We start from the raw sequence: 288358 nt of genomic DNA on the forward strand, positions 1-288358 counted from the left end.
AAAAAAATAAAAAAAAAAGCAAGAGAAGGAATGTCTGCATTTCTTGGTAAAAGAAGAATCCGACTCATTTCGCATCAGGGGAAAATCATTTTGCCTTTTTCTGTTGATCAGCGAGCTCGTGAAGTCACGAGGTTGCAAAACTGAATCATCTAAAGAGATTCTTTGGTGACCTAACATGAACGGAGTGTCTAGATATGAGAGAGGAGAGTATTTCAAAATAGAATTAGGATTTGAACAGAGGCCTAGAGATTGGAAAAATGATTGCTTAAAAGGATTTGGATATGCCTACAAGGGTAGGATTGTGGTGGATAAGATGTGTGTGTGTGACCAGGCAGCTCTGGAACTACATGGTGTGAGACAATGCCATTTTGCGGAGGTCTCCAGACTTGGCCTTCCTTATATGGGTTCTCCTGAAGACCTGGGAAAGTGTGCCCTCTTCTAGCCGAGCACTTGTTTACCTTGAACTTTTCAGGGTGTTTTTCAGTTAGTTTGAGTCAACCTGCTCCTCTGAGGACAGGAGCTCAGGAAAGAGACTATACATGACTGCTTACTTCTAGAAGTATTTAAGGAGCTTTCTCTTGGGCTGACCTGATAAGCCATGACCATCTTCAACTGCCGATTTGGGGAAAGTTGGCCAGACTCCCTCCCTCTTTCATCTAAATTCTCCTTGACCTTGCCCATTTGTGTCACTGTCTGGGCTTTCTTTTCAAAATGATATTTTGTTTTTGTTATGCTAAATTTGTTCCAGGGACTTCTTTTTTCTGACACTGAGTTCCATGATCAACTGGGAATTTAAAACAAGGGGGAAGAAAACAATTTCTTTTCTTTTCTTTTTTAAAGATTTTTATTTATTTATTTGACAGAGTTCATAAGTAGGCAGAGAGGCAGGCAGAGAGAGAGGAAGGGAAGCAGGCTGCCTGCTAAGCAGAGAGCCCGATGCGGGGCTCGACCCCGGGATCATGACCGAGCCGAAGGCAGAGGCCTAACCCACTGAGCCACGCAGGCGCCCCAGAAAGCTTAATTTCTTATAAAGTCTTTGAATCTGTCAGTTTAACTCAGCAGGAATAAAGGGATAAGCTAATTTGAAATGCAAAAACCAGTTAAATACACACACGTGTATGTATCTATATTTGTACTGAAAAAGTTTTGAGATACCAATATATGTTTCCTGCTTTTCTCAAACCAAGGAGAGAGTTTGGTAATAGTTTATGCTGCTTGGATTCATTCTGGCTCCCAACCCTAATTGCCAGCTGTAATTCTTCTTTTTTTTTGAGAGTTATTTATTTCAGAGTAAGAGAGAGAGGGGGGCAGGGGAGGGACAGAGGAAGAGGGAGAGAGAAACTCAAGCAGACTCTGCAGTGAGTGAGGAGTCAGATGTGGGGTTTGATCTCATGACCCTGAGATCAGACTTGAGCTGAAACCAAGAGTTGGCTGCTGAACTGACTGAGCCACCAGGTGTCCCACCAGCTAGGACTCTTTAGACAAGTCACTGAACCACTCTGATTTAGTTTTCTTTCTTTATTTTTTAAAAAGATTTTATTTGTCTGAGAGAGAAAGAGCACAAGAAGGGGGAGCAGCAGGCAGAAGGAGAGGGAGAAGCAGGCTCCCCGCTGAGTGGAGAGCCCAATATGGAACTCAACCAGAGTATCATGACCAGAGCCAAAGGCAGATGCTTAACCAACTGAGCCACTGAGGTGCCCCTAGTTTTTTTAATTATATTATTGTGTGCGTGTGTGTGTGTGTGCGCGCGCGCGCGTGTGCACATGTGGGCATACATAGCATCTCAGATTGACTATGGAGACTAAATTGATGAATAACGTTTGATTATGATTATGATCTTGAATATTATTATAATGATTATGATTGAGATGAAAAAGGTATGACCCTAGAGGTAGGACTAAACTGAGTTAGCCTTGGCCTAAGGTCCTCAGATGCTTGAACTGTTCTTAAAGGCCTAAGGGCAACTATCCTTCAGATTTTGGAGAACATTGGGGATGTCAGCCATGGCAAAGTTTCTACTTGCCATAGTCTATGAAAGCCTAGAGGCTAAAGACGCCCTAAGAGGTTGAGTGAGAACTTAGAGTAGGGCGATGTTTATGGTAGTCTCAGCCTATGAATTCCAAGTTCTACCAATTCTGCTGGTGATGATTCAAAGGGAACTCACATTCAAAATTCCCTTCATCTGCTTATATATTCTTTCCAGCTAAACACTATATATTTCAGGAAATAATACTTCTTTGATGAATAATTATTCATATGTAAAGTAGAAAATCTTTTTTCCTCTTCTTGATTATAAATGGTACCCAAGTAGCTCTTGAATTGCTAGATAATATTTTATAGCCTGTGAAGTTAGAGAATTTAACAAGTGGCTGCACATTTCCATTGACTTAAAGGATATTTCCAAACATGTGTGAGAAAATTAGTAAGTTGAGTGTCCTGTACCTGCATTTCCATTGAAATTTATGGCAGTTTCCAGGCACAATCACATCAACCACACATATCCATAGATAGTTTACCATGTTAGGTAACTGATTTTGGATTTAACTGCCAACTTTTACTCTACTAGTAATTCCAGACAGGGGAATAACAGAGTGAAGGAGCCTGCCCAGGTCATTACTGTTGCCTATAAAAACAAATAAGATCCTTAGGGTTTAATTAGAGGACTTGTAATTATACCTAACACATGCTAGTGTTAGAATGTGAACATTGGTCACTTGCCTTTCAGAATCTAAGTGGTGACCATCCAAAGGAAGAGTGATGTGCACACCTGGCACTTGTGCCCAGGCAGAAACGACAATGGTGGATGTGAGCTGATCTGCAAACAGAAGAATTCAGAAATGATAAATGGAAGAGGTATTTAACATCACAAGGAATCCAAGATGATGACTGGCTTCTTTGGCTCTGCCATGAACAGAAGCCATTTAAAAGAAGAGTAGGTGCATTAAAAATGTGTTCTTCCTTCATAACCCCCTTTAAAAAAAACACCCTCTCTATTTTAGAGATAGAGAAAGAGCATGATGGAGAGGCTGAGGGAGAGAGAGAGAGAGAAAGAATCCTCAAGCAGAGCCCACTATGTGTGGAACCCAACACAGGGCTCAATCTCATGATCCTGAGATCATGATCTGAGCTGAAACCAAGAGTCAGCTGCTCAACTAAGCCACCCAGGCACCCCTCCATAAGATCTTTTTAACATGTGGCCCCTGGAACTCACAGCCACAGAGGATGCTTGCTGGTGCGAGTCTTTCAGGAAGAGCATGACTGAAGGACAACCTCTGGTTATGTAGGCTAAGTGGAAAGGGAATGGGGAGGAGAACAGACCGCGGAAGGCATAGAACAGCCTTAACAGAAAGCAACAGCCCTCTTCTCTCCCTCCTGTGCCAAACAGTATTATAGACATATATGTGTGTGTCATATAGACATATATGTGTATGTACATATACATACATATGTGTATGCATATTCCATATATGTACCCCATCTTCATAAGTGTGTTAGAAATGCTAATAAGAGAAAGATAGGACACTTGTTTCCATTTTTTTCTTCCAAAGTTATGAAAAGTTTTTTTTTTTTTTTGGTTCCTTATAAGGTTTTAGGAATAACGTTGAGAAAATTGCTTCTATACTTTATAATAGATTCCACCCATACAAAAACTAGGGGGTTTTTTTGTGTGTAGTTTAGGAATAAAATTTCAGGCTTCTTGGCATAGTTTCTATTCCCTCTCTTCCTCCATAAAAAGATCATTTCAATGTTTCCAAGTTACAAGGAGTCCACTCTACATGGTACAGCAAAATTTAAATTATACGATTTAGATTACTCTAGAGTAAAATTCCTTAAAAACAGAGAGCACAGTTTAAGTGTAGGGTCTAGAGGCAAGAGTAAATGGAGTGGAAAGTAGTAAAAGGTTGGCTTAGAAGGTTTAATACTTATGATCAGGGAGCCCGCTGCAGTTTCGTACTTGTTGGGAGACACAGATGGGACGCACAAGTAGACATGTGTGGAGTAAAGCAATTCATGAATACGCAGCCATGAAATGGAAAATCAGAATGAAATAAGTACAACTGTAACTAGCTTGGTTTATTAATATTTAAATATTGATGCCTACTTTTCTCTGAGAAACGTTACTAAGTATTTACTGATGAGAAGCAACGATTGGGAAGAAGAACATATTTGCAAGCCGCATTTAAACAGGGTTTGAATGATATGTGGTTTTTCAACTCAAAGCAACAGTCAACCAATTAAAATAAGTTCTCCATCTAAATGTGTCTTCAAACTTAAGGTCTGCTGGAAAAAAATTTCCAAAATTCATTACAATTTTGATAGGGGCGACACCTGGTCCTATTTTCCAAAAACTTGGATTGAATATTTGAATGCAATGGTGTCTTGCATTAGTATAGAATATTTAAACCTAAAAAGAAAATACCTTAATTTGTTTATGCATAAGCCTATTAAAAATGTTTCTAGGGCTCTAATTTTGTTTATTCTCTAGAATATAACCTATCTTTGAAGTGGTATACGAGTTTTTAAAAAGTCATTCCCAAGCTAAGTAATTAGACTGGAAACAAAAGCTATTCTTAGAGCACATTCCACTAAGAAAGCTACACACATGATGCTTTGATTCAAATAATATTCTTATAAAACTTTGTTATTGTTTGAGGCCTACATTCAGAGGGGCAACTTTGTTTTTGATGATTATTCCATCCTGAAACAATTTCCCTTCTGCCCAATTAAACCAGAATTAGGAGCACATTTATATCTGATGAGGCTTAAACTTCTCAACCGCCTGCTTCAGAAGCGAAGACCTTTAGTGGTTATGCTCATTCTGTCTCTGCACAGAGGGCTCAAAAGAAAACAGAATCAATTCCCTTAAGTTTTTCTGGAAGGGGAAGGTTGTTTTTGCTGCTTTGATCGTAGCATGCTGTGCATCTTTTGTTGGCTGTTGAATATAAAAAGCCATAGCCTCATCTGGTTTTTCCGCTATATCCTCATATTGTAAATCACATACGCCTTCCAATCTAAAGTGAAATGCCTAGGTCCAAAATATTATTTCAAAATTGATTTTTCATCACAGTTGATAGGAAGATTTCCGGGGTGTAAGAAAACTCTCCAGTGTGCAGGTAGTATGTCACAGACCGCTAAAAATACATCCATGCACTTTAGACATCAAATTCTAGGATGTAGAATATACTCATGCTATTTTAGATCCCTTTTCCTATCATTGCAAGAGGCTGTTGAAGCTAATGCAGCAGCTGGCTAGGTTATTGCTTCTATAATATAATCCATAATGCAAAAGCAGCTATTTCCCAAACATTTGAGAGCAACTCAAGTTGTTTACACGTCTCTGTAAGTTAATTTTCCTATAACTTTGTGCCAATTGGTGTCAGACTATCTGGGAAAAATCTTCATTAAATTGAGACAATGGCACTTAGTTAATTCCTTCTTACAGAGAATGGTAGGAAAAATTACAGTTAGCTGATTGGAGGCCATCATCATGGGGTAAATACAGGGTTTTAGAAAATGAATGCAAACTACAAAAATGGAGTCGTATAATTAAACATCAAATAGTCCAGGTAATAAAAGTCATAGATTAATTGTCTCTCAGTTCTAGTCAGATCCTTTAAATATTGTCTCACGACCTGAGCATTGGTTCTTTCATCAGAAGAGTGCCTATCCTTAAAGTTTGGAAATTTCAGCTCTTTTGGAGCACCCACGAGCTGTAAAAAGTAATTGGCATCTTCTTCCAAAGTTTCGAATTTCCCTACAAAATCATAGTTGATCAAACATGGATAGCAGAGTTTGCTGACCTTCTCCCAGTGAATGTCCATTCCTACGGGACGGCGGGAATCCAGCAAATAGTGCACGAACTCTTTGAATTTGACTCCAGATCCATTATTTAATGCTTCTTCACAGGCATTTGGCCGATATTTCTTTATAATCGCTTTCCCAAATACCGGATGGTAATAGCTATTGGGGTGTTCAAATTTGTCCCTGAATGCTGACACTAACCTTTCCATGGGATCACGAACAAAAACAGCTTTGGTGTAGGTGTTCAGACGAGTGTATATCCCTTTTAAGTCGAAGCTATCTAGTTTTTTCAAATGCTTCCCGTAGTGAACAGCATCATGGGAGATGTTGTATGCAGACGAAGCCAACCCACTCAGTACCATCAGAATTCTCTTCCAGTTGGAGCAGCCAGCCTTGGGTACCTCACAATATAAGATTTTGTGTTTATCTTCCACATAGATCCTGGATACCATATGAAAAAGATGTGACTGAGGACGACTCACCCCACCATATTTCTTGCAAAACTCCTGAAGGAAAGATCTGCGTGTCTCCTGGGCCACATCTGTTTCCTTCCATTTGTTGTCTTTGACTAAACTTTTGTTTAAAGGGCGGATGTCCAACGGCCACTTCATCTCGTTGAACTTCTTAAAAACAGTCCTACTTCCTTCATGTTTTTCACTCAGCTTAATTGTTGGTGGCCCCGTGGTCTTACCTAAAGCCCCATCCTCTCCTTGTGGGTGGCTGGTCTTCCTTAAGAGCCTAGTTGGCCTCTCAGAGTTGAGCAGATTTTCCTTTTTTCCCTTGGGACCCTCAGTTATATGGAACTTGGAGTTCTGTTAAATGGAGAAGGAGAAAAATTGAAAGCATATTCACAAACCTGGTTATACAAAAATCATAACATATTTGTTTTAGAATACTATTGAGGAGAGCACATTTCATGTTAGCTGCCAAAACAATTGAGTAAAGCATGCTGACTATACATTTTGTAGTTAAGTTTCTTCAGAGAAAATATAACAATGAAGAAAGGTATCTATGCTTCCTTCTAAACCAAAGTTTCACATTTTATATTATATATATTTGGGTTACTTACATGTTATCATTCATTTAATGTTAATGTGCAGCATTACATTAATAGACTTTTTCATGCTATATGATGAGTATTATCAGGATAAAACTACTAGTATTGTTTTGAATCTATGACATAGTGAATCAGTTATTGTTTTTGTACTATCTTTGTTATCTATGGTTATCAATTATGTAACCTTCCAAAACACACACACACACACACACACACACACACACACACACACGGTAACCACAAGATGGAAAGGAGAGTATCTTGAATTTTCATCTTAGCTTTGCCTGTAAACACAATAGAACGTACTCCTGTAGGTCAATGATTCTTGAGCTATTCAGAAACATATCATCTTTGTCACTGATTCAGCACTAGTGCACTGAATGTAAGTACAAAATGCAGCTGTATTTGCATTGAACTTTTTTTTGTTGTTGCTTTTGGGATATGCTATAAAGCACAGAAGAGTTCAAAGTCATAAATTACAACTTAAAATTGTAGCAAAGCTAACTATAAAATCCTCAAGACCATTTCAGTATTTCAAGCACTTGCAAAAAGAGATATCTTTTTCCCTTGGAAATGTTTTATTTTATAAAATTTTTATTTATCATAATAACTTAGTAACTATAATCATGCAATTTCATTCATGTATGAAATCTTTCCTCCTTCCCAAGTGAAGAATGATTAGGGAATCCAGAAAAGTTTACTTGATATCCTGCTATATAAAATTGTATGAAAAATAGAACAAGAATTTAGTTCTCTTGTCAGTGGGATGAATCAGCCTACCTACCATCTACTGTTCATCTGACTACGTCCTTCCTACAGTTCTGGCAATGAATGACTACATAAGGGAAGACATGGAAGATGAGATTTTAGGGATAAAAATTTTAAGGATTTTCGTTTTTACTCTGGGCAAACTAGAAAGATTTTGAAGGGCTCTGAGCAGAGAAGTAACATGATCTCACTTATATTGAAAAGGATGGTTGAGGAGAAGACTGGAATGGATATATACATATAGAATTGTCAAAATGTTGTTGGAAAACTAATGAATAAATAATGTGCTGTAGGAGTAATGTATAGGGCCACCAGCCCAGTGGTGAAGGGAGTGGTGGGGAAAGTTTCTTAGAGGTTATCTATCTCTCTAGCTATTTATCATCCATCCATCCATCCATCCAAACATCCAACCATCCAACCTTCCATCCATTCATACAGTTAACCACTGTATCCCCAGCGTCTAGAATGGTCGATAGCCTTTAATTGCTCTCACATATTTGTTGAATGAATAAATGGAATTAGGTCTTCCAGGTTGATGAGAAATATTCTAGCAAATCGAACAAAAGAGCAGAGAAATAAAGTCCTGTGGATGGGAACCACCTCCAGGTATCATTGTCCTACTAGTTGAGCTTTAAGTAGGGTGGGGTGTGGGTGGGGACTGCTTCTTTCTGGCGCAAGAAGATTGTGTGAATAACCCCTCATCATCATACACCAACTTGGTAGCCTCATAAAACAGCTGCCCAACTCTTCCTTACAATTGAGTCAAATGTTTGGAGTCCCAACTCTAAAACCATTTGTATTCTGTCTTCTCAGAGACAGCCAAAATGACATCAAAATCCTGAATCCATTTTTACTCTTCTTATCAATGACCTGAAGTCCATAAAATTTTCACAGATGATGTGAAATTTGACTTGAGCTTTGGAAGATCATGGAGTTATTGGTTGACTGCATGGAAAGTACTTAACATAAGCCTGATGTAAAACTGTCAATGTATTTCTGCTGCTACTTCTTCTACTACTACAACTATAAAATAATAATAACAATTATTATAATTAAAACATTATTACTAATACTATAAAATAATAATAATATAGTAGTAGTAATAATGTTTTATCCCAGTGACCTAGTAAATTTCAAGATTTCCCAGCTGTCCATTATTATCCAGACTGTAATTTGTGTGTCTTTACATGTACCCTAATTAGTTCTCTCCCTGCCCCACTGACAAGAACAAAAATGAAATCAGCCTTCCACTGTGCCCTCTGGACTTTCTGCTTGTGGTCATCAAATTCCCCTTTAATCTCCAGAGACTTCTGGAATGTTCGTTTCCCATGACTTTCTCTACATGAAACCTGGCTGGCCCCCAAGACTCTGCTTCCTTTGTACTTTCTCAAGTAGACACAACTTTATTTCCTTGAATCACTTGTCCCTCAGACCAGAAGGGAAGGAAATGATTTCCTTGGACTTTACTGCTGCTTCCAGAACATGTCCACCAGCAAAAGCTTCTACTTCTGTGAAGTGTGTGTGTCCTGCTGAACTTCCCTTCCTCCTCCTTACACTGTCAGCTGCCTTTGCCCCGATCTTTCTGTTTCATGCACTGAAGGGAGGTCCTAGCTTAGACTTTACTTCTCATCCCCATTCTTGTCAGATGACTCTGACACCCAATGAACTCTCAGCCCCTTGACCACCTGGTTTCTTTTTCTTTTTCTTTTCTTTTTTTTTTTTTTTAAGATGTTATTTATTTGTGAGAGAGAGTGCAAGAGCAATAGAGTGAGCTTGGGAAGGGGGAGGGGCGAGGGAGAAGCAGACTTTCCCCTGAACAGGGAGCCCAATGTCGGGCTCGATCCCAGGACCCTGGGACCATGACCTGAGCTGAAGGCAAATGTTTAACCGACTGAGCCACCCAGGCATCCAAACCACTTCACTTTTAACTGAAGTGTTCTTCATGGCACGTGGACCTTGCCACTACCAGAGCCTGCGCCACTTCGATCATCTCTCTGACCACCATCCCCTAACCTTCTGGCTCATCACTACTTCCAGTTTTGCAATTCTCTACTTCTCACTATGTTACTCAAGCTCTTAGCAGCCAGCACACCTGGTTCTTCTCTTCACTCTCAGAAAATCACCTCTGTGGGGAGACATTCCCTGTCCACCTTCTCTATATTATGTTCTTCTCTGAGTTTCTCTCCCATATAAGGTTCCCCAATAAGAACCCTGGTTATTTTCCTCATTGCATTTATTGCAACGTGAAATGATTTCATTTACTTACTTCTATGTTGTCTCCTCCTTTTTCTACCTTTGTTGCACTAGAATGTGACTGTAGAGGTCTTATCTTTTTTGTTCTCTTTTGGATCTCTGGTACCTAGCATGTTGCCCGACACATCGAAAATGATCAATAAATAATTGGTCAATGAGGAAATGTGATCCTCTAAAATCAGAGGTGGATTCTTTATTTCACAAGTTTCGAGGTGAAAATGTGATTTTTTAAAACCAGAGATAGATTCCTTATTTCACAAGATACAGTAAAAAAAAAATGTATCTGTACATCTATTAACAGGATTTATTTACACAATTATATTACACTTCCACCGGCCTTTATACCATATTTAGTTAAATAAAAAATAAATTTACAAAAAAGTCTACCAAGGTATTCTTGCCAATGCCAGCTTCTGGTCTTTGTAAACTTCTCCTAAACATCAATAGTGGTTGTATCTTGATTGTATCATGATTATGATTTCTTCTACTTTTTAAATCAATTAATTAATTGATTAATTTTTCCCTTCTTTTTAAATCAAAGAGACTAGTGTCAGTTTTTTTGTTATTCTAAATAGGAAAACAGTGCAGTACAATGGCTCCCTGCACATAATCAGGACGTCCTTCTTGTGTACACAAAGTGAGAGTTGTGCTTGCACAGTCACTTGAAATACAAATCATTTTTACTAGGGATATTTTAGATTGTCTTGAAATACCAAAAAGGAGAAATTCACCTTCTTTTTGATGACTACTACACACTTAAAAACCAGGCAGTGCCTCAGACAATATGGCATTCAGAAACTACATTTTCATCTATGTTGGAGAGCAATGGCGGAGGACAAAGATTTTCATGAAAATAGAAGTTTCCGTTGCTTTATTTCTTGTGGTAAATGTGAGTTTGATTTAGTGATGGGCTTCCACACAATTGTTTTAGAACCTTGTCGAAGAAACAGTATTAATCAAAAGGTCAAGGTTAATTTGGATAAATACTTTGCCAATTCTTGTCAAGGTGCTGAAAATCTGTATTCAAACAAGACTTTGGCAGAAGAGAGCACAAATAAAATAGGTACACACAGCCCTGCTCACGAAGTAGGCATGGAGGGCTTGGAGTCCCACCTGCCTGGCAAATCAGATCAGTTCAAAGTCACTCCCTACTGCCTGGGAACGTCTGGAGGCTCGCCAGCATCCTCCAGCCTCACTGGGGACACACAGAAGCCGAGTCTCTGGGGGGTGGGGCTCCCGACTAACTTAAACAAGCTCTCTGGGCACTCTGCAGGCAGTAATGGCATTTGAGGGACTGACCACTCAACAGAGTATTGCAAATGAAAGTGAAAAAGTAATAGTTCATCTCATACCATCCAGGAGAGAAACATCCAATATGGTGGGTGGAATATTTTAGTTAAGTAGAGACAAACGGTCCTCTATGGGTAGGGATGTCACATCAGCCTTCACACAGACCAGATGGAAGTTCCTGTTCCCTAAGCTGCTTGCTGATGACACGTTTGGCTAGGGAGATAACTGCAGGGGGGAGTTTCATTGTTCATAAATGAGACTTCAATTTCCTGTTAGTTTATTGAGTACTAATTAGTTTCCTCACCTCTGAGTAAATCAAGGGATGGGCTAAGATTAATAAGTATTGACACCTCAGGAGGCTTCTTGTTGGAAGGCCATTAGACCGCCTAGTGTCCCTTATCTCACCATCAACTCACCTTATAAAAACCATTACTAGGGAGTGGTGGCCTCCCTCTCCATCCCCAACCCCACTCCATTTCCTTCAGTCACAGCAAAGGCTTTCCATGACTGAGGGGTCTGGATCACTAAAACTGCGATTAATGGTATTTTATTTTATTATTATTTTTTATTAAGTTTTTAAATTGTAATTCCAGTACAGTTAACATACAGTGTCAAATTAATTGCTGGTGTGCAATTTAGTAATCGAACAATTCTATACGTTACTCAGTGTTCATATGATAAGTACATACTTAATCTCCGTCATGTGTTTCATCCATTCCCCACCCATCTCCTTTCTGGGAACCTTCAGTGTATTTTCTATAGTTAAGAGTCCATTTTTTTGGTTTGTCTCCACCACCTCTGTCCATTTGTTTTGTTTGAGTGAAATTCACAAATGAAGGAAATCATAGGGTATTTGTCTTTCTCTGACCGACTTATCTCACTTAGCATTATGCCTCCTAGATCTATCAGTGTTGTTGCAGATGGCAAGATTTCATTCTTTTTTTGTGGTTGAGTAATATTCCATTGTGTGTGTGTGTGTGTGCACACGCACGTGCGTGCATGTGTGTGTGTACACACCACATCTTCTTTTTCTATTCATCAGTCAATGGGCACTTGGGCCATTTCCATAATTTGCCTATGAGATGATGTCATTTTAAATCCAAAGCTTGTACTAGTGAATTTTCACCACCATCATCACCATGCTGTTAACAATGACAACAGTAATAAAAAGAGTACACTCTTCCATGCCCATTTTCCTTCAGGACACCTTGTTCTGCTTGTCCCCAAGGCAAATGTCTATAAAGCCAAATGTATGTTGTTCCTTCTCAAAGTGGCTCCTCCTGCGCTTTTTTTCTATTTCTGAAATGGTTCTACTACATTCTTGCCACCCACTCACAAAATCTGAGAGATGCTTTAACAATCAGAAAGTAAATTGGTTAATCTACATCTCATAATGCCTCTTAAAATTCTTTTTCATTTATCATCACTTAATTGGATATTCTTTAGTATCCTAATTGGTCTCCCTGAAAATTATTGCTGAATAAGTCTTCCTAAAACATCTTACTTTTCATCCCTTAAAATCTGGAACGGGCTCAACTATATATAAACCCGAGTCCCGACTCCTTAGCTGGCATTGGCAGTCTGTCGCCACTGGGCTGGTCACTTTGTGCTCTGCTCCTTTCTTGACGTATACACTCTTCTACTTGCTTCCTCTGGGCTCTCACCACCCTCCACTCATGTTCTCCCTCTTGCGTGGGACTTTCCAAATCTCCTAGGCTGATAGAAAATCCTGCTCTCCCCCTGAAAACCACCCACGACTCCAGCAAGGGATTCTGCTCTCTTTAAAACTTAGCATTTTGTCTGCACCACCTGTGAAAAAGTGATTTTATTCCAGGTCACATAGTTATTTGATTTTCTCATTGGGCAAACTCTTTTAGCCACAGCTCAATTGTACACCAAGGCAGAAAGCTATAGTTTTCCATAAATACCTTTGAAGAATGGATCTGCTTGACAAGTCAGGTGAAAGATAGATCATTATAGGTGAGAAAAATGAGTATTCAAAGAAATCTAATGGAGAAAAAATTGTGGACTATTCATGAACTCTCCAGTAAATCTGAAAGCTTTGTTCTTAGTCCTTAAGACCTCTGTTTCCATATGCCTCGTCTGTACATTGACATTAATTGCCCTTTCTCCCTCTAAACTCATTGAGGGTCTACCGCACACAAGGCATAGGGCCAGATGCCCAGGATGGTGGACTGTGTAAGACAAATGTGATCCTTGCCCACACGGAGCTTATATTCTTATAAGGGAAAAGACCCTAGGTAAATAATCACACAATTAATTACTCTATTATTACAGTGGCAAAGGCTCAGCAGCATTCTAATGGAGGCTGGGGCAGCTGGGTATAAAGGCAAGTCTGACCTGGTTGAGTGTTAAGTCTTTTGTTGACACCTTCTATTTTATCCTGGTTAGTTGTTACAGTTGGATGTTTAGGTGACTGTCGCTCCTGTTTAGTTTAAACTTATTAAAGGTCAGTGTATACATCTGTGGAACCCCCACTAGCATCTAGAATAGTCTTGAATAAACCAATGTTTTGCATTTAATTGAAGTAAAGAGCATTATCATTCCCATACGTCCCTTTATTTGGGTAATTAACTCATATTGGCTTTATGCAGTTGACAAGTACTGTACTTCTGTAAAACTTGATCTACTAATGTGCTATTATGTAACTGAAGGAATTTGATCATTCATCTGTCACACGTATATTGAACTACTACTATATGCTGCGTTTGGCACTGTAGAAACAAAGATAAAATAGATAAATTTTACAGCCCCCTGAGGAGGTCAAAGTTTAAATGGATTGATAAAAAAGGAGTTTATGAAAAAAAATGACAATTGCTATAATAAAAGGATACATAGGGTATTGGGGAACAGAGACAAGAGTACTTACTTTATCTGAAGAAATTTTGTGGGGGAAACTTTCACAGAGAAGTGAAGCCTGGATGAATCTGGGAGGATCCTGGGGAGTTGGTAGGTCAACAAGCCAGGGATGGGAAAGATTATCCAAGCTGATAATGAGAAGACACTTGGGAGGATGAGATGCGGATAAGAGGGAGAGGCAGTTGAGGTTGGGTTTGACTCCTCACACCCATATAAAGAGTCTAGACTTTGCCGTGTAGAGGACAGGGATTTTCCATAAGGCAGGGACTTAGAATGAACATTCTAGCCACAGTGGGGAGGTGCAGCTGGGGGTAAGCAGGTCTAGATGTAGAAGACAAGTGTGACAGCCCATCAGGAATTCTTAGGACAGGAACCAAGGCAATGAGGTAAGAGTGCAGAAGAAGGGAATTAGTTGAAGTAAATTTAAGAAATTGATTAGACTGTAAAAGTGGGGGCAAAAGAAGTGTAAGGAATGCCTCCCCATATCCCAGGAGAGGGAGTAGAAGGTACCACGGGAGGCGATGGGGTGGGTGTAAGTGTTCATTGTCTTCAGTTTCAGACCTTTTGAGTTTGAGGTGCCCTTGAGAGATAGGGGTGTTGGTATTAGGACTCCAAAGCTGGGTATACGGTATATGGGTGTGAGGAGTCAAACCCAACCTCAACTGCCTCTCCCTCTTATCTGCATCTCATCCTCCCAAGTGTCTTCTCATTATCAGCTTGGCTGGGGGAGGCATTAGCTGAATTTATGGGCCTCGAAGGCGTTCCTTAGAGCTGCCATAATGATCATGGTGTCTGCCAGTTTTGAGTGCCTGCCACGTGCCAGACCCGTAACCCACCAGCATTTCCATTGTACAGATGAAGAAATGGAGCCTCAAAAACATTAAGGAACTCAATTAAGGCACATAGCTTGAGAAAAGGGACATTGCATGAGCCCAGGATTTTTTCTGAGTTCAGAGTGTCCACAGTGCCTGTGTCTTTTGTGGGGGGACCTTTGTGGTCTATTAACAGCTGCTCTTGGTGATGATAATATTGGTGATTAAATATGCCCCTTCCTATCACTGAATTTTGACATTTTTCTAGTTTAATGACATAACATTACTTTTAGCAATGTATCTTTTGTGATTGAGCTTCTTTCTAGATATGAGCGAGTTAAAATTCTTCAGACCCTCCTGGAGCCCCAGTTATTTCTAGTGGTTAATAAGGGTGATGATGCCAGTGGGTGGCTTGCTAGAAAGTGGGTCCTTCCTAAGGAAGCAAACCAGTGTGTCTCTGTCTGGTCCCTCCTTGCTGTAGCTGTTCCTCTCAACTCTCAAGCCAAGGGCTTCCGAAGCTGATTGTTTAGTTATGAGAGGGATGAAGACAGACTGCATTTCCACCAGGACACTGGGACAACGGGAGATGCATGTGAGCATCCAGTCCCAATACCCAGCGCCCTCAGCCCCGTCTCCTCCATTCTTATCCTCCGCTCTTCCATCTTTAGTTACACATCGTACAAATGTTTCCTGAGCACCTACCGGGTGCCAGGCACAGGGCTACATTTTGAAGGTAGAGCTAGCAAGTCATAGTTGGTCCCTGCTCTTATGGGGAAGCCTCAGGGGCAGGAGGTGGGGAGGGAGATACAGAAGAGAAAACCAAGAATTATCACACTTACAGCAGGAGGCAAGACAAGAAGGAGCATAAAAGGGGGGGGGGCATTTAATCCCTTCTTGGAGGGTGGGGAGGGTTTCGTGGAGAAAGTGTGTGCCGTGCAAAATCATTTCTGTTTCCTGTTTCGGTGACTTATGTCCTCTCTCTAGAATATTCTTCTTCATTGTGTTTGCCTAGTTAAAAGGGCAGGGGAATGGAGCAAGTTAATTTAACCACTGCATCAATCCCAAAACGAGATACGGATATGTTCATCGTACAGAGGAAGGGCTCGAAGCTCAGGGAGTTTACATAACCGGCCCCAGTTAACACAGCTGCTGCTGAAGTCATGCTTCCCACCTCGGTCTTACTCATCCGTGCTTTTTTTCAGCTGCGTCATACATCAAGCAATTTACTCCTTGTTTAATGCCCATTTAATGAATTGATGTAAGTAAAGCATAAAGCATATGTCTGCCACAAGGGAGGATGGCAGTTGAGAACTGGGATTTCTCAGTCACATGGACCTGGTTTGGTGGCTCCTGTTTCTATCATTTTTCTCTCAGAGCAAACCTGGCTACCCTGTTTTAGTTCTAAGCTTCAGCCTCCTTGTCACTAAAATGGGGATAATAACAGCATCTACCTTGCAGCGTAGCTGAATGATAGGAAGTATGTATGGAGTGCTTAATGCAAAGTTTGCTTTCTATAAATATTAGGTGTTTTTATTGATTTGTTCCTTAAATATTTATGAGCATCTCTATGGGACAAGCATTTTCTAGGCGAATAGGAATGCTTTTCCTCTGCTTTTCCAGTCTTTTTCTCCTCTTCTCACTTAAAACATGACAGACTTAAGAGTCTATGATAAGGGGCGCCTGGGTGGCTCAGTGGGTTAAGCCTCTGCCTTCAGCTCAGGTCATGATCTCAGGGTCCTGGGATCGAGCCCTGTGTCGGGCTCTCTGCTCAGCCCGCTATGGGGGAGCCTGCTTCCCCCTCTCTCTGCCTGCCTCTCTGCCTACTTGTGATTTTACTCTCTGTCAAATAAATAAAATCTTAAAAAAAAAAAGGGAAAAGAGTCCATGATAAATGCTCAATGGGGATAAAGCTGAGTGGAAGAAAGAAGCAGAAGACAATTGAGAGACAGAAATGGGAAAGCAAAAAAAAAATCAGTGTAGTGGCGATAAAGATGATGAAAGAAAACAGAAGAAAAGAAAGCACACTTAGAGTCCCAGGAAGAAATAATGAGTACGTGAAGCTGGGGGCGGCAGGGGTGGGTGGTGCAGAGAGAAACTAGTGACCTTTGGTTCTCTCTCAGCTGCCACCTTCCAATCATTGAAGCTGCCTGAACACAAAACAACACTTTCAATACTGAGATTATTCCAACTGGTCCAACGAGCTCATTTCTATAGTCAACTTGGATGCAGGGACTGAAATTCTAATTTCATTTGCCAGTCCTCTAATTTTGGATTTAATTTCTCTCTCTATTTTTTCCCTTAAAGCCAAAGAAACATAAAAGACGAGGATGTAGGGCGAAGGACGAAGTTTCTACTGAGAATAGTGCCGTTCTCTGGTTTGGTGAGACCCGTGGAACCTGGAAACAGACATAACCTCGATGTATGTAAGTAGGTAAGGCTTCTGTCCAAGGAGTCCATTGTGCTTTTATAGATTTATCATTTTATCTTTCTTCTAAGGTTTCTTGAGAAAAATGAGGCTATTGCTTTCAAATTCATGGATAAATAAAACTACTTGCATTGTAATTTGCCCAAGGTCATTCTGCGGAGTCAGTGGTGGAGTCAGGAACCCAGTCCAGTTCTCTACTTCCATCTTAGGAAGAATGAGCACAACACTTTGCTTTTTAAAGAAACTCAAAACTTTAATGAGGAGCTGCAGGGGGTTAACGTGAAATCCATTCCGATGTTTGATCCTCACCATGTTGTCTCCAGGGTGTGCCCTGCACGGGTCCAGTGGGGAGGAGAGTGACAAATACAGCCAATGATATTTGCAATAGAAGAAGGAGGAGATAAACGGATGTTGCACTGCAAGGATTTTGATAGCTCACTGGAATTGTAGATATCTAATCGATTTAGAATAGGACTCTCTAATATCTCCAAGTTGGTGTTGAGTTTTCTAAAAATTACTAATTGTCAACCCGCTGCTTATCCCCTTGCACTGAAGATGAGCAAAAACAAGAGTGTGTATACCTGAGAGGGTTCTGGAAGAGACATGGAGGAGGCAACCTTGACTCTGACACCTTCTTCTAGACAATGCAGTTGCTAGACTATTCTTGCTCTTGCTCTTGTTCACAGGGATATAATGAGGAAGAGGGAGCCTGCTGCCCTGGGTTGGAAGCCTATGTGTGAAGTTTTCTTCCTTCCTTCCTATTTCCTCCCCCCCCTTTCCTTTCTTTCTCTCTCTTTTGATGTTAAAGGTATGGATTACCAAGCAAGGGGAATGAATAAATGGGGAGATACCGAAACAGGGGACTAACTTGGGGTGGACCAGGGGGCCAGGGAAGGCCAGAGCCCTGGGTCAGCCATGGAGGAGGGGGCTTGGCTGCTTCCATAGGATGGAGATGTAAGTGCAAGAGAGAAGAAAGCCGTTGTGAGGCCAACAACATGGTGGCTGGATAGATCCACAAAATATAAAGAACATTTAATTTTAAGTCAGAGCCATCAGGCTTTCCACATATTCATTGGGTGATTTTAGGGCAGTGTCTTCATTTGTGTTTCCCTAGAAGCAGACCTTGAGTCAAAGATTTGAGGCAAGTGGCTAATTTGGAGTAGATTCTATCAAGTATGTGTAGGACAATAGGAAAATAAGATAGGGAAGAGAAGGCAGAGAGGATAGGGTGAATTTTAAAGAAAGTTAGCACAGTAGGAACTGGATCTCAGGTCCACTGGGGAACTTTGAGAGCTCCAGAGTTATCCCACCAAATCCCATCAGCCATGGTTGGAGGCTCCTACAGGGAAGAGGTCTGGCAATTCTAGGCTGCTCTACAGGAAGCCAGGGTAAGCTCCTTCAGGCAGTGTGTCACAGGTGTCGGTAGTCAGCTGGAAGTCTGGCCAAAATGCAAGGAAATATTAAGAGATGAGAGGATATTACAAAGACACAGCCAGTGTTGTTACAGGAAGTCAATTAACATTCTAATTCTGTTTTTCTATTTTTAAAGTGAGAATCCTAATATTTGTTCTTGGACATGTTGAAATGGAAGTGATGGCATTGGCTGGCATCCAGAATCCCAAGCACCTCGCCCTTTGGAAGTGTCACTTGCCCTTTGGAGATGTTCATGGTGTGCGTTTGTGTACATATGTATAAAATAAGGCTGAGAAAAGGAACCCCTTATGGAATCTCATCTTATTGCACTGAACTAGACTATATAGATTGGTAAGAATTTTCTTGCCCAGAGTAGGCAGTTCTATGACCTAGAACCAACTTTGAGCCAAAAAAGCCTCTTTGGACCCATTTACCCAAGGCCATCCTAAAATCTCAGCCCTCTGATTCTGACACACTGGTGGCAGGAAAAAAAAAAAAAAGGAGTCTCTTTGAGAATGTATTAGATAAAGGCAGTTTCAAAGGGCCCAGTACAGTGTCTGACATATAGTAAGTTTCTCCAAAATGTTAACACATCCCGTCTCTGTGCCTTTCTTCTCTGGTTGTCCCTTAACACTGGGCAGCTCATGCAGAAGGCCCATCTTCCCAGCTGCAGGCTGAAGTGACTAAAGCAACAGGTCCTATTCCTGTTCGACGTGATGGAGGTGGACACCAGTTAGGAATGAGCACCTGCTGTAAAGGCTGCCCATCCCTAGGCCAGTAAGAAAGTTTGGAGTGATCACCTCAGCTCAGGGGTGTGGCCAGTGACTAGCTAAGCCCATTAATCCATCTCCCCTCTGGCTGTGGGCTGGAAAACCAGTTATCAGTGAAGAGAAAAAAAGTAACAGCCTTAAAGAGACACAGAGTCCAAGAGAAGAGCTACGTCAAGGCCGTGATGGTGGTGAGACCGTTGGTGTGGGCGAGAACTCAGTCCCAGGAAGCAGCATGTACTCCAGGGCTTGTTTCGTTCCCATTCATTGCCTATCAGTCCAAAGCCACTTGAGTTCTGGGAAGGGCCACGCTGTGAGAACCACAGTGACCCTGGCAGGAACACATTCCATTCGTCTGATTTGGTTAAGTGTCTGCCAGCCCAGGATCAGATTTGCCGGTGTCAGCACCTTTGAGCGCCACACAGGCCTCTCTGGCTTACTCACCTGCAGATTTGACAACTCAGCTTTACCCAAGGCTGCCTGCCCAAAGCCTGGCCCAGCCCTCTCAGTCCAGAGCAGGCCCCTCAGCCTTCGGTGCCCCCGTGGCTTACCTGGATCCTGCACTAGGAAGAGAGGGTTGCCTTAGGCACCAGATCAGGCCTTGGCGATCGATCGTGAGATCATGCCGAGTGGGATCTCTCTTGGGGATTTCAGTGTGAAAAAAAATGCCCAGGGAGAAAGTAAGACACACTCACAGCAAAGGAGAGGGACAGAGAGGCAGGGGGCAACAGAGTGAGTTACGAGATGAGGTCATCAGAAGGAACAGATCCCTACCGAAACGAAGTGATGATCAAAATGCATATTTGTAGGTCTTACCCCTTCATGCCTTCAATTTTACCCATTTTATCTTACTGATATTATTTGAATCCAAATTTTGAAGCTTTTTGGGGTTTCCAAAATGAGTTGTTTCTCCTGAAGGTGAGTCTACTTGATTCAAGAAGTTATGGAAACTAAGAAGCATTAAGGGCCCTGGCCCTGGATATTCCTTTGGGTCCCCCTTTCTTCGCAAGGCCAGGTATGAGCAGCGCTGGTCCCCATCCCTTAGCCTGAGGCGGGGAGTCTTCAGGGTCTGTACAACTTCATTCCCCAGAGCTGGTATAGAATGAGCTGCGAGTGTTTATAGCAGCAATGTCCACAATAGCCAAACTATGGAAAGGACCTAGATGTCCATCAACAGATGAATGGATAAAGAAAATGTGGTATTTGTACACAATGGAATACTATGCAGCCATCAAAAGAAATGAAATCTTGCCATTTGCGACAACGTGGATGGAACTAGAGCGTATCATGCTTAGCGAAATAAGTCAAGTGGAGAAAGACAACTATCATATGATCTCCCTGATATGAGGAAGTGGTGATGCAACATGGGGGCTTAAGTGGGTAGGAGAAGAATAAATGAAAAAAGATGGGATTGGGAGGGAGACAAACCGTAAGTGACTCTTAATCTCACAAAACAAACTGAGGGTTGCTGGGGGGAGGGGGGTTGGGAGAAGGGGGGTGGGGTTATGGACATTGGGGAGGGTATGTGCTTTGGTGAGTGCTGTGAAGTGTGTAAACCGGGCGATTCACAGATCTGTACCCCTGGGGATAAAAATATATTATATGTCAATAAAAAATAAAAAATTTAAAATAAAATAAAATAAAATACTCAGGAAAAAAAAAAAATGAATGAGCTGCGAGTGGACATGGATGACAGAGAGGCGCCTGCCCTCTGCAGCCCGGACTCCGTAAATGCGAGTGGGACCCCAGCCAAGGTGGGCGGTGGTGCTGGGGGTCGTCCAACCCTTTCTGTTGCTTTCTTTAGGCAGAGCCCAAGTCCGGGGAAGTAGCATATACCTGGGGAAACTCTTCTTCCACAACCCAGTACCTATTAGTCCAAAGCTACTTGAGCCCTGGGAACAGCAATGCCAGGTGAGAGGGCAGGGCTTGTGTTGATATCCAACTACAATTTTCTTATATCCAGTCACTGATGGACTGTCTAACCTATTTACAGAGACACTGATATCATCCAGCCAGCAAGCAGAATTCTCTGAAGGTCTTTCCGACAGTGCATCGTCGCCTCCCTTGCCTCCTTACAATGCTGTCATCTGCTCCTTGGTGAACACATCTCGGCACCCCCCACTCAGATATAACACCACAGCTTCTTGATTCCATCTACTTTCCTACACAAGGGAAAGCTGTGCACAACCGGGGGAATGAAGTCCCAGACTCCACACAGGGGATTTCCGTAGGGTCTTCTATAACTGAAGGCCACTGGTAACTAGCCTGTAGCCAGTATGGTGACTGAAAGTAGATGGAGGTGCACTTCTAGATCGGTTCTTAGACCCATGGGTTAAAGCCTCCTGCCTCGCCTGTGACTCAGGGTCCGTCCAGTGAGGTTCCCAGGTTCAGAACACGCTCCCTCCTGAGCGAGGAGGGGTGCTGACACTAGATGGCAGGAAAGGGTCAGTTTGCCTGTCTCGACCCCCACCAGGGCTCCTGTCTCCTTTAGTTAAAGGCAAGCTCCTGGACTGAGGCCACAGGGAGAGGATGAGTGGTGAGTTGGTGTTGGATCGGTATACACACGTTGCTTAACATGCAACTGTCAATCACTATTCTACCAAATCAACCTCCCTCACTGGAATAGCATCTCTAACTGAACACCTTGGTGGGAGCTGACTCAGCCTCCCATCCATAAGACGGAGAATGGTGCCTCCCTAATGGAGCTGTGAAAAATAATGAAATATATATATATAATGTCCAATGTGCAGTATATACTCATAAAATGTGGCTTTTAACTACGACTTTTATATTTCTGCTGAGAGTATCACCTTTCTGCGGTAACCCCAGGGACCTCGTGTTAATCTTTGTCTTAGACTGTTAGGTCCCTTCATATTCAGGCACCAAATTCTATTCAGTTTTTCTCTAAAGTGTTCATTTCCACTATCAATATTAGGACACGCACACATTTTTTTTTCATGCCCAGACCACTGTTACTGCCTGCCCACGGGATGAATTAAGCGAAGCATTCGTTCGAGAAACATTTATTGAGCATCTAATATATGTACTGCTTAATGCCTTGGGACAAACAACTCCTGCTCTCCTGGTACTTATGTTCTTGTGGGTGGAGGTAGCTAATGTGCAAATCAACAAAGGGATAATCAAGAAAAAAAAAAGTCACTGGTGGTAAGTGAGAAACAAACACCAAAGCGGACAGTGATGGGAGTGTGAGTAGCGGGGGCGGAGAGGAAATGGAGACAACACAGACGATAGATGGTTAGGGAAGATCTATTTCGGGAGAAGCTACTGGAGCAGAGGTCTGAATGACAAGCATGTCTGTCAGGGGCAGCGAGTGAATGGGTCTTCGTGTAAGGGTGAGACAGGCCCGGGGGAAGGATGGAGGGCAGGGCCCGTGTGGTTGTCACATGAGCGGGAAGGGCACAGTGACAAGAGATGAAATCGAAGAGGAGAGTGGGACCCTATCTTGTAGGACAATCAGATGGTGGAGAGCATAGGAAGCGCGCTGGGTCTCATCAGAAGCGTCTTATTAGCTGCTGGAGGTCAAGAACATGATGTGACTGATGTTTTATAAAGCTCACTCTCCTTGCCCAGTGGAGAATGGACCGGGGGCCTGGCAGGAGGGGAAGCAGAGTAGCCTGGAGAGAGGCTGGTGGCTGGTACCACTGGAGACAGAGCAAAAAGGAAAATACAGGATATGGTTTTAAGAAAATTCCACACTCATTTTCCCGAGGTCATTTCTCAACTCTCAAAACTTTGTTGCCAGCTCATTGTACTTCCCGCTGAATCAAATCTAAATAAATGTGGTTTCAAGTTCTCCATGATCCTTCCCTGGCCTCTTTTCGTTGATTGTTGACTTCTCCGAACTCCCACAGTGTCTATACTGGGTGGTTAAGAGCAAGTAAGCAGTAACACAGTCTGTCATTCTATGCAGCACTTAAGGCCTGTTAGTCTTCTCTTCCAAGAGAGACAATTCCCTTAGAAGAGGGTCGGTGCTGGCACTTTCCTCCACATCTCGTCGCACGAAGCTCAGCTCCAAGCATAGGGCATGTACTAAAATTGCTTATTGATTGATTAAAAACATACATGAGTAGCATTCATCTCCTCCGTATTTCTTTCATATGAGGAAGGGTGATTATCTGTCAATATTCATTGCACCATTGAACCAATATGCAATGCATTAATCATCTCTGAGATAACCAGATGAGGCTTTCTTGTAATCTTTCTATTTTGCTGAGATAATTTCACTTGCTTTGGAGTTTATGAGGCCATAAGTGGCTCCCATCTGTTGATGAACATATTTCTAAGAGTCATTTAGTATCAAGTATGGAATACTTGAGGGGAAGTTAAATTGTAACTTTTATATTAAGTGTCATCTTAGTAACAGAACCAAAATTGGAAGCATGTGTTCAATTTTGGTCTTTCATTTTCAAAGCTTTAGGTCAGGCAGAGAATTAATTTCATTTGTTTACAAAGTAGATTATGCCTAATAAAATCTATTTTGTTTATGGTCACATTTTAGTCAATCCATTGCCTTAGAAAATGAGAGAAATCTGATTGGCTAATCATTCAACAAAGTAAATTACATTATTCCACATCCACAGAACATTGGCCTAATTTAATTATTCAGTAATAGCATGATGAAAATACTCCCCTTTAATACATTTTGAGCAAGGCGCATACCCATGATGAAACAGTGAAGAATCGCGTTTATTCCTTCCTTGTTTGATGACTGACCATGGAATGTAACATAACATTTCTGTGAATAATAACTTTTTCCACAGGGAGGATAATAAACACAAGGTAGCTTTCACTAGGGATCCTTCCTGGTACTCTGAATTTTTACTACTCATCTGTATATTTTACAAGAACAGAAATCGGTTCTAAGTGCTACTTTACAAATAAAGTTGAAATGATATCGGTTTCAAGTTATGCATAATGAAAGAAATAAGTGGGATCACTTTTTCTCTCTATTGAGAGGTAGAAAAATTCTCTAGGACACTTTCTTGGACTCCTGAGATTTTGACAAAAGACCAAGGAACGCTTCCTCAACAAAATGCAGGTAAACACAAAAGTTCACACAAACTCAAAAGGAATTTCTTGATGGATGCCCAGGGGATCTGCACTAAGGGAGTCTAGACTGTATATACAATGTGGTTTCTGGAGAGTTGGTCTAGTATTAATGGCCACTTCTTGTCTTTTTTTCCTTTTGGGGGGTTTTAGAAATATTTAGGGTGGCCAAATATTGGAAATAGTGAAATTCACACTGATAAAGATCAAACAGTATTTAAAGTTTCAAAATGCAAAGGAAATACAGAGTACATCTGAATTAAGCAATGACAGGTATACACTACAAAAATACTTCTGATCCCTTGATCACTACTTCTTTTTTTTTCCCTAAAGATTTTATTTATTTATTTGACAGAGATGACAAGCAGGCAGAGAGGCAGGCAGAGAGAGAGGGGGGAAGCAGTCTCCCTGCTGAGCAGAGAGCCCGATAGAGGGCTCGATCTCAGGACCCTGGGATCATGACCTGAGCCGAAGGCAGAGGCTTTAACACACTGAGCCACCCAGGCCCCCCTTTGATCACTACTTCTTAAAACACAAATTTTTATGACAACCAGCCATTTTTACTCAAAATGATGACCCCTTAAGCATCTCTTTCCCACAATCCCCAAAATACCAAGTTTTCACTTGACGACTTACTCAATTCCTATTATGAGGAGAAAGCAATATGGGTAAAATAGTTTAAAGGTAGACAAAATCAAAACCAAACCAAACCAAACCCTGTCGTTTGAGTATATACCAAACTAGGATGACATGTTGGCTTCGTGGCCCATTTTGATCAAAGCTTTAATCCTAGAAATGAAAAAGAGACATTCCACTTGGAGGTGGTGTTCAAGCTGGGGAATGCTAATCATTGCACTCTTGGCACCTAGAGCTTGGCTGCTGAAGCTCATTGTTCCGTGTGGAGAGAATAATCCCAAATGAGGTGCTAACCATTTTGGCTCATAAAATCTGCTAAGCTGAAAAATTCCTATTACCCAAATTATTCCTCTTGAGCTCCAAGTGCTAGCGAGGAGGGAGGGATGTGATTACAAAAACTCAAAAGAGAGGAAGAAAAAGTAGGAAAACAGATTGACAAGAAAATCATTCGTGGGATCCATTTCACTGGGTTATCAAGCGGTAACGTCTTACAGTGGTGTGATTCCTTTACACGAGATGGCAAATTAGCTCTTTTTGTTCTTTTTATGAGATGCTACATTTTTGACACAGAGCTTCCATATCCCAGGTTTTCTCACATGAGGGTATATACAATGACACAGTTATAACCAAGAATGAAGAACTTATAAGAGAGTTTTTAGAAGTAAGGTACTTTTCTGGAAAATAAAGGAACACGAGCACATCTTTATAGTTGGTCTATTTCCATTCTGTTGTTTTATGTTCATGGTGTTTCTGCTGGGGCTCTGCTGAGGAAAATTGCCAGTGGGCAGCAGATTATCCCAATGTATGCTTTTTTTCCCCTCAGTTTTTAATTTCTATTCAGGTGACAAAATAGTTTTTCTCTTGGACCAGATTCACTTGATTTTTCACTTACTTAATTTAAAAGGTAATTTAAGGCTTAACAGGAACCTCGGAGTGAGCATAGGCACATCTTGTTGCTTTGGGGGAAAAAAACTTACCATCTTAAGTAGCTGTGTTCTAGGGTCTCACCATCACTGGCTTCAGGATTAGTGTCAAAATTGGGGTGCTGGATTAGGGTGGTCATGGTGGGATCATTTAGTTAATAGGAAAACTTTCAGAACTAGTAATGATATAGACCAATAGGGAAAAGAAAGGAATTCAGAATGATGTATGTCTGGATTCTGATTCCGACTCTGCCGCTCACCGCCAGGTACCTTTAAATAAAGGTATTTCAAACAGTATAGAATAGTGGTTGGTGCTTACACGGTCAAGTTCTATTATTTCAATCCTGGTGTTGTGATCTTAGGCAAGCCACTTGATGAACCGTGAATCCCTTGATTTGTACCTACCTCACAAGATCACTGCTTGTAAGGTTTACATGAGGTTTAAATGAGATAATTTTATGTAAAACTGAGCCTTGAGCCTGCACACAGAAAGCTCATCAAGGGCCTAGTAACAGCGTTGACGGGTATTATTAATAATTGAGTGCAAAGCACTGCAGAACCTGAAGAATTACGGAATCTTTCAAGCTTGAGTTTCCACCTGTAGAAAAAGGAGATTAAAATATGTATCCTCATAGTGTTGTTGTGACAGATAAATGAGATGGAGCATTGAGTGGCTGGCACAATCAGTGGTTGCAATTATTCAGAAGCATTTTGAGTGCTTGAGTGAGAACTATCTGCATATTTGATTGCTAATAGATCATGCAGTGTTGCTAATAAACAATTCTCTTAATCTCCGTCATTATTTGCTTCTAGTGCTCATGCTTTTAAAGTACCGGAGGGCCATTTTCTCATCCTCCCTCTGTCTTAAGGGTTTATTTCCACAGACCGCTCTCTGTTGTCTGTTTCCTCAGACACCCTTACACAATATTTTAATTTCCTTGGCTTCCGATTAAAGAGGTGAGCCCCAGCCTTTTGACATTTACACCTACGTATTTTCTAGATAGGAAGCCATCTGACCTTTAATAAAGATCATCTTTTATAAATCCTGCTTTGTTAAACACTATGCATGCTACTTTCACTTCAGGAGCCTTTCAGTCTTGCTTTCAAGCATTCTTAAAAAAAAGGCTCGTAAATTGGACAGCTTTTCTAAAGCATAACTTCCAGTTCTGGAAGGTAATCTTCAAAGAGAATGAGGGGGGTGGGATCTTTATGAGTTCCGTTAGTGCTAAACTTGAAGTGAGAAACTCTCTTTAGGTCAAAGTTGTCTCCTTGAGTGCATGGCCATTTTGATAAGAATAGTGCGAGGTAATATAATCCCACTTTAAATTTAGAAGTTATGAAGTTCATGCTACACTGAAATTTGAGAAATTCATTCAAGAAAAAAAAAAAAAAAAGTCCGGTGCTCATGTCTTGACCCAAGCAAACCATTTAACATTCTACAGGCTGTGGTGGGATGTGGACACAAAGATAAAATAGAGGTGTGGGTCTCCCTGCCCTTTGATTCTTTCATCCCTCTGACAGTGGGACCATTATTCATAGAGACCATGTGCATTCTTAGCTTATCCTTTCTGTTCCTAGCTGAGATTTCTTGCTGGGGAGGGCACAGGACAACGGTTGGTTCTCAAGTGTAGGTATCAATGACGCAACAGTTTGGAGCAGCACCGTGTATAGGGAGTGGGCTGCCCACATTTAGCATCCCTCTGGCTATCCAGACAGTAATTTGGTGACTTGAAAAATTCACATTTGACCAGCAATTGGTTGGTTATTTATGATGTGCAAGGTCTAATGGTAGACACTGAAATGAACCAAACATGACTTTGTCTCATTAGGATTAGATCATCCAGTTACAAAATCATATAGGGACAAATAATTGGAAACTAGAGTAGAACATGCAAGGAGCAGTAGCAAAAGGACTGAAAAATAGTATGGGAGCATAGAAGAGGGAGAAATTATTCTTAGCTACATGATGAAGAGTTTCATGGAAGAGGTGGTATTTAAGTTAGGTCTTGGAATATGAGTAAATTTTGCATGTGCAGGAAAAGGGGTTAGGATGATGGTGGAACAGGTTTCTATAGCACACAATTGTTTTACAGAAGGCAGCAGAATGAGAAATGAATCTAGGGAGGAGCCTGCTGTCCAAAGTATTATGGGGGCACAAGGCCCTGGGTTTCACACTCAAAGGCTAGGGTTTTATCCTATAGACAATATATGAGTGGGTTCAATCTGAGCTTTTTATGAGACTCACATATTGAGTTTCAAAGCTGCAGGTGTGTGAGCAGAATCATTCTCAACATTTTTGGGCCCAGAGCAAGAGCACGAATGGAGGCCCACATACTGTTGTGTCTAAATATTTCGAAGTGGGAGAAGGGGGTGGGATTATGGACATTGGGGAGGGTATGTGCTTTGGTGAGTGCTGTGAAGTGTGTAAACCTGGTGATTCACAGACCTGTACCCCTGGGGATAAAAATATATGTTTATAAAAAATAAAAAATTAAATTAAAAAAAATAAATATTTCGAAGTTTCAAAGTAACCAATACCCAATACGTGGCCCTCATTTCCATCCAGGGTCTGCAGCTTGACCAGAAGGGGACCATCCTGGGCCTGGAAGCCATAGGAGCCCTACTCTCCCCGGGAGCCACCCTGCCACTGACGACCTGAGTGGTCCGTGGACCTTTAGGAGGAAGTCAAGGCAGAAGCCATAGTCAGGCCAGAGACTAGATCTGCTGAAGGAGGTGGATGACTCAGTCTCTTTAGGTTCCTTGGCCGGGAGGGGTGGGGGCCAGGGATCATGCTTCACTTACAGCTCACTTTTCTGACCTCAGGATTGCTAAATATCACCCGAAATATCACCCGACGTTTCTAAATATCACCCGAAACTGTGTCCCCCACTCCACCTCTCTCCAAAGCAGAGAGAAGGGCAGAAGTACACCTTAAAGCTATCGAAGCCCCTCCTTCCTTGGTTTCCAAGCCCAACCCCACTCCACTGGACGAGGGGGCCTGACTCAGCTGCTCTGTCCTGCCACCCCTATTTTAGGTGCGCTCCGCTGAGTATCAAACTTCAACAAAACACCAAGCTCCAAAGAAAAAAAGTCTTTGCATTTCTGCGTTTGTGATGTCTGGGGTCTTGGAAAGTATATGACCCCTTTTGGCCTGGTCTAAGGGTTGTGCTAAGTCTGAACCCAACTCCTGACCCAGCATTTCTTAGGGTGGGGTAGGAGTGCAGTCTCAGGTTTGTGCAACAAAACCTCATATGAGAGTATAATGCCCAAGGAGGGCTCGTCATCACTGCTAAATGTGGGGGAGGTGTTTCGGTCTGATTTTTGTTTTGCAGCAGAAGATGGCTACAGAGGGTTGGTATTTTAGAAAGCAAAGAGGAGCAGCAGGGAAGGTGAATGGAAAGGCGGTGAACAGAAGCAGGAGAGTTACAGGGAGCAGAGGAGAGGAGGGTCTGGAAGAAGAGGTGCAGGGTGGGGGAGGGCTGGGCAGAGGAGGAGCTGGAGGGAGGGGTGTCAGGAGGTCACATCATAAATGGTCAGGGGTCAAAGGGAAAGTTGGGTTCAAGGATCACTCCGAGGTCCCCCGATTTTTATAGTTGAACTGTGTCCCCCAGATGGGTATATATAATTCCTTATTCCTGATGCTTGTCGGTGTGACCTTATTCGGAGAGAGGGTACTTGCAGATGTCATCGAGTCAAGATGAGGTCATTAGGATGGCACCATAACCCCATATGGCTGCTGTCCTCATAAGAAGAGAAGAGATGGGGCACGTGGATGGCTCAGTTGGTTCAACATCCTGACACTTAGTTTTGGTGCAGGTCATGATCTCAGGATCAGAAGTCCCACCTCCCAGTCTGCACTCTGCAGCGAATCTGCTTGAAGCTTCTCTCCCTCTGCCCCTCCCCCCACTCTCTCTGTCTTTTTCTCTCTCTCAGAGAAATAAAATAAATCTTAAAAAAAAGAGAGAGAAAAGAGAAGAGACACACAGGGAGATGCCACGTGCCGACAGTCAGAGACAGAAGCTGGAAGTCATCATGAAGGACTGCCGGCCACCACCCAGCAGCCAGGATGAGGCGAGGAGGGGGATCCTCTCCTACAGGTTTGGTGGGAGCAGGGAGTCCTATCAACACATGGAATTTTTGGACTTTTAGCCTCCAGAACAGAGACAACCCATTTCCATTGTTTGAAAGCACCCAGTTGGTGGGAGTTTGTTACCACAGCCCTAGGAACGAACGCACAGCTCTCATGGCACAGCAACAGGGCTGGCTCTCTCTCAACTGGCCATTCAGTGAGGGTGAGCCTTTGTCCCCGCCAGCGCCTCCCCAACGTGCATGTCCTCTCCACAAGAAATGAAGCCCCTCTCTGTCACCTTGCCAAGTTAAAAAAAAAGTCCTAATTCACAATGGGTTTCAATCATCTACTATTCAAAAAGGCATACACAGAAGGTATTAATTTACTACAGGTTTCCCTTGTCTACTCTGTAAGAAGGCAGTTTCCAAGTTGAAGTGAGAAGGTTTGATGCACTGTATTCCCATTCTGTAGGGGCGATATTCTAATCGAGGTTTCGAAGGTATTTTTGGTAGCATTTTAGGGTATTATCTTTCATCTCCCCTAGTAAAAATTATTCAGAAAACCTAAAGGAGATTTCATCTCTAGAAGGAACATTTTTCAGAGAGGAAATGGTTGCAGCACCGAACTGCCAAAGAGACAGCTGAAAAAATGGGTCATGCTTTCATCCCATTCTGGGACATAAGCTGCCAAGCGGTTCACTGCTCATTTTTGTCCTCTTCTCGTAAACAAGCTGCGTTAACAAGTTACTTTAAAAAAGCATACTAATTTCCCCAGTGAATTACACAGGAAAGAATCCAGCATTCCCTCCAGAGAACTCAAATAGTTGTTTGTTCTCAGAGCTCAGGTGTGGTAAAATTGCTGTCGGCTAAAAATGCAGGCTGGCTATTGGCCAAGGGGCTGGAGCTTTCCATCCGCCCCAGCCCTGATTTCTCACATTGGTGTGCAATTCGTCGCTTACTTAATGGAAAAAGAAGGAAAAAAAAAAAAAAAGGACTCGATTTTCAGTTTCAATTTAATTACACAATCTATAGTGCCCGGTGGGAAGGATTTAGGGGCAAAGATTAATGCTCAACAGTGCTCCGTTTTACATTCTTTTCTGATAAAGAACACTGTATTGATCATCCAAAGTGAGTTTTCAAATTCGTTTTTTAAAAGCCAAATATGGGGGCGGGGGTTGGCCCAGTGATTTAAAGAAGGGGTGTGACTTCATTTCTTGGTTCTCTGCCAAAATCAATAAATTAGAGGTGTAAGGTGCCTCTTTGTATTGTATTGTCTGTGTGTTCGTGAGAGTGGAGAGCTCTTCTCTACTTGGGAGATGAAAGAATAGAAATTCTATAGTAAAATTAGACATACCAGCTGCAGACAGTGAACAACACAACTGTCTGTTCTGAGAACAACTGAATAACAAAATATACTTAAGACCCTTCCTTGTATAACGAAGGTACTGAAGACCCTTCCTCATTATGTTAAAGTCCAAAGAATCTCACTCTCTTATTGGGACTGGAAACCATTATGATTTCATCTGGCAGCACATCAGTGTTTCAGATTACAAGTAAATACTTGGTGTTCTATTTTGGTGTCCACATATTCTGTTAGTTTAGCCAAATGTAAAAAGAAGGAAAGTATAGGAAATGAAAATCTGCCCATAAGAGGTGGCCTTAATATATGTGTTGGTCAACTGCTTTAACTTGTTAACTTAATAAAGAAAACAGGTCTCTTTATAAGAAAAAGTATTCCCTATGTGACTTAAATAAATAAAAATGGTAGCAATAAACTTTACCGGGTAACTGTTGCTCAGCCTTACCAAGCTACTTGAGCATATACAAATAACTGAAAATACAGTGATCAAGAAATGAAGCTCAAAAAGCAAATAAACCACTTGAAATGGCTCACTGATTTTTCCATTGCGCAATGACCGCCGTTTCAAATATCAAGATGGCTGCTGCTATCAGTCAACATATCCAATTACAGGCAAAAGCAAAATGGTACTTGATCAGCATTAAATTTTGCCTCCTGAACTTGCGGTATAGTACATTAGCTTAATGAGTTAACTATTTTTAGAGCTTGATGAGTTACGGGGCATCTGGCACAGATTAGGTGAAGCTAGAACTTAATGGGGGTGGAATGACAATGAGGGCTAGACTTGGAGTTTACCTGGGAGGGCATGAGAAGACTTTGGAAAATGTACTCTTGACTGGTTTAAAAGTAGACTTACCACTCTTCTCCTTGGCAAGGGTGAGTTATAATTAATGCCCGGGGAAAAACCATTAAAAAATAAAAGGACATGGGGATTTGTGTTTGTGAATGGAGCCCAAGCATGCCGCTCTTTGCTCTCCTGAGTGTGCTGGCATGGGCAGCCTTTGGGGAATGACAGTCCTATCACCTCTGGAAAGAAGAGGTGGGGTGGGGGAAGACAGGGTTTGGTGACGTTCTCCCTTGGTTTTATGGGTGGCTGTAGTCAACTCCCTTCAACAGTGACACAGAGTGACTCCATCTACCAGCAAATAAAAATAAGTCTGTGACAAGACTGGGTAGGAAAGCAATGAAGCAGACAGGAAGATGCTGGCTAACCATGCTGCATAGAAATCAAAGACCAGAAGGGAAAGTCAACTTGTATGGTTCCCCTGGGAGGGGTTCTGTTTGGAACTGTTTGGGAGGGAGTGACTTTCAGCTGGTCAATTTAAAACTTGGGAAGCTCACACAGGAGAGTCACTTAGTTAAGGGAAAATTAGATACAAGTGTCTATTTGTAGCCATGAGAATATCAATGCAGAGGTCATGATATGCCCAGGGGAACCCTTGCAAATCAGAACTGGCAGTGTTTTACTCCACTGTTTCCTTCGGTGGGGAGGGGGGGTGGGGGGGGAAGGAAGGAGAATGGGGAGACAGAGAAAGCAGGTGATCATCCATGTCTGACCAATGTATTTGTTCTCAGAACCAACAGCATGTATATTGCTCATACTTAATAATTAGCAAAACTTTTTTCTCCATATTTACAAATGCTTAACTATTAACATCTAAAGCAAACTCTACAATTTATGAGAAGGGAAGAAATACCTGGTTGGTGATATGTTCCTGGATTTTTTCTCTAGTCACTGAAAGAGAAAGCAAAAATAAATGTGACATTAAAGTGTGAAAAAATGAATAAAATGCAGTACCGATCCCACTCTGTTCTCACTCAAATTCCAAAGCAGTCAAGGGCTATCTGCGTAAACACTTATATTGCGATATGGACCTTTATGATCACTCCAATAATTGGGAGGAAAAAAAAAAAAGCCAAATCTTAAATAAACCACACGAGGCAAAAATGTTAAGAGAATGGAGGGGACATCCGGTGAGGGTGATACCCTAAGACTGCATGAAACATTGGCAGAGAAGTAGAGAGATAAAAAGGACTGAGTAAAAACTTGAACAACAGCCAATCAAAGGTTTCCAAACCATGACAACCTGTTCAAGTATAATATGAACACTGAGCTCCTGGAACTTTGAGGACCAGAGAAGGAGCTCTAACATGGCAGGTGGCACCAACACTACTTTTAAAATCTTTTCTTTTACTCCTGAAGATAATAAAGACATTATTATACATTGTTTTTAAGGTGCCGCAGTGATTAAAATGAAAACCAACAGTTTTATGAAAGGTATCTTGGTCAGGACAAAAAAAAAAAAAAATCATGGTAATGTATGAAAGGTTACAAGGATATAAAGAATAAAGATGCTAAAATGGTAAAGCTTCTTGGTGAAACAGCCTGAAAACGATCAGTGTTGTTTATGTCTTACGTAGAAGAAAAAAAATCCTTAGTAATAATAAATGAGCAACAAACCAACCAACTAAGAAAGAGAGGAAAGAAGAAATTTTGCACCACTAGAGTTATTAAGTGCTTGTGAACATCTTGGTATGATATGATACACCCTTGATTAAACATGTCCTTAAAAATTTTTATTTTATTATTTTATTTTATTTTCATTTTTACTACTTTTATTTTATTTTTATTTTAAATAAGATAACTGCGCACTCACTTGCATTTTTAGGAAACAATATAGACCGATCAAGGGTACCATTTACCTAGTTTCACCTGATGGTAACATCCCGTAGATCAAAAGCTAGGATGCTGACACTGATGCAGTCAGGACCCAGAGCATTTCCATCACTGCGAGGATCCTTCCTGGTGTGCTCTTAGAGCCCCATCTATTTCCTACCACCTCCTCCCTCCTTTTAGCCCTGGGCACCACTAATCTGTTCTCCATCCATTTCAGGAATATTAAATGAATGGAATCCTTCATTTTAACCTTTGAGGTTGGTTTTCCACACTCAGCAGAATTCCCCAGAGAGGCAGCCATGTTGGCCTGTGTATTCCTGTTCAATCTTTCCTTTTCATTGCTGCATAGTATTCCATGGAGTGGAGGGACAAGGTGTGTGTTGCCATTCACCTACTGAAGGTCATCTGGGTAGTTGCTAGCTATTATGAATAAAGCATCTATCAACATTTGCATGCAGGCTTTTTTGTGAGGGTGAGGCTTTATTCCTTTGGGATAAATGCCCAGGATAACGATCACTGGGTTGTATGATAGTTGCAAGATTAGTTGTTTAACAAACTGCCAAACTTTTTTTTTTAAGACATGTAATGAATAATTGATATTTACTAATCAATTAATGAACCAAAAAAAGCACATTTGAACATTTCACTAAGGATTGAAGCACTAGGCCAAGTATTTTATGAGATACAGCAGCAGCGTAAGGAGCACAGAAATTGGAATGACAGCGGTAAGAACGGACTATCACACCACTGTTACAAAATGCCAGGGGCCAATCTTGGAGTCTTCAGATAATAAGAACCCATTTCCTTCCTTTCTTAATGGCATTGCTCTATGAGATACTCTTGATATGTTTTAATAATTAGATATCTTGTGTTGGATTATACACAGAATGTTTGAAGAAGAGGCAACATGATTTGTGGAAAAAGCTTGGCCTTTTGAGTTAGAGCACCAGTCTTGCCTAGAAAAAGGAGTAGAACATCCAGCAGAAGGAAGAGCATGTGCAAAGTTAGGTTACAAGGGGGAGCAGGGTGGGTCCAAGGCATGGGAAGGAAGCCATCATGGCCAGAGTAGAGACATAGGGTGTGTGGTGTAATATGAGGCAGGGAAGCAAGTAACATAGACCACTTCTGGGAGATTTATGATCATTGCAAGAGCTGTGGGAAGTCAGTTATTAAGGAAATTTAGGGCAGGGTGTGGGGAGGAACATTGGAACTATGTGGTCAAATGTGCATTTTAAAAAGAGCACTCAATATACTGTTGGTGGGAATGCAGGCTGGTGCAACCACTCTGGAAAACAGCGTGGAGGTTCCTCAAAAAAGTTGAAAATAGAGCTACTCTATGACCCAGCAATTGCACTAATGGGTATTTACACTAAAGATACAAACGTAGTGATCCAAAGGGGCACCTGCACCTGAATGTTTATAGCAGCAATGTCCACAATAGCCAAACTATGGAAAGAACCTAGATGTCCATCAACAGATGAATGGATCAAGAAGATGTGGTATATATACACAATGGAATACTATGCAACCATCAACAGAAATGAAATCTTGCCATTTGCAATGACGTGGATGGAACTAGAGGGTATTATGTTTAGTGAAACAAGTCAATTGGAGAAAGACAATTATCATATGATCTCCCTGATATGAGGAAGTGGAGATGCAATGTGAGGAGTTTGGGGGTTAGGAAAAGAACAAATGAAACAAGATGGGATCGGGAAGGAGACAAACCATAAGAGACTCTTAATCTCACAAAACAAACAGGGTTGCTGGGGGTAGGGGGTTCCAGAGAGGGGTGGGTTTATGGACATTGGGGAGGATATGTGCTATGGTGAGTGCTGTGAAGTGTGTAAACCTGGCGATTCACAGACCTGTACCCCTGGGGCTAATAATACATTATATGTTTATAAAAAACTTTTAAAAATTATTTAAAAAAAGAGCACTCAATGCTTGTTGCTAACTGCGAAGAGGCAGGAGGGGAGCCTGGGGTGGCAGCAGCAGTATAAAGCCTTCCCTTTGTTTCCTTAGGAACCAAGGGAACTCTGAAGTAACTCAAGAGAAAAATGAGAGCCCAAGCAATCAGATCATCATCATCTAATAACGCAGCAGCCCACTGGACGCTGGTGAACGGAGCAGAGAACAATCTGGTATCTAATCTCAGCCCTGCCATTTACTAGGTGTCTGATTTGGGGCCAGTTAACGAAGGCCCAGCCTGTTTGGCCATCTATAACTAAGAGTTCACAATATCTCCTTGTCTCCAGAATTGGGAGGATTAGAAGGAAGGGAGCATGCATTTCGCAGGCAAAGGATAAGCGATGGGCATTCCAGGGAGTTGTGACAGGAAGAATAGTCTCAGAGGCGAACAGAGGGTGTATTTGGATGAATCTCGAGAGGTTCTAGTGGTTTAGAGAATGAGAGCGTATACCGGGGCAGGTGAGAAGTAGCGGGGGTGGGAAGAGGGTAAGAGAACAACCTTGGGGCGTCTCTGGCTTGAGGTGAGGTTGAGAAGCGTTTTTGAGGCTGTGGAAAGCCAGCAGAGGTTTTACAGCAGGGGTGAGGTGACCAAAGCCGTGCTTGAGAAAGATGACTTCGGTAATTGTGTGGAGGACGGGATGGCGGTGAGTGGGAGACAGGAGGCAGAGAGAGCAATGAGCATGTCCGGCGCTCAGGCAGGAGGGAGGAGGTTTTCAGGAGGGAAAACTGGGATGGAAGGTCGCCTGGTCTTTCTCAAGTAAGTTCTGGAGACGGTGTGGATGTGGCAAGTACAGGAAAGGGAGCGAGGGCAAGCCCTAGGTTTTCAGTGAAGGGAACGTGTAGAGACTGGTGTCCCCAAATAGACGGGGGAGGGGGGAAAGGAGCAGAATATAAAGAGAAGTTATTAAGGGAGCCCTATGGGCTTGTCCCCATAACTAAAATGAAGGTATCTAGGTTATGAAAACTGACATGGCAAGTATGGTAAATAGAATAATGCCCCCCCCCCCCCGCACCCACCATGTCCATATCCTAAACTCTGGACCCCGTGAATGTCGGACCTTACACGGCAAAGGGAATTTACAGATGTGATTAAATTAAAGGTCTTGAGATGGGAAGATTATCTGGGATTATCTGGGTATGAGCAATGGCATCACAAGGGTCCTTTTAAGAGAGAAGTAGGAGAACCAAAGTCAGAGGAAAGGGGATGTGACAATGGAAGTGGGGGTCAGAGGGATGCCGTGGCCAAAAGAGGCCACGAGCCTGGAAGGTGGTCAGCCTCTAGACTTGGAAAAGAGAAGGAAGTGGATTCTCCCCTCAAGCCTCCTGAAGGTATGCAGTCTTGCCATACCTTTCTTCTAGTATAGTAAAACCCATTTTGAACGTCTGACTTCCAGAACTGTAAGAGTAATACACTTGGGAGAGCCCTGGCTCCAGCTACGGGTAGGAATCCAAGACACAAACCTGGGCCATGTCTTGGGATGACAAGACAGGCTGGATACAGATTTCCTTGGCAAAGGATCCAAGTGAGTCCAGGATTTGGGTCATCTGTCCAAAAGAGGAAGAGGCAGGTGACAGTTCGTGTAGAAGTGGCAGGAAACACTTCCATGTTTCGGATGGACTTAATTAGCAGGTCAGGTGCAGCTCAGACAACAGGGTGGGTGCCATGCTGGGGGATCGAGGGGTAAGGCAAGGGCTGATTCAGAAGATAACAGGGCAGGCTTCTAATTCCTGAGGTCATTCAGTCGCTAGAGGATCCCAGGGACTCAGAAGCCAGACAGACCACTTCTGTGAGTTACAGTTATTTAAACATAAGAAAAATCATCTCCTCCCTTTAGCTATTAAAACTCTAATGACTTAAAATATAAAATTATATAATTATTTTGTGGCCCTAGTGGTTATGATTGCAGTTAATGATAATTTTTCTTTTCTCCTGCTTATGGGTAGTCTTAGGCTGGTGGAGATGTATACGTTCTCTGGCCTATGCAGGAAAAAAGGAGGGAATCCCACTCCAGGAAAACCTAAGTCATTCCCAAGTTTATTCAAATCATATCTGAAAAAGAGGAATGGAATTTTCGGCATAAATTGTAACTGCATAAGCCCTTGCTAATAAAAGATTAAGAAGTATGCGTTTTAGCATCTTTTAATTATTTTTTCTAGCATCTTGAATATACAATGTTTGAAATCTCTGGTTGGATCAACATTATTTTGCTCAGAGGTTTGTGGACTTTGCATACTGATTCTTTCCTGTTTCCAAGTACATTTGCTTTTAGGCTATTTTTATTCACTTTAAAGGAATTTTAATAACTTTCTGTTGACAGCATGGACAGCTGGTCTTGAGAATTAAAGAAAATTCACTTGCTGACTGAGGAAGGAAGTGACATCAATGAGCTTCTAAAGTCAGCCCAGAGGGGGAAATTGGTTTGTGAGAGAGTGGCCTTTCATTGCCCTGTATTTATCGAGCGATGCCTTGAGATGCAAATTGCTGTATCAATCAAACCCATGGTGCCTACCTCCAACCAACTTCGCACAAACTGAAGGAACAATGCCCTGAAACACTGAGAGAAAAAAGGATGAGGGGTGCAGGAACCTAGGGGCTAAGTGAATTATGGGAGCTCATGATCCCCTCTCTGGGCTGATACTTCCTTCTCTGTCAAGCCTCAGTTTCTTTGTCTAGAAAATGAGTTTGATGCAATCTGTTGGTTGAAGTCAGTCTGTTTCTGTGACAGATGGTACCAAGACCATGTCCCCATATATATAGTGTAGAAATGTTATCTCTCCACTTGGTCCTGAAGAGTGCTATCAATTGCTTTGTATCCCCCGCTGAGAGCTATCTGGAAAGAGCGGTCGTTAGGTAGTCATATGTAGCTACTAACTTGATCTCTTGACACTTTAAAGATCGGCATTCATTGTTTATAACTCTACTGCAGAAAAAGTCAGGCACCCAATTGGGACTTTAAATAACAATGACAATAGTAATAACAATTTAATTGTCACAATAATGAATGACTTAATTCTTCACCACCATCAGAGAATTTCCCTCTGGAGCTACAGCAATCCATTTTTCAAAGATAAGTGTGGTGCAAGTGGACTGCACGCACGTGCGTGTGTGCGTGTGTGTCATGTGACACACTTGTGTGTATACACACATGCCAATATGAGGCAGGCAGGAAAGTACCTAGATACATTTTATGGTACGAGCTGAAAAACTAGATTGCTATTATTTATTTCTTAGCTTATTTTAGTTAAGTTGGTTACAGTGGTTACACTGGTTACAGTGACTGGTTATTTAACTCAAATTCAAATTATTTGAATTTGAGTTAACGGTCTACTATCAAAGTGAATTTAATTCAGCCTAAAAGATAGATGCATTAATACTGGTTTCTTTTCTTTGTCTCAAAATATATTTGGGGTATTCAATTAAATGTTCATATTTTGTGAGTTCAATATGTAATCTGAACTCCTCAAAAAAATACTGGTTAAGTAAAGAATGGACGAGCTCTCAATAGCCACTGTCCTCAGGCCAAAGGATTTCAGATTATCCCCAAACCTAGAGATACTTTGAGTCTATTGAAATTCATTCATTTGATCCTACAGCAACATTTTAATGAGCATCTATTCTGGACAATACACTTGGTGTGCTGGAGGCACAGAATAAAGTGGAAGAAACAGGATGGGCACACAAAAAGGCAACCATGTGAAATCACAAAGCTGAAACGGATTATTGGTAAATTGTATACGTATGCAGATCAAAGGGTATTTAAATCTTGATATAGTAGAAATGGTGACAGATTTACTTTCAGACTTTTCTGCTCTTGGCTTTACCGCTATCAAGCTCTAAGGTACTTAGTAAACAACTTTACTCCTTCAGTCTTTGTCTTTGGTACATAACGATAGTGCTTCAAGGACAAAGGGTTTCTAAGATTGTTTCTAAGTACTTAGGCTCTTTGGCTCTAAAAAGAATGAGGGAGCTTGAAAATTTCCATAGAATTGTCATCGCCCCCCAAAAAGAGGTGATGTTTGGTGGGGGCACCTAGGGATGCCTCATGGAGAAGATAGCATTGGATCTGTAGGACATTAGCAGAAGATGATTGGAAGAGAGTCATTTTACCCAGGAGGAAAAGCATGAGCAAAAGCACAGAATCAGGAAGTGCGCAGGGAAGGTATGGGAGTTGTAAACAGTGGCCCTTGACTTCAGGGGAGTCTGTACCTTAGCAAGGAATAAGAGGCAAGGCAAAACCTGTGGGCTAAACCAGTGTCACAGAGGGGTCTAAATACTTAGGGGGAGATTCTGACATTTGTTTGGTAAGGGAGCTCCGGAAGGTTTTTGAGCCAGAAATTGATCAAAACTGTTTAAAGATAAATCTAACAATGTTATGACTTGAGGAGGGGGACCGCTGGTAAGAATGGAGGTGACTATGACACACTGAGTGAGCAAAGTCGATGTAACAATTCAGATGGGGGGCTAAGGTGGTGGGACAATGGAAAGAAAGGAATTAAAGATGGTCAAGATCTTTTGTGTTCTGGCTTGGTGTGTGTTTTTTTTGTTTTGTTTTCAATTTTTTATTCAAGTATAATTAACAAATCCTATTATATTAGTTTCAGATCTATAATTATAATGATTCAACAATTCTATACATGACTCAATGCTCAGAGGTGACCAAGAGCTTAAGCTTAAGTGACTTGGGAGAAGATGTGCTTCATGCAAATGTGGAAACAAGGAAATAGAGCCCGTTTAAAGCAGGTAATTTGGCAAGTAATGGTGGAAATGGGATCATCAGCTCCGTTCAGCAATGGTTAAGTTTAAAATAAAATAAAATAAAAATAAAAATATTTTATTTTTAAAATATAGAGTGAGCTCAAGGAAGAGGTGAGTATCAGGTAAACTTCTGCAGAGAGATGACTAAGACTTGTTTTACAAGTAGAGAGACGGAAATAAATGTCAAATTACAATTTGGGGCAAGAGTTGTATTTTACTTATGTTTGAGTGGTTTGATGCCTCCTCAGGTGATGGAATTCAAAAGTTTACATCGTTTGCAGTGAGTATGAAGAGATGCTGTCTCTCTGCTAAACTAAGACAAGCTAACATAAGGATTTACTGTCAGGCGCTAGCAAGTTAGAAGACTAGTTTCAGAGCATATCTTCTCACTGGTCCCGGATCCGAGTCAAAGGTTATGAATTCTAACTCAGGAACAGCCTGATGGAAGATGCACGGGGCAAGGTATGTGGGAAGGGGGCAGAGCTTCCATGCTCTCTGGGCAAGCCAATTTCCTTGGATCTGCACTGTTCTCCAACACAGAATGTCACTGAACTCTGTCCTTTAATTAATTACTTGATTCTTTTATGGAGGCTGCTCTGCATAGCCAGGATTGATTAAACACTGACCACTGGTGATCACACTTAAAGAAGAGTTTTGCTTTCAAATTCAAACAGGATTTTAAGTCAAACAAGTTTTGTTGTTGTTGTTGTTGTTGTTGTTTGTTTGTTTGTTTGTTTTTTTAAAGAGTGACACTAAATGGGAACACTGAAGTGAGCTGGTTAATTCCTAGCTAACTTGAAGACTGCTAGGAACTTCTGACAATATATATGGATCTTTTTTCAATTAACTCTTTTCCATACATCAACACTTACTCACTTAAGGCTAGAACCAGCTGAAAGGGTTGTTAATGGGCTGTAATTGTTAGTCAATCTAGCAGCTTTTTATACAGAAGGTAAACATACCTCCAGCATTTGTTTGGATAGCTTAGATCAGGGTTCCTATGGAGAGAAAAGGAGAAGGCTAGGGTTTTTTTCACCAGTCCCTCTGTAAGACCCAGGGTCATGCTGTGGCATACGGTGGGTCTGTGGTTCAGGCAACAAAGACCAGGTATAAATGGGCAACTTTTGGGTGGCTCCACAGGGCACCATTTTTCGGGTATCAACCTACAAGATCTACACTGGAGAGGACAGATGCTTGGTTTTTATACTTTTATTTCATTTCCTTTACTTTTAGTATATTTTTTAACAATTTGGGGAATGTTGCCACTGTTAGTTTGTTTTACATTTCAGAGTTCCTAAGTATCTTCTAATCATCTCTCCTAGCCCAGGGGTGGGGGTAAAGAGTGAGAGGTTGGGGATGGGGGAGATGGTAGAGCACAGGGAGGTGTCCTAAGTCAATTCTGGGTGGGAACTCTTTTTTCGATACCCAAGAAATGGTAGAAATCACAAGGCTCAACATGTTGAGCTATGTTCACTATGGTTGTACCCTAGTGACTTCTTTCATCAAAGACTTACTTATTTTACATCATTAAAATTAATTAGAGGGAAATTATTTAATATTCATTTAAATCCAAATTGATCCCTAGCTTCTCACTTTTTGTAAGAAAAGATTTGGGGGTTTTAGAGCTTACCATTTTTTTTTTTAACTTAACAAGAAAACATGTTGATTATTCTGTTTTTCAATGGTAACAGAATAATTTTCTTTTGTTATTTTCCTTCCTTTTGGAAAATTTATATCTCTGGTTAAGTTTGGTTGGTACTGTGACAGTAATAATTTGAACAAAGCACTTATACTCATAAATCCCTAAACCATTTCATAGATGAATTTTTATGTGATTTTTTAAATTTGAAAATCTCTCTCTTTTTTTTTTTGCCCTTGAAAGAACGAAGAACATAAACCTTTGAAGTTTGATGGTAAGGCAAATAATAGCAAATCTGCTAGCGTGCCATAGTGAGTGCTTACATCTGTATAATTCTTCTTACATTTAAAACACCAAATAGTATAAATAAGAACTTAAGATGAGAGGAGGTAAATTTCATCATTCTCTGTTAACCAAATTAAGGTCAATAATATCTTGGTAGTTTGAATCACCAATCACAATCTTATGTAATGAGAAGATCCCTTCTTCTTGACTTTGTTAAAATTCAGTAAAAAAGAAAAAAGATTTTCTTTTTTGTCTGTGAGGGAACACTTGCTATGTAAAAACTGGTTATAATAGCACGATGCTAGTTCTGAAATAACTGGATACATTCTGTTTCTTCTGTAACAATACTGACCCTGGGAGGGGTCTGTTTCAGAAAGCAGCCTGTGAATACTTGTTATATTAAATTGCTACCTAAGATTTCTTCCACACACGTCAGAGCATTTCTGAAATCTAGATCCGTTTTAAGGATTAGCTATACAGCAACGATCATAGAAAGTTAATTCAACACCCTTGATTGTAAACAAGACAGAAATTTGAAATTCATGAAAGTCTCATCATGGCCATTGTGTTGAGATGATTTTCAGAAGGTCTGGGTCAGAAACAGAAGACAAGCGAGGATGCCATTTCAATGCCCTTGGGGAAAGGCGCGAAGGCGAGGAGATCCTGAGGCAGGAAAATGGTATTGGGAAGTAGAGGAGGGACCCATGGCTGAAATGTGCAGCAGGTAAAGGCAACTGCTTGATGGGTTAGTGAAAGGGAGAAATCAAGACAATTGGCGGGTTCCAAGTTTGGTGTCTCCTTGGATGGTGATACCGTCCATGGAGGAGTTTTAGAGGGTAAGATAATGATTTCTAATGGGTACATGGTGAGACACCATGTGAGACATCTAGGGATGAGATGTCTAGAATGAGAAGAAGTTGGGCTAGGTGTGATCAGAGGAAGAAGTGCTCAGAAAGCTAAAGAGAGAGGCCGGAAAGGCATAAGAAATGAAATGAGGGAGCGAGGGTGTGGTGTCAAGGACATTAAGTCAGGAAGGATCCACTCTCACCTTACTGGCCCTGGAGGCACAATGACTACCCCTTAGGAGGGGAATTCATCAGCCTCTAACAAAACGTCATAACAATTTGCCCCTTGAGTCAACCTTTTGACTGCTACTTCTAGATCTGCCCTCGAAGATACACCCGTGCCATATGGTTTCTTGAACAACCATGTGGTTGTTCAAGAAAGCACTAAAAAGAATAACAGAAGACAACAAACAACCCATTAGAAACAACTAAAGTACACCCATACAAGAGAGAACTATTTGTTTATAAAAGCACACTATGGAAAATGTCTCTGAGATAAGAACATGAATATATCTATATGGTTCTATTTGCAGAAGAAACGTAGAGGAAACAAAGCAGAGACTATTGAAAATACTTCTTTATGTGGAAGGGTATGGGTGGGTAGGTTGGAAGAGAGTATACATGGGAATAAGAATTTTGTGAGAAGACATTTTATTAGAGTCGTGACCTTTGAACCATGTAAATACCTCACGTACCCAAAATACGCCACCCGTCTACTTCTCCACACAGTGTGCCTTCTGCTGCCTCAGGTTGTCTCCCTTCAAGAATTCGACAGACTCATTTTGTCAATATGATACTTAAAGCCCGACTCCTCTGCCCCTTCCAGGGACACCACAGACTCTGGATCTACTATTACGTCTTGTCGTCCTCCAGATGTACACTTTTACGTAAGGCTGGCAGTTATCTCCAAGCTTCTAGAAGTCTGCAGCCTGGAAAGTCATTACCGGGACTAGTCGTAAAAGCTAATGTGGGTGCTTATTACTGAGCCGTTGGGTCTATTTTGGAGAACTCGGAGAATAAAAAGATTAGCTGCCTTCAAGCTCCCCCATCTGTTCAAATGGAATAACTTCATGGAGCCCTAGGGTGCCGGGCGGCATGGATTCAAGCTTGTACTTTAAAAGAGCGTTAAAAAAAAATAAGTGAAACAACTCTTTATGTGTCTCTTCAAATGTATACACTTACTGCAACTTAAGGAATATTCTATAATGGTAGGATGTAGTGATTAAGAACACAGACCTGGGTGTTAGACATACATGGGTTTTAAGATACATGAGCACCAACTCTTCTGTTCACCAGCTGTGTGATCTTGGACAATTTACTTAGCATCTCTTAACCTTGTTTCTAAACTTCGTTTCTCTAAAGTAGGAATTATCAGAACAATACCTACCTCATGAGGTTTTCATAAGGGAGGAATGACATAATGCATGTACCATAATTAGCACAATGCTCAGTAAATGCAGCCAGTATCTCTTATCACGATTATAGGAAAGACAGAGGAAATGATTGTAGGATCCAAGCATTTATTGCCAGGACAACCAAATCGTGGACTTACCAGAAAAAAATTTTAGATACACTTAGAGAGAATTCATAAACTTCATTTTACACAAGAACATTGAAGCAAAACTGAGATCTTGATGTAGCTAACACAGGTCTGATAACATGTTCTAGAGCTCTAAAGTTCTATTAACATTGGAGGAGAAGACAAATACTGTGTGATCTTACTTCTGTGTGGAAGTTAAAAAAAAAAAAAAAGAAAGAAAGAAACAAAAATCATAGGGAAAAAGATCAGACACGTGGCTACCAGAGAAGCAGAAGATGCCGTGGTTGGGCGGGGAGGATTGGAGAAAGGTAGTCTGTCAAAAGGTACAAACTGCCAGTTACAGATAAACAAGTATTACGATGAAATGTACGATCTGATGATTACAGCGAACACTGCTGTTTGATACACAGGAAAGCTGTTGACAGAGTAAATCCTAGGAGTTCTCATCACAGGAGAAACCTTTTTTTCCTTCTTTCTTTTGTTTTTGTTTTATCTATTACGGGATGATGCATGCTCACTGAACCTATGGTGATAATCATCTCACAGTATCTGTAAATCAAACCATCATGCTGTACTTGAACTTCCACAGGATAGGCATCAATTATTTCTTACTACAAGCAGAACAAACTGGAGAGGAAATCTAAATCCATATCATATCCTTTATTCCCCTTGCTCACATTTAATTGGGCCACTAAGAAATCAGTGTAAAATGCTACAGGTTTACTTAGAGGCAACTCTTATTTTGTACGTTTCAGTTAACTGCCTTCCTGAGTTATTTGTTATAGGGAGTGTACATTCGTTCTCATCCATCCATCTGGTTCCTGGACTGGTGCCTAGAAAGGCCAAGCTGCCTCTGCTTTGGTCTGTTTGCATCTGTCCCCTACAGGGGGCTGGGAGGGTTTTTACCACCTCAACAGAGGACAGTCACGTATTCATGGGAGTGTAGGCAGGGAAAGAATGCTTCTTCTCCCCACCCAGAAACAAATATGATCATTTCAAACTTCAAATTTCTTTTTCCCATTTAGTGCACATCACTTACATGTTTTTTTTTTTTTTTTCCCTTGATGCATAAGCAAGAAAAATCGAAACTAGGTCCAGGTCATGGTAATGGACAATCTAGTGTTCCCTATAGCCAAGCTTCTGAGGCCTGCACAAGGAAGAGGAAACATCTGTGCCAAATTACTGATCTACCCCCCCACCCTCCAACCCGGAGCTCCCAGGTTTCCAGGCCCTTCGCCCTCCCACCTCCAGCAGGATTGTCTGCTTGCCACAAAAATGTACGTGCATTCCAGGTTAGCAACACCATTTTCTATGTGCGTGGTGATGTGAGAAAAGGTGGAAGCTCTGTGTGGGAGAAGGAGCAGCTTGGACTGCTGTCCTTTCAGAAAGGGACCAAAGGAAATGCACACGGCCCAGCCTGTGTTTCACAGTATTGCACGTGGATGGAGCACGAGGCGATCCCAAACACAAAGGTGCAGAGCAAGAAGTAATATGGGAGGTCTTTCTGTCTCGTGGTCAGTCAAGAAGGCAGGTGCTTTCATCTAGAACATAAGAGGCACACCTACTTCTTCATGTTCAGAAGCGTTATCTGCTGCTTCCCTTCATTCTTTGTTGTCCAAAGTCAAGACCTTCTTGAGAAGCTTCTTTAAAACAATGTAAAACTTGGGGGCACCTGGGTGGCTCAGTGGGTTAAAGCCTCTGCCTTCGGCTCGGGTCATGATCCCAGGGTCATGGGATCGAGCCCCACATCAGACTCACTGCTCAGCTGGGAGCCTGCTTCCTCCTCTCTCTCTGCCTGCCTCTCTGCCTACTTGTGATTTCTGTCTGTCAAATAAATAAATAAAATCTTTGGGAAAAAAAATGTAAAACTTAGTATGAGGAATCACTCCCAATGAACAGCATTGGGCCAGGCATGATTTGGGTTTAAAATTTCAGCTGTGACTGGCCTCTGAGCCTCAGGTGAGGAGGGTCACCTGGTCGGTGGGTCATGGCCCAGGCGGCCCAGTGCAACTCCCAGTGCATTTCACTGAACATACTCCTGTGAGGTAACCCATACTGGTGCCCAGAGAGTGTTATTTCCACTTGCAAGAGCAGTTCAGTTTGCTGGGAGGGCAACCAGTTGGTAACTAAGTGAAGACTGGTGTATGAAACCTGAGTGAACTGGCAACATAGTATTTATTTACTCCAGTAACAGTCCTGCCTTTTATAGATCGGAACCCCTGGGCAGCAGGCCATCTGGCTTGCCCTTTAATTTGACCCTGGCCTGTAGCACGAGCTTTGGCAGGCACAGACCTGAGTTCAAGTGTGAGTACTGCCAATCATTAGTTGTGTACCTTAGGCAAGTTCTCTAACATCTCCAAGCCTCGACTGCAAATCACAGAGCTCTGGGTAATGATGGGAGGACTTCAGGATGTTTCTTGGCAGACTCGATGAATAACCCGCTGCCAAGGGCCTAGAAGAGCTGACTCCATGTTCTCTCTTCTCTTTACCCCCTGCAACCACAGGACAAAGCACCTGGAAAGTCAATGGTAACTAGCTTTCTCAGAACCATCAGAGGCTGAACCCTTTCATAGGCATCAGAGAGGCTTTGTGGCTGGACTGGTAGACCTAGGGAGAGACTCAGGTAGGAATCATCTCCTAGTAGGACAAGAAAAGATAGTCAAGAAGTGAACACTGAAGGAAAAAAAAAACCCTCTGGAATTCTGACAATCACTCAGTGAGATGGGACTGGCAATTAAAATGAAACAATGGTATATGATCCATCTTGGTCGGGTAGCAAAAATATGTAATTTATTCATAATGCTGCTTTCATTCCTTTCAAATAATTGTTTTGTTCTTTTCAAAGTCTCTAGCATTCCCAATGGGTGGATCCAACAGATCGTTTAATGTGAGAAGTGTAAGTTAGGAAAATTCAATATTGTTCATAATTCCTAATAATTTTTTTGGTGGGGGGTTCCTGAGTGTCTGAGTGTCCACTGAGTGTCTGACTTTTGGTTTTGGGTCAGATCGTGATCTCATATGCTCTGGGATGGAGCCCTCCTCCTGGCTCCTAGCTCAGTGGGGAGTCTGAAATATTCTCTCCCTCTGCCCCTCCCCATGCTTGCACACCACATTCTCTCTCTCTCTGTCTCTCAAAAGAAATCTTTTTTTAAAAAATATTTTATTTATTTATTTGACAGACAGAGATCACAAGTAGGCAGACAGGCAGGCAGAGAGAGGGGAGGGGAAGAAGCAGGCTCCCTGCTGAGCAGAGAGCTTGATTCAGAGCTCAATCCCAGGACTCTGGGATCAGGACCTGAGCCGAAGGCAGAGGCTTTAACCCGCTGAGCCATCCAGGTGCCCCCTCTCAAAATAAATCTTAAAAAAAATTTTTTTTTGGTAAGTTTAAAAGGTGAAATGCTTCCTAAAAACTATACTCTCTATGACCACAACTGTAAAAAAAAAAAAAAAAAAAAAAAAAAAAATCAAAGATAAACTGTAATTGGTAGGATACATTCAATTTTTCTAAAGAAATTACTTTTAAACCATTGGAAAAAACTAGACACAACAAAAGTGAGTCAAAGCCTGGAAAAAATACATTCTAGTCTTACACTCTACAACAGAAATATACAATCGTTTTAAGTTGCAAGAATAATATCTAGTCCTCTGGGGCTTCAAAAACTTTCATTTCTCTGCCTTAAATTCTTTTGAAACAACATGGAAGGAATACAAATATTGCATTGAGTACTTCTTGATTTAAACTGAATCCTCGACAAAATGCTGATACTGGTTCAGAATCTGCTCTTCGTTGCACACATAGATCCATCTGCACACACGTGTGTGAGCACATACATGTACACATAGATAGTTCTTTGTAACTGCTTGGCCTTCCAAGTATTAATCACAAATCTTCTTATTATGGTGGATGTCTTTACAACTGTCCCATCAATTTCCTAGTTCCCTTGGCGATGTTGGAAAGGATCCTGAGTTGGTATCAATTGAAGAGATGAAGGGCAGTTGGCTGTTTTAAGGCACATGAATTATTTTAGCATTTTAGGTTCTCCCTGGTTAGTGTTTTGGTGATCACTGGTGATAAGAAACAAGACTTTAATTCTTCCTCTCTAGGAGGGATTTACGGAAGTTCCTGCAGAAGTTTAAAAGATTCTGGAATGCTACGTAACCTAATGCTCCCACTGGCAGATGTCTTGGGCGAGCCTGAGGATTCGCGTAATTTGAAACTCAGGAATAATCAAGCGAACACTACAGATGCACTGTTTGGGGGGGGATTGGTTAAAAGGATAGTGTGAACGAAGTGTTGAGGGCTTTATTCTTTCTTTTTATGAAATTCTAGAAGTAGTCATATTCCCTGTGGGAAAAAATGTCCAATATTAAGAGAGTTTAAAGTAGAAATTAAAAGTGTCACCTTGCTCCCCGGCCCTGCTCCCCACGGGAAGCACAGTTAATAGCTTCTTGGACAACATTCTGAAAGTTTTTGCGGCACATGCAAGGATTTTTACCTCTGTTTTCCTCTCTCTTTTTGCCCTTTTTAAAAAAAGCAGGTTCCGTGCCCATTGCGGAGCTCAATATGGGGTCCAAACTTATAACCCTGAGATCAAGATCTGAGCTGAGATCAAGAGTCGGATACTTAACTGACTGAGCCACCCAGGCGCCCCTGTCCTTTTGTTTTAACACCAGTGTGCCTTTGCTATCTGTGCTGGTTAGCTACTTCTGTTTTTTTCTTTCACTTAACCAGTATTTTAAACTTTTCTTTCTCAGTCCATATGGATACACCCTATCATTTATGTGTCATATTCTCCTGAATAGAAGCCCTGTCACTTTTTGAGCAGTTTGGGGGAAATTTCTGAATTACAACCACGTTGTCAATGAACTTCCTTTTACCTTTATGTGCTCATAAAAGTATATTCTGTAGGTTCAATTCTTAGAACTTAAACTGCTTGGCCAAAGGGTATGTCCATTTAAAATTTTGGTCATTGAAGGGCTATAAAAATAGTTATACAAATTTACATCTCACCCAACAGTGTATGACAGTATCTTTTCCCCATGCCCTGGGCTTTAGCATTCTCGAGCTTTGAAATCATTGCCATGGCTAACTAGTGGATTTATGTGGAATTCCAAAAATTACGAGTGAGAAAAATAGCCAAAAACTATCATGAATGAGGCTGATTCTTTTATGTTTATGAATCACTGGTAATTATCTTTCTGAGAGCTGTCCATTGTCCTCACATCTTTTTACTTGTAATAGTTTATTACCCATTACATTCATTAGATATTTGTTGGAATGGTCTGATGAATTTTTAACTCTGTCGTCTTTTGACTTGGATCATGGAAAATTCATTTTGTGTGGACGGTATTACGATTTGTGAAGTAAACTGATGAAATATTCTACTATGCTCCATGCATTTCATGTCGTTCTCAGAACGTGTTTCTTAATCCCCAGCTGTTTTAAAAAATCAGTTCTTTTTTTCCCAGTTTCTTTACAATTTGTTATTTTTGACTTCTGCTCTTAAACTTGGATGTGCCTGAGGTTGATTTTGGTGCAATGCTTGAGCAAGGGGGTCGGGCCTCCTCTCATCTCCACTGCCGACGATCTCTTCTTGTTTGGATTCGTGTACTTTTATGGTTTAATGCTTTACCATCTAGTCTTGCTTCTCTCCCCCCCACCCCACCCCATCCCCTCCATTAATCCCTAAATAGTGTAAGGTACGAAAGCCTCTATGCAGGCAGAAGGTGACCTCTGGCTGACAGTATGTGTTTGCCAATTTTGCTTGGAGATTGAAAACTTGTTTTACTCCACAAAATAGTTTTTGAAAGACCACGGGCCAGACGCTGTCCTCGCCTTTGAGGACAGAGCAACGGATAAAGACGAAAGTGTCCCTGTTCTTACTGAGCTTCCATTATAGACAGGGACGGGGATAGATAATAGGCAAATCAACAAATACAGAATATAATACTATGCCAGGAAGGGGCCTGAAGAAAGTAAATGATGGCGGTGACACTTAGCGAGAGGGAGGGGGAGGTATCCTAGATTAGCTGTTGGGGAAGGTCTCCGAGTGACATTTGAGCATCGCTCTCAGTTAGTCAAGCTTCATATCTGATTTCCTTTTCAACAGCTTGACCTTGACACTTCTGCGTCTAAAATAGAGTTTGTTATCTTTCTCTTAAAATCTCTTCCCCCGCCGGCCTCCATCCCTTTGGTCAGGGCTATCACTAAATCTCGAAGTCACCCAGACCCTGAAACCTTCGGGTCCCTTTGGCTTCTCTCTTTCCTTACCTAGCCTGCCTGTTGGAAGGTCTGCAACCCCTTCTAAGATGCCTTCGACATCCGTCTCCTCCACGTTGTGGCCAGTCCCGTGGAAAGTGCTCTCAGGTTCCCACAATGAGATGATCGAATCTGCCTCCAAACCCATCTCTCGGCCCTGACCTTTCAACCCCTGCTCACCCTACTATAATATTAACCATCCCAACGCTTTCTGATAAAAACTTCTGAAGTGCTGGTGGAAAATATTTTTGCCCACGGAATGAAACAGCAGATTTTTTCATCTCAGATTTAAGATCATGCAAAATCTGCGGCCTGTGCAATGTTCACCTCTTCTTTCCAAATCAACCCATACCCTCCACCGATACTCGTCTAAACACTACAGGCACTCACTCTCCTGGGTCTCAAGACAATGCTCTGAGGCAGGTTCTACTGTGATTCCCATTCTACAGACGGAGCTGTCAAGGCTCCGAGGCGATAACTGACTTGTCTGCAGCCACAGAGCCAGCCCACAGATAGCCAGGACTTTAACAGACCTAGTCGAGCTCTACAACCTGGCTTCCGCCCAGAGTGGTATATGTTCCTTCTACTATTTCAGAACATGCTCCCGTGGCGAGTGATGGATGCTACTCCTCAAAGCGGGGATACTCCCTCCCTAGCTCTATTTCTCCTTGCCCAAGTCCTCAGGGCCCAGCTGAGGGGGCCTGGCATCCCCACCTCCGAATTCTCAGAACAATCCTGCGAGGTGTTGCCTACTACCGCAGAGTGGCACACGGGATTTTGTCTACGGGTTCTGTCTCTGCAACTAGTGTGCCCACCACATTAAGGCAGAAGCAGTGCCTTATTCCTCTGGGAGCCCTAAGAAAGACTGAGCTCATGCAGTAGTTACTCCACGTTAATTGTTTTCAGGGTCGGTCATAGAACAGTGTGGAATCCTGTCTCCAGATATTACTGTCTTTAGTGGGTTTACATTTAAGACATGCCATATAAAAACTGATGAATTAAAACAGAGGAATTCACTCAGCAAACACTGAGCCTCTGCTGTACACCAGGCTTTGTTCTAAGTCCTGGGGATGTATCAGTGAACAAATGAGACTCAGTCAGATGAGGCCAGGTGATACGTGATAACAAACCATCACCAGGTTACCGTGGCTTCAGATGAAAGGTTTATTTCTCGATGATGCTATAGGGTTTTTTTTTTTTTTTTTTTTAATGGCTCTCAGGGGGATTTTGCTCAGCTTATTCACTCCGGGACCCAGCCCAAAGGTGCAGCCTTCATTTTGAAAGGTGTGGGACATTGTGTCAGAAGGAAGAGGGAATATGGTAGAGAGTGTGCTGGCCGTGAAAGGCTCTGCCCAGACGTGGCACACATCCTCTCTGCTCATCTTCTGTTGGCTAAAATAAGTCACACAGCCTTTTCTCCATCCAAGTAATCAGAAAAATAGACTCCTATAGTAAACTTGGAAGGAAGAGCCAGATGTCAGTGGATGGCCCTCATGGCTACACACAAGGATTTCTGCCTTTTGGAATTTACTGTAGACTCTAGAGGAGGATGCAGACAATGAATTATAGACACAATAGGTAAGGAAACCATAGCCTATGTTAGAAGATGGTAAGTGATAAAGAGAAAGAACAGGTTGAGTGGGGCAGGAGGCTGGAGCAGAGATGGAGGCACGGGTATCCATTGAGGCAATGGCATTGAACAAGGCCTTGATGGAGAGGAAAGAGTTAGTTGGGGCTATCCAGGAGAGAGGGTTCTGGATGGAGAGGACAACAGGGAGCCCACAGCGAGAATGTCTCTGTGTGACTAAGGAACAGCAAGGAAGCTAGTGTGGCTGGGGCAGAGGGGGATGCGCAGGGACCTAGAAACTGGGGCCAGACTGTGTGAGGCCTTGGAAGCCACTGTAAAGATTCTAGCTTTTACTCCAAATAAGCAGGGAGCCATGGCAGGGTTCTGAGCTGAAAAATAATAACATATTGCACTGAACTTCAAGAAGCATCTGTGTTAAGGATGAACACTGGAGGGTGCGTGGTTGGTGCAGCAAGCCAGGTGAGAGCTGATGGCCGTTCACACGGGCTGATGGCACTTCTCCTAACCATGGGCTCTGATTGCAGATTTCCTTTCAGGCGTGTTTGAAGACGCGGTTTTCATTTCAAACGCTGCACGGACCTGAGCGTGAAATCCGGTTTCTTCCCACGGTCCCCACGATGGCCTCTGCCTCCCCCCAGACTCAACCTCTGACACCAGGTTCCCTAACTTCAAGCACACCGGCCTCCGTTCTGTCACTTGATCACCCCGAGTTCTGTCCAGCCTCACCGACATGCCCTTCACCCAGGGCACCCTTCTCATGTTCCGCTCAAATGTCTCAGGTGAGGGAGGCCTTCCCTGGATGGTAACTCCAGGGGGCCTCCCTTCCTTGTTCTTGGTCCCATCTCTCTTTCATGGCTCCCTTTACTGTCCGCGGTTCTAATACTTCACTCTATCACAGTTCAATCCCTTGTTAATCGTCCCAGTCGGACCGCTCGAATGCAAGCTTCAACAACCACACGGCGGGGATTGGGTCTGTCCGGTTCGAAGGGGTGTTCCCGGGCTCTCCAAGAGCACCAGGCAGCACAGGCGCCAGGTCAGGGTGAGCTGGAAGAAATGAATGAAAAGTCCCGAAGGAGAAGCTGGAATCAATGAGGCAAGGACGCGGGTCAGTGGATAAAAGATCCTAGGGGAATTTCAAGAGATTTTCATGTATCTCTGAAGGCTTGAGGAGGGGATGCTTTAGATGACGAAGTGGTTTTCGAAACCCAGACCGGACGCCATCGCTCAGACCGCGCCGGCAGCTGACCACATCCTGCCTTAATGGTATGTTTCTGTATCTGTGTCTTCCACCAGGAGCTATGGAGTTTTCTTCCTTCTATCCTGGTGCCTAAGTGCTTGACAAATACTTTTGGGAACAAACTGTACTGACCACTCATGTCTTCTAACTCTGTCCTGCTGAGCCCTCTAATGAGACGCTTATCAAAAATAAAATCTTATCATGAATCTCAGAGGGCCTCCGTGGAAAGAAACTTTGCATGCATGCCATGATCCTTCAGACACACCGTGGTGTTTCTAATCGAGCCACCATCTGGGCCACAAGTGTTATTGGCTCTATTATGTTGTGTCCCATCAATTGGTGTCGATATTACAAAATGTGAATTATAGGAGTTGAGCTATGATCTATGACATAGATCTCACTGAAAGTGTCTATTTGCCCCTTGAAGTTTTAAAGCCCAATACATTTTGGGATGAGAAAAATGCAGCACTACTTACCTGAAAATCAGGGCTTAGGGACAGAGAGCGGACAGTGGTAAGCCCTACAGCAAGTGCAGCAAATATCTCTAACCAGGTGGAGGATGGTTAGTAATTGAGACACAGAGGGCAATGCTGCATTCCCTGCTTCCTCTAGCATCTATGTGGGACACTGATGGGCTCCTTGAAAGAGAGCAAACGTTCAGATGAGGGAGGTCTGAGGAATGGGGGTGGGAAAGAAAGGTGCGAGCAACCAAGATGTGAAGTACGTTTTCTGAATCTTAAAAATTGCTTTGAGTTGGTTTCCTCTATAAACCTACTTGTGATTTCAGTATGAGGTTAAAACACGAGTCTCCTTATGATTGCGTGATGCTTGGCAGTTTTTAAATGCTGGCACAGTCCGCAGTCCCATCGGATCCTCCCAAGGACCCATCAGTAGGCAGAGCGGGGATCATTATTTTTCATTTTACGAATGAGGACAGAGAAGCGCTGAGCTTCGGGCAACTCGCTCCTGGCCCCACGGCTGGTACGTAGCAGGGATGCCAGCATGAGTCTTTTGATAACACACCAACTGGGTCCTGTCAACTCTGCCATTTAAACCCACTGTTTTACAGATGCAAGGGACATAGTAAGGACGGGCTCCCAGGAGAAGCTAGCAGGGCACGGGGGAGCGGGGTGCGGAAGGGGAAGGAGCCAAACAAGGGCGATTTCAGAAACGCCAGACTCGGCTGGCTTGTCGCGAGGGATGCTTTGAGCCTAAATTACATCTCAGCATTCATTCCACCTCCAGGCAAAGGAGTTGGACTTTTATATTCCCACATGCATCTATGTTGGCCAGTCAACACAGGCTGACCCCCACCACCTTGGAAGGGCATCCAGTGCTCTGAGGCAATCCTCTGAAAAGCGCCAAGCACACTTGATGGGACTCCAACAGTAAGCCCCAAACCTACGCTACTCAGGAGGATTACACGAGCTACTGTACGTGGGATAAGTGAAAGCAACTTAGAATTTTCCAAATTCTAGTTGAATATAAGAAATTATCTTCTTCTGGTGCATTCTTGGGGCACACTGAGTCATCTGAGCACCTTCTTTGAAATCAGAATCAGACAGAGCGGCGGGAATCTGACTGAGTCTGATATGAGGGCATTCGTTTAGAAAATGGAGACACAGTCAAGTTGTTCCATTGACATTAAAGGAATTAGTTCTATGAACTTATTCTGTTCAGTGAGGTAGACCAAGTCTCTTAAACAGTAAATGGCAGGGCTTGAGTGGGAATCAGGTTCCCTGATGCCCCAACTGGGATCCTTTCCAGGGCCTTCCATACCAGCAGTAGGAAGAATCTCTGCTTTTCCGCTCGGTAGGGATGAGGTCAGGAGGAGGGCAGGGACCAGGAGAGGGTTCTCTGATAGTCAGCAGTCCCAGGGCTTGCCCAGACAAGGAGAGATGATGGAGTATTTTGCATATTTTAAAAGTCCTTCTCTACTGTGGACAGACTCTTATAGGACAAGAAGAAAAGTACCCTGTAACTCATTTCTAGAGGCTTCATGGTGTGACAGCATCAGAAATATACCACACAGAGCACAAATGGAAATCACCAGGGCCTGGTGAGGGGAAGAAAGAATCTGGGGACAGGAGAAAGCATTGCTCCTGGGTTTAGAAGGGGGAAAAAAATCTATGTCTGCACTCTCCACCACGCAGCCCTATCAGGTGCATACGCATAGCTGCCTGCTTTGAGAGGCTGTATCCACCCCTCCCCAGCCTTCCCAACTTAAAAGGAATGATCTTGCTTGAAGGGAAGAAGAGGGAAAGAAGGGATGGGGAGCCCCAGGTGCCTCGGAGCGCACTCTGCAGGCCCTCAGCAGGTATGCAGGGCTGGCGTGGGCTGGGAGAATCCCGGGGAAGTCACAGCGCTGTCTTAGAACTCTGACACACACACACTTCACTCTATTTTCTTAAATTTCTAATGAAAATGAACATCTCTAAAGAAAATATGTTACCAAAAAAAGGAAAATATGTTATTTATAATATTTAAAGCCATTTAATTTGTACTGAACTAAAAATAAAAAGAGAGAAGTTTAAACAAAACCCATAAGGAAGCTGTCTAAATGTTTGGGTTAGAAAGAAGACTGGGTCAAATACAACAGAGGGTCCTAAAGCAATAGCCTGTTACACGGAGTACAAATCTATCCACATTTAGTCTAAGTGTAGAGTGACCTTTCACTACCAAGCCTTGAGCTTGAAGTCAGCAGCGGTTATTGGAAATCATTTCCAAAGGTCGTTTGTGAAAAAAAATAAAATAGCATATGGATTTAAAGATGCCTCCTCTATATGTAGAAACCAAATCTGCAAGGCTAGTCAGGAGAATATGGGGGATATCCCTGTTGCAGTGATGAGTTTTGAAAACAACCTAGAAGGTTTGAGGGTCACAGAGATTGCAATTTCATTTTTGTTCCTTATCCATTAGTAGACACATTCCTGTGTGTATCACTGAGCTGTTCACCATCACCACATGTATGGCAGGGAAAGAGTATGTGGTATTATTTAGGTGGGACTCACGAAGAACCATGTGCTTTCACTAGATCAGGGCAATATGACACTGCAGCCAGACAGAGAACAGTTCAACGAGCCGCAAGTCTGAATCTCATTCTAAGTGGTGACATTTATGTGCAGGATGTCCACCAGGTCGTTAGACATTTTTCAAAAGCATCTAGAGCCGAAGTCACTAGGCCATGCGTGATTCCTTGTGCCACCTTCATAAGTTTTTTAAAAAATGGCAGTAGTTCCACAGGAGTGCTGAATGCTCTCTCCCTTCATCAGTGAATGCTAAAGGAGCCCCCGTTCCAGACGCAGGCAGAAAGAGCAGGTACACGGCTACGTAAGAAGACGTGCTTTGATGATTCTCAAAGACATTCTTTTCTCCCTTCCTTTCCCTCCTCCACAGTGTAAAATGATGTTTAGTGCGGAATATCAATTTGGTTTTTTTCGGAGTAACACCGAAACTGGTAACCAACAATTCTGCTTTATTTAATGAGGAATCTCTTTGACTCAGTGTTTTACTTTGCACTCTTCCTAACTGACCCTTCCCCTTCTTTCCCCTGTTTCTGATATTGGTGTTTATATATATAATGTTTATGTTAATAAATATATATGTTTATATATATATAAAAATATATATAATAGACTTCACCCTTTTGAACTTTAGCATAGACTCCTAAAGGAAAATGACACGATCTATTTGGATGACTTATTTAGGAACCGTATGTTTATTAAGTATTAAGTCAGAGTATTAATAATTCTTTTGTTCTTTGCCTCAGCAACAATGAAAAGTCAACATCTATCCTGTGCTAGAACTCGCCTAGACACGGGAGGCCGCATAGATTATAAACAAGACACTTCATCTGTCCTCATGACATTGGTCTGCTTTTCCTGGTTGAAGAGGAGTTGCCTACAGTTTGCTGTTTGTGATACACAGGAACAAACACCATATTCACTAAGAAATTTGGGTTCCAGGGTCGCTTTCAGCACTTACTGGCCTTGTCACCGGAGGCAAGAACCTTCCTCTAAGTCTTACTTTCTTCCACTGTAAAATGAGAGAAAGAATGTCTGTCTTACTAACCTCACAGGGCAGTGGAGAAAATAAAAATAAAGACTTTATGAAAATGCTTCCTAAATTTCACAGCGTTCTGTAAACTTAAGGGAGTGACGCACTGAGTCAGCGGCAGCTCCAGGGTTTAGATCAGGGCTAAACAGAGTGAGTTCTCCACACAGGGCTGAATCCAAGAGTCATGTCTTTGGCAGACAGTAGGAATTTGCTGGGTGACTTATGTGACACATCGCAGATCTCTGTGTGTGTTTTAGGAATGGGATGGTATGTCAGGGAACAGAATGTAGTCCTGCGCTGTGATGTCCTGGAAATATGCCCATTCTTTTTTGTTCTGTCTGACCATGGATAGTTCTCTTATAAGATGTGAACATCTTGTGCATTTTACTCCCCTGCTGATGACTGCTGGCATCTTTTTCTTTCATTATAAAAGCAGTATGTTCATAAGAGAATATTTGAAAAAGGCCAAAAAGAAGTAAGAAAAAGATCCCCCGTAGTACCACTGCTCTCAGACAACCACTATTAATCCTTTATTTTTTGCTTTCCCTCCTTCTGTCGCTCTCTCTCTCTTTATATATATGTATATGTATCTGTTTGGTTGGTTGGTTTTGTAGGATTGTGATCAAACTGCATATTCAGTGTTAGAGTCTGCTTTTATTTCCCACGTAACATTATAAAATAAAACCATTTCTGTTTCCATCTCCTTTCTCCTCTCTTGTCTTTCAAAACTCAAGTCTTGCACCATCTCCTTTTGGTAGCTTAATGTGTCCTGCTCATCTGATCACATGAGCCTCAGATGTTTTCTAATAACATCTATAGGTCAGCATCGGCATTCGCCTCTCTTCTTCTGCGAGTAAACATAATCCTCTGTACTCTCCATTTCACCACAAGTTCCTTCAAGTAGGAAGCAGGTCTATTTGACTTTGTGGATACAGAGCCTAGAGCAGCGCCTGACATAGAATGTTCCGTAAATATCTGTAGACGAAACCACCAAATGTTGTGATAAATTCTTTCATGAATTTCTACTCTCGAGTCCTTTGAGTAGAGGAACCATAATTGCCTCAAAAACTCCCCATTGCTGGTTCCAATGTTGTTACCACAAATAACTATGTAATTAATACTCTTAAATATATATTTTTTCTGTATTTCAGGTTTTTTAAAATTAAAGATTTAGAGAAAGGAAATTCTAGGTCTAAACATTTTTTATAACTCTTGATATATATTGACCAATTTCTTTTAAAGAAGGTGCATTTATTTTCATCATTTCCAGGCTATATCCCAGCATTGGTCAAGGCTCCATGAAGAGAGCACACATTTCTTCCTCCAGGAAAACTTCTCTGTTCCCCTACCAACCTCTGACCTGTCAAGCTTGGGTGCGCCTCCTGTGTGCTTCCATATATCCCTCCACCACAAATTTATGATGCTCAATTGCATACTCTTTCTTCCAGAGAAGAGTATTAGATCTTTGAAGGCAAGAGGCAAATCTCACTCATTTTTACAATCCTCAGCACCTAAAAGAGGTAACGGATTTTCAGTGCCTTCTTGTTGACTACAAGTAGCTGGTGTTTATTCCAACTCGATAATGAAACCGATCGACGAACAGAGGTAATAACAGCGATGATTATTATGTACCCAACAGAGAGAGAATTAGTGGAATTCTTTGCTCTGGAAATCTTGACAGAATTACTGTTCAATGCCTGCTATGATGTTCAGTTATTCGGTGATTCCTATGCTGGAATCAGGAAGTTTCAGAAAGATGAATTTCCACTTTTCCATCAACCTGCCTTTCCTCTGTTTTATACACCAGGATTCCTTCCTCTCAAAAGTCCCAGAAAGGTTTACAGCTTCAGCATACAGATTCAATTACTGGTAGTGCTGCCTTCGGCAAGCAGCCCTATCAGCTCCAAATCTGTTAAAAAAGAAAAAGTCTAGACTTTTTCTGGGAAAAAAAGAGAAGATTTTATAATTTATACCAGTTAATAATGAATATTTTACCAAGGGCAGAAAATGAGCAGAGTGATGTGAGAGAGGCCGTGGAATTATTTCATAGCAACCCATTGGCTAAAACAGAAGCTGAAGGAATATATTCCATGTTTAAACCCGAGTGCAGAAAGCAGATGTAAAAATGAAATGATCTCAAAGAACAGATACCACCTTTCACTTCTTTAGTCTTTCTTCAAAATGCTAGTCAACTATATATTAAAAAAAAAAAAAATGATCCTTAAATATGTGAGGAGAATTCCATGATGGTGATGGAAATGGATGAAGGCTTCAGGAGGATTCTTTTTCCCTTCATTTTTGTGCACATCTGCGTAATGGAATTGGAATAGTGCGTTTCGCCCCGTAGTTTCCCAAATTAAGAAATTGGAATTAGTTGCAGATTGTGTTTTACACGTTAAAGAAAGGTTTTTGATTTTGAAAAAAAAAAAAAAAAGGCATAACATAAAATATTGGTAAGATGCAGCTTCCGTGTTCCTTTTTTTAAGGGGCCAAAGACATAAATACACATGACCGGGCGACTTCATGGCAACTTACGAACAATGTCTTGCCCACAACCCACACGGATACACTGCATAGTCTTCACCGCGAGGTACCGGTCTTCATTCCGTTCACAAGAAATAGCCACTCCCGTCTGGCAACAATCAGCAAGTGAATTCCTGACATACTTAGCGCAGCAAGTATTTGCTAAGTGGCATGTTTAGAGCAGAAAGGCATCCATCATTCAAGTGTTACTAATTTCCATTGTAATGAGCACTTGAGATTGAACAGTAAGTTCATTGTTTGGGAGTGCATGTGCGATCCTGCTGGTGATCGCCAACAAACATGAACTCATTTTCAGACGCTCAGCGCTTGCCTCTGGCACCCGGGCTTTGGAGGTATGATTTCTGTGGGTAATTATCCCACTTCGAATGTGTTCAGCGCTTGGTGGTTCACAAAGCCTTCCATTACATAACCTCGCAGATCCAGGAGACGCGAGCCTGACGAGGTCATTATTACTATTAAATTCAAAGCCGGCTCTAATAATTTCCGACAAGTCCCCTATCTTTGTCAGCAAATTCAGTGGGTTGAGTCAACTTAAGGAATATCTGGGAACACAGTTTCTTTCTTTTTTTTTTTTTTTTTTTACCACCCCCGCCCCCAATGGCCCTAGTTCAAGTCCTCATCAGCGTTCTCTCCGTCAGCTTCAACATTTTTTGAACTGGTCGCTCTCCGCGTTCCAGTCTGCGTCCTCCCCTTCCCACTTCCCAATCAATCCTCCGCACAGCAGTCAGAGTGACCTTTAGAAAAGCAAATCTATCACATTATTTTCCTTCCTTAACATCATTCGATGGCTTACAGGTACCTTTAAGATAAAGTACAAACTCCTACACGCAGTAAACAAGACCCACAAGCTCTTCATGGTCTGGCCTCTGCCCAGGGGCCAGGTTCACAGCCTCTAAACACTGGAGAGATTATGGGGCTACTTCCTAGTCCCTTTACCCATATGTAAATAAGAAAAAGAGAGGAAGAAACCATAAAACACGAAACACAGATGCATGCTGTAGTTAAATGAATTTCTTAAAAACATTTCTGATTACTAAATTCTAAATGCATTTATCAAAGTCAAACTGTTCTCACTTTTTTCCTTTCTGCTTTACTGGTGCTCTTAAAAAATTGTATACTCAGCCAACTGGGGGATCTAGAGCTGTAGCTGTCTCTCCAGCAAAGAACAGTCAAGCAAACAGAGCAGTGGCAATAACAAAATGGTGTATGTCATTAAGGGACTCATTCATTCATTCATTCATTCACTTACGGTGAATTCATTGTGTACTGGGCACTGAACAAGCCTCTATTAAGGACTGGGGACACAAAGTGAATAGGATTTTGTCACTGGCCTCAAGGAGCTCACAGTTTGGAAGAGGCAGTGGGAAAGGGGTTGCAGGGTCCTTGGAGATTTTCTAGTCTTTTCTTGAATGCCTCTTGTGACAGGTATTTCAGTGCTTCTTACTTCCTTGAAGTCTCTATTCACTGTACCTTGTTCTGGGATTCTGTTTCCACAGAAGAGTTCTTCAAACAGTTACTGATTTACCAAAAGAAACAAATAAATAAATAAACCAAAAAATGTAATCCCTTTTCAATATGAAAGTCCTTTAAGAATAAAGTTGAATACAACTCATTTACTAAAAAAATTGTAAAGAAAATCTGCTATATCCCTCACTCTAGGAATTCAAAGATCCTTACCTTAAGCTCCTCATGGTCTAGTGGCAGATAGAGATAAGCAGACATTGATAAAGCAGTGTTGCAAGAAGACTGACTGAGGGACTGAATCTAGACGTGAGTGTGTGTGTGCGTGCACATGCACATACAAGGACAGGGAGTCGCTGATCCCTGAGAAGATATTAGCCAGGCTAAGGATCGTGACAGAAATCCAGGCAGAGGCACGGTCAACAAGCACTCATTTGGAGGTAGGACTATGCATGACAGATTAGCGGAAGCCCTGAAGGGGGGTGGATAAAATGTAGGCCTTGGACCAGTGTGTTTCAAATTTCATGGACCCGAATAAGCTATTAAAACACAATTTTCCAGTTTCCACCTTCAGAATTTTTGACTGCATGGGTCTTGGGTCAGGCCCAATAAGTGTATTTCTAACTAGTTCGGGGGTGATATTGGAGATAGCAGATAGGGGAACCACACTTTGGAAACCATTGCTATAGACAGGTAAGGAAAAGATCACAAAAAGTTTGTCTATAAAAATCATCTGTGCTCTATGAGTATAAATCACAAAACTCTATATTTATTTTGATTTTTTTACAATTCAGTAAATTGTTCCTGAGCTCTGCTATATATGAAGCACTAGTGAAGGTCCACTTCTTTTCTAGGGTCAATACTTCTTCACCTTCACATTCCCAGTGCTTTCCAACCCTTTTACTCTCTTGGTTTTCACTAACAAAATGTAATTATCCCTTTTGATAACACTGGGATTTAGGATTACCTTAAGAAAGGCTTTGAAGTCAAAAGACCTAAGCTCAAAACCCAGATTCCCAATCCCTACTAACCACGAACACTTGGGAAATTAATTTAACTCATGTAATTGTAATTTTTCTCATTTATGAAGTGAGGAAACACCTATCTTATAGGGATTTGGTGAAGATGAAATGAAGCATAATCAATGCCCAAAAAAATGCTAACTCAAAAAGCATGGTCTTTTCCATTAATTATGCCCCAGAACCTGGTTACTACTGTCTTGACCCCTACTTCACACCACAAACAAAAATTAATTCCAGATGGATTATAGAACTAAGTGAGAAGGATAAACAATAAAGCTTTTAGAACAAAACACTGGGTAATACTTTTATAAACTTGGAGGAAACAACTAACAACTTTCCTAAACAGGACACAAAGAAACTAGCCATAAAAAAAATTGATGAACTTGACTACATAAAAATTAAGAAACTCCGATTATTCAAAGACAACATTAATTAACATAGTAAAAAGAAAATTCACTAATAAGGATAAAATCTTTGCAATGAATGTATCTGACAAAAGAATATATAAAGAATTCCTACAAATCAATAAGATAGTCAACGGCTCGGAAAAATGGAAAGAACTTGCAAAACCACTTTGTGAAAGAGGATTCTCAAATAACAGAAACATGATAAAGCTACCCAAATTCAGGAATCACCAGGAAAATGAAAATACTATGCCACACATACTCACCAACATGGCTAAAATTAAAAAAAAAAAAAAAAAAAAAAGCAAACAATGCCATGTGCTGGGGAGGATTTGGAACAAAAAGAACTCTCCCACACTCATGGAGGAGTGTAATTTGCATAATGACTTTGGAAACTGGCGATCAGATTCCACTAAAGCTGAGCAGATGCCTGTCCCATGAAATGGAAACATCATAGAAACTAAAGAGAATTTAAACTTTAAATTTGATTCTCTTGGGAAGAGCCAGAACTTTAAAGTCTAGAAATGAAGGCAGATATTGAACAGTATGCTTGTGCCAATGGTTGTCCCATAAAAAAATAACAGAAGAACCCAAGAAATGTTTTTCATCTATTAATTTCTATGGTATTACCTTAGTGCCAAGATTCCTATCTAGCCACAAGTATTGTTACTAAACCACTGTAAAGGCAGCTTAATATTATCTTAGTAAAGATGAAGCAAAGACTATGGAGGAAACAATACCATAATGGGTAAAAGAAAAAAAAGCCAACAAAAGACAGAAAGAGCAAATTAATTTGTGTTCTTTGGAGAATTCCAAGCAATCCTAAAAATAGAAGGGTTAGGACTATGTCCAGGGGAAACTAAAACAAAACAAAATAGAATGCTATGAGGTCACTAAGAAGTAATGACACATGAAAATGCACACAGAGATTTTGGTTAAAATATAATGGATTGTATGAGTTTGCAAGGGCTGCCACAACAGACCACCATGCACTGGGTGGCTTGAATAACTGCATCTTCACAGTTCTGGAGGCTGTTAAGTCTGAGATCAGGGTGTTGGGGGGCCGATTTCAGTTGGAGACTCTCTTCTTGGCTTATGGATGGCCATCTTGTCCCTGCTTCCTCACATGGTCTTTCTTCTATGTCCCTGCATATGTGGTGTCTCTCTTGCTGTCCCAATTTCTTCTTCTTATAAGAACACCAGTTAGACTGGATTCAAGCCCAACCTAATGACCTCATTTTAATTTAATCACCACATTAAGAACCCTATCCCCAAATGTAGTCACAGGCTCATGATGTTAGGACTTCCACATATAAATCTGGGGGGGGGGGAGACAAAATTCAGTCCATAACACTAGTCTTCAGAAAAAAATTTACATATAATGCATATATATAAAAATAATGCTAAAAAGTGCTCTGTTTTTGTTTTCTTATGCTTCTCCAAGTACTAAAGTATCTTAGTTTATAAAAGCTATGATCAGTCAAATGCCTACTGTGTGTGTTTGGGCAGGGGGAGAGCTGAGAGCAACCTTTTCAATACCTCTTCTCAGTTTCCTTTTCTCAATTCTTTGTCTGTTTGGACTTTTGCTAAACAGCTCTATCAGGCAGCTGGTAAAAGGTCTCTCAATGATCCCTCCCTTCTGGTATTCAAGCCCTTTGTAATCCCTTTCCCTTGAACATGGGCTGAATTGATTGATTCCCTTCTTACAAACAGCATACGGCAGGAGTATTGGAATATCACTTTTAATTTTAGGTTATAAAAGGGCTGTGGCTTGTATCTTGGACATTCTCTCTTGGATTGTTCACTTGTGGAGGAAGCCAGTTGCCACGTGGTGAGGCAGTCCTGTGGAGAGGCCCATGTAACAGAACCTGGAAGCAGATTTTGTGAGGTCTGTTCTCAAGAGTGAGCTCGAAGTAGCAAGCCCTAAGAGGACTGTAGCCTTCTGGGAAACCGGAAGCGAAAATGCTCTAGCTAAGCCGCCACTGGATTCCCAGACCACAGAAACTCTGAAATATTAAGTATCTGCTGTTTTCAGCTGCTCAGTATTGTGGTAATTTGTTCTGCAACAATAGATAACTAATATAAGTTCAGCCTAAAATATCAGTCAGGAATAACCTTCCGAAATAAAAAAAGAGAGACAGCCTTCTGAAGCTGTAGCTCATAGACACATGAAAAAAATAGTGAGTGTTTAAAACATCCATTTTGGACAATTTTTATTAACAACTTTAAACTCTCAGCTGAATCTATGCCAATTTTTAACCTGAAAAGAGAGTTGTTTTGTTCTGTCTTCCTATTATTACACGAAACTGCTTGAACATGTCTTTCTAGTCTTTTAAGTTTAGTTCTAGAATTATCCAGTTTAGGTTGTATTTTCCTTTATTTCAGTTAAAAAGTTGCAGTTTCCCTTTTAAGGGAGAATGAAAAAAAATCCAAGAATTGTCAAAGATCTTTTTTTTAATAGCTTTAATAAGAAGAAATTACATGGTTAATAACGCAATACTCACCTGGGGATAGAGCCGGATTCTCTATGCACGGCTTACGCATTTTGTTGACAAAGTCTAGAGCTGATCCAGCCTTTGGATCATCAAGCTTTGGGCAGCACTGCCTCCTGGAGTGCTCCCCAGCCTGCCCTGTCCATGCAGGATTCTGTAGGCAAGCCTGGCTGACGGCTCCAAGAGACAGTTCATACCACTCCGTTCCCACACCTCATAGTTGGCACTTATTGCTCTTACTACTTATATCTGTAACGGTGACTCTTAGCAAGAAACCTGTCTTTTCTGGGAGGGCTCAAGACCAGGAAGTAAGGGAGAGGAAAGGTCTGGTCTTCATCAATGCTTTTATAGTTATTGGCTAACAGCTATGGTGGCAAGAAGTCTACATGGAACAAAACCAAACGCCATGAGCGAGAGGCTGAAAGGAAGGAAGGAGGATTGCTGCCCAAATGGATGTTGGAGACTAAAAGTTCAAAATTTCCTAGACAGATGCAAGGATAGTAACTCAAGTAAAAGGACAGTTGAGTAATGTCTGTCCAATAGTTTCTTGTTCTCCTACAGTGTGTGCATGTGAATGTGTGTCTGTGTGCACATGAGTGTGGAATCTAAAGTCAGCTATGATAGCCACATGTATGTTTAGGTCTATAAATTATGCCCAGTCCTTTCATTTGACTTTATGTTTATTGGAAAAAAAAATCAGTTGATTTAGGGCATATTTTTCTGGTGTCAATAATAATTCTTGGTAGCTATCAACAAATGTCTCATAATTTCAGATAAATATACAGTATTTTTTATAAGTATTTTAGACATCTTTGGACAATGAGTTAGTGCATGGTTCTTAAAATCTGACCACTCAAGTTCTGATTTTGCTCTAATACTTGCTAGCAAAGTGGGCAAGTTATTTAATTCTGTGAGCTTTACTTTTCGTCTCTAAAAGGGAACAAGAGCACATTTTACTAAAAGGGTTGTGGAACGCTTAGGATGGCAGCAGCCTCCCCCCTTCACTGCCCCCACACTTCCCCACAGCCATTGCTCAATAAGCATCAGCAATCATTCAGAGAATAAGAAATATTTTCCTAAAATAAGTAGTTCTTCATAATATAACTGTGAACAAAATCCTCGGTAGAGAAAGTGCCATTATTAGTAGCACCATCTTTAGCCATAAAACCAAAATGTTTCAATATTATCTATTATGAGGCACAATAGTTATAATGCAATCCATCTTTCTAGACCATCTGGGAGGGTTTGGTTTCTTATTATTACATAATGACATTTAAATTGGTTCCATGGCATGGAATTAGAGGAGTAACCACTTTGTAATAGAGATAGCTCTCTGCACGGTGGAAGATTCCAGTAAAGCAGCTTGTAAAGGGATGGTCCCTTTGACTTGCATCCTTAGAGAAGAGCTGATTCCATGGAAGGGTCCCTGCAAACCAAGTTGAAAACTTTTGAGAAGGAAAAGATAAAGATGGCTACCGTCCTGTAGCCCGCTGGGCATTTTTTTTTTTAAATTTCTTTTCAGTATAACAGAATTCATTGTTTATGCACCACACCCAGTGCTCCATGCAATACGTGCCCTCCATAATACTCACCACCTGGCTCCCCCAACTTCCCACCCCCCACTCCTTCAAAACCCTCAGGTTGTGTTTCAGAGTCCATAGTCTCTCATGGTTCACCTCCCCTTCCAATTTCCCTCAATTCCCTTCTCCTCTCTAACTCCCCTTGTCCTCCATGCTATTTGTTATGCTACACAAATAAGTGAAACCATGTGATAATTGACTCTCTCTGCTTGACTTATTTCACTCAGCATAATCTCTCCCAGTCCCGTCCATGTTGCTACAAAAGTTGGGTATTCATCCTTTCTGATGGAGGCATAATATAATACTCCATAGTGTATATGGACCACATCTTCCTTATCCATTTGTCCGCTGAAGGGCATCTGGGTTCTTTCCACAGTTCGGCGACTGTGGCCATTGCTGCTATAAACATTGGGGTACAGATGGCCCTTCTTTTCACTACATCTGTATCTTTGGGGTAAATACCCAGGAGTGCAATGGCAGGGTCATAGGGAAGCTCTGTTTTTAATTTCTTAAGGAATCTCCACACTGTTCTCCAAAGTGGCTGCACCAACTTGCATTCCCACCAACAGTGGAAGAGAGTTCCCCTTTCTCCACATTCCCTCCAACACATGTTGTTTCCTGTCTTCTTAATTTTGCCATTCTAACTGGTGTAAGATGGTATCTCAATGTGCTTTTAATTTGAATCTCTCTGATGGCTAGTGATAATGAACATTTTTTCATGTGACTGATAGCCATTTGTATGTCTTCATTGGAAAAGTGTCTGTTCATATCTTCTGCCCATTTTTTATAGGATTGTCTGTTTTGTTGAGTTTTATATGATTGTCTGATTGTTAAGTTTGAGGAGTTCTTTATAGATCCTGGATATCAACCTTTTGTCTGTACTGTCATTTGCAAATATCTTCTCCCATTCCATGGGTTGCCTCTTTATTTTATTGACTGTTTCCTTTGCTGTGCAGAAACTTTTGATTTTGATGAAGTCCCAAAAGTTCATTTTTGCTTTTGTTTCCTTTGCCTTTGGAGATATATCTTGAAAGAAGTTGCTGTGGCTGATATTGAAGAGGTTACTGCCTATATTCTCCTCTAGGATTCTGATGGATTTCTGTCTCACGCTGAGGTCTTTTATCCATTTTGAGTTTATCTTTGTGTACGGTGTAAGAGAATGGTCAAGTTTCATTCTTCTACATATAGCTGTCCAGTTTTCCCAACACCATTTATTGAAGAGACTGTCTTTTTTCCACTGTATATTTTTTCCTGTTTTGTCGAAGATTATTTGACCATAGAGTTGAGGGTCCATATGTTGGCTCTCTACTCTGTTCCACTGGTCTATGTGTCTGTTTTTATGCCAGTACCATACTGTCTTGGTGGGTGGGTATTAGAGAGGGCACGAATTGCATGGAGCACTGGGTGTTATGCAAAAACAATGAATACTGTTATGCTGAAAAGAAACTTTAAAAAAAGAATTAACTAATTGCTTTCTTTACCCCCCCCCCCCAAGTAGCTGATCTTTATTCATTGACTGGAATCCTACTAAGTCGCCACTTAATCATGTATTGATGGCAGATGATAAACTAAGTGGCCTAACTCATTGCTAAGAGACCTTTGATAGGAGCCCTACCTATGCTTTCATAAGCCCCAAGAAAGCCCCTTGTGCTTTTTTTTTTTAAATTTCTTTTCAGTGTAACAGAATTCATTGTTTATGCACCACACCCAGTGCTCCATGCAATACATGCCCTCCATAATACCCACCACCTGGCTCCCCCAACTTCCAACCCCTCACCCCTTCAAAACCCTTAGGTTGTGTTTCAGAGTCCATAGTCTCTCATTTACCCTTCGAATTTCCCTCAACTCCCTTCTCTCCATCTCCCTATGTCCTCCATGTTATTTGTTATGCTCCACAAATAAGTGAAACCATGTGATAATTGACTCTCTCTGCTTGACTGATTTCACTCAGCATAATCTCTTCCAGTCCCGTCCATGTTGCTACAAAAGTTGGGTATTCGTCCTTTCTGATGGAGGCATAATACTCCATAGTGTATATGGACCACATCTTCCTTATCCATTCGTCTGCTGAAGGGCATCTGGGTTCTTTCCACAGTTTGGCGACCGTGGCCATTGCTGCTATAAACATTGGGGTACAGATGGCCCTTCTTTTCACTACATCTGTATCTTTGGGGCAAATACCCAGTAGTGCAATTGCAGGGTCATAGGGAAGCACTATTTATAATTTCTTAAGGAATCTCCACACTGTTCTCCAAAGTGGCTGCACCTACTTGCATTCCCACCAAAAGTGTAAGAGGGTTTCCCTTTCTCCACATCCTCTCCAACACACATTGTTTCCTGTCTTGCTAATTTTGGCCATTCTAATTGATGCAAGGTGGTATCTCAATGTGCTGGGCATTCTAATGCTCAAACAATATCACTCAAAATGAACTCGAACTGTGAATTACTTTTACGTTAGCACTTTACTGCTTTACTACGTTATCCTTACTGTCTTTCAGACCTGGGTGACGAGGCCCAACCAGCATCCTTCTAGCCTAACCAAGATTTATGCACAGGGTCTGGAAGGGCAGCCTGCATACTTCTTGCCATTAATTTCCCCCACAAAACATACAGTTCCACACTGTATAATACACCTTATTTAGAAAATGATGAAAAAGCCTTGTTTTTATTTAAAATTCCCATCCTGTGTTGCTAGTTATGTAGTCATCATTAAGAGCATCGTGAGGAGAAGCAGTACCAGCAGCAGCAGCAGCAGCAGCAAGAGGCAAGACTCCCCTCACCCCTGCCATGTTTACAGGTGCAACTCGAGTTAGAGGTGAGGCGGGGCTTCTTATCTTCCCAGGCAAAACATGGGAGCAAGCTCTAGGGGACCCAGACTCGCCAGGGTACAGCCTGTAGTCATTGTCCCCTCGTGGTGCTCTGCTCAGACCTTTATCGAGGCACCTGTATACTGCTGGGTCTCACCTCCTAGTTTGCCCACACATCTTCCTTCTGAAGGCATAAACCCCTGTCTTTGTCTGGGTTCGACACAAAACAGATACTAAATAAACAAACAAACAAACAAAAACCCAACACTGGCTAACTAATGAATGGACGAGGAGAATAAAGATGATAAAAGTGAAAATAAAAAAAAAATGGGAGTGTCAAGAAATTCAGAAAGACTCTAATGTCGAAGTCTTTCATATTGAATGTGAAGAATGTCTTATAAATGCTGGAAAGTCCCGATTACCACGTGAACAAGGACAGAAAGGGCTTCTGAGGCCATGCACTTTCCCTAGGGGACAATAGGGTGCGTGGCCCAAGGCACGGCTGGGCTTTCCTCCGCGTAGCTGTAGGTTCTGGCCATTCCACGGCCCCCACGCTCCTGTAAGTCACCCTGGTTCTCATTCCATTTGAAAGAATTAGAGCTACTTTTCACTTGGGAGAACATAATAAAAATCAGTCCTTCACTGCTAAATTAGGATGGACAACCCTTCTCTTGGGAAGAAAAGCAATAACTGATCACGATAATGAGATTGTGCAACAAGCTTTGAAAATGCTTATACCACATTTATACAGAACAGTGTTTGCTTACACTTCAGATATAGCTGTCGACTTATGGTTCAGAGCCACAGAGTAGGTAATAAATGTGAGTATAACAACTTATTGAAACCATTTTATTACTTTTTTAAAAAATAAAAATGCTATTTGCCTGTTCACTCCATATTAAACTATAGTATCCAAAATATTCCACTTCGAATTTCCAAAATCAATTCTGGCAGGATTTAGCCCATAACACAATAATTCATTTTCCAAAGTAAATACCACCAGTGAGGCAGTGTGCTCTCAAAAATTGTGTTCCAAGCATGATATTAGATTTTTAGTTCATATCATTGGAACTGGCTTTACTGGGTCTTATAAAATCCACTTCCCAAAGTCATTAAGTATTTTATAAAATCAACTCGGTATTTAATTTAAAATTTAAACAGAACAAAATTTTTAAGACTTTATATGAAGAAAATATTGGAAGCTAGAGAAAATGAAAAGATTTCGTTATAGTTTATAACTTTTTTATATATTGAGAAAGTTGTATTTTTCTCTTTAACTTCCTACATTGTAACCAAAGGGATAAAAATGACCTACATTTCAGAGATTTTTTAAGTATTGTAATTTATGAAATGTCACAGAGTTGGTAGCGTATATTCAAGGAAACCCATTGATAAAATTAAAGTCAAAATTCAAAATACATACAATTAATTTATTGGATACTGAGATGTTGAGTGAGAATAGTGTGTAATGATGCAAAGCTAGGTATTTAATGATGGATTATAAAATACACCAGTTAAAGTACAAGAAAATAGCATAATGAAATGAAACAGAAAATGAGCTTGATGGTGTGCTCGGTTAACTCACTGACAGTATGCTTAGCGAGGCAGAGAGCCAGGCTCCCTTGGTTAATTTTTCGGAGCATATTCAGAATGACACCTTCTGCATCCCTCCCCTCCCTGGCAGGATCACACTACAGAAACCCCTTTCCCAACCTTACTCCTCACCCTATTTCCAAAGTGGTATATGCAGCTAACTACACTCTGCAGATTCATTCCAGCCTTCTAAATTGTCTAACCCCATCTACCCTGTTCTTCGTTTCCATAGGCAGCCCATGAAGCTGTTTCAGCACTTGAGAAAAAACTAGTTATAGTGGTGTTTTTGGAGGAAAACTGGATGGACTTGGTGACAGAGGTGCTCACTTACGAAGGGGTTTTGCAAAACTTTAGCTGAGGCATGCTTTGCCTTCAGAAAACTTAAATGAAAATCCAAAATAATTGATCTATTCTTTCAAAATAAATTATAAAAATAAATAAATTATTGGGGAAGTGTTATATGACCCGCACATATAGAGATGAAGAAACTCTATCCTAGGAGTCCAAGACCAGAGAAGTCATCTTAAAACTTCTTCTTTGGGCACTAAACTCTGCCTCCATGTATTTGTTATCTATCTATCTACGTATCTACCTATCTATCATCTATTTATCCCTATACCACTGTGGGATATTTTGATTTCATAGAATTTATTCTATACCAAAATAGAGCATGAAAAAAAAATACGCACAAATGGAAGTTCTAGTATTTTCTCCCCGATAGATTATCTTGCATACCTCCTGATGTAGGAATGACACACTTTGGAAACCACTGTCCCCAAAGGACAGACATAAAGACATGCGAAGAGCTAACATTAGGCATAGAGACTGAAGCAACTAATCCTTTGGGGGAACTGGCAAGACTCTGTAGAGGAGGGAGATTGGAGTAGATATAACCTAGGTCTTTGAAGAATGCACAAGATACAAGACAGATAGTGTAGGATGTGATAATGTGTGTGTACATCATGGAAAATGTGTTGTTTTTGACGTCAGTATTTTTCATACTTACTTTTTTTTTTTTTTTTTTTTTTTTGCATCATTGCTCCATTCATTCCATTAAAATCCTATGTGGAAGCCCAATATGTAATTTAAAGAAAAGCAAAATTGCTCCGGCTGAAGTGGGAGGTGAAGTCTGAAAAAAGGACTTCCCCAAGGTGAGAGGCTTCTGTGGGACTCAGAGCTCTAGAAAAGGACTTCCCCCAGGTGAGAGGCTTCTGTGGGTCTCAGAGCTCTAGAAAAGGACTTCCCCAAGGTGAGAGGCTTCTGTGGGACTCGGAGCTCTAGAAAGTATGGTATGAAACGGCACTATTCTAGACAAAAGGTTTTCTTAAATAATGTTTCCCTACTGTAGTGTTAAAAATTCTGAAACAACGTAATTGTGATTTAAGTTTGGCAAAAACTAAATTTAATCAGTTTGTGTGCTTTGAATAGGAGTGAGCGACCCATCTAAATGCTTAGTTTCCAGTTGGCTGTCGAGCTTCTAGTGGAAGTGAGATTTCTCAACAGGGGAAATATGCTGAAGATGTTTACAACTTAGAAGTGTATCAGATTTGGTCAAATATTTTTCTTCTCTGCTCCAAAGGACAAGAGCAAACAGAGTCATAACTATATTTCACAAGAATCTATTCATTTAAAAAAATTTACTAAAGAAAAAAAAAAACATTAACTGAAGGTCTGCTCTGCGCCAACACTGTGTTGGGTACTGTGAGTAATTTGTAACCTCATTGTGGTCCAGTGGGAGGAAGTAGACAAATACATCAGAGTGACAGATAAAACACACACTTATCAAGTTTAGCAATATGTAATTGTCAAAATAACACCACAAATCTATGAAATTGTATTTTACATATGTGCTCTATTACCACTACATAGGTATACATTTTATATTTAGACATAACTGTTATTGACCAATTTTTGCTGTTCTGTATAAAATGGAGTATCGACATATAATATTATTTGTTTCAAACAGCAAAATCTCTTCCTTTTCTTCTTTTTTTTTTTTTCAAACACCAACATTTTTTTTCCCATTGCCTGTTCCCACACCCTGTGCTCAGTTGTACTAGGGAGTTTTAACTCCCATTGATTTATAAAAGCTCTTTATGTTAAGATTATTAACTTTCTTTCTGTCCAATATACTGTAAATCCTATTTTTCCTAGTTCTTATTTTGCCTTTTTATGGGACTAAAGCATTATATGATTTACAGATGATTCTAATGTTTAGAGAGCCAAGTCAAAAAAAAATTGTGTATGTGTGTGTATTATATGTGGGTGTATGTTTATCTCCTAGATGAATTCATAAGAACAGTAATATGGATTGAAGAAATGATCCAAGAAAAGAATGGCTGGCTTTTCCGAGAATCCATGCATCTTCTTCGAAGGGGAAAGTAAATAGCCTGGCTGATACCATGACTGGACATTAATTTCAGTCAATGAAGAGGAGGAAGTGGCAGAACTCCTTCCCCTTGGGAAAGAGACCCCATCCCCAGTGCTCTCACTTCATACCCCAGGAGCAGAATGTTGAGATGTTGCAAATCCAAGAATATTATTTGACTAGAGTGCATTAGCAGGAGAGGTGTCAGGAAGCTTGTTTTGTGAACAATTTTTCTTGCTTTCTTCTGAGTGCTTGGACCTTCAGAATGTTAAGATGAGATGAGATTTGGATACGGACCTAATTGGGAGGGGAAAGGGGGTTCCATGGCTTGACTGGGTTGGAGGCCCATTGGTCTCTCTCTAACTTTAGACTGCAGAGACTTCATAGGGTTTGCATAAAGCATTATTATTTAAAAAAAAAAAAAAAGGTCATGCCTTTGCCTGAACATGCACTGTGAAAGGGTGGTGGTAGTGGCAGTTTGACAGGACAGAACTGGATTCTTCAGGATCCCATTTCAGCAAGAACTACTTAATGATGGAACTTTATACTGGCTAAACCATCAACACAATGTGGGGAGTGGCATTCTCCACCAAGGGTGGGGGATGGCATGGAATCAAGAAATCCTAATTCAATGAACAGGTCATCCTCATAGTATTCTGAAAGACAACAAAACATCTGCCGGGTAGACAAAGGGGAAAGGTCATTCGAAGCAGAAGAAAGAGTGGGAGCAGAGGCGTGGAATCATGAGATAGCAAACTGATCTCGCTGGCCAGACATACACAGAGCCTTTGTGCTAATTACAAAACGTTGCTCCCGTGGAAAGACACAGTTTTAAAAAGGTTCCCCCTGGGGCTGACAAAATAAAGACAAGGCACATGTTCTGGATGGAAGGATTAGAGAAAGGTGCCCCTTCCTTCGAGCTAATTAAGCTCTGGGCTGGGGTCCACAGCTTGGAGACATTGTCCTTGGGCGTTCAATCCCCATTCCCTCTGCAGTTCACAAGCTGCAAAACCCCATCTGGAGGCCTGCATCGTTCATTTTTTTCAATCCAACCCTCACTTGGGAGCCTGCAATTGCCTTGTTAATTCCTTTATTCCACCCATATGTCCCGGCAATGCACCTGCTGCAGACTGCAGGATGGCCTTCTAAGTGCAAATTTGATCATACTGGTTCCCTGCCACTTCTTTGACTATCCTAGTGGTTCTTAGACCTCTCACTTAGACCCAGCACTACCTTTTATAACAAATGTTTGTGGCCAGCTGCTTGCACACAATGCAGCCATTGTGTTCTTTCCCTTCCTGTACCCACATATGCTGGTAATGTGGCTTTGCAGCCTCTCCCAAAAGATGGAGCTTGTTCTCCCGTCCTTTGCCTCTGGGAATCTCTATGACTTCTTTTGGTCAATGAAATACTGAAGGGGTGACAGTGTGACAGTTTTGAATCTAGACTAGCACAATTGAGAGCCCTGCTTCTGCCATGTGACCAAGTCTAGACTGGCCTACTGGAGGAGGTAAGACACATGGACCAGACCGAGGTAACCCAGTTGTCCCAACTTAGGCTCTAGAGATGAGAGGAAGTCCAGACAGTATTGGCAAAGCCTACTACCAGACCTCTCCCCGTGTCTGCATTCTCATGAGGAAGTCCAGCCTAAATTACCAACCCACAGGATTGTGAGCTGAGTAAGTGGTGGCTGTTTGAAACTACAAAGTTTTGGGGTGGTTTATTATGTGGCAACAGCCAACTGACAGTTATCTTGAAATGCACAGATGGTAAAACTTATATGCACATGCACACATAATTTCAGATAGTTAATGAAATGTCCTAATTATAATAAAAAAGAACCAAAGGGCAGTCCTTTATAACAACATCATACAAACTTCAGTATATAAGTCTTCCTAGGTAAGACTACCAAAAGGGCATAATAGAGAGTAGCAAGATAGGTGAACCTACGACTAGAACACTGACTGTATTACCAATAATCCCAGACTGACACACACTATGTATTAGTGTTCCAGATGCTCAGAGCAACAGTTGGTAACATAATTACTCAAAGGTTTGACTCTTGGTCAAGTTCTGAACAAAATTTTAAGAGTCTCCCCAGGTTTACATGGTAATTATTTTCTGGAAAATTTAGTGTTTCTTAAAATAGCAATAATTTCTTTTTAAATTTATCTCAAATACAGTAACAGTCTAGGATCACCTAATTCTAAAAATGATTTCAAGAACATCCTTTAGGTTTTAAGGAAGCCATGTGCAACTGGGGTCAGTTCTTTGTTGGGCAGAACTGACCCGCAACATTGGCTGCCATGCACTAAATGTCAGCAACCTCCAATTTCTGTGACAACAGGAAGCTGTTCTCAGGAACTTCCAGAAATTCTTCCTAGGAGGGTCTGTATCCCCTGGTGAAATCTGTTGAATAAAGTATCATCTCTTGTTGTTATTACACATACTATATAGTACATTACATTGTCCTGCATTAAGATAGTCTGTTTACAGGCCATGAAAACGAAGTTCTTTGTATTCATTGGCCACCTTGGTACTCCTAGAAGCCAAGAAGTAGATGTGATATAGAAATGCAACATATCACAGTGCACAAAAAATGTAACCGTTCTATCTTCCTAAGAGAAGTGTTAAGGAATTATACAATATTAATGACTGCATCAATATATGAAGTCAGGTCAGTGGAGTAGGGCCCGATGGGAGAAGTCAAATGACAAAAATGAAAAAAAAAATTTCTCTTTAAAATTTAATTGAAATTTAACTTATTTTAAATAAATTGATTAAAATAAGTTAAATTGAAATTAAAATTAACTTCTTATCACTGAACCATGTGGACTGACTAATGGGATAGATGTCTTATGATTGGATTTCACTTTAAATATGTAGAAAAATTAACATAATTCATCCTAAAAATAATTTTGAAATAATGATACTGTGAAAACTGACACCTGAAGTTTCATTTGTTGTTTGTGAGAATAAAAAGTTGACTTAAAGGTTGAGGGCAGAGTTGGGTGCTAAGGATGGCTTATCGAAATCAAAGCTCTAGAGTAATCTGCATAACAATTACACTAATCATTTTCCTACTGGAAAAACTGATGATGTGTAGACTTTCCTGACCACATGGTGAGTCTGGGGAACATGGAACCAAACTCATGATTCCCTGTCCCAGGCTACCAAGTCATTCTTCACAAAGACCCACATCTACCGCTCGTGGGAGGTTAGCCCAAAGCTCACAAACTAGGTCGGTGGGTGAAGTGTTTCAATTTATAGGATGAAATGATGGGCACGGACCTGGTAAATTGTACTTGCAATTATTTTCTTAATTATAACTGCAGGGTAATTTCCGCAGATAGGGTGCATAATATAGGAAGATTTTTTTTCTCTTCGCATTAAGGAGTAGGGCGATTGAAGGTCTCCCATGTTTGCTGTAGGATGTTGCTAAGATATCTAACATCCCTTAAATATAGAACTTCAAAATTTTAAATAGTTTATAATTTTGTCCCATGACAACCAAAGGAAATGATGAATTAGGAAAAGATAATCAATTAGACTGGTTGTGTGGTGTCATGTGAACAAAAGCAAGCTTTTTTTTTTGGCCACACCTTTCTCTTTTCAATCTGTGGTTTTGGTCTTGTATATAACACCATGAAATAGGTTTGTCTGCTTGTTGGTGTCCTGTAAGAGACTATAATGTAAGAGTGTGTTTTTGGCTCCCCTTTTCCCCCCTCCCTATTCACTTGACCAGTGTGAGAAACTATTTTCCTCTGGCTTCAGGTAACACGCTATTACCAGTTTAGGTAAAACAGATCCCAGAAACACATTTTATTGATCTCTTAAGGATATAGGGATGTGAGTGTCTGAAAAAGGGGGAAAAAAGCCCAAACAAACCCCAAACCAAAAACCCCACAAAATAGGAATAAAAACCAAAACTGGAAGTCAATGTCACAGCTAATGACCATAAAGTAGAAGAACAGAGCTAGAACAGAAAGAAAGACCAGTGAAAATGGAGACCAAATAACCAAGGGTCAGAAGGGCCAGGACAGATATCCTCAGGGATGAGGACAGCAAGAAACCAGTTCAGAGGAAGCAAAGAAAGGGACTGGGCAGGATGCAAGATTTTTTCCCAACTCTTCTCTTCTCCCTTTATTTGTTATTAGTTTCCTCTTAGCATCACCTTTGTGCTTCCAGTGGTGAGATGAACGAGAGAGAAAACAGGACTTCTGACTTCAGTACTCTGACCACTTAGAGACTCCTTCTCTAATCAACATGGCAACTAAAAACAGTCCATCAGAAGATGTCCTGATTTTTTATGTCTGTACACAGGTATTATTTTTCTCCCTTGAAACAACACACATCAGCAATTGCTTTACTTCAGAAAATATTTTGGCAATGCTGATTTTATATCCCTAAGTGCCCCCTAGTGACAAGGTCCAACTTCAAAATCTCACGGTAATTTTGCTCTAAATGTTTCCTTTTCCCAGTTCAAATGTGGCCATTTCAGGGACAAAGCATCCAACTTATGATGAATTTATTTTAATTAGGAGAGAGGAAAGTTGCTTGGGTAGGTATAGTATACCATCGTAGTGAGTTACTTATTTACTCTATAAATTCATTTGTAATTGAAGAACTTAATAGTTTCCTATTTTAAGAGCAAGTTTCCTTGAGTTGTATATTACAAAATAAGCTATTAGGGAATGTGATCAGTCACATCCCCCTCTTCCTCTGTTAAGACTCACATCCTGACATGGTTTCTCTCCATTCATCTTGTGAAACAATAAAATAGTAGCACAGACGTGTAGAATGACATGACAGACACTCCGCAACTCTTTTCGAGTTCTGATTTCTCTTGATCATTTCTGATATTCCTAGAAACTTAGTATGGGAGCTAAGAGGCAAAATGTCGTAATCATAAAATTTAGGCTTTAATACTGATTTAGTAACATTTTGTGGGATACGAGGTATGTTATGTAATTTCTTTAAGTGTCAGTTTTGGGGCCCCTGGGAGGCTCAGTTGGCCAAGCATCTGACTCTTAGTTTCGGCTCAGGCTATGATCTTAGGGTTGTGAGATGGAGCCCCAAGTTGGGCTCCACACTCAGCATGGGGTCTGCTTGAGATTCTGTCTCTTCCTCTGCCTCTCCCCAACTCACGAATATTCTTTCTCTCTTTAAATTAAAAAAAAAAAAAAATTAAAGGAAGCGCCAGTTTTATAGCTGTGAATTGGGAATGATGATAAAAGAGTGTTGTAGGGGATTATATAAGATATTATATGCTAAGCCCTTAGCAGTCTATCTGCATATATTTAGGGCTTAATAAATGAGAGTTATTATTATGATGTGCAGCTCAATAATTGATGCAAGCCAAACTCGTGTCTTTTCTTCTGTCTTTAAAAATATTTGGTAGAGGGTTGTCTGGGTGGTTCAGTCGTTAAGCATCTGCCTTCAGCTCAGGTCATGATCCCATCGTCCAGGGATTGAACGCCACCTTGGGCTCCCTGCTCAGTGGGAAGCCTGCTTCTCCCTCTCCCACTCCTCCTGCTTGTGCTGTCTCTCTCTGTCAAATAAATAAAATCTTTAAAAAACGCATTTGGTAGAAACAATCTTAATACTCTGAAGCAGTCATAAAGACCTTTAAATAGACTGAGGACCGTATTTACTTCCAATCTATGCTATTTTTAGACTCTCTTTAGAACCTAAGTGCTCAGGACCTTAACTAAAACATCCAACAGATCCAGTTCCGTTGTACCATATTTAACAAATTGTCTCCATAAAAAAAATGCAAATGGGAGATATTAAAATTTTTCTTATTTCATTTATAATTTACAGATTCTTGATTATAACACTTTCAGTTTATTGGGGAAACTAAGGCACAAAAGAGGTACATCAGTTGGAGAAAAATAGACCAGGAGACAGCTCTGGAGGGGAGGTATCAGAAGCTTCTGTAGGAGAGTGATTTTCCCAGATACACACTTCCAAGCTCCTTTAGGGGCATAAGATGCTTAAGAATATAACGGCTCAGGGGCACCTGGGTGGCTCAGTCAGTTAAGTGGCTGCCTTCGGCTCAGGTCATCATCCCAGAGTCCTGGGATCGAACCCTGCATCAGGCTTCCTGTTGAGCAGGGAGCCTGCTTCTCTATCTCCCTCTGCCTGCTGCTCTGCCTACTTTTGCTCTCTTTCTCTCTATCAAATAAATAAAATCTTTAAAAAAAAAAAAAAGGGAATATAACAGCTCAGCCCTTGCAGCCTCAGACCCACTATAATTGATGGACATGTGTTGGGTTCTTTAGCCACTTCTGGGATGGAAATAAGGTTAAGGACCACTGGATTGGTAACTGCTCATGACTTAGAACTCCAGTCAATTATGCTTATATTTACTTATATTTCCATAGCCGCAAAAGAGGACTTGCTTCTAATCCTTGTATTTAGAATTCTTAGCCTCAAATCCTTCTGGTTTTCTCACTTCTACTTTCTACCCTGCCCTAGTCCTATTTCTGTCACCTATTTACAGACTAGTTAAAAGGAAAACTGATTAGCATGAAGTTAAAAGGATCAGTATGCAATTGGAATTTTCTCTCTTGATGTAATCAGAAAAATGGAAAGACTTTAGCCAGTGCCCCGAAGAGAAGGAGGTTAGCTGCTCTAGGCTTTATTAATTTTTCTTTCTTTTTTATTTAGCCAGGATCAAGTATTCATTGATGAATCTATTTTCAGAGATCTCTAAACCCTACACCCCAGGCATGGGGAGAGTATGTTATACTCACAGAAGCCAATTTCAGTGAATTTGGGACAAGTAAGTACTTTTTTTGTTCTGAAAACCTCTAGCAATACATGGATCATGAACTGGGTTTAAAGTAATATTCTCTGCCATACACATTTTTATTGTCGTTCTCTTTGGCCTGTTTTATCATTTAATTTTCATTCACTTGGTTTCAGGTACAGTTGAAATCCAGAGATCTGTAGTTCTTTGTCCTCATAGTGTCCCACAGTGTCACATAAACAGTAGTAACAATTGTTTCTAAGAACTATTTCCCATCTCCAGTGGCAGATCTGTTCTTTTGTACTAAAATTTATTACTCCCACTCCCCCTTTCCCGATTCAAACAATGGATACGATTACTTCTCAGTCTTCCTGGGATTGTTACAATTTTAGAAGTTTGTTCTGTTCAACATAAAAATGTTCATGGAATTGCTTAATCTCACTGATCTGGACCAGGTCAGACCTGCAAAGCCAAGCTGTCTGAACAGCTTCAGGGCTGGTCCATCAGGACACTCTGATGGGTGATCAGGACTCCCGAGTCTCTGGTCTTGTCAGGACAATATCAAGCACAGCTTGAAAGTAGGTGAGAGGGCACAGTATGTTCTCAAGCCTCTAGTCCACACTGGTGTGAGAGTATGTGTGTGTATCTTGTATGTGTGTGTGTGTTCTCATTTATTCCCTGGAGCTCACTTTGACCTCTCAAAATCCCAAATTCAACATTCACATTCCACATCTTGGTATCAAAGTCTCAGTGAGAAACTGATTTTAGTCTCTTGCTCCTCCAATGTGAGTCGTTGACGATACGTTACCTCTGGACTTAGTATTTCCTTTAATTATGTCATGAAATGGATGTCTCTTGCTAAAGAGTACTTTGGGCATCCGAGGAGAGGTGGGGAAATGCATTTGTGGATAGGGGTGTCCTGCCACAAAGAAGGCATAGGCCTCCTGCCTCGAAGTATGGCCTTGCCTTGGAGAGATGATAGAACCTTGGCAGATCCACATTACTTTTTTGCAACACCACTGCTTGGTAGCTGGCTATACATTTGGTCTAATCATGCATTGATACTGTACTTGATTTGCCCCAAGGGACGGTGCTAGTTTAAAAAAATATAATTTTTTATTTAGTAAATACACAATACTTGCCATATAATTGACATTCCATAACTTAGAGTTAGATGAACAAATGGATGAATTAATGATTCTCTGGATCTGTGTCACCAATTGTGTGTATATTTTTTTGTGTTCAGTCCATTTGCTCAAAGCACAGTATCACGGAGGCCACACTTAGGTTCTATTTCCATGTAGGCCTGTTTGTTTTCCTTTGTTCTATGGTGATCAGCTGTATTTTTGATCAGGCTATCTTATCCATATATCCTCTTCAATGTAAAAGCAGTAACACAAAAGTGTGTGGACTTCTGGAAAAAAAACCTATCATTATTGCAAAATCTGAATCAGAATGACACATCTATACATCTATTTATTTGGGGAGTTACTAATCGCATAAACCCAGGAGAATGAGAAGCAGAAATACCAAAATTCAACGGTGGGTGGAGGTGTCTAGGTTTTTGAGATGTACTTTTGGCTACTGACAACTAAAAACATGCTTAAAATAGAACCTAAAGAAGTGGAAGATGAAGGAGAAGATGAATATTCATTGTATTGAAAATGAACTTCTCAATCTGCACCCTGTGAAAAGGAAGAGAGACCCACTGAACTCATGAGGGGCACCCACTGTAGAGGGGCAGCTTGATGAACAATGGCTTATGAGATACTAAGTCATATACTCCACTGAGTATCTAAACAAATGGAAGTAAAATCCTTTGATACTTCCTGTGAGGATAATGTAAATGTATTATTGGTTTTGAATTCCACTTGTATTAGTTAGTACTCTTTTAGTCCCCCTTTGTAGTTTAGAAAAAAGCAGAGGACAAACAGTCTCAAAGAGAATTAGGTTACGACTAGGACCAAAATAGAACCAAAGCTCTTTCTACTTTTCATTCACATTTTTCCTCACAAGATGGAAAACCTGTATAAGATAAACATGGAATGATTGGAAAGGAGGTTTTAGAAAAGAAAGAAAAAATGAAGCTGCACATTCATTCATTCAACAAAAATTTTGAGACCTACTATTCTAGAAATATACTAGCTGAAGGAGGTTCAGGAATGACAATAGTCTGATTGGGAAGAGATGTCAAACAAAATGACAAAGTAAGTATATAATTACAGTTGTGGTGGGGCGCCCGGGTGACTCAGTTGGTTAAGCGTCAGTTTTCAGCTCAGGTCATGATCCCAGGGTCCTGGAATCGAATCCCACATCAGGGTCTCTGTTCAAGGGGAGCCTGCTTCTCCCTCTCCCTCTGCCTGCTGCTCCTCCTGCTTATGCTCTCTCTGCGTCAAATAAATAAATAAATAAAACCTTTAAAAACTTATAGTTGTGGTAACGGATATCACGGATTAAGGGTGTTAAGTTAGCAAAGAGCAAGGAGAGCAAGTCTAGTCAAGAGGAGCTGGGAAGATTAGAGAGTTTCTCTGAGGAAGTGATATTTAATCTGAAGCCCAAGACAAAGCCTGGAGGTGGGAGGGGTCGGTGGAATGAGGTGGGGAGAACATCTCAGGGCTTCTGCAGGAGCCTCTGTGATCAAGCTGCTGAGGGAAGTCAGTGCAACAGAAGGGTGAATGGGTCAGGTGATGGCAACAGGAGTAGGGAGATGGAGGTTGGTGGGGTAAAGGCAGATCACATACCATTGGGGAAAGAAATCCGCATTTTCTTCTAAGGATAGAGGGAAGCCTCTGAAAGCTTTCAGCTCTGGAGTGACACGTTCGGGTCTGCATCTGGTAAAACTCATTCTGGCTATGACAAGGGCAATGAACAGCAAGAAGCAGAGTGGATGCAGGGAGAGCAGTTAGGGGGCCGTTCCCATAGCCAGTGAGAGATGGTGGTAGATGGACAAGCACAGAAAGGGAAAGCATGATCGACATTTCGGAAGTAAAATGGCTGGGACTTAATAACTGAACATGTGAGCTAAAGAAGGGAGGAAGTGTAAGTCCCATGTTTCCAACAGGAGCAATTAGGTGACATTAGCTGAGGTGGGGAATGTTGGAGGAGGGACAGGCTTAAGGGACACATGATAATGGCACATGATAACAGCTGGTTACATGGCTCCGAAGTTCTGAAGATAACATGCAGAGCAGAGAGGCTGGTCTAGAGGAGTGGATGAAATCACTGGGGAAAGCGTGTAGACTCCAAAGCAGAGTGGAGCTGGGCCAAGCCAGGAATCTAATATGTACAATTCAGATGGGAGATGACTGCTCCGTAAAGGAACAGTCAGAGAGGGAGGAGGAAAACCCATTTTTCAAGAAGGAAAGAGGAGTAAGATGAAGACAGATCAAGTCAGATGGACTGTGAAGAGTCCTTTGAATTTAACAACACAGGGGTCATTAGTGAGAGCAAGCCCGTGGAGTGGCTGGGACCGAAGTCAGATTGGTGTGAACAGGGAGGGAGTGGGTGGGTGTGTGGAAAGATGTAGATGACTTTTGAGATGCTTGGCTCAGGAAAGAGTTTTTCTTAAAGGATTGTGAATACTGATAGAAAGCAGCTTTAGGGAAGAAGAGGTTGAAGATCTAAGAAAAGATGTGAGTACCCCATTCAGGGAGGTCCCCGGAAGGATGGAATAAATGGGACCCAGGGCACAGGTGCAACAACTCATTACTGAGAGCCGGGGGGGTCCATGACCTCCACTGGAACAGAAGGGCAGGAGCGGAAGATGGGAGCAGAAGCAAATTGTTTTCTAGGTTTGGTGTAGGTATCCGAAATGGTTCTGTTAACTTCTCTGGAGCATGCAGCAAGGTCTTCCACTGAGGAGGGGAGGTGTGGGAGATGGAGTTTGGGGAATGGAATTTCAAACTAGAGGAAGTGTGAAATGACTATTTCAGAGAATGACCTAGCTAGAGAAATAATTTTGGAATGACCAAGGGGTCCTTGAAAGTATTTACAACAGTCAATTCATTGGAATTTCCTGTATATCAGATATGAAACCTAAAAGCATTTGCCCCCACTAATATGTCTCTCTTAAACATGTCTTAAAACCAATCACTTTAAATGTATTCTTTGCATCATTTGTGATTCACCGCAACTTAAGAAATCTTTCATCTTTGAAGCAGTATGTTTAGAGCAGAAATTTCTTTAAATGGAAAATGCTTAATTGCAGAAAGTGAAAACTAATTGCAGAAAAGGTGTTGAATAAATTCCTTGCCAGGCCAGGAGGCTCACCTTCATTCAAGCTCTCCCCAGCCTGGGCTCCTGGACCTGTGTGTCCTTCTACATCCTTTCCTCTCTCTCTTATTCCTCAACAGCCAGCATGGTGCTGGGCTCACAGGAAGGATCCCGTAATGCCACTCTTTCTAATTGTAACTTTTATGCTACCGTGAAAAGAGTGGATTTTTAATGGTCCTCCGATTTTGAGACAGGATTGTGACAGGATTTTTGTCTGTTTTTTCCTCTGCCAAAAATACTGAAACACCAAATTGCAAGCGAAGGGAATCACTTGGGAGCACTGTCTCCCTCTGTTCCTGTGGTTCTCTCTCTCACCCACAGAAACATACCTCTGTTGTTTAGATCTGTTTTTGCTCTAAACATCAAGAAAGGATAGGAGAACTTATTCAGTTCTACTTAATATTTTGTCACAATTTATGTGTATGTGCAACTCTGATTCAGTTGTGGACTCTCAAGACTTTAATGTTATAAAGGATCTGAGAGACAATTTAATCTCCCCTCCAGCCGGGACCACACTCCATTTTATGGACGAGAAAACTCACAGTGGTTAAACATTTGGCTTGAGGATCCAATTCTATGAATTGGTGGCTGTGGTGGTCTGTGACTAAGGCACAGAACTGCCTCCTAGGAGTCGCAAGAGAGGTTTGCAAGTTCACCTTTTTTCTCTGCCCACAGACTCGAGCAGGCTGTTCTGCACACATTATTGCTTAATGTACGGTGGGTCATTTGAATTTGTTGTTCAGGATCCCTTAGTAACCAAACGACAACAGATTTTTAGATTTAATGGAGGTTGACAGAGCATTCTCAGACTAAGATCTAAGTTTTAATGTAATTTCCTCTCCTTCAGTTAGGAATTAAAATATTACAGAGAAATGGGTGAAATACTCCCAGTGAGTACGATATTAGATTTCTGACATGTGGTAAGCAATCTGTGAGGACATTCCTTCACTTGGTCTTACACTTTGGGGAGTAATGGAGTGGAAAATTAAGTTAAATAAGCTTTTATTATTCTGCGGCTCTGCTGAAAAGGCTACCATAAAATACTTCTAAAAACATATCTTCTGAAATACAACTTCTGAAGTTCTTTCACAATCAAATTGTGAAAATGCATTCCCTCATCTCCTTTCTGTTTTCTTTTTCCTTTCTTTTTGCCGTTGGTAGAATCAAATCCATGGTAACTCACTTTGGGTTGCATCAGAAATACACACTTAGTACCATAAGCCTCAGAGGTGAAACCTGAAAGCATGAGTTTAAATGAAACCAGCGAAAGTAACAAGGTAATACTTTTATTGTTTTCATTTATATCACCCTTTAACCTTAGATTTCTGTGCAGGCTTATCTGTCTTAGGTGTTGGGCTGCTAGGTTTTTTTTGTTTTTTAACTTAAATACAATTGTATCATATTCAGTAATCAATTTCACTTACAACATGTCTGGAGATACATAATTTTCTTCTCTTCAGATGAAGTAATTCATCTATGATCACAAAATAATAGTTGACAGCTGGAAGCAGGACCTAGTAGCCTTGGCTTTAGCCCAAGGATTTAAGGGATGTTACCTTTCACGGTCTATGATGTTTCTTCTCACTTCAACTGTCCTCTTTCAGAGGATTACAATTTTAGCAACATATGCAAAAAGAAGTCCCTCTCTCCTGGTGCACTTGACAATGTAAGTTACTGGCTGTGTATGAATTTTATATTAACTTTAAGTAATTGTAAAGGTCATTCAAGACTGATGTTCTCTTATGATCACCTGGAGTAATCCTGTGTTCCACAGACACACACAGGGCATGTGGAAAAGAGGAGTGTGAGGTTTGGGGTCCCACAGCCTCAAGTTTGTATGCCAACTCCACACCTCCTACCTCGGGGGCGGTGGACAAAAAAAGTAATTCCTCTGAACCTCAGGTTTCACATCTACAATATACTCAGGAACCTGAATAGCACAGTTCTCAAAATAGTATGCAAGGAGCGCTCTTAGACTGGCATATCTTTAATCTGTGTATCTTTGAACACTTTTCTCTATGCATTAGAGAAAGGTTAACACATCCATTTACACAAATAAACAGATAGACAGACAAGTCCCCTCTCCCCCCAAAAGCCCCAACTCTTATTATATCATCATTTTATAGAGGTACGGAAGCTTGGGGTGGTTAAAGAACATGTTCCAGGACCTACAACAGGTCAAGGTTTGAGTTCCGTTGTTTCTGATCCCAGAGTCCAAAGTCTTAAAATGCCCATGGGAGGGTAAGGGGCCAGAGTCAAGCATGAAGCCACAGAAGGGAGGTTGATGGTGAGAAAATATGAAATAGGCCAAAATGTTGTCCATTTCCCCCTCGTGTGTACTTATCATGATCAGACAATTAATCCAGAAGCAAATGGTAATTAAACACCTGTCGCAGGAAGGGCAGAGAATCGTACAACTTTTATGGTATAGTCCCTTGACTCGTCCAGGAAGACAGGAGGCTGAACAACTGTGGAACAAGTACATTCCAAACTGCTCAGCATTTAGTGGCATGAGTACACATAAGTGAGGGACCAGTGTGGGCTGCAATCATCAGGAAAGCTTCATGGAAGTACACCACCAACCTGGTAGGTTAAAATGTCAGAGAGTTGAGAACGCGGCACCATAAGAAGTCTGAGTAGAAGGGAGGGAATGGGACACAGACAGAAACTGGAAAGCCAGACACTGATCTTGAAAACCTTGAGGGCCATTCTTAGGCAGAGAAAGAACATGACAAGGGAAGTTCTGAGAGACACCCCTGTCTGAGGGGCCCGCTGGGGGTTAGCAGAGTGGAGGTGGCTGGAGTTGGGAAACGCAGCTGGAAGAGGGGAACAGCCACCCAGGGGCGGAAGAGAAAGGTAAAGCACAGTGCAGGGTGGAAATGGACAACAGAAAGACTTTATGTAGAAAGACAAAGAAGTAAACTCAGGATGCATTTTCACGGGAATGGCTGAAATCAGTATCTATTGTTTCTAATTCTCTTATTTAAATGTTTCCAGACTTTCAGTCTTGGGGAGACAAAATAAGCTTGTCTGGTGAGTGACTCAGAAGGTCTCTCTGGATTGCCAGACAATGAGCTGGACTCGTGGCTTCTGCTGCCTACTCCTCTCATCAGGAAAGGCAGCTCATAGACCCAAATTCCCACAAGGTTGGCAGGTGTTAGCCACTGACATCTCCTGACAACCCATTGCACGTGGGCTCCTAAGTTTCAATTGCTGTACTTCTACAAGATACTCTTGCCTTTGCTCTCTTGAAGGAAAAAAGGTGTAAAAAGGGGGGTTTTCCTTCTCTCTTGGTGCACAGGTCCACCCATATCTGCCTGGGCCTTGACCTAAATTTTCTCCAGGATGCTGGTGGAACGGAGCACATCCCTGCCTCTGATGCCACTGGAGACATCCAAGCCCTCAAGCCAGCAAATATGTAAATAAATGTATATTTGTTAATTGTAATTTATATAGCTCTTTATGCTTTAGAGAGATCTTTGGCATGGAAATGGAAACAACAAACAAAATGAAAACAGAAGCCTGAAGCTCAGAGAAGTAAAGCAAGTTTCCACAAATTGCACAGTGAGGGTGTAATCGACTTAGAATTCTAGACCAGGACATATTTTCCAAGTTCAGAATCCAAAATAAACAAAAGGGTGCAATGATAAATAAAATTTACCCTCAATCATTTTGGACATGGGGCTGAAAACTGTAGCTACTGGCTATCTGTCAAAGAATTGCAGACTATGAAAATGTATATTAAATTAGATCATGTGCACATGGCACTTGCCATTGTGCGAGATGTTAGGCTCTCCCTGTAGTTAGATGTTACCTCTATAATATACTTCCTAGAAGCTGAAAATTGGAATCCTGGCTCGTAAATCCAGTTCTTCCACTTGGAGTATGAGCTTGATTCCAGCTACTTAAACTCTGTCATTTATGAGATAAAGGACTGTATGATCTGACTAGGAAGGACTTTCATGACACATTCAGTGTATCCAACAGCAACAAGTAAAGTGGTGTTCATCATTTCCCATTCCGTGAATTTGTGCCATATAGAACACTCATTAAGATGGCACAACTGCTAATTTTCAGAGCATGTGATACATGCTGAATCCACTGTTTGTTTCAAAGCTCTTAAACACACAATAGTACACTCATGAATTAACTTGTTTACCCTCCCAATATTGACAAAATAATTGTTAATTTAAGTATACCTTTATCATGTGATTGCTCCTTTGGCATAAAAACAGTTAGCAAAATAATCGCACAGACGACTGGGGAAGACAGTGGAGTAGGAAGACCCAAAAGTCACTTTGTCCTATGGATACAACCAGAGAACACTGGCATCAGAGCAAATGACACCTTATACCTAAAACATGGTGGGGAGAGGAGTAACTTAAGCAACCATGAACTCAATACAGACTGCTCTAGGCAGAAGATGTTCTACACAAAAGTAATGGTAACCACAAGTCAAAAACTGCTAATAGGCAAAGAAGTAAAGGAATCCAAGTATATCACTAAAGAAAAGCAGTAAACCATGAAAGACAGAAAGAGAAGAAAGGATCAGAGAAAAAGTACAAATATAACCAAAAAACAAGTAATAAAATGGCAATAAATATGTATCAATAATCAATTTGAGTATAAATAGATGAAGTGCTCCTATCAAAAGACACAGGGGGACAGAGTGGATTGAAAAAGACCCATCTGTATGCTGCCTACAGGAGACTCATTTTAGGCCTCAAAACCCCTGTAGATAGAAAATGAGGGCATGGAGAAGAACTTATGTAAACAGGTGTCAAAAGAAAGCCAGAGTAGCAATATGCATATCAGACAAAACAGACACTAAAACACTGTAACAAAAGACAGAGAAGGACACTTTATAATAAAAAAAGGGACAAGCTAACAAGAAGATATAACAATTATAAATATTTATGCACCCAGTGTGGGAGCATCCAAATGCACAAAACAGTTAATAACAAACAAAAACGAACTAATTAATAGTAGGATATCCCACTTACATCGATGAGCAGATCACCCAGTTAGAAAATCTACAAGGAAACAGTGTCTTTGAATGATACACTGGACCAGATGGATTAAGAAATCTATTCAGAATATTCCATCCCAAAAGAACAGAATAACACTTTCAAATGTGCAGGGAATCATCTACAGATAGATCACATATGAAGCCACAAAACAAGTTTTGACATTAAAAAAGATCAAAGTCATATCATGCATCTATCTCTTCTAATCACAATGCTATGAGACTAGAAATCAATCACAAGAAGAAAATCTGGAAAGACCACAAATACATGGAAGTTAAATAACATGCTACTAAATAATGAATGGGTCAATCAAGGAATCAAAGAAATCTTAACGTACATGGAAACAATAAAAATGAAAACACAATGGTTCAAAACCTTTGAGATGTAGCAAAAGCTGTTCTGAAAAGTTTGTAGCAACGTAGACCTACCTCAAGAAGCAAAAAAAATCTCAAAAAACCCCCACAAAAAGCCCTAATCTAACATCCAAGAGAGTTAGAAAAAGAACAAGTGAAACCCAATCTGTAGAATGAAAGAAATAAAGATTAGGGTAGAAATAAATAATATAGAAAATAAAAGACCAACAGAACAGCTCAGTGAAAGCAAGAGCTGGATCCTTGAAAAGATCAACAAAATTGATAAACCTCTAGACAGATTCTTTAAAAAAAAAAAATGAAGAAAAAGAAAAGAAAGAAAAAGAAAAAAAGAAGACTCAAATGAACAAAATCAGAAATGAAAGAGGAGAAATAACAGCACAAAAATACAAACAATTTTAAGATAATATTATGAAAAACTATATGTCAACAAATTGGACAACTTAGAAGAAATGGATAAATTCCTAGAAACATATAACCTACCAACACCAAAGCATGAAGAAAAATTTGTACAGACTGATTACTAGCAAGGAGATTGAATCACTCATCAAAAAATTCCCAACAAACAAAAGTTCAAGACCAGACATCTTCACCAGTAAATTCTACCAAACAGTTAAAGAAAAGTTAATACCTATTCTTCTCAAACTATTCCAAACAATAGAATAAGAAGGAAAAGTTCCAAATTCTTTCGATGAAGCAAGTACTCACCCTGATACCAAAACCAGATAAAGACAGCACACTTACCAAAAGAAATACAGGCCCATATCTCTAATAAATATAAATGCAAAAATCCTCAGCAAAATACTGGAAAACCGAATTGAACAATTAAAAAAAATCATTCATCATAATCAAGTGAGATTTATTCCCAGGATATAGGGTAGTTCCATACTCACAAATCAATTGATGTGATACATCACATCAATAACAGAAAGGATAAAAACCATATGATCATTTCAATAGATAACACAAAAAGTATTAGACAAAGTATAATATCCTGTCATGATAAAAGTCCTCAACAAAGTAGGCTGGGGGGAATCTATCTCAACATCATAAAGGCCATATAGGAAAAACCCACAGCCAACATCCTACTCAATGGGGACAAACTGAGAACTTTCTCCCTAAGGTCTGGAGCAAGACAAGGATGCCCACTCTCTAGGAGTAATGTATATGATGTAATGTATATGATATAATTTACAATTACATCAAGATAATAAGATACCTAGGAATAAACCTAACCAAAGGTTAAAAACCTGTACTCTGAGAAATATAAAATATGGATTAAAGCAATGGAAAATGACTCAAGAAAATGAAAGGGCATTCTCTGCTCATGGGTTGGAAGAACAACTGTTGCTAAAATGTCTAAACTACCCAAAGTAATTCAGATTTAATGCAATACCTTTCAAAATACCAACAGAATTTTTCACAGAATTAAAACAAACAATCCTAAAATTTATGTGGAACCACAAAAGACTCTGAATAGCCAGAGCAATTTTGAAAAAGAGAAACAAAGCTGGAGGTATCACAATTCCAGTCTTCAAGCTATATTACAAAGCTGCAGTGATCAAAACGGTATGGTACTGGTACAAAAATAAACACATAGGTCAATGGAAAAGAATAAAAAACTCAGAAATAAACCCACAACTCTATGGTCAATTAATCTTTGACAAAGCTGGAAAGAATATCCAATGGTAAAAAGACAGTCTCTCTAACAAACATGTTGGGAGAACTGGACAGCTACATGCAAAAGAATCAAACTGGATCACTTTCTTACACTAAACACAAATATAAACTCAAAATGGATTAAAGACCTAAAAGTGAGACCAGGAACCATAAAAATTCCAGAAGAGAGCACAGGCAGTTATGTCTCTGACATTGGCTTTGGCAACATTTTTCTTCTCTCTCTCTCTCTCTCTCTTTTTTTAAAAGATTTTATTTATTTGAGACAGAGAGAGAGAGAGAGAATGAGAGCCCGTGCATAGCATGTGTGTGTGGAGGTGGGGAGGGACAGAGAAAGAAAAGGAGAGAAGCAGACTTCCTGTTGAGCTGGAAGCCCAGTGTGGGACTCGATCCCAGTACCCTGACATCATGATCTGAGCTGAAGGCAGATGCTTAGCCTGCTGAGCCACACAGGCACCCCAATATTTTTAGATATGTCTTCTGAGGCAAGGGAAATAAAAGCAAAAATAAACTATTAGGGCTGCATCAAAATAAAAAGTTTCTGCCCAGTGAAGGAAATCAATCAACAAAACTAAAAGACAACCTACTGCATGGTAGAAGATTTTTGCAAATGACATAAAGGATAAAGGGTTAGGATCCAAAACGTGTAAAGAACAATTACAACTGAACATCCCAGAAAACAAATAATCCAATTAAAAATGGGCAGAAGACAAACAGACATTTCTCCAAAGAAGACATCCAGATGGCCAAAAGACACTCCAAAAGATGCTCTACATCATTCATCATCAGGGAAATGAAAGTCAAAACTACAATGAAATATCACCTCACACCTGTCAGAATGGCTAAAATTTAAAACATGAGAAACAAGAGGTGTTGACGAGGATGTGGAGATAAAGGAACCCTCCTGCACTGTTGGTGGAAATGCAAACTACGGCAGCCACCATGGAAAACAGTATGGAGGTTCCTCAAAAAGTTAAAAGCAGAACGACCCTACCATCCAGTAATTGCACTACTGGGTATTTACCTCCAAAATACAAAAACACTAATTCAAAGGGAGACATGCATCCCGATTTATTGCAGCCTTAGTTATAATAGCCCAAATGTCTAAGCAGCCCAATGTGTCCACTGATAGATAAATAGATAAAGAAGATGTGATACCTGCATCTATAGCTATATAATGGAATATTATTCAGGCATAAAAAAGAATAAAATCTTACCATTTGCAACAACATAGGACATGGATAGAGTTAAAGAATATTATGCTAAGTGAAATAAGTCAGTCAATGAAAGACAAATACCATCTGGTTTCACTCATATGTGGAACTTCTGATACAAAAAAAAATGAGCAAAAGAAAAAGAGAGAGAGAGACAGACTCAAGAAACAGACTCTTACTGTAGAGAAAAACTGTTGGTTATGGGGTGGGGGGGATGCGGGAAATAGGTGATGGGGATTAAGGAGGGCACTTGTTGTGATAAGTGCTGGATAATGTGTGGTATTGTTAAATCATTATATTGTAGACCTGAAATTAATATGACACTGTATGTTAAGTATACCGGAATTAAAAAAAAAATCAAACAAGAAAACCATAGCTTTAGCTTGAAATTATAGATATAGGGCATGAAATTTAAATACACTTGTAAGAATCTAAACTTATTTCGCTCTTCTAACAACCACTAAAGAGTTAATTCAAGACTCCATTTAAAAAAAATTAGCAAAGAGTTTTACTCAAGATACTGCACAACTAATATTATATTAATATCATTATTCAGAATTTCTCTGGATGCTTCTCTCTTTTGTATGTATTAGCAGCAAGTGTTGTTTAGTATTTAAGTTATTATATATACTTTATTATAGTTACTGGCACTGACGACTAAAAATTTCATTTTGAAGCTTTAATTACCTAGATGATTTGTTTATTCTTTGAAAATTAATCTCCTAACACAGTGTCTTTCAAATAGTAGTCATGGAGTAAATGTCAGCTAATTTGAATTTAATGAATTGGTTGTCAACTCTTGCTTTTATGTAAAACTAGGTTGCGCACACCCTTGGTAATGTCTGTCCCTTGGAAAAGTCGATGAAACAAAAATTTTAAGTTCAACTGTGTTCATGAAATTTAAAAAGGAGGATTGCGGTAAGTAGTATCATAAATACAATATATGAATGCAGTCAATATTAAACAGTAAGATTCAAGCTTTTTGCTACCACACCATCATTCACAAGCCTGCAAGAACATGTGCACTTCATTAAAGTCAATGGAGTGTACCATTTCATTTTGGCATTATTCATAATCGAAACATTTCAATTTTAGTTAACGCACACAAAAACTAATTTAAAAGTCAAATGAGGAAATTAGTTCTATGTTCCCCTGTTCCAATTCCACAGTGATATCAACTAGCCAAATTTAGCCCTAGGAGGTATGAAAAAAGTATCTAATACAATGAATAGAAAACGTAAAGAATCAGAGATCTGTTAAAACGAATGTTTTTGCAACCCATTCAACAAAAACGTATTTAGTATTGTAAAAGAGCCCTCAGACTACTCCATTATAAAACAGTCAAGCTTATCTATAGATTAATTTCTAGATTTCAAAAACGGTGATTCAAGAGCTAGAGCATTTACTTATTTATGGAGATTTATTTTATTTATTAGAGAGAGAGTGAGAGAGCGAGCACAGTGGGAAGAGCAGAGGGAAAGGGAAAGAGAAACTCAAGGAGACTCCAGAGAACTGAGAAAGGGCTGGATCCCCTGACCCAAAGAGAAGACCTCCTGAGCTGAATCCAAGAGTTGGACACTCAACCAACAGTGCCACCCAGTTGCCCCAAGAACTGTAGGATTTAATACAGCCCGTTTCCTGAAAAGAAATTTTAAATTGAAGAGTGATCAATTGAAAAATATTTTCTGCAGACACACTATAAAGACTGGGGGAAGATTCTCCTGTTTTAAATTTTTCCAATTTCTCAATTATAGTCACCACTGTTAAGAGCACATTGTAGACATCCTTTGACCTTTATTTCTGTGATCCTCTTCATTTTTGCTTTTCTTATTTTCACCATTTAGAGTATCTACCATTTTTCTATTAAAAAAAATTTCTCCATGAATCCCCACTGTGCGTATCACCAAGGACTCTTTCCTTTATCCCTAAATTGTTTATCTCTACATCTTCTCATTTGTTTCTCACTGATGAAGTTCACTGTTCTTGAATATTCCCATCTGAATATCTCCCCAAAGCTAGGGGTTATTTATTGTCATTTGCAGATATCCAGCTAGACCCTAAAGCTCAACAAAAACAACCACGAAAAGATAGTGAAATTCCTTGACTTTCCTGATAAAATATTTTTGAAACTATTGCATTCTGAATCTTCTGCAAGCTCACCATCCTGGTCTTTAATTCATTGTTAGTCGTTCCGATACCTTTCTTTCAGAGGGTTCCAGTCTCTTCAGTGTGGGAGAATGTGGTTTGCATTTTCCTACGATTAGATGCTCACCAGAGACAGAGCTGTATGTGTGTCTATGTAGGCACTATGGACCTTTGGGAGAGAGCCAGAGGAATCTTAACTGAGGAGAGGAAGGGTTAATGCTGCCTGGCCTGTGATGGGGGCACAGAAGCAGGGAGCGGATTCTGACTTTTACCCTGCACCCAGCTCATGCATCTGCCTGCCCAGAGCTGTCCGGCAGCTTCTAGCCACACCCTGTCCCTCTTGAAGACCCTGTGGGAAGGGATACATAGATGGCAAAGTTTGTCCATACTTCCTAAAGACCAGAAATAACTCTGAGTCACAGAAAGAATCATATAGGGGCTTCTATACCTGAATAAACTTGGCTGGTCTTGAAAATTGAGAGTTGTCAGCAAATCTGACCAACTGATAGAGGTTTCTGCACAACCATTCTTGGTTTCATGGCTTCGTATCCTTTACCATTCTGTGTTAAGTCACACAAACACTTTCAAACTTTTTTTAGTGGAATTTCCTGTTTCTGGTTTCTCTCCATCCAGTCCACATTCTCTCCATCCAGTCTGCATGGGGATAATCTACAGATGGTTGATGTACATGACGTCTGACGTCCCTCACGTGGTCTTATCCTAAATCCTGGACATTATTTCAGGACTTCACCTCAACTTAATCTGACTCGTGGCTGTCTTCCACCTTCTTCAGAAGGTTCAGGTACTGGCACCGTATAGCCCTTAGGTGGGTTCTAAATCTGAATTCACTTGGCTAGTGACCCCCTCTCTGCTTCACACTTTCATGGAGCTTTTGTCATCAATGAACACCAGTGAGTGACTCCAGTCATCCTGGGCCATGTACTATCAGTTATCACTTATAAATAAATATGAGCTACTTTTCAGGGACTCTAAACAAAATATTAATTAATATCCCTTACTCTAGCTATAAACACCTTGCACATATTTTGTGAGAAATGTGGATCATGCTTACATGGTCCTGAAAGGTAGGATAGTCTTCATCACCTTAACTCTTGAACATGGTCAATAAGGCCCATCAGTGATCTTGCTGCTACCTCTCTCTCCTGCCTCACCTTACCTCATCTGTCCCCTCTGTGCACTACACCTTACTACCCTCATCTGGATCATACTGGTCCTTACCTGTTTAAGGCTTTCACCTGTGCTAGTTCTGCACAGACTGCTCTTCCCCCACCTGTTACATGGCTGGGTCCTCCTCTATCCAAATCTCTGATTAGATGTCACTTGCAGAGGCAGGCATCTCTAATAGAAATTGTCCCCCTTACTGTCTTTCACAGTGTCCTATAATATCCTGCAGGTGATCTAGCAAAATCTACACAATACCTTTTCTCATCTAGAGAGTAAGCCCCTAGAGGTCTGTATCTGGTCTGTTTGCTCACCACAACATACCCAGTGCCTAGCACACAGTATGGATTAATAAATATTAATCAAAGGAATAAAATATTTTCAGAGATTTCCTTAGCTCTAGGAGATGTGAGAGTATCATCTTAGTAAAGGTGATGAGAATTTTATACATATATATTGCATATATGTTTAAAATGTTAAAATTTTTGTATATTTAAATCAATGTTTGCAGCAAATGATATTATTAGGAAAGTTTCATAATTTGCTCTCATCCTCTTGCTGCAAAGATGAGGCCAAAAAATAGAAATAGCATGGTCTGGCTCCCTGGAATTGAAGTCATTGCTCAAGGACAGTGAATAATGCTATAAAATCACTTGTGCTATAAAGATCATTATCTAAAGTCATTATCATATATAGGACATTCAAACTTCACATTGAGCTTTCTTTCCTAGTATTTCAATCTTGACAATTCACAAAGCACCCAAATTTACTTTCTATTTCTCAGAAAAAAAGAGGATAAATCAGGGAGACACATGCAAAGTAACAAGTAATCACAAATTTGTAAAAGTGCAGAGACAGCCCTGTGTTTCAGTCATTACAAGCAGGCTTCTTCATCTGCCTGCAAATGGTCATTATTATTCCCAATTTTAAAAAGTTGCTATCACCACTTTTTTGAATAACTGCAGAATATCTTCACAATCTCAGGGTAAACAAAGGTTTCCTTAGGACCCTATAAAGCATTAACCACAAATGAAAAAAGTAATTTACAGTTCTTTACCAAAATTTTAAATTTAAGCTCATCAAAAGGTACTTTATCATTTTTTTTTTTTTAAAGTACTGCCTATACCCAACATGGGACTTGAACTTAGAATCCCAAGATCAAGAGTTGTATGCTGTACTGACTGAGCCAGCTACATGCCCCAGAAGGCGTTTTTAATAAAATAAACAAGTAATCCACAAACTGGGCAAATATTTACAGTACATGTATCTGACAAAGGACTTACATCCAGACTATGTGAAGAACTACCATCAACAATAGATAGGTGATTGGGCAAAACTTTAAAAAACCTAACAGCCTCACCAAAGAAGATACAAATGGGCAAAGTACATAAAAAGATGATCTACATCATTAGCCATCAATGGTATGCAAATTAAAGCCACTAGAGATATCATTTCATGCCTGCTGTTGATGAGGATAAGGAGCAACTAGAACTTTCAACATTGCTGGTGAAGCATTGGAAAGTTACTTACAAAGTTAAACATTTACCTTACGATCTAGCAATTCTACTCCTTGGTCTTTATCCAATCAGAATGAGAACAGATATTCACAAACAGATTTATACTAGAATTTTCTGAGCCATCTTATTCATAAAAGTCCCCAACTAGAAGCAACTCAAATGTCAAAAAGAGGATAACAGAGAAATAATTTGTAGTTCAGTCATCTAATAGAACATTATTCAACAATAAACAAGGAATAAACTCCTGATACATGTAACAATCTCAGAAATGTGAGGGTAAGTGAATAGAGCATTTACAAAGTATATGTTGTATGATTCCTTTTGGTGGAGGTCCAAGAATAGGTTCAACTAACCTACTGTGACAAAGACAAGAAAGTGATTGCTTGGGGAGAACACAGGAAATGAGAGGGTAAGAGGGAGGCAGTAGGGTCGTGGACTGGAATTGACTGGAAAAGGCCACGAGGGAACTATTTAGTGTATGAGATTTGATGTCTTACTTATTTTGGCCATTATACAGGGTATATACAGTTGTCAAAACTCACTGGATTGGAAGTTTAAGATTTGTGCTTTTTATTGTACATAAATTGTACTTCAATTAAAAAAATTAAGGGGCTCTATTATTAAACAAACCTTTAACATTAAACATCACTCAGAATATTTCTCTACTTTCTAGGCATGAGAAATATTTAAGAATTCTTATTCTTTTGAATTTAATATACCTGGTTTACAATGTAGGATGGCACTATTAATTTATTCAGTTTCTTCAAGTTAAGCCTCCATTCATTATGACGCCCCAAAACATAAAGATAAAGAATTACTCAGAAGAAAAGAAAATGCTGAAACACGACTACAAAAATCCCTTGCTCTGGACTGGGATCGTTTCTAAGATGAATGTCATTGCCACCATACACCAGCAAGTGGAGTAGTTACACTTCGAGAAGAATTCCATCTTCGTAACCACTGAATTATTCTACAGGGCACTTTAACCAGACCAAAAATTGACTTTTGGGTGTAGCCACAATGGAAATGACAGATCATTTTAATGCAAGAGAAAAAGATTGGAAACCTTGACCCTCTAGATTACTTTGCACCTCAATGAGAAGGGGGAAAAAAACACTTGCAGATCAGCTTATTAAAATACTATGTTCATGTAATTCAGGTATGAGGAAAATATTTAAAAGAACGGTTAAATTAAGTGTGGGATGCCACGTTTTCTTTGTTAATTATTTCCATACAAGAATAATAACGTATATCCTTTCTCCCACCAAAAAACAAAACAAAACAACCCCCCCCCCCCCAAAAAAACCCCAACAACGCCACTGTTTATTTTTAGAGATGTGGGAACAATAGTGTCAGTTTGTGCAGAATTTGCAAGCTCTTGGAGTACTGGAGTCTGTCTGAGAGTAGGTAAAGCTGGCAAAGAGTGCTTTTTTTTTTTTTTTTTTTAGTCCTGAAGCATAAGGGCTTTCCAGTTGTGATGATTAGGCCATGAATCTGAAGGTTTATGCTGCATTTTTAAAAATATCACCAGGTTCATCAATTCTTATAAGATTTGTAAGGCTTAATTCTCCCATAAGCTCAGGAAGGCTATAGAAAAGTCTCTAACTATCCCTTCCAACCAGCTTCTGTAATCCTGGGTTTACAGAAAGGAATGTTCTGGCTGAAAACGGGAAGCATGTCCCAGGCACATGTAAATGAAGGGCTGCTAGCTAGGGGCCCATGAAATAGGGAAAACTACCCCCTTTACACTCTAACTTTAATAAAACCTTGATTCTAACACCATTAATACCTCTTCTCAGTTCTCCTCATTCCCTAGTGAGCTAAGTGCAAAGGAACCAGCATGGTGTGCCCTAGAAGATGCCCCGAGCCATGCCCAGGGTATGACTGGAGTCCCCCTCCCCAACCCCGTACAGAAACCACCCTTCTGCATTCTGGAGTGCTCATGGATACGAGATGTGCTTCGTCTCCTTGGAGCTGCATGAACACAAGGACACATAAGCACTAGCCCCTTCCAGGAACTGTGCCTATGAGAACGCATCACAAAAGACAAAGGTCTAGGCATGAGCACAGGTTGTACAGACTGACTTTCGAGAGACACCTCAGTGGCGACCAGGAGCATCTCTTCTTTAAAATCACACGCCACCACAGCTTTTCCACAAAGGTGGCCCCATCTACTCCGGGACACAGTCTGCTATCAACATGTAAAAAGGGATTACCCTCGAATGTGTGTATATACCCTTCCGCTGAGACACAAACCTTGCCTGAAGATTTTCTTCCTGAAAATCCAAGGAACATTTCGCAGTTCAATGACCCTAAGAAATGATTTTGAATTACTTCCACTCGTGAAATAGAAGGAAAGCATTTTCCTCCAGTATCTATAAATGGAGGCTGCAGGGAGTACAGGATCCATAGGAAGAGGGTTTGAGTTTTAGACTCTGCCTTGAACATTTTATCAAGGTCTCCGAGTCTGTGATATTATAATCTGGATTGTATTCTCACTTGTAGTGGTTCACGGGATTGTCTCCCAGTGACCATCATTCCACTACACAGCAAAAGATTTTTAAAGAACGATGAGAAAAATATGTAAATGAAATGTTGCTGCACAGAGACTCCTAATTTTGAGTTTGCCACTGAACTGACAGGAGGCTGTGTTCTTCCAGCTAAGGGGCAAACAAGCCAAAAAATTTTCGTTCAACGTTCACTAAACTCTGAGTTACATAAAGGGTAGAGATGAGGTGTAAAGAGGAAAATACATAAAGAAGCTAGAAACGGGAGACACGCGGATTACAAAAGGAGACGACGGAAGGAAGGTGTACCCGGGGCTAAAGAAATGAAATGGAGAGAAAAAAGTCTGCGTCTGTTTTTAATGAGAGGCGAATGGCTTCCTCTGACAGATGCAGCACGAAGACTGCATGCAAACCAGGTGGGGATGAAACCGTGGTTGCAGAGGGCATCGGGCATGGAGAGTGCATTCAAGAAAGGGCTGACTTGTAGGTCTACCGCAGGTGGGAGAATGTCCAGTCTGACGCCAAGTCAGCAGAAGCATCACCCCACTCTGGGGAGGGCAGAGGTGGGCTGCACTTCAGCTCAGCTCGCAACATACAGGGGAGGATGTGTGGAGAGCGAGGATATAACAGGTTTTGGAACAAGCCACACATTCACAGATTACCACAGCTGCCTGCAGGGAATAGATAGGAAGCCAGGTACTTGGAGGTGAGTTTTGTGATCCCTGTTGGTATTCACAGCAGAATGGACTGTGGGACCCAAGCCTGAGGAGAGAGAAGAAAAAGCTCTGGGGTTTCCCAACCCCTGAGGAGTCTCTGCAGTTGTCCATTCACAGAAACCTAGAATTTTGTCTGAATTTGACAGGGTTTTTCTTATGTTTCAAATGTTACCCGTGGAAGATGCTTGTATTCATTATCTCCAAAGATCTTGGATAGTAGTACCTTGAATTTAATATATCCTTAATGAATAATTACCGAGTGAATGAATCAACCATGCTCCCAAATGAGGAATGTGTCTTACATTAATTAAAATAGGAGTCAATAATGTGCACAATATAGCCTATATTTTCTTTATTACCGCCATTTGGCAAATTGAGGACACGCTTTAGCAATTCATATCTCCCTCTGAGGTAAGTTTAGTACCTATCATGATAGGTTTTGGCAGCTTTCTCCTGGGGTCCCCAAGGCTCACTAAACATTTTAGGAGGACACCGGACATTATCCTAGTGGCCAGGTGAGATAATCCACTGCCAGGTGTGGGAGAAAAGTGTGGTCCTGCCTGTTGTAACCAGAAAATTCTGTACTGAGGAGGTCTTGAATGGGAGCTGATGGCATGAGGGACCAAGGGCATGCAGCCTGGCGCCTTTTTATTTGGTTTCAAATGAAGTTTTTTACTCCAGAGGAGGTGGAAAATTTTTCACTGCCATATGTGCTAGGGAAGAACTAAAACTCAAGCGGACAGGGAAGCCGGGCAGACGATAGGGGAGACTGAGAACCAAGGGTTCTCTGAGCAGTAGCCCACAGCTGGAGCTTAGCCGAAGGGGGAGTATTTGACCTTGGGGTAGTTAGGCAACTCATTCATTACTTGGTAATGACAAGAGCCTTAGATCAAAGGCAGATGACCCTGAATAGAAAAGTCAGTATTCCGCTAACTCAGCATTAAGGCTGGAGTACAGGTCTTGCTGAAGGAGGCTTGCAAGCTTCTGGGATCTGCACTGACCAACATTTCTAATTGTTCCCTCCATCACACAGTACCTGCTTTGACCTTCCCGAACTCCAGCCCATCAAGTCATCTGCTTTGGCTGCTCTGGAGTTCATAGGTATAACTATATATGCAAAGTCATGTTTTCAGAATAGGCTTTTAATTCCACTGAAAAACATTTTTGTGTAGCCCCTTCTTGTTTTCATTTCCCATCGCAATTTTCTTCTCTTTCCCAAGGGACAAGATCCTCTTCCAGAGGAGAACCATCTCGCAGCAACCACGAGTAGAGCTTCTTTATGTGCATACATCATGCAGATCTTATCTTTAATAATCTCAGCAACTTTTAATCCCCACTTCATCCAGACAGGAGCTCAGTGAGATCACTCAGCATGTGTTCTGGCTACTCGTTCAGGCTGCGTCTCAATAGAGTGCTCTATAGTTTGGAACATGCTTTGACATACATTATAGAGTTCTCCAACCTAGGAATTAAATATTATTGCCTCTATTTTACAGAAGATAACACTGAAATGTAGCTAGGTTATGTGACTTACCCACGTTAGGTTATTCACGGCAGCTGAGCTAGGATGTGAACTTGTGTCCTCCTACTCTACACTTCTTGCTTATCTAACCATGTAGAAAGAAATGGAAGCCTCTAGACATAAACTTCCTTGAATTTCTTTATATCCACCTTCAAATTTATTTTTTTTTTCTTTTTACTCCACTTCTCCTATCTCAGGGAGAAGCTGATTCTATTCTATGTTTTTTTAAAGATTCTCATTTATTTATTTATTTGAGTGAGCAAGCGAGTCAGAGAGTGAGAGCACAAGCAGAGGGAGCAGCAGGCAGCGGGAGAGGGAGAAGCAGACTCCCCACCGAGCAGGGAGGCGATCAGGGGCTCGATCCCAGGACTCTGAGATCATGGCCTGAACCGATGCTTAACCGACTGAGCTACCCAGGTGCCCCTCTATTCTATGTTCTTAGAAGTTCTCTCAATTGTCCACGAATAGCCTTATCTTGCTCCATTTCTTCACCCTTCAAGTCTCAAATCTTTCTCTCACCTTAACTGCTGTTTCTAATCACCTACTAAGGGCACATTTTCTTAACAACATACTGTATTTATTCCATACAACGCTCCCCCACCCCTCAACTCTCTGCAACTCACTATGTCTGTTCTGTTTTTCTGAGCACTCCATGTGCCTCCTTATCTCCATACTCCTGTTTATATTGATTTGAAAGGTTCTGTTTGCAGAAATTGTATTCATTAAGAATGAGCTCAAATGTTGTACCCACTATGAATATTTCCCCAATTATTCCAATCAGATTTAATGCTATAGTCTCTGTGTTCCCAACACACGTTGCTGACAAGGAAAACACATCACTTATCACATCGGAAAATTATTTGTCTTCATCTGTTTCAGCTTATGGCTGTCAGCACAATGGAGACAAAAAGAGAATTTTATTTATCTCTACACACCTTGAAGCAATACGTATGGTCCTTGACTAAACCTTTGTTGGATGGATGGATGGATGGATGGATGGATGAATAGTGATTCAGTTACTACTGCAATTTTTCAACATGCCTCAAGAGGGGCATGATCTGATTTCAGGCTTTTTTCCCCCTCATTTTAAATCTCCACTATTATTAGCCTGAGAATTTATCTTGCCTGCTTTGGGAAATTTTGGTTTTTAAATAAAAAAAAAAAAAATGACCTGCTGTATGAAGTCATGGAAAGGGAGAGGGAATGATAGATCATTTTTCTTATAAAAGTAAATATACTTCTGTCATCCAGGTGATCCATGTTGCAAATAAGCATCCAAAAAAATAAAAAATTATATTTGTAAGTTTAAAAAGATGATAGGAATCGATCTTCTATTAATAAGTGTTATATTCACGTGTAACACAATAGTAAACTTCATTAGTTTGGGATAATGAGTTTGGGGAGGTAGGGAGGAAAAGGGAGAGGCTAGCCTGAATTATGGAAGTCAGAATTTATTGAAAGCAATGCAGTTTTATTACTTTCAATACTATAACCTGCCAATAAAGTCTGTCTAAGGAGACATCTACTTAATGACATGAATCCTTACTTTATAGCTGAATCTTCTTGCCTAAAGACCAATGTATATGCAAAAGCCATGAAAACAATTCTTCTCTTTAAACAAGTTAGAGGTGTTCCCTTTATTTCTCTTGTCAAATTCATTTCCTGCAGACAATTTAAAGGTAAATTTCACCTTAGTCTGGGTCAAATGGTCAAGACTGTATATTAGCAATATCTGAATTAATGAGGTCTTAGATATTTATAAAGGAATGCATTTCTGGGAAATAAAGTCCAATGTCCCAGAAAAGTGTAAGATGCTTTAAAAATTAAAACAGGGAAAATGTAAACTTTTTCAAATAAGATAAACACTAATTATTCATTAAGCTCGATATAACTGAAATCTATCTTCAAATTTTTTGGTTTCCTTTGTAAATTCCTTGGGGCAAGGATTATGGTTTGCTCGCTTCTCTTCCCCACCTTCCTAGATGATACACCCCAACAACGGCACCTCAGCTTTGCTTTCTGGTGACAGTTGTTATCACTGTAAGAACAGGTGTTTAAGAGGGACACGGTGGGGTTTTCAGATATTCCTGTTGTTGCTCTGCTTATCTATAGCCACCCAAGACTCAAACATAAGTCAAGTTGACTCACTGATTCTGGGTATAGGCACAGGTAATTTACTGGCTCCCATCCTGGAAAAAAAGAGGAAAGGAATTCATATATACCCATTATGTCTAAATACATTTTAAGACTTTCTGCATAAAGATGCCTCAATGCCTCTAGTCTTTAATTTCTAACAAAGAAAATCATGAAGTGCGAGGGTGAGGGTCAAGAAATAGAATACCTCACCCCTGTGTTTCTAGGCTGCTGAAGAGGTGACAGGCTTGGTGTCACTTAACAGGAAACAGGGCACTTTCAGACTTTGCCACAGAAAAGACTGAGTCTTGTGCCTATTGTCTCTGCATGAGAGAAATAGAACTGGGGACTGGGCTGGGGGGCCGGTAAGTGGAGCAGGAATATGTCCACTGAAGGGAAGAGAATTTTCCTGGATTCTTTGCATTCTGCTTCATTCTGGGTCAGTATGTTAATAACCAATTTTATTTCCTGCTTAGAATATTTGCATAAATCTCTGTTTATATCCAATTATATTTTCTGCTTAGATTCTTTGAGTCCTTGGGACAGACCTCTTTGAATAACATTGATACTCGGAATAGATACGCTGTGTGCATCTCGTGGCGTCGAGTATCCTTGGCTCACTGTTGGACACCTTGATCTGTGAAGTCTGGAAGAGTAAATGAACTAAAATCTAGGATGAAAGAAAAAAGGCTCTTTGAGGGAAGTGATCCCATGGATATTAAATCATCCAGAACTAATGTTCGTTTATTCTGTAGTAAAGAGCCCTGAGAAAGAAATCTTTGAGTTTTCCTTGAGCCAATGATTTTTCATCCTGATAATCAAGAACGACCTCTGTCTGCTGGATGAAATTGCTAAATGTAACATAGTAAATTCCTTCTGGCTTAGTCATCTTTGGGGAGAGGAGAGCCTCAACTCATTCGGAAAACAATTCCAGGGAGCCACAACATGGTAAGTATGACTCTTTAGATTTCCACTTTCCAAATTACATAGTTCCAATTCTTCCCTTAAATAACACGCTACACATATGTAATGTGTGATATGTATTATATACTGTATGCCCTACCACATTTTATATAATCTATAATTTTGATATATTATATTATATTATTTTACATAAATATTAAATTATACATTACATGCCAAAGCATATATATAATATGACATGCCAAACTATATATTAATATAGATCCTGTATTAAATACATGTATATGTAATGTCTTGTTCTCTGTATGCTGTCTTTTTAAAAATATCCCTTTCAAAGTATGTTGATAAAAACTTGAAAAAATACTGAAGACTGGTGAGGCTTAAGCAGTGATAGGAGTAAGTGTGTTTGCTGTCCTGTGTCATTTCAATAACCTGCTGACAGTGTAACTCATTGATGATATTCATTTTCTAATCCTAATTGTGACAAAGGTCCTATTGGCATTTGCCTTTTTAATCAATCTTTCACTAAATTTCATTTGTGCTAAAGTATAGTTTATATGTATGTCAATTAAATGTGGTTCTGCCTTCAGAATGACTTAAAAAATACACCCAAGGGCATTCTGAATAGTATTGTCATGCGTTTCCTGGTATAAAGTATCAGCAGCTCCACTTGATTTAGAAATTCCTGCATTTTGGATGAAGGCATTTATAAGTCATTTGTATAGTTCATCAATAAGTTATAGGTCCTACAGTACAACTGATCCCCATGGGCTAGAAATTGACATGTGATCCATGCTTCAACTCACTTTGATGTAACTGCAACTCTATTTCCTTGTTCACTCATGTAACAGTAGCATGATTGAGATCACACTTGCATGGCTTGGCGATAAGAATATTGTTTAGGCTAGAACTCCAAATCTTCCTTCATACAAAACTGATTTTATTCAACACATTTTCATTGTTTATATAATCCATTATATAACCATGGGAGGAAATTAAATTGATGTGGAAAAAATGGCTATTCAAAAAGCTAAATGTGGCTGCTCCTTTATCTCTCACGACATTCTGGTTTGCTTATGGATTGCATGAGGAATTGTTCTCATTGGGTATTGCTTTCAAGCTCTGGCTTACAATGATCAAGTAATTTCCTTAAAAAAATGTGAACATGACCGGCTATTTCCCCCATCTCTATGATCACAAAAATGTAAAGGCTGTGCAAGGTCATCTCCCAATTTCTTTTATTCTTTTTTTAAGGTATTGTGGTAAAAATCAAACAACATGAGACCTATCCTCTTACCACATTTTAAAATGTGCAGTACATTACTGTTGACTCTAAAGGACAATGTAGTAGAGCAGGTGTCTAGAACTCGTTCACCCTGCATGACTGAAACTCTATACCCATCGAACACTAACCGCTGTTTCCCCTCTCTCCTCCCCAGCCCCAGGAAACCATGTTCCACCAATTTCTTAAGGGTCTCAGAAAACCTGGCATTAGTGTATAATAACGAAGTATAGTCAGGGACTTGATACTCATCCCTGGTCTAGTTTGTCTCCCCACACATCACAGACTGAAATGTATTAGATGAACGCATGTCTCTGATATTTTACAGTAAATTTGCTGAACATCGGGAGGATCCGGTCTTTCTCCTCTTTATAACTTCCCTGAACCTAGTTTTGTGTCATGTATAAACAGGTACTGAATTAAATTAAATTATAAAATTTCTTTTTCAGGTAAAATTTCTTATTTATTTGACACATGGAGAGAAAGAGAGTGAGCGAGTGTACAAGTAGGGAGAACAGCAGGCTTTACTTAGCAGGGAGCCTGATAAAGGACTCGATCCCAGAACCCTGAGATCATGACCTGAGCCAGAAGCAGACGCTTAACTGACTGAGCCACACAGATGCCCCTAAAGACTTCTTTTCTGATAAAAAGGACAGAAAGTAAACTGCTTATTTGTTTTATTAACTTACCTCAAGTTAATGAATTGTCTTCATAAAGAAAAGCATCTTACCTCACTACTCAATAATAATAATAGTGTGTATAGGTCTTAAAGGCTTTGATTGTATCTTCTAAATCATTGTTGTTTCTATAAATTTTTTTAAAGATTTTATTTATTTATTTGACAGAGAGAGATCACAAGTAGGCAGAGAGGCAGGCAGAGAGAGAGAGATGAGAAAGCAGGCTCCCTGCTGAGCAGAGAGCCCGATGCGGGACTCGATCCCAGGACCCTGAGATCATGACCTGAGCCAAAGGCAGCGGCTTAACCCACTGAGCCACCCAGGCGCCCTTCCTAGAAATATTTTTAATGTAATGACTACCACGGATGTTGGGCTCAGTCCATATAATCAGTATAGATTATACTGACTCCTTATTGCATGATCATATATTAAGTAACTATGAATGTTCTTCCATAGTCAACTGAGAAGATGACTTTAAATGTCAGCCTTCAGGCTTGTTTCAGATAGCAGAAATTAACTGGGTTTTGACCACAACCCCTGAAATGAAGAAGAGTTTAAACCTCACATCCAGTGTACATGTTCTTATATCGTGCTGATAAGATTGATTATGATATTAAGGGCTTAATGGTATAGGTAATCTAATGAAACAGGATCTTTCCAGGTACCCCATGACTTTCTTCTGAGTCATTTTTGGTTTCGGTAGTAAGCACGTTTCACCTGTTGAATGAAACTTGGCATAAGCCTCATACTCACTGAATAGTCCTAGAGCTTTGATGGGAAATCAATTAAAAAAATAGCATTTCACCGATCCTTTTCCTCAGGGTTTGAGAACTCCATGCATCATAAATAGCATGCCGAGTCAAACAGGACTCACACTCAAGTGAGAGAACATCATATGACCACAGTGCACTTTTCTCAAAGTAAGTCCTCTGGCCACAGTGAGAAACTAGTTGGGTTGTGCACCATCATCTTTACCTAACAGAGAATACAAATACAGGAAAAGGCTGGACAGTTTCCTAAGACTGTGTGGCAATTTGTTGTTAAAACTGAAGCAGGGTTACCTTTCAAGAATGAATCAGGGTTCTTCCCCTTCCAGCTAAGCCTTCCAGAGATGCGATGATCAATGCCCTCATTTCATATGCTGGTATTCTGATACAAAAGTGATCACGGTGAAGTTTAGGTTCTCTGCTAACATCTTATTGTTGGATTTAAAAGTTTAGCCCAATATTTTCTTTTGAAATATTAATTTGGTCTAAACTTAACCTTCTTCTCTGTTTTCTTCTAAAATTACTTGGAAGCACAATTATTAAATTAGTAATAACCACAATAATATCTAGTATGTACTGAATCCTTATTAAATACCAGACATGTTGCTGGTATTTATGTGAACCTTATATAATTTATACCAGACTTGTTGGGTAAAGCACTGGGTGTTATATGTATGTGATGAATCACTGAATTTTACTCCTAAAACCAATATTACACTAAATGTTAACTCACTATATTTATTTTTTTATGATTAAAAAAAATTTTTTTTATAAATATATATTATTAGCCCCAGGGGTACAGGTTTACACATTTCACAGCACTTACCATAGCACATACCCTCCCCAATGTCCATAACTCCACCACCCTCTCCTTACCCCCATCCCCTTGCAACCCTTAGTTTGTTTTATCTCACTACAATTTAAATAAAAATTTGAAAAAGGACAAAATATTAATACCGGAAGAACTGCATGGGAATATGACCTGGATTTCTGCATACAGAATATAACTACATATTTCAAGTTCTGCACTTTTTTTTTTTTACATAAACCATGCCCATAATCATTTATATTATCCAGTTTTGGTTTTGTTAAAGTGCATTGAGAACTTAAAGACACAAAACAAAATCCTTTTCGATTTGAGTCTTTTCCTAATATTTAACCATTATACTTTCACATCTTATTCTATAGTATTTTATTTTTAATGATTCAACCTCATTGAGTCTTTTCAGAACACTGTTATAGGAATAGAAATTCTTTTATTCACTCATATGTCCTTGGTTTACCTATTTTATAAATGAACTGAATAATTATATAAACAAGCATAATTGGCACGGCAGGTTTGGGAACAAACACAATTGACTCTTGGTCCACAAATATCCCAACATATCGGGTCAGAAGTTGACAGGTAGGCTAGAGAGACAGCAGGTGAGGCCCTAGTATTTAGCTGGCTGTGATCATTGGTCAGTAGGTCACAAATATGGAAGGGAGAGCTTTGCTTAACTAGGCAAATCGTTGAAGAGAGGGCTGGTTTAAAAAAAAAAACTCAAGAACAACTTCTATTGTATTTGATACTTTACCTGTGTATGCATTACTTTGATTATATATTATATACATTTATATTTATAGTATATATTATAATTATTATTTATGTTATATATTTATAATATATATTTATATTTATTATATGTATACTATATATATTAAATGGAGAGAGAGAAGGAGAAAGAGACAGTGAATTAAGCTATCTTGCCCAAGATTACAAAATCAGAGGTACAACAAGGATTGGCTTCAGAATTCTGCCTTGCAAACTACCTGTCCAGTATCCTTTCCTTCTGCCCAGCGAGCCTTAGGACAGCTGTGGTGGGATGGGTGGACTTCTGTCACCTATAGAGCGGGCTTGAGATAGCTTAAGAGTGATCACCAACAGAACACAGTGGCAGAAGAGAGAAGGCAGAAAGTGATGAAATAGTCTTAGAAATCGGCAGATAAGAACCCTGCAATTTTGATTTCATTAAGTTCACCCAAGTATTTCTTGACTTTGGGCCTCATTGGTTCAAAACAAAAGAGGCTTCTGCAAACAAATTTGGCCAACTGACACTGCCAACTATTTCAGAACCAGTTCTTGCAACTCTGAAATTGAAGAAACTCTGAAAGGGCATCCCTCCTGTCCAGCAAACCATAACCAACCCAGAAGAACCTCTGACCCAACAGGGAGCCGGGGGTGGGGGCAGGGTGCAAGCTTGGTGGAAATCTGTGATGACAAAAGCAATGACATTGAAGGCATTTGAACCTCACTACCCACCTCCTTCTAATCCTTGAGTCTTACAGGTTCTGTTTCCATCAAGTCCTTCTTTGAGTAAGACTAAAAGCACCGGTTTTTAAGAACTTTGTGGCCTCCTAGAAGGGATGATCGTATAGTGGCTGTTTTAAAATGCCTTGGAATGGATTATTATGTTTTTCCATTAAGTATTAATGATTTCAGTTTATGTTAAATGCTTTCCATGTCTCTTTTCCTGGCGTTTTCCAAATTATTTCTTTGAGAAGCAAATGAGAAAGGCATTAAGATTGCTATGTCTTTATAAGGAATTCATAAAAAAGGTTAAGATCTCAAATGGGTATCCCTTCTATAAAATTATCTTAAATTGTGCAAGATGTTCATACATGGGACATCAGTTTTATATGCCTTCGAAAATAGCTATTTCATTCTTAAATGATCTGGTTTAAAAAAATAATTATTGCAATCATTTGGCTATAGATGTGGTTTAGATTTAAAGCCTCCTTCCTTTAAAGCAGATCTCATTTCAATATGTTTTTGGAAGCATTATTATAAATAATGGATTGATTATTTAATTAACATGAGTACAGATGTAAAGACCGTATGAGCAAGGACGTTTATTTCCTTTTCCAAGCATTGCGAAATCAGTTAACTGATTTTTAGTTAGTTAACAAAATTAACTGAAAGGAAATGCAAATAAAAGAGAGAAAGAGGGCAAGATCCGGTGCCACTGTGTGTACTGAGTGCTCTTTTCACCGAGCTGCATTCTTGCTGGAGAAGCCTTTGTGCTTTGCTGGCTGCCAAGGGCACCTGTGCCCATGCCAGGCTCCCCGGGCAGGGGGACCTAGAACTTCATGTCATGGTTTGTCGGAAATAGAGTATAGACCGTATCCAGGGAGGTGCTGAGAAGGCGAGTCCAAGCAGCAGCCTCTGAAGTCAGAACAGCACTGAAAAGGGTGAGGTCTGATTCTACAGCCATCTCCAGGGAAAACAATGAACCTAGTCTCCCTGGGTCCTAATTTGTTCCACTACAAAATGTCGTAATGTCCACTTCAGCTTTAAGATTCTAGTAAACAGGACAAAAATAAGCAAGGAAGTAAATAAATAAATAGGTTTTCATTATATGCAGGCCCCACCTTTTCCCTCTTTCCTGTTCATGTTCCCATTGTACTGTTTCTTTCGAGAAGTAAATTAGAAAGGTAGTAAGATTCCTAGGACTTTGTAAGAAATTCATAAAAATGTTCATGCTGTCAAGTGGCTATCCCTTACATAAAATTACGGCGAACTGTGCAAGATTGCCAAGTGTGAGAAACAAACCAGGGAGTCGAGCCACGGGGTCAAGGCTCCTAACCCTAACACCACATGATCTATAGAAGCTTCTGTTGTGTAAATACTCAAGGCCACTAAGGAAAAGCATTTTGTCTCCATCCTGTCTGCACTTCTAACGCATATAGACAGTCCACAGGAGCAAGGTACAATATACAGGAATGGGCAAACCTCTGAAATGGTCTTCCATGCTTAAAAGATACCCCTTTCTTCTTGATCTTTTCTATACCACATGAAAAATGCTGGCCGCATATTTTGCAGATCAAAAAAAATGGGTAATATCAATAATAAAAACAACTTCTACACGTCCACTTTTCAGTATATGAGCCCGACAATGAAGAAAGATCTTTTAGTGCTAAGTGGTCCCTCACTCACTTTCTTCCTTCTTCTGTCACTGTCTCAACAAATACTTATTTTATTCCCACTACATGGAAATAAACCCTTGGGTGTCGGTTATTAACGTTTCCCTCCTAGATGCTAAAGGACAGAGGCAAGTAATATAAAGTAATACCAAGGGCAATAAAAAAGATTGCTAAAATTTATCGTGAACCTACCATGAGCTAAGTCTTAGGCCCAAGGCTTGACGGGTATTACCTCAACTCAATCCTCATTACAACTCTATGAGATAATACTAGTACTACCACCATTTGACAAATAAGGGGAATAAGTTGAGAGAGGCTGAGGTCATACGACTCCTAAGGGACAGAGCAGGGACTCCAGGCCTGGGGGTCTGAGACTACGGCTGGAAATCTTAACCTTTATACCCTGCTCTCTCCAGAAGGAGAGTCGGGCACGAGGCACACAGAGGGCATACATGAGACTGGTTTCATTTCCTTAAAAAAAAGTCTTGTAAACAGCACTAGAGCACAATAGGAATGCTCCCAACATCCTCATGGATTGACTCCAAAGCAAGTTTGTGACTTTTTTTTTTTAAAGATTTTATTTATTTATTTGATAGAGATCACAAGTACTCAGAGAGGCAGGCAGAGAGAGAGAGAGGGAAGCAGCCTCCCTGCTGAGCAGAGAGCCTGACACGGAGCTCGATCCCAAGGCTCTGAAACCATGACCTGAGCCAAAAGGCAGAGGCTTTAACCCACTGAGCCACCCAGGCACCCCAGTGTGTGACTCTTAATAAGCTACTGTCTTATGGCTTCATTCCACTTGTTTATAAAATGAAGATTAGCACCAAATAATCCCCAAGGCTCCTCCCAGACACAGAATTTCCATTATTCTAAAAAGGCAGCTGGGGGTCAGGGAGTGGTCACCGATTTTGGAGCCATTAGACTTGGGTTTATGTGAATGGCCAATGCCTTCCTTGCAATCTGGTCATGGGGTCTGCCTCTGTCGTTTCCTTTTTTCTGCTGGACTCAATCTCCTGGAAGATAATCGCTCAACCTGAATATCATCTGCAAATACAACGATCAACCCTCTTGATGAATTTTTAAGTGTGCGAAATATGATTGTTGCCTGTATGCACAATGTTATACTGCAGGAGTCTAGAACATACTCATTTTGCTTAACTGAAATTTTATGTGTATTGATTAGTGACTCCCTATTTTTCCCCTTCCCCTGTTGCTTGGTAACCATGATTCTACTCTTTGATTCTATGACTTTGACTATTGTAGATACCTGATGTCCATGGAATCACACAGTATTCTTCTTTTGAGGTCGGGCTTATTTCACTTAGCATACTGTCCTCAAGGTTCACCCGTACTATTGTATGTTCTAGAACTTCCTTTTTTTTTTTAAAGGCTCAGTAGTATTTGATTGTATGTATATATCACATTTTCTTTATCCACTCATCTTTCAACGTACATTTAAGTTGTTTCCGCATCTTGGCTATCGTGAATAGTGCTGCAGTGAACACAGGAGTGCAAATACCTCTCCTAGATCTTGATTTCAAGATCTTTTGGATAAACAAACACCCCAAAAGTGGGATATGCTGGACTATACAGTGGTTCCATTTTTAACTTTTTGAGAAACCTCCATACCCTTTTTCCACAGTTGTGGAAAATCTTCCAATCATGCCTCTGCCCCAGGACTCCCTGTCAGTGACCGGCACCCCTCAGTCATCCAAATCAGAGGCCTTGGGATTCCTCCTGTGTTCCCTTGACAGGCTTGCTTGTCATTAATAATCAAGTTCCTGTTTATTCTTTCTTCAAACATTTCCCGAATCCATCACCTTCTCCCAGCCCCACTGCCACTTCCTTAGTTCAGGCCACTATTATTTCTCACCTAGATAACTGCAGTAGATACCCAGGAAGTGTCTTTGCTTAGGTAGGTAATAATCATCTCAATTTTAATGTATCTAATGTAGAAATCTCCTTTTGTCCCCAGCTCCCCAAATTGGCCCTCTCTTGTTGGTCCACATCCCAGCTAACAGTATTATTACCAACTTGCTCATGCCATAACCCTAGAGCCGTCCGTTATCCCTTAGTCACCCACACCTGTTTCTACCTCAAAAATACATCCTAAATCTGATAACGTGTCATTATTTCCACTGAAACTATCCTACTCTAGACCACTTCATTTTTCTCCTGGCTTACTATAATGGCTCTGTAAAGGTTCTCCAGACCTCTATTCTTGCCCTCTAGAAACCGCCCCAAGCCAGAATTCTCCAAAAAAAAAAAAAAATCTCACTGGGGGCTCCTGGGTGGCTCAGTCGGGTAAGCATCTGACTTCAGCTCAGGTCATGATCCCAGGGTCCTGGGATCAAGACCCATGTTAAGCTCTCAGCTCAGTGGGCAGCCTGCTTCTCCCTCTCCCATTTCCCCTGCTCTTATTCCCTCTCTCGATGTCTGTATTTCTGTGTCAAATAAATACATAAAATGTTAAACAAAACAAAACAAAACAAAAAACCCCTCAAAATTATTTAAAAAAACCTAATTTCCTTGCATAAAATTCTGCAGTGATTTTTTTGTTGTGATCATGATAAAACTGAAATTCTTCACAACAGTCTACATGGCTCCATATAAGTTGGACTCTGCCTACATATTCACCCTTGCTCACTCTGCTATAGTCATGCTGGCTTTCTTTCCTGTTTCTTCAATCCACCAGGCTTGTCCTGCCTCAGGGCCTTTGTACTTGCCATTCCCTCTTCTGTCAGATTTTTTCATGACTGGTTCCTTCACATCATTCTTGATTCAGTTCAAATACCAGCTCCTCAGAGAGATCTTCTCTCACCACTCTAGCTAAAGTATTTAAATTTATCTTTTCTCATGGTTAAAGACAAACTGAAAAAAAAAAGAGAAAAATATGAACCTACTGAAGCAGATTATTTATAATTAGAAAAAAACAGTTAAAAAGTTTAAAATAAAAATGGGCAGAATTCATGGGCAGAATTCAAAAGTGCATGTACTTCATAGCAGTGTCTCGCCATATATGATGCAATTGTGAATACAGGTTGAGTACACACGCTAGACGATTCAAATTGGTGAGAAGAGGACAAGAAACAGCATCAGTTCGTCTGATGGACACAGAGGAGATAGGAATCCTCCTTAGTAGGTAAGTTCCCCAAACTGAAGAAGAGTGGCCTTCATTTCTTTTTGCTTTCCAGTTTCAGGGATGAAAGAAGTGGGAAGAAATCCCTCTTCCTTCATCTGTTTGCCTGAAATATCCGGAAGACGGGATCTGACTGTCCAACCAAACAACCCCTTCTGGAAATATCATGTGACTAGAATTGCATTATAGGGTTTCAACAGGAGGAAAAACAAAGGCACAGTTGCCATGCTTTCCTTATTTTAGTCTTCTGACATTTAATTTATTTATTTATCTATTTATTTATTTATAAATATTTTATTTATTTATTTGCCAGAGAGAGAGAGAGAGAGAGCACAAGCAGGCAGAGTGGCAGGCAGAGACAGAGAAAGAAACAGCCTCCCCGCTGAGCAAGGAGCCGGATACAGGACTTGAACCCAGGACCTTGGGATCATGACCTGAGCTGAAGGCAGCTGCCCAACTGACTGAGCCACCCAGGTCTCCCTCTTCTGACATTTTATTATGAACCAACAGAAAAATGGAAAACTTCATTCCTTAAGATCAAGTTTCTCTCTACTTCAGATGGAGCCAGGCAGTCTCAACCGCACGCTGCTAATGGATGGGACCATTATTTTCTGAACCTTAAATAGCCTGAATGAAGGTCTGGACTATCCTATGATCAGTTTTGACATTTTGGTTACCGTGTTAGTGTCACTATACCTAGGTTTAGTTAATCAGTGCCTCCTGCTATGTAGAGCTTGACTGTTTATTCTAACTAATTTATTTTACATTTTATTTTATTGTGGTAAGAATAATAACCTAAGTCTACCCTTTTAACAAATTTTTAAGTGTACAATACAGCAGAATTGTTTAGGATGGGTACACTATTGCACAGCTGATCTCTAGAACTTACCAGGGACTGGGGGTGGGGGAGTGAGGGGTTGATAAACAGCTTTATTTTTGCTGGTTTATGAAGCTCTGAATTATTTCACTTTTAAGTTTTCCATCCCAGTGCTCTGGAGAAGATCTACTTGCTTTAGGGACACATTTGTTGTCTGTCCTTTAGATAGGCCCTTTATTAAGTACTGACTATGTTCTCATTTTGAGTACAAAACTATACTTTATTATACTACTTGTTCAAGTTCTGAAGTCAAATGTCAAAAAAAAAATCTAAATTAGTGACATCTTAGCCTGGTATTTACATTTCTATCAATAACTATGAACTAAAAGTTCAATCATATCTTCCATCTTATAGGCAAATCTAATTTTCACCCAGAACAAAGATCTTCCTTTGACATTATTTCGTGAGTGATGATGTTACAGCTGATAATTTACTAGTTGAAAGAGTACAGTGCCTAAGTAACATTGTACTAGATCCTGCTGTGTTGATATTAGACCCTGTGTGGTAGTCTTTGGAGAGAAAAGGAAAAAAAAAATACAAGCTGACCCAAGGCATCTGTTCGCTTTATCTATTTTTGCCAACAATCACTATATATTACTTAAAAACAAGAGGTAAAGAATTTTATCTTTCAGGCCATTTAGTTTTTGTTTGTAAAATCTCTCAAAGATTCTGACTACTGCCAACTTAAAATGCTTTCTGTAAAGTTCAGTAAAATTCAAACATCGTGACTATAACCAGAACACTAAGAATAAAACATTACTGGTTCTTGAACATGAAACCAGGACCTAACCCAGTTGTGTGAGGAAGTTGTTACTTAAAGACTTCTGCTGTAGAGTTAAAAAATATTCAATTGGTTATCTCTCTTTTGATTTTCTTCTTCATGTGGAGGAGGAAAATGATTTTTTCTTGTTTTCTCCATAAATGCCAGAAAGGTAAACTAAATTCTGGCCGTGAATTTACATTTTACTTTTCAAAAAATATTCTGCATTTTGGTTCAGGTTAAATAAAGAGAAAAAAGATGCTAATTATTTCATATACTCAACAATCAAAAAATATCGTAATATTCCAGTTGTGGAATAAACAAGTCATGAGGATAAAAGGTACAGCATAGGGAACATAGCCAATGGTAGTGCAATGGTGTTGTCTGGTGACAGATGGTACCTACAGTTGTGCTGAGCATAAGTTACACACTTGTTGAATCACTATGTCGTCCACCTGGAACTAATGTAACATTGCTCATCAATTACACTTTGATAAAAAAAATTTAAAAATCACAATACAATACAGTCATAACCTTTTACATGTCTGGTACTTTTAGATGAAAAATTGTTTCAGTTAAACCATGGTAATGGTTTTTAATGTTGCCATTTTTAAGTATTAAAAAACCCTGTAATTACATGAATTAAGTACAACTTACGCATTTTGAATATGACACATTTGATTTAACTTTATAGAAGTAATACCACAAACATGTTGATTAAGGATGCTTTGAATGCTCTAGCTTGACTTTTCACAAATGCCCTTAAAATGCCCGGGAAGTCAACACACAGCTGTCCCACTGGCACACAAGGACCACTACTGTTCACCGCTGACAAGGCATGGCTAGCGACAAACATGGGGAAGGATGCAAGCTCTTGTTAGGTTTGCTCCGCAATAGGAAAAAAAAAAATTGGACATTCCTTGACATAGAGAAATCGTCCCTCATAATCTATTATTTTCCAAAACTTAGTGGCTCCTATATCAATGACAAATGAGTTAACAATAAATGCGTTTGATTGCAATTAAAAGAGATGCAACAAAGGAATGTGATAAAGGTCAGAGATAAACGTGAAAGATGCTCTAAAATCTCTTCTCAGTCCATCCCCCAGATCACTTCTAAATGTTGACTCCCATTTCCACTAGCACAAAGGCAGGTAGAGAGAAAGGCTGCATGCAAATAATTTTTAAAATAATAACAGAATACTGAAAATCAACAAGTGCAATAATGACAGAATTATCAAAAAAAGGGATTTTTGTTCTTTGTTTATAATGCTGCAGTGACACTGAAAAGGTAATATTCATTATCTCTTCAGGCAAATAGGCTCATTCCAGAGCAATCAAGATTCATCAATCATGAATCTAAAGGCAAAATTCAAAAAATACCATTGAATCCTCTACTTCCCCAAACAATCAAATCAAAGAACGTTTTAAAAAATATCTTTGAGATTTCTCTCCATCTCAAATAGAACTTTGGTGCTTTGCCCTTGACACATAGTAGCAAATAATAAATATGCTTTTAATAGTTCTCCAATAAATGAATGAATAAATGAATGACTTCACTTCCAAATTGAATTAGGACGCAGAAATTTATATGCAGAATTAATAAGGTTTTCAGTGTAATTTATGGGTAAGGAAATGCTTACAACTCTGGGGTTGGTTGGAGAGAATTCTTAGTGCTTTTTCAAAGGCACATTCTAGGGTGTCCATCTCCTTCTCATGTATGTTTCAATTTCTCTGGGTTTCTCCTGTCCTATCTTTGCAATTCTCTCCCCTAAGTCTTAAGGACTTCTTTCCTTAGGAAATCCACAGGGACATTTTCTGCCTCCGATGATTTAACAAAGCCACGTGCTCCTTCATTTGTTGAACTAATACTTCCTGAAAGTTTGTTTCTTCCAGGACCTGTGGGAGGCACCAGGGGTGAAACAGAACCACACAAGCAACTTCTCGTTTTGTTTTTACTACATTTTTTTTTTTTTTTTAATTTCATGAAAGCATAGCTCAGAAAGGAAGCAAATAGAACCTGCAAGGATACCCGTCTCCAAAAAGACATTCCAGGACTAGGCTTGCTGCTGATAAAGGCTAACTCTGCAGGCACCCAGTGCTACAACAGTGTCCTGTACTCCATTAATCTCTGCTGTAACACACGTGCCTACCACATGCACTGCTTCTAGCATCTTATTCCTTATATTGATTATATTTTTAAAGGAATATTTTGAACTTACTGGGTTAAATAACATATTATTAACTTAATCTCCCCTATTTCTTTTTAGTTTTTAAAAGGTGGCTACTTGAAAATTTAAATTTACTTGTATGCTTTGCATTATATTACTACTGGATTGCTGATCTAGAGGTAGGCAAGTGAAGGAGAAAAAAAAACCCAAATAAGCAAATAAATTATTATGAAATTGAATGTGGTGTTTTGTTTGTCTCAGTGTATCAATGAAACACAGAGCTGTGTGTTTTTAGAGAAGGTACGGGTAGAATTGCATTTCAGGGATCTTTTTGAGGAGGAAAGGGCCACAACTGGCTGAGAAATGCAGGTTGTTCCTGTGCAGTGAGAAATATATTAAAGATTTGCAGTCATGTTAATAAGTAGCGCAAAGTGAAGATGCGTATGCAAAGATAGTCAAGCAAGCAGAGATAGCCTTCGAGAGATGTTCTGAGAGGACTCCAATAAGGCAAAGTGTTCCAGGTATGGACCAGTGGAATCCTCTGCTCCTTTAAATGGTTCAAATGGAAGCCAAGACAGGGATGATCACATCGAATAAAATTTATATATGCTATCTGGAATCAATAATGTATAAATTCATGGCCATTCATTAGCCCCTCAGTATGAATTAGTTGGCCAGGTTACACAGCAGCTTCTGGTCCTCTGGTGCTGATATTTCCAACACTGTGTTCACCGCACCCCCACCATCCACTTCTCTAAGTAAGGCTCCGCCCCTTTCAGAATTCCTCCACTCAAGTCATAACCTCATTTCTGCAGTAAGCTGTCTTCAGGGGCTTTTTGTTTCCTTACAGCGTCATGGCTTCTCTCCTGCCCTGCCAATCCTCTTATCTAGGAATTTGCAGTGAAATAATAGGACAGTTTATATGATCAATTCCTGTATTACTCAGCTCAAATGACTTACATTCACTTTAGAAGTTACACGGTGTGCAAGTATATCTTTTACAGTTGATTAAAATGTTTGTGGTCATTTCTATGAAAAAAAAAAAAAGTTGGGCATCTGTTCCTCGGTTAGAAATACAAGTTCATTGTTTTCTCTGTGGGAAAATCAGGCATGACTTAAGACTCCTTTCAGAAGAAAGCCTAAGGATCAGCTATATTCAATTCCTGGGGACATTTTTTAATCCTTTGCCATTTTTAGCTAATCAAAATATGCACATACTTTGAATGCTTCATTCCCAAATCATGTCGGATTAAAGTGTAATTACTGTGATACTGACTGATATACGTAGAATACACAGATACACATAGATACACGTGGAATGCTCTTTCACGCAACTTCCACAGGACATTCAAAGTAGCATGAGCCTGACTTTGGGGACCTAACTTTGTGGTCTGTGCTGCCTGAATGAGCTCTATCCGCTCCTGAAAGTCCATTTGTATTTGTGTTTTTAATTGCGAATTCCTTGTGGCTTTTTTTTTTTTAACCAAAATTTTTAAGATGAAAGCCAGAAGTAATTTTTGGCTAACAAAATTAGCAAACTCTTCTTCACTTTCTCACCCAAGTGAAAAGAACACATAGAAGTTGTGCAAGAATCAACTCAGGTAAGTTTCGCCTTTTCAGTTATGCAAGGAGACGCAGCACATTACAGTGAAATATTTATGATGCCCTTCGAGATTACAGGTCTCCCCAGCCACCTAAAGAAACCATGTTTCCAGTCTCTACTGTGTGCAAATACACCCAGCCCCAGATGCTGTAACAGTAATCCAAGTTAAATAGGTGGAGAGAATTTCAGGGATACGTTTTCACATTTGTACTTTGTGTGGTTAGACATGGCGATTTCTCCTCCATTAGCTTCTAACCGTTTCAGATTTGTTTAGTTTGCGTCAAGGCACTGTTTTAAATGCAGTGTTGTACAATAGAATTTAAGGTATTTTCGAAATAATGTGGCACAGCTGTGTGGTTATTCCCCCTCTATCATAAATTCGACTGGCTGGAAAATGAAGTTTGTTTAAAAATAACCTCTTCAGGACTTCTTTTAATGAACAGGCTGTATGTAAGTCTTCCATTTTGTGAGTGGAAAAATGCATCTAAGATACTTTATTTCACTTAATAATACATATTGTTGTGAAACCATAAACCCAGAGAAAATTGGTTATTTTTTTAAAAATAGAATTCATTAACATAGTTCAGAGAGCCAGTTCTTCAGGAAAGCTATTTTAAAAAGCAAACACACGCAGAGATGGATAGCCTGGGAGGCCGAAGCAGAAAATTGCTACCTTAGAACTGGAGGACTGATAAATATGAGACTTCATTTATCCCAACCTGAGCCATCTGCGGATAGAAGATGAAGAAGGAATATTCACTTATCTTTTCAGCAAAGCCTTAGCACCTCTGCTGGGCTGGGTGTGGGTCGCAGGTCTGGATTCAAGTTTCAACTCTTGTTCTCTGTTCAGCTAACCAAGTGACCTTGGCCAGATCTCCCGTGTGGGCGGTGGGAGCTGCTCTGGCTTTGCCGTGGCACAGACCACACCCGGCTGCACACTGTCATACAAATCAACCAACGCTGGTCTGTCATGTTTGCCTATTTCTGTGGTGTAAATGCTCTGGCTATAGCCAGTTTGAGCTACATACATGACCTCTGAAGGCAAGTGAATTGACTTCCCTACATCTCAGTTTTCTAATTTTTAAAATGTTGACCATACACAACCCTTATAAGCTCGTTTTGAGGGTCCAATAGAAGGGGCCACGCCCAGAGCCAGAAAGAGGTTTTCCATAAACATCAGTTTCCTGACTTGATGATTTCATGATTATGTCTCTGTTTCCTTGCCTTCCCCCCACCCCACTTGACAAACTCTGAGAGAACAAGTCTGCATTTGTGCTCATTTGTTTATAACTCCCTCATTCAGCCCATGAGGGAGTCCAATGCTCTCTACATTCCATTTCAGATCTCCTGAAAAATCATTTCTTAGGGGTGACCAACATATTTTCCTCCAATTCCAATGGACATTTTTCAGTGCTTATATTATTTGGTTCCTCTGTGGCATTTGTTATGCTTGACCAATTCTTCCTTCTTCTGAAGCAAGAGGGACCATTCATCTCATTTCTTAGGCTGGAAATCGAAGAGTCATCCTCCTTTACCTTCTATACAATCTAACAGGCCAATTCTATTTTGTAAATGTATCTTCATTCTGTTTTCTCTAGCTCCCTCTCTAATGCCACTGTCTTAGTAAAGACCCCTTGGGCCTACGACTTTTTATTCTTAAGTAATTAACGTGGCATACCACCTGATTTCCCTGCCCCCACTGAATTCACCTTCCAATCCATATTTCCTCTAGAAGGATTTCTAGAAAATGCAAACAGATGGTATAATTCCTTGTACTTCATTATTTTCTGGTATCTACTGCATAAGGTCCCAACTCCATGGAATGGCAAAATGGTGCCTGTTGATTCTGGTTCATGCCAGCTTTTGGAGCCAAGTGCCCTGCCTTTTGTCTGCTTATAACTGTGCTCTCATCTTATTAGCACCCTCAACAGGCCAAGCTTTTTCTTGTCTTTGTCTCTCTGGACAGCCAGCCCTTTCCCTTTTTCTTTTCTTTTCTTTTTTTTTAGTACCAAAAAGGTTTTGTTTATTGATTATATTTTTCTAGGGTAAAGAGAAGGGAAAAGGGTCAGAATGTGTGTTACAAAACGTTAGCAAATGGGAAAGGAAGTACCTAACACAGCAAAATCAACCATCACATAAGCATTCCCCTGTGATATGGTCACAAAAGTCCAAGAGGGCTCAGTCCCCTGCAGTTCAGAGATGAGAGAAAGGGATCAGGGAAAGAACAGAGAGGTACACACTCTTCCACTCCCGAACATCTCTCCCCAAATAAATACAATATTTCACAAGAAGCTTTCATTTCCAGTAGTAAACATGCAAGGAGCTACATTCGTCCTTCTCTTATTAAATAATATTGTGGCCACTTTGACATGTTTCTTATACCTGCACAAAGTTCCTGAGTGACTGGGATATGCTTCCCCTGGTCTTTTTTTTTTTTTTTTTAAATGTTCAGTTAGCCACTGTATAGTACATAATTAGTTTTTGATATAGTGTTCAGTGATTCACTAGTTAAGTATAACAGCCGATGCTCATCACAGCAGGTGCCCTCCTCAATAGCCATCATCCTGTTACCCCCTCTCTCATCCTCCTCCCCTCTGAAACCCCCAGATTATTTCTCAGGATCCACAGTCTCTCATGGTTCATCTCCCTCTCTGATTTCTCCCCCTTCAGATTTCCCTCCCTTCCCCTATGGTCCTCCACGCTATTGCTTATGTTTCACATGAGTGAAATCATATGATAATTGTCTTTCTCTGCTTGACTTATTTCACTTAACATAATCCCCTCCAGTTCCATCCATGCCAATGTATATGGTGGGTATTCATCGTTTCTGATGGCTGAATAATTTTCCATTGTGTATATGTACATATCTTCTTTATCCATTCATCTGTTGAAGGGCACCTTGGATCCCTCCACAGTTTGGCCATTGTGGACATTGCTGCTATGAACACTGGATGTGCCCCTCCATTTCACTACATTTGTATCTTTGGGGTAAATACCTAGTAGTGCAATTGCTGGGTCATAGGGTTGCTTTATTCTTAACATCTTGAGGAACCTCCATATTGTTTTCCAGAGTGGCTACACCAGCTTGCATTCCCACAAACAGTGTAAGAGGGTTCCCCTTTCTCCACATTCTAGCCAACATTTGCTGTTTCCTGTTTCGTTAAATTTTGCCATTCTAACTGATGTAAGGTGGCATCTCATTGTGGTTTTGATTTATATTTTCCTGATGGCTAGTGATTTTCACCATTTTTTCATGTGTCTGTTAGTCATTTGTATGTCTTTTTTGGAGAAGTATCTGTTTATGTCTTCTGCTCATTTTTTGACTTGGTTATTAGTTTCTACCTGGTAAGCTCCAATTTCTTTAAGGTTCAACTCAAGGCAACACCCCCGCCCCCCCCTCGATGTCTTCTTTGACACCCTCATGACAGTCAGTAGTTCTATAAAAAGCACTCTTCACACTGTATTATAATCATCTGTTCATTTTCTTCCCCAGCTGAAAGTGAATGAACTGAGGGACATAAATGCTATATTTTATTCACCATAACATCTACAATATCAAGCACAAAGCTTGGATCACAAAAATGTTTAGCAGACAGAATGTATCAACTTACAATTGCTTAGTTGGATTTTTTCTCTGCCCATGTTGTGACACCAAATGAGATGGGTTCAAGTGAAGAGTTTTTTTTTTTTTTAATTGAGATATAATTAGCATAAAACATTGTATTCATTTCAGGTGTATGGCATAATGATTTGATATTTATATACATTGAAAAATTATCACCATAAGTCTAGTTAACATCTGTCACCACACATTGTTATAATTCTTTCCCTTTTTTCTTATGAAAACTTTAAAGATCTACTCTGTTAGCAACATTCAAATAGATAACACAGGATTATTGAGTAACTAAAGATTTTGTAAGCTATAAGTAAGTTAGGATGATACACATTTTCAGATTTGATTCTAACTGGAATAATGATTCTCATTATTCTTAAATGATGGGCTTTTAAATAATGATAATTTACTTAAATGTATTTGTCCCAACATGATTTGCCTGTTAACTTTGTAAGTTTAATGTTGGTCATCAATAAGGAAAACAATAACAAATTAGGTCATCTAATGCTTATTTTTGAGGGTAATTTTTTTTTTCTGAAGTATATAAGAATCAAGGCAAAAGCCACTGCAAAAATAGTAATAGTAGGTAGAAAAATGCTATCTAAGAATCCACTTGAAAATCTGCATTTAATAAATGAGTAACATACAATAAAGTGAACATGCTGTTACTATACGGATGGAAGAATTTATTAAGTATCTTTTTAAGTATTTTTTTATCCTGAATGATTGCATGTTAAATATGTGTTATACGTTTTAAAACGGAGGTGCTATTGATGCTTTAGGACATTTCAAAGAAGGGAAAAGCACAGTCAAAAGTAAGCAAGAGACTGAGCTGCAAAGCAGACGTTCTACCATTTGCTGAATTTTTGTTAATAAATCTCATCTTTTGAGTTGAGAGAAAAATAATATTGCTCTTCTTTACCAGTAACTTTTTGCAAATAATGCAAATGAACAAAACCTCTCCAACTTTAGGGATGATCTAATGTCATAAATGGAAAGTGTGCAACTTCATTTAAAAATACTCATTATCATCTCTATCTATATCTCCAATTCTCTGGCCCACAGGGACTGTTCTTTAATTAATACTTGACTAGAGTTGAAAGTGTTTTCCTTCTCTAAAAAATTTGGAACAATATATATTTAACAGATGGTGTCTCTATAGTCTACCTTAGTAAGCCTTTAATTAGTATATCTTTTCTAAACAAAGATTTATGAAGCACCTTTTTCTGTGAGAATTCTTCTTTATATTTTTTGCTTTATTTTTTTTAATACCAAAGGATCTAAAAAGGGGTCTTTCTTCTGACAAGTTAAAATTCTTCAAATTAAATGGTGTTTTATATAAAATCTGTGGAATACACTTGGTCATTTTTTCCTGTTTTTCTGGTAAGAAGATTGGGTCCTTGAGAAGATCAAGGGCAAATAGATAATTGATGATATGGGGAACTTGCCCCTTGATATTTTGCCTCTTTATCATCATGTCAGCATGTATTTTTAATGTTCTTTACCAAATAGCCAAATTCAGCTTTGATCTTGCTGGCCATTTTATATGAATTCGAGACAGGTTTCTGCGCTCAGTATTGAAAGACATATGCTTTGACTTATTTTTCCAAAATGGATAATATTATCAGGTTATGCATATTTCCTTGGGACTTATTCCTGGCTTATCAAGAAGAGCATCATATTTGAAACTACAGCCAGGATTTCAATCAGGGTCAAATAACTTTCTCCCCAAAGGAAGCTAAATTGACCATAGGATAATATTATTCTATAGTCTTAGCCCCATTAGCTATATGCTTTCTTGAACAACTCACCAAAATAACTTAGTTGAAGCTCTGGAACATGATTCACTCAGTTATATAATGAAATGTGAGCACTTTAGGACTGTATGTGTGTGTGAGTGTTGATCCAGATACACATAGCAGAGCCATTTCAAAAAGTAATAATGGTAAATAGAATCATAGACACAAAATTGGAAAGCACTTTAGGAATGATCAGACTCTTTGTGAATCTCTTATCACCCTTCCTTACAGGTGATGGCTCAACCTGCACACACTTTTACTAACATAATCTCATTTTCTCCAGTCCTGGAGAGGTTGCCTTGTTAGGAAGTTATTTTTTATTCTGAATAAAAACTTAACAAAGCTTTCATCTTAGTCCAAGATCCCATAAACAAAGAATTAACCAATCTCAACCAAGCAAAAAGTGAGGGTCCTGGGAGTTCCTGTTTCAATGGGTAATATTTTTGTCTACTATATTTTCTTTCTATATTCTTTGGTTCCCATCATGATTCATGCCACAAGATGGCTTAGATTGAGTGGGTCCACAAACGAATACTGATCTCCCCAGCTTGGAGATGGATCTGCTGCTATCACCCAGAGGGTGCGGGAGCATGGTCTAACTTGACATGCAGGACATAGAATCTGAACAGAATGAATTACAAACAATAAAAAGAAGTCCTGGCAGGACCTCAGAAGCAGGGATGCTCATGACGTTCTTGACATCTAAAGATGCATCTATTCAGATGAGCATCACAAATTGAAGGTAGTGATATTTATGACTACATTGGCAAAGGTCAGATCCCAACCTTTAGAAAACTCAGACTATCTTCACAAATACAGATTTGTGGGGACTGAGTTTGTATTCTTTGAAATGATGAGTCTCAAAATTTTCCCATTAATGTGAGCCCTGTCCATTATCTATCTCTGACTTCACTTCCTCGTGGAAAGTTTCTTTCACATTCTCATAAAAATCAGACACACTGACAAACTGTGACTCAGTTGAGGGAGATTAGCTCCATTTTAATAAAAGGAGGTTCCTCATAACCCTGGTAACTAGTGTGCCCTACAAGGATCTTGTTGCCTTAAAAAGATTTTCCAATTGTTGAAAAATATTATTTTAAGCTAGAAATTCAACACAGTATCAAAGTGACTAGCACTTTGATTTGAAAAGAAAGGTTAGAATGATGAGAGGTGGGAAAGAACCAGTTGAGGAACCAGAGTTCTTGTCCTGCTTTTGTCTTTAGACCTTTGTGTCACCTTTGGTCACACAGAATATTAGAATCCATGAATACAAAGGGAACTTAAAGAGCCATCTGGTTTACCACTGTGGCTAATTTAGCTTTCTCTCAAACTATAAAGTTTCTTTAAGCCAGTACCTATAGGATCATAACATCAGCATTTTAGAAACAATATAAATAATCTTTCCCCAAGGAGCAATTATGGAGGTGATCACATCTGTGAGGAGAACAGACATTTTCTTGCCTTCACATTTTTTTTTTTGTATTAATGATCAGGCTTTAAAAGAATGCAAACAACATTTAAGAGCAAAGTCATAGAGGTAGTACATTGCTCTGTTGTCTGTGATGATTACTAAGGTTGGGAAAGAGAAAAGGGACAGGGGTGTAGGTTGTTTACACATTTTTTGATTAATTCAGATTTTATCTTTTACAGAATCCAAAAATTACAAACAAACAAATTTTGTCTTGCTATGAGACCAAAAAATGCAGTGAAGAGAGTGGTTAGGAACAATGTGGTTTTTTGTTGGCAGCTCTCACATATCATAGAATAATGGGGTAGATACTTGGGAAAGGTGGTGGGCACAGGCGTATATGCCAAATTAGAATTCTCTAAGATTACTGGCAATTTTAAGGCACTGGAAGTTGGAAGATTGCCCTTATGAAAAGATTTACTTGGTAAATGAAATTTTATCTTACCTCAGGACTTTCAGCTAAAGGCCAAGTAATAAAAATATGGAAATTTAAAAACTTGTTTTTATATTAGTCAGCAGTATTGGCCCCTACTATGTGCAATGGCACTGTGTTAAAACATCATTCATCTCTGGATATATACTAGAAGTTAGGAATAGAATAATTCTTAAAATGTAAAGATTCTTTTTGGTTAAGCAGTCAACACTGTCCTAGAAAACATCAACTCCACAAATGGTTTTAAGAAGAATAATTAAGATTCATAGATATTTGGGAAAATAAAATGTTAACTTTTATAACCTGAATATTTTTAACAACCTGAAATTTTTAAAGTTGGTGCTTGTAAGACTTACCTTTTAATAGGTAATGATGAAAAAAATCACCTTCTATCTTAACTTCTTTAGAACAGAATGATAGAATGAGGACATGATTGATGTGAAAGTGAAAAAGCTAAATGTTTAAATTTAATTAATTTAATAACAATCAATTGTAGGGCCATAAACTATTACTTTTTTAATGTGAGTTTTTGAAGTATTAAACTGCAGATAGATTTTTTTAAAGGCGGAAGTAAAAACAGGAAATGATTGGAACTAATTAGTCCAAATCTTACCTGAAGTTGCTTTTTGTTCTCTTTTCTTCTCCACTCTCCCTGAAATGAGAAGGGGCAGGTCAGTTGCAGAGTGTGGGTCGATGAGAACAAGCTATAACTAAGAGGAAACTCCAGTTTATGGCAATTTGTAAACACAATCACTCTTTCGGCTGTGTCCAACATGCTTCTAGAATTGACTGGGCAGAGGTGAAAGGGGTGAAAAATGCTCTTAAACCAGTTTATGCAAATCAAAAATAAAAGAGGATACCTTAAGTATGCTATTAGGTTTTATAAATCTTGTTAGTAAGAGTCGTTTACCCAACAATAAACTTACAAAGTACAAATCCCCATAGAATGAACTGTGGGGATAAGTACCCAAATAAAATAAGATCAAGACCTCTTACAACCTACTGGGGAAAATAAAGGACAGACAACACACTATGAAATAGGATGTACCCCAAAGGTACAATATGTTTAAAGAATATAAGAAGATCGGGGTGCCTGGGTGGCTCAGTGGGATAAAGACTCTGCTTTTGGCTTGGGTCATGATTCCAGGGTCCTGGGATCGAGCCCCACATCAGGCTCTCTGCTCAGCAGGGAGCCTGCTTCCTCCTCTTTCTCTCTCTCTCTGTCTGCCTCTCTGCCTACTTGTGATCTCTGTCAAATAAAATAAAATCTTTAAAAAAAATGAGAAGATGAAGTGATTTTTTAAGTAATTCAAAGGATGCCCATGAAGTTGTGAAGAAAATGGTATTTGATTTGGACCTTGAAAGATAAATGTAATCTGGGAAATTTGAAAAAGGGAAAGTATTGATTCTTGGGAAAAGAAATAGTATGGGGTATGTAGGACAAGACCTTCTGAGCAAGAGCCATGTTTAAAGCTTGCTTTGGGAACTATAGTTTTGCTCAGGAGAAGGGCTATTCCAAGAGTTTAGATAAGAGGTAATGGACAGAGTATGACGATGGGAGTAGGGAGGTAGAAAGGTGGAACTTTTAAGACCCAGGGTCTTACAAAATGTAAAGTACAAGGGAAAAGGAAAGGTCAGGAAGAAGGTTTCATGGGTGACTTTGAACATGATGATACAATCTGGGGAAATGGTAAAATGTGTTGGGGGCAGGGGGACGACAAGTTCAGTTTAAGACTTAACTGAGTTTTAAGTATTACAGCGATGTGGATCTTGGGAGAGAGATCAGAATCGAAATTACAATGTGGAGAAGCTTCATTTTGAGAAGATGGCTGGGGCTGAGGTGGGGAATGAGAACATAAAGGCAGGCAGCACAAAGGGGTGGGCTGAGAAGAGTGAACAAGAGAACAAAATGCTCCTTCTAAAATTGTGACATAGGACCATGAGAAAACAGAAGCAGCAGAGTTCCACAGAGCACAGAGTCATGTGCCACAGATAATGTGAGGAAGTAGGGTGGGCACCCACAGCTTCTGATCTGGTGGGTTCACACGGTTGTTGCTATATTGTGAGAGAGCTGGTTTAGCAGAGCAAGGGCGGGGAACACAAGAGACACTGTGTGAACCTCAAGAGTAGTGAGTGGTGAGGAAGATGGGGTTGAGGAAATGGCTTCTTGTTCAGGAAATTTGGAAGCATGCCAATGAATGAGACAGATTAACAGTCTGAGTGGGAGCAAACTCCACATTTCTGCTAGCCTATGGGCCACCTCAGCGTGGTTACAGGCTTAGATAAGAAATTCTGCACCAGGGCACAGGTATGTGGAAACACCACCGTGGAGGTGAGAGCCTTGGTTTTGTGACGGGTAAGTGTGGGTGCCCTTCTGGTCATCACATTCTTGTCAGCTTTCACCATTTCCCAGATGGAGCTAGTTACTGAGAGTTTATGCAACTCATGCGAGCTGCATGTAAACTTTATTCAAGTTTCTCTACCAGCTCTTCCTGTCTTCTAAATCTTAAAATATAGGGTGCGAAATGTACAACCTTTCTCTCACGCAGCCGCCAAATGCGTAGAATGCATTTAACTGTCATCTTGATTAAAGGCACATGCTGTTCATTTGGGTGATTTCTTGTTTGATACGATATTTCAATAATTTAAACAGGTAAAGGACATGAATAGTCCATTTAAAGTCTTTATTCATTACCGAGTGTCATGGGGTACCTCCTCATTTAAGTTTTTTTAATTAGGTAAGCCATTGTTTCCTATCTGATTACAAATTTTGGTATACTAGATGCCTCAAACATTTCTACAGATTTTAAGAAATGTTATTCAAGTCCTGAATTATAAAATGTTTAAAGACAAACATCTCCTTGTAATGTAAGAATGAATCGTAAGTCCTAAAAATCATAAGTCCATGAAAGTATTGGAGATTAATAATATGGTATGGTAGTGAGTCTCCAAGATGCTCCCAATGACCCCTGTCCTTCCTTCTCCTGATAACTGTGTCCTTAAGTGACCCCTCTCACAGTGATTAAGACTAAACTTTTGCAATCAATAGGATTTTGTAAAAAAGATGGAATGTGACTCCCAAGGTTGGGTCTTAAGAACCCTGATGACTTCCATCTTGCACTCTCGGATCACTCTTTCTAAGGGAAGTCAGATAATACATTATGGGGACACTCAAGGAGCCTGAAAAGGTATCCAGCTCCTGCCAACTGGCAAATCAATCAGTCTCCCTGACTTTCTCTCTATAAAGTGGGGATCAGAACCTGCTTATCTGGAGTGGGGTGGAAAATAAATAATTCCACATGCAGAGCTAGTAGGAAATGGAAGAAATTCACACAAGATATTGGGGTTTGATGTTTCAGAAGGGAGGCTGGAAGACATCGCTGTAGCCTTTTCTTCACTGAGACCTTAAACAGTCCTCTGCCCCCGTGTTACATGCATGGGCTCTGTAAACTGTAGAGTGCAATATAAATGTTATTGATTAGTTTTATTATGCTGTTAGTTGTGTTATAGGAATCAATTTAGATTTCTATTCCTAGTTACATATACATTAGACTGCAAATTAGAAAAATGAAAACTAGATAAATAAGACAATATGGTATTGATTAAGGGACACAGAGAGTACACTGCTTAACTGGAGATGACCCTCTACGCTTCTCACTGCGTCCCGTCATCCTGCTCTGAACGAGGGGGATCCTGTCCCTCATTCTCACGGTGTCCACCCTCATAGAAAGAGATAGTTAGGAGACCCATATTTCTAGCTCCAACCTCTACCAAGCTTTTAGGCCTGCTGGAAATCTCTATGTGTATTTTCTACTGCACTACAACACACACCCTTAACTTAAATCATTGTATTTCCCTGCAAAACTGCTCATCTTCGGAGTTATCCTTCAGTCGCTCAGGCCCCCAAACACAAAGCCTCAGAGTCACTGGCTTCTCCCCTTCACTCAACGTCCATGCCTAATGCAACCCTCAGACCACACCATTCTCTTTCCACAGGGCCTTTGGAGCTACACTTTCTTTTTCTCACTGTCCCCGCCCTAGTTCACAAACGTGATATGAACTTTCTTCCTGGGGTTATTTCCTACACGGTCCTAACTGACTTCGTTGATTTTAGAGATGACTTTTCTGTCCTTGAGTCGGATCACTACTAGAGATTTAAATCCACCTGCCCGAATGGGAAAATGAGGACCCTGGATGGTTTGGCCACAACCTACCTTCTCTACCCTCCCTCAAGCCCCATACACAACACTGACCAGTTATGCCCAAAATCCCACCTTCCATCCCAACTCCCTGTGCAAGCTGTTCCTGCTTCCTGGAATGTCCTGACATGTCAGTCCTGTCTTGTTCATCCTTCAGAGCTGAGTCAGATGCCAGCTTCTCTGGGAAGTTTTCTGCTTTGTGCCGCCCCCAACTCTCCACTCCCTGCAGAACCACCCTTCTGTTATGCTCCTTTACCCCTTTATTTGAATCTCTGTCACAGTAGTGACCCCAGTGTTTGGCTCATAATTAATTGCAAGTTTGTTTCCCCAACTGGACTGTGGCCTCCTTTAGGGCAAGAGATATGTGTACCCTATGTCTCTCCCTCTCTACATGCCTACAGAGCCTTGAATGCTAATGCTTGGGACTCAGTCAACATACCCAGAGAGTTAAGAAATGCTCCAGCCCTCCTTAAAATGCTAGGGAACAGGAAGTAAATTTCAGTGCTGTTAACACTGAGTGCAAGTACAACCAAGACCAGAGCTTTTACCAGGTATTTACATTACAAGGGACACCCTGGAAAACTATTCTATTAGAAAAGTGGGCGATAAAATAACAGAGAGGCTTTCAGAATATTGAACATGCATTTTTCCCTCATTGTGCTTTAATGCTTAAAGATTCTAGTTTAAAAACAAAACACTAACGTATGGTTTGCACCTTACTTCTCTTTAAAGCTGGATGCACATTCCTCCCGTGAGAATAAAAATGGATGGTACTCTCATAAAAATGGAATTTGAAGGGTGAAACTTTTCTCCTGAGAAAATGTATTTAACTCAACATTAACAGTCCACCTGTCATGACCACTTATTTATATAAATCGAGCACTGATACTTTTAAAAGCTATTTTAGACTTGAGGTTGTTGATATTTTTCCATGGAGGAACATTAAATATATATCAATTTATAGCACATTTCTCTACCTCAGTATGGAAGCAGTATCCTAATCGCAATGATTGCTCCTGATCTTTTAAAACCATAGGCACATAAATGGCAATCCAGTGATGTCTTGGCAATAATGAGGAGGGGTGTTGGCAACTCAGTATTTTATGTCACTGCTAATGGAAAGGAAATTTTTTACATATTTGCATAAATATATACTTACGTCTAGTTTGTATGTGCACATGTGTATGTGCATGTATGTGCATATATTTACATGTACATACATGTGCATTACATTCGTGTATATGCGTACTGTATTTTTACACTCAGATATAGTCTTGTCTCTGAAATACACTCTTTCTTCTACTTGCTTCCGTCTTTGTATAATAAAGTCTGTCATGGAATCTTATCAAGCTTCCCTCACTGCACTACCAATTTCTCAGTAGCCAATTCTGAGTTTGCGTTCCCTCGCAGGCATTTTATCTGCCCTGCGCTGAGAGGTATGATTAATCACATCCCGTTGCTAGGATACCTGAGAATGTTCATTTATGTCCGATGTTGCTTTGGCAAAATGCACTATGAAGAAGGCATAGAATCATGACAAGGAAAATTACTGTGCACATGCCACTTACTTAAAAAAAGGTGGCAGGGTGGGGGGTGAAGGAGAGAAATGTAGCCACCAGATAATATAATGTTAACTCCCATGAATTTTTTCATATCATTTTTGTTTCACCTGGATTTAATGGAAAACAATGGCAATACTTCTGGATAATGAGAATCTGTAGCACTCCTATACTTTCGAGTTAATGGGAAAGTAGAAGGCGGTACGGTTTTAATTCTGTTTACCTTATAGGGTCGTAGAGAGGAAGGGGTTTTAAGGTTTACTGGCTTCAGATGCCTTAATTACAAACAAGGTTAACGAGGTTACAGTGCTGGTTGATTTGCAGAGCCCATCTAAAACCCAGGCCACCACTGCCATGTTTAGCTATTTTAATGTGAGACTGAAAAACAAAGTAGTCCTCAGAATGAAGAAATGCTTTTATCAGTATCTTAAGAATTTATTGCTGATTTGGGTATGTATATACCAAAGATTCCTGCTTACTGATTGTAATGAGAGAGAATATGAATATATAAAGTCCACTTAAATGCAGTTTTCTTAATCAACCTCTTTCCATGGAAAAACAGCATGGTCTAGGAACAGGAACAGGGACTTTGGAGTTAGATGAACTGACTTCCCATCTCAGCCAAGGGGAGCCTGTGAGCTACAAGACTCTGGGATGAAGCATAGAGATCTCATTACAGACTTTTATTCTTCTACTTCCCCACCTCCACCCCCACCATCTGGCCCACCCTCTTCTCCTTCCCTTCCTTCACTCTCTCTCTCTCTCTCTCTCTCTCTCGTGTGTGTGTGTGTGTGTGTGTGTGTGTGTACACAAGACATAGACATATGCAAGATGTCTTTCTCTTTGCCTCTCTTTGATATTCCAACTGAAAACAGAGACAACTGGAGTTTTACTTTATCCTTTAGAATTGATACTACCAGAGCACTCTTATTATAATCACACTCATAATAGTAGCTAATGTTCAGTAAGCAATGTTTGTGTGCTTGTCATTGTTATATAGGGATTAGCTCATTTCGTTCTCACAGTTTGATGAAGCTTTCCAAATATGCCCATTTTTGGGTAAGGAAAGAGTGAAAATTGGCTAAGCAACTTTGCCAAATCATTTAGTAAGTAACAACAAACGAGAGGACAATATGGAGGAGTAAAAATTGGGATGTCTGCAAGTTACATATAACCCTAGGTTTTGAGGGTTGCCTGAATAAATTATTTTGTTATAAACAATTCAGCAGTTTTTATTCACTGTTTATTTTTTACCATTGGATTTGTTAGAAGGACTCAATGGCTTATTCCAACTGCTAAGTATCCAATCACAATGTTTCAGGAGTAGAATGTCAAAAGACCTTCACACTTTGAATTTCTTTTTAGTAGTTTAGCGCTTATTTAGTAACTTAACAATGAGTTGGGTACTCTAATGTCACCTAAATATTATTTAATTAAAATCTTTGCAAGAATTCCATGAAATAGATGGTAATATTACTTCCATTTGCCAGCAGAGAAAGGAGGCTTGGAAATTTTTTTTTGTAATGGTCACAAGATTCTGATGAGTGAATGGCAGGGAGATTTTTACCTTTTCCGAGCTCCTTGGCTATGGTGATGAGGGCAGTTCCGTGGAGTGGTGAAGAGCTCAGGTCTTGCCACTTAAATCAGTGTGGGATATTGGGCACATCATTTAACCTCTCTAAATCACACTGTATTTATCAGGAAACGAGGGTAAGAATAGTTCCCACTTGACAGGGTCATTGTGAGGGTTACATAAAACGATGTGTTTAATAATAATCCTAAATATTTGGAGTATATGGTGCAGTCACATTTCACATCTCAATGCTTAGGACAAAGCGACACAGAGTACTTCTAGGTACTTCTCTTTCTAAACATACCATGTCAGGTGGTTCCTAGTATCATATGATAATACTTCATATGCTCAAGGTCAATGGCTACATTTATACAAATATTATAAAGTTCAGGCTCTGAGAGTTTCTTGACAGGTTTACCATAACATCTCTCTCTTGCCTTCGCTTAGAATTTTTAAGAAGGAAGTGGCTTTGCTTTTAGAAAATGCCTTTCTTTTCTCTTCCATTTCCTCTTTTCAAATACAACTTGGTTTGATGAAACACAATTTACACTGCAAACCTCTCTCTGATTATGAGTGAAGCTGATATGATCTTAGAATCCAGGGTTTGTGGTTTGAATTCTCGTCTGTACTTTGTAGGGAGCAGCAGCTATGGAATTGTTCACAGCTGATATATTCGAAATAGAAAGGGAGAGCTTTTCTAGAAATCATGAGATCTCATTGCCAGTACTTACTCCTTGCAACAAATGGAAGGACCCTGAATAAGTAACTCAACTCTTCCAAGATCCAATGGTCCTTTGAGTTACACAGCACAGCAGACACTAGGCTCGTAAAGAAATCATATAAACAGGGCTGTGAGGGGACTGTAAGTCCTGCAGAGCAGGAACAGAGGAGCAGAACAGGGCCAATTTAAAGACCAGTTGGTCTAAAGTGGTCGACAGAAGACTGTAGAAGTTGCATAGTTTCTGTTTGGTCAACAGTACGAAAAGGCTGTGACGTTTATTTAATCACTCATGCCTGGATTTATGCTGTTGTTGAAATGGACCTGGCCTCAGCAGACCACAGGGACGAGCTTCTGTATGGTTGTGGATCCTAACCCCCTCCTGCAGGTTTAGTAAACTGCATTTGCTCTCCTGTCTGCTTCTATTTGGTCAGTTGATACGCTGTGAGGATGCTTCTGCAGAGATCCATTACAAGCACAGTGCACGCTGTGAGCTCCAGACTGTGTGTACTGAGCTACGGAGACTGGCCCTTCAGAAACATAGCACTACAGCTACAGTTAGGCCTCCAAGGTTGACCATCTGCCTTGGCAGAGCTGACACTCCATCTGCACTCCCCAGCCTTGGGGTCTGCCATCCGTCCTCGCAAGGAGAAAGCCTACGAGGAACCGAACGCTCAAAGGTTTTTCCTGGGCTGACCCCTCTGCAAAGACATGGTAAAACCAGTATGAGAAACAGCAGTTTTACATTGTCTTGGAAAGTCTCAAGCACAGAATTTCTTCCCACTTAGATCCACCTGACGAGCACATAATTAATGTGACAAGCAAATGCTACTTTCAGATTCCCCGCATTGGCCTGGGTGAATTAAATCTTAGAGCAAACCTTTTGATATTCAGGACCTCATTCTGGGGGAGTCATTTTTGGCAGAGAAGTTTTTTGGAAGACCTTTAGATGTTGAAGTCAGATTAGGGAAAAAAAAATGTGCAGTGACTGCCAGGCCTTAAATCTCTCTGCAAAATGGGAATGCTAGTTTTACTAATGTACGCTTTACCTGCCGGCAAAAGCGGGGATGTCAATGTTTATATTTTCCATTGTGCAAGAGCATGTTTCTAGTAAGTTCGGTGTGAATAATTATTTTCAAATGACATAATATCCTAGATGTCCCTTGAATGTTCATTATGCAAAAGAGATAGGAATGAATTATTTTGTAAAATAAAGAGTCTTTTCATAATGTTTATTCAATCCTGTGTTAGAAAAAAAAAATGACCATATGTTAAAAGGTGGGGTTGAATTCCCCTCCTGCTAAATCTGCCCAGGCCTTAGTAACTTGCATAACAAATTGAATATGCTAGAAATGCCATGTTTTATGCATTGAGACCATGTGGGCCTTGAGAATCAGGAAGCTTCTGTTCCCTGGGTCTTTGACTACTTGCTCTGGGAGAGGCTGGTCACAATGTTAGAAGCCAGACCATCCTGAGACCACCATGGTGTGAGGAAGCTCAAGCTAGCCACACACGGAGGCCACATGGGAAGAGCTTCCTGAACCACACAAGGCCAGCAACTAGCTGTTCTTGCCACCCCAACCTGGCTGCCAGATGTGTGGGAATGAAGAAACATCTGGAAGTGGATCCTTTAGCTCCAGCCACCTCAGCAGATGCCATGTGGATTAGGGACCAACTGCTTGGTTGAACCCCTTCCAAATTCCTAACCCATAAAACCGCAAGCAAAATAAATGTCTGTTTTATATCATTAAGTTTTGGCGAACATCCACATGCAGCAATAGAGAGTAAAAACAACTTCTCTTTCTGTTTTCATTATGAGGATATTTACTGATATATCTATCAATATATACCAATGCTTATTACTATTCCTGCCCCCTCCCCCAGGAATGCACAGCTCTCCTCCCTTCTTTCTTTCCTGAGATGCCTTGATCAACTATACCTATAAATATGTTCTCTCACCCAACATTTTAGTATGTACACGTATTCCATTGCATGAAAAAAAAAATAAAATCTGTTATTTTCAGGAATGTGGTTTAAGCACAATCTATGCAGATTAATACATATTTTGAATTTCTAAGAGTGTTACACTATCAACCTATTTCCAGGTAACCAGTCAAAAGGAAAGGAAGCAGAATCTCACCATTGAACAAGCATCTTAAGACTTGTAAACCATCCAGGGAGCACCCATTGGAAACAATAACATGTAAATCTTCACCCAGGCTTCAAAAAGCTCACGGTTTACGGTTAGGATGACAGAGAAGCCCTCTGAACTGAAACATGGAGAAGATTCAATAGCAATTTCTGCTGAATAATTAAAAATTACTTTATTTTCCCTAGGTAGATTTACTTTTAAAAGATAAATTAGCAGAATCTACATTGAATGAAGAGCGTTCATATTATTTAGGGTTAATTTTCTGTAGGAAAGCAACAAGGGGAAACATTTCATTATAGAAGGTAATGATATGAGTCCAATCAGAATCTGTGCTTGTGAAGTCAGAGTTTGTTCACTTTAAATGGCAATCTATTTGGCTAACAGACACACAGTCCTGCCTGGCTTTTCATCTGGAGGAAATAACCACATTTCATTGCTCTCTCTCCCATGCTCTTAATCATCGCCTCATTAGCTCATGGAGAAAGCTTATGGAGGCCAGAGGTGAGCTGGATTTTATTCTTTGAGATGTCAGCATGGTTTTCATTTCCACCAGCCCTAAGTTTTTCTTTTCTTTTCTTTTTTTTTAACCTTTGAAAAATCCCCATCGTACACATTTTTTCCTTCACATTGACCAGCATCAAAGGCTTGGGCCTTAGACATACGGGGAAGCTCGTATTTCACGGGCTGAAGGAAGAAAATAAGGAAAGTGTGCTTAGATCAGTGGATATTGATTGACTGCTTCTAGACATTGCCATGTTCTTTGTAACCTTGTAAGACTATCCTCCGAAAATCTGGTTGACTCCCTGAGTTTCCTAGAAAAGTTGTTAATTATCTAATACATTTTATGTGTAGAAGAGATTCAGTGACATTCATTTGGATACTTAGGAGAAAGCAAAAAGCAAATGTTGCTGAGGGCCTGTTACCGGGCAGGTGGACAAGGAGGCTTGCAAAGAGTCAATGAGAAATTCACAGTCAAGGGCAGGGCTGTAGAGGAGTCTGCAGATTGGTTCAGCGGATGAGGCCTCCAGTGGCAGCTAGAAGGGGGTCTTCACCTCAAAACAGACAGAGTGGGAGATACTCAGGAAAGAAGAGAAATAAAGATCTGAACACCTAAGGCAATACACAGTTTTCTGGCCAAACCTTTTACTGGTGATCAGCGTGAGATGCTGATTTCAGAAAAAGCAAAGCAGGGAGAAGCTCCTTGGGATACAACCCTCCCAAAAGATGGGAAGCGGAGCACTGCCACGGGGGTAGGGGTGTGGGGGTGGGGGGAGCACTGTGGTCAGCCACTGGACACTTACTTAGATGCTGAGATTTGCACCAGCCTGAGTCTGGCATTCCAGAGAAGGAGCAACTTCCTAGCTTTATTGGCCGTGGCAGACATAACTGAATGCCTACCCTGTGGTCATTTCTCCTCTCATTCCATTCTGGGACCCGACGCTCCTCTCACAAGACACCAATGAAATATGACTGATGCAAGCCAGTCACTGTGGTCCCATTCCTTTGCTTGAGGTGGTTGTTTGACATTTCTGGCTAATGACATGAATTCTGTGGGAGAATTTTATCAGAACGTTTTCCTTGCCAATCAAAAGAGACAGATGGGGAAAAAAATCTCCTTTTTCTTTCAGTGGATGTAGTCACATCTGGGGATGATGCCTGGAAAGTGAGCACGTAGCCAAGATACTGCAAGGGTGACAAAGGGCACACACCTCAGGAGAATGTCACTGAGGCTCCAAGCTCCCACGGACCCACCCCACCTCAGAGTTCCTTGTTACGGGTTGTTTATCCCTCCCCCTCCAACTCTTTTTAAAAGCTAGACCTTTTAGTCACTTGTAGCTGAAAGCATCCGATATTCCACACAGTCTAACTGCAAAATAAATATTATGCCAAATAAATAAATACTATGTCAAATAAACTGAGAATGTTAAATAATTATTTAGCTCAATGTGCTATGCTAAATAAATGAAAAATTAAGCCTGAAGGAAAGAGCATTACCTTTAAGATGGTCCCAGGCACTAAGCGGTCTAGAGTATTCGCCAGCCAGGGGCTGCATTGAGAAGGTCCACTCTTCCAATCTTCCAGACACATCCCCTCCACCTAGAGGGAGGAGGGCCATGGTGCTTGCCCTTTCTTACCTAGACCATGCACTGAGTACCTGGGATACCAGAATTCCCTGGCCAATCAGCCTCAAGGCAGGGCAGGGTCTACATGGGCCTTCTTCCCAGATCAGATCTCAAGATGTGGGTACACCGGGGACGCCTGGGTGGCTCAGTTGGTTAAGCAGCTGCCTTCGGCTCAGGTCATGATCCTGGCGTCCTGGGATCGAGTCCCGCATCGGGCTCCTTGCTCGGCAGGGAGCCTGCTTCTCCCTCTGCCTCTGCCTGCCACTCTGTCTGCCTGTGCTTGCTCTCGCTCTCTCTCTCTGATAAATAAATAAAATCTTAAAAAAAAAAAAAAAGATGTGGGTACACCGGAACAGCCTGAATCATCGGTGGGGGGCATTACAGGGTGTGCAAAGGATGCCTGGGGCTTGGATGTGTGTGCAGATGGGTTCCAGTGCGTGTACATGAAGCTCCTCACAGTGCAGGACGGGACATGATGGAGGTAGAAAGGAAAGGTGGCCTCTACTGGTTCTCTTGCTCCAAGCCCAGCAACTACAGGGTAGGTCCGTCATGACACAGACAACAAAGGCTGTTACTCTAAGGACGCCAGAAATGACGGGCATGCATATATTGCCTCACAGGATTCTCAAGCTAGTCAAAGGAAAGGAAGGGGAAGGTATTTTATCCACAGTTTATAAATGAGAAAACAACAGAAGCTCAGAAAGGTGACCTCGCCCAAGATAACCCAGGAAGTGTTAGATCCTGGAATTGAACCCAGAACTTTCAAATATCTCATTGTTTACCACATATATTTCCTAGATTTTCTGTGATGGCGGCTTATTTTCTGTATGAAATTGAGAGACAGAGATTGACTTAAGTTCTTCTTTTTCTTTGTGCCATCTCCAGTTTCCTACCTCAAAAACACTTAGCAATGCTTATTCTAAAGAGGCGAAATATAAATAAAATTCAATCAAATTTCATTATAAGTGGATCATTGTTAAACTTATTTATGGAGTAAAAAATTGAAAAACTCTAAATAAAATACTGTACTGTCATAAAGTAAATAAAGTAAATGGGTCAGGGTTAGCCTTTCTTCGTCTTACGGTATTATAGGATAGAGATGATCCACTGTCATTTGTAAAAAATGTACTCTGAAGTCTTTCAGAAATGGGTCAATTCTATTCTTTTTCCTTTGTTGTGCAAAATACAAGGTTTTTTTTTTTACATAAAATTATCTGAACTGGCTGTGTAGATAGCCCAAATCTGTCACTTTGATTTTAAATTCCCCAATTCACTATTTGCTACAGATTAAAAAAAAATTATGAGGTGATTTGCATACATATATATGTATATATATATATTTTTTTAATTTTAGTTTTGTCCTTCAGTTGAAACAACTGTGTTTAAATATGAGTGAGGGTGGGAGGAGGGAGGCCAGAAGGGTTATAGACCCTCACAGCATTGCTTTCCATTTTTTCTGGGGTAGCTCTGGAAGGAGGCAATGTCAATCTCACATGCATATGACCCATTTATACAGCTAGGAACACCTAAGAGATTGCTTCCATAACCCTGAAAATCTACGGAATACTCTTTGCTTGATTATACACACACACACACACACACACACACACATTTTAAACTGTTGTGACATGGTCAAATATTTTGGAAAGAAAATCAAGACTGAGTGTTAATGACAGGTTGACCTTACTTCTTGAGAAGCTGGTAGGAAACCCTAGAAAAGTGAGACTAGATATACACAGAAAAGAGTCATTTCAAAGGGTGAAGAATAATGTTACAAAATCCAGATCACACAGTTGGAGTAGCTAAGCCTTACAGTGGGGGATAAAAAAAAATGTAGGTTATTAGCTTTGTCATCATTTTCACCGAGTCAGCATGATGGAGTTCCCGGTTGCTATCTCTGGCTTCCAGCAGTATCTACCCATTCAGACACCACCATGATTAACGCAGGCACATAGCACTCTGTTGCCTACTATTCAGAGCAGGGACGTGTGTGTGTGTGTGTGTGTGTGTGTCTGTGTATGAGACAGAGAGAGAGAGAGAAAAAGCGAGAGACGGAGAGAGGGAGAGAGATGGAAAGTACTCTTTGGGCTTTAAAAAAAACAGCAAGGTTATCTTCAACTCAAGATACTTCAAAATCAAGATTTTGTTCTTGGCATCCAAATGATGCCTCCATGGGGTGAAATATGGTTGGTGCATATTTTCATTTTTTTCCCTTTCAGAAATATTTGACAGAATTGCATGTGACACTGTAAACATTTGAAAGAGGTACGGAATGTAGCGGTCTCTTCTATTAAGCTCATCAAGCCTCTGGTGTTGTTGGGCACCTCATTCTCTGGCTAGCCCCCAGAGACTTTCACTTAATCCTGTATTCAGTAAGACACTGCTCGGGGGGAGGTTGGCACTCCTTGGTACACGCTTCACCCTACAATGCACACCCAATTTGAAATAGATGGCCAGCAGCTCAGGGCGCGAGAAGAAGAGGCCAGACCTGCTGGGCTATTTGTCATCTCAAACATTTCAAGCACTGCATACCACCTCCCTACCAGGGACTGGGAATATGTATCCCCTGACAAGATGTTTCGTTTTGATTACATACAAATAAAGACTCTAAAAGTAAAAACTTGGAGGGAGAGAAAGAAGAGTCACCAGCTGAACTTTTCTTCCTGTGTTGAAGCGACAGAAAACTTTTCAATAAACATCTTCACATGCCATCCTGAAGCCTGTGTAATTCCACGTAATGGAATCAGAACACAAACATATTAAGGAAGTTTGCCTCTTAAGAACACTTCCCAGCCAGGCTGAGGTAGGTCTGTTTTCCAAGGAAAGCAAGGGTGTTTGGGTGGTGTTGTTGTTGCTTTAATTCTAAAAAACAAAGAATTGTAGATGTTATGTTTGTCATTCTGCTATCTTTCATAACTACAATGTGAAAATAGATGTGTATTAAAAGTACTAATGTAACGAGAAAGAAAATTTGTTATTAAAGACAAAACAAATGGTAGCAACTTTCTGCCTTCGAAGGAAGTGGCAGAATGCCATCTTCAGGGAAAGGGGTTCTTTAGGAAAATTCCCTGGTGGCTTCAAAGGTGAGACTCCTGCGATAGTCCGAGGGAGTGTGGAAAAAAGAAAAGGTGGATTTTTTGGCATAATGAAATAAGAGGAAATGTGGAGCTGTTTTTTTAAAAAATTTTTTAATTTTAATTTAATTTAATTTTTATTTTTATTTCTTTTTATTTGAGAGGTTAAATGATCCTGAAAAAAAGTAAAGGGAAAAATGGTCTAAAAAGGGAGGAAGGGACCCAATGAATACAGGAATATGTGATCAGTTGGATCCTAAAGAAAGATACAGCCAGTAAGAAATCTCATTTTAGGAAATGGCCAACAGATGTTTGGAACCACAATGACTACCTTCAATATTAAATTGCTTCCAATTCTGTGCTGAGCTGAACCCCATTCTATTAGGTGCCCCCAAACCAACAAAAATTGGTGAAGCACAATGATGTATGAGGCTGACATATGAACCATATTTGGACTCATATAAGCTGGAGAGTGTTTTGATCTGGAAGATAAAACATGGAGTAGGAGTAAGAAGAAGAAATGGATGCTGAGACCACAAGAAATTATATGCCGCTTGGGGGAATGGGTAGTGAATCTTGGACTTTATATTGGATGAGGAAAGAGTTTGTTCATTAAAATATTTAAATTGCATATTAAAATAATGGGTGCATATTAAATATTGCATATTAAAATAATGGGTGACTCAAGAAGATTTGGATCTGGGCAGAAAAATCTAAAGAAGAAAGCACTCCATAAGGCTGTCATTTGTATGTTTTGAGTACTAATTGTTAGGACTTAGCATTGCCAAGTAAAATGAGGATCTCATTGAGATCCTCATTCTTTCCCTTTATAATGATATGATCTGGGCCAATTATCTCTTTTTTTTATTTCTATCTCTTCATGTTCAAGATGGAAGCAACAGGAAACTATTAGAGTTATAATTAAAATAAAAAGAAATGTTGAATATTATATTCTCAATAGATCCTAAATCTTAATTCACTACTTTCAAGCCCACAATAAAATAAAAATCAGTATGATTCTTTTTTTTTTAATTTATTTTTTATTTTCAGCATAAAAGTATTCATTATTTTTGCACCACACCCAGTGCTCCATGCAATCCATGCTCTCTCTAATACCCACCACCTGGTACCCCAACCTCCCACCCCCCTGCCACTTCAAAACTCTCAGATTGTTTTTCAGAGTCCATAGTCTCTCATGGTTCACCTCCCCTTCCAATTTCCCCCAACTCCCTTCTCCTCTCTAACTCCCCATGTCCTCCATGCTATTTGTTATGCTCCACAAATAAGTGAAACCATATGATAATTGACTCTCTCTGCTTGACTTATTTCACTCAGCATAATCTCTTCCAGTCCCGTCCATGTTGCTACAAAAGTTGGGTATTCATCCTTTCTGATGGAGGCATAATACTCCATAGTGTATATGGACCACATTTTCCTTATCCACTCGTCTGTTGAAGGGCATCTTGGTTCTTTCCACAGTTTGGCGACCGTGGCCATTGCTGCTATAAACATTGGGGTACAGATGGCCCTTCTTTTCACTACATCTGTATCGTTGGGGTAAATACCCAGGAGTGCAATGGCAGGGTCATAGGGAAGTTCTATTTTTAATTTCTTGAGGAATCTCCACACTGTTCTCCAAAGTGGCTGCACCAACTTGCATTCCCACCAACAGTGTAAGAGGGTTCCCCTTTCTCCACATCCCCTCCAACACATGTTGTTTCTTGTCTTGCTAATTTTGGCCATTCTTAACTGGTGTAAGGTGATATCTCAATGTAGTTTTAATTTGAATCTCCCGGATGGCTGGTGATGATGAACATTTTTTCATGTGTCTGATAGCCATTTATATGTCTTCATTGGAGAAGTGTCTGTTCATATCTTCTGCCCATTTTTTTATATGATTGTCTGTTTGTGTGTGTTGAGTTTGAGGAGTTCATTATAGATCCTGGATATCAACCTTTTGTCTGTACTGTCATTTGCAAATATCTTCTCCCATTCAGTGGGTTGCCTCTTTGTTTTCTTGACTATTTCCTTTGCTGTGCAGAAGCTTTTGATTTTGATGAAGTCCCAAAAGTTCATCTTCACTTTTGTTTCCTTTGCCTTTGGAGACATATTTTGAAAGAAGTTGCTGTGGCTGATATCGAAGAGATTACTGCCTATGTTCTCCTCTAGGATTCTGATGGATTCCTGTCTCACATTGAAGTCTTTTATCCATTTTGAGTTTATCTTTGTGTACAGTGTAAGAGAATGGTCCAGTTTCATTCTTCTACATATAGCTGCCAAGTTTTCCCAGCACCATTTATTGAAGAAACTGTCTTTTTTCCACTGTATATTTTTTCCTGTTTTGTCGAAGATTATTTGACCATAGAGTTGAGGGTCCATATCTGGGATCTCTACTCTGTTCCACTGGTCTATGTGTCGTTTTTATGACAGTACCATGCTGTCTTGGTGATCACAGCTTTGTAGTAAAGCTTGAAATCAGGTAACGTGATGCCCTCCATTTTATTTTTGTTTATCAACATTTCCTTAGCTATTGGGCGTCTCTTCTGATTCCATACAAATTTTAGGATTATTTGCTCCAGCTCTTTGAAGAATACCGGTGGAATTTTGATCAGAATAGCATTAAAAGTATAGATTTCTCTAGGTGGTTTAGACATTTTAACAATGTTTATTCTTCTGATCCAAGAGCATGGAATGGTCTTCCATCTTTTTTGTCTTCTTCAATTTCTTTCATGAGTGTTCTGTAGTTCCTCAAGTACAGATCCTTTACCTCTTTGGTTAGGTTTATTCCCAGGTATCCTATGGTTCTTGGTGCTATAGTAAATGGAATCGATTCTCTAATTTCCCTTTCTCTATTTTCATTATTAGTGTATAAGAAAGCCACTGATTTCTGTACATTGACTTTGTACCCTGCCACATTGCTGAATTGTTGTATGAGTTCTAGTAGTTTGGGGGTGGAGTCTTTTGGGTTTTCCATATAAAGAATCATGTCATCTGCAAAGAAAGAGAGTTTGACTTCTTCATTACCAATTTGGATACCTTTTATTTCTCTTTGTTGTCTGATTGCTGTTGCTAGGACTTCTAATACTATGTTGAACAAGAGTGGTGAGAGTGGGCATCCTTGTCATGTTCCTGATCTCAATGGGAAGGCTGCAAGCTTTTTCTCATTGAGGATGATATTTCCTGTGGGTCTTTCATAGATAGATTTTATGAAGTTCAGGAATGTTCCCTGAAGCATTTTAATCAGGAACAGATGCTGGATTTTGTCAAATGCTTTTTCTGCATCAATTGAGAGGACCATGTGGTTCTTCTCTCTTCTCTTATTAATTTGTTCTATCACATTGATTGATTTGCGAATGTTGAACCATCCTTGTAGCCCAGGGATGAATCCCACCTGGTCATGGTGGATAATCTTTTTAATGTGCTGTTGGATCCTGTTTGCTAGGATCTTGTTGAGAATCTTAGCATCCATATTCATCAGTGATATTGGTCTGAAATTCTCCTTTTTGGTAGGGTCTTTGCCTGGTTTGGGGATCAGGGTAATGCTGGCTTCATAGAAAGAGTCAGAAAGTTTTCCTTCTGCTTCAATTTTTTGAAAGAGCTTCAGGAGAATAGGTGTTATTTCTTCTTTGAAAATTTGGTAGAATTCCCCAGGGAATCCATCAGGTCCTGGGCTCTTGTTTTTTGGGAGGTTTTTGATCACTGCTTCAATCTCATTACTAGATATTGGTCTATTCAGGTTGTCAATTTCTTCCTGGTTCAATTTTGGGAGTTGATAGTTTTCCAGGAATGCGTCCATTTCATTTAGGTTGCTTAGCTTATTGGCATATAACTGTTGATAATAACTTCTGATGATTGTTTTTACTTCCTTGGTGTTCATTGTGATCTCTCCCTTTTCATTCATAATTTTATGTATTTGAGCTTTCTCTCTTTTCTTTTGGATTAGTGTCGCCAGTGGTTTATCGATCTTATTGATTCTTTCAAAAAACCAGCTTCTAGTTTCATTGATATGTTCTACTGTATCTCTGGTTTCTACCTCATTGATCTCAGCTCTAATCTTGATTATTTCTCTTCTTATGTGTGGAGTTGGTTTGATTTGTTGTTGATTCTCCAGTTCTTTAAGGTGTAGAAACAGCTGCTGTGTTCTGGATTTTTCAAATTTTTTGAGGGAGGCTTGGATGGCTATGTATTTTCCCCTTAGGACCACCTTTGCTGTATCCCATAGGTTTTGGATCGAAGTGTCTTCATTCTCATTGGTTTCCATGAATTGTTTCAGTTCTTCTTTGATCTCCTTATTGATCTAAGCATTCTTAAGCAAGGTGGTCTTTAGCTTCCAGGTGTTTGAATTCCTTCTGAACTTTTAAACCTGATCCTTTAAACCTATTCCCCCAATATGCCTAAATTATTCACACATCTACATTCATTATGTAGTGAAGTGGCTTAACTAGTTGGGATATCATAATCTCATGTAAATCTAGTTGTCTTTTTTCATCAATTATATCTCATTATATATTCCAAAATATTTAGATTCCTTATATATATTTATTTGGTTATTTAAAAAGATAATTAAAGTCATTTCTAAAAAGATCAACTAAGTAGGCCTCATCAAACTTTGTAAATATCATGACTTCCAGGAAATCACCATGTTTGGTAAATATCTTCTAGGCTTACTAAAGATTATTTCTAATAAAGCCTTACATTTCTATAGTGGTTTCTGTTTCATGCATAAGATCTCAATTGGTCTTGATCCTCTGATTTATTTTTATTAAGACAGAATTTTCTACATTTAAAACCTTAAACTCAAGTAGTAAGACCCAATTTTCTAATGGCTTTCTTGAAAGTAAAGTGGTATTGTTTATCATTGCACTACCTGATCAATATTTTCATAGTCAAGCCTAAGTTTCAAATTCATATACTCACCTATGGGAAATGTGTGTAGTTGGTTATTTGTCTGGTAATCTGTACTGGCATGTTACCACAACAGACTTTTTTTTTTTGAAATCCATTCAGTTCAATTTTGTTTAGAAGATTAAGCATCTCTTTGGAGAGCAAAATACCTAGATCAAAACTGACATTGCATTAAATTTACAGGGCGATGCTTTCTGGTTTGGTAGTTATGCTTTAATAATATTTTGTGGCAGTAACAACACACTACTGCCTGACATTTTCCTCCTCTTTAGAAATTTAAAAAGAAAGAAAGTAAAAGGAAATAAAAAGCTTTCCTGCCACAGGTCAAAGGAATTCAACTACTAACACAATTTCGTCAATTTCAAAAGAGGGGGACAGTACCCACGATATTTCTTTTCCACTTATCTACTTATCTATTCTAAGGAAAAAGTGGGTTGTTCCAGAATTTCTAGCCTGACTCCCTATCTTCATTTTTCTATGGGCCCTAGGTACACCCCTATAAAAGCAGAATTTAGAAAGGGGTCATCACATGGAGTTTTGGGATGTTAAATCTAACATATTTAGGTTGACAAGCCACCTGACAACTCTGGGAATACCTATCCAGATTTTAGTTTATTCAAGCCTCTTTGCCCCTTCATCATTTTATTGCTATGTCATGGTATGGGTAATGAAACTCAACATGAATTTTTTTTTTTTTTTTATAATCTGTGAGCAAATAAGCAGCAAGTTATAACTGTTGCACATTATAGGACTTTGGGGACTCTTTTTAAATGATCCAGTTTTCTCTCTCATACACATAGAAGACTCTCAGATGTCTCCTTCCGCAAATTTCACTGCCTACTCCTCTCTCTCCCAGACTCAATCACGTCCCTACAAGGGATAATAACGAAACGATGATAAAATCCGATGTGCAGGACAAATATTCTGCAGAAATTAATCTGGAGAAGATAAGAGGAATAAAGAGAGGCAGGGATCATGTCTTTATGAAATACACTTCCAATCATTTAATCCTTAAATGGTTCTTCACCAAAGGCAAGACTAATAAATGCCAAAGGGCTTCCTCTTAGCCGTTTCTTGGAAATATTTACCATAGTTGATGAAATGGTTTAAGACAGTAAGAGAACATACATGATGCAGGCTGAAGTTGCTGGCCAGGGTGCTCACGCATGTGACCTGTTAGAAAAATACAGCCTCAACACTGTACCCCACAGATAGGCCAGGCCCGCTTGGCCAGATGTGCAGCCTCACTTGATCCAAACCCAGAATGATGAGATTCAGGGGAGTCTCACCAACCCATTTTAGCAGAGAGGGACAGCCCTTCTCCTAACAGATACAATGTGCTGCTCCAGCCCAAGCCTTGCTGGAAGACTCTAGTCCAGTTTCCGGACATGAAGCCACTGATGGTATTAGTGGCTGGTAGTTTTCCCTAAGAAGAGCACTTACTGCTCTCTTTCTGTGTGAGAGGGTCAACCACACTCTGCTAAGATTCTGGCAACCCAAAGTATGGAGGACAAGTGCATTATCATCACCTAGGAACTCATCAGATGTGAACCGTCCCAGGTCACACTCCGAGAACGACTGAAGGCAAATCATCATTTGAGCTAGATCGATTTCCCAGGCCCACTGAAGTCTGAGGACACTGGCCTAACTCAGCAGGTGAGTGACTCAGAAATAGCACCTGGACCTCCTGTCACTGGCAATGTGAACCCTGGGCGTGTAGGTGAATATCTAACTGGACAAGGAGCTAGAATTCACACCACCGTGTCTCACCATGTTCTGAGAAATCCAACCGGCAGTGACTTGGCAGGGACAGAGCATGAGTATTTGAGGGACATGGCTAGCCAGCTGGAGAGCAGACCTGGTGGAGAGATTTTCCATGGTCTCCTCTGGAGACTGCCACAGCGTGACAATATCCCTGCTGGGTTAATGCGTCAGGCTAGCACCTGGGTACCAGGGACCTCCGAAGCCATGCCCTGCCCCCGCCCCCCACCTCCCTCCTCTCCCGGCAGGGAGACTTCTGATGTCTTCTAGACTTCTGATGTCTAGTGTTATCTTTAAGCAGTTTTTTACTTACTTTTCACGACTAAATCTATTTTGTCCAGGATATCAAGCAGTTTATTGTCCTTTCTATTTCTCTGGGCTCACATTTATGATCTCTTCATTTCTTATCTTTTACCAGTCTCCTTTGTGTCCACAACTCTGAGGAAGGTACAGGTAGAACTCACCCTTGATAAGTTGGAACGGAGCCGTACCTGTGACACAGAATCACTTCTCTCATCTCAGCTAGCATATGTGGCAACAGGGTGAAGACCGGAACGCAGAGATTCATATTTTATCCTAGCACTTTTGAATATGACACGTAGCTGTTTACTGTTCATTTCAAACGTGGAAGAGCTGGTGCGACTAACATCCCTAAGTTACAAAGCACGGAAGCAACTTTCTCCCAGAATGCAGCTTCTGTGATTCTGGAAGCTGCATTTTATTTTGCTGGCTTAGCATGAAGGATCTTTTCTCCAATTCATTTCATTTTCTCTTTCATTATTTACCCCAAGTCACTGAATCCGTGTCTCTACTATCTATTCTGTAACCGATGGAGTCTTTAATGGCTGGTGTGTGTTTTTAAACAAAGACAAAACTATAAAAATGCTTTCAGGGTAATGACAGTGACCTAAAACAAATTACCATTTAAAAATTAGCCAGGGGAGGGAGGAGTGAGTAAAGTGTGTGTGTTCTTTGTAGAGTCGAACAAGATGGAATCTATCAATGTTATCCTTTCTGTGCCTGACAAATCGTGATGATCACAGAAGAATCTCACCCTCCTGACCCTGTCCCCAGCCACCCAAAGACATCGACACTGACGTAGAGTTATCAGCCTGGGTCTGGTAACAGGGTCGGGTGGTTTGTGTTCTGATGCTGGTATTCTACTCGGACAAAACATAGACAATATGTTCCGATCCTAGCTTTGCATAAGCAATCATTATTACACTCTGTTTTCTAAAATACTGTTGAGGTTAGAAGACAGCACATCGATATATATGACTTAATATACATGAAATCCCAATATAAGATAAATAATATGAATATATACTAATCTATAATTTATATACAAGAATATGACTAATACATAATTTATATAATTATATAAATATATATGCTTCATGATATCTAGTATATATAAATCATATACTTATATTATCATATATTTATATACTGAGAGTGCAGCAACATATAAGATTTGACAGCTCTAACAATAGTCGTTGACTAAGAGTAAAAGAAATAATTCTTTAAAGAATATGTTTCCCCACCACAATTTCTTTTTTCATCTTTAAAGCTAGGAAATAGAGACTGCAGATCACTAACAAATAAAAATGAAGTGTCCCCAAATTGGTGCAGCGACTGCCTCCCTACCTATGACTCCCACAGATTGCAGGTCTAATGGAAGGTGGCTTGGGTTTTTTTCTCTGATACATTTCATTAGTTGCAAGGACCTCCACTGGCTGACTCATGTTTGTCACACTCAGTCTATAAACCTGCCCAACCAGATAGCAAACACACGAAATTTCCACTGCTTTAGAAAAGCAAAGTATTCAACACACACACACACACACACACACACACACACACACACGAAAAAAGAAATTCTTATTTCCAGAAGGATATCAAAGAAGGAAGGATAAAACAAACTCTGGGTTGCCAACTGGTCTTATCTCAAGGTATCACTCATTCTCACTTGGCCTCTGATTCAATGTTGGGAAAATACATTCCATCTGATTCCAAATGGTCTGAAGTTACGAGTTTACTTCACTTATCCTTTTGTAGGTAAAATTCACGTGAACATAGATTACTGGATCGTGACAACATGTAAAATTAGCCAATACAAGGAATGCTTTTTTGTAATAACAAAACTTACAGATCTCACTTGCTAGGTGTCAGTTACTTACAGCGAAGTATCTCTTTCACATACAGACTCCCCAAAGGGCAAAACTTCTTGTGTCTCCTATTACAGATGGGAAACATTCTTCTCAATGTACAGAATTAAGAATGACTACAATTAATGGCCACTTAAATATTCAAAGGTCTGATATTTTTAGGGATTTCATATGGTACTTACAAGACTGTCTTGGATGCCTGAATCCAGGGAGCAAATTATTAAGTTCCAAAAGATCAAACAATTTTAGCACATGGGCGAACACCTTGCCCCTTTGACCAAGATGTGAAGTCCGCAGAGCTGAAGCCCTGAAACCCGAGGAGCCACTGGAGGCGGCCATGCCGCGGTAACATAATTTACCATGTCATTATCACTGTTACCATGTCCTCAGCTTCAAAGCATGCGGTATCCAGGTGATAAATTATTAAATCTGACATTTCTCAACGCTCATGAAGTACTTTGATAAAAGGACTCTGCTCTCTTATCTGAATGTGCAATTTTAAGAAAACAGGCTCTATTTGAAAAGGATAAAGTGACTGAGAATTTCGCTAAATGACATCATTAGAAATTTGAGGCTGTTGTGATGTGGGACAGTTCCAGAAGCAGTAGCAGTAACTGTCTGATTTGTTTGATTTCATTTAATTTTTTAAAGGGAAAACTTGTTTTTAATGAATCATATATATGTATGTGTGTGTGTGCATGTGTGTGTGTGTAATATGGGCTCACTTTAGTAGACTCAGCTTTTTTGAGGTCTCAAGGTTCCATTTAAAAGTATTTGCAAAAGGGGACCTCTCTGGGGTGCTTAAAACACCAGTACCTTAGCAGGAAGTGAACCCTGGGATAGGTGTGGGTCAATGTGGCAACTAAGACCCGAATGCCAGAAAGTTCAGAATGAACATGTGCAGCCTCCAAGGCTGCGGCCTGTACCAACTTCTTGTTTGTCAGTTATGTTTCTACCCTTCGATTAGCCGCCCTGTTTTCTAATGTGCTGTAGAGTTTTTGAAATAATTTATGCAAGTGTTTGGTTTCCATGTTTACAATTTATACTGCTTTCCTAGCATTTTAAATGGAAATGTCAATAAATGCTATAATTGGTGTCAAAAAAAAAAAAAAAACTTTAAAGTCAGTTAGATTTTTGTTTGTGTTGTATCAGAAGGAGCCCAAAATAGACTTCCTGCCTGCACTCAGCACCAGGGACCCTTGCCTTCTCCCCCCATAACCTTGGAGTCTTGCAAATCTAATTATACTGAAGATATCAATCCTTTGTGTAAGCTTGGAGCCCTGCTCAACCCTCGTCCATCCCCAAGCAGGCCAATGAGGTGTCTGATAGGAAACTTAGTACAGGGGTTGTTCCGTATTTTCTCCATACAATAGGAAAAAGAGACAAGAGCTACATGCCCAGTGAGGGGAAAGGAGGTAAACAGGTAGGATAAGCAATCATTTAAGCATACATTTAGCTCTTCAGAGAAGTGATCAGTCAAACGGATTCTCCTGGCTTTAATACACAGCATAACTGCAAACATTGATCAGGGAATTCTCACTCCACTGGAAGAGGCAGTCCATCTATGTTTGATACCATGTTCTTATAAGGTGCATAAAATTCGGAATTTACAGCTTCCCAAGGTTCATTGAGTCCACCAAGCTAGGATTTATTGACTCTGTATGGAAATTTTAAAACAATTCTTTTAATAGTTGGTGTTAGTGGTGCTTTCCCCCTTCTTCTTTACCAGTACGTAGAATCAATCATATCGATAGAAGGGAGCAAAGTAATTATAACTTTGATTAGAATATACATGAAGATACCAAGTGGCTAAAATTCCGATCAGCACACTCTTCAGAAATTCTTCTGGAATGCTTTAAGTTGGTGGCTAAATATATAGGTTCCCATGCACAACATACACACATCTATTTGACCATATGCTTTTCTTATTCCTCTTTGTATAGTCACTTATTGCACCCTCCACCCTGCCCCAGATGTTATAAATGCTTACGTGAGAAGGAAATATGACTTCTCTATCTAAATCTTTTTTTTGTTTTGTTTTTTTATTTGATTTATTTATTCGTCAGAGAGCGAGAGAGAGAGTGCACACAAGCAGGCAGAGTGGCAGGCAGAGGCAGAGAGAGAAGCAGGCTGTCTGCTAAGCAAGAAGCCTGATGCAGGACTCCATCCCAGGACTCCGGGATCATGACCTGAGCTAAAGGCAGTGACTTAACCGACTGAGCCACCCAGGCATCCCTCTATCTAAATCTTCTATAGCACTCAACACAGTGCCTAATAAATCCTTGTTGAATGGGTCTTGAAAAAAGAAATTCCATTTCATAATAGATAAATGTTGTGTGTGGGGTGGAAGCCTGGTGTAGATATTTTTATTGCCACAGAGAAACAGACTTCTTTGGGGAAAGTAGGAAGTGATAAAGTGACTACATCTGTATGAACTGTGTGTTTTTAACCTACATCTTTAGAACGTCATCCTGTAGGAAAATATGTAATTAGCTAAAATAAATAAGCAAATAATGTATCTTGCTTATATAGAGACAGGAAAAATATATAACATGGTAGAAGGCGTTCATGATTGTGTCCATGATTGTTTCTACAAGTGAGAAACAGGATCCTAGAGCATGGTATATGGCTGGCCTCACTCACTAACACATAATGAGCTCAGCCTGTGTATTTCCCACCGAGGTTTGTTACGGATGTCTTCTAAGTGGCAGCATGCCCAGCTCTAGCCACTCTTTAAAATAATTCACACGGAAATGTACAGTTGATTCTCATTACTTGTAGTAGTTACGTTCCATAAAGTCACCACAAACAATCAACTCAAACACTGAACACTGCTCCTAGGGGAAGTGTATGTGTGTACAAATATCTCACATAGATTATACTCTTAAATCTTAAGAACAATTCATTCTGGTGGATTCTACTCTATTTTACAAAAGAAAAATCAAAGTTCGGAAGTGTTGCGTGACTTACTTATGGACACTTCGTAACAGATGCTGGAGTTGGGACACAGACCTCATCCAACTGGCCCCAGAGCCAAGTCTCCTGCACTCACTCCTCCTGGCCTCTCCTGTCTCCATCCTCCGATCATCTCCGGAGGAGAGCTGAAACCCGAAAGCAGAGCATGGCCTTCTTTGACCTCAGCTCAAAACACATGAATGCGGTGACACACGTTTTTGCCACTCTGAGCGCATGTGTCCACATATGACTGTCAAATGATTTGGGGTTTATAAATAAATTTTAGCAAATAAGCAAATCTGCAAAGCCAGAATCCACAAATAATGAGGACTGACTATATTTGTAAATCTTGCATTGGCACGGGACATTAAAGGTTAAAATTCTGGGTGGTTCAGTTCCTAAACTGATGTCCTGAAAAGGTTTGAGGTCCCCCACGTACTTGTTTCTACCACCTGCTAGGGGCGATGCCTGTGTGTATCCTCTGAGGACTCTCCTAGACACCTCGTACTGAATGTTCACACTCCACACCACATTTCATCCAATGTCATTGTCTACCAACACCTATCACAATGGATTATGGATTTGCTTCTTTGAAAACACTGAGAAGCTTGCAATGCTCACAAAATATTGCCTTTGTACTCTAAGTTATAGAGCTGGCTAAAGATAAACGTAGAATGGTATTTTGTAGGAATTTTAGTAAAAACTCACACTTTCTGATAATGACACCCTCCAAATTTTGCTTGAAACTGTATTCCAAAGCAAAGGATATCATTAGTTGAAGAAATTAGCTTTATCACAGTATCTGGAAATTCTTGTCAGTCTTCTTAAATCCTCTCTGAAGACGAAAACTTGTATGATGAAAATTTCCTATTTATTTTACTTTATCAAATGAGCACAGTCTAGTGGCCATTACCTTTCCGATTCCCTCTACAAAGATTTAAAAAAAAAATTCTACAACTGTCATGCTAATATAGAAGAGAATATTAAAAATCATGCCATGAGTCTATACATCACTTATAAGTATTAAATACTGTATTAGTTTTCTATTGCTCTATAACATATTATCACAAACTCAGCAGCTTAAAACAACACAAATGTATTATCTTAAAGTTCAAAGGTCTAAAATGTGGGGGCAGAGTTGTGCAGTGCTGAGAGCTTCCATACCTGCCCTTTCACAGTTTCTAGAAGGTGCCCACATTCCTTGACTCACAAAACCCCCTTCACCTTCACAGTCAGAAACCATATTGTTCTGACTTCTGTTTCTGCTCCCCGTATCTCTTCTGACCCTGACCCTCCTGCCTCCCTCTTAGGAGTATCTTTGTGATTATCCAGGGCCCATCTGCATAGTCCAGAATAATCTCCCCATCTCCAGGCCCTCACCCACATTTGCAGTTTCTTCTGCCATGTAACATCACCAGTGGTTCTGGGGTTTCCATATGGGCATCTTTGGGGCCATTATTTAGCTTACCCCAAGCGTAAACTGGGTCCACGTGCTATTGTGGGTTCAAAGAGAATCCAGACATGGTCCCTACCCTTAAAATCTGAGATCTAGGCAGGAGTTGGCAAATACTACAATCACCATTCAACAGGGCAGAGGAGCTTTCATGTCCGATGGAAGTTCGAAGAAGGAAGGGATGGGTCACTATGAAAATCCTCCACCTGCTGGATCCACAGGTAATGTACGCCTTTGTCCCTCTTTGTCTCTCGCTTGGAAATGCCATTTCCTCCTCTTGTGGTAAGTTAACTGCTACTCATCCTTTAAAATTCAAGAGTCAAGTTTCTGGGGGACATGTTCCTTGATGCTGTAAGTGAAGATGGTACTCTTACCACATTATTTTTATTATTATTATTTTTTTTTAGTGCTGAACAACTTTATTTTTTTTCAGTGTTCCAAAATTCATTGTTTATGCACCACACCCAGGGCTCCATGCAATCTGGGCCCTCCTTAATACCCACCACCAGGCTCACCCAACTTCCTACCCCCATCCCCTCCCAAACCCTCAGTTTGTTTCTCAAGAGTCCACAGTCTCTCATGGTTTGTCTCCCCCATTTTTTTTTTTTTTAAGATTTTACTTATTTATTTGACAGACAGAGATAACAAGTAGGCAGAGAGGCAGGCAGAGGCAGAGGGAGAAGCAGACTCTCCGCTGAGCAAGGAGCCCGATGTAGGACTCTATCCCAGGACGCTGAGATCATGACCTGAGCTGAAGGCAGCTGCTCAACCAACTAAGCCACCCAGGCGTTCCCCCATTATTTTTTAAAAAATAGTTTAATACTGTGCCTCTCTCAGTAGAAAGAATTCTTATCTTCTAAGAAACTGAGCTTTTTAAAAATTTTCATATCCTCAACACTTCAACACTTGGTAATTGGCATATGGTAGACTCTCAGTAAATATTTGGATGAACTAATGTGGGTGGGCACTGTGCATAGAGAGCATGATGCCTGACCATCTGATTTGGAGCCCTAAGGTTGTCCTGTAGAGTGGGACAGTAAACCACATACCGGAGCTGGAGTAAAGAGGGCTTCTGCAACTAATTGATGCTGAGATGTGGGGAGAAGGCGGGAGAAAGACCTAGAGAGAAGGATGGAGCTCCACTTTGATGCCTGGGTGACCAGCCAGATGGCCATGGCTATAACAGAAATAATGCCTACAGATGGGGAGATTTAGGTTTGATGCACAGTGATCATGAATTCATTCCCGGTTTCATGAGTCTGAAGAATTTAAGACAACAACTGTCTGAGATGAGCAGGAAATAAAGAGGTGGAATTTAGGGAAAATCAGGGTGCCATTTGGAATTGGTTTCCTTAGGAGGGACACGATGAGCTGTGGGCATGGCTTGAAGGGAAAGACTGTTAAAAAGAAACAAAGAGAAAAAAATCAGGGACAGAGTGTTGGTGAGTATATTCAGAAGGAATTGACTGAAAGGACTCTTTATTTTTTTTTTAATTTTTTTTTTTTTTTTTTATTTATTTGACAGACAGAGATCACAAGTAGGCAGAGAGGCAGGCAGAGAGAGGGAGAGAGAGGAGGAAGCAGGTTCCCTGCTGAGCAGAGAGCCCGATGTGGGGCTCGATCCCAGGACCCTGAGATCATGACCCGAGCCAAAGACAGAGGCTTTAACCCACTGAGCCACCCAGGCGCCCTGAAAGGACTCTTTAAAGAATCAAATCAACATCAGACGAAAGAGCAATTATTCTCACAGGACTTTCTCTGACTACAGGAGAATGAACAATTGCTTCCTTCTCCAAGCCTGCAAATGGCACAAAGTGGTGTATCTACTCCAAGTTCCTATTGTTCGAGGTTAGCGTTTCTCTGCCCCACTGTCCCGGAGGGTGCGCTTTCTGAGGGCAGGGGCTGTATCTTTCCATCATTGCATCTCCCCGGGGCGGAACTCTGCTTTTCACACTTAGTAGGTTAATCAATAGAGTAACAAATTAATGAGATTCAGATGTGATGCTATTTTTTTTTAAATATTTATTTATTTATTTATGAGAGAGTGTGTGTTTGCATATGTGCAAGCAGGGTGGGGGAGGCGCACAGAGGGAGAGAAGAGAGAATCTGAAGCCGCCTCCCTGATGAGCATGAAGCCTGCCTGGGGCTTGATCTCAAGACCCTGGCATCATGACCTGAGCTGAAACCAAGATCTGGACGCCTAACCGATTGAGCCACCAGGCACCCCGGTATTTATTTGCTTAATATTACATCCAGTTTCCCCTAGGTTTGCTTAAGGTCTTGGAATTAAAAAAAAAAAAAAATGTTATCAACTTGCTGAAAGACACTGTGCACAGATCAGGGGCTAAAAGCACACTCTGTGATAATTCTCTGCATGAAAATCGTCAGTGTGCTGTTCAACCAAAATTTCCTGCTACATGATCCTTCTCAAAGGTTCAAATAAAGGACAAAGCCTGCACTTAATTAACAATATAAATGGGATCTTTCTGTCCCAGGATGAGATTTAATCCCAAAGTCACCTGCCACATGTTTATTAGTCAGTTTGACCCAGTGCTCCCCGCGGTGGGTAATTGGTACTTAAGTTACTAGAAATGTAGCCCTAACAAAAGTTCCGCCGTTTCCCTTAAAAGTGGATCCTCCCAAATTTCTGAAATACAAACACCTCTCCTAGAACACAATTTCCAGTGAATCAAGACAAAGGATATCCGCATATTTGAAATTATTTAGGCAATGAAAATAGGTGTTTTAGTAGGGTTCAATGGATAGTTTAAAAATTCATCGAAATGTTCATATTTTATATTTAAACATGAGAAATGACAATTTATTAACTTTAGTAAGTTTTCCTACTATCAGATAGCTCTCAGATTTAGCACTGATTCACATAAAGGAAAATATTGTAAGGAAAAGCGTAGTGTGCAGACTTGTGTTTCCACCGTACCCAAGTAAAGCCTCACTCCTTTAGAGCCATACATCCGTCTTTCCAAGCGTAGTCTGTGGCAATGACCATCCTGCTGGTCCATTAGCCTTTTTAGCCAATTCTCCCATCCTCAGTGTGATACTTGCCCTGCCTGAATACCGTGAAAGATGGTAAAACTGAAAAATAAAACTAATGGGTGAATTACACTACTCAGGAACTGGGATTAATTTTTCAAGGCAAGCCAATGTCTAAGTAAAACTTTTGGGCAAAAATTTCAAAAGCTTTTCACAGCTGGTTCCCACTGTCATTTACTTGAAGTTTTGTCAATACACAGAGAAAAGACAACCTCGGGCATCTTTCCGCCTCAGGGAGCAAGATGACAGTGTAAGAGGAACACACTTAGGCTTTGATATGTCCAGTGGAAAAGGCACTCCAGCTCTAGAAAATGCTCTCTAAATGCTTATTTAGTGTTCTGTGTGCAATTTGTTAGGTTTAAATCCCTGTAGGAACCAGGAGATTTTCACACATCTTTTGGAAAATGGATATTTTTCAGGGTGAGACAACATCATGTTTCATTGGTAGGTGTTTTGGCTCTAATGTTATTAAATAATATGGTGTGGCTTATTTGCGATCCAAATGAAGGCCCTATACAGAAATAGAGGAACCAGCCCAATAAGAGAGCTATAAGAAAAGGTGTTACATTTACTCTGGGAAATGAGTCTATATAGGTCTATATACTCAACAAGTCCCATTTAGCTCGGTATTTTTTTTTTTTTAAGATTTTATTTATTTATTTGACAGAGATCACAAGTAGGCAGAGAGGTGGACAGAGAGAGAGAGAGAGAGAGGTGGAAGCAGACTCCCTGCTGAGCAGCAGCGAGCCCGACGCGGCACTCAGTCCCAGGACCCTGGGATCATGACCTGAGCCCAAGGCAGAGGCTTTAACCCACTGAGCCACCCAGGCTCCCCCGTTTAGCTCAGTATTAAGCTCTCTTAGGTAGATAGTGGAAAAGAAGTAATGCAGTGTTCGTTCTATTTACCACTTATCCTCATATCCAGAATCGTGAACAGCTTGTTATGGTGATTAAAATTTCGCATCCACTGTAACTGATTTTGTTATGAATTGTTTAAGGTGCCTATTCGAGTGCATGAATACTTTGGTGGGGTGAACATTTATTTTTGTATTTCAAAGTCAATGTACATACATTAACTCATGATTTGATTGCTTCTGACTGAATATATTTGTAAGAAAAATTAAACAATGTTAATTTTTTTTCTTCTTGTTATAAAAATAGTCCTCACAGAGGCCAATTTGCCTACTGACTACACAAAGCCAATTCACCAAACATCAATTTGCCAAGTGACTGATTTGCCAATTTTTTTCCTAAGTGTTAGTTTTACCACATCTTTTCTACCTCTTTCCCCACTGGCTTCTCAGCTGGGTTTAGCTAATATCCATCTGGCATGTTTCAAAATTCAGATGGCTCGGATTTCTGGAACTTCTGTCTCTGGTCTTCTCATGGGTCCCCAAACCCCTCTGCTCTTCCTCCTTTTATTCCTGCCCAACTCCTACCTCTGGCTGCTCCAATCCATCTCGCACCTGGTTTGAAAGATCTATATAACGGTCTGAAGTAATTTTTTTTTTTTTGGACTAAAAATGTGAATTGACCCTTGCCAACTGCCTTGAGGAAATGGTTTTTAACAAACTGACTTGAAATTCCCTAAAACTATCCCCTTAAATCTAAGAATAATGGTATCCCTTATTGAGTGCTTTCTTTATGCTTCACCCGAGTATCACCTCGTGGAATTCTAACAGTTATCAAAAGAGTTTCCTAACATGTAAGGAAACTGAGGATTAGAATGATTAAATAATTTGCCCAAAGTTTCAGCTATTAAGGAGTGGAACTGGGGTATGAACCCAGCCTAACAGATGCTAAAGCTGGTGTGCTTTGTAGGTAACTACACCGCATTCTGGAAACATTATGTTTTTAATGAAGATGGAGATCACTTTAAAAAGAAACCCATAAAATAATCGCTGACTTATTTTCTGATGGTAAACTCTGAAGAAGCCTAAAATTGGATAAAGAGTATAACAATCTCAAAGAGTCAAAGTCTTAATAAATACTCAGATGATTAAGGTAAGATTCTAAGGAGTTTCTACAAACGCCTCTATAAAGTAAGGGAAGGTTTTAGAACACGAGGCCCTGATACTCTTGCTTAACGAGAATGTGGGGTCTCTTAACTGAGTCGGTCTCTTAAACTCTCTAACACATTTGAACGGAAGAGAAAGCAGATTCTTAAAAAAAAAAAAAAAATCCTCATGGATAGCAGGATGGCTTTTATGAACAGATACATGAAGCAAGAATTGAAGGGTGTGTTATACTGTCTTAAAAGTAGGTCTATCAAGAGAGTGAGAGCCCTCTATGCTTTTTACTGTGTGCCTCTAATCACACTGTACCAGAACTGCAGAACATTTGCTGGGATGTCTGGGAGTTAGCTTTCCTAGATTGGCCTCTATTCTCTTCCCCAGAGGCTGTTCTAAAAATTTATGTTTATTGACATCAGAAATGTCAGCATGGAGCTCGTAGGAAAAGGAGAAAAAATATACCTCCAAAAGGTGTCGGGAAGCTTGTTTGTGTCTTGTCATGTCTGCTGTCAGTATCTGTCATTTTCTGTGTTTATCTGGACCCAACATTAGCAGAAACACTGGAAAAATCACCTTTCTAATTGAGCCTCTTTGCCCTTTTGTTGAGTCCTGTTGCCCTTTTGGGTGTTTTTTCCAACAGCAGGCACAGCAAGTCATCCAATTGTTCATTCTTTATATTTACGGAACGTCTTCTATAAGGAAAGTGTATGAAGTGTATTTCTTCTCAATATTCTTAGTAGATACTGCTTTGCCAGTTTATAAGAATTTAAACGTGCAGAGCCATAATTCATAATTCATCTTCATGCATGCCTGCCCTCCCCCTTAAGACCCCACCCTTAAGATATTCATGGTTTTAACTTTTGGGATTAAACCGTGAATATTATAATAACCTTATTAGTTAATAACTACTAAGCATCTATCTTCCCAAGAAATCTAATGTACACACGAGTCCCCTAGGTATGGCATTTGGAAGAGGAGACTCTGCCAAGGGAGATGGCAGCCTACTAATACCCTTGACCCCAGACAGCGCCTGAAGTGATCTTTGTGTCAATGAACAATCGCCTGACAATTTCTGGTATAACAGGACAATCACCTTAGAGGTTCTTCACCTCTTCAAGTCCTCCTACTGGGTGACTCCTCAAAAAGGACAAGTGTTCATTTTCAAAGACTTGGGAATGTTTTAGAAAATTACCTGTGTCCTTTAAGTATAATATTAGCTTATAAGGCTCTCACTTCATAATCGTGGTAATTCCCCCATCATCTCAGAATATATGAGACCCAGGGTTTTGCAGATGACTCTGTATACAGTTTTGGATGCCACGGCAAAACAAAAGCAGGAGGGAATTCACATTTGGCTCTAGGAGAACCGTACGAGCAATGAAGAGGTTAGACCACTGAGAAATATCTTCTTCACATTCAAGTTACATTGATCCATATTTCCACCTCTGTCCCTTACCCATGTGGTTTCTCATGTTGCTAATATACTAAGTTACAACTATCTGTATGGCTCCTCCAGCTACTAACACTTAAAAAAAATGTCCATCTGCAGGGAAACTTCCCTTAGGAGCAGACGGGGCTATCTGTGCACGTTGCTAGGGAACTGAATCCCCTCTCTGAGAGGCACAGGTTTAGGAAAGGGCTACAGAGGAGCTGCCAGGCAAGGTCTCACAGACATGGCACCGGTCTAGAATCGTCCTGCAGAACGCATAGGACAATGGGCTGATACCTGCACCAGCGGGCCCTGGAGAACCTGTGTGCCCTGAGATGAGAAGGGGCTGCTCCTTAACCACTGTTAGCAATAAATTCTCATCAGTTTATCTGGCATTGAAGCATTTCCATTAACAGTCAGGTTAATTTTCCGTAGTTTCTAACTTCATGTTCTTTGCAACACTTACACCAATATTCCTCATTACTGTTAATGAAGAGCCTTTTTCTGTTTTTCTCTTCTTTGTCTTTTTTTTTTTTTTTTTTTTTTTAACCAAAGAGGTTGTGACATACTTAAATAATGCACTTCAAACATAAAAAAGCCTGGTGCCAGTACTCTTCATCTTTACCTTAAGTCAGAATCAAAGGTAAAGGAGCTTCTATAGGGACATGTTGATTTTAGTTTCAACACATGAAATGGGACTTATGGTCATATTAGGGGAATTGAAAAATGTTATAGAAATGAATTCTTTTGCACTTTTATTTGTATGCTTTCCACAGATATATACAGGGAGCCACACACAAACACACACACATACACACACACAGTGGCAAATTCTTATTTGCTCTAGTAGACAGAGTGGACCTGGAGTGGTCATAATTATCAAAAACAGACCACTCGATAGAGCTGAAGCATCTCATCACATTCGCTGTGCGGGTGTGGAGCAGAGGACAAAACTACCGAACACTTGTTTAAGGAAATAGAAAAGCTTACTCAGAGACAATACTCTCACTTGTGTTTGTGTCATAAATATATACTAAATAAAAACCGTTGTCATATGCCAAGACACATAATAAATACTGACGTTGGGACACTTTAGAAGTTTTGTCTGCCACATGATAACATTAAAGAGATATCACCAAAATGCCTATGACCGAGTTCTCAGTTTCTGTCATCAGATTGTTAAGAAGGTTTAGCAATCTCTTGTATAGTTATTTTTAAGTATCAATGTGTACATTTAATGAAAGGTTAGCAATGGAAATTATAGATGACATTTTATTTTAAGAGATTTATTTTTTTATTTATTTATTTAACAGAGCGAGAGAGAGAGAGAGAGAGTGCACAGAAAGGAAGAGGGAGAGGGAGAAGGACACAAGCAGACTCCCCACTGAGCCAGGAGCCTGATGTGGGGCTCAATCCCATGACCCATGAGACCCTGACTTGAGCAGAAATCAAGAGTCAGACGCTCAACTAACTGAGCCACCCAGGTGCCTGCCTGATGACACTTCATTTTAAATGCACCAGATATGGAATCCAGGAGATTAAAAATGAAGGAATAGGCAGGAGTGGTCTTTCAAGTCTTATGCTCACACAATAAGCCACAATCAAGGCTCACATTTGGAACCTTGACACTTCGGTTAACCTTCATGGCAATGTGATGAAGCCCAAGCTATAATTCCAAATTTATAGATAAGGAGAATGAGGCTCAGAGAGGCTAGGTACCTTACTAAAGGTGACCCCGCTAGCCAGTGTCTAAGATAGGATTCATACCTCTATTTTGTGATTTAAAACCCATGAGGGTCACCTGGGTGGCTCAATTGGTTAAACGTCTGCTTTCCCAGCCTCAGCTTGGGGGCTTGGGTTCTCTGCTTAGCAGGAAGACTGCTTCTCCCTCCCCTTCTCTGCTCCCCCGGCTTGTGCTCTCTCTCTCTGTCAAATAAATAAATAAAACTTTAAAGAAAACCCCATGATTATCTCCAAATGCCATATTGTCTTCTTTTTAAAGATGAGACAATTGCATCCTAGTAAGCTGAACTTACTAAGATTTGTACAATTTTTACAGCACAACTGAAACCCAGGTTTTCTATTTTCACCAACTGCAGTCTATCTGCTACATTAACATATAGAGGGTAATAAAATATTTGGGGGGGTGGATTCCCTCTAACATAATGTTTACTAAATCACAGCTTTAAGGGATATGTGAAATGTGCAAATCCTGTTTTTCTGGCATTGAGTAATAAGCATTAGATAATTAGTGGGACAGGGAATTTTTGAATGTGTACTACATATTCACAGGAAACAAGAGCTACTCTGAAGGAAAAGTCATGCACATTGTAAATTTCCTCATGATCCTCAAGACTGGCATGAATGCATAGAGAACAGTCTTTTAACTAAAAATAAGTTGAACAGAGTTCAGTCATGAGTGGAATGCCTGATGTGTATTTCAACGGGCAACAAATGGGAAGGCCTGACAGTATAAGGAAATCAATATGGTAGCCTCACATATCTTTCCCACAATTTTAGGTGTTAAATAATTTCAGATAAAATGAATAATAAGAAATTATGACATGCCATGCAGATCTCTGAGTTACGGGGTTTTAACAGCAACCAATACACCCAAGCCCTTACTATAGTCCAGGATTCATCCTAATTGATTTTAGTGTTTCCCACTGGTTGGTACTGAGGAGATTGTTGCTAACAACCTTTATCAGCCAAGTCAGGTATATTTTCTTATCTGTGAAGTACACTGCTGCTTTAATTCTCCCCTTTAAGAATAGTTTGCACCCTTGTCAGGAGAACTAAAGGAAAACTTGGTTCCCAGACACCGATAAACTCTTGTTCTACATGCCCTAATCTCTGGTGATTTATTAATGCAGAAAACTAAATCCCTGAAAAGCCAAATATAATTGATTTTCTTTGCTTTCAAGTAATTAGAAAATAGTAATCTCTAAATTATTTTTAAATCCAAAACACATCAGCATGTAAGATGTAACCCTTCCACAAAGTTTGTGACTCAAAAAAATTTTTTTAGTTATAATATCTGGGAGGAAGAGCCAAAACACAATTAAGTTGGTCAAAGAAATTGGGACTCTGTAGTGAAAATTCAAGAAATTATCTTATTTTACATGAATAGTTATATTTGAATACCAGAGAGTGAAGCAAACATGTCCACAGAGGTAAAACATAAATTATCTTCCTGGCTTTAAACACACTCTTCTTCAATAGCTAGGCCTCTGTCACATGTCACTGTAAATGACACCTCTGCTATCAGGATTCCCAAGGGTTCTCACTGTGATTACAAAGGCTTTGGATTACCTTTCTGAGAAACTATATATTCCAGTGTATTATGCAAAATTGTATTAGGTATGGATATTTTTAGATGGAGGGTACAAAATACTCTTAGTCTTCATGTCAAGTCAAAATTGTTCTGAATTTCCAAATATAGTAATCAGGAGTCACTGTGTTTAGAAACTTTACTATACAGTTGGTCCATCTGACCACAGTCATAACTATTAAGTTGATTAAATTAGAATCCACTGGAAATCATAGGTGGCTTTGAGAGGGAAATTTAAGAAAACTACTGAAAGGAAGAGATGTTGAACTGTAACTGAGCTCAGGCATCACCCACACGAATTGAAGAATTTTCCAACAGAACAGCTGGTGCATGCACGTCTTTGTCTGAGGTCACGGAGCATGGTCAGTGTTTCCCGAAGTTTGGTCCTCAAGACAACGCTAGGGGATATATAGATGACCAAGTTTTATATGAATAGATATGAGATATTAAAATTTTTGCACTCATTTACGGATATCTTTGTTTAGGGTGAATCGAAGCTTCTAAAGCAGCTTCAGGAAAAGTATCAGTAATTTACAGTACAGATTACACCTGACTATGGCAAACTTTTTGGAAGTGTTGTGACGATTAAAGCTTGAGGAACAGGGCTGTAATTTCCCCCTACTTCGGGACTCAGTGTACTTCTGTCCAGTGGCACAGATTACTGGAAATTGACTACTCTCAACTTTCAAAAGGGTGTGAGAAGATATTGTCATTTTCCCTCCATTCTAAATAGTAGTTTGTTCTGTAAGTATGGGGCATTCTTTCTTGACAAGATACAGAATCTTGTTCACTTAATAACAACTTCTTGGACAATCATTTATGAGTTCATAAAGAGTTGTTGAAAAATCTTGGACTCCTTACATGGGAGTATATAGATGCTTTTAGTGAGTCAAGCCAAGTGGCCTTTTGTATTACAGATTTCTTTGATTCATCAACTCCTAATCATTAACAGACTTCAAGGCAATTAATTAATTCTAACAACCAATCACATCACGAGAATTAATGTTTTTCTTGCTCTCACTGTTTATAATGGCTGTTTATAAATGCTAGTATAATGAGTACAAAGAAGCCAGAGGCCCTGAATTCTTTGATTATTACTTGATTTCTAGGATTTACTGATAAATTTCTAATGGATACCACCTGAGGCAAGGGGATAAGAATTCAATTCATTTTAAGAAACTCTGACTGCATATTATGTGAAATGTTCATTAAATAATATAACATGGCAGTTAAAATTTTCAAACAGACTTTGAATAACTGTTAATATTTTCCAAAGTTAATAACTACTACCTTACCTCTCGGCCATCCATCACAGCCACTATACCTTGCGTACCTTAGGAGCCAGGCAGTGTACTGGGTGCCCAACAAAAAGGATTCATTACATGTGATATAATTAAATTCCATTCCCTTCCAAGGCAGTCTCTTAGACTGCAGATGTTGTACTGAATCTATTGGAATATGTAGACAGGGCATTGCTGTGTTTCTTCATGGCATCTGGGTACAGAATTGTGGGGCTGTTGCAAAACTTCCTGTGTTCTGCTAACCTCATTGCCTGCTTGTCATGGGTAGAAATTTATGTCCAAAGTAGTTCCTTTTGTTTTCTGTGTAGTAACAAAGTAGCCATAATGAAGACCCTTTCCTTAGGTTATAATTTAAGTAAGATTTTGTTCAGGCAAGAGATCCTATTGGGAAGTATTAACATATAAGAGGGGATTCTCGAAATATGCCATTAAGACCGTCTCGAGCACTATATAGGTTACTGACTCAGGAAGCGCATCTCTACAAAAAAAGCAGCACTTTGGCAAATCTGTTGATTTGGATTATTTAAACTTTAAAAAATGATGGATGGTACTGTTGGGACATGCACTTTCCATAATCTTTCAAATCAAATTTTGTAAACTAGGGTGAAACAAGGGGCAGAATAACCATATTAGGACAAATAATGATATTCCAGAGATAACCTAAACTATGGCATCCTTCTTTTCTATGCTTTCTCTTTGTTTCTTTGAAGAAAAATGAAACTTGTCTGCATTCGAATGTCAGGAAGCAGCATACCTATTCAGTGCCGAATGCACATTAGGCCTTCAAGAGATAGTTGTTAAATGAATAAAAGAAGCAATTGCCTGTCTTTTAAAGGACAGACACTGTCACTTCCACTCATTTGTGGGACTGAGGTTTAACTAACTCTAGTTCTCAAGGTTCCTTCTCTCTTCCTTTCTTCCCTTCTTTGCTTGCTTTTTCTCCTTTTTTCTTTTCCTTGCTAATAATATCTGACAAGGAGACAGCATTTGATGCCTTAGTAAAATAAATGAATATTTTAAAGAAAAAAATAATTTGTGACTAAAAATAAACATGGGTTTCCACTTCACTTGAACCATCCACGTTTGAATCATAAAGGCAAAATTGATTAATTTTGAGTTTTTCAAGGTCTTTTTTCCTCTCCCTCTCCTGAAAACACTCACTCTACTTGAAAGGAAGGAAGGAAGGAAGGAAAGAAGGTAGGTAGAAAGAAAGAGGGATCCGTTTCCTCCCTTTGCTTTGACTCTAAGAAGAGTTCTGGATTTGCCAGACCAATCTGAGGACTCTCGTTGATTTAGAATCTGGAGAAGAGATGGAGAGCCTCATAATAAAGAACCAAAAGGAAGGTGATGGGCAGAAATGTTATGCATGTCATCTATCGGGAGAAAGCTGTGAAGGTTTGGTGTAATGAGAAACTAAAGCAGCCACAGGTAGAAGAGAGGGAAGATAAGGGAGTGAGGAAAGGAATTTTTATTGTTATTATCATGTTCAGTTAGCCAACTTACAGTGCAACAGTAGTTTTTGATGCAGTGTTCAACGATTCATTAGTTGTATATAACCCCCAGTGCTCATCACAACATGTGCCCTCCTTAATACCTATGACCCGGTTACCCCATCCCCCCAACGCCAACTTTCTGTAACCCTCAGTTCAGTTCCAGGAGCCCAGAGTCTCTCATGGTTTGTCTCCCTCTCTGATAACTTCCCATTCAGCTTTCCTTCCTTTCCCCTGTGGTCCTCTGTGCTATTCCTTATATTCCAATGCATTAGCACCTGTCACGTTTTTTCAATTCAATAGTGAAGTTTCTATTTTATTTTTTAAAATTTCTTTTCAGTGTTCCAGAATTCATTGTTTATGCACCACACCCAGTGCTCCGTGCAATACGTTCCCTCCATAATACCCACGACCAGGTTCACCTATCCCCCGACCCCCCTCCCCTCCAAAACCCACAGTTTGTTTCTCAGAGACCTCAGTCTCTCATGGTCTGTCTCCTCTTCCAATTTCCCCCAACTCCCTTCTCCTCTCATCTCCCCATGTCCTCCATGTTATTCCTTATGCTCCACAAGTAAGTGAAACCATGTGATAACTGATTCTCTCTGCTTGGCTTATTTCACTTAGCATAATCTTTTCCAGTCCTGTCGATGTTGATACAAAAGTTGGGTATTCATCCTTTCTAATGGAGGCGTAATACTCCATTGTGTATATGGACCACATCTTCTTTATCTATTCGTCTGTTGAAGGGCATCGTGGTTCTTTCCACAGTTTGGCAACTGTGGCCATTGGTGCTATGAACATTGGGGTACAGAGGGTCCTTCTTTTCACTACATCTGTATCTTTGGGGTAAATATCCAGTAGTGCAATTGCAGGGTGTGAAGTTCTATTTTAATTTCTTTGGTTACTCTTTTGAATATTATGTTATACAAAACTGGGTCTATGTGGAATGATGCATGCAGTTACAGAAACTCCTAAAAGTCTGATTATTTGCACCAGAAATATTCTTTAGCTCTCTACCCTCACACAGGTATTTCCAAATTTCAAGTGGTAGTCAGAGTGGACAACTTAAAGTCAGAACGAGATTTTAAGGTACTAAAGATAAAACATTTTTCAAAAGTAAAAAAAATCATAAAACATTAACAGATATAAGTTATCAAAAATATGTCTGCAAATTTTAGCATTCCCACTCCCTTTGTAAATTTTGCATTTTACTTCAGTAGAAGTGGGCTATTTTACTCATGAGACAGCAACAAAAATAGAATGTTTGGAGGAAAATTTCAGCTTTCACAGATAGACATTCAAATAGATTTCTAAAAGATTAATCAATGCATAAACAGCCAGGAAACACAGTCACACATCATTCTTAATAGTTGGTTGACATCATCACCCAAAGTATTGACCAACTGAATTGTGTATTTTTTCAACTGGTTTTGTTCACCTCTGAGGAAACAGAGACAGTCCCACACTAAGTGTAAAATTAGCTGAGCCTAAACTTTGAACAGGATCGTTAACTGAGGATCATTCTTCTTAGTCTCCCATCTTAATGATTAGCTCCATCGGAAAACTAGCCCTCTCGTTTTGTTAGTGCTATTATTGGATTTGGATAAATTCGCCTACTAGCCTAACCAATTTGTTCCCATTTTGTTGTAATTGCTGTCTTAGCAACAGTTTCTTATTCCCTAAGACTTTGCATATGACCTGAGGAAAATATGTTTATGACTTGTATAATAAAACTGGCCTCCTAAATCTTGCATATATAATAATTTATTTTCAAACATGCTGAATGGCAGTTTATTTAATATTTACGGTTTAGTTTTTTAGCTAATGGTAAAAAATGTAGGGATAAAGCTTAAATTAAAGCATCGCTCATTTTCATAGCACAGCACATCCCTTTACCATGCAAGGTCTAGACCAAAAAACTGCAATGATCTAATATGAAAACTTTAGTTTTAAATTTAGATAAATTCTGCAGTAAATACTGCAGATAGATGTCAGCTATCTCAGGGAATTGACAAATTTGTCTCTGTATGCCATACCCTATTTTCATATAAAGACCATTTTTTAAAAAAGATTTTATTTATTTATTTGACAGAGAGAGAGAGAGAGAGATCACAAGTAGACAGAGAGGCAGGCAGAGAGAGGAGGAAGCAGGCTCCCTGCTGAACAGAGAGCCCGATGCGGGGCTCGATCCCAGGACCCTGAGATCATGACCTGAGCTGAAGGCAGAGGCTTAACCCACTGAGCTACCCAGGCGCCCCAGACCATTTTTTTTTTTTTTTATTAACCTAGATCTTCCTCATAATTGAAAAGGAAAACAATAATCCTCAGACTTTGCCAGTGCACTTAATGTGAGTGGATGGGTGTATATCTGAAGACAAATACCTTGTATTTTAGACAGTTCGTGGCTTGAATGGCTTATAGTTGGCATTAAATAATAAAGAGGGTTTCCCTGGGTGGGAAAGAGCTTTCAGTGTCCAATGGGTAGAAGAGTAGAGGGTCTTGAAAGGTAAGTCGTGGCAACACTTTAAATTGTATTAAATACTTGCCTACGGAGTTTGAATCCTATAGGCAATGGAGAGTTGCTGGAGTTTTAGCCAATGGCGTGATGGGGACTTATTTTAGGAAGGTAATCTTTGCAGCAGTATCTTTCTTAGACTAAGAAAGACTAAATCTGTTCACAGTTCTTCGGCTGTGGCCACCCATTTTCAGTCCATTATCTAGCATTCTTCCTGGGTACCATCTTGCCCCCCGTTTTCACATGTAAGCAGCATAGAAGACTCACACTGAAAATTTTCTAAGGTCTCATTGTTGGTGAGTCAATTTTGTCAGTTAAATGCTCTCTGAAATTACACAAGAAGGGAACTATAACAAGTATCGTATGTTTGTAACTAACGGGAAGGTTTCAGTAATGGACTGGGATAAAAAGTTTGAAATATTTTGGATGTGTAGGGTGCCTCCTAATCAAGCATCTGGTACTGCTCTGGAGTGTACATGGTCCTGAGCGCCCACTTCTCAGAGCACCGGTGGAAATGGGAGATGGTTCCCTTGTCACCTCAGAGGAAGCGCCACAGAGATGGCCAGAGATCTCCTGCTGTCAGTATAAACTCACCCCAAATTGGTAAAATATCTCCAGAGCTCTATTCGACTTTTTTTCTTCTCCAAATGTGCTGTGTTTGGTGGATGAAGTCCGGATGAGGGGCAACTGGAGGCAAGAGGGGAGCCTACCGCACAGATTCTCTATCACTTGCTTTTCTGTTTATGTTGTAGTATGCTCAAATTGCATGACCCTGTTCTTACTCAGGGCCCATCTACTTGCTGGTCCCCTGCCTATTTCTCCAGGTTTTCAGGGATTGAAGTCTTCCATTTCTCTGAGCTGCTCCTTCTGAAATGTCCTGATGTCAACCATCTACCCACCTAGGCACCTATTACCTGTTCCCAGAATCTCCTACTAACCTACTTTGCTTGTCTTCTGGAAAATCCACCAATTATTCCTTGTTAGATCTGTATGATTTCCCTGTAATCATGGTTCACCTGGCTGTTTAGATTTTCTCTCGCAGCTGTGGCTGGAGCTGCTTTTACATACATGTCCCCACGCCCATGGTGTGAGCGCCAAGACTCAGAATTCCCTGGTTTCAGTCTTGGCTTATCATCAGTTAAGTCATAGTTCTTTACGACTTCTGAATATAATATGAGGGAAACAGATATAAAATAAATAAGCAAATGAGCCTTTCCGACTGTAGGTAAGTATTTAAATTATGTGAGTATAACATTAAATGCTGTTTCATTTTGACAGAGGGTTTTTCATGATAAGCACAGACAGTCCCTTTAAGAGAATGAGGGTTTGGATTTCACATTTCCATATTTGCAGGTATTGGAAGACAGATGAGGGAAAGGAAAAATGAAAAGAAAAAAATGCATCTAAGTAGCAATATATGTTTTTCTGTTCCAAAGAATACTTCTTTTTTTTCAAGATAATATTATTTCACTGTTTACCGAGAAATACCTAAGTAATTTGGGAGGAGTTGAAAGGAGAGCAAGGAATCATAGGAATATTGAAAAAATTATGCCCTATAATCATGTCTTATCCCATCAAACAGAAAAATAACTGTCAATTACAAACACGATGTAACATAAAGATATTATACTTAATGTATTTCGTGTTGGAGTTCATAAATCTTCCTTTGTTTTCAATTTTAGTCTTTTATCAGTGCCTAGGGGGCAAAGACTTCATTTTTACTGGAAATTTTTAAACTAACTTACCTTTAAAATGTTTTCTCTGTTGTTTTTATATAAGGATCACGCTACTTTTCTACCCACAGTACTCCTTAATAGGACAATGATGTCATGCACTGATAGCCACACCAAATATCATGATAATTCTCAAGGCAGTGAGGGATAATGGAAGGTCCATGAGGTCAGAAGTCTGGAGTTGTATTCAAAATTAGATGCCAATAGTGTTTCTGGAAAATCCCACTACACAGCAAGATTTATGTAGCAAATAAACAGAGCGGGCGAAAGCATGTAACATTGCAGTATCAAGACTCCATGCCCACACTTCAGATGTCCTCCGGCCACCTGGGAGCTGGATCTCATTAAGTAAGCCCTTCATCAAGGCACCACTGCCTTTTTTTTCTCCTACAAATCCATGGGACAGAGCCCTTTAGTTCCTGGGATTTGCTGCCCCTATTTTACTCCAGGAAGTGGCATTCATTCATAGTCTGAAGGAGCTGGGTTATTTTCAGTTGTGCTGAGAAGCTGCTCATTTCTGCCTTGGGTTCAGGCAGTGAAACACTGAGTGCTATACCTGCTGTCTGGAATCTAGATAGAAATGGGCACGGGACCACAGCTGAAGAGTACGCTGGCCCTTTGACTAATCCAACTGCGATCTGTGATGTGGCTAATTGTTCGGCGCCGACGTAGCCGTGACAGCCTATTTATTCCAAGGGAGCATGTGGCCCTGAGTGCACCCGGGCTCCTCTGATGCCATACTCTAATTGGGGCTGATGCCAGCTGCTTGACTTCCATCACTTTCTATCCAAATCTGCTCATCACCGCCACTTCATTTGTCTGACAGTGGCTCCCGGTGAATTTCAAAATTGATTCTGACAACTTTTGTTTTTAACCTCAAGGCTGTGCCCTGGTTACCTAGGTGAGCTTGACAATTTGATGTTTCTCTTCATAATCAGGGATGGTTCAGGACAGTCGGCCTCTGAGCCCTTGGCACCTTCGAGAGAAGTTAGGCCTCCATGTCTTATCCATTAGCACGAGGGGAAGCTCCCGGCCAAGCGGAGAAATGGGCAAGTCTAATTTTCTTTATTTAGGGATAAGCCGAGTCGAGTAATTTATTACCAGGTTGGTCTGGGAAGGCAGATGGAGGAAGACAGAGGTTTTGCCTCAGGGTTTGAACACATTAAAATAAATCCTACTGCAAAAGTGTAAATGTTCAACGTAGAGTTCCTCACTGGAGTTTTGTAGCTGGGTTTTTTGCTCTGGATTGTTTCATTTCTGCCACCTAAAGAAAGGTTTGTTTGGTAATTTGCTACTGGCCTTCACCTCATTGCTTTCTCTGACTTCGTTCAATGTGGGGGTTCTTCTGTTTGCCGTTGCTTGACACTGTGTGTCGGACATGTCTCCTCCTCTGTACATGATGGGTTTGTTTTTCTACGTACATTCTTTCCATTCCCTTATAGGTTTCAGGTTCTCTGACATTTTTGTGTTAATTAGGATACTTTGTGCTGTAACAAACAACAATTTCCAGCTCAAACTGGCCCAAACAATAAAGATATGTATTTTTCTCACATAATTAGAAGCTCAGACTCTAGGCCACGTGTCAGTAGAGCCACTTGTCATCATGGGCCCAGATTTCTTCCAGTTCCCTGCTCCGGCCAGGGAAGTCACGATGAGGCATGTCCATTCATGGCCACAGATGGTCACAAGATGGCCACTGCTGTTTCTAGGCTGCACATCCAGAAACAGAATGTCCCAAAGGAAAAAAAGACGGGGAGCCAGAAGGGGACACTGTTCATTCCCAAATTAGGTATGTCGTGTCTTCCAGCAGAAATCTCTTCATGTTGCAGGGCTTAAATTTAGATCATATGCTCATTCTGTCACCCATGAACAGCTACGGCAATGCTCACCTTACACCAGTGGCTCTCAAAGTGCAGGTAGAGGGGCGCCTGCGTGGCTCAGTGGGTTAAGCCTCTGCCTTCGGCTCAGGTCATGATCCCAGGGTCCTGGGATCGAGCCCCGCATCGGGCTCTCTGCTCAGCAGGGAGCCTTCTCCCCCCAACCCTCCCCTACCCCGCCGCCTGCCTCTCTGCCTACTTGTGATCTCTGTCTGTCAAATAAATAAAATCTTAAAAAAAAAAAAAAAGTACAGCTAGAGGCCAGCGGCATCAGCATCACCTGGGGATTTGTCAGAGATGCCAATTCTCAGTCCACACCTAAGACCTGTAATATCTGAAACTCAGGTTGGGACCCCTGTCTATGTTTTAACGAGCTCTTCAGTGATTCTGATTCAAATTCAAGTTTGATTTCTAGTAATCACCTGGGATAGAATGGATCTAGGACTCTACTAATAAGACCTCTCCCACATCTCTTGTAGGGCAGGTAAATTGCTAAGTCATTCTTTAAATAATAGTTTGCTGTCAAAATTTTGCATTTCTTTTATATAGCTCATTCTTTCAAGTGCTATTATATATATAATTCTTTTTTTTTAAAGATTTTATTTATTTATTGGAGAGAGAGAGAGAGAGAGAGAACCAGCAGTGGAGAGGCTGAGGGAGAAGCAGACTCCCCACTGAGCGGGGAGCCCAATGCAGGGCTCCATCCCAGGACCCCAGGATCATACCTGAGCAGAAGGCCGATGCTTAACTGAGCCACCTAGGTGCCCCTATAAATGTGGTGCTTAATTGCCTTTCAGATTGCTCACTGCATGTCTAGGAATACAAATTATTTTGGTCTACTGATTGTAACTTACAACCTTGCCTCACTCACTTATTAATTCTCATAGTTTTATGAGGATCTTCAATACTGAAGATGCTATCTATAAATAGAGATGCTTTTCTTTTTTTCTAACCAGATACCAGACTTCACTTTTTACCAAACATTTAATGACCAAAGGATGAGGAACACACCCAAATGATACATGAAAAATGTAGGCTATTTTTAAATTATCCAGATATTCAGGATAGGAAGAATCTCATCTGCCCTACTTTAGGCCTTTGCCATTCTGCTTCTTTGTCTTGAGATCAGGGGCTCTTAAGCCTGGTTACTTGTCAGAATAATGTTGGCCATCTTTTAAACTGTAAGGTCCCCCAACTGATTCCAGAACCACTGAACTGGGTGTCCCAGTGTGAGACGTACATGAGCCACATTTTTAGCAAAGCTTCTCAGGTGACTGTAATCTGAATAAGGATGGGAAATCCTGCTCCACTACCAGCTGTGTGTGCACAGGCATGTGCCCACGGAGTCTGTGACTGTTTCCTCTATTATAAATTCCTCTGTTATAAATTGAGAATTGGTGCCTATCGTATGGGTTTGTCTCAAATACAAAAGGAGGTAAACAATGCTGACTTTGCGTAACTTGTCTGTATAGGAAAGAGCCACTCAAGGAAATAGTGGTTCTGGGAATTTTAGAAACTTAGGGTTGTCCTAGAGATAGGAAGACTTCTATGGAGTCATCGCTGGTTGTGATTTCTGAGGTCACTTCGTGAGTTCCTTTAAGAGCTGGGCGACTGCACTCTGCAGAGCCGGAGGAGGCATCATGGATGTCAGCTACAGTTTTAAAACCTGCCTTCATGGCCCCTTCTGCAACACAGCCTCCATCCTGCCCACCCCCTTCGTGACCATGAGGCTGTCAGTTGTCACTTAGTGCAAGATGCAGGTAGGTCTGTAACAGGCTGGGCATTCACAGTATTTATTCATAAATAAACCGGTGCGTGGGTTAGTAGAACACCCCACCCTAGCAGGAAGGGTAAGAGTCCATTTCCAGTAACTGCTATGAGCGTCAGGGGAGAGAGAGTCCCATCCTTGCAACCGTTCTCAAGAAGGATGGTAAAAGCTTGGAATTTCTCCTGGGTATCTTTGCCGCCAGATTCTGGAGCCTGTGGAGGATGGTGCCGTGCAGAGGAAAGCGCAGCCGAGCAAGGAAGACAGAGGTGGAGAGAGTCCAGAAGAGGATGCTGCTGGAAATCTGGACGTGGGCATTTCTGAAACCCACTGTGGACTTCCTAGCGGCTGGGTTAGGTGAAGAAAGTCTCTTGCTGAAACTATCTATTTATCTATAATAAGTTTAATTTCCATGGAGACAGATTTCTGTTACTTAAAACCCAAGGTCCTACACAATACCTTTGGGTGTTTTCCTGACATGTTGGGAGTCAAGGTGGTATTGCAAGGTGCTGGGGAGTCGTGTTTGGGGAGAAAGCTGAAGACTCTCTCTCTCTAACCACCCAGAGAAGGAAGAGGAACAGGTGGGATCGCCACTGCTGTGTGTTATCATTACTCATGAGCAAATGTTTCAACATGCTGAAAATGAATGAATCAGATAAATTTCTTATAAAATGTTTAAAAAATGGGTCTGCCTCCGAAACTGCTCAGAAATTTCACGACTGCCAAGATACGGTCCCAGATGGGAGTGGGCCTGTCCCTTCCGTTCACTGAACCAATCTTAATAAAAATGCTGTTCCTACCACTACAGAAAGAGCCTTTGTCTTATGTTAAAGCGATACAATATTGTGCTCTATTGTCAGTGGGCTCTATCCAAAGCTCTATGCAAGGCTGCATGCAACCTGGACTAGAGGTACAAACAGCATGAAAAGTTAATGAAAAATCAGCCTGGTATATGCACAACGATAAAAAATAGTTGAAGGGGAAAAAAAGGTAATTACGTTATGGCTAGTTATAGTTAAGATTTAGGTAATTATTCTGAATTTGAAATTTATATCATTTCCCTCCCTCCTTGATGTAATTATCCATTAGACTTACTAATGCACATTTTTCATGTCAAGGCAGCAAGGGCTCCACAGGGAAGAGGTGGGCTTTCAAGAAGAAGGGGAGGGGGCGCCTGGGTGGCTCAGCGTGTTAAAGCCTCTGCCTTCGGGTCAGGTCATGATCCCAGGGTCCTAGGATCGAGCCCCACATCGGGCTCTCTGCTCAGCAGGGAGCCTGCTTCCTCCTCGATCTCTGCTTGCCTCTCTGCCTATTTGTGATCGCTCTGTCAAATAAATCAATAAAATCTTAAAGAAAAAAAAAAAGGAGGGGAAAAGGCGAATCTGATGCACGTAGAAACAAAAGAGTGTGGGAAACTACCAGCGTTTATTGCACAATCGATCACTGAGAATGTGCAGGCGTGCCAAGGCCATGTTTACTTGGTTAGAGAATAACTTTTATTTGGTTATTTGGAAATAGATATGAACCCAATACATCTCCGGTTTGACTACTCAAGGAAAAAAAAGTGCTGAAAGGAATGAGTTGTAAGTGAATCAAGATATCAGCATTTTAGGGCTGAAAGGCAACTGGAAAAACCGTGTAACTAACTTCCTTACGTTTTAGGTCAGGAGGCACATCTAGGTGGGCCTCAGGCCTTGGCCAAGGCCACGAGCTACTCTGTGTGAGTTCTCTTGGTGGTCATCAATCATTATTTTCTTCTCTAAAATATATATCAGGTAGGAAATAACATACAGTTTTCCGGTAAACTTTTCTCCTGAGACCTTTTTCTCAGCAAGGTGGAAATTCTGCCGGTAGTTGGGTATGTCCATTCCAATTGTGCTTCCTGGAATCAGGGATATAATCACAGGGTGGGCTCTGGATGAACCACTCACTGTGACACAGACCTGAGTTACAAACGTCCTTCATTACCCAAGCCCCTGCTCTAACAATGACATTTTAAGTCTCCTGAAATTAGTGTTAAGTCAGGGCCAGTGTCCTGTAATCCCCCCAAAGTCTCATTATATCCTTCTCCCCAAGGCACAGTCACCTGGTAAAAGGCTGTAGTATTCGGTCACACCCTAGTGACTCTTTTTGAATTATGTGAGCTTTTTGAAAAGAGAAATTATCTTTATAGAAAAAAGAGAGCCCACCGTCCTGCAAAACCAGACTAGCATGCCCTGAGTTTAGTTGAATTCTACAGAAACACAGCAGAAAGAAAGGAGAAATCTGGGGAAGGGCTAAGAGGTAATGGGGAGAAAATGTCAAAAACAAAGGATGATCTACTCATTTCCCCAGGACACCCCATTAGTTCTCAAGACGGCTGGTGAGCAGCTTGCTCCGAAGCAGACATAAACGTTGTGGCGATACAAGATGCCATTTTTATGCACCGATGTCAGGAATGTGGTCTGTTAGGATTTGACAAAAGAGCCAGAGTCCAGCAACAAGACTACATTTGGCAAAGCCACCACCGCAACCAACCGCGCTCCTAAGGTCTGTGCCTTTCCCACTGGGCCAGGCGGGTGAACTATTGTGACGCTAACCACAAACCCCACTTTGGGGAGTCCTCTCTTCTCTCTGCAGCCCTTGGCCGGCAGTGGCTCACATGAATATTCAGAGAGTACAAATGCTGAGACGTATGCCTTTATGAAGTTATAGGAGCCTTACTAGGGAGCCTTCTGGAAGGAATGGCAACACAGTTGTTTGAAGTCAATATCATGATTCATGGAGCAGTGCTAGTCACTGTACACACAAAACATAGAACAACCCAAAGGGTCCCCAAAGTCAGAACTGAATAAATGAATATTTAGGAATTCCAGATGCTAAAAATACACCCGAGATCTCATTTTCTTCTTAATCATAAATTGCTTCAGGGAAGAAGGCTCTTTGCCTTCTGGAATCCAACATCAGCCAAGTTAACTTGGCATCCTGGCAGAAATCAAGGATAACCTGACTCTTGCCAATTGTAAACAGAGGGCATGAAATTTAAATGCAAGAGATAGAGAGGAGAAAAGCTGCCTACCTGTTGCTGCGAACTAAAAAAGACTTGTGCTATTTAAATTTCAATGGATATTGCCATAGTATAATTTGAATTTGTTTGGACTTTTCTCAAATGCACACCTGCTATTACAAGCTCAATCAAGCTGATGTAAAATATTTCAGAAGGACGAGAAATAGAATTAAAACCTATTAGACTTTTCCATTACGACCCATTTTCCATCTAATTACATCACCATTTTCTCATCCATTCTAGATTGCTTATCACTCTTCATAGCTCTTCCAAACACATAGCATCTTACTTTTTGAATACAGGATTTCAGGCTGCAGTTATGTCTTTTTCCTTAGCTGTAGGTTATCGGACATACCTCTGATCCAAAGCAAACTGGGAGTCTCTATCTAATTTTCTGCCAGTGGTTCAGTGAATGGACTTCTGATTTCTGTTGATTATTGAATTGCTTCTGGGGATGGATCTAAAATGCAGGCACTGACCCTTAATGTCAATCATAAAATTCTGAGTCCAAAATTCGGAGGCAATTTCATTGTTTACAGTGTATTTCTGGCAGCGTGATCACAAGCAGGCTGACTGCTTTATGGATTTGTCTCTCTCCTGAGCAAACTTAAAAGAAGGCTTAGTAAAACCTACATTGGTTTATTGAGTGTGTGAAAGCTGGCCACTATTCTTTTCTCCTACTACTAGATATCTTTTGGCTTTGTGCATCTGAAGATTTTCTCAACTGAGAATTTTTCCTAGTGTTACTATGTCTTAGCTAATTATTATGTGGTGGGTCATGTAGAAAGCACTGCGAATATCTTATGATAAAAATCATTCATATTTTTAAGTATATTTCAAATTGTAATAAATGCCAATTGTGAGCCTAATTTACATGAACTAATAATTCACGATAAATTGGTTATTAAAATAATGTGAAAGCTGTCCCCAGCACCAGGCAACATATAAATATGTACATCTACCCTTTTCCATCTGCAAACAACTATTAATTGTGACTCTACCCATGTGGTATACGGTAAGCGTTCTAGAATTCTACATTTATCATTGTGATGTTTTCATTAAGAGCACGTTTAGGCATTTCCACGAGTGCAGTGCACAGTGCACGGCCACAGCATGGAACAGCTGGACGTTTTCCCTCTCCACTGCTTCCTCTCTGAATCCATCTGAACCATTTTTTATGTCAATTTCTGGCCTTCTCAATTTTTGAAAAATTAATGAGGTAAATTCTCTCTCCATCAAGATTCTTAACTATGTAGCCAGCCACTGCCCACACAACAGCTAAATGTCATTTGAAAAGAAGAAAATGGCATGTGCACAGGATCATTTCGTTCCTTCTCGGAGATGGGGTCCAAACAAATGGGAGGCGTCCAGATACGATAGCTGTCAGTGTCACAGATGTCAACTCGGCTCCCACAGTTCTCCTTTTTGGTTATTAAAAATCACAGATACTGTGGATAATAACTTTTGTTAAAGACTTATTTATTTATCTGGGGGGGCGCAGTAGAGGGAGAGAAGCAGGCTCTGCACTGAGGATGGAGCCCAATTAGGGGATCTGACCCCACAATGCTGAGATCATTAGTTGGAGGTCCAACCAATGGAGCCACCCAGGCGCCCCCTGTGGATAAGAATTTTGTGCTGTGTGGCACACAGATGGACTCCCCAAGTGAGTGTTCTGGAAAACAAAGACATTTCAGAAGTGTGAAATTGAGAAGATAAGAGAAGTGAGGGCAATGAGTAAAAGAACAGAAGTTTAATAACTAATGATAAATTAAAATTTATTCTAGAGAAAAACCATAAAATCTAATCATACTAAAATTTAACTCCGTTGTCACTAAAATGATGCACGATAAACTCTTGCGGAAGCTTGTCACCATGACAGACTACCATCACGGACTTTTCCTTCCATGATATCATATGGTGGACTCTCATAGGTACTGATGGAAAATGTCATTTTCATGGTTGTTCAAGTTGAGGGGCTGACATATATGCACCCGAGAGAAGACATGTACTGGTATTTCTTTTCCAAAACTCAATATTTTTCAACTGAGTTAGCGAAATCCTACCTATCATGGTCAAATGAAGCACCTGCGGGGCGTGGGAGACGCAACAGTGAAAGGGGTTGCTAGTGTCACCTAGATCTCGTGGCCTAGTGGTTGAAGGTGGTGTGACACACTGATGGCCAGTTCAAGTCACGGGAAGGAACATAACACAGCTGGAGAATAAATGCAACACGTGCAGACATGAGCCTAGAGAGCTAAGAAGGGGTCATATCACAAAGAGCCTAAACAGCCAAATTATGGAGTTTAGGTTTGTCTCAGGAGCCACTGGGGGGCCCAGAAGAACATCCACCTAGGAGGAGGAACAAGAATATTGGAGGCACCCCAATTGGCAAACAAGTCTTTCAGTGAGACAACTGCCTCAGAAAGAGCAAACAAGTCTTTCAGTGAGACAACTCCCAGAAATGGGACAGACTTTGGAGAAAAATGGAGTTTGGCTTTATAGCTACTAAGTGTAAGAGATCTGGGGGGCATTTAAGTACAGACGCCCAGGAAGCAGGTGGCACTATGGGAACTGTGGGAGAATCAGGTTACAGATGGAATTATATGAGAAAACCATGGAGAGTTAGAAGAAAAGAGGGCCAAGGGTAGGGAGTGTCAATATCTAAGGATAAAAGGAACACAGTAGTCTAGAGAGGGAACTAAGAATGCAGCCAGAGAAGAGTGGGAAGACTTGAAGAGTATGTCTTTGTGGATGTCCAGGGAAGGTGGCGTTTGGAGGCCACCGACAGCCAAGAGGAGGATGGTCAGGACTTAGTGGACGTGATGGCAGGCAGGCTACTGGGACCAGTCATTGATGGGGGCAGCTTGCAGCAAGGGAGGGTGAGAAGAGAGTTACAAGTAGACTATGGTGAGTACACAGAATTCTTGGAAGAAGTTAAAGGGGGAGGAAGTAGATTGGGGGAAGAAGAAAACTGGTTGAAACATCAGATATTTGACTTGTGTAATTTAGGTGAGTGAGACCGAACCATGTAGAAATACAGATATAAGGAAGTGCTGGAGAAAGTAATGGAAATGCAGAAGAAAACATATAGAGGATGGGCAAGATCACTGAAGAAACAGATGCTTTGGGAGACAGAATATGCGTAGGATGATGAAGAGAAGGAAGATGGAGGAGGAGGAGGATGGAGGAGGAAGTAAGAAGCTAAGAGAAGAGCCAGGGGTGGGGTGGAAGTAGAGAAGTCTACTTCTGTCGTCCTCCTGTTAGCAACAAGCTCTAAGAATTTCCTCTGAGGCTCTCTCTTTTCTGTAAAGTAAGAGGAGGGGCAACCTGTCTCTTTAGATATTGGGGAGATGACGTGCTTGGAGGGCTGAAGAGAAAGCAGCATTTCAGAAACTCTCTCTCTGGAAAACAGGAGAGAAAAAGCTTAATAGGGAACAGAGGATTGCCAGGCAACATTAAGAGTCCATCCATTTATCCTGTACCAAACTGTCTTGTGTAATTTTGTATCATAGTCTGTAGTTGCCAGAGATAAAGACAGACACCCAGACTGATCTTGAGGAATGACACCATGAAATGTCGTCTTTTGTGAACAGTGAGCTGATGAGGCTTCCTCATGACTTGAGCAAAAACACTCCCACAAGAATATTCCAAATTCACTATGTGACTCCATCAAAAGTACATTTTCCCCCCAACACTCTGATCTTAGAAAAGCTGGGGAGGGGGTGGTTAGCAAGTGCATTTAGCTATTCTATAGGGAAGATACAGTCCCATTAATATGATAATCATGAATTAAATGATTTGGGACTTATACATATATCCCTATGTGAGTGTTTCATATGAATAGTCACTCAAAAGTTTTTTAATTCTTCAGAAGAGGCAAAATAAAATATCTAGAGCTACGGAGTTCACAAACAGATCTAGAAGGTTATGATGACGCCAAAGATTGATATATTGTCAGTCCTGCATAAATTGTCAGCTGTTCTCTGTCTCTGGAATCTCTCTCCAGAGTTTTTCCATTGATGTCTTAATTGGGGTCTCCTATGCTTCAGGCACCCTGGGCCTGACCCTCCGTGGGCTTCCAGCTGGGGAGATGCAAGCAAATGCTTAAGACCCAGGCTGATTCACTTCACAAGAGATGGAGCTAAAAGCTGCACAGAATAGTAAAGGGGAGATTAGTGATTAATTCTGTTTGATTAGCACAAACAAACATACTTACTTTCAATCTCCTATATATACTTCAATATAATTTTGGTAATCTGTGACTCGGGGAAACAAGAAAGAACACTTACTGAAAGCTAACTTCTTTTATTTAGAAACAATTTCTGTTTAGTTTTTAAAATTTTTATCCCTTCAACCTGTGAGGAAATGGATACCAGGAAGTTTTCCACCAAAACCCTTAGTTGGTTGACTTACTCCTGAAAGCTACGTTTGAAAAGAAATGTAGAATACATTATTTCCAAAGACATTGGTTCTGCACTGGTGGACTTTCTTTTGAAGCCTGAGGCCATTAGAATACTAAAGGTCTTCCCTGTGAAGGCAGATTGTTTTTTCAACTGGGGAACCGAACCTATATCCTGGCTCCTGGTGAGGCATCTGGTTTCTAGACTTCTCAGCTGGATTTTGGAATGGCTACATTCAAGACACTTTAGGAAACAAATCAGTAATTCACAAGCATTATGAGTCCAAGAAGGGCAGGAGGAGAGAATTAGGCAGGAAGAATCTCATCTCAAGGGGAAGGCAGGAGGAAAATACCAGAAGGGTAAGGGGAGGAGTACTGTGTGGAAAATAACCGGTTATCAGGAAGTGTGTTTCAGTGCCAGTTTCGTTATTATTGACTATACAAATTTAAGCCTTTTAGTTGCTCCTTTATGAAAGGAGGAGCCTGGGATTAGGTGACGTTCTAGCAATGGAGTTTATTTTTATTAGGAAAATGAGAGATTTGGGACTAGGTGGTATTATACACCAAATCAATACTAACAGGCATTAACCTGCCTATTGCCATGAATTATTTAGTGAGTAGGTCTCTACACTCACACTCAAAGTCCACACTAATGACCTAGTAATTATTTTAATCGATTCTCAATGAACCCTTAACTACTCTGTTGGCATACCAATAAGCAAGAAGTATTGTGAGAGCAGGTTCTGAGCTCTGTGTTTGTATCTTCCCATCCATAATTCTGAATGGAAATCTGTGTATCCAAATATTTCTATATCTGTTTTCCTAAGATTTATCATTTAACATTTGCAGTTTTTTAAGAAGTCCTAATTTTCATTTGTGTGAGGAGAAGAGAGGATATAATACGGAAGGTTAGTTGAGTTGAAGACTTAGAATGCTCGGTAGAAAGGCCAGGCAAAGGCCCCTGGGTGAAGCAAGTTCCAGGTGAATGGGAAGTAAGAGTAAACACTGAATTTGGAGGGCACTGGGGGTTCGAAGTGAAGTGAAGATTCAAGTCAGGACCTGAGAGCTGGGGACAGGGGTTGGAGTTACTCTGGTGATCGACGTGTAAGTTCCTTGCCCTTGAGAAGCTTATACTTTATTGAGAGAAGTAGACTGTATGTAAAGAAACATGAAGCATGACTACAGATGGGAATAAGTGCCATGAGGTCAGATTAGGAAATAATTAAAACAGGTGCTGGGGGAGAAAATATCAGAGGACACCTATTTTACATAAGATGTTGAGGGAAGGTGGTATTTAAACTATACCCTGAATGATAAGGAAAGCCAGCAATGAAACAGCCAAGGAAACACATTTTAGGAAGACAGAACAGCTAACTCAGAGACCCTGAGATGAGCAAAGATCACATAAAAGACAGGATGCAGTGGCATCCAGAGGTGAGTAGAGGGAACATGTGCTCATTTGATTAAAAAAAAAAAAATGGCTGTAGGGGCACCTGGGTGGCACAGTTGGTTAAGCATCCAGTTCTTGGTTTTGGCTCATGTCATCATCTCAGGGTCCTGAGCTCAAGCCCTGCATCAGGCTCCGTGCTCCCCATGGATTCTGCTTGGGATTCTCTCTCCCTCTGCCCCTCCCTACGGCCCTCTTTCTCTCTCTCAAATAAATAAATAAATAAATAAATCTTTTTAAAAAAATGGTTGCCATCCTCATCAAAAGTGGAGGAAGTAAATCAAATGAGTGTTTTTTTTTTTTTTCTAAAAGAAAAACAACTCTATTTTCCTGAGTATGTGATTGACTGTAAGCGGAAAGTCCTTCCATGTTACAAGCGGCTTATTCCAGCTCAGGTATACAAAGATCTCCTGGGACAAAATACAATTTCAATACAGCAACATCACAATCAGGATGAACAGCTTGATTTTGGAAGAAAAGAACATACTTTCCCATCAGAGAGACTCAAGAGAAAAGAATTATGTCAATTCAGTCTAGTTGCAAAACTTTATATGCCACAAAATATATTTAGTTTGAAAAAAAGCAAGATGAAATGTCCTAAGAGATACCAAAGCAGGAGGCCAGTTTGCTTATGAGGTTCTGAAGCAATTGTCTGAGAAAAAGCAATAAGGTGGCTTTACTTTGCCTGAAATCAGAAGCTTGTAGCTACTACATTTCACTTTCGTACACATGTAGGAGGGTTAAAACAACCTGGGCCTAATGATGTTTATTGAGCATTAGCAGAAGAAAATATTAAAAGTACCTATCTGTTTTGGCTATGCTGCCATTGATAATAGCACGCAGGAACTGAATAGAACACTGACACAGTTAGTCCCCATCACTGACCAAAAAAAGAACATACTTTTCAGGCTAAGTATGTTGAGTTCTGTTCTACAGACTCTGGATTGGTGACTGAGTTTTGAGAAGGTGAGATTATAGCTATATGAGTCTTTCCTATGTTAATTATGATAATTCATATGTTAGCTATGATAATTCTTAGCTTAGATGCTAATGTTGAACCCTAAGCTAAATTCAGGTATCACTACTTATTTAGTGTAAATCAAAAAGAAACTAGTAGAAATCAGGAAAAAATGTCTACTTAGAGGTTGAAAAGAAAGTTAAGCAAGTTTATATTTAAAGTAATCATGAAAAATACTACCAATAAAAAAACCAACAAATTATTAGTCTTGGCAAAGCCATCCTGAAAAAGAAAAAACAAAGCTGGAGACATCATGCTCCATGATTTCAAACTTTACTACAAAGCTAAAGTAGTTAGAACAGTATTTGCATAAAAACAGGCACATAGATCAATGGAACAGAATAGGTAGCCCAGAAATAAACCATAGTTACATGGTTAATTTACAACAAAGGAGATAAGAATGTGCAATGGAAAAAGACAGTCTCTTCCACAAACCATGATGGGATAACTGGACAGTCTCATGCAAAAGAATGAAACTGGACCACTACCTTACACCATGCACAAAAAGTGACTCAAAATGAATTAAAGACCTAAATATGCAACCTGAAGCTATAAAAGTGCAAGGAAACATAGGGTGGTATGTTCCTTGACATAGGTCTTGGGTGATTTTTTAAATCTAATATCAAAAACAAAAGCAACAAAGGAAAAATAAACAAGTGGGACTATATCGAACTAAAAACCTTCTGCACAGCAAAGGAAACCATCAACAAAATGAAAAGGCAACCTACTGAATAGGAGAAAATATATGCAAATCATACATCTGATAAAAGGCTAATATCCAAAATAAATGAAGAACTCAGACAATTTGGGTGTCTGGATGACTTAGTTAAGCATCTGCCTTTGGCTCACGTCATGATTCCAGAGTCCTGGGATGGAGCCCCGCATCAGGCTCCCTGCTCAGTGGGAAGCCTGCTTCTCCCTCTCTTTCTGCCCCTCCTCCCTGCTCCCGCTTTCTCTCTCTCTCAAATAAAAAAATAAAATCTTAAAAAAAAAAAACTCAAAAATTCAGTAGCCCCTAAAACCCCCCAAACAACCAACAATCCGATTAAAAACTGGGAAGATCTGAAAAGACCTTTTTCCAGAGACATACAGGTAGCCAACAGACACATGAAAAGATGTTCTACATCATTAATCCTCAGGGAAATGCAAATCAAAACCACAGTGAGATATCACCTCACACCTGTTAGAAAGGCTATTTATCAAAAAGTCTAAAAATAACAAGTGTTGGCAAGGATGTGGAGGAAAGGGTGCCCTTGTTCACCAGCTGTGGGAATAGAAGTTGGTGCAGGCCCTATGGAAAACAGTATGAAAGTTCCTAAAAAAAATTGAAAAATAGAATTACTATATGATCCAACAATTCCACTTCTGAGTATTTATCCAAAGAAAATAGAAACATTGGTTCAAAAAGATACATGTACCCCTATATCCACTGCAGTATTATTTACAGTAGTCAAGATATGGAAATAATCTAAGCGTCCATTGATGAATTAAGAATATTACTCAGCTATAAAAAATAATGAAATCTTGCCATCTGCAATATGGATGGACTCTGAGGGCATTAAGCAAATGAAATAAGTCAGAGAAAGACTAATACTGTATGCTCTCTCTTATATGTGGAATCTTGAAAAAAAAATTAAGAAAAACCCAAGCCTCCTGATACAGAGAATAGACTGGTAGTTGTCACAAGTTGGGTGGAGAAATGGGGGAGAAAAGAGTGAACTGTTTTTGTTTTCTTTTTAGTTTAAATAGATTTATTTTTTAAAAAAATGATCCTGAATAAAAATGCTCAGAAGTTGTTTAGATAGATTTTTACAGTGTCAGATAAATAATCCAAGGAACAATTTTAGTTTGGGACAGATGAGACTAAATTTGATTCTGGAAAATCTCAAGAAAAGAAGTAACATAAGTTCTTTGGTGGGATCTTTTGGATTTTCACTACTTGGCATATTTAAAATATGTGTATATAACTTCATTAGTTAATAGGGGATTTTGTTAGATGTGTATCTTTTTAACAGATGTTTCATACAAGAATAACGTACATCATATTTTAAGAGATAAAACACATATAAAATACACACGTATCAGTCGACCTGGAAAACTAGAGAATTACATCCCAAGGCACAGCGTGGGATAAGGCAGAAGTCCAGCTGGAAGTCTTATTGAAAAACTTTTCTTCAATCAGATAGTTACTAAAGGAATCTTGGTTCTAAGATTTACACTCACTATCATGAGTAGATCATTTAAGACATATAGAGAATCAGAGAAAGTACTAGCAAATTACAAATACAATTTAAGAGAATCAATATATTTACTATTATTTATTACAGTATATGCACATCTTAACCGGGGGAAATAATTCCCCAACTTGGAAAAATTACAAACTCAAAATTAAGAATCCAACTTGCAGAAGAGGTTACACATCTGTGAACTTGTGAATAGCTTAGGTTTACAAGTCAGTATCCATACTAATACTACAGCATTTATTATATATGTGCATCTTATCTACCTTTTTGAATAGAAGGTTCTTTGAGGGCACATTGGAAGTAGGAAAGTCTGGGCATGGGTCTCACTTTGGACGCTCAGCTTTTGCACCTTCGGGCAAGTCACTAGGTTTCCGGGTCTGAGTTACCTCATCTGTACTATAGAAGGCCATAATACTTACCTTTCCTCACCCTCACCCCTGTCCCACGCAGAAGCCAAGTATAGGGAAGGACATGGACTTTGCAGAGAGACAACCAGAGCTTTCTCTCTACTCATCGACCTCCCCATGTGAGGTCTGGGATAAGTTCCTTGCCTACCCAAGCCTCAGCTTCCTCATCTATAAACTTAGAATATCACACCCTGGAAGATGTCATTAGGATTAGAGAACATACCTATAAACTTTAGGCACTTGTTAAGCTTTCAATAAATGGTCTCTATTGATGCTTATGGCCCATTTTGTAAACTGTATTATATATGTAAGGTACCATTATTCAATTAATTAAAAAGGAATTAAAGGAGATATTTAGTTGTACATTTAGTTCCTTTTAGGTTTGTGCCCAGTGCTTAACAGGACACCCCAGAGGTAGGACACATGCTACACATTTGAGTAGACAAATTCTCTACAAGCAATCTGTGCTGGGCTAATGGGCCATGCTGCTCCCCCACTGATATAATAAAAATTCCAAGTGTTGTCCCCACCACAGAACAAATGCCCATCAGAATTGCATAATCATCCTTCCTTTTAGGAACTGGGGATTACAGTTTATGTCTATTTTTTGTTGTTGGAAACACTGTGACATTCTATAGCTCTGCAAACATTACAGCTTATTTCATTGAAAACGACCATTACGAGTAAAATAGAAAAAAAGAATTATTACCTGTGTGCTGTTCTTCAATCCAGACTTGCAAATACATGAAGAGGAGTAGTCCTGCTACCCCAAATATGAGCACCGAGAGGAAGACTTGTTTGGGGTTCATGACCATTTCAGATGGCTGCCTTTCTCCTCATTTCTGAAGACCTCATGATTTGTTTTTCTGGAAAGCTTTGATCCTTTCTTGCTCTAGGAAGCACTCCTTCCATGAAGCCACCTAGAAGTTTTAAAAAATCCACATTTACCTTGCTGATGGCATTTCTTCCCCAATACAGCATAAATCTGCAGCACATCAACGCTAGGGAAGACGTAGGTGAACTGGAGGTCTCTGAAGACTGGAGGAGATTGTCCCTAGAATGGCAGTTTTCTACCGTAACCTTAGGAATGTATCGTCCTACAGTTAATAAGTAAGACCCTCACATTTACTCAGGTGTAGCAGCGCCAGACTGAGGCCACCCTATACTGGGAAGAGTACAGCAGGTTCAGGTTACCTCAAAATGATTGCGAGGGGAAGGAAGACTGTCAGAGAGGATTATTGAAGGAGTTTTGAAAAACATGTTTATAGAATAAAGGGGGGGGAAATCACTTCCTGACTGAAAAATTTACATTTTCATGTAAATGGGGGAATCACTTCCTGACTGAAAAATATATAAAAATGGAGGGTTCAATCTATCATTTTCCTCTCATGTAAAGGTAATAGATTTCTCCAACTGAAAGGGTACATTTAAAATCCCTCCGATGTACAAAAGGATAAATATTAAAAGGTCAGATTTAAAGGGCTTCCCCCACAAGAACATGGGAGTACAGAAATCGACCTCACATTACAGAAATCTACCTTTGTAATATAAGGTTTAAAGAAATATTGAAGTGACTTTGTTTTAGAACAACCTCACTTAGTGTAATCTTACCCTCTTACTTTTTGTAAGTTGCATCCATGTTTGAGAATCTAAGGAAAATGCAAACCCTCTTAGACAAATATAAACACACACAAAATTGCTTAAAGAGCAGGATGCTTAGTTATTGTCACTGGAACCCAATTTAAGAAGCCCTGCTTCCCATGAACTGCCATGCAAATACAGTCGCCTGCATGGTGAACTCACACAGTTAGTCCAGTTAATGAGGCCAAGGTCATGGCTTTGTATCTAGCACTGGCGAAAGACCTTGGCTCTGTTCTTTGCCACAGACCTCATCCCCTCTTAATATGAGCTGAATGTTTTCTCACTGTCAGGACATCACATCCACTGCTGTGTCTAAAAATTATCTCTCTTTTTTCTCCAAATATGCCTCAAAAACTTAGGGGAGAATATTAATTTAGCCTTTTAAAGAGGTGTTTTGTGAGGGAGCCTGAGTGGTTCAGTCGGTTAAGCATCTGCCTTCAGCTCAGGTCATGATCCCAGGGTCTTGCGATTGAGTCCTGCCTGCTGGAGGCTCCCCCTGCTTGCGTGTTTGCTCATTGTCTCTCTCTCTGTGTCAAATAAATAAATAAAACCTTTAAAAAAAAAAAAAAGAAGTGTATGGTGAGATGCAAGGAAAAATTTAAAAACCTGCTGCGGGGGAATAAATAGTTGGTTGCTTAAAGGATAAGATTTACAAGTTCTTGGCAAAAACCATTTTCATGTAAATGGTGGCCTTCAAAGGTAACCTAGGAGATCAGCATTATAAGGAAATGTGGTCTGGTGATTCCCTGATTAGAAAAAACAAATCCGGGGAGCCTGGCTGTCTCAGTCATTTAAGTGTCTGCTGGCTCAGGTCATGATCCCAGGGTCCTGGGTTTGAGCCCTGCCCGAATCCATCATCAGGCTCCCTGCTCAAGGAGAGTCTGTTCCTCCTCTCCCTATGCCCCTCCACCCACTTGTGCTTTCTCTCTCTCTCAAATAAATAAATAAAATCTTCAAAAACAAGAAAAGAAAAAAAACCCCAAATCCAACAAATAGTTAAAAGTGTTTATGCAGAACAACATCAAAAAAGTCATGTTATAAATTCCTTTTTTTCCTTATAGTTTAATTATTACCCAGAAGGGGCCAAAGGAAGAACAGTGATGATTGTTAGTATTACCTGAGGAGTTTTCTAGTATGCACTTGTCTGAGTCACCTCAGGAAGAGGCCACTGTTTTTCATGAGGGCTTTTGAGCATTTCAAGCATTTTCTTGATTTTACTAGTAGAGTAAGTTTTTAAATAAGTAGAAGAACTGTGAATATCACCATACTGCTATTTGATGGGTGGCACTTTGCTCTTATATTGATTGAAAGCTCACATCTTATGGGCTTTCCAAACATACGCAACAGAGAACAGTTCCCCAGGGAGAGCTGCAATTTGAGGTGTTCCGAGATTGGGTCCCTCAAGGGAAATGACGAGAAGCCAGCTTTCTCTTGTCTTGATGCTGCAGTTAAACAATGAACAGACATAATTCCTGGGTGCACAAGAAGATTCGTAAGGAAAAACCAGTTAAACAAAATCCAGTACTAACAGAGAAATAGCTGTTTACAAGAAGAAAAAGACTTTTACAATCTGTCTACATAATTAAAACTTATCTCAGAAGCAAGAGGATAGAAGAAGAGGCATAAATCAGAACAGAGACAAGAACCTGTGGGAATAGTAGATGTGCAAAGCCAAAAGAGGTACTCCTTGAGGGTTTGCAGGGGAAAATTATTACCTACGAAGCTGGAAAGAGATGAAGAATTTGCCCTTCCTTTCTTCGGGAGATGTTGCTCTACTCTGACATATCCTCCTGGGTAAAAAGTCAGGAGAAAACCCATAATTGTTATTATGGCAGATGTGAGTAGGATTGAGTGATTAAAGCCACAAGGCAGAAAGGCAATCTGGTGTAAAACGAAGAGATACGTTTGATTTTCTCCCATCTCAGTCCATTAACCCAACGTTGGTGTTAGGAAATGGCTCTCATTAAACAAAGGTGAGGCAGGAGGAGCAACACTGTTGCTTTAAGCAAACCTGAAGGTCAGTCATGACGGGAAAACACACCTATTTGGAGATCATACATCTACCTCTACGCCTGCAGGAAAAGTGCAGACTACTGGAGACTGAAATTACTTGGAATAATGCTATTTTATGTACAAGCATTATACATTGCCATGGTCAGAGGCTTCCTGTATTTCATACAACCCCCTCCTCTTCCCAGTCACACACACAGTACCTTGAACCTCACCAGCACCCAACAGTGTGCATTGCACTGAACTGAATTTGGAGCTCCAACAACAAAATACAGGCCAATTAGCTAATTGTCTAGTTGTGCTTGTAAATCCTTCATCCTATCTTCCAAATGGAGAGGGATCTATGTGGCTTTGTTAAGAGAAAATACACATTTATTTTTATTCGCATAGCCTCTTCATTTATCCCAAATGAACACAAAAAGATAGGTAAACACAATTGTTTCACTACCTTATCTCTTTTCCAGCACTTTAAAAATCATTCCTTTACGATGTTCAGCATCATTCATCCTCAGGAAAGTGCAAATCAAAACCGCAATGAGATCTCACCTCAAGCCTGTTAGAATGCAGACATGGGTGGGGAAGAAAGGGGATCCCTTGCACACTGTTGGTGGGACAGTACTGATGGGGCCGCTGAAGGAGAAGTGCATGGAGGCTCTTCAAGCAATTAAACACAGAACTACCGTATGATCCCGCAATTCCACTTCTGGTATTTATCTCAAGGAAATGGAAAAACTACGTCAAAGACATCTCCTCCCCATTCCCAATAGTGTTATTTACAATAGCCAAGACATGGAAATAACCTCTGTCCACTGGTGAATGAATGAATAAAGAATATCACTGAGTGTATTCTTATTATTTTTTTAAAGATTTTATTTATTTATTTGACAGAGGGAGAGTGCACACACACAAGCAGGGGGAGCAGTAGGCACAGGGAAGAGAAGCAGTCTCACCAGACCAGGGAACCCAATGGGGGATGCCAGAGTCCTGGGATCATGACCTGAGCTGATGGCAGATGCTTAACTAACTGAGCCTCCAGGTGCTCCCTTTCTTATTATTCTTAAGGTACCATGCATCTTAAACTTACACAGTGCCATATGTTAGTTAATATCTCAATAAAACTTGACAAATTATTTTAAATTGCCCTGATTTCCAGGAAAAGCATTTTAGGACTTTAGTATACTAATTATTAGATGGAGGCAATTTATTTATTTATTTTTAATTTTTAAAGATTTACTTACTTGAGAGAAAGAGTGCACCAGTGGGGGAGGGAGGCAGGGGCAGAGGGAGAGAGAGAATCTTGCCCATACATGGGCCTCAATCTCACAGCCCATGGCCTGGGCTGAAACCAATAGTTGGGCGCTTAACTAACTGAGCTACCCAGAGTGAGCCTGGAGGCAATTTATTTAAAAGGAAATTATGAGTTGTCCAGTTGGGCAGAAGTCTACAGTTTTGGGGAGGGATTTATGAAATGTAGAGAGGACCGTTTGGAACAAATTGGTGTAGAACGGTTTGGCACAAAAGAACCCTGGAGTCGGGAGATCACCTGCCTTTACCTTCCCCCTTAGGAGGACCTCAGTAGTCCTTGCCGGTCTCTATCTCTTCCTCATACTCTGAGCGAGTGAGAGGCCATCAGGGATGAACTTCCTCAATTTACCACCTGCCCTCCTCACCAAGTTCACTATCATCTGTCCCCGCCTGCAGTACTTTGCCTCTATCTCGCCCAGACAACTGTGAAACTCAACTCCATCAATACTGTGCCAGCCTGCGTCTTATCCTGAACCTCTTCCCCCAGTGACTTCCTCTGTAACCCTTCCAGCGACGGCCCTATTACCGTCATTCCCAGATGAGCGTCAAGACAGCCCTCTGCCCTGACGGACTCCGGTGCCCATCTCCCAGCCAACTCTCCCCTCATCGTGGCCCAGGAAGCCAGAATATGTGAGGAGGATCACAGGTTGCATAGGGACTGAAAACTTATAATTCCCTGGGATTTTATTTTGTTTTCCTTTTTCCTATTCTACTTACCTCCTCTATGAATTTCCTGTTTGTATTTCTTCCCCCGTTTTATTGATGTGCAGCTCCTTTTGCATTTAGGATGACAATTCTTTGTCAGTTCTAAGCATTACAAAAAAAAATGTTTCTTGCCTTTCTTTCCATCCTCTCCAGCTCCCTTCCCTTGCTGGTCGTGTGGTTGTCTTATTATGAAGAAGTTTTAAATTGAATTTTATCATTCTTTCCTTCTTGGTGTAGCAGCTAGTCTTGGAAAAAAGCACAGGGTATACTCGAGTGCATGAAATTGTGGAGAGGTTAGTAATTTCCAAAGACTGATTGGGGATTTGGGAAACTAATAAAGGATGGAGGTTCCAAAGGGTCAGAAACAGCAACCACTTCCAGAAGTGAAGACAGGAAGTAGAGAGCTATTCTTGGAGGGGCTGGAAGGAGAGGGCTGGCTGATGAGAGCTGTCATTTATCTAAGGGACACAGACAAGATGCTGCACTGGGGTGTTAAGGGAACCAGAAGAATCACTTTCCCATCCTCAATTTCTTCCTGCCCTGAGGACTCTGTCAGTGCCTCCTGTTCGGCAAACTCTTCTGATACCTGAGGAGATCCTGCCATTTGGGACAACATGGATGAAAGTCGAGGGCATGATGCTAAAGAGGGACAAATACTGTATGACCTCCCTCATACGTGGAATCTAAAAAGCCCCCCAAACCCCAAAAACCAGGAAGACTTTTTATGCAGCACATCGTGGTGAGCCTCCCAAATCACAAAGCAGGCTAGGGCATGGCTGAGATGGGAGATAATTAAGTTTGTGTTCTTTATGAATTTTCCAAGATAATATTCCTTAGCCTCAAATATTAACATTATTCTCCCCTATTACGTTTCAAAAGTCATAAAAGTTCTGCTCTTCATATTTTAGTACTTGAATCCACCTGGAATTTATTTTTGTGTATGTTGTAAGACATTCCATATGGATACCATTTGTCCGACTCTTTTAATTGAGGTTATCATTTCACTACTGATTTTTAATGTTGATTTTGTTACATTTCCAATTCTTATGTATGTTTGTTGCTGCGTCTAGATACTATTCTGTTCTATTGGTCCAATGTCGTACGTTTGTACGAACATCTGGGCCAATCTTGGAGGGATGGAAAATGAATCAGATTACTGATTTAATTTTGTTAATTGTTATTTGTTTATTCACTCTACTTTTTTGAGTCAGCTTTTAGAAAATTACATTGCCCACATAATTATCATTTCCTTTTGGTTTTCAATTGTACCAGCATAAAGTTGTTCATGGGATTTTGTGATTTTAAAGATCTTTCCATTCCTAATATTATGTATTATTGCCTTTTTTCCTTGATCATTTTTGCTAGAGATTTGGCTGTTTTATTTAAAAGCATATTGCAATTCTTCTCTCTCTCTCTTTTTTTTTTTTTTTGTCCTCAATTTCACTGATCTCTTTCCCCATCTTTATTTCTTTCTTCATTCTATTTCTTGAGGGATATTCACTTTTTTTTCAGTCTTTTAATTGAACATTAATTCATGTATTTTAGATCTTTCTTTTTTATAAAACACATGTAGGTAAGGCCACGAATTTCCTCAAAAACTACTTTATCAGCAAATTGCCTTTTTATGTGTAGTATTTTCATTGTCATTCAGTTCTAAATATCATGTAATTTAAATTGATTTTGTCTTTTCTTTTAATGTTTTTTCTTCTCCTTGTGTTAGACTTAGTTTTCCTAAAGTTATCTAATTGTCTCTGTTCCTTTCTGCTTTCTTGAATCCAAAGGTTTTGTTAGCTAAGTAGTACTTTAAATTAAAAAGTAAAACTTTCTTAGCTATGATTTTTTCTTTTTTTTAAAAAAAGATTTTATTGAATTTTTTGACAGAGGGAGAGAGATCACAAGTAGGCAGAGAGGCAGGCAGAGAGAGAAGGGGAAGCAGGCTCCCCACTGAGCAGAGAGCCTGACACAGGGCTCTACCCCAGGACCTTGAGATCATGACCTGAGCGAAAGGCAGATGCTTAATCAACTGAGCTACCCAGGTGCCCCATTAGCTATAAATTTTTCTAACAGTTTACAGTTTTCACAGGAACTTCAGCATTCTTTAAACAGGCACTGAATTATTTCCTCATCCTGATCTGTTTTATTTAAAAGAAATATTCATTATTAATTATTAAGTTGCTGGTATTTTATCAGTTTCTGTGTTCACCGTTAATTTTTGAGTGCTACAGTGTCTCAGTTCACTTTCTTTCTTGTTGAACTACAGCCTTAAATATTTCTTCTAATGAATATCTGAGAGTTAAATCATCTTTGATTCTGTATGTACAAACTTATCTTATTTTTGTCCTCATTCTGGAATGATGGTATGGCTAAATATGAATTGAGGTTAAAAATTATTTTTTCTCAGCACTCTGAAAATTAATAACCATGCTTTTTCTTTCTAATCTGTAATCTGGGTTAATGTTTCTGAGCAAATTTTTCCAGTTTACCAATGTCTCTGTTTTTGTCTATTCTAGTGTTTATTCTGTCTACTGTATTCTTTCCAACACTTTATACTTTTATGGTAATCCCAATTTCTCCTTCTCCATAACCATTTGTTCTTGTTTCATTTTGTTAGCCAGGATGCCAAGGGAAGTTACTCAAGTAAGTTAGCTGAAAGCTATCACCAGAAGTGAGGAGAAGGGACAAAAGCAGGGAAGGAATGTGTTTCATTTTCTAGAACCAACAGTTCCAAGCAAGGAAATGCCCAAGCAGGTGTTACACCAATAACCAGTTGGAGGGCTGCCTGGGTGACTCAGTCAGTTGAGCTTCTGTCTCTTGATTTTGGCTCTGGGTCATGATCTCAGGGTCCTGGGATGAAACCTACCCTGCCTAGGGTTCTATATTCCGCGGGGAATCTGTTTGAGATCCTCCCTCTCCCTCTCTCTCTGCCCCTCCCCCCTGCATGCCTGTGTTCTCTCTTTCTCTCTCAATTAGCAATAATCGCGCCTCGGATAAACCTCATTGGCTACGATACTGCCACTGCGCAAAGCTCTCTCTCTCTCAAATAATAAAGAAACACATCTTTAAAAGAAAATGAGCCTGTTTGCGCTGGATTGGAGATAAAGACCTGTGCAGAAGCCCCTCTGAGTTATCCGGAAGTTACCTTTAGCTCATTATAAGATTTCCTAATATGGGTGAGTTTTCTGCCATTTTTTGAACACATGACATAGGCACTAGCATGTTGACATGCTAGACATGCACAGTTGAACTGAAGTGTTTGTGTAGCTTCCCTAACCCCATGGAGGGACAACGCTTTGAAAGCAATCTCCCTGTCTCCTTACTTCTAACAAATAACAAAAAGTTCTTTGCTTCCAACATTTCTTTGGGTTGTGTTCAATTTGGGGCACCCCAAGCAGCAAACCCCTCTAGTCTGGTTACATTTTTTCTCTGCTTTCCGAGTTTGTGGTACTGTTATTTATAATAGAAAATATCTGTTCGGTCTTCCTTCCCATTTCTCACACAGAGCTCCTAAAACCTTTGACATTTCCTTAGAAATAAGTGATAAAGGTATCTTTTGTTATGTTAACAAGGAAACTTCACCTAGCCTCTAGGTCAAGTAAGAATGGGTGCTGGCTGCCAAGGGAACTAACCCTGAAGGACAGTTGGAACTTTTCAGTCTCAGTCCCTGACCTCTGGGGACAGGTGAGGTGCTGGAGGCTCAATCAATCACCAGTGCCCAATGATTTAATCAATCATTAGAAACCTCCATAAAACTCAAAACAACAGGGTTCAGAGAGCTTTCAGGTTGGTGAACCAGAATGCATCCATACGAATGTGACACACACCAGTTCTGTGGGGACAAAATTTCCTGAGCTTGGGATATTTCCTTGCATTATGTACTTCATCTGGCTATTCATCTATATCCTTTATAATATTCTTTTATGATAAACCAGTAATCTAGTAAGTAAAATGTTTCTCTGAGTTCTGTAAGCCTTTGTAGCAAACTAATGGAAACTGAGAAGGGGGTTGTGGGATCCTCCAATCTACAGTCAATTGGTTAGAAGCAGGGGTGACAACCTGGACTTGTGATTGACATCTGAAGTGGAGGGAGGCAGGGGTAGGGCTTGGGGTGAGCAGCAAGAGGGAGATGTCTTCAAGGACTGAGCCCTTAACCTGTAGGAACTGATGTTTTTTCCCGGTGGACAGTGTTAGAACAGAGTAAAATTTATGTGATACCTGGTCAGTGGTCATGAAGAACTGGAGAGCTGCTTGGTGATGCTGGATAAATCATACATACCAGGAAGTTTTATATACTTTTACTAGAAACTATCCTTTATTCTTCGGATATTTTAAATGTATTCTAAAGTTTTTGTCAGACTGTGCCTAAATTTTGCACCAAAAAATTTTATACCCAAGAACCTAAATTTTGCTTGTAAATCTTTTAGCATTAGATTTATTCATGATCTTGGAATTCTTATTAGTAAGCTCATTTCAGACAGAATAGTTTTTAAATTTTTATTTTGCCTCAAAATTTTATCTTGGGCTCCTATCCAGATCTCCAAAGGCTCCACCATTGTGGGCTTGGTTTTTGAGTTAGGGTGATCCTGGGGCTGTAGAAACCAGTCAGTGAGCCTATCTACCAGCTCCCAAGTGGAAGCTAAACTCAAAGCTTCCACACTCAAAGCCTCACAAACTCATAATTTCTGCCTGTTTCACCAGTTTTGCTTGTTTACTTCTGCTTCTGATTTTGAATCTGGTTTTATATTTTTATTCTTTTTTTTTTTTAACTTTATTTTCCATTGTCCGGTCTGGGCAACAGACTAGGATACTAAAACATAAACATACTTCCTTCTCTTGACCAGAAATCCCCAAGTAAACTTTTCAGACATAATTTTATCTGTAAAAATGGGACAATGAAATCTGCACTATATATCTGATGGCTTTAGAAAACATTAAGTCAAACAGAATATGTGATCTTTTGGGAAAGTATAATTACAGTGTAAAATTATAAAGCATTTTGGTAATCTGGTTTAAGTAAATTAAGTTTTTATTTGATAATTATCATAGGTATATAAACTCTTAAAAATCTATCCTTTTTATCAACCATAGTGACATTAAATGATGATATGCAGTCAAAGGATATTTAGTCAATTATGGACAGTGTTTTATTTAAACTTATTTAGTTACTATAAAATGTGTTAGCAACATTTTTATTTAAACTTATTTAGTTATTGTAAAATGTGTTAGCAACCAATACTGTAAATCTTCATTGAATTACTCTTGACTGAATGAGAAATGTGACCTTTATTTATATTATTTAATGTTTTTACTATTCTAAAGTTAAATAACTATTTTAATCCATTTTATTATTTTGCAATTTCTGAAATCCTATAATTTCTATATGCTTTCACTCAATCCTTGAAAAAAAATTTTTAATCCTTAAAAAATGTTTAAAGCTATCATTTTGAAATTAATTTTAGACTCACATAGAAGTTGCAAAGATAGAGTCCCTGTGTACCCTTTGCTCAACTTCCCTCAATGATAACATTTTACGTATCCATTGAACAACTTATCAAGACCATGAGCTGATGACAGTACATGTGAAAGGCAGAATAAGCCCCACCCACCCACCGAAAGAGAAGCCTCCTCATCAGAGCCTGTGACTATATTACTTTACATGGCAATGGGGAATTAATGCAGATGAAATCAAAGGTTTGCTAATTTACCGACCTTTATTTAGGGAGAATATTCTCGATTACCTGGGTGGGCCCAATATAATCACCAGGGTCCTTAAAAGTGTAAGAAGGGAGCAGCAGAGGAAGTCAGTGATGTGATGTGAGAAGAAGGCAAATCACCTTCCTTAGCTTTGGAGATGGTGGAAACAGAAGAAGGGAATCACGAGCCAAGAAATGCAGGTGGCCTCAACAAGACAAGAAAGAAAATAGGTTCTAACTGGAGACTACAGAAAGGAATGGGGACCTGCTGACACCTTGACTTTAGTCTGTCACACCCAAACACAGGACTGCAAAATCATACATTTGTGCTGTTTAAACCACTAAATTTGCTAAAATCTGTGATAGCTGCAAAGAAAACTAATACAGTTCAATACTTTTATAAAGTAGCATTTTAAAAGGAGACAGTTTGTGAAATTGCTGTGAATGGGAAGAATAATACTGATCTTTTCAAACACTTTTCGCATGGTTTCTCAAGTATAGTGTTTTCTGGTCTATTTCTGTGATAGCTCAATTGTTCAAATTTTTTTTGTTCTGTTTTGGCATACAGAATGCAGAAACATATTCCTTTACTAGACACTAATTTATAGGTTCTTCCTTATGTATTTTGTTACTTTGATTTCCTGTATAATTTATTTAACAGGTATTTCTCCTTTTAGCTGGTGTAATTAAAATTTAATTATAATTAAAGTTTTTAACAAGACAAGGCTTTGCCCTTATATTCTTTGTTTTAGAAGAATAAGTTTTAAACTCACATTTTACATCCTAATGTTCAGTGTAGAGTTATTTGTCTGTTTTTAGGCAACAATAGTCTGTCTTTATAGACCATGGGGGACTAAAAGCAAAAGCCTTTGCAAACATTTATTTAACACAACCATTTGTATGAGAGAGGGGAGAAAACCCCTCATAGAGATTATTGTTAAATGAATTGTTCATCTCTTCTTCATGTTTACTTGTGCTCTATTCTAAAGTGTTAAATACAGAGAACACAAAAATGTTGTCTTTCACGTTTGTTTAAGCCTTGTCACAGGAATTTGTACCTGTATTTACCTGTCCATCGTCAGTCGTCAGGATCATATTAAGTAACATAGAGAGGGCCAAATTCTATTTTATCAAAGGGACCTATGAAGACAGAAGAAAGCTGGAAAATGCTTTTTGGAGTTCTGGGATTTGGCCATGGTGGTAGGAGAACATGGCGGTTTGAGGGAGCCCGAGACAATGTGAAGCCTACACCAGCAAGGGATTATGCCAGATAAGGTGAGGGAGTTAGCAAGTCCGGTGGAGTGACTGAGTGTTAGTGACAAGAGAAGCTAATAATGGAACCTAAGAAGTACCACGTAACAGATGGTTTCCGGTCCACGACTGGGATCAACTGTGGTATAAGCAATAGAAAGGCGTAGGTGACAAGTAAGAAGCAGAATTAAAGAATAAAGTGGGTGTTGCAGTGCCTCCCTAATGCCCATTCTGGTTTTCTGTCTGGAAGCCTCACTATTTAGAACAGAACTTCCTTACCTCTAGCTCCAGGGATGGGCCCAAAATAGTGTAATCCTAACAGGACATTAATCCTTTGTTTCTAGTCAAAACAGTAATTTCAGAAATGGCCTGGTATATTAGTTTCCTGGGCCTTCCATAACAAATGACTACAAACTTAACAGACTGTAGGCATCAGGAAGAATAAGGTTTGCCATTGGCCAGGAAATTCCCAGGCAGAGATTGGACTAGATTATATTCCATTCCAGAAAACCTCTGTCTTTTTGTTTATGAACATTCTCTTGTCTTTCATTCCTGGAGGCCGTTTATTGTAGTATAAGTTAAGTATGTAGTTACTTTGTATTACACACAAATGATATACTATATAACATACATTCTATGTTACTATGTAGTGTATTGTTGCTAAGTATGAAGATTTTGGAGGCTGAATGCCTGTATGCAAATCACAGTTTGAGGATTTCCTTGTTCTGTGATGCAGCTTAGTATGTATACTTTGTGTGCCTCAGTTTCCCCACATCAAAACTGGGGATAATAAAAACATCTACCATGTGAGGTTGCTGTGAAATAATACATGTAAAGTATTTCGAAGAATGCTTGGCCCACAGAAGTACTCTACAATACTAAGACATTAATATCTTTACCTTCTACATGCCCAGCACAGGGACAGGTGCACTATAGTTAATTGATAAGTATTCGTTGAAAGATTGGGTATTTTTACTTGAAAAGGCATTCTGTTTTTGCTGTTAGAGAGGTTTATTCTTTCAATTCCAGCCAATTCAATCTAGTCAATAAACAACCATTAGGTTCAAATACAAGTAAGGCTGTGTGCCAGACACTGTATACAAAGCCAAAATGGGTAAGGTTTAATCTCTGATCTTCATCAGTGAATATTTGAAACTATCTCCTCATTACTTGCACAAGTTGGTTCTGGTAAAGCCTTCTAGAACAACTCATAACAAATCTGTTCTCTTTTACATGACAGACTTTCCAATTATTGAAAACAATTATCTTGCCTACTCCTAATCTTTTTTACTCTAGGATAAACAATAAATATACACAATTCCTTTAGCCATTCCTTACAGGACAGGGTTTAGGGGCATTAAATCAACTTAATCATTCTCCTCCAGGCACATCTGAGTTTGTTAATGCTTTTCTTTAAATGCAGGGCTCAGAAGTAGATACAATAATCTGAGCATGATTGAATGGATGGATAGTGTTATGAGGATTTGTACTATCAAAATAATAGCTAAACTTGAGTGCATCCAGAGATAAAATGGGAGAATAAAACAGGATATAGGTTAGAGCCTCAGGGGTTTCCTAGAAAGAGCTTCTAAAAAAATCAAAGGAAAAGACTGAGAAATAAGAAATGCCATAAAGAATCTGCGTTACAAAACCAAGACAGAATATTATTATATGGTAGGCAGTAAATAAAACATTCACTTAATAAATACACATCAGGAAAGCGTTTAAGAAAGAGTAGGGATAAGAATTAACTATAAAATACCATTTCCCCCCAAAGTGGAAGAAAATGAGACCAGCAAAGATGATTTGGTCAATGTGGAAATTACTGAGAGAAGATCAAAAAGACCAAAGGATTTTGAAGAGTGGAACTGCAAGATGAGAATTTACTATTCTAATCACTAGTTTGAAATGTTGGAAGAGAACAAGTATATGGACTTCAGTGCACAGTAGGGAAGGATAGTTGTTATTCCTACAGATGTTATTCACATACTCTTGAATAGTAATGAATAACATCTTAAACAATAATGAAGTATTTGGAGTATTATGTAAAGAAGCCATAGATACTAATTTAAATTTTCTTTTCTGTTTCAGTGACAGCAAGACATGAATTTTTCATGTTGAGTTATAGAAGGAGTTACTTCTCAGGGAGACAGTCCAATGTGTACAGGAAGTACATAACCTAGTTAGTTTTGTGGGTCATTATGATTGGAAAAGTAATATAATCCAAAAACAGAGTAAGGCAGGAGAGAGAGAGAGACAAAAATGGGGGAAGGAAAGAGAATTATAAAAGTTTCATCATGACATATCTATTTCCCAAAAACCTCAAAAAAAAAAAAAAAAGCAAATAAAACCTGGCAGCATTTAAGAGACAAGAGGCAATAGAACATTAGAAAGGCATTTACTTCTTATGAGTAAGAAGTAGTTCCAATTAGTATGTTAGCTACAACATAAAATAGAATAGATTAAACTGGTTTTGAAATGTTAGTTTTTATAGTAAAATAGCAATATTTATACTTAACTAATAAATATTTAAAACTACTTCTAGTACAAAAATTCTTGTAATAAATGCTTTTAACAAAAGTTTGGCATAAATCTTTTTTAAAGATTTATTTGTTTGTTTGAGCAGGGAGGGGCCCTGGAGGAGGGAGAAGGACAAGCAGACTCTTGCTGAGCACAGAGCCCACTGAGGGGCCTAATCTCAGGACCCTGAGATCAAGTCATGAGCCAAAATCAAGAGTTGGCAGGACACTTAACAGAATGCATCACCCAGTTGCCCACAGACATATTTTCAAGCAAATATTTTTATGGTAAGACAATAAAAGATAGATAAATGCTATTATTACTGTTTACCATTTAGACAAAATGTCTTTTATATATTATCATGTCATCACCTGTGTATTACATTATTTCTAAATCCCCTCTTCTGCTCATCACAGTAACAATAACATCCCTGTAAAGGTGTGGTTATATGTATAGATTATCCCGCTTCCTTATGTCAGATATATTAGGGAGTTATTTCTGTTAATGATTAATTAGCTAGACAGTCAATATCTATTTGGAAGATTGATTTTTTTCCTTCATTATATGTTATCTTGATATCTGATGTGTTGCTTTTATAATGTCTATTATAGAAAGGGTAATACCGTTACCATAAAGTAGGAAATTCTATGGCTAACATAAAGCTCTCTAAAACACAAGAAATGCATTATATTCTAAAAGGAATATGATTTGTTTCTTATAGATAGTAAAGTTTGTAAGCCAAGCACTCATGGCTAGCTCCAAGCAATCTCATGCAAATATTTATTAAATTCTCCTATGTGCTCCCTCTCTCTCCTCTTGTTTCACGTTCTAGCCCATCTGTGCTTAGCCTGCAACCATTTAATAGAGAAATAACATGAACAAAAACAGCAGAGGTGCTAATCTACAAATCTTGCTTTAAAAAAGGAAAATAAATCTGCAAAAATATCTACTGACAAAAATCATATAGTAGGCTCTTTAGGCATTTTTAGAGAACACACCACAAAAATAGTGCTCATATTACAATATCAAAGTGACTGCCTGAGGTAGTTATTGAAATAAGTACAGATACATTAGGAAGCCTGAAATGATGCCAACAAATAAAAGCAGGAATAACATACAACTGAAAATTAGCATTCCATAGAAAATCAGGAAATACAATAAAAAATTAAAAAAAAAAACTTGTGAAAAAACATTATGAGACTTCAAGGATGATACTTAGTGCTGCTTTTAATGTTATTATTGTACTAGTTGGTTTTAATTAATTTAGTTAATGAGTCAAGGAAGAGGATTTCTACTTAAGTAGTGGCAGATCAGACTCATGTATTCCCTCTTCAAACTCTTCTAAAATAAAAGCAAAGAAACTAGAAAAAAAATGTACAAAGATATAAATAAGTAAAGAGAAGATGATTATAAGACAGAGAAAAAATAAATTTTTAGAAAATGAAATGCAAAAAGAGGGGGTATAACTAAAAAAAACCATAAATGCTGAGGTCAATGTGTTTTCATAGATACCCACAAGAAACAAGACGCTATGCGCTATCAAACCTAGGAAAGGTATACTATGTTCTGCAGAAGAGTAAAGGCAAGAGAGAAGGTAATGGATAACCAGAAAAGAAGCAAGGCAGAGAAGAGGGGAAAAACGAACCAAAATTAACTAAACAAAGAGAACAACAAATTCAAACAAACTATCCTTAGTGAGAAAAGAAAACATTTTAGTTCCACCAAAGTGAGACAGGACTCTGTATTTAATTTTTAAAAAAAGAAAGAAAGAAAGAAAGAGGAGGAAAGAAAGAAATGAAACTCTTGCAAATAAAAAATATAACCAAAATGAAAATCCAGTCTGTTCGTTAGAAGATAGGTTAGGATGCCTTCCCAGAAGGCAGAGGAAAAGGACAAAGAGATGGAAAATTGGACAGGAAAAAACAAATTCCAGGAAATATGATTCATCTAAGATATTCAACATCTGAATAAAGAGTCCCAGACAGAGAGAACTGAGAAAGCAAAAGGAAGGAGACTATTAGTTATATAATTCAAGAAAATTTCAGGGAACTGAAGGACATGAATTTACAGACTTGAAGGGATCTCTGAGTACTTTGGCACAAGGGATATGAAATAAATTTATCAAGGGAGATCATACTGACATTTCAGAACACCAGGAATAAAGAAAGGATTCCATGCATTGTCAGAGAGAAACAAACGATCGTACCCAGGGAATCAAGAACCAGAACGACAGACTTGTTGACAGCAACAGCGGAATCCAAAATGGGACAAGAATGCCTTCAAAATTCTCAAAGGAAGTCATTTCCACTTAAAATTCTTAAATGCTACCAAATTCTATCAAAGTCTCAATCAAAGTGGTGGATAGAGCAAATATTTTCAAACAAGTTCTCAAAAGAGATTTAGCTCTCCAGAAACTACAGAAGGAACTGATGAAGCAAGGGCATAAGATGAGAAGAAATGGGATACAGAAAACTACTGGTCTGGAAGAGGAGAGACAGAGGACATGAAAGGAGCTTCTAGTTAGTAGTGAAAGGATAAAAGTTGTATAAAAGGTATAGAGGGTAAGCAGTTCAAACTAGAGCAAAACAGAGGCTTGGGAGAAAGTTTCTGGAAAGATAAATCTAGTAGACTCTCTGAGTTGTCTGAACATTTAGAGAGGATACTTAATTATGAAGGCTTTGACCAAATTAGTGATTAAAAACTTAGAACATTAAACAAATGAAAGAGCAAGACACTATTAACTTCAGAGAAAACAGATAATGTAGAAAAGGAAAAAAATTAGATTGAGCTGCATGGCTAGGCTTTGGATAACATATATGCAGCCCTGATAAAGAACTCACTGAATATGTATGCAAACAAAATGCTATCACTACATTGCAAAGATAGGAGGGTTGGTAGGTGAAGGATGGATACGTGTGGTAAAATGAGGAAGGAAAAAAGACGAGGAAAGACTCTTCTGTCATGGTGGAAAGTCAACAGATAAAGCCTAAAACTAAAATATCAAGTTCTAAAATGTAGATATTGTTTAGAGAGAAGGAAGCAAATACCAAAATATGGAAGTTCACATGACGCATAATAGGCAAAACCAAAATCTAAATTTAGTTTGTCTGCCTCCAAATTACATTCTTTCCACTAAACTTAAGTACACCCCTCAAATTGAGGGATGCCAAAATTGTGATCTTTAATAAAATTTGCTCAAAATGAGATCATTTACTTTTTTATTACCGGAAGTTATTGAAAGTCAGAGATAAGTAAACTGAAAACCTAAGTAAGATATAAGGGGTTATTTGTCTTAAGAAAATATCCTCTTTCCAACACAGGCAGATACTTTTATATCATTTACCCACATCATAGGAACTTATAAAAGTAGACATCAATACTGAAATGTAATGATTATGTTAATTGGTCATCCAGGCAAACACAGAGAACTTCCTTCACATGGCTACAAGTTATTTCCTTCTTGCTATTGCAAAATATGTTCTTTGTATTCGTGGCCATTTCAGGCCATTGACCTGTTGACCATTCTGAAAGGTCTCATATCTCTAGCTACTATGATGATGGTTGCTTGTTCAACCTTTAACAATATCACCTGTTTCTTTTTTTCTTTCTTTCTTTCTTGGAGTTTGACTTTCTCTTCTCTGTTTCGTCCCCCATGAAATGATCTAATTTTTGTAAAGATGAAAATGTAACCCATGTTCCACTTCTAATGCAACTCATCTAATCTGCTCTCACATTTTTAAACGTCTACTGGATATTTCCATCATATATTCTACTATTTCTCACACTTCTTAACTGTTCCAAATTCCTTATGATGACAGTCAAGGCCATTTCTGATGTAGCTCTTGATTACTTCCTTATTTTATCACTCATATCTTGATCTGAAAATTTACTCTTAAGGTAGGATAAATTATTTAAACTCTTAAGAACTAACCATTCATTTTTGTCTGTGGCCATAGGAACATTCTCTCCTTTCTTGTTCAGACCCTCTGCCAACCTCAAGCTGGTCCTTGTTTGTTTTTTAGGACTCATCTTTGAGGTGATACTCATGATAACCCCCATATCAAACACAGTGCCTTAGACATAGTGAGGGGAACATAAAGATGTGTTGAATAAATGAACAAAAACACTTGTGGGTAGATAACTTATCTCTAGATAGTATCTTCAGTTCAACACAAATAAGCTGCTTCATCAGTCTTTCTTAAGTATTGCTTATTAAATAATTTTCCTTTTCTTAAAAAGTCACTAGATTTTGTGTTGTTTTTGTTATTGTTTTTGTTTGATCTAAAGTGAGAAACTCTTTCATCTGCCTTTTAGGCTCTTCATAAAGTGGTCTGCAACCTAACTTCCTGTTGCCCCCCAATAGAAACAATCCTCTCTAATCTACGGATTCCTGAGTACTCCATGCCCATCTGTACATACATCAGTTTGTTTTTCTATTTATGACATCTGTCCTGAAACTTTCTTCCCTTCTGACTTCAATCCTATACATGAGCAGCTCAAGGCTAACTTCTCTCATAAAATCTCGGAACTACTCTTGACTATATTGATGATAATAGCAACATTTTAGTCATTTACCAAATGTATTTTGAGAATCTGTTATTTGACAGGCATTGTTTAGGTACTGGGACACAAAAGTAAGCTGTGAAAAAGCAAGAACAAGCTAAAAACAATTAAACATATGATTACAAAGTGTGATAAATGCTAAAAGCAAGGGGCAAGGTAACACAATATAGTATTATTAACTATATGGTTTCACACATATTAGGCGATCTAAAAAACACAAAAGCTAAAAAACAACAATAAAAAAGAACTTATAGAAACAGAGTATAATGGTGGTTAACAGAGGCTGAAAGTTGAGAAACAAGGGAGTTGCTGGTCAAAGAGTATAAGCCTTCAGTTATAAGATACATAAGTTCTGGAGATATAATATATAGTATGGTGACTATAGGTAATAACACTATATTGTATACTTGAAAATTGTTAAGAGAGTAGATCTTAAGCATTCTTAGCATACAACACACAAAAAAGGTAGCTATATGAAGTGACAGATATGATAATTAGCCCGACTGTGGTAATCATTTCACAATGTATATTTATTAAATCATAATGTTGTACATGGCAAAAAAGATAAAATGTATCTTGAGTTGGCATGACTTAATCAGTGATCACTTTAAAAGTAGGTCTAGGACTTCTTTGGAGCTAGAGATACTATCCTACTGGCTCTGAAGAAGGAGAAAGCTAGCTATGAACTTCTTATGCAGAGGAGTGGCCTTCAGAAATTGAGGATCTCATCCCATAGCTGTAATAAGTGAACTCTGGCCATAAGCTCAAAAAGCTTAGAAGACCCTGGGATTCAGATGAGAATGCACCCCAGGCAAGAACTTGACTACAGCCTTGTGATACTATAAGGGGATCCAGTTAAGTTGCTCCTAACTTCACACCAGGGAAAGATATCAGAGATAAAGAGGGGGCATAACATAATGGTAAGGGAGTCAATTCTCCAAGAAGATATAACAATCCTTAACATGCTAGTGTAACAACAGAGCATCAAACTATGTGAGGCAAAAGTTGGTAGAACTGCAAGGAAAAACAGATAAATCCACTATTATAGTTGGAGACTTCAACAGCCATATATCAGAAATGAACAGATCCAGGGGCACCTGGGTGGCTCAGTCAGTTAAGCATCTGCTTTCAGGGCAGGTCATGATCCCAGAATCCCAGGATCAAGCCCTGCATCAGACTCCCTGCTCAGAAGTAGAGGTTCTCTCTCTCCTTCTGCCCCTCCTCCCCACTCATGCTTTCTCTCTCTCTCTCTCTTAATAAGTAAAATCAGAAAGAAAGAAAGAAAGAAAGAAAGAATAGAATCCAGCAGAAAAAAAAATCAATGAAGGCATAGTTTTACTCAATAATATGATCAGTCAACTGAACAACAACCAAAATACACATTTTTCTGAAGTGTATATGGGAGACATTTACCAAGATAAACCACATTCTGGGCCATAAAACAGGTATTAAAATTTCTAAAAGAATATTTATCACAGAATGTCTCTTCTTAAATCAGAAATCTATAACAGAAATATGTCTGGAAAATTTCAAAACACTTGGAGATTAAACAACACGCCTTTAAAGAACACATGGGTCAAAGAAGAAATTTCAAGAGAAATAAAAAATATTTTTAACTAAAAGAAAATGAAAAATACAACCTATCAAAATTTATGGTACACTATACTATCAGTGATTAGAGAGAAGAACACTGAACGCATATGTTATCTAAAATCAATCTTCTAAGCTCCTAACTTAGGAGCTTAGAAAAAGAAGAGCACATTAATTCCAGAGTAAGTAGAAGAAAAGAAATTATAAAAATTAGAACAGAAATCAATGAAATATTAAATAGTAAGTCAATAGAGAAAATCAACAAAACTCTATGCCCATAAATTTGATAACTTACATGAAGTGGACCAACTCTTTGAAAGACAGAATCTGCTGAAAATCACACAAAAAGAAATAATCTGAATAGGCCTATATCCATTAAAGAAATTGACTCAATAGTTAATAACCTTCCAAAACAGAAACACCAGGCCCAGAAGGGTTCACTGGTGAATTCTACTAAACACTAAAGGTTATACCAATTCTTCATATTCTCTGAAAGAAGATAGAAGCAGGGGGAATTATCTCTAACTTGGTCTATGAGGTCAACATTACTCTACACCAAAACCAAACAAAGCCAGTACAAGAAAAGAAAATTATAAACCAATATCTTTTATGAACATAGATGCAAAAATCCTCAACAAAGTGTTACCAAATCAAATCCATTAATGTATAAAAATAATTATACACAATGACCAAGTAGGATTTATCCCACATATGCAAGGCTGATTCAACATTCGAAAATCAATCAATATAACCCCTCACATCAATAGGCTAAAAAAGAAAAATCACAAGTGTATCAATAGAGGCAAAACAAAACAAACAAACTTTTGAGAAACACTAACTCCAATTCATGATAAAAACTCAATATAGAAATTGAGAAGAACTTCCTCACCTTGATTAAAAAAATTAGCTACAAAAACTCTTTAGCCAACATTATACTTAATTATATACACTCAAAGCTTTCTTAACTGAGGTCAGGAAAAAGGCAAGGATGTCTCCTCTCACCACTTTTCAACAAGTCCTGGTTAATGCAGTAAGATTTAAAAAAAAAAAAAAGGAAATAAAAGGTATACATTTGTTATGGAGACATAAAACTCTCTGCTTACAGATCACATAATCATCTATGTAGGAAAAAAGTCAACAAAAAAACCTCTTGGAACTAATAAATGATGATAGTAAGATTGTAGGTTATTAAGTTAATACACAAAAAATACAAAAGTCAATCACTCTACTATAACCCAGCAATGAACAAGTGGAATTTTTGAAATAAAAAAGACAATGCCATTACATTAGTAACCAACTCAAATTAAATACTTAGGTATAAACATAACAAAATATGTGCAAAATCTATATGAAGGAAACTACAAAATTTTGATGAAAGAAATGGAAGCACAAAATACATTGAGTGATAATCCATGTTCATGGATAGAAAGATTCAATATTGTCAAGATGTCAGTTGTTCCCAACTTGAGCTACAGATTCAATGCAATCCCAATCAAAATCCCAGTCAGTTCTTTGTGGATAGCAACAAACTGATTCTAAAGTTTGTATGAGAGGCAGAAGTCTCAAACAGTCATCACAATATTAAAGAGGAAGAACAAAGTTGGGGGACAGTGACATTACTCAACCTCAAGACTAAATATAAAGATATAATAATCAAGAAAACAAGGTATTAATGAAAGAATAGAAATATAAGTCAATGGAACACAATAGAAAACCCAGAAATAGACCCCCATAAAATCAGTCAACTGATCCTCAAGAAAGGAGCAAATACAATAAAACAAAGATAGGTTTTTGCTTTTGTTTTTTTTAACAAATTGTTTCGAATTAACTGGACACCCACAAGCAAAAAAATGAATCTAGACACAGAACTTACACCACCCACAAAAATTAACCTAAAATGAATCACAGACTTAATGCTGAACAAAAAACTATAAAACTCCTGGAAGATAACTTGAGAAACTCTAGGTGGACCTTGGGTATGATGTTGACTCTTTAGATCTAACACTGAAGGCATGATTCATGAAGGAAGGAATTAAAAAGCTGACTTCATTGAAGTTAAGATAATTTGCTCTGTAAACATCAGATACCTATCTGATAAAAGACTATTACCTAAAACATACAAAGAACTCTTAAAACTCAATGATAAGGGAGTAAACAACTCAATTAATAAATATACCAAAGAATATATCAGACACCTCACAAAGAAGATACACAATGGCAAATAAGCATATGAGAAGATGCTCCATATCATATATCACCAAGTAAATGCAAACTAAGACAACTGAGATTCCACCGATCGGACCACACACCTATCAGAAAGGTCAAAATAAGAACAATGACATCACCAACAGCTGATGAGGATGTGGAGCACCAGGAATTCTCATTTATTACTGGTGGCAATACAAAATAGTAGTTACTTCAGAAAGCAGTTTGGATGTTTCTTGGAAAACTAAACATACATACTGTTATCATAAAATCCAGTAATCATGCCCCTCAGTATTTACCTAAAGGAACTGAAAACTCACATCCACATAAAAACCTACCCATGGATATTTAAAGCAGCCTTATTCAAAATTGGCAAGCCTGGAGGCTACCAAGGGATGCCTGGGTGGCTCAGTTCGTTAGATGACTGCCTTTGGGCTCAGGTCATGATCCCAGGGTCTTGGGATCAAGTCCCGCATCAGGCTCCTTGCTCAGTAGGGAGCCTCCTTCTTCCTCTCCCTCTCTGCCTGCCACTCCCTCCTGCTTGTGTGCTCTCTCTCTGTCAAATAAATAAATAAAATCTTTAAAAAAACAATCCAGAGAGGAAACACAGAAGACGGTGAAAATTGGTGCATATACTCTCAAACCTTGAGCTGGATATAGATTTTTCTAACTATAGTATCATGGTTCCAAAAGACTGTCCATGAAACCTTAGATTGGGACAGTGAGGTTTACAGCATAAGTAAGCTATAGGGAATGTGGATGTTTCCCTATTGAATCTCTGTATGACGGGGGCTGCAGGACTGGAGAAAGTACCATACCCATCTACTATTTTTACTGGCTCTAGAGTGATCTCCCAGCTGAGGGCACTGTGGGGGAAAATTTTAGGGAAGCCATGACTATTACATCATAACACAGAATTAGAGGTTTGAATTAAACTTGAGAGCAAATGGAACAGGCTGGGTGAGACAACGTGCTCTACACAAGACCCTGGGACTGCAGACTACCCCACTACACCAAATCCTGTCATTTCACATTGTTGACCCCCATCAAGAATGGAAAAAAAAAATGAAAAATTGGCTTATGGACTAGAGACATACGTTCGAGGCCAGGGGACAGGCTAATGGTAGTGGAAGATAGGAATAATTATCAGGCAAGGAAAAATTCAGAACAAACAAATGCACAGGAGCCCGTCTAGAATAAATTCCTTGATAATAAAAGATAGCCCAGCACAGAATAAATCAAAGTAACTCAGAAAGGGAAACAGTAATGAAAGGACTGTTTTGAGCACTGATTTCACTTAAATATGAAAATATAAAATTTGACATACTAATAAAAATGTAACAAAAAGCTAAAATGAGGAAAGGGAATTGGAAGGATCCTTCACTTTATTTTTATTTTGTTAACATGCAGCAAAAATTGACTTGTGGGGGGGGGAGGATGTGTTACAAGTGTACAGTGTTCATAAAGAGAATCCTCTTCTATATTTTATTTTACTACTAATGTGTTTTCTCTAGGCAACCGAGAGGTTGCCAGAAAAGCAAAATCCAGTTAATCAGTAATTCCAGCATGCACTGACCGGGAGACTTCTCAGGTAATAATTTGGTATTTATTTATTTCTGATAACTATGATTTTGAGTATACTTTAGTTCACTTCTGGGGAAAGGTCTCACAGTTCTCTTTTGCTATTTCTTTTATGAGTGCAATGTTTTGAATATAGGGACAAATAGAACAACGACATTATTTTCCACTGTTTGTTTTTCTGAGACTTTAGGTAAAATGACCTATTAAGTACTATGAATGAAAAATAGTTACATAGTTGGTTTAGAGTTCTGCATTCTGTGTGCAGGGAATTCAAATATACTTCTAACACCTAGAATTATTCCCCGAGGCACAATCTTTTACATGGATTTATTACCAAAAGGTTCTATTTGTGCAAAGTCTTATTATCATATGTGTATATTCAATAAACTTGGAGTACAAATAGCTTCCAGCTAATAATTACCTACACAAATTGTTCGTATAGCTATTCTCTTTTAATGCCAAATTCTATATAGAAGTCGCTTTCTCTATTACTGTAAATTCTAACAACTTTTAACTTATGCTATTCATGGTCTTGGAACTTTTTTAAAAATATGAAATAAAAATATATTAGCAATTTAATAAGATCACAAAATTTAGTTCCACCCATTCTCTCAAGTCTTAAACTTTTCAGTGGTGTGGCTACCCATGGTCTTAAGACTAATACAAATGTAAGTTATATAAGTCACTTGGAGAGGGAGACAGAGGAACAATCATACAAAAGCTTTTATTTCCTTTATTTTAAGATAATTAAGACTTTTAAAGAACCAACTCCCTCCCCATAATAATTTATTTTTTTCCTTATTAAAAGAATGCCAAATTCAAGCAGATTATCAATATTTGCCTAAATATGAGCTGAAGATGAATTATTACTTTTTCTGAGGAGTTCCTATTATTGTGACATTTAGCCTCCTGACAATATTTACTAGCAGTATCAAGAGACCAGTTCTTTCAGATTTTTCAGAAACTCTAATCTTTTCCTCTTATAATTTATAATGACTCATAAACTATCTTATGAAATATAAGAGGAAAAAACTCTTAATATTTGTATCTTTGGTTTATTGCATTTTTAAAAAGATTTTATTTATTTATTCATGATAGAAAGAGAGATGCAGAGGGAGAAGCAGTCTTCCTACTGAGCAAGGAGACCAGTGTGGGACCCGATCCCAGGATCCTGGAATCATGACCTGAGCCAAAGGCAGATGCTTAACCATCTGAGCCACCGAGGCACCCCTGGTTTATTGTATCTTAAGACACAAGAAGGTTGGGGCACCTGGGTGGCTCAGTGGGTTAAAGCCTCTGCCTTCAGCTCAGGTCATGATCCCAGGGTCCTGGGATCGAGCCCCACATCGGGCTCTCTGCTCAGCGGGGAGCCTGCTTCCTCCTCTCTCTCTCTGCCTGCCTCTCTGCCTACTTATGATCTCTGTCTGTCAAATAAATAAATAAAATCTTTAAAAAAAAAAAGACACAAGAAGGTCTAGAAGGTTTTTTTTTTTTTTTTAAAATTATTATTACATTTCAAGAAGTACCAGCTGGTTATGTGAAAGGTACGTCTCCTATACAACCCTAAATGTTATCTTAGGACTGTGCAGAGTATCTTTACAGGGACCCGAGTACAAATATTATATCACATAATTTAATGGTGGGAGAAATATTTTAAATGGTTATTTCGAAACCCTTTTTTTTTTGTTCTGAAGAGTAACTCATTACAGATTTCATAAGTATTTTTAATTGAACCTCTTTTACTTTGTGCTTCATATAGAATCAACCCTCACTTTACCAATTAAACAGAAAGCTTTATTTTTTTGATAGTTGTAGATGTAAGGTACTGCGTGTTAGGGACCTACTTCTAATACCTAAGCACCAACGGTGCTTGCCCACCTTCCAGGCAATGCACAGCTGAGGATCACACTGGATCCCAAATTGTGCTGGGATCCATTCCACACAGCACGCTGCGGTGTCTGTTACGTGGTTGGTTTTACAGGCAAACACCATAGGGTACCTTGTCTCCTACACTGCCTACAAATATCTTTTAAGGATTTCTCTCCTTAGATGTTTAAATATAACTTACAGAGTATTGTGGAATGCTGAAAGATGTTTAGATATGTTGGAGAGGACACATTCTTAATGGCCTGAACAACTTTCAAACATGCTAGCTCAGTTCCATACAATAATGATGATGATCTCATTGGCTGCATGGTTGGCTTAAAAATCACAACATATTTTTACCCAATTTTTATTTTGAGAAAGATCTAACCTGCAGACAAGGAGCAGTCCTATCATGTCTGCTCTCCACTCTTTACCCAAATTAAACAATTGTTAACATTGGCCACATTTGGTCCTCTCCCTTTCCAGCACTTTTAAAACAGTAACTTTGCTCAAGCACTTCAAAGGAAGCTGCAGGGATCATGAGATTTCACCTGTAGATAATTTCAAGTATATCCTTCCCCCCTAAAAGACATTCTCCTACACAGCTCCAATATGATTATCACACCTAGGAAATGTATCGTGGATACATAGCTTCCCGCCATTCACAGTCTAATCAAGAAGGATGTCTTGCAGTTACTTGTCATCTCTCCCAGTCTCCTTTGATCCTGAACAATCTTCTAGCTTGTGTGTGTGTGTGCGTGCGTGTGTGGGTGTGAGACCCTGACATTTTTGAAGTGTCCAGGTTGGTTATATTAAAGAATGTCCACCAATTTGGAGTTGTCAGATTGGTGCCTTTTAATTAGATGTAGGTGAAACATTTTTGGCATTATAACCTTCAAAGGGGATTACGTATCCTATTTCATGTGTGTATCATGTCAAGAGGTACATGACGTCAATTTGTCACTCCCGTGGTGATGTCAAGTGTGATTACTTGGTTAAGCTGGTATCTGCCAGATTTCTTCCTGGAAATGTATCTTCCCCACTTCGTAGTTAATAAGCAATCTGTGAAATGCCATTTAGAGATAGCATGGATATCGTGTCCCCAAAAACCATTCACCCAGGGCTGGATTATTCTTTGATTACTCTTGTAACAGTGTTGCAAAAAGGTGACTTTATAATTCCATCATTTTTTAAATGTATTTTCCAGCAAAACAGAGCTTTTCCTTCTACCCACCACCATCTGTACACTACACACACACTATACATTCATGATTCTTTTCATATTCAGTGTGCTCTAATCCATTACATACATTATTACTTTTTATGTTCAAATGGTCCCAAATTGGGCCTTGAAGCATGAGTCCTTTAAAACTGGCTCTTAACGTCCTTCCAATGTGTCTCCATCAATTTGGAGCAATTCCTTATTTTCTGGCACAAAGGGCTCGAGGCTTAACAGATTCTCCCCTTAACAAGTCAAAGCAAGAAGGCTTTAAATAAAAAGGAGACTTACTCAACTCAATTTTAATACAGCAACTGGAACTTAGGCACAAATATTAAAACAGCATCTAAATGCAGTAAGCGCCAAGTAAGTATGGAAGTTCTCTTCCTTAACTATTTTAGCCATAGTTTGAAGCCTCTGTGCAATGCTTAAAAATATGAACTTTTAGCTTACAACCTCAGCTTTTATCTTGCTCTCTCATTTTCATATATTTATTCTTATTTTAATTTTTGTTCTCCTTCATCTCATGGATGTACACACAGGACCATATGGTCAGGTAACCTCAAAAAGATTTTTTCTTTCTTCCAACACGATACAATCTTAGATCACTGTCTAATGTGAAAATATGCACAAATGGCACACCATAAAACTCTCATAAAGTGAAGCCTTTTAAAATTCCTGTAATTATCCAGAGATTTCATATGTCAGAGAATATAATATAAAGGAACACTTGAGCTTTTTGGTGGGGGGAGGGTAAGAAATTCAATAGACCAGCTGTACTTTCTAAGCAGATGTATCACTGAGCATGTCACCTCTGAATGAATCACTGATAGGGACAGAAACTGAAGAAAGAGGAGTGTGATATTTGGGGAGATGACAAAGAAAGAAAAGTGGGGTTTCAAAGCTTGCAAGGTTTTATTTATGTGTTTTCACTGGAATATGAGAGTGGGTGTGATGGATGTTTGTGTGTACACATGCGGGGTTAAAGAGAGTGATGATGAGTCAACATTTATTTAGTAAATACTTATTACACTCCCACTATGAGCAGGCACTGCAATATTTTCTAGAAAAATAAAGGCCATCAAAACTAAAGAGATCTCTACCTTAGCGGTTGATTAAATAATTACCCAAATAAATGTGAATGTGCAACTATCTGGGATGAGGGATACGGATGCATAAATATGGATACATTTATACATACAAATACACGTCTGTATATATTACAAGGATATCTGGCTCAGTCTACGGGGAAGAAATGGCTCGTTTGAGGAAATGGGATTTGGGTTAGTATTGGAGGAGCTAACTAGGAAGTAATTAGGCAATGTTTGGGTATGTGTATTCATGCATGTGGGGATGGCAAGAGCATGGTGAGTCAGAGCTACTAAAAGAAAGTCAGCCAGCTGAAGCAGGAGGGTAAGAGTGGGAATATCCAAGAGATGAGACAGGAGGAGACTAACATTGCTGAGTTGCAGAAAATCAGATGTACAGCTTTGGGCTCTACCAAGCAATGGTAACCCATGGAAGTGGTGTGTGTGGTTAAAGCAATGATAATATTTGCTAGCAGTATCAAGAGACCAGTTCTTTCAGATTTGATGATAATAATTACATTTGCCCTGGTGCATGGAATAGAAGGAAAACTATATCTGACGCCAGGAGACCAATGATGGAGCCCCTGAGGTTTTCTACACAGCAGCATGTCAAAGCTTAGACTTGAGTGATGGCCGAAGATAGATTTGTAATACACTTAAAAAAAAAATGTATTATTGAAGTGTAATTGACATACAGCATTACATTAGTTTCAGGTGTCTGATTTATAACACACTTGACCCAATCAACGACTCGATGAAGGTTCTGTTATGGAGTGGAGGAGATGAAATGTCAAGGAAAAAATCCAGATGCAGAGCTGGGGAGTACTGGAGGTTGGGATGAGATGGGCAGGGATTGCAAGTTTGAACCTGTTTCATTTGATATTTAAGAAGAGAAGAATAAATGCCCAACACTTAGCTAGTTCTATAAGTGGGGAACTTAGAGGGACTTCTTGAGCTGTAAATATGTTTTATATATGTGCTCTGCATAAAATACATGCTAATAATTTCAAAGAATTCTAGTTGGATAGTATTCAGTGTAGGTATGTTGGGAAAATTCAAGGTGAACCAAGTTCCAAGGTACTAGATAAACAATCTCTCCTACTTGGAAGCTCAGGAATTTGCAAATCCATTTCCATCCAAAGCGCTGTTATAATTCCCTGAACTGCAAAATCTGAAAATCTGACTTTGCTAGATTTTTTTTTTTTTAGCAAGTCACAAAAGTGATAATGTAAATACAGGATTAATACCCGAAATACTTAACTATCAGTACAACTTGGGTTCTGGCCACAAATAACCAGTAGGACCATCCCAGTGTATCCAGCTGATTGCCAACCCTGTCACAGTAATGGAGTCTCATTCTCTAATGGTAAAAGTTCCTAATTGAAAATTAGAGTGCAAATATTAGAAAGTTAAATAATGTTAATGGTCACTGCTTTTAGTCCAATAATGTCCCTCATACATAAGCATTTTTTAATACATTGGGAAAACTGATTTTGGTGGGGGGAATAAATTACTCTCACTCTAATCTGTTCAAAGAAGGCTGTGGAAAAATCAAATTTATTTAGAGATATGTTTCTAAAAAAATCATGCCTGCCTTTCAATTTGGGCACTTCTTTTTTTAAAGTAATCAATGCCATCATTTTTGCAAATCTTCACAGACTGTATTTGCTTCAAGTAAGCTGTAACAATAAGTCACAGCTCTAACTGTGATAAAAAAGAAAACAGTAAAAATGACTACAAAACTAAGTGAGCCTTGAGCTTCTTGCTTCTGAAACTAATGGAAAAGCAAATATTGCATTTTTTATTTGAACTGAAGAAATTGTTTTCTTTGGTTTTCCCATTTTCACCTATTTCTAGAGCCTTCTGAAATTTCTTTCACTACACGGAGAGGGTATATTTTTCCTTTTCTTAACTACATTCTTTAGCATGTTAGATTTCAGTTAAGGTTAGCATTGAAGCAAAAAGGGGCACAATGAGGCTAGTAAATGGAAGAAGTAATATCTGTTTATTTGGCAAAAAGAAGAGGGGGTTTTCTGTTGTATGGTGGAGTTAACAGCACAGAGAGGGAGCAGGGCTTTGCTTTCACAATCTTTGCCTTTTTCCATACAAGAGGAAAAAGCCAAACAAGAAAAGGCATATTTCCAATAAAATTTCACTGCCTGCACAGATCTTTGTGCTCTCAAATGAAAGAAACTCCTTATTTTCCTTATCACCTCCACAATCACCACCCTCAATTTCATCTTCTCTCAATTCCCACTGCACCACTACACTCTTATTAGAAATTGTAACAAAAGAAGACCAAATAAAGTTAGAGGTCAATCTGAGGTTGAGCATCAGGTCATTCAATTGCCCAGGAAGCTTCCAGTAAGAATGAACAATATATACCAAAACAATCATAAATCAAATTGTGCTCTGTACAACGGCTGCATCCCCTTTGTAGGAAAAGCTATCTCTCATGATTGGGTAAACCATGCCCTCCTACATATAGAACCTTGTGGTTATGTCAAAATAACTGGTTATTCTCACTGTGTCATACACAGTCACTCACACACACACACACACACACACACACCCCGTGACTCTTATCGTAACTGTTAAGAATTTACATGAAAAAGTCTCCTTCTTTAAAAAGACTAAGATATACAATGTTACAAAAGACATCTAAAATGGACCTGGAGTGGAAAATAATCTAAGAAAAAAAAAAAACAATTTTTACTTACAATTTAATAAGTTTAAGATACTTGCCGTCGCTAATACTGAAATGATATCTCACATAACTCTTAATTTTCAAGAGCCAGTCTTACATGATGGTCTGCCAGTCCAAATGTAAGAAGTGAAAATCTTTGAGTTTCCCTCTCAATCCCCTCCTTGTTGCTAGGGTCCCACGTTCTCCTTTATGTTGCACGTACAGGTGGTCTTCAAACCCTCTAATCTCTCTGCAAATACTCCGTATTTTGCAAAGAGAAGAGATGTTGGAGAGCTTCTAGGGTGTCAACAGTACCCAGACCACTAAGAAAGACACCACAGTTGTCTATACCTTCCCTCCCAGCCCAACTCCTATATGTTAGCACAGGATGCATTTATTTTAAGCAATAAAAAAAAAAAAAAAAAAAATCGGGACGCCTGGGTGGCTCAGTTGGTTAAGCAGCTGCCTTCGGCTCAGGTCATGATCCCAGCGTCCTGGGATCGAGTCCCACATCGGGCTCCTTGCTCCACGGGGAGCCTGCTTCTCCCTCTGACTCTGCCTTCCACTCTGTCTGCCTGTGCTCGCTTTCACTCGTGCTCTATTTCTGACAAATAAATAAATAAAATCTTTAAAAAAAAAAAAATCTAATACAACAGTTTATTGGATGGGTAACACCTCTTGGCCTCTTCTGTGAGCATACTTCACAGCACTATTTTATGGTACAACAGCGAATATTGAACCAGTGCAGTTCTTTGTTTGCATAAACATGTCTCAAGGGCACTCAAAATACCATCTCAAACAATACCTTCTTTCCCACTTTTTCACTGCCTGAAACCACGTGTGTACATGTAACACACGCATACACACACATACATGCATATACACACATACATATGTGTGAGTGTGTGTATTGTCTCTGTCTCTATGAAAGGCTTTAGTGCCTTTTGGAGACATGCATCTAAACAAGGTTAAGGCCTGGGAGAACTAAGATACTAGCCAGCTTGCATATTAGTTTGTAGACACTCACAGTCACCCAGTAAAGAGGGATTTCTAGGAGAAATGAGGACCAGAAGAAGGAAACTTTTTTAAAGGGTCTTGTGACAGAAAAAGACCAGAACATGAGGTTGAGTTTGACGGTCAGAGAGTCTGTAATCCTAGTCCGCTGAAGGCAGGAGACTGGTGGACAAGCAGGACAGTCCTACTTTAAAAAAATAACAATCTTATTTATCTAGTCCTAGGGCTCCCCTCAAGGTCACACCGCCCTTGGAGAATATTTTGAGAGGGCTTGGCTACACTCTGTTCCCCAAATACCCCCCACAACATGCAGTGTCTTGATGAACTAAACTTACAGTAGATATCAAACTATGGAATCTCGTAGATAATTGCAATTAAGCATTTTATAAGAATTTCCACCAAAAGCCCCGAGACTGACAATTAAGGTTGTCGAGGTGAATAATTTAGTCATTCCATGCAGTCTATCTCCTAACTGTAGAATTGATAGATTATAATAGTAGAGGCAATATCAGCACCAAATCAATAATTTTCATTTTAGAAGTATTTTATCTGCTATTATTGACGATATGGTGGGTAACCTCCAGAATCCCTTGAAATAGAGTTCACACTAGTAACAGAATGAAAATGTTCCATAAAATAGGTTTGGAATTTTGGTGGAAGTATATTAATAGTATTTACTCCCTCATTTGCAAAATATCACACTTCCACGTTTTCTCCACTCTGACAATCTATAATTTGACTTGGCATATTTTCCCTGGAACGATTCCCATTATATTCTTCTTTATCACATACAAATAAATCTGGCTTGTAATTATCCTAAAGTACTTTTAGTCTATCCTGTTCTTTCATTTTCCTGTACTTCTTGTATAGAATGTCTTCTGATCTTTTTGTCTTAACTCCACCTTTATTCATTATCTATTCATGCAAGCTTCTGTTTTTTTAGTATGTGCTCCCGTGACATCATCCCCAGACATTAGTACAGTTGTGAACTACAAATTAACTTTTATTTTACTGCTCCTTTTCATTACAGATATAATCGGTAACTAGATTATTGATGAATTGCATTTTAGGATATGAAGGGGTAAACACAAAATATTTGCTGTTAAAAAAAAAAAAAAGAGACTAAAAGGGTTGAGAATCACTGTTTGGTCCATGGGGACCACTCAGTGGATGACAGAAGACAGAAAAATCACGAGCATTCTGCATCTACCTCTGTACCATTCCGTTTGGTGGCTAGCATGTGGAGCTGAGGCCTTGATGGCCAGAAAGAGTTAACTCCCTTGCCTAAGCACCCAACTTAGCACACCGGGAGCTGAATGAGTCAGGAGATCAGGTTTCTGCTCTGCCACTAACTACCAGTGTGACCTTTAGCTGTTCACAGGGATCACTGTGGGTCCCCATTTCCTTAACGGTAAAATGAGGGCATTGGAATAAATTACTTTAAAGGTCCTTTCCATCTCTATAACAAGATGCATAATTTTGATTCTAAGACTTAGGCACTGATCAGAAGAAACTGATTTCTTTAACAAATGTGTATAAAATATATCCTGTAGGTCTCAAGCATACTTCCAACCACAATATTTCTTTTAAAATAGTCTAAAGCCCAAATCTTTAAAAAAAAAAAAAAATGCCATGCCCTATAAAAAAATTTTTTTAAAGAAGTTTCTTCAAGAAAGAAGTACCCCTCCACTTGCAGTACGGGGCACATTTATGATGAGGACATAGTGACCGCTCTGAAGGGAACGTCTACTTATCACCGTTCTGCTCACTGCTGAAAAAGTTGTAGTTTTACTTTTTGCTTTGAGTTCTTTTTAAAAAAGGTTTTATTTATTTGAGAGCGAGAGAGCATGGGAGGAGAGAGGTCAGGAGGAGAAGCAGACTCCCTGCCGAGCAGGGAGCCTGATGTGGGACTCAATCCTGGGAGTCCAGGATCGTGATCTGAATTGAAGGCAGTTGCTTAACCAACTGAGCCACCCAGGCACCTCTTTGCTTTGAATTCTTGAAATATGAGTGATCTTATCTGCTTTCCCAATCATATATTTTTATAAGCTCTAACCTTCCTACAGGTTTCCCAGGAGTCCACAGAACTAACAATTCAACAAGATCTATAGACAACTGAACGGTGACTAGAAACGAGGTGTTGAACGACCAGCGCTACGGTGCGAATCAACTTCTTGTTCAAATAACTATTTCACCCACAACCAATTTTGCCCTAGAGCTTTTGAAAAACACAACAGAAATCTGTTAAACTGCCAGTCTTGTTGAATTTCAACTATTTTCTCTAACCAGGTCCACGGTAACAATACACACTTGACAGCTTCTCTTCAGTGAAATGTACTTCGATTTGGAGCTTAGGGACAGAGATCAAATGGACCAAACCCCTTATTTGGTGGCGTCTTGCTGTCTCTTCTTTAGAAAGTACCTGGGGAAGGCTGAGGATTATCACCTTAACACACACACACATATGTATGCTTTAGAAAAATCTCATGCTTACAGATTCTTAGTATAAGATTTATCAATCAGAATATTCCTGTTCGGTGTTCAGGAGTAGTCCACTATCATTTAAAAAAAATATATTCATCACCTCTCTTACATGTGAAGTGGGATTGAATTTCTCAGATTTTGCTTGTAGGACTTTTATTTTTTCCAGGAACATGTCTAGTTCTTAAAACGAATTCATTGAGTAGGTATACAGTCGAGTCTTGATTATGTTTCTGTGAATGATATATATTCCACTGCAAAGTTCCCATACCAGCTTTGCTAATTTCTATCACCCAGCTCCTTTCTGGGCAGGCTGCCCATCTGTATCACCTTCCTATAAATTGGTTTTGGTGTCTGAGGTCTATAAGCTCATTTAAAAATTAACCTAAACAAAACAAAATAATTAGAAAGGCAACTTGCCCACAATAACAATGAAAATCTTTTTTAAACCAAACATGTAATACATTCCAGGGACAAAAACAAATGACTTTTTAAATAACCATGATTTTGGATTATCTTTGCCTCTATTCTTCTCATTAACATGAATAATTCAGAGTGCTTACTATACATAGTGAAACTGTTTCCCCTCAATAATTCATTTTTAGTATACAGAAAAATAAGATCTAACACATCCTTATGTATTTCCAAAGGTTTAAATTAGGCCTTTTTTTTCAAGGCAACCTAACTTTCAAAATTGTGTATAGTTTGGGCTCATTCCCTCCAGCCCTATCCTGGTAGTTAGTAGGGAGGATCTTAGGCTTTCAAAGCAAAAGCAGTACAGAACAGTGTACCAGGTCAGAAGGCAGAAACCTCACCTTTCTTTGGTTCTTGATATTCTGCCAGTACATACATATTATTTGCAAAGTGTGGGCAAGATTGCCAATATCGTTTTCCTTAAAAACATGGAAGTGTTTTGGAACATTATACCTAGACTGGGGTACAAAGGATTTCCCAGTGTTCTGGTTGCACTGAAGGAACAATATATTATTATGCAACTTAATTTTGAGTGAGAAAAATGTCCTAACATTCCAGTTGTAGCTACAGCAAATATCCCTAAATGTGAATGTTTTCTGGGATTGGGGAAGGGGAGGGGACCTCAAAACCCCAAATACTGCTCTAATGGTGACATAAACAAAATGAAGGGTGTGAATCTATCCACTGATTACATACAAACTCCTCCAAGTTCCCAAACACAAATATAAAGAATACTAGCTAGACATGTTACTCATATCCTTTGCAACATCAACAGCCAACATCTGTGGGAAACAAGCGGTAGGTCTTCAATCTACTTCATCTGGGGTTTGGAATATTAAGTTAGCTTCCCATTTTGTAAATTCTTCCTGGGAGGAGGCCATATCCTTCTGGAACCACGCTAATTTTCTGGAGTCACGAGGCTGTTTAATGCACTGCTTCAGAGCACCAAATGCTACCCTTGTGGCCAGGAAGAAAGAGAAAGAATGTCATCAGGAGGAGCCTGAAGCTGTACAAATTCTCAGCTTCTGTTTGGTAACAAAAAGGTGAAGGGGAAAAAAAAAAAAAAAAGAGCAATTAGATTTCACTGGAGTATATACACCAGCCTTGGCCAAAGGCTTTCAAACTTTCTTGATTTCTTCTTTCACTGAAAATAAAAGGAGAGGAGCTTAACACAACAGTTGCCAAACTCAGGTCAACATCAGATATCACTGCAGTTTGGGGATAAAATTCATGGAAATGTAGGAAATGAGGATGTATGTTTTGATACCTGTGAAAATAAAAGATTGCGCTTTTAAGTGAGAGGGAGAGAACAGATGGTTGGTAATGATTTAAAACATTTATGGTTTTGGACTGTCACCAAGCCTCTGTATTAAAAAATATGGTATTTAGTCAGTACGTACCAACATCTATCTGCAAGGTGCTCATTTTCTAGAGGATGCTACTGTAATAAAGGAGATAAAACTCAAATGAGGCACAAGGAAAATTCTTCTTGCTTTCTCAGAATATTCAGTGTGTGCTATTTCTTACTGACCATATTCAATCAAAATGTTTTCTGTGTGATGAAAGGATTTTAATTTTTCCTTGATAACTAGTCAACTATGAGTGTCCAGGAATTGTATTCCTTTTGAATGCACGGGGTAGAACTGTAATTTTGTTCTGTATATTTCATTCACTTTGACTGAAGCTGTTAAAAATCCCTTAAGCAATAATAAAATCTGGTAGTCCAGGGTAGTCCTGCACATGAAAAACAATAACATTCTCCTTATCCTCAATTTGGTAGACAGGCATATGGTGTTATAATTGTGTACTGGAATCGGCAGGTGCCAGACCACTGAATCAAGAAGACAGATAAATATTGAATATTGTCACCCTCTATTTTGGTGTGTATACGTGAGTGCAAAAGAGGCCAGTGTCCTTTAAACCCAGTGACACAGTGACAGTCCAGACAGAGCTGTATATAGAGAGACTGATGCAGTGTTTGGAGTTAAAGCGCTGAAAAATAAACACTGTAAATAATATTCTTAATTACTATAAAAACTGCTGCAGGGGAGTCTTATTAAACATCCCCAGTGTTTTGATTTGGTTCTGATAACACAATGGGGGGAAAGTCACGCAAACACGAACTCTATTATTTACTTGCCATCCCTTTCAAAACCCTGGGAACGATTCAGGAACAGTTTGCCTGTGGGAGGGAAGTTGGGGGTGGACCGCGGGGAGCAGCGGCTGAGGCTTCGCACCTGTGAACTTAGTTGGAAATAACTCCTGACAGGCATCAAAGAGAACACCTTGGAGCCCTCTAACAGAAATACGCTGACAGGCTGTTCAAGCGGGGCAGAAGGGGGAGCGGGGAACCGTGCGAAAGTAACCGCAGCAGCGACCAAACAATCACGCCGTCCCTACTCTCCCCAACCCACTCCAGTCTTCCCCCCCGCATCACGCCTCCCAACCCCTCTGCTGGGGCCTGGTCCGTCCCGGCTCCGAGGCCCCTAACTTCCCTCCCACCTTGTCCTCAGCCCTCGCCGAAGCTTCCGCAAGGTCCCGATGCGAGAGAGGCACCGCTGCAGAGATGCTCCTCTTTCTGCCAAACAGGCCGGAGGACCGGATCAACCGGCATCGGAAACTCAATACTGTGCCCTGGGGTGCCCTCCTTCCAAGCCCCGCTTGCGCCAAGTGCGGACTCGCACCGGAATCCCGGGACTCCCGGGCGCCCCGCCGGGCCCGGGAACCCAGCGCAGGTAGCGAAGTTCCGCCGCGCGTCCTCCTCCCGCGCGCCCCTCCCGCGGCCCGTCCCCTCCACCTCCCCGACACGCCGCCCCTCCGAGCCGGTCCAAGAAAGTGAACGGAAGTGGGTTCAAATATGGGGCGGGGGGAGAACGGAGGGAAAGACGGGGTCAAAAGGAAAAGAAAGATGCCTCCCCCATTCGACAGAGGCGAAGTACCTGAAAAGGTGAGGACGCACTCCCCCGCCCCTGCAGACCCCTCGACCGCGGCTGCTCCGCGCTCCCCGCACCCCTGGCCCCACGCCGGTGCGCTCACCTCGCGAGCGGCCGCCGGCTGGTCCCCCTTTTCCGGGAGCGGAGCTTCGCGGGAAACTTCCCCGCGCTCCGGGGCAAACTCGGTGGACTCCTCCCCGCCGCGGGCCGTCGGGGGCGCAAGGGCGGGCGCGGCGCGCCGGGAGCAGGGGCAGCGCGGAGCCCGGCGCTCGCCCTCGCCCGTCCGCCCGGCTGGCTGCGGCGCCGCCTCGGCTCGAGCCCGCTCCCGCTCGCGCTCGGTTCCCGCCGCGGCCGCCGCGCCCCCGCCCGCCCCGGCGGCTCCGCCTCCCGCTTTTATCTCCCCGGCCGCGCGCCGCCCGCCCCGCCGCCCGCTGCTCGCCCCGCCGCCCGCTGCTCGGCCGCCGCCGTCCTCCCGTCCCCCGACTTTCTGGCTTGTCCCCCGCCGGCCCCTCTGCCCTGTCTCCCGGCCCCGGCGCTGCGGAGGCTCGAGTGCCACCCAGTCCGGATTTAGGAAGTAATTATCCTCGCCCTTTCCGGATTCCCCTTCCCCTCCTCACCTCCGCCCCGTCCCAGATTCCTTTCCCAGGTGTTGTTCTAGAAACACCCGAAGCACACATCAATAGGTTAGTAGGTTATGGCAAACACGGACTCCAAAGCCTTAGAATTTCTTTTGCTTCACAGATACACCACACACACACACACACACTCAGATGATGGTGGGTTAGTAGGTACAGTACAGGAGTGTGTGTCCAGGGTGGGTTCCTTAGAAGGTCTGTGTAAGGCAGGGCGTCCTTAAAAAAAGATCAGAGTGACCATTCCCAATATTCCAGTCCTCTGAGATCTCTCAGGCCACGCATTTCAACGGTGAACAAGCTGAAGTTGGCAGTTCGCAAAGGGCTTTGCAAAGATCAAGATTAGGATGAATTTTCTTTTATCATTAAAGGAAACGAACCATGCACTGAGATTTTAAAAAGATTAAATCTTTAAAAGACGTAAATTTTAAGTACAAAAGTTGTGCTAGCAACAATTTGACAGAACTAGAGCAAATAAAATGGACAAAACCCTTGACCAGGCAGTGGTTTAGGCAGTTTTTACGAACTAAAGAAAAACGTTTTAAAAGTAATAAGTGGCTAAGCCTACCCCACGGCTACATTAGAATGTATATTTTTTTCAAACTGAGCTCTTACCCAGTTTCTGCACTGAGTACTCAGGTCTCATTCTTACCGATGGGGCTTAGAGATAACTTGTGGAGGGGAGAAGGTCCGGGGAGGAAGGGCGGGTAGGGAATTTGGTTAATTGAGGAAATACTGTGAATACTCTCTTTGAAAGAATACTCTTTGAAACAGAGCCTGATTCTTCTCAAATAAGAGTTTTATTTTTAATGTATATGTCTGCTGGTTTGTTATTAATATTGAGCTCAGACAATATCTGTCCTCCATGCAATGAAGGTCCTTATTCACCACTAGAATGAACCTCTTTCTTTGCAGGTGGACTTCTAAAGAAACTAGGTGGTGTCCCTGAGCTGTATTTGACTGGTAGGCAATTGGTGAGTGGTTGTTGAGTGAATTAACCAATTTAAGTTAGTCGCTTTCAGTTTGGTCCTAAGGGTGTCATTTGGTGTTCTAGGAAATCTTGGAGTTGTGACCATTATTAGAGCAGTGGACTCTGCATCTTGGATGCTGGAAGTTATACAACTTTGGTGACCTGCGCCCTCTCTTTTGCAAAAGGACTTTGAGCAAGAATATCATTATAACTCAATTATTTCTACATTATTAAAGTTTTTGTAGCCAGTGGGGAAACTGGGCAGGATCAGGTCAACCTCTGATTGAGTTTGCTTGATTGACGTGCTGCTAGGCATTGCCAGACTACTGTTGGGTTAGCCTCTATTTCATTCATCTTACCATCATACCAAATCAAAGTATGATGAGAAGTATGAACTGTCTTCTACTCCTAATTCTGTGTCCAAAGCAGTTACAAATATTTTTAATGACTAAGAAAATTGAGGGTTTTTTTTTTTTAATATCCAAGTTTGATGAGTAAAGTTTCAAAGAATCACCTGAAAAGTGTATAACAAGCATCACTGTAAGACACATCTCATGGCCTTTGGTTGGGAGTTATATGGTTAAATGAGAATACTGCTTTTAAAAAAAAATTATTTTGTAGTTAAACTAATTTAATTTTTGTGTAGTGAATTATTTCTGAAACATTGGTTCACAGCATGTTTCTAAATTCTCTAGTCTATTAATTTTGTTTAGTTCTGTGATTTCCTTAAAATGTTTAACTATTGACTGTTTCCAGGCAAATATGAAGCTTCTGGATCATTGATCCTTTAATGTGTAGGTTAGTAGCAATTATAGTCATAAAAGGACTTCCTGCCTCAAATCATGAGTGCTTTTGTGGAAAGAGGGCTTCACTATCACAGGGCAGATATTATTGGGCTAAGCATAAGAAATGCAGTCAACCTTGACTTTAAAAATGTAAATAATAGTATGAAGAATGAGCACAGCAAGCTTCTCATATTTTGTGAAAGGTGTGAGTAAAGAAAATAGGGGTAGAGGGATAAGAAAAGAGTAAGGAAGGATATTTTCCTGGTATCTGTATGTACAAAAAAAGCGACTTTAAGGTGTGAACATGGCACTGTTATGGGATAGCTCTTGGTATTTTTAAGTTTGTGCTTTTCTTTAACCACATACTTCTCAACAATGGCTTGCCTTAATGAACGGCCAAAATAATAATTCATCAGAAATGCATTAAGCACAACGTACAAGGTCATGTGGGGGTCGCAAATACATCTAAACCATCTTATTTTTTGTCTCCAACTGTTTTGCTGAAGGAAAGCAGAGATATGTTTACTTGGAAAGAAATACTTTTACATAAGTCAATAGAGGATAGTCCAGTAGCTATAGGAACTTCTCTTGCTCTTATTCTGTACAGCAGGAGTAAAATAAGAAAAATAATGAAAGAACATGATTTATGTTGATTCACAGCAAGGGAACACAAGCTTTCCCACTAAGCTGGGAGGGGAGAATAGCAGAACCAAGTAGTAGTTGATAGAAGACACTTGGCCCAGGCTTTTCTGGGAGAAAAGTAAAAATAAATAAAATTTAGGGAAAAAGAAAAACTGTTTCTAAAAGCTTAAGCCAGTGAGGTGAAGAAGAGTGTTGGAGAACTGGATTGAGATCTAAGAAGATGGGTAAGTCTCTTCTCCGTGGGCTCTGTTTTAACCTCTGTAGGGCTTGAGGTCATTGAACTAGACAAGCCTTAAAGACCCTTCTACCCTCAAAACCTCTGCCCTGTCTGGCCATGATCACTTATTTTGATCAGCCTATTCAGATGATTATTCAGCTTCACATATCAGTTTGTCTGCATAGTGACATCCAAAGCAAATTCTAATCAGAAAATAAGAGACTGGTGTAGGCTTTTTTTTTCATTAGAAGAAATTCAAAACAAAAATGAGAGCCTGCTAGAGAAATGTAGTACTGATTATCTGAAGTTGTTACAGGATGCAGGATACGGGTATCTTACAAAGTCGAACTTCCTCTCTGAAATTTAAGAGGAAAGCATCCTCTTTTCATATCAGGAATAAATAGGGCAAAGGACAAAGCGTTAAAATTTTATAGTTGAGGTGTCTGGATGTATAATGATTTTGCTCGTGCTACACATAGTAAATTTTGCAGTTTGAGGGAGATTAAAATTATTATGTAATGGATTGAGAAAGAACAGGGATTTGGCTCTGGGAGCTCTATTTTTAACATTTTTTAAAAGAAGAGATTATTTTCTTAAAAATTAAATGAAATATCAAGGATCAGATATATATAAGTAAAGCACAAATTAAGTGTTCAGAAAAAAATATATATATAAAAAGGAATACACATGGAAAAATATATGGAAAAAGCACGGGATAAATAGTAAATGAGGAAGAATGCCGATCCCTAAAGAATAAAAACCTTTATATGATAAAGAGATGTTGATCAAATAGAGAAACTAAAAGATAATTACAAATAAATAAAAATGAAACAAGATGTGTTGCCATTATTATTATTTATCTGTTGCCCAAATAAAGCAATGATTCAAGGTCAAATAAATTAGAATAGTCAGCACCTAATAGTCTTGGTAAATAGAGCAGGTCAATAAATATGCATTGATTGGTTGATTGAATAAGAACTGCTTGCAGTTATTTTAGGAAAACCAAAGTCACTAGGCAAGCTATGTATGTCATTTCTTAAATTAAGCAAGTCTGAATTTCCTTTAAAAACTAACAAAAGGCAAAACCTTTCCAAATAGTACTAGGCAAAGAAATTTTATGAAAACTTTATAATATCATGTTCATATATAGGAAAACCTAAATTGGAAACTTGTATAAGGTGGAAATATAAATGTGCCTATATAAAGAAATGATATTTTGCATCTTTGATGATTTTTGATAGGTGATTGGAACAGCCAAAATTTTATGTGAACAATTTACAAAAAAAGCAAAATCAAAACTTTTCTCTAAAGTAATATGTGGACACATGCTTTTTTTTATTTTCTAAAGTGGGTTCAGGTTCTGATGTGGGTGATCAAGATATTGGTGGAGGACTTCAAGGTCCTAAGAGAAAATAAAAAATAATTTGCAGTGGTCTGAAATGATGAGGGGCCTGCCATACTGCACATTTCAACAGGATCTAGGAAAGAATGAGTGATGGAGCCTTCCTTGAGAAATATTTTACTAATTAATTCACCAAGCATGGCTGTCCAGTCAGTGTGGGCACTCCATGTTAGTGTCCTGGATACAAAACTTAATAAAACGTGGTCCCTTCCACTGAGGTGGTAACTAATGGATTCAAATCACGTATCATTAAATTTAGAAATGTTAAGCTTACAGGAAAACAGGGGAAGAGTTGCTGGTGGAAAAGAAAAGGAAAAATCAAAGTCTCTTTTTATGATTTCTATTCAAAGATGTGTGTGAATGTGTGTGTGTGTGTGTGTGTGTAAGTGTGTGTTTGAAAGGGATGTAAAAAGCAAGCAAGCTTTTAAGAGATTTGATGAAATCAAGAGAGTATGTCAATGATGTATCCTAAGATAAAATATGGCATTGGAGGACAGAGAGTAATTCTAAATCCACCTTTCCTATGCAATGAAATATTTCCTTGTCCAGCACTGGGAGTACCTGTGATATACAGTTCACCTCACCAAATCCAATATCATTTCAGCCCTGAGGGACGCAGACCATGGTGACTATCCTAGCCTTTCTGAAGACTTTTTGTTGACTGTTCATTCAAAATGTGTACTGTTAACAGGAGGATTTTTTTTTTAAGTGAAGGTAAATAACGATTTTTGAAAACTAATATATAAGATGAAAAATGAGTGTAAGATTTAGGAACTCTTATATTTAATGGCCTCCTAAAATTTAGTATATAGAATCAGCAAGGTGTTACAAATATTACGTTCTAAAGTTGATACTCAAAATAGCTAAAAACAACAAATTCAGGGATCATTAGACTCCAGTTATCTATTATTTGCGTCTGAATCTACATCAACACACAGTTATTCTAAACACTATTGCCTATTTGGCTTATTTAAGCCTTCCCCTGCTTTCATTTAAAAAAAGGATTAGAAAAATTCTTCCCCAGTTCTTAGAAAAAAGGAACAGAAAGAAGTTAATATCTATTAGCTGTTTACCTTCTTGTTTTTGTATTTGTGAGAGGTAATGACATTGTAATTTAAAACTTGAAAGACTGAAAAAAGATACTATTTCTAGTTTATAATTGTGAAAGCAACTTGAACCATAGGTATTAAGGTAAAAGTGAACAAGTTCTACATACGATCTCTTGCTAACGTCCATCCTTCGATATATTTAATAACACACACTTGCCATCCAAGAACAAACTCTTCAAGGAGAAATGTGTCTTTACACAACTCCCACCAAAAGTTATCATATTTAAGTTCATGGGGGAATGATAGATTTAAGCATTTATGAGTTAGTTATTCAAATATTAAAAAATACCTCCACGATAATGATATTGCTGTTACTTCGAGATCTCTTATGACCTTCATCTTCTTCTCTCTCTTCTCTTGGTTCGTGTTCGATATTCTCGCCGCTGTGCCTCGCATTTTAATTCTTAATTGCAAAATACCATGATTTTGAACCATCCTCCCTGCACAGAGTAAATCTGTAGTGTAGTTATTGATTTCATGTAACTTCTCAGTGTTGAATGACTGTTTTAGAAGCTTTCTCAACATCACAGTTGACATGTCTTTTGTGTTTTATTTTTCATTGTGATGGGGAGGACTGTTTAACGAATTTGCACATGGATGTTAAGTCTGCATTTTTCAGACACGTTTGACTACCCTTCATGGAGTACTAAATCACTTACACATTATGCAAATGTCCTGAAACTATAGAAGTGTCCTGGTTAATTTTTTTTTTTTTTAACTACCATTGAAAACAAAGGAGTAAATGCCAGTATATTGTCTTTTAACACTGTCTATACTTCTGGGATAGAAGTGCAGATATCTTCCCCAGCTTCGGATCTTGTCCCTGTCTGTTGTTAAGCAAACAGGGGATTTTCATGGGAGAGAAAAGTGAAATGTGTTTCAGTGTGATGAGGAAGCAGGAAGGAGAGCAAAAGTTTTACGTCAAGAGGTAGAAGCAAATATGTCCCAATTTGACTACTGTAAAATTGGTGAATACCAGGAATTAAACCATAAAAACTGAGGGCTCAACAGGCTCCTCCTTAGCTATGAATCAGCTTTTAAATCGTGCTTCAGAAAAAAATGCAATATTATGGTATTACTTTTAACCATAATGAATTACCATGGGTAGTGAGCACATGGAATGACTATAGCTTCTAGGATAAGCAGAGCCCAGCAGAGAAATGATCTTTACAAATAATGAAAAAGCATTGAAATAGGAAGGAAAGGAAAAGGCCAGTGTTTGCTATGCCCATTTTTCTGAAATTTTTAGAAAACATGTCCGTTGATGGCAAGGTACCATTGCCTACCTTAGGTAGTCAGCCACATTGGCAGATTAAACTGGGCTCTTTTAAACATTTGTTTTAAATTTTAAATTGGACCTGCATGACAAAAATGATTGTCCTCAAACCATCTCTTTCCTGCCATATCTTTCCTGTAGAAAGTAAAGTAGAGGACTTAGTAAGGTGTGGCATCATCATTTATGACTTTTATCCACTGTATACATATAAATTGTTCCTAGGAACAAAAGTCAATGAAAACAGAACCACAACACCAACAAAATCAGAGGTGTGCAGATTTGGCATTTCTGTCTCCAATTTACAGATAAACCTGTTGAAGGTAGGCTAATCCTAGGAGTATTCTTACCAGTGCTTCTGCCCAATTCTGAGCTGCAGAGTCTCAGGAAACTAAGGGAAATGGAAAGAGAATTGAAAACCACAGTCACATCAGGTGCCTGGCACAGAGTAGGCAAGCATGATTTATTTATTGGTGGGATCAAATTAAACTTAAAATGAGATTCATGGTAGGGCGCCTGGGTGGCTCAGTGGGTTAAAGCCTCTGCCTTCAGCTCAGGTCATGATCCCGGAGTCCTGGGATCGAGCCCTGCATCAGGCTTTCTGCTCAGTGGGGAGCCTGCTTTCCCCTCTCCCTCTCTGCCTGCCTCTCTGCCTACTTGTGATCTCTGTCTGTCAAATAAATTTTAAAAAATCTTTAAAAAAAATGAGATCCATCGAAAAGATCAAATAATCTAACATTATTTAAGTTGTAACTTCCAGATTTTTAAAAAATGAAAAATATTTTAAGGAAAATGCACTAAGGTTGGCAGCATCAAGGATTATATAATATTGCATATATGAAAATCATATCTTTTGTGCATTTATTTACCAAGTATTTATTAAGCACCCTCCCCAGAACTACAATTGCTTTTGAGGATCAGCGGGTAACACAAGAAAAATGAGATCTCCACCTCCATGCTGCTTACATTCTAGTAGGAAAAGGGCATTAAGCACATACACAAAATAAACAAATATGCTAAGCAAAGACTGGAAGTTTCCATTAAGGGAACAACCAGGAATATATGATAGACAAGAGAGGAAAGAGGGTGCTGAGGTTCAGGAAGAGAGATACTGTTTGAGCTGAGCCCTTATATATCAGGAGGAATAAACAAAGCCAAAATCCTAGGGAATATTTTTCCTGGCGGAAGGATCAGCATATGCAAAAACCTTGAGGTGAAAGAAAGTTGGCTGAGAGGAAGCAATTCAAAGAGGCCAAATGGACTGGGGCAGGTGAGACATCAAGAACTAAGGCTGAAGAAGTAGGAGGGCCCCAGTTCATGGAAGGCTGTGGGCGTGGTAAAGAGTTCACATGTTACCTGCAGTGAGAAGCCACTGAAGGGTTTAAACATAGATTTATATTTACTGATAGCGAATGTGAATAAACAATAGTTGGAATTAATATAGAGGTTGTATTATTGTTTCAGGGATTGGAACATCTTCTAAAATAGAATGATTTCTCCTTGACGAGAGATTTCTCCTCTGCAGGCCTATCTCTAGATATGTGGAGATAATTAGCTTATTTATCACAGTAGGAGGACCCTTATGTCCACATACCAATACACACATACACAATACAGCAAGTTTCTAGCTTACATCTTTTAAGGCAAGTTATAAATCATCCTGTAAGTGCATGGCGCAATTCAGGATCCGTCCTGTAATCAATTCTGGTGTGATTTTTTAATAGGGTTTTGCATGAACCTTTCATTTGGCAAAAGTGTTCTCTAGCAGGATTTCCTCAGGTCTTTTCAGCTTTTATCATTGGCATTTCTACTAGGATTGCCTACCTCCCTGGACTTTTACACCACGGAAGAACAGCAATCTCAGGGACTTGCTTGGTTTTACTATTTGTTAAATAAAAGTACCCAGCTGGAGCTTCAACCCATGAAGTGGATCCCACAGTCTCTCTGATGACAGGAAACAGCAGGCCTTAGCTCATTGCCCAAAGAATGCTGGCCGGGTTCCTGGTATTTGGGATCCTTTTCACTACTTTGCTGTTGTTTTAATCATGGGATAAAATCCTGGGCTGTCCAAAACTCTTAGAGGCAGCATAATTCATGGGAGAAAATACATCCTAGAATTATGTAGGAAATGTATAAGCTTAAAAATGAAAGAGATATGGTAGGGGTGTGTTGGTGAGCATTGCCATAATCAAGAACCACAGACCGGTGGCTTAAACAACAGATATTTATTTTATCACAGTTTTTATATTTTCCTCTCTGGGGGCTTGAAGTCTGAGATCAAAGGGCTCACAGTGTTGATTGCTTCTGAGGCCTCTCTCTCTGGCTTCTAAATGGCCATCTTCTTCCTATGTCTTCACATGGCCTTCCTTCTACCTATTTCAAGATCCTCTTTTTTTAAGGACATCAGTCATATCGGATGAGGACCAACCCTGACTAAATTACCCTTTAAAGGCCCTATTTCTAAATACAGTCCTCTTCTGAGGTCCTGGGTGTTAGGGCTTCAACATATGCATTTGGAGGGGGGACACAATTCAGGCAATAATGGATAGCAAAAAAATCTAAAAATTAAAAGGAAAGATATTTAAATTTTTATTTATGCAGACTGAACCTCATTCAGGCTCACTCAGGCTTGACCCTCACAATTTTCAACCAATCTAGACTTGCAGAATCCCATAGTTTACCCAATTCAACATCCCTAATTTCTTCTACTAGTATTTAAATAAAGTCTGCAATGCTTATAATGTAGTTGCAATGTTCGCGATTTTCTGGAATGTAAGGACTTAGCAATGGTTTCAAGGAAAGTGACTTGAAGGGTGATGGAATTGCATCACCATATGGTGTTGAAGATTATAAACATGGTAGACAAGAAGTATGTGAGGCCAAGTAATTTTAACTTTTGCATCAGAAGATCAGATTATTTTAGTTTTGTCGAAACTCACTGATTATAATACTTGATCCCATCTGGTTTTTCTCTCCATTAACTCTGAGTTTTGCCACACAACAGTTCACTGTCCTGGTGCCTTGTTTAAAAAAAAAAAATTGCTACTATTTGTCAACTCTCAGTATACTCTGTCATCCAAATGTCACCCTCCTCATCGTGCTCTGTGTCAGAGTATAGACCTGTATGAAATGTTATCTGCAGACCTCCTTGTCCTGTGGCCTCCACTGAGGTTCTGCTAATGGGATACTGAACCAGGAGGTCAAAAGGAGGGAGGGGAGAAAAGCTTTATTCCCTTGGCTCCTTCTCTTCCAGGTTGGTTAGGGTGGCTAAACTGTTCTTCCAAAGTTCAGGTCACCTGGGAGCTATCCCATCCCCAACAGCCTGCTACCTGCTCTTGGCCCTAAAACCATTCCATCCCTGTTCCCCTCCAGGCCTATAGGTGCGAACTCTGCACCCTTCAATTGCTTTCACTAGCCCTGGGGTTCTACCCTGTTCCCAGGTGATTTTTTTAAAAACTGCCCCCATCTCTATAAGTCATCTGCTCGTCAAACTTTCTTCAATGGACCCAGCTTTCATATGCCGCTCTACCCAAGTCCTGTCTAGCTAGACAGAAACCACAAAGCCAGGCTTTAGCTATGAAAGAACAGATCTATCTCCAGTTCAGTCCATTATTTAAGAGTTAAGAAAGCAGAGTCCGACTCTGATTAATATATTTCATCACATATTTCCCCCTCATTAAACGTGTTTATTGGGTGTCTGCCATGCTCCTGGCACCATGTTTGGTGGAGGTGATAAGAGAGAACAAGGTCTGAAGGAACTGAACATCTGCTGGAAGAAAGTAATGAGAGGCAGTCGTGTTTCAGTAAGAAATGCTAGGAGACAGAAGGGATCGTTGTCAAAGAGAACCGAGGAAAGTTCTAGAAGTGCCAATTAAATTCAAATTTGAAAAGTGGGCTGAGGAAGAAAGAGGGTGAATGAGAAAAAGGGGACTTTTTGTCATAAGAAAACCTACTGAGACTGTCCTAGAGTGAGACAGATCATGTTTGCAGAACAGAAAGTATTCGCTCAGTGTGGCAAGATCATCTAATACAGTGCGAAAGTAATATGAAGTTGCAAATGTTAGCAGGAGTCTTCTCTGTTGTTTTAAGGAATCTGAACTTTATTCCAAGAGCAAGGATGAGAATCGGAACATGGGTAAAGGAATAACACTTCGGAAAGCTCATGCAGGCTGCAGCATGGAACAGACACAAAGTCGGAGGCAGAGAAGTGAGTGAGGGCTAGTTGCATGCGTCTTGGTGAGAGATGAGGATGGCCTGCTGAAGGCCTTGGTGGTAGTAAGGTAGGAAAGCAGAGAGAAGGAAGAGATGTAATCTGTGGGAAACTTACCAGAGGCAGCCCCAGTAGGGCTGTATCAAACCGAACCTCAGAATATATGCACGTCTGCTTATCAGTGCAAAACTAAAATTCTTTAAACTTGTCATAACCTTTCAAGAATTTCAGCTGAGCATTTTTATTATTGCTGAAATACCAATTATTAGAGATTTTATGGGAAGACTAATGTTGTAGTCTTTATAGTGATGAGAACCTGGCCTCTCAACAGTTTACCCAAAATAAGTATTTGCCATGTGAATTAATCTACTGCCTTTTAACAATAATATACCTTTAGAGATAATAGATTTCCAGTATATGCTTTGCAAATCATGTTATGATGCTAGTTTCAAGCAAGAATAAAATGGTCTAACTTAATAATTTTAAAAAGGTAATAATTTGCAGCAGCCCTTGGTGCTGAGTATGGTATTCCAGTAATGAATTTAAAATGTCTCTGCAGAATTGCTCTCTTTTACAAATCTAAAATTCTTGCAAATGCTGTTTATCATCCTTAGCCCTTAAATATGTTTTCCTTTATGTATTTTCTAAACATTCCAGGATGCATACAACTATAAGTAAGACCTTACATTATCTTTAGGCCAGTGAAAACTGTGCTTAGCACAAAGAAATATGTTATTTATTTTTTTTCAGGACATAGGGATATCATTTACTAAATTACTAAGTTTTTGTACTGAATATCACGTTGGTAACTTGAAAAAAAATTGCCCTCATTCTAGAAATGTCCAAAAAGAGTTCCTAAAAATGCAAAAAAACATCAAAAATATTTTTTTAGTAGAAAGAAGGTATTTAGGGAAATAAAGATGTTTAAGATATGACAGCAATAAAGACTTTTAAAAACCACTTAAATTTGAGTAGGGCCATACATTTTTTTTTTTTTTAACCAAGGGAATCTAACTCATTAAGTTATTAATCTTCCTCAAATCCCAAAGAGAATAGATGATCTAGTGAGGACTTTTAGATAAGATTACGTTAAAAATGACCCTTTGTAAATTCCTCTTATCACTTTCCGTTGTAGCTGGCACAGAATGATATATGGCTCCATTTCAGTTTTAATGTTCAAGCGTTTGTAGGTGGTTATCATGTTTTCATCCCTATTTTCTTTCTCTCAAGCTTATTCCGGGTCATCTTGGTGTGTTCATAAGTCCCTAAAGAGGTTTAATCAGTGAATAACATGTTGTGTCCCTGATGACATTATTTTTTCTTTTTTGGCTATCATAAAACACTGGTGAGTAATGTTTACTGTTTTTCCCCATACATTAGTAGAGAAAACCATTTATTTTTCTTGGCATTATTTTTTTCCATTTTTCTCTTATGCATGAATGTTTCTGTCTTAAACAGTCACACCCTGGGAGTACTAGCTCATTATTGTCTTCATTCTTAATAATATCATTGTTCCCTTATCTGCATTGGCATCTAAAATATTCTTCATTGAATAGTTTCAACAATGAATAGTGTTAGGTCCTGAATTAACATATCACTGAATACTTCCTATATGTTTAATTCTAACTTCAAGTACACATATAATGTAGAATTACAGTCCACATATATTTTAGAAAAGGAAATAAAAAACTTAAAGATTATCAAATATAGCCGGGGGAAGGACAGTAGGGAGAGGGGGGTGGGGTTATGGACACTGGGGAAGGTATGTGCTATGGTGAGTGCTGTGAAATGTGTAAACCTGGCGGTTCACACACCTGTACCCCTGGGGCTAATAATACATTATAGGTTAATAAAAAAATAAAAAAATTTTGAAAAGAGAAAAAGATTATCAAATATGTGTGCGTGTGTGTATAGATACACCAAAGTAACAACAAATATATAGGCCCAAAGGATCAGCTCTATGATGAGGTAATCATTTTTACCATAGCTTTTAGATAAAGTTTTTATATATATAACAAATGAAAAAATTGGCTTGTGCTTTATGCCTAGAGAATAGACGAGGTCATGATTTCTCTTATCTTTAAAAATGAAGTCTTAGGGAATCATTACAAGTGGTACAAGACCTTATATGAGAAATACCATATACTCAGTATGCTTCTTACATCTCACACTACTGCCCTCTTCCTCGTGTAGAATTCAATTCTGAATTCAACTTCCTGGCAATAGCTTTAAAAAGTAAACCAAAAGTCAAACTGTGTAGAATTTGCATGATATATTGATAGGCAAGAAATTGTTGAACCATAGACAAGAAAGACTTGAACAATATGCTATTGCTGCATAACAACCACAATTTTAACAGCTTAGCACACTGCCCATTTATTAGCTGGTAGTTCTGTAGGTCGAAGTCTGAGCTTGGCATCACTGGGTTCTCTGCTCTGTGTTTCACAAGCGGATAGGAAGGTCTCAGCCAGGCTGCGTTCCCGGCTAGAACTCGGGGTCCACTTCCCTGGGCAGAATTCAGGTCCTTGTGCCTATTGGACTTAGATCCCCACTTCAAGAGGGAGCCACACAAGTTCCTAGAGGCCTCACACATTCCTTGCATGTGGTCCCTTCCATCTCCAACGTTAGCTTTAGAGACTCTCCCTTACCTTGATTTTTTATCACCCTTCACATGTCTCTGAATTCTCTCTCATCTCTGGACTCCTATTTAAAGGGCTTATATGATGAGATCAGGCCCACCTAGATAATCTGTCTATTTGAAGGTCAACTGATTTTGGAGCTAATTAGGTCTGCAAAGTCTATTTCAGTGGTACCTTACTTGGTGTTTCACTGAATTACTAGGAGATGGTGTGTGTGTGTGTGTGTGTGTGTGTGTGTGTGTACCAGGGACTGGGAATCTTATGAGCCGTCTTAGAGTTCTGTTTACCACAAGGAACAAAAGGATTGAAATGCTGCACAGCAAAAGGCCAGATACAAAACAGATGAATAGCAAAGATGGTTGATTTTTGTTTTCACTCCAAATTGCTTCAAACTAATTGCATTTTGGAGAGTTGTGCTGTTATCAGAAAAGTGATCAAGGAGTACAGATCGTTGAAGTAATAAGTAAATGGGGAGAGATCACCAAGCCGGGAGAGCGCTTCTCTCTCTGCCAAAATTCGGGGAGATCTGGATGGTCTAGAAAGTCCTTAAAGGCTACTGGCAGTTTGTGGAAATGCTATAGGCATTTTTGTAGGCCATGCTTTGTGGAAAAGCTGCATGGCCTGAAGTTCCAAGTTTTGAAGCAGGAAATATTAATGATAGTTTGAGCCTATAGGGATAGAAATGATTCAGACGTGGTACTTTACGGCCCAAACTTGAAGCACTTCCGTGATTGAGAATGTTCAACAATTATGTCCCTTTGATAACAAGCAGCTAACAAACCAATTTGGACTGACTAGATCCTCAGGGACATAGGCCCATGACCAACATATGAAATATGATTATGTTTCTACTATTCAGTGAGAGTGAAAGACATGACCAGGTTAGGATGCCACCTACAGAAAAGCAGTCCTAATCTAGAAGTGAGTGGGGATTCCAAATGGTTAGTATTTCATATGTTTTGGGATTTTGAACAACTGGTATAGATTTACCGGCATTTTAATAGCGTGAATCACAGAAGCTTTTAAAAATGTATTTGTTGATTTACTACTTGTGCGGTCTTGTTCTTCAGGTAGCGTGACTGCCAATAGCAGTGTGGGCAGTTTCCAGTTCGGGATAAAGGAATTTGTATTTAATTCTCAATACCTACTGTGCTTAGTTGGTACATCAATGTTATTGTGCTTTTTTTTTTTTTTTTTTTAAGATTTGTATATTTGAGAGAGCGACTGATAGAGAGCAGGAGCGGGAGGAACAGAGGCAGAAAAGAGAGAATCCCAAGCAGACTTCATGCTGAGCACAGTGCAGGTTGTGGGGCTCGATCTTATGACCTTGAGATCACCACTTGAGCCAAAACCAAGAGTGGGGTGCTTAATTGACTGCTCCACCCTGGCGCCCCTGTCACTGTGTATTTTAGTGACCTTTGAAAAATTGGGAAAATGGGACACTTGGGATCTGGGTGTTCTGCTAATTCAACGTGGGAGGTGCTAGAACTATTTCTTCTTGACTCAACTGCAACTCCAAAGGGAGGAGCTCAACCTGCACTCAGGCATCCGAAAGGAAGCTGGCTGGCCGAGATTGAGGAGGAGAAAACATGAACAACAGGAGAATCTCAGACTGTACTTTTTTTTTTCCTCCCAATTTAGAAAGGACATGGCCTTTGGATGGGATGGAGAGCGCCCCATCCCGCCGTCTTTGGGCTAATGCAGTAGCAACGAGAACACGTTAGTACATGGTGACTTTCATGGCTGTTAAGCCAGTTCTGGCTTATTCTTCTCTGCAACCTAGCAGTCCAGAGCCGGCAGCCCAAGCCTATGGCTTCTCTGACCTGACAAGTTCCCTACCCTCCATCAGTGAGCCAGGTCACCTCATTTCTCTCTCGGAGCTCCAATTTTTGTTCTGCTTGGTTAGATTTTGTAGCACAGTTCCTCTGAACCTTACGCTGAGCCTAAATCATCAATTTGCCTCTTTCTTAGCCAAAGAGCTTGTTGGCAGTCTGCTGTAGGAATGCGTGGTTGAAAGGAAGGCTATGAGCCAAACAACAAGTGTCTGGGAGATCAGTAGGAGGCAGTGATGAGAAGCGATAGAGGGAAGTGTGGACTGATGGTCTGTGTTCTAGACTGATGGCTCAGGTTCAAAAATATGCAAGGTATGCGGGAGGAAAAACAATGTGGGTCTGAAAATATAGTTCTATCTATATCTCTATCTCTACCTTCATCCTCTATACCCTTATTAACATTGATATATCAGCATTGATATAAACACTGTTTATATCAATGTTAATAAGGATATAGAGATGAAGGTAGAGATATATATTTGTATACCAAATATATGAAATCAGACTGCACCTTTTAGAATGGCATTTTTCGAAATGACCATCATACTTGTAACTAATTCTGAGTTTGCCCACAGGAATTTTATTTTCTTTAGTGTATCCAGAGTTGATAAGACAGTGCACTTGTAAATACTCAAATGTAACTGTATTTATTTTCAACAAGAAATACAGCTGCCCAGACAGAGTGAAACAGAAAGCTAGTAAAGTGTACAAGGTAATTTATGCCATTTTCAGAGTTAATAGTAACTATGGAAAGAAGCAAAGTGGTTTATTTACATCCTAACTCTCCCTGTGGCTAGCATATTACTGAGTTGTGAGAATAGATGTATCCATCTGTAACAAAGACATCCATCTGACAAATAGCCTGAATCATATGCAGAGGTTTATCAAATGCCCTGTTTCCTGGGCCATTATTAAAGACTTCGATACGAATTTTTAGACTTCCTCTCTTCACCTCCCCTCATCAATTATAATCTGCCCCTGAATTCTAGCCATACCAACTTCTTTTACTGACTCATTCTTTTTTCTAGATAGATTAATATCATTGATTAAGCTACAGCAACTTCTTCTACCAATTAATCCTAGTCATGAATGATAGATACACTCATGGATACGAGATAAGTCGTTTCCAACATCTCTTCAAATACACATTTATAACTCATTCTCATGTTCTGGGGGCATCTTGCTATTGCCTTCCAAGTTCGAGCCCTGATATTTCATTAATTTAGCTCAAGTAATTTATATAGTCCATAGTATGGGCTGAATTTCTAACAATAATTTCTGTTAATGTATTTATAAAATTTCCAGCAGGTAACACTTACCAGGTAATGCCATTGATCTCAGGAAGCCCAGACATCATTTACACTAGTGACCCAGATCCTCAGAAAGGGCAGAAATCTAAGTACCCTCCTAGCAAAATGGCATCTGAAGGAGGCATTTTCCCAGTTGGGGTCTGGCACAAACTAAATTTTGCCCTACCCCTCTGCATATGTTGAAGTTTTCTATATTTAGGAAAGCCGTACAGTCTAATGGAAAGAGAGAAATTAGATGAAACTTTAGCTTGGTACTCTGAAAATAAGAATTTTGCTGACTTTCTCAGAGAGCTATTATTGAAATCAATATGGCACAGAGTAGCTAATGGTGAAGTATCTAAATTCTACCAAATTCTGGCATGGGCATACCACATGGCACATTAAACACCTTTCCATCTTCCAAAAAGTAAAACACGTTTTTCTGAGTGATGAGTAAGTAATCCCACACCCATCTTAAAAATGTAAGAGTGCCTGGTTTCCTTAAGAAGCAAAATTGTTTCTGCTATTAATATTAATTGGGAGTCATAAGACCATTTCCATGTAAAAACTTATTTTTCCTATCTCTCTTACAGATTTCCTCAGTTCAACCAAGACTTTTGTTTGGGAAAGAGAAAGAAAAACATTTTATTATTTTTTAAAAAGATTTTATTTATTTATTTGACAGAGGTCACAAGTAGGCAGAGAGAGAGAGAGAGAGCAGGCTCCCCGTTGAGGAGATAGAGCCAGATGCAGGACTCAGTCCCAGAACCCTGGAATCATGACCTGAGCCGAAGCCAGACGCTTTAACCCACTGAGCCACCCAGGTGTCCCAGGAAAAACATTTTAAAGGTAAGAAGGTACATGAACAAAAACAAGACCCAAAAACCTAGCTTAAAATTTTACATTTTGCTTCAAATGATTTATCCCTTTATCAAATACTTAGAACTAGTTTATATAATTCCCATGTAGCCTCTGGGGAAATCTGTCTCTGTCTCTCTGTCTCTTTCTCATTAAATTTCCTGTGGTATTTCAGGATTTGCCATGTGCTATACACAGATGATATAGGTGACAGTGGGCATAAAATAAGAAAGGACATTTATTTAATGAAACAATGAAAGTAAAATTTGAGGAAAGCCAGAAAATAGAACAAATAAGGTAAACTCAGCTTTGATTGTCTCTTGCTCGCTCTTTGTTTTTCATTGTAATCTATTTATTGACAGGTTTGCCTACTGACCAAAGCTGGCATTCATAGAAAGTGTGAGGACAAATGCCTCAGGATTTTGATAATCCATTGAATGGTATTGATCATTCTTCAGCTTTCCACAGATCTTTCCACTCTGAATAGATAAATAGAAATATTTTTAACCATTTATCTTCTAATTTACCCAGGGCAACTCCTCTGAATTAAATTCTTTTCTACATTTAGAAGACAACAGGATATTGTATACGCTGAATAAAACCCTGCTGTTCTCACTGGGGGGTATATTCTGTTATTCTAAATACATGTATTTATCTTATATTGTTATTTACTTATGATTATTAAATAGAATAAACAATCACAAAATTCTGCCAAAATTCGTATTTTTGTTTTATAGTTTACTTTTTATAATTTTATTTATATATTTAAATGTCTAATTTTCACATATATGTATTGGTTTTTTATTGTGTCTTTTCTTATTTGCTGTATCTACCACACACTGATTCTCTGATGTAAAAAAGGAAATTAAAGGTAAAAATCTTAGGGTTTTCTTTATTTTCCAATCTAAGAATTAAAAGAATGGGCATCACTTAGACATATAACAAGAAGGAGCTACGGATCAGGTAGAGGTTATTTGTAACAGTGTGGACTTAGTCGATTATAAAAAGAAAATACACCAGGAAAAAAAGTCAATTAATCTTCCATTAAAAATTGCTATTAAATCACAGTAATCACCCCCAAAACACATGAATAGTATATCATATATTTCTCTTTTTGCCTTCACTTTAACTACTGAGGGCCATCACACAGAATGATACCCGCTTCCGTTAGTGGCTTCGTGTATGCTAGTTGTGACGTCATGTGATGGATGAAGCAAAAGTAACTCTCCATCCACAAGCAAGTTCCAGAACAATCCAAATCCATTGAAAAGGATGTGGCTTCTCAACCAAGCTGAAGGGTGTATACTTCTCAGAAACTTGACTGATATGATTAGTAACTAAATATGGAACTAAACTCCTCATGATTAAGCCAGAGAAATTTTAAGTAAGCAGGTAGAATAAATAAAAATAGCAAATGACTGGCAGGTGGCAAGAGGTTGTTTGTATCTTGCCGGCCTTTGGCAGTTTCTACTGTTACTTCATAGCCCTTTCTAGAGGCAATAGGCTGCCTTCCTTTTGGTTTTGGACATGTTCTAGGAGCCCTAGATGCCCACTAATGGGCATTGTTAGTGATTCTATGTATTTCTGCTTTGAACAGATGTCTTCCTGAAATATGGGGCAATACAGAACCTCCAGAAGGCAGATTTCCAGGGAAGCCATGGATTCCTCTATGGAACTAGCCGTCTAACCTATACCTGATTAAATTTGCCCAAGATACTCTAAAGGGGAGTAGGAACAGTTACACCTCCTCCCCTAGGATAGTCAAGTAACAGATCTCTGGAACATAAAGCAGTAATAATGAATGTTCCTGTGATGAGGCTAGTTACAGAATTAGGGGAATCCTAAGAATGGGGATGGAAGAATTGGAGGAAAGTGGCCAAAAGGAATAAACTTCCAGGGATGTACCAGGGATGTCACATACAACATGGCGACCATAGTTAGCGCTGCTGTACGTTGTATTCCAATGTTGTTAAGAGTATAGATCTTGAGAGTTCTCATCACAAGGAAAAAGTATTTCTTTTCTTTTATATCTATATAAGATGGTGGATTTAACTAAACCTGTTGTAGTGATCTTTTCATAATATATGCAGGTCAAGTTATTATGCTCTACTCCTTAAAAAGACACAGGGCCGTATGTCAGTTATAGCTCAATAAAACCGAAAGGAAGGCAAAAGCTTTTCTCTCTGAAATAAAGATACAGAATCCCTTAAAAAGGCAGGGGTGGGGTGAGAAAAACATTAGAGCAATCTTGGAAAACCTCTAGGTTAATTTTTTAATTTTATAGAAAAGAAAAACTTAGTTCAAGGTATATGTCTACTTACTGAGTGTGTATACAAGCTACAATTCGTGAACTATCCTTGCAAGAATATTCATTTGTGTAGTTACTTCCAGAGAAATGACTGAAAACATTATTGAAAACCGCAAAATTTTTCTCCTGGAGTTGATTACATGGTATTGCACATTTTATATCTGCACGCTTTAAGTGTCTCATGATGATTGTTTATATTAGTAAAGTTAAAGATCTTCACCTAAAGTTCACAGTATGTCTCTGAGAATAAAAGATTTACTTCTTGAAGTGATATTGATTTTTCATTAAAACATGTGCGTTATTAGGTGGAGAATTTATTTCTCGAAGAAAAATGTCATCTCTGAGCTCAGTGTTGTTGGAAATTATCCCCTCATGTGGACCCAGGAAAGAGGCCTGGTCTCATCAACAATAAAATAAGAATCACAATTTAATTTACCATAAAATGACCATGGAGAAAAATAACATCTCTCTCATCTATGGAGGTAAGCAAGCTGTCCCTAACTGCCCAATCACTCTGTTAAAAGACTCTTGAAGAAATTCATTAATCAAGAAGATTATTTGTTTCCCAAATTTAATTAGAGAAACATTTAAATACATATTAACTATCTCTGAACAGTGTCTTAAACTTGCAAATAACATTTTTAACAATTAGGTTTTAGATCTTTGGCTGACAAAACAGTAAAGAAGATGTGCCTTTTCTAGAAAATTCCCACCTCAGATCTCTTCAGCTCACCAGGTCCTCCTGAAGAAAAGAAAATATAGAAGCATCCCTCTTCTTTGAGACTCTTTTCATGATAAGAAGCACAACTTTGTAAGTAGATGTTAGGCTTTTGTATGCAAGTAGACTGATCTCTTATGAAAAGGATCAGAGACTTCTAGATTTTTATGAGAACACAAACTGTTAATTTATTTAGCAAATTCATACCTATTGCCAAGAGTACAAATAGCATTTATTCTAAAATATCTCCTTCATGTAACTGAAGGGTTTTTTTTGTTGTTGTTGTTATTATTTTTTCTTTTTTGTTTGTGGGTTTTTTTGATCTTAGCATGCTGAGAATTAACATTCTGATTGGAATTGTTAACTACCCTTCAACAAAAACATCTAATATACAGCATGATGACTATAGTTAATAATACTGTGCATTATATTTGAAAGTTGCTGAGCATAAATTAAGTTTTGATCACAAGAAAAAATTTTTGTGACTACATATGGTGATGGATGTTAACAAGGCTTATTGTGGTGATCATTTCACAATAGATGCATACATTGAGTCACTGTGGCACACCTGAAAATAATATAATGTTACATGTCAATTGTATCTCAATAAAAATTTTTGAAAGATCTAAAACTTAAAGGGCAGTTGGCCAAGGAGAAATAACATCTGGGCGATGAACTTTCGGTCAATGGTAAAAGCTATATTGCATGACCTAAGGAAACAAAGTCATAGGCACAATTCAAAAAAATAAATAAATAAAAATTAAACCTTGCTGGTATCTCTTGAAAGCCTGTTTCAGAAAATATGGTTTCAGAATTGTGTAACCTTTGAATCTGAGAATGGGGACCAGGCTGAAATGCCAATATTGCAATACCCAACACTCCTGTGAAAACTTAGGAAAACAGACAGGAGATTAGAACTGGAAAAGAAGTGGGTGGATGCTTTTGGAAATCACTCTGAAGTTGTACAAATTATTCTGCCTTGATATGCCTGCTAGCTCTGCTTTCTACAAACAGCCAGTGTGGCCAAGCATAAAGCTGTCCATTATGAAAGGGCTAATTATTTAATTAAAAGGAGAGGCTTTACATGACTGCACCATTAACTTGATGATAGTTGAGTTAAACACAAAGCCAGATGCTTTTGGGTTTGTTGGTTGTGTTTGATTTTCAAGTGTTTGTTCATTGCCATGCTTAGCATTATTGGGCTGCTATAGTCTAGAAGACAAAATCTTTTAATACTCTCTTTAGAACTACAGGAGATGAAATTTGATCAATACTTTTTATGAATCTGTAAACTATTACAGCACAGCATGTTCTCACAGACTCTCCCCAGGTGACATGGCTATATTATTTTGGGGCCAGAGGCCCAAGCAATATTGAAATCCTGCTTGAATTCATCTTCTACAGACCATAAAAGTGACAAGATCCCCAAAGATTTACATTTTTTTATGCTATAGATTAATCAATCTTGCAGGTGGAAAAGAAGGATTTTGGTGTGTATGCTATAGACTCTCTTTTCAGCCTGAGGAGAGTGCAAGAAATTAATTTTCTTTTCCCAACAGAAGTGGATAGTGAGGGTGACTCATCTAAGTCAAAGAAAATGCAGTTAAAGTTTCCTTGTGCCATGTGCTTTCTGACAGATTCTGACAATGAGGTCCACTGTGTCATAAAGAGAAACTTCTGGAATGTGTGAGTTTATGAAAAATAACTCTTTGCAACAACAAAGTAGCAATCAATTTTGTTGTGTTTGTTGTTAAACTCAGATTCAGATACTGATTAAGAAATGGGTCTGTGCAGAATAGTTTGCAATTGAGATATTTATTATTGATGTTCAAAATGTGAGGGTCACATAGATGATTTTATCCCACAAAATGATTATGTTGTCTGTCAGAGCAAAGATGCCAAAAAAGGCTTCCTTTGTTTTTAAGAAAGAGCTGTCAGATTTTTCCGTATTTCATCCTCTAAAAATAGAATTGTTTTTTCCCAAGGAGCTTATCGATTATTTATGCACAGTAGCAGCTAAATTATTTTAATTTTTGCATTGGACAGTTCTTTAGCATAAAAATGTCACTGACAACTTCAGAAAGTCATTGGGTATTTTAGAGACTAAGGATATTTTCTAGAAGTGTTAACTCACCTGTCCCACCAATTTAAAGAAGTTAAGATTTCCATATAGAAAGGAGGAGTAATGGGAAACTCAAATTTTTAGAGAGCTCTAGTTCATTAAAGCTCTTGGAAGCACAATTTTGCAACAGCCATCAAAATTAAAAATGTATCCAGCCTTTGACACACCAATTCTACTTCTAGAAATTTACTTTATGGGATAATCGCACATGTGGATGTACTTTCATAAAAGAGAAGAGGCTCGTCTTTAAAGTTATTCACAGAAGAATCTTGGTAATAACAAATGATAGAAAACTGAATGCTCATGTTTAGTAAATTCCTAACATGCACTATATCCCACCAACTATACATTGGATTACTATGCAGCTGATATACTGATGTACTGATATGGAAAAATAACCACCACATTATTGGGTAGAAAAAAAACGTGATGGAGGATAATGTATATTGGTTTCCTCCCTCCCTCCATTCCTTCCTTCTCCATTCATGTACAAAGAGGGGAGGGAGAGAGAATATATTTTTTACTTCATATAATCTCTGGAAGCATATATTTGAAACTATGAAACCAGTAAGAGTGGTTCCTTGCGATGGGAAAATAAGTATCTGAAGAGAGAAATGAAAGGAGATATTTCTGTGTCCCCATTTAAATTTGGTCGAGTTTATATTTGAACCCTATGAATAAATTTGGTATAAAAAAGTAAATAGGGAAGTTCTATTTTTAATTTCTTGAGGAATCTCCACACTGTTCTCCAAAGAGGCTGCACTTACTTGCAATCCCACCAACAGTGGAAGAGGGTTCCCCTTTCTCCACTTCCCCTCCAACACATGTTGTTTCCTGTCTTGCTAATTTTGGCCATTCTAACTGGTGTAAGGTGATATCTCAACGTAGTTTTAATTTGAATCTCCCTGATGGCTAGTGAATACGCTATGGAGTATTATGCCTCCATCAGAAAGGACGAATACCCAACTTTTGTAGCAACATGGACGGGACTGGAAGAGATTATGCTGAGTGAAATAAGTCAAGCAGAGAGAGTCAATTATCATATGGTTTCACTTATTTGTGGAGCATAACAAATAGCATGGAGGACATAGGGAGTTAGAGAGAAGAAGGGAGTTGGGGGAAATTGGAAGGGGAGGTGAACCATGAGAGACTATGGACTCTGAAAAACAATCTGAGGGTTTTGAAGGGGCGGAGGGTGGGAGGTTGGGGTACCAGGTGGTGGGTATTATAGGGGGCATGGATTGCATGGAACATTGGGTGTGGTGCAAAAATAATGAATACTGTTATGCTGAAAATAAAAAATAAATTTAAAAAAAAGTAAATAATTAAAAATTTTTTTAAAGTACATACACATTGGTCTCCAGAGAGAACAGGTTCTACTGGATAAGGCAAGTCTTTAAAAATTCAGGAACATTGTGTAGAAGAGGCACTTACTGGCCATGCCTCTCTCCTCAGGTGTTGCTGCTCCATGGTGAGCCACCAGCTCCCAACTGCCGCAGTCGGTGGTGTGCTTTAAAGGGCAGCAGACCACAGGGGCTGGAGAATTAGAATTCCTCTGTGTCAAGAACAGCCCTCAGTCAACACTGAAGAGGGTTGTTGAATCGGTATTCTAGCTTTCTAGTCCCTCATGAGATAACCCTGAGGCCCGAGTTCTAGAAGGAAGCTATATGCTCAAGGTAGTAACTTGTCTGCTAATGCATCTGTTGTTGGCTGCCTTCCTCTCTTTCTCTCCTTCATATCTTTTCAGAGTTCCTGAGATCACTTCCTAAGTAAACTATTTGCTCTCTAATGCTCCTTGCAGCATTTGCTTCTGGAGGAACCCAAATTAAGACAGTTGGTGCTAGAAGTTGGGTAGTAACTTCCAGTGTGCCACAGCACCACTGTGACTAAGACTCCAGCTGTGGAATGGGATACACGTTCAAGGTGGGGGGGCATATTGGCTTACAAAATATCTCTAACATTCTAAGAGAAAAGGGGCAGTGATCATAATAGATTATGACATTAGTTGATTATCATTACGTTTAAGTGAATTAGTGGAGGAATCTTCAGATCACATACCTATCATCTTAAGGCCTGGTAAAATCTAGGAAGTCTTTATGGTACTGTTTTGAGGGATCTTTTATCTCCTGCAATTGGAGGGTAGCTTGTATTGAAAAACCAACCGAGGATCTGATGGAGAGAGTAGTTGTATCACCCAGAAACTCAATCCATGGCCTTCTAAAGTAAAATCAGAACTCTGCTAAAGGATGGTTGGGATCTTGAGCCCCAGGATGGGGACGTTTAGAGGATGGACTTGAGGACCTTGCACTGGAGAGACCTTTGAAGCCCTTAGGCTAGGAGAAGTGGCGCCCTCCCCCTTGCTAGAAAATTGGAGCCCCCCCTGTGTGAAGACCATGTAGAGGCAGATGACTCCCAAGATGATACTAATCATCCTCCATATCTCTCCTATGTTTTTTTTTCTTCCCTCTGTTTCTGTACTAAAACTAGGGTCACATCCCAGCATGACTTACTGTGGGAGAAAGTTTATTAAAAGAACCTCAGGATCTAACTAAAATGCCCAGGATGAACTAGAAGAACGTTTGGGAAGGGATCTTGGGATGCTTTGTGGGGAGGAAAGGAAATAAGACTGGATAAGAGAGAGTTTATTACCATGTGAATACTCACCCACAACAGAGGATTCATGTCCTGGCAAGGATTACCTATACAGTGGAGATGCCGCCTTCCAATTTGGAGAAAATAATGGAAAATAATCTTCACATAAGGTTAAGATGGCAGAACTTCCTTGGCAAAATATTGAAGGAGGGTTCAAAAGGTACAGAGAGCTGGTCATACTAGAACAAATGCTATGTTAGACCTGAGCTCTTACCAACTGCTTCTGTTTATTGGGAAGGTCCAGAGGGTACTCCGTTCTCTAAAGCAGTAAGAACTTCACTGCTCCTCTGTAGGCAGGGCTGCCAGAGAAAACACAGGGTGCAATATTTGGGTGTATTTTTGCTGAGAAATTATGCACTGTTTTTTTGAAAGTCAAATTTAACTGGGCATCTGTTGCATGTTTTTTTGTTTTTTGCTAAATCTGACAACTCATCCCACTGGCCAATGTTGATAATAGGGAATACCACTATGGAAATTGGTTCCCTGGGCTGACAGGAGACGGAAAGATTTCAGAAGACCAGTTGCCAAGTAACTGTACTTGTAACAGGCAAGGGAAATGGGATTTTGAAAAGGGCATCAGGGCTGGACTAGCAGCCAGGATTCTGAACTGCAGGGATCTGTAGCAATGGCCAGTAGAATGCGGTATTACAAGGAGCAAGATGAATGAGAAGACTTTGAGAGTGCTATTGAACTAATGTAGCCAAAAAAGATCAAGAGTGGGTGATTTTAGCTACTGTAACAGAAAAAAATATTTTTAAATTTATTTATTTCGGGGTTGGGGTAAGGGCAGAGAGAGAAAAGGAGAGAGTCCCAAGCAGATTCCGAGTTGAGCCTGGAGCCAAACACAGGGCTCAATCTCATGACTGAGATTGTGACCTGAGCCAAAACCAAGAGTTGGATGCCTGATTAACTGTGCCCACCCCCCATGAGCTCCTTCAATGGAAAATTTTGACTCTTTGCCCAGTTTCCAGGCCAATTGAATGTGAGGACATGTTCCTGTAGGAAAAACTGTGAAACATTTAGGAGGCATCAGGAACAATTTCCTTAACTCTTTCTCAAAGGGTCTTGCTACTTTTTTCAGAGTACCTGAACACTGGGGTAAAAGGAAGTGCTCAAATCCTTTTAGGACTTCTGGTTATAGCATTTGAATGAAACTTATACTAGGGTAACTAAGCACCATCATGGCCTCTTTCTGGTGGGGCAGGGCAGGAGAGAGGGTGGAGAAATTGTACAGAAGTCAGATGATAAATGGATTCCTGGCCCGAGTCTATCTGACTACAGTTCTCATGTTTCTACAGACCCACCTGGGTCGTTTCCCTATACCCTGAATGTATAACTGGGTTTAGTATATTTAGTAGTCAAAAGGAACCTCAGATTAATTCTCTGATTGGTGAGCTAAGAACTCTAATGGTAGGAAAGGCCAGGTGGAAGCCCTTGAAACTTCCACCTTCTTTCAGGCCAGAAGAAGACATTGGAAGCAAAGCTGTGTCCCTAGAGAAATGGCAGGGAGTAGAGTCATCCTTAAAGACTTAACGGATTTTCATTATATCCCTATTTAATTCATCAGTATCATTTTCAATAAAAACAGGCACATCATGGTAGGTGACAAAAGATTTGTAAACGTAACCAAATATTAATCCCAATCTCTGCTCTAATGCAGGTGTATTATCTTATACAATAAGTGATGCTACTACTGATCTGGTGATTGAGTTCTTTCAACTTCAGTAGCAAGGAGAACCAGAAACTTGCATTCACTTAAAATTGACATGAATACCCATTGAAGGTCTTGTCCTAGGGCTTTATTAACTCTTCTGTTCTCTTTCACAATGCAGTCCAAAGGAAACTTGGTCATTTGGACATTCCCCCAAACATCATGCTGGTCCACCATATTGATGACATTATTAATTCAACCCAGAGAGCAGGAAGGGGCAAATACTACAGATGCCCTGGTAAGAAACATTCATGCTTGTGGTTAGAAGATAAACTCTTCAGAGATAAGAGGCAGGCTATATAGTGAAACCTTTGGAGGTCCAGTTGTCTGGTGTTACACACTGCACCTGCTACTACTCAGAAAAAAGCAGAGTATTTGATAAGTCCTTTCAGATTTTGAAGACAGGGCATATTGCCCTTGGTGACAAGTTGATTATATTGAGACCTTGCTCACCCTGGAGGACAGCAATGCATTTGTGCTTGGACTGATACATATTCTAGTTTTTCCTTTCCTCTCCACAATGCCTCATCCAGCACTGCTTTCTGAGAGCAGTGGAATCGCCCATCATACTGCCTTGGATGAATGGACCCACTTTATGAGAAAGGAGGTACAACAAGGAGCACATAACTGTGGGATTCACCATTCTTTTCTATTGCACCAACCACGTCAACCACAGAGAAATCCTGAATGGGTTCTTCAAATACTGCCTCTTCTTTGCTATCCCACTTGCCCGCCTCTCTGCCAGTATGTCCTGGATCACTTCCCATATAAACTGTTTGCACTGGAATCCTCCAGTCTGTGCTTGATTCTCTGGGGGTCGGGGGCGGGGGTGCGCTAACTAAAGCTTGGGTGTAATAACTGCACCAGCTCTTGTCAGTTTGTCAACATCATTCTTTCTCTTCTAAACATGCCTGCCTTGTTCCACTTCATTTACGGGGCTAGGATAGGAAAAGGATTTGTCTACAGCCAGCATACATCACACTTTCCCGCAGACACCAATTCTTATAATCAGGACACAGGATTTATTAAATTTTTTTCAGACGCTGAACTTGACTTTCATTAGGTCTGGCTTGATTTATTCTTAGTGCCTTGGGCCAGTGCTTACTTCCACAGGAAAAGGCATATGATAGTAAATTAGACTGGTTTTATGGGGGGATATCGATAGTCTTGGGTTTGAATCTTACTAGTTCATTTTATGTTGATGTGGGGTGAAGTGAGTTTGAGTACCATTAACTCTGAGCTAAGTTTCAGCCTCTGTTCTCTGAGAATAATAATATGTATTTTGCAAGGCTTTTTGCAAATGTATTTAAAGCAAGCACATGTATTTAAAGCAAGTTGCTCAGTGCCTAGCACATAATGAATCCTGACAAAAGCTCATTTTCCCACACTGTTCACCCTAGCTTTTGTGTCTACTCCCTCTTCTAACCTTGAAAACATTTATAATATAGAATTGGATTGACTTCTTGAAGGATTAGAGGCCATGAAGTAAGTAGGGGACTTACACACAGTAAGTGTTTATACATCTTGGTACTCAGTAAATGTTAACCCCTTCCCACATAGCACCTGGCTTGGTGTGATGAATGTTGGTTCTATCCCTTCACCCCAAAAACAAGCAGTTGGGGAGCTTATACTTCCCCACCAAGCAGGTAATTCCATTTTCATGCATTTCTCTTGGAAAGATGGGAGTGAAGAAAGAGAGGAGGTGTGGGAGCCAGAGTGAAGACACAGCCACTCGGGACAAGTCTCCACAGTTGCTGTCCAGCGTTCTGGCTTTCGGGGGAGTGGCCCAGGCTCCAGGATTCTAATCAAGATGGGCCAGTGGCTTCCTGAGGCTAGCATAGAGGGAGCAGCTCACCTACCTGCTGGTAATAATGAGGTGAATTGACAGCAGAGAATTTTTTAAAAATCTTTATTTATTTATTTTTGAGAGAGAGAAGGAGCAAACAAAAGCAGGGGGAGGGGCAGAAGGAGAAGCAGACTCTGTGCTGAGCAGGGAGCCTCAGGCGGGTTCGATCTCAGGACTCCGGGATCATGACCCAAGCCGAAAGCGGACGCTTACCCGACTGAGTCTCCCAGGTGCTGGGCTGTAGAGACTTTAAAAGCAATAATGAAACTGACCAAAAGGTGGCCTGCTTTTTTGTTGAAATCACCGCAAGGCAACAATTCTAAGTAACATTAATGCTAAAAACTCCTCTCTGAAAAAGTCTTTTATTTAAGTGCTAAATAATTACTGTGGGTACTCTTGATATTTTTTATTACTTAACCTTTAATGAACATTGCATTCTGCATGGACGTGAATTTGTTGAATAGTGGCTCTCATCCCCCAGACATGGGGGTTCAGCTCTGTGCCTTTAGTGCAATATCCCCTCTCTACCCAGGTGCTACTTCCTGTATTCCTGTATATATTCCTGCGTTTAAGCAGTTGATCTGAAGTAAGTATGTAGCACAAGAAGATTATAAAGAAGAAACAGAACTAGTTATTTCAATTCTGTCATTCTATGTGACCATTCGTGTTTAAACTGAAAACACTGAAGGAATAAATGCAAACTGTATCATTTATGTCAGTAAGTACAAATTTTGTTTCATATGTATTTATTCAACATTATTTCATGATTATTATTGAAAATGACTTGGTTGTACAGAGAAAAGGGTATTTTAAAGATGACCTGCTTTTTGTAGGGTGCCTCGGTGGCTCAATCAGTTGAGCCTCAACTCTTGACCTCTGCTGGGGTCATGGTTTTACAGTCTGGAAGGGTAATGGGTTTAGGGTCCTGAAATCGTAAGATGGGAGCCCTGTGTGGGGCTCCATGCACAGCAGGGACTCTGCTACAGATATTCACCCTCTCCCTCTGCCCCTCCTCTCCTCTCTAGAATGAATATTTTTTAAAAAAGTGACCCGATTTGGATGGCAGATATTTTACCTAGGCCACTTGGATGTATTTAGGGTGACAAGGGAGGGAAAAGAGCAGCCAAAGGTTTTTATTTTTAATCAGCATTTGCGTAGCAGTTTCCATATTTCCGTATGGATCGTATTTAATGGATCAGTAAAAATAATGTTTTCTAAAGTTGCTTTTCCTCCCCATTTACATAGGAAATGAGAAGGGACTAGCATGTAATATCAAAAAATAATAATGACAACATGAAATAGCACGTACATGTACAATGTCACAGTAATGATGGTCATTTGGCTTTAGTTCCATAATGTATAACAAAAGCCTATCACATTTATTCTGCTCTCAAAACAAATGAACAGGGGCGCCTGGGTGGCTCAGTAGGTTGAGCCTCTGCCTTTGGCTCAGGTCATGATCTCGGGGTCCTGGGATCGAGCCCCGCATCGGGCTCGCTGCTCAGCAGGCAGCCTGCTTCCCCCTTTCCCTCTGCCTGTCTCTCTGCCTACTAGTGATCTCTCTCTCTGTCAAATAAACAAATAAAATCTTCTAAAAAAACAAAAACAAATAAACAAAAAGGCTCAGGTAGCTGAAAAGTTAGGCAGGTGCTTTTCTTCTGTGATGTAGGAAGCAAAAGCATCCTAATACATTTAACCTTCAGATCTTTGCCTCGTTTGGATTTATAGATAGTGCTAGGGCATCATTTGCTTTTTATCATTGCTGCTTTCCCACACTGAGTCTTTATTCAATCTTATATGACAGGATTAATGGTCAAAATCACCCTGGTGCCTGCCATTGCACTAGGTGGGGCACGAATAGACCTGGGGAAGCCTCCTGAGCCACCCCCCTCCCAGCCTGGGCACCATCTCTTCTTTTTTTTTTAAAGATTTTTTTTTATTTATTTGACAGAGAGAAATCACAAGTAGATGGAGAGGCAGGCAGAGAAAGAGAAAGAGAGAGGGAAGCAGGCTCCCCACTGAGCAGAGAGCTCAGCAGCTTAACCCACTGAGCCACCCATGCACCCACCATCTCTTCTTTTATCATTCTGTGGTGTTTTACTGTTTGGGTTTTGAGGCTAGAATTTAGGACTATGGAATTCTTTTTATTTTTTTAGTTTTTTTTGGATCAAGAATAACAGCGCGTTCTTTAGACGCAGATCTGTTGATGGTTAACCTAAAAAAAAGTTCTTTAAGAATAGAAGGTACACATGGCTCCTGGGGAGAAGAGCAAAGGCAGCTGTGCAAGCAAACCTGATTTATTCACATTTTTTTTCTTTCTTTTTTTTCTTTTGGTCAGACCTGGCAGTTGTTGTTGGATTTCCACTCCATCTTTTTTCTTTTTGACTTCAGGGATCTGTTCGTCATCTAAAATGTCTTTTTGAGCCACTCATTGGTCACTCTTTAAGACTCAGATTCTCACCAACAGAGTTAGATTGATTGTCTGTTTAGCTCTACAAAGATCTCATGGAAATAGGATAACATTTACATCTTAGTTGTTTTTAAGAAAGCCCCCCAAATTGGGTGAAATAGCTTTTTGTACAGGAAAAGCAAATGTTATTACAAACTAAAAGTTATCTGGGCAATTTCCTTTTTTTGCTTTCTCTGTTCCTGAATATATTTCTAATTCCCTAAGCACAAAGCCCCCTCTCAGCCGCTCTGGCACTTGCCTGCAGAGAATTCGGAATGCCATGGTAGTGATTAAGATAATGTAAATACATAAATAGCATAATGGTTTCGCTTCATGAAGAAGCAATGGTCAGATTTGGTTTCTACATTATGGTACTGTTGAGTCCTATTTTTAAGAAAATTTTCTTAGGAATATTTTGAAGACAAAAAAATAGAAGCTTATAGAGGAAGAGAAGGTTGAAAAATTATCTACTATAATTTTTATTAACGTTATTTTTGCTAGATAAAAATAATCAGAATTAGATTGAATGATGGGAAGCTTTAATCTTATACATGTGGATCTTTCAAGGTATTTAGATGTTTTTTCCAAACTAAAATGTGTACAGTGTAATAAAATTATGACAGTGTGATATCATTTTTAAAAACACCATGTACTCGAGCTCTATGAAGTTTTTCCATATTCATGTTAGCGGGGCTCTGTGTATGGTGGTTAAAGGTAGAGTCTTTACAGTGTTGCTCCTTGGATGCAATTCCTGTTCTATTACCCAATAAGTTTCTTGTTGTATGGCTCTGGGTAAGTTACTTAACCTCTCTGTGCTTCAGCTTCTCAAATGTAAAACTAGTATAAGAATATCTCATCGAGTTCTTATGAGTTTTACATACATTAATTTGCATAAAGAGGGTGCCTGGGTGGCTCAGTTGGTTAATCAGCTGCCTTCAGCTCTGCTCATGATCCCAGAGTCCTGGGATCGAGTCCTGCAACAGGCTCCTTGCCCCATGGGGAGTCCGTTTGCCCTCTCCCTCTGCCTATCACTCTGCCTACTTGTACTCTCTCTTTCTCTGTGAAATTAAAAAAAAAAGAACTTAAGGGAGTATCTGGCATACAGTAAATAATCAATACATATGAGATTAAAAGTGACAAAACATTGAGATACAGTTGAAGTTACCTGAGTACCCTTACTTGACCCCCTATCTTCGCAGAGTAACTATTATTCTAAATTTATGATTTTCATTTCCAGGAACGCCTTAATGTCCTTACTTACAAAAAATGTATCAATGAGTAATATTTATGTTTTTTTGTACTTCTCAAAGTTCATATTAATGGATTTTATGCCACACATATATGCAACTGTTCCCCCTTGTTATAAAGCTTTACACGTGCTTTTATTAATTTATTTAATAACTATTTCTTTTTTTAAATATTTTATTTATTTATTTGACAGAGATCACAGGTAGGTAGAGAGGCAGGCAGAGAGAGAGAGAGAGAGAGAGAGAGAGAGGGAAGCAGGCTCCTTGCTGAGCAGAGAGCCTGACACGGGACTCGATCCCAGAACCCTGAGATCATGACCCGAGCAGAAGGCAGCGGTTTAACCCACTGAGCCACCCAGACACCCCTATTTAATAACTATTTCAATTGTGACCACTATTTATTCTCTAGTGGTTGAGGTATATGGAAAGAATTGGAATTCTTCCAACTCTTTTGCTCTTACAATGATTCAGTGAACGTTATTTAAGTGCAAATCTCTTCGTATACTTACACCTGAGTTTCTCTGGAGTATAATGTCTAGAAGTTGAATGGCTGAACCAAGGGAAATGAATCTTTTCTCTTTTATTGGCTATTCTCAAATTGCTCTCCAAAGCAGTTGTTCCAACTTACGTGCCTACCAGCAGTGTGTAAGAACTTCCACTGTGTTAATTAAGCCTTACTGACACTTGGTATTAAAGCACTTAAAGATATTTTCTAATCTGATTGGTGTGACATAATCTCTTAATTTTCTTTGCTTATTTCTAGTTTCTAATTAGGGTGAACCCCTTTTCATAAGTTTATTGTGAATTTTCTGTTTTTGTGAATTTTCTGTTTACATTCTATGTTCATTCCTTTACTAAGCTGTCCTTTTTTGATTGGTGTGTAGGAGTTTTTTTGGTTTGGTTAATATATTTTGGATGCAAATTCTTTGTTGGTTATGTGTGTTACAAATATTCTCTTCAGGTCTGTGACTTGTTTGTTTCATTTTGCTCTGTTTTCACTTCATTTATAGTACTTCTCTGTATAGTCTTGCTTTCTTCTAACTTGTTGAATTTGCCAATATTTTCCTTTATGGTTGTGCTATTTTTCTCTAATTATTTAAGGAAGTCTTTCTTACTCCAAGATCCTAAAATGTTTTCCTTTTTTCAAAAAAATTATTTTGAAGTTTTAAGGTTTGTTTTTCACTTTTAGGGTTTTAAAAAACTTGAGATAATATTTTTTCCATAGATGTGATATAGGAATCTAACTATATTTTCCATATGGATAAACAATTGGCTGACAATGTTTACTGAATAGTTCATCCTTTCCCTCATTGATTTACAAAGCCTTTATGTCATATGTCAAGTGTCCTTACATGACTGTGTCTGTTGCTAGGCTCTACCCGGTTTCATTGGTTTATTTATTTGTCCCTCTGCCAATACCCCACAGTCTAGCTTACTCTAGCTTTATAGTGGTCCTTGCCCATCTTCAAAGGCAAACCCTTCTCCTCTTTCCTACATTGCACAATTTTGTGCTCTTCTTTCTCTCTCTTTTTTTTTTTAATTTTTAATTATTTATTCATTTGAGAGAAAGAGTAGGGGAAGGGTAGAGGGAGAGGGAGAGAGAATCTCAAGTAGACTCCACACTCCATGGATCCAGACACAGGGACTTGATCTCAGGATCCTGAGATCATGACCTGAGCCCAAATCAGGAGTCAGACACTTAACCAACTGAGCCATCCAGGTGCCCCTGTTCCATCTCTTTACATGCTTAAAATTTTTAAATGTATATTTTTGATCCTATACTTTTCCCTGTTAATTTTATGATATCTTGTTCGTCTTGCAAAAATTACAGGAAATTTTGGTTGAAACTGCTTTAAAAGGGGAGATTAATTTGGATGAAATCCCTTACTTAACATTCAGATTTCCAGTTCCCAAGTATACAGTATCTTTTCATATTTTCTTTTATGTTGTTTGATAATATTTTGTTATTTTTCCAAAAAAGGTTTTGTATTGCTTCTGTTAGATTTATTTCTAACTTCTTTATGGTTTCTGTTGCTGTCATTGATTCAATATTCTAATATTCCAATAGAGAATAGGAATGTTACTTACTTTTTATGTGCTGATCTTGTTTTTAACAATTTTGGTGAATTAACTTATATGTTTCATGGATGTTTATTTTTCTAGCTCCTATGGTGTTTCTTTCTTTTTCTTTTTTTAAGATTTTATTTATTTATTTATTTGTCAGAGAGATAGAGAGAGAGCACACAAGCAGGCAGAGTGGCAGGCAGAGGCAGAGAGAGAAGCAGACTCCCCACCGAGCAAGGAGCCCGATGCGGGACTCGATCCCAGCACCCTGGGACCACAACCTGAGCCCAAGGCAGCGGCTTAACCAACTGAGCCACCCAGGCATCTCTCCTATGGTGTTTCTTCACCAATAATTATCTCTTGAAAATCAAATTGTATCTTTCTTTCTAGTATTTATACAGTTAACCCTTGAACAACATGTGTTTGAACTTCACAGGTTTATCTGCTTATATGCAATTTTTTTTCAATAAATACAGTATAATGTTACAAATGTATTGTCTCTTCCTGTTTATTTTGTTAAGAACATTTTCTTTTCTCTAGCTTACTTTATTATAGGAATACAGCATATAATATATATAACATTCAAAACAAGTGTTAAATTGACTGTTTATGTTATTAGTAAGGCTTCCAGTAATTGGTAGTCTATTAGTAGTTAAACTTTCAGGGAGTCAAAAGTTATATATGGATTGCATGGGGTCAGTGCCCCTAACCCCCATGTTGTTCAAGGGTCAAATATTTTTTAATCAATTATTTTGTTGTTTCAAAAATCTATTACAACATTTAATAGAAATGAATGTAAAAAATATTTGTCTTCTTCTTGACTCTTACTGGAATACTTCTAAAGTTTAACCATTATTTTATTAAATAAACTTTTATCAAACTTCCCTAGTTTGATAATCATTTTTATTTTGAATGAATATTACATATCTGTTCCTTCTTTATTTCTAGTCCTTCACAGTATTATAGTCTTTTTTTTTTTTTTTTTTTTTTTTTTAAAGAGAGGGTGATGGAGAAGGGACAGGGGGAGAAGGAGAGAATCTTAAATAGGCTCCATGCTCAGCACAGAACCTCACACAGGACTCAATATCATAACCCTGAGATCATGATCAAAGCCAAAATCAGGAATTAGACACTCAACCAACTAAGCCACCCAGGCATGCTGATATTATTGCCCTTTTGAACATGATTGTTTGTATTTGACTTTCATTTTGTATTTTCTATATCACTGCCATGTTTTTGGACCAAAAAGTTTTGTTCAAATGTAAAATTACTATAAATTCCTGTCAGTAATTTCATAATCACATTTTTTTTAAAGCAATCTCCACTCTCAGGGCACCTGGGTGGCACAACTAGCTGCTTGAATGTCCAGCTCTTGTTTTCAGTTCAGGTCATGATCTCAGGGTGGTAAGATCAAGCCCTGCATTAGACTCTGCTCAGTGCAAGTCTTCTTAGATTTCCTCTTCCTCTTCCTGTGCCCCTCCTGCTCATGCTCTTTCTCTCTCTCTCAAATAAATAAATAATTTTTAAAAAATATTTTATTTATTTATTTGACAGAGAGAGATCACCAGTAGGTAGGGAGGCAAGCAGAGAGAGAGAGAGGGAAGCAGGCTCCCTGCTGAGCAGAGAGCCCAATATGGGACTCGATCCCAGGACCCTGAGATCATGACCTGAGCCGAAGGCAGTGGCTTAACCCATTGAGCCATCCAGGTGCCCCTTTTTTTTTTGTTTTTGTAAAGTAAGCTCTACTCCCAATGTGGAGCTTGAACTCATGACTCCAAGGTCAAGAAGGCCATGCTCTATTGACAGAGCTAGCCAGGTGCCCTCATAACCACATTTTTAAAAAGAGAAAAATCATAGTCATCAAATAATCTGTCTGAGAAATTAAAAGGTGGCTATCAGAGAACTCAAGTCTAATAAATTAATTGTGGTATTGTCTAAAATCCTAGGTGTTTACTGTTAGCTGTTTATTTTTATAGTGTCATGTTGGATTAGGCAGACATTTGAATTTGAATGGTCTTTTTCTGGAGGTCTAACTATTACTGTTTCCTTGATAATAGAAAAATAATTTACTGAGTTACTAAAGCTTTTTTTGTAAACTACTGAAGTTTTGATAGTCTATAACAGGAGTTGGCAAATTTTTTCTCTAAAGGCCCAGACAATAAATATTTTCAGCTCTGAGGACCATATGGCTTCTGTCACAACTACTCAATTCTTCTGTTGTAGCACAACCGTAGACAATACATAAATGGATGGATGTGACTGTTCTACTAAAACATTATTTACAAAAACAGGCAGCAGCTGGATTTGCCCCACAGGCCATAGTTTGCCACCTCCTGATCTACACCGATTTTTAGAAGTGAGTTCTAAATTAGATGCTGAACAACATAAATACTATAATATAAAAATATTAAATTCATGAATAAAGAATTAACCATACTTATTTTTTCATAATCATAATTAGAAAAATGAAATATTAATTTTAAAAGGTCCAGATGCTGTCAATATCTTTTTCAAATGTTAGACTTAAAATGAACAAGGCACATACTCAAGAAATTAGATAGGTCCATTTATTTTATTAGTTCATTGCTGATCAATAAATATTAATTAGTCCATAATTTAGAACTCATTAATAGTAGTAACAGTAATTAAGATCTCTAGATTTACAAATTATAATTCTTTGAGGTATGGTTCTATGAGAACCTAATGTCAAGCAATATTTCCCTTTGATATTTAAATTATTTAAGGATGTGTGTCACTACTAAAGGTGATATTAATAAGATTATGATACGGAAAGCTAGAAAGACTCTAAATTACAACATAGAAACTATAATATCAAAGTATTTCTATATGCTCTCAAAAATTAGCAACCAAAGAAGGGGATAAAGAATTTTTTATCAGTAGTATGGAAAGCTGTCTGGCAAGTATTGCTCTTTGCAGAAGAATTAAAACCACAGGGATCGACGGTAAGCAAAGATAGGAAACCGGTTGTAAGTTTCATCCTCAGTTTCCCTTTTTGTCCATGGGATACCAGTTTCTCTCACCTGAAGTCCTGTGTGTTCTATTCCCTCACATCTTGTCATCCCATCAAAATTTGCACACCAGAAGGCATTTAATTTTTATGGTATTTGCAGCTCTTTGTAAAAGTGTTCAAATTTCCAACTTAGCTCTCATTGTGCGCTGGAAAATAATCCATCCTCTGCTAAAAGGCATCCAGGGAGTTGTGAAGAGATTCGGTAGTGAAAGGATAGAGGGAAAGATATTTTGGTGAGGAGAGAGTGGCCATGTTGGAGCCTCTGCTGTCACACCTTTTAGGTTACTTCCTGTTCGAACAACAAACCGGGTAAGTCCCGGTAAAGATGGTATATGCGGTGAATACCAAAATGGGCTTTTCGGATGGAACTCTGAAAAGAAGTCAGAGCAAGGAATTGAAGAAGCCGCAGTGCGCTCAGTGGCATAACTGCAGTAATTTTAGCTTTATTGTAGTAATGTTTCCTTTTTTAGGGAAGAACAGCAGAAGGGCACATTGAAGCTCAGAAATTTGTATTATCATAAGACACCCAGGTTTATACCCTGGAGCAGAAAGCTGATCCAAATGTATATCATTCAGGATTCTAAGCTGAGTAGAGGTTTGGGGTTTCAAAACAATGTAGCACAAAGAATTATGGAATGAGCCTTAAAAATTGGAAATATCTGGGTGCCTGACTGCCTCAGTCCATAGAACACGTGACTCTTGATCTCAGGGTTGTAAGTTCAAGCACCATGTTGGGTGTAAAGATAACAAAAATAAAATCTTTAAAAAAAGGAAATTGGCAATATTTGAGGAAATACTGAATTTGGGAATGTTCACCTTAACACTGAATAGAGATCTGTCAAAAATCAGTGTGAAACGCATACTGTAAATTACTTGATTGAGAAGATCTGTCACTTTTGCTCCCTAAGACAGTATTTCTGGCAAAAGAAAGGATCCTCAATATCAAAATTGGGGAGGATTCCTTGAGGAAGGCTAGAAATGCATTGTTTTCAACAAAAACACAGCTTCTGGGGCGCCTGGGTGGCTCAGTGGGTTAAAGCCTCTGCCTTCAGCTCAGGTCATGATCCCGGGGTCTTGGGATCGAGCCCCGCATCGGGCTCTCTGCTCAGCAGGGAGCCTGCTTCTTCCTCTCTCTCTGCCTGCCTCTCTGTCTACTTGTGATCTCTGTCTTTCAAATAAATAAATAAAATCTTAAAAAAAAAAAAAAAACGCAGCTTCTGTTTGGTAATCTGTGTGGGGAAAACATCTGTGCAGGAGACATCTCCAGTGGAAAGGTTCAATCATCTTTTGCTTTCCCTGTTGACCGAGATTCTGAGAAATGAGACACATGGCAAGGGAAAGCCATGCTATTGCTTCAGAGGCCAAATGAAATGATGTACTTCAGGGCATTTCAAAATAAAAATAAAAGTAGCAAATATAATTTAGGCATAGAACATTCCCAAAATAATATAATTGCATATTTCTTTAAAGCAGACAACCACCTGGAAGCAGTCATAACCGCAACAGCAAATCGATTCTAGTGAGCCAACTAAGTTAAATATTAAGATCTAATAATATACTGTCTTGGAAGGAGCTGTGAGCTTATTTATTTCATTTTTTAGAAGAGTGCTAATAGATTAAACACATAGCATGTATCTATTATCTTATACTCACTGAAAACAGAATTATTGATTTCTACTAAAAAAGAGCATAAAATAAGTATAAGTGTAAGGCTTACAGGAATTATTTAGTAATATCAAAGATATCACTGAGAACTCATGAGGGTTTTTTTTTTCTGTAAAAGGCTTTTAATACTTCAAAATGACATAAATTGAAACATCAAATATGTGTTGTCTATTAAAAAAATTTGGTTTTTGAGGCAGGCTTAACATCCTATAATAGTAATTAGAAATTAATATAAATATAAAGCATCCTTGATTTTCCTCAGGACCTCAGTACTTAAGATATTTCCCAATTTCATATTTAACGACAATAACAAAAATGCAGATGGATCAGGTTTCCCCGTGCCAACCAGTATAGCCATGCTCCCAGGACTAAGGATTTTTAAGGCTACAATGAGGAAGCAGAAGTCTAGGCAGACGGGGTTTTGGTCTTTGAGCTAATAGCCTTTGCTTGTTATAGGGCTTGAGATGGTTATGTGCTCACTTTATAGCCAGGTCAATTTTTTTCTTTAAATATAAAACAAATACCATTCTCTGATAACATTAATATATGTAAAACAACTGTATACATATAGTTTCTTTAACACTGCAGAGGATCCCTCAGTAAAACAAGAAACAGTCTTTAAACTCCAGACAGTAAGCTCCCGCTTCCAGGGAATGGAAGTCTGTGTTACAGTACTTCCGCTGAGTGAAGATGGAACCCTGTGAGTTCATCTTGTCAAGTTGCTTCTGTTCTCTCTGAAACCTGTCACATTTTAGAAAGAGGAAATGAATATACAAACATACTCTACAAAGTTCAAGTTGAGAAGCAATCTGTAATTCTTGCAATGTATCCGTATCTATTACCAACTAATGATTTGCTAGAACCCAGCATTCTGGTAATATTAACTTTGCTCTAACACAGTTCTCAATGACTTCAAAGGAATGCCTACTTATGTCAGGAATAATATACATTAAAAAAAAAAAAAAGAAGAAGAAGGATATTTTACATTCTTCCTACTGGTGAAAGAACAAAAATTCAAAATCAGCTTTGTATCACATGGACAGTTCACTTGTTAAGGAGCCTGAGTATACACTTCCTAATAATATGAATGAGGGCTAATACATAGTCAGATCACTCTCAACTAAAAGACTGTGGCATTTTCTTCTTAAAACTGAGTTGGAAATTGATTAAGTTATTTTTCAGGGGAAAAGATCAATTTTTCATTCTTCTTTCAGTTTGTTGCATGTGAATGAGGTATGGTACCCTGAAGATGATGAATCAGAACTGTGTCCCAGGCAGCACTTTTCTGACCTTGTGGTAACGGACATTTTTGGAAATCTTGTGGCCATTCCCCTCCTCCATATCCATAATAAATTATAACTTGCCATTTTCAAATGTGCTCTCAGGTATTATTCCAATGGTATCAGCATTAAAATACACTTCTTTAAGATAAATGAATTCAACCCAAGAAAGATGAGAAATTTGAAGAAAAAAAAAAAACACTGTGGTTCTAGAACATACCCCTCTTTAGATTTAAGATTAGATGACATCAATTTGCCCCATTAGTTGCTGGAAGCAAATTGGTCAAATAGCATTTGATTAATATTATGAGATGGCAAGCTCTCTTTTAATGACTCTGATTATATATTCACAGACTATATGCGTGTCCTGCTTTATTGGTCCACGGATTACATGTGTAATGTATAATCAGTTACACTATATGGCGTGCACACATATCTCTGTCTTTTATTAACCCTTATTTCTCTCCTGAAGACATTTTCATATATCTCCACATGTGTGATCAAGTCAAAAGAGACAGGATGAGTGGTGTGAGTAGTTAATTATTGCTTGTACCAGAATGCCAGGTGTTAATATAATCAGACATGACTTTGTAGGGTGTGAATTTTCAGAAGGCAGAACAAAACATCTTGGAGAAAATAGACTTGGTTAAATCTAATTGTTTTCCCCTACAATGTAACATTGACTAACCAGATGCCATCAAACACAACTTCTGTTTTATTGAGACGGTTTCATTGCTTTTCATATCAAATGGAGCAGAAAGATCCTTAGATTAATCTATAAATTGAGAATACCTATTTTTTTTTTAAGAAAAGCATGGTGATACGTGGATGATAAAACTCACTAATGTACAACAAGCGGGTAACTCTCAACATCAAGTGAATCCACGTGAAAATAATGTGATTATAAGATTGTCATACATACATCTCCAACACTGCATCCCTGAAAAACAAACTACTGCACTTTTTCCCAAACAAGAATATATTTCATATGAATCATTCTCACTGCTTTTAAATTACTTTTTGGAATGTCTATTAAAGCACAGGAAACACTAAATTAGCCATCGGGGGAATGGAAATCAGATAGTTGACAGAATGTCACCAGAACATCTCAGAATTGGAAGGAACATTATAAGCCATCTACAAGGATTGTTTTCTAAACTTCAATTATTCATACATTCTCACAATTTCTGTCTTTCCTTATACCCTTCTATTTTAGTTCCCTTTTTTGCTATAAAAAAAAAGTCATAAGACAGGTGGCTTACACAATTCAAATGTGATGTCTTTAATGTCTATAGGTCAAAAGTTGGACATGACTTTCATAAGCTAAGATCCAGGTTGGGCAGGGCTGCATTATTTTCCGGAGACCCTAGGGGACAATGCACATCCTTGCATTTTTTATCTTGTAGAGACCACTCACATTCCTTGGCTGAATTCATGGCCTGCCTCTATCATCCTCAAAGCAGCAATGTTGCATCTTTTAGACCTTCTTCCACCCTCCTGTCTCTTTCTGACCACAGCTGAGGAAAGTTTTCTGCTCTTAAGAACTCATGTGTTGAGATTAGGCACATTCAGATAATTCAGGATAGTCTCCCCATCTCAAGGTCCTTAGCCCTAATTCCATTTGCACATTTTCTTTTGCCATATAAGGGAATATACATGTAGATTCTGGGGATTAGGATGTAGACATCTTTGAGGGAAAATTTATGTTTTTTTGTCTACCATACATTTTAATATAAGTTAATGTTTTTACTTATGTTGACTCACTTGTTTACTTAGATATATTTTTAAAAGTTTTTATCACTGCCATAAAAGGAAATTCAAAGTTAGAACAATTTTTGTGAAGACAGAACAATTGTATCAGGTCAAGTTCAATGGATATTATTGACTCTGAAAGATTAGAACCTATTGCTTTCTTGGTTAAAGGGTGGGTTAGCTTGTTTCAGTAGTATTAAATGTATATTGGCACCAATCTGAGGCTTTCCCCTAGGCAGTAATGGAAGGATTAAAACTGTAATTGAAAAGGGAATCAAAAGGTCTCATTAGGCATATTAGTGATTTTGAATTCTGTGTCCACATAGTGTGGAAAATCATTTTGTCATCTGCTAATGGTTCACTGCCCACCAGAAATCAATATCCCACATTCCAAGGAGCTCATAGGTTCTTATTGGGGCAGGCACTCCCCTTGGTAAAAGCCTTGTCCCATGCCCATTCAGTCCTCGGCTTGGGCAGTTTCTGGCAGAATTCTGATTGACTAGAAAGCTCATACATTCAGGTTTTTATATGCGGTACTTCATTTGACAGTGAATATTTTCTCAGGAATTTCTACCCATTGGTCCTAGCTCTGCACTCTGTGGTAATACAGAAAAAGTTCAGTTATTCAGTAGAGTAGAGAGAAGTGTGTAGTTCTAATCAGATGACCTGGGTTCAAATCACAGCTCTGCCACTAACTCACAGTGTGTTTTGGAACAATTCTGTGGGTTTTGTTTGTTTGTTTGTTTGTTTTTTGGTGGAAGAATGGGGGATAGTATAATAATGTAAATACAAATGAACAAAAGTTACAAATAACTTTTGTAAAGATCCAATGTCCTAAGGGATGTGAAATCTTCCTTTTAGCCAAACACTCAGTGAGCAGATAATAATTGTTTGTCTAATCTGGGGTATTTTGAGAATGAACAAGAACGGTGTTTCTAATTGCGTTGCTACAACAGGCATGAACCAGGACTGCCCTTGTAAATCGGGATGTAGATGCTACTGAACATAGGGGATTTCATTCATTTTCATCATTACTTTCTGTTTTATATGGAAGTTAAATGATCATATCCCCTCTGGTTCTTAGTTTGTTTTTAGCCTCCATCAGTCCATTTCTTTCAAAGATTTCAATATGATATGTTTCTTGGGCTTCTTTTCCTGGTCAACCTCATCCAGATGGGACACAGTTTCTTTGGAGTTTTGTTTTTGACAGTCAGCAGAGTGTAGAGTGCCTCGGTTCAGATTTCAGCTCTGCCCGGCTTGGGCACATTTCTTAACCTCTCTCTATCCCAGTGTTCATATCTACGTGCCTCACACGGTTGCAGTGAAGATTCATGAATTAATATCCATCTGTAAAGGACTTAGACTTATGCCTGGCACATAGAAACACAATATAAGTGTTATTAACTGGGATAAATAAATGAGATGCTTGGCTCTGCCCATATTTAGGACAGCAGTCTCCCATTTTTTTGTGAGTGCCAATGTTAGACCCTGGTGAGAAAGCAGTAAACCCTGAAGGGACAGTCCCTGTCCTCAGGGAGCTTAGAGGCCAGCAGAGACAGCAGATGTGAAGCCAGCAATTACATAAATTAGCGAGCTGCTCGTGTGACCAGTGCTGTGAAGGACAAAAGCAGGATGTGGTGAGAGGGCTTCATCTCACGATTTCATCTGACCAATGTAGTCTACGGAGGGATGGTTCCATCTGCGGTGCTGACACCAGAAGCATATTAATTAATGTCGAAATTCATTAGCTTCGGAGCAGCTGTGTCACACTATGAGCTCATGTTGAGCTGTGGTCATTAACATGTTCGGGTCCTTCCTTGCCTGAGCTGTTCTCAAATGGGTCCTCCAGCTCTGTACCTCTTTAACTGATGCTTTAAAAAACCCAAATGGAGATGACAAATTTATTTTTAATAACATTCATCTCGATGCCTTTGGTCCTTGTTCTGGTCTGTCAAAATAATTTCTAATTGGGGTTCCTCATGTGCATGTAAACTCCTCTTTTCAGATTATGTCATCTTTAACTTCAATAAGCATCCTCTCTCTTCACCTTATGAAGATGTTTATAAGAGTTCTGGTTTCTACATCCTTTCAGTTGAGTTATTTTTTTATAAGTGTATTATTATTATTGTCGTTGTTGTTATTTAGTGTTATTATTTTTATTTGACCACAAATCAATGCTTGTTTCTAATTCAAAATGTGGAGGGGGGGAGTTTTAAAAAATTAAAAATCTGTTACATCTCCTTGATATGAATACGAATGTTATCAAGATTTTATGAAATATCATTGCACTCTTTCTCATTTGAGGAAAATATACTGAAGAAATCAGGAGCATATGGCATATATATTTTTGAAGCTAGGCAACAAGGACCCATGTCATTTTCTTTCACAACACAGTTTTAAAAGATTATGCAATTTTTTTCCATCCACATTTTATTTAACAAACTCTTCAGTTAGGGCTTCATGTTATTTCTGTTTTCTTGCTATTATAAAAATAAAACTGTGATAAATATTCTTGTAGATAAAACTCTAAATACATTGGAAGCCAGGGATTTTTTTCCATCTTCCCGAGAGAGATCGTTTTCCTCCCCAGTAAAATGATCACTTCCAAAGTGGTTTGCTCAAGAAACCTAATGTTCTTTGATCATCTGGTTTAAAATCCATCTTCTCTTTCTCCCAGGCACACAGGAACACTCTGTTACCTTCCTTTGCCTTGTTTTCTTCCAAGCAGTTATCCCATTTTAACACATAATCTCATTTTCCTTTTTGTTTGTTTATGGTCTCTCTCCCCATCACCAGAATGCAAGATCTGTAAACATCTTGTGTTTTGTTCATTGCTGTGTATCTGGCATCTAGAACAGTTCCCACACTTTGTAAGTGCACGGTAAGTGTCTGTGAAAAGAATGCGAAAAAGTCTGGTTTCTTAGGCATACAACCTGCTAGAAGAACTCCAGGAACCCCTTGTTTTCTGCTGACAGCTTGCAGCATTCCTTTTACTTTTTTTTTTTTTTTAAGACTTTATTATCTGAGAGAAAGCAAGCAAGCTAGAGTGCAAGTGGGGGAGGGGCGGAGGAAGAGGGAGAAGCACACTCCCCACTGGACAGGGAGCTTGAAGTGGGGCTTAATCCCAGGACTCTGGGATCCTGACCTGAGCCAACAGCAGAGGCTTAACTTTAACCACTGAGCCATCCACGGTGCCTGCAGCATTCGTTTTTCTGCAATGATAATAACCTGCACTTACTTATTTCTCTATTTGGCAAGGAATGCTCCCCTTTCCTTCTCTTGGTCTCAGGAAGGCATGAGGCCAAATGAAAGCTTGCTTGTGTGTTACCCATCTATACTCCGATCTGTCCAACCACCACATTGTTAGGTTTTACTCATTATACCAATGGGAACTAGGAGACCCAGGCAAGTTGAGAAATTTGCTGGAGATCACCCAGTTAGTGATAAAATAGTCTTAATAAATGACGACATGCTGAATCTCAGTAACCCGCTGAGTGACTCTGGGTAAAGTATTTAATCTCTGTGATTTTGTTTTCTCATTTATACAATTAAGGGGTTGGGTTGGATCTCTGAATCCGACACAAATGACCCATGGGCCTCCTAAAGGATTATTAATTGTGTTCTGACACAAGGACTTTTTCCTTTTTACAAATGCCTCTATTAAACAAAGAAATTCCTGCAGGACTCTTTAATCTCAGAATTCTAAAAAACATAGGCAGAAATAATTCATTGATTATCGCATTCTGCAATGTCAAATTAGGGAGTTAGAGTGTAAAACTGTCATAAAATACTGACCAAATATCAGAATACTGTACCATAAACTCTGTTTCTATACTACTATGTATATAATATTATATAGTTATATATAATGCACATTATATATAATATATTATATATTATATTATTTATATATATTTTTATATATTATATATTATATATTATATATTATTATTATATAATATATGTTATATATAATATATAATGCACATTATATAGCACTATATATGACATATATAATATATGATATATAATAAATATATATAGAAATTCTGTTTCTAAAGTTTCATATATATATATATAAAATATTATTTAGTTTTGATTGTGCAGCATAATGATTCATTATTTGCACATATTGGAAGATAGTTGCCATGTTATCTTTTTAACATCCATCACCATACATGTTACAAAATTTTTGTTTCTTGTGATGAGAACTTTTAAGATCTGTTAACAATTTTCAAATGAGCTGTACAGTGCTATTAACTATATAGCACTGTATTTACTCATATTAACTGCATTTACTGCTAAGTAAACAGTTTTAACTGTTTCTAGAAAAGGATTTTTTTAAAAAAAGATTTTATTTATTTATTTGACAGTCAGAGATCACAAGCAGGCAGAGAGGCAGAGAGAGAGAGAGAGAGAGAGAGAGAGGAGGATGCAGGCTTCCCGCCAAGGAGAGAGCCCGATGCGGGGCTCGATCCCAGGACCCCGGGACCATGACAGAGCCGAAAGCAGAGACTTTAACCGCTGAGCCACCCAGGTGCCCCTAGAAAAGGATTTTTTGTGCATCTTTATATAAGTAAAATGTATCACACATTAGAATCATTTTCTTAGTTGAGTTAACTGCTGTCACTTGTAATATGGAGTTTTGATACAATTTCCACTTTAGCAAACCAAACTTGGCAAAACTAAATATTGGCACAGACTGTCAGGTCAAAAATGAATCCTAATTCGATAACTAAAGTGAACGGTTACAAAACTTGGCTGTCAAAACAGAAGTTACGGCTTTGTAATGGGAACACAGTTAAAAGTACATGTTTCTTAGGCACCCATCTGTCAAGATAGAGCATGCTATGCTCTGTGGTGCTCCACTCCGAAGTACAGAGGCCAGGAGAACTTGAGTGCAAGCCCGAAACAGAAGAGGTCTTGTGTAAATGATACTTCCAGATTTTTCACGTTTTATATTTTCCATGTTTCTGATGGTGACAATCCATTATTTTTACTTTGAGAAAAGTTCCTTTCAGTGGAAATGACAAATTTCTATTCCAAAACAGGATTAAAATCTGATTTTGATTGTAAGGAAAAATCAAAGGAAGGTTTATACAATTTAGAGAAAGAAACCAATCCTTTCTTTGTTCCTTTCAGGTAAAGAGATAACTTGAGCACTCTCTCCGGTATGGCATTGAGCCGGGCACTGGGGATCAGTGCCTACAAAACTAAATGTATATAGAGTTCCATCATGGGCCGTCTCAGGAAAGGTTCTGAAAGAACAATGATGATTAACATACATAGACTCAAAATAGGCAGAAATTATAAATCTCCAACACTTATGAGATAGCACAGAGCATAAAATACATAATTGGAAAATCAGCTTTTATAAAATTGAAAATATTAAATTTAAGCCAGTGACTCTAACCACACATTTAACAATTTGCTACCATCAATTAAACATCTATTATGCAGTAAGCACAAATATAGATACTTAACATATGTCATCTAATTGAATTACACAAATGCAAAAAGGATTGCCAGGGGAGAGAATAATCAATCCCGAGAGCATTCATTAGAGACATTTCTAAGGACGAGAAATGTTCTTAAAAATAAAAAGAGCCAGCATGAATTACATGTCATACCAGTTGTCGATGGCGTTTGGGGAGGAGTCCAGAATTTTTCTATGAACTTTAGTCCATGAAAACAAGCACACTAACTACTTTCCCCCTTTCTATTTAGCGCACCATTTTTTAAAGTTGACAACCTCCTGCAGGGATGTTCTGAAAGACAGAGACGTCTTGTCAGAATTATAAATGTCCTTGGTGGATGAGGCAGAAAGGGTTGACTCTGTAGGACATTCCTGACAAGTCCTCAGGATTTGAAATGGTAACCATCTTTTGGCAAGAGTGATTTTTTTCTTTCCTTTTTTTTTTTTTTTTTTTTTCCTTTGGATGAGGGGAGATGTTTTAAAGACGATGAAGGACAAACTTCTCAATTCGGTTACCTCTAATCATGTAGCAAAGGATCTGTACACAACTTAACATACAGTAGATGTTCAGTATATATTTTTTTCATCTAATACCCTCCCTATCCCCTATCACTGAGGACAACTTCTGAGTTAAGGTAGATTGCTGACTTAAATGGCTGCCAGACAAAGGTCATGTAAGGTTGTTTAGTCCTGGACAGCTAGTCTACCTTTCTTCCCTTTGTGCTTCCAATTTGAGCCGTGCTCCCATTGTAGTCCAAACAGAATTCACATACTGATACATACATATAGATAGATAAATAGCCATAATACACGTGTGTGTGTCTGTAGAGTATATACATAAATATGTATATGTGTGTATACATGCATACATATGTACCTGTGTGTGTGTGTGTGTGTGTGTGTGTGTATGTGTTCATATATATTTGGGTTTGGCATATGTATTTGCCACCAATTCTTTACCATTTTTTCAGAAACAGTTGTCCGTCCTTATCCCAAATGATATAGTTACTATTTTTTTAGACTTAGCAAGTGCAGGAAAATGTGAACCTTTACTCACAGCATTAGGTTCCAAGGGTGGGTGTATTTAAGTTTTTCATAACTTTCTTTTTTTTTTTAATTTTTTATTTTTTATAAACATATATTTTTATCCCCAGGGGTACAGGTCTGTGAATCGCCAGGTTTACACACTTCACAGAACTCACCAAAGCACATACCCTCCCCAATGTCCATAATCCCACCCCCTTCTCCCAAACCCCCTCCCCCCAGCAACCCTCAGTTTGTTTTGTCACATAACTTTCTTAAATGTGTAATAGATCTTACAACCCAACCCAATATAGCCCAAATACAACCTCTGCTACTTCTCCAACCCAGGCCACATAGCCTACCCCCTAAAAAAATATTCTGCTCATCTTCTGGAATTTTCCATTTTATTAAACGGTATTCCAACTCACACAGACCTGAGAATTTTCTCTCTCCATGACCCTTTCACATTTTATCCATCATCAAGCTCTTTTGGTCTTATTTCCCTAATTTTTCCCAAATTCCTCCACTTCTTTCCATTTCCACTAATGTTACTACAGTTCAAGCTCCAACATCTTCTGCCTGAATTACTGCCAAATTTTCATAATCCGTATTCCTGCGTTTCCTCTCTCTCCTCATCCTGTCACCTAAGATGTTTTCCTAGTTCACGTAGAATGAAATTGACTTTCAAGGCCTCCTAGCCGTGTGTACTCTCTGGCTCCCGATCTGGTCTGCGAAACATCACCTATCACCCTCCTTTCATTCACATCCCTGGCTTTGCTGGCCCTCTTTCTGCCCCTTGAACACGCCACGTATTTCCTTTATTTGGACATTTGCCTTTGCTGTTTCCTTGGTCCCAAATGCTCTGCCTCTTCCTATTCCCGGGGGTTGACTCTTACTCAACTCAGATTGGTTCAGATATCATCTCTGTGGGGATGCTCACCAATTTCCCCCTCCTTCATTCAAACAATCGTCCATCACCTTCTATGTCTTCCCTGGCACGTTCCACCACCTAAAACTGCATGGTTCATGGATTAGTTTGCTTCTTTCCTGCCTCTTTTCTCCTGCAGGAATGTGAACTCCATAAGAGCATGAGTTTATCTGTCTTGTCCATCATAGGGACTCAACACATGAAACAGTGCCTGGCCCGTAGTAACCCACATGCAAGAGAGTGAACTAAATGGAATAAAGAAGGAATGTTTCAGTGTACTTTCCCCCCAAATTCTGAAGCCGAAACTATGAAAAAGAATCTGTTTCAGTCTCTAACGTTTGAAGCCTACCTAGAAACCTGGAGGGCTATTGATGTCCATGTTTTCTGCTATGGGGCCAAAGCAATGAAAATAATGAAGCCAATTGGAAGAGTGAGCTGAGATGAAGTCAGTTTTGATGGTATTCAACCTCCTTCGAGTTGTTTAAGACCCAACTCTGCTCCCTTCCTTCCCATGGGTGATTGTTCAACTTATGCCTAACATACCCCAACATAACTTCAGTAAGTTTCTATCTGTTGTTTCTTGCTTACATTGTGTTAAATTTGGATCCTGAGATTTACAGTTGAAGAATTCCATGCTACTCTCTCACTGCTTGTCTCTTTTACTCTTTCTTTCTTTCTTTCTTTTTGGATTTTATTTATTTGACAGACAGGGATCACAAATAGGCAGAGAGGCAGGCAGAGAGAGAGGGAGGGAAGCAGACTCCCCGATGAGCAGAGAGCCCGATGCGGGGCTTGATCCCAGGACCCTGGGATCACTGTGATCATGACCTGAGCCGAAGGTAGAGGTTTTAACCCACTGAGCCACCCAGGCGCCCAGGCGCCCCCTCTTTTACCTTTTCTTCTGCCATTCTCATCAAACCTAAAACTGTGGCCACAATACACTCCTTTCCCATCTCTTTCTTTTTCTATCTCTTGGACACTTGCACACGTATTTCTACATGCTTGAACTGTTCACTGACTTTCCTTTGAGGAAGCTTTTCTGACATCCCAAACCTGGGGTTTGTACTCCTACAGTCTACCATGGCATCCTGTATTCGTCCCCAGTGAAGCAATAACAACCCATCTCGCCTCCTATTTCTGTTTCTTTCACTGCTGTATTTTTTTTTCCTTGTTTACCATTGCATCCTTGGTACCTAGCACATTCCTAGCACACATATAAATCTATGGTGATTGGATGATTGAATAATAGATACCTAGAGCTCTTCCGTTGGTAGATAAAGCAGAACTAAGAGGTAACAAAGAATCTGAGTGTTAATAATCTGCTTCCCATTCGACTGTTTCCTATTGATGCTGCCCTCAAGGTTTGGACAGATTCTCTTTACCCTGGGCTTAGGTAAGGGTTATACTTGTATTTCTCACTAGTTTGTTTGTGTTGGTTTTTATTTTTTCCCGAGGACCTTTTTTTTTTTTTTTTTCCTGCTCGTTTCCCTCTTGTACTAAGGGCCTTATTTCTTTTTAAGAGCTCTTTCCCCGCTAGTTTGAGGGAAGTTTCCACCTATTAGTGCCATTTGGTTTGCCACTTTGTCAAATATTGGCAGTATTCCAAGCCTCTAAGCACCCTGTTTAAAATAGGATCTTGTTGAGAATAAAAAATGAATCCACTCCATCAAGACCATTTTCTGTTTAGTGTATTACGTGGAGTAACATTTTTAAAACCTTTGAAAAAAATCAGAATTGCTATACTATCTTCCAGTGTTCTTATTTTCCATATTCCTTACATAGCCCTTAGTGCTGTAAGGAAACAATTAAAATATCCAGGTTTCTTCAAGTTCATTTAATAGCTGAAAAAAAAAAATAGAGTGCTCAATTTATGTCATGTGCATTATTCCCAAGAGAAGAAAATGTTTCAATTGACCATGACTGTGACCCATTATTGCATTCTTATTCTGCAGAGTTTTGATAGTCTTAGTGTTCTGCAGGACTCGGTACAGTAATTTTTTCCCACTTATGCTTCATGGATCTTATAACTGCAATGACAAAAACTGATGGCACTTGGCTTGTTTTGCTAGAACTTTCTTCATGAAATTTGTACCATTACTGAATGAATTTTCACCATTACATGAATACTGTCAAATATTCTTTATAAAATCAAATTCTTACAGCAGCATACAGAAAGAAAAGTAGAAAACCTTATAAAGGGTAGAGATTCCAAGGAAGGCATTTATAAATTGAAATGAGTTGTCAAATATTGATGATTTTATGTAACACCATGCCATAAGAGGATTTGCTTACCTCCGTGGGATTGAGACCGAGAAGATGGGCACTGGGGAAAAAATATTGAGCTGTATTCTCAACAGCTTGGAAAATAATGTAGGGGGTGAATGTTATCCCCTGAATTAGATAGTTATATGGACAAGGGTTTTTTTTTTTTTAAATGCAGTGTTGGCCTTAGAATGGTGAGGATGGTAGAGTTATTTGTTTCCATTTTCTGTAATACTCCTGAAGCCATGTTAGTGGTCACATTTGAAACACAGTATGAGATTTTCAAATTCTGAAGGTAGAGTTAATAATTTCAAAAGACAAGATGGAAGCTGTTCAGTATAACCAAACATATCCATGGTTTTCCAATGTCCAAATCAATGTTAATCTTAAAGTGATCAAGAGAAGCTATGTGCTCTTTCACAGTACAATGGATCTAAAATCATGTGAAACATAGAAAATATCACTTAATCGTGCCAGCACTGGAGTTACAGATCTTAATCAGGTGCTATCTTAATTATAACTAGTCTCCAATTATGAACAGGTTATGAATGCATCTAAACTTTATTAGAAAATAGGTATTTGTAATGATTTTTTCCCATCAAAAGTACATTTCACTTTTTCCTTTTATTTATTTATTTTTATGGCGTTATGTAGTTACCATACAATACAGCATTAGTTTCTGATGGAGTGTTCCAAGATTCATTGTTTACATATAACACCCAGTGCTCCGTGCAATACATGCCCTCCTTGATACCCATCATCGAGCCAACCCATCCCCCCATGCCCCCTTCCCTCTAAAACCCTCAGTTTGTTTCTCGGAGTCCATAGTCTCTCATGGTTTGTCTCTCCCCCTGATTTCAAATGATGACTTCTTACAGTTGCTTAGAGAAACTTGAAAAACCCAAGTGTAACTGAGGGGAGGTATTAATGAAGAGTCCCAATATTAAATGATGCATACAGGGGGTCATTTAGAGGGAAGGAATATGGATGTACTTCCTCTTCCTTTTTAGCCTCAAAAAAGTAACAAAATAAGTAAAATTTCCCTGTTATAATTGAACTGCATTCTGCCTAGCTCCCTACCTCGGAGTGCCCCTCTTCTTTCCCCCAGTATTCAGTACCTTCTCATTGTTGTGAGTACCTTCAGGCACTTCTGCCAAAACTCATATTTCTTCAGTAAGTAAGATATTTGAGAAGTAAACATTCTGACTTAATGAATATACAATAAAATGTGAATGATTGAAAGCAAATGTAGTCTTCAGGCAGACAGAGAAAACATCCTGAAACTTCACAGCTTGCTGGAACTGTGTTAAGCTTGTTAGCTCTATTATCTCACATCTGTTCAAAAGTTTATTACAAAGGACACTGGAGTTTGGATTGCTTAAAGAACTTGCTCAAAGAGCATAGACAGTAAATTATAGAACCATGACTCAAGATTTGAAAAATAATTCAAAAAAATTTAGGAGAGATGTTCGTTCATGTCAATTAATTAATGGCAACCTTGGATTTAGGCATGGGGAGAAGTGAGGTGCTGGTTTAAAAAAAAAGTCAAGGGACACCTGGGTTGCTCAGTAGGTTAAAGCCTCTGCCTTCGGCTCAGGTCACGATCCCAGGATCCTGGGATCGAGCCCCACATCGGGTTCTCTACTCCGCAGGGAGCCTGCTTCCTCCTCTCTCTCTGCCTGCCTCTCTGCCTACTTGTGATCTCTGTCTGTCAAATAAATAAATAAAATCTTAAAAAAAAAAGTCAAAAATTGTGAGGAGAAATAAGTTGGGGCAGGTGGCTTTACCTAGATATCTATTCTCCTGGAACATCTTCCCCAAGTTAAACTAGTTTTGTCTATTTTCTTTCCCTTTTTATTTTCTTCCATCTTCCCCACACAATCAGGCTTTACAATGCATTAGTGTGAAAGTTCTAAATTGTTTACAGCTCTGATCTGATTCTTAGCCTTTCTGTTTAAATTACTGGGATTTCTGAGTAAAAGAAGAGCTTGGGCTTTGATATTTTCTTGTCTCGTTATCAGTTGATGGGGTTTTTATTTTTTATTGATGGGGGTTTGAGAAAGTCTTATAGCTAGTGGGGAATAGCAGACACTGTGGGACCCAGCAGCAGTGATTCTGAAGAATAGGTGGTGGGACTGGGGTGGGGGGGGAGGGAGGAAGGGAGGGAGTAGGAAGAAAACTGGAAAACCATGTATAAGTTGGCTGTTTTAAAATTGAAGCTTTTCCCTCCACCTCTGTGATTATACGTGTTACATCAATATTCAGTTTCATTGGCCCATGCTGTAGTGCATAGGAAAAGTATCTGTTGTCTAGCAAAAAATGTGGGAAACCTAGAAAAATCTGGAAAATTACTGCTGCTAAACAAAACAGAACAAAACAAAACAAAACAAACACACAAAACAAAAAAACCATAAAACTTAAAATTAAGTCAAAAAGCTTGAATTATTATATTATATAACTTATATTATATATGATATATATCATATATGATTCATATATGATTCATATATATCATATATGATTCATATATCATATATAATATAAGTTATATCATATATAATATACAATATTGTATATTATATATGATATATATTAAATTATATTTTATATTTAAATTATATAAATTATATATTATGTTATATAACTTAAATTATTATATAACTGAACTTAAAATCAACTCAAAATAAATTGGCTTTAGAAATGGGAAATCTCTGTATTGACCTTGGTCATTATTTTCTGTTCCACAATACTCCACATAATGCTAAAAATAATCACCAAATCATAAATGGTGAAAGCAGAACAAAACCAAACACCACCACCACCAAGAACAAAATACCCTCATATCTTAAGAAGTTATAACTCTTGGTGGCATTTCAATTAAAACAAAACTAACAAGGTAACATGATAATTTTAATGGCCTCTGTTTTAAATGCATAGATAAAACACAAATTCTCACTAAAGCAGAAGTGCATTACAGTTCTCTTTAGATAAAATGAATATATTCATCAACACCCAGACCTCTATATAGCCTAGAGCTAATTCCCATAAAACTTTTTTTCTTTTTAAGTTTATAATTCACTTGGATCTCACTCAACTGCCAGGAGATTTATGTACAATGTATCTTGCTTTCAAGTTCTTATTAAAATAATTAAGTAAAATAGATTGTAAAGTCAGATGGTGACACAATTTACTGCCACTCGTTTACTTATTAAAATAATTAAGTAAAATAGATTGTAAAGTCAGATGGTGACACAATTTACTGCCACTCGTTTACTTTTATTTTCCATTACGAGAGGCCTTTGAAAGCAATTTCCAATATCGTCCTCCTCCTACTCCTCAAAATAGAAACTAATAGAGTGTCAAACTCCCTTTTCTCACTAGAGAACCAGAGAATATTCTTACAGGAATTCAGAAACACCCTCTTGCCTGGGGACATATCATCGGATCCTGAGGAATGGAGCTCTGGACATTAGAGTATCTCGAACACTAACCTTGCATGAACTCAGTCAGAAAATAGGAGTTCATAGTCCTTTACCCACCTTGGAACCACTCCACCAAGGAGAGGAGGAGCTTTTCTAGGAGGAAACTATAAATATTTTCTGTACCTTTTACCTTCAAAGAGAGACTAGTGTATTGTACTAATCTTAGAAGTCATGAACCTGGATTCAAATGGTAGCTCTACCATTTCTAGCATGGAACTTTGGACAACTCCCACTTCTCGAAGTTCTTTTTTCATCTGTCATATAGGACTAATAATATTTACCCTTACCCTGAAAGTTAAATTAAGAATGAAAAAATCTAAGCTGAATGTTGCACATTATAGGCATTAAATACTTGTTTTTGTCCCAGAAAGCAGAGCTTGAGTTGGAGGTTCTTGGTCAAGAGATTTATTGGTTGAACACTCTCAGGAGGAGAATGAGAAAAATCAGGAGGGGGCAGAGGGACGGAACACGTTCCCACCCTCAGCTGGGAACTGGCTTCAGTTTGACTTCCCCAGGAAGGTTTGCTGCTCAAATTACATTAGTTGGTCCCACTTAGAGGGGTGTGGTGCTATAGCCTCTCCATTATGGGAACTCCCATCTGGCAAAGGGAAAGTGTCCAGAGAAGAGTGCATCTTTGAGTTGTAGTCATAACACTAGCACCAATGAGAGGAGTGCCCCTGTTGGCAAGGGGGATCTGGATGGGACACCCAAAGTGCCCACTAGAGCTTTCTCTGGCATTGCTCAGATCCTCTTTCTTCTTATGCCAAGTACACCCATCCAGGCACAGCTTTTCCAGAGTTCTTGTTTATCACAATTTCTGGGAAAACTTAAAAGAGAGGAGGGCTAGCTGGACAAATTGGAACTCCCACTGCTGCCTTTGTTCCCAATGCTGTAACTCAGTGGTCCTCAATAAGGGAAGAGTTGACAATGTCTGGAGACATTTTCCACTGCCATATCTGGAGGCGCTACTGCCATAATGTCCTACAATGTACAGAATAGCCCCCATAGCAAAAAGTTGTTCAGAAAAAGTATCAGTAGTGCTTAGGTTAAGAAACTCTGTTGTCACTGATATACACCATTTCATTGATTCTCCACCTGTTCTAGATTCTCCTTCTCTCAGTGAGCACATGTGCTGGTCCAAGTGGCTTGTGTGGTGGGTTGACACGAACTTTCATTCCAGAGTGATCTAAGCCCTTTTTAGCATGCTCTGTTGGATTATGGTTTCTGTACATACCCATTTAGTTAAAAATGGGTATGGAAGTATGGAAAAGATGTTCCAGTAAATGTTTGAGTATAAAACATAATCCTCAACTTGCCACCAAGAGGCTGAGGGTCTTCTCATGGGATGCTATGGTTCTGGGGAGAAGTCTTGCTTTATGTTGCTGTCAGGTCAGACATTCAGCTGGGTAAGTAGCTGGACCACCTTGAGCAAAGGACAGGAAGAACATTGTAGAGGGCCCTTTTATAGCCCTGTGGAGTGCTGCTGGGCTTATCTGACCTTTCATTGATGGGTCATAATAGTAACTTCTGGCCGCTTGGTCATCTGCTATCTAATCATTAGAAGCGCAGTTTCCACCATGACCCAGTAATATAGGAACTGGTTATTTTTTTTTTTTGTAAAGAGCTTTATTAATATAACCTACATACTCTGATTCACCCTTTTGAAGGGTATAATTTAGTGTTTTTTTAGTTCATTCACGGAGTTGGACAAACATCAGAACTATCTGATGTAGAACATTTTTGTCATCACCAAATAAAACCATATACCCATTATCAGTCCCTCCCATTTCCTCCAGTTCCTTTCATTTTAGGCAACCAGTAATTTATTTTCTGTCTCCATAGATTAGCTTATTATAGAAGTTGCATATAGTTAGAATTACATAATATATGGCCTGTGTGTCTGGCTTCTTTCACTAAGCGTAAAGTTTTCAAGGTTTATTCATACTGTAGCATGACATTGCCACTTCATTCTGTTCTATTTACAAGTAATGTTTGGTCGTATAGATATACAACATTTCACCTATCTGTTCATCATCATATTGGGGTGATTTCCACTTTTTGACTGTGATGAATAATGTCGCTGTGAACACCTGTGTACAAGTGTTTATGTGGATATATGCCTTTGGTTCTATATACTGAAGAGTGGAATTGTTGAGTCATATGGTAACTATGTTTAAAAATTTTTAGGAACTGCCAAGTTATATTCCAAAATGACTGTACCATTTTACAAACTCACCTTATTTTAACTATCCTAATGTGTGTTACTTTTGTTTATATTGTGATTGTGATTTGCTTTTCCCTAATGACTAATGATGTTGAATATCTTGCCATGTGCTTAGTGGTCTTTATTTATCTTCTTTGGAGAAATATTTATTCAAATTTTTTGCCCATTTTTTAAAAATTAAATTAAAATTTTATTGAGATGAAATTCACATAAAAGAAAATTAACCATCTTAAAGTAGACAATTCAGTGGGATTTAATATGTTCACAATGTTGTGCAATAATGGTCTCTATATAGTTCCATCACTCCAAAGTAAAACTCTTTGCCCATTAATCAATGTCCTAATTATATCCTCTTTCTAGAATATGGCAAGGATCAGTTGCTTTCTTTCTCTATGGATTTGCATTTTCTGGATATTTTATACAAATGGAATCACCAAATATGTGATGGCTTATGTCTGGCTTCCTTCACTTACCATTATGTTTTCAAGGTTTATCAACATTGTAACATTGTACCAGTACTCCATTTTTATGACTAAATAATATTCCACTGTATGTGCAGACCATGTTTTGTTTACCT

General features: G+C 39.4%; 1 protein-coding gene and 1 pseudogene across 1 annotated transcript; both read right to left on the bottom strand.

Annotated features, from left to right (window-relative positions):
* Positions 1 to 4077: 4077 nt before the first annotated feature.
* On the bottom strand, positions 4078 to 229899 carry CHST9 (carbohydrate sulfotransferase 9). The gene is made up of 5 exons (XM_059409395.1): positions 229787 to 229899; positions 191571 to 191781; positions 129771 to 129809; positions 33219 to 33256; positions 4078 to 6614 (listed from the first exon to the last, which is right to left on the bottom strand). The coding sequence occupies exons 2-5, from the start codon at positions 191674 to 191676 to the stop codon at positions 5526 to 5528; spliced, it is 1272 nt and encodes a 423-aa protein (XP_059265378.1). The 5' UTR covers positions 191677 to 191781; positions 229787 to 229899; the 3' UTR covers positions 4078 to 5525.
* Positions 199482 to 199549, bottom strand: LOC132024010 (U4 spliceosomal RNA; annotated as a pseudogene).
* Positions 229900 to 288358: the final 58459 nt, after the last annotated feature.

Source organism: Mustela nigripes, chromosome 8, assembly GCF_022355385.1.
Source record: "Mustela nigripes isolate SB6536 chromosome 8, MUSNIG.SB6536, whole genome shotgun sequence".
Lineage (NCBI taxonomy): Eukaryota > Metazoa > Chordata > Mammalia > Carnivora > Mustelidae > Mustela > Mustela nigripes.

Excerpts from the sequence above, each read along its gene's own strand:
- CHST9 (XM_059409395.1), bottom strand. The coding sequence starts at position 191,676 with ATGGTCATGAACCCCAAACAAGTCTTCCTCTCGGTGCTCATATTTGGG. Across the intron at positions 129,810-191,570 it reads GATTGAAGAACAGCACACAG|GGAGAGTGGAGAAGAAAAGA; the intron begins GTAATAATTCTT and ends TTCTCATTTCAG. Across the intron at positions 33,257-129,770 it reads AGAACAAAAAGCAACTTCAG|TGACTAGAGAAAAAATCCAG; the intron begins GTAAGATTTGGA and ends TTTCTCTTTCAG.